General features: G+C 42.8%; 1 long non-coding RNA gene across 1 annotated transcript; it reads left to right on the forward strand.

The window, feature by feature from the left end:
- The first annotated feature begins 134,724 nt into the window (after positions 1–134,724).
- On the forward strand, positions 134,725–237,492 carry LOC130302807 (uncharacterized). The gene is made up of 4 exons (XR_008852960.1): positions 134,725–134,847; positions 135,247–135,396; positions 136,473–136,657; positions 237,389–237,492. It is a non-coding gene; the product is annotated as an uncharacterized LOC130302807 (long non-coding RNA).
- Positions 237,493–243,793: the final 6,301 nt, after the last annotated feature.

Below are 243,793 nucleotides of genomic sequence, written 5' to 3' on the forward strand. Positions count from 1 at the left end.
TTCTTACCGGACTGACACAAACACAGTAGTAGTAGCGGTGGCGGGCAGCGGGCGGCGAGCGGGGGGGGAATGAAGCCATTATCGGTCCCCCAGCCTTAATTCTTGGGGGGATCCATCCCCCCCGTCCGCCCGGTTCCTAAACCCCTGGAATAATGGCACAAGAGATTAAGATGGAAGGGGGGGGGGGGGTTGATTATCCCCCTCCATCTTAATCCCCTTGTGCCATTATCCCCCCTCCATTTTAATCCCTTTGTGCTATTATTCCCCCCAATGGCACAAGGGGATTAAAATGGAGGGGGAATAATAGCACAAGGGGATTAAAATGGAGAGGGGGAGAATAGCGGCACAAAAGGGATTAAAATGGAGGGGGGATAATAGCACTAGGGGATTAAGATGGAGTGGGAATAATAGCACAAGGGGATTAAGAGGGAGGGGGGAATAATAGCACAAGGGGATTAAAGGGGTTCTCCACCATAAAGTGATTTTAGTATGTACCTGGCAGACAGTAATGGACATGCTTAGGAAGGATCTGCACTTGTCTTAGGGCTAAATGGCTATGTTGTGAGATTACCATAACTCTGTGGCTAGTTGTTTGTGAGCTAGTATTTCCTGTTTGACGTTTCTTTTTTGACTACAAATCCCACAATTCCATCTTCCTCCCTCCCACACATCAGCCACCCCACCCATTGAAACATAAATGAGCTGCATCCATTCAAATCAGTGTGGTTTTCAAGCAGGGTGCCTACAGCTGTTGCAGATTGATCTCTCTCCCACTAAGCGATCCCTCCACCCATTGAAGCAGACAGGCTTCCTGTCATCAGCTGACTAGTGAGTCAGGTCTCAGCCGCATTGCAAGATGGGAAAAATCTGAGATCACAGTCATTTTGTATGCTGTTATAAATATTGGAGTGAAAATCACAGAAGAATTGTGAGAAAACCATCACACACAGGTACAGACACTATATTATGAACTACACTAACTTTACAGCCCCTGCAGCATAGTCAAATAAAAAGAAAATCCTGGAATACCCCTTTAAGAGGAAGGGGGGGTAATAGCACAAGGGGATTGAGATGGGGGGGGATGCACTAGTATAAAGGTAAGAACAAGCCTTTTGTCTGTGGGTACCCCTCGCACGCAAGTTCCACGCAAGGGTGTTCCCGCAGACATACATTCAGCCTTTGGGGGTACAGTCGCCAAAAAGGTTGAGAACCACTGGTCTAAGCCATCAGCAAAGGTTGTCCGCTGCAATATACAGCTGGCATCCGCCTACAATAGCTGTAATTGGAGATAATTCTGCTCTTGGTCACTTAACCCTTTAGAGGCCGTGGTCAAAAGCAAGTGCAACATCTAGGTGGTTAGGCACATAAGGGGAGATTTATCAAAACCTGTGCAAAGGAAAAGTTGTCCAGTTGCCCATAGCAACCAATCTGCTCGCTTCTTTCATTTTTAACAAGGCCTCTGCAAAATGAAAGAAGGGATCTGATTGGTTGCTATGGGCAACTGGGCAACTTTTCCTTTGTACAGGTTTTGATAAATCTCCCCCATAGATCAGACCCATATCCTGTATATTTTGGTGTATTTTCCAGTGAATCAGGTTTGAATTTGCAAAATAATCAGTTCAAGTATTAACGGAAGTGTAAAACGGCGATGGCACCACAACTGCAAACTTCTTCAATGACGGACACTTTTTGATCTTTCATTAGAAGATATTTTATTAGTAACTCTTCCTGCAGGATATAAATATATATATACATATATATATATATATATATATATATATATAGATAGATAGATAGATAGATAGATAGATAGATAGATAGATAGATATGTATATGTGTGTGTAGTTTATGACAGTATTGCACTTAAAAAGTATTACCGTTTTAAAATGTTTAATGAACTATTTGCAATAAAAAGAGATTTTTCTGTGATAAATAGCAGTACATGCCATCAATCCATCAATACACTTTAAAAGGCATGGTGATAAATGATTATTAACTCAGTATTATTTTACATATACTCACTAATTAAATTGATAAATGTCAGAAATCATTTGACAGGCTTATTACAAAACTACATTTTAAAAAGATGTTAAAAGTACTTTTTGATAGAGTCTGCAAAAAAATTAATGAAAAAAACAGTTTCTGAATCACTATTAAATATTATATAAAACAAAGATAAGGTGAAGCTCATAATATCTTCCAAATAACTGAGGTTGCTGCTTTAAAGGGGTACTTTTTTTCAAATCAAATGGTGCCAGAAAGTTAAACTGATTTGTAAATTGCTTTAAAAAAAAATCTTAATCCTTACAGTATTTATCAGGTGCTGTATGCTCCACAGGAAGTTAAGTTGTTCCTTTTTGTCTGACCACAGTGCTCTCTGCTGACCCCTCTGTCTATGTCAGGAATTGTCCAGAGCAGAATATGTTTGCTATGGGGATTTGCTCCTACTCTGGACAGTTCTTGACACAGACAGAGGTGTCTGCAGAGAGCACTGTGGTCAAACAGAAAAAAACAACTTAACTTCCTCTGTCGTATACAGCAGCTAATAAGTACTGGAAGGATAATGATTTTTAAGTAGGAGTAGTTTACAAATCTTTTTAACTTTCTGGAGCCAGTTGATATGAAAAAAAGTTGTTTTCCAACTGAATACCCCTTTAATTCCAATACCCAAAGAAAAAAAAAAAAAGTATGCTAGAAATTAACAAATCGCAAGTTATGTGAAAAAAATATTTTTATAAAGAAGTTTTAAATCACAATTAACACTAATAAAATTGCTAATATTTATTATTATTATTATTATTATATTTAAAGAACAAACTGCAATATAGATACAAAAAATATAGAAAATAGATAAAAATAACATATACATATCTCTTTTTACTGCTATGCTATTTTTATTTTTATCCATTTTCTACATCTATTATTATCTATATTTTATTGTATATTACTTGAATTCATCGCAAGGGCCCTGTTTTCTTTTCTTCATAAATATTTGCATTTAAATAGCAGTAAGTGTGATTAAAAAGTTATCCATCTTTTTTTTCCACATAACTTAAAGGACGGTGATTTGTTGATTTCTAGTGTACTATTAAATGTTACTCACTGCTGAACAAATAGAAATAAGTAGAGAAAAGTTTTTATATAAATATTTGAAAAGAAATCTACTAGAAATGTACTTGTGCATTTGTGCATTTTTGTAACATTTTCTTGTTAAGCTTGTTTGATGTTTTCACAACGTTCGAGCTATTGAGGGTTAATGGACCTTTGTTCCGTTGGCCAGTCAAGCTGCACCTGTGAAGCACCATATAAAAAGGTGGTTGATCTCCACCCAACTATCTGTTTGACAAAGGGTCACGTGACCCGAAACGCGTCACATCCTATCCGGAGTGCCGGTATGTGTACTATCCTGTTACCTGTGTATACCTCATGAATAAATCTGAAGACCGTGCGCTGGCTCTTGCTTTCTTTCTTCACATTTCTGAGGAGACTGCCGGGCGCAAGGAAAGGAGCAGCTGACTATCTTCTATTTTCGCTTTTGTCTTCAAGGTATTCTCCCCACCAGTCGAGCTCCCTATCCATATCATGTCTTCAGAAGAGGTCACGGAACAAGAGGCTCCAGCTCCTGTGAAATCACACTTGATGGCATTCAAGGACATTGAGGACTGTTCTGTCCGTATGAACACTGCCATAGATGTGTTCGATGCTGAAAAAGCCTCTAAGGATATTAAACTACACCTACGGATGAACACCCTGGAAAAGCTCATGGTACGTGAAACTAAATTATGGTGGGATATCACGACCTTGCAACAATATGGAGAACAACATCTTGTTCCTAGGGGTTTGCAGTTAAAAAAACTCCCTACTATAGCTCTGAGTGAGGATCTGCACCGCAAGTGGGAAGAAGTTTTAACCACTTGCTCACTACAGCTCATTGATATCCTCATTACCTCGGAGCAAGATTCCCTTGCCAAAGTCCGGAGTGACATCAAACAAATTCAAGAGGATTTAGTCCCTTTCTCTGACCTACCTGAATTAAGTGTGTTTGATCAGAAATTAAAGGATAATATAGCCAAGTTGGAAAAAGTTGTCATTGATTCTAAAAAATGGAAGTTCCAACGAGATCTTCATGACTTCCAATCCAACAAGGTTTATGCCTGGGGTTCTTGGGATAAAATTCTTCCATCCAAATCTATTTTAAAAAAACCACCCCCTCCACGGAAAACAACCAAAGGACCCAGAGTCACGTTCAGCTCTCCTGAATCGGACACATCTGATTCTTTTTCAGACACCTCGGAAATGTCGGATGCGTTTGTTGACCCTTCTACCGCACGAGATGGTGCGACTAAAAGAAAGAAGTAAAAAAAACGCGGTCGGAGGGCTGGCAGAAAACACCGGCCCAAGACGCTCCACAAGAGAATACAAGGTGAGAAACAAATAAGTGAATCTCAAGATGTGATCAATTTGTCATCATTTATTCTAAGTGAACTGCAAATTTCAGTTCTGTCCAAAGGACTGGGGTTTTCTCCATCTCACCATTTTGATGTTTTCAACACCATTCTTGATGTGAACAAATTCATAAGAACTCTAACAGTCAAAAAGTTTTTTGAAGATAATAAGGACTTGAATGATGATTTAGCTGTTCCTTTACCATCACTTGATCCTATTTCTTCTGTTGGTGTTCCTTGTACCACTTTATCCGAACAGATGTCTGTTTGTAATTTGAAAATACTTGAAAATGAATCTTCTGCAATGCAATCCATTTGTGAGTCTCAAAATTTCTTTGTTGGGAATCCCACTTTCTATCCCCTGCAGTCCAGATCTTCCCCCATGGACAGGTTCCAGGACTTGGTCATCCAGGATCTCATGTGCTTGGCACATGGCTCTGGGGACCGGGGAGCTGGCAACCTGTCCAAGGGAGAAAAAATGGCCATTTGTCAGTTACGTGACAATCGGGAACTGGTAGTTCGGTCGGCTGACAAAGGGGGTTCTGTGATATGCATGAATAGATTGCTTTATTGCCAGCTGAACCAAACCCTCTTAGATGACACCAGTACATATTGTCGTTTGAAGTCTGATCCTACAGTGATGTTCACTGAGAATCTGACTCAACTTCTAAATACAGGACTACAGATGAGGGTTATTACTCAAAAGCAATATGATTACATGCTAGTATCTAATCCTATTACCCCGATCTTCCACTCACTCCCAAAGGTTCACAAGGGCCGATTCCCGCCACCTATGAGACCCATCGTGGCGGGCATCGGCTCTTTAAATGAACACTTGTGTGAGTGGGTGGACTCTATTCTTCAGCCTTTAGTACCGTTGTGCCCTAGTTATATTAAGGACAGCCAACATTTACTATCCATTGTGGACCAAATAAAATGGAAGAAGTCCTATTCCTGGCTCACAATGGATATTGAATCTTTATATTCATCATTGCCACATGCCTTGTCAGTACAAGCTGTTTCGGATGTCATGGATCTGTTTTCCATTTACAGTTCCGAATTAAAATCTTTCACATTGGAGGCATTATATTACATCTTATCACATAATTTTTTTATGTTTGAAGACCAATTTTTCCTACAAAAAACAGGAGCTTCAATGGGGGCTAAATCTTCCCCATCTGCAGCTAATCTTTATGTTTTTTGGTGGGAACTCCAATACATTTTTTGTGAGGAAAATCCCTTTTTTTCAGACATTGTGTGGTACGGCCGCTTTGTGGATGACGTGATCATCATATGGTCGTCCACACAGGACCGTGCACACAAGTTTATTGATTATGTCAACAACAATTTTCACAACTTGTTTTTCACTTTTTCCTGGCATGAAACAAAGGTTCCGTTTTTGGATATCTTTCTTTCTGCGGAAAATAATACTGTGCATACATGCACATACAGAAAACCCAGTGCCGGCAATACTTTGCTGCGGGCAGAATCATGCCACCCTCAACATACCATAAAATCTGTTCCCGTAGGTGAATTTACTAGAGCAAAACGTAACTGTTCTTCTACCCATTCATTTAACTTGGAATCCACTTTGGTTACCTCAAGATTAAAGGATAGAGGTTATCCATGGTGGACTATAGATCGGGCTCGATCTATAGTCAGTGGTAAAGAAAGGAATTCCTTGCTGGTACCCAAAACGCAACGTGTGAATGCATCTGTTAGTGCATCCAAAGTTTGCTTTGTTACCACTAATAGCAACGAATACCATCAAATTCTAAAAATCATAAAAAAATATCTTCCCATTTTAGACCAGGATCCAACTTTAGCTAAAATTCTTAAAAACGGATGCAATTTTTCTTCTAGGAAAGCACCCACACTGGGTGGCATGCTATCTCCTAGCATGTTACCCAGTGTGCGTCCACAAGCCGATAATTGGCTCAAAGTAAAGGGTTTTTTTCCTTGTGGCAACTCAAGATGTGTTGTTTGCAGATATGCCGAAAAGTGTAAATTCACACCTGGACTTTCTGCTCAACACAGTTTGCCCATAAAATCCTTTATAAACTGCCAAACTACTTTTGTGGTATATAGGATTTGTTGCAAAATCTGCAAACTTTCCTATATAGGAAGCACCAAACGTCCGCTTAAAATCAGGATTCAGGAGCACATTAGAGGCATTTTAAATCCCCATCATGTTAATCTATCCAGTGTTTCAAAACACTTTCGTGACGAACACAACCGTGACACATCCCACTTTTTATTCCATCGTATAGAACTGGTTCATAAGCAGAAACGAGGTGGTGATTAGTGTTGAGCGGCATAGGCCATATTCGAATTCGCGAATATTCGCGAATATATGGACGAATATTCGTCATATATTCGCGAATATTCGCATATTCGTTATATCATCGTTTTATTTTCGCATATGCGAATATTCACGTATGCGAAAATTAGCATTTGTGAATATTGGCAAAAACAAAATTAGAGCATGCGAAAATTCGCATATGCGAAAATTCGCATATGCTAATTTTCGCATATGCGAATTTTCGTACGGCAGTCTCACACAGTAGTATTACAGCCTTCTTTACACCACACAAGCTGGAAGCAGAGAGGGATGATCACTGTGATGTGTACTGTGAAGAAAAAAAAAAAAAAAAAAAACCAATATTCGTAATTACGAATATATAACGCAATATTCGCGAAATTCGCGAATTTGCGAATATGCGATATTCGCGAATAATATTCGAATTGCGAATATTCGCGAGCAACACTAGTGGTGATAGGGTTAAAACCCTTCGCAACAGAGAAATCTTTTGGATATACAATTTACGCAGTTACCAACCGTATGGTCTAAATTTTAGATCTGATATTATTCTGCATTACGATTAATCCTACACCTCTTCTCTGCAATATTATACCAATTCTATATATTACCTCTAAATATGCATTATTTTATTATGTTAGCATATAGAACTTTTTGATGTAATATGCAACATAACATATTTGTACTTGTGCATTTGTGCATTTTTGTAACATTTTCTTGTTAAGCTTGTTTGATGTTTTCACAACGTTCGAGCTATTGAGGGTTAATGGACCTTTGTTCCGTTGGCCAGTCAAGCTGCACCTGTGAAACACCATATAAAAAGGTGGTTGATCTCCACCCAACTATCTGTTTGACAAAGGGTCACGTGACCCGAAACGCGTCACATCCTATCCGGAGTGCCGGTATGTGTACTATCCTGTTACCTGTGTATACCTCATGAATAAATCTGAAGACCGTGCGCTGGCTCTTGCTTTCTTTCTTCAGATAAAAATAGTATTTATTCGTAGCACATATCAACGCGTTTCCAGCCCGGAATGGGCCCTTCGTCAGGACAAGGTGCTGATACAGAGGTAGTGAAACACAGACATTAAATAGCTACTTAGCTATTTAATGTCTGTGTTTCACTATGTCTGTATCAGCACCTTGTCCTGACGAAAGACCCATTCCAGACCGGAAACGCGTTGATATGTGCTTCGAATAAACGCTATTTTTATCTATTTGGTCTACAATTGTCGGACTGACTATCTAACAGGGTCTGGCGCTTTTGAAAAGTTCCATTTCCTTCGCTTTTGCCTGCTACTCTACTACCGGACCAGAAGATTCCTGGGATCGGGGGAACCAAGCTGCAGGACCCCACTGCAATCCTACAGGGTGAGTGTTTCTAACCCGCAATACCACACCTGTGTCTGACATACTTCACCAGGGGCACTTTCGTATCTCTTTTTGTCCTTTTTTCCTTCTCCATGTTTCACAGTAGGTATGGTGTTCTTTGTATGCAACTCAGCATTCTTTCTCATCCAAATGCGACAAGTTGAGTTTTTACCAAAAAGTTCTACTTTGGTTTCATCTGACCATATGACATCCTCCCAATCCTCTTCTGAATCATCCAAATGCTCTCTAGCAAACTTCAGATGGGCCCAGACATGTACTGGCTTAAACTGGGGGACACATCTGGCACTGCATGATTTGAATCCCTGGTGGTGTAGTGTAATACTGATGGTAACCTTTGTTACTTTGGTCCCAGCTCTCTGCAGATCATTCACTAGGTCCACCCGTGTGGTTCTGGGATTTTTGCTCACCGTTCTTGGGATCATTTTGACACCACGGGGTGAGATCTTGCGTGGAGCCCATGATCGAGGGAGATTATCGGTGGTCTTGTGTGTCTTCCATTTTCTAATAATTGCTCCTACAGTTGTTTTCTTCACACCTATTGCAGATTCAGTCTTCCCAGCCTGGTGCAAGTCTACAATTTTGTTTCTGGTGTCCTTCGACAGCTCTTGTGTCTTGGCCACAGTGAAGTTTGGAGTGTGACTGTTTGAGGTTGTGGACAGGTGTATTTTATATTGATAACAAGTTCAAATAGGTGCCATTGATACAGGTAACGAGTGGAGGACAGAGGAGACTCTTAAAGAAGAAGTTACAGGTCTGTGAGAGCCAGATATCTTGTTTGTTTGTAGGTGACCATATACTTATTTTACCGAGGAATTTACCAATTAATTAATTAGAAATGCTACAATGGGATTTCCTGTATTCTTTTCTCCCATTCTGTCTCTCATAGTTGAAGTATACCTTTGATGAAAATTACAGGCCTATTTCATCTTTTAAAGCGGGAGAACTTTCATAATTGGTGGCTGACAATACTTTTTTGCCCCACTGTAAGCCACAACCCTTTTTCATTGAGATCACACCCCTTTTTTTGATAAGCTAGTGCCTTTTTTCAGACAATCTTAAAGAAAAAAAAGTACACTCCTACATATAGGGGATAGCCCGTTGGATGGATAACAAGCATGTTGGGCAAAACACCTCTACGGACAGTGGACTCGCTGATAAGATGTTATGCGGTCAGCTGCCATAGCTTCCTCCTTGGACCATATAGATCAGCTTGTTTTAGCAATGGAATAATCTGGGACTGAAATCTACATGGAGAAAATATTTTACTGGTGCTTCTCCAATTAAACGATGACTTGAAAGTACTTAGGATTTAGAAGGTGTTTTCTCTATTCCATGAAGGGCATTTCATGAAATAAAGAGAGTGCCTTCTATTTCTTAGCACTTTCATGTCATCATTAACTAGAGGAAGCATTAGTAGAATACTTTCATTTTCTCCACATTGACTTCTGTTCCAGATTACTCCCTTTTTCAGACAAGGGAAAAAAGTGTGTAAAAAGTGTCTAAAAAATTAATTAATTTGGTTAGACAATTTTTGATGTCAATAATTCAAAACTTTTAGAAAATTTGCTATTAAAAATTTGCCCCAATGTATGCAAATTCAATGCATTAAAGGGGTATTCCAGGAAAAAAAACATTTTATTATATATCAACTGGCTCCAGAAAGTTAAACAGATTTGTAAATTACTTCTATTAAAAAATCTTACTCCTTCCAATAATTATCAGTTGCTGAAGTTGAGTTGTTCTTTTCTGTCTGGCAACAGTGCTCTCTGCTGACATCTCTGCTTGTCTCGGGAACTGCACAGAGTAGAATAGGTTTGCTATGTGGATTTGCTTCTACTCTGGACAATTCCCGAGACACGTGTCATCAGAGAGCATTTAGACAGCAAAGAACAACTCATCTTCAGCAGATCATAAGTACTGAAAGAATTAATATTTTTTAATAGAAGTACTTTACAAATCTGTTTAACTCTCTGGAGCGAGTTGATATATAAAAAAAAAAGTTTTTTCCTGGATAACCTCTTTAATATTTGGTGGCTGTCACTTCTGCTCCCAACTTGCTAACTAGTCAATTGATTTTTATACTAGATGTCATCATTCTGCTGGAAATCAGAATTTCCAGATATTATGATGATAGCTGTCCATTGTTTTATGCAAATTTTGTGAGGAAATAGTTTTATTTTAGAGGGGAAAAGGTTTCTGCAGTAATATGAGGAAGTATTACTTTACCGAAAGAGTAGTGGATGCATGAAATAGCCTTCCTGCTGAAGTGGTAGCTGCAAATACAGTGAAGGAGTTTAAGCATGCATGGTGTAGGCAGAGGGCTATGCTTCATATAAGATAAGGCCAGGCACTACTATAGTATTCAGAATAGATGGGCCAAATGAGAAAAAAAATTTGATTAACTCATTAAGTATTGGCCTGGCTCATTTAGAAAGAAAATACTATTCAGCTCATTATCTTAGATTTAAACCTCTCAATGAAATCTATATTGTGTTATATATTATTACATGCCCTTTTTAAAGATTATTTTCAGTAGTATTTTACTTGCTACATCTACTTTTTCTTCCACCGCTGTGATTAATTGTGAGTCAAAAATTATTCATATGAAAAAATTGAAACAATCCACATAGAGCGGAGTAAAAAATGTTCAACTGTGACAAAGTTTAGTGAAATATGAATATACCAGGTAATATGGACTCAATGAAATTGCTTCAGAAATTAGATGGATAATATCCAAATCTAATTTTCGAAAAGAGTTCTAATTTTAGATGCCTTTTTAAGGTATTAGAGTACGAAAAATTATTATGGTATGAAGTCATGAAAGGCAGAAGAAATAACCATTTTATTGTAAAACTAGTCATTTAGGATGTAATTTTCTAAATATTTTTTGGGGGCTATTTCAATAACCTAATAATGTAGACAAAGTTATCTTATATCTCTGATACCATTAAACCCCTTTTGCTCGTGGTATTATGTTGTTGGTATCGTTTTTTTTTGTATTTGGGGTTTTTATACTTATTTTTCATGTACAATTAATGGCAGCAATATGCACAGTTTTGTGCATAGTTTTTAATGGTATTTCATTTGTATCTTTAAAGTGGTACTCCACTCCTAGAACTCTTATCCCATATTCAAAAGAGAGGGGAAAAGATGTCTGATAGCAGGTGTCCGGCTGATGGGACACCCCCTCTCCCATGTGCCCTGTGTCCCCTCCCATAGACATGAATGGAGGGGGCGTGGCATGATGTCACGACCACAGCTGCTCGAATCCAACATTCTGAACATAATATTCAGAATGCCGAGTGACTCTATCTAGATCGCGGGGGTCCCAGCGGCCAGCCCCCCACGATCAGACATCTTATCCCCTATTCTTTGGATAGGGGATAAAATGTCCAGGGGCAGAGTACAACTTTAATTTAGTTTTTTTTTCAAACATGCTGCACCCAGATTTTTTCACTCAATTGTCCCATAACATAAATATCAAAATTTCACCCAGATTTTTACTTTAACATTTTTAGCAAATTATCGAAAAAAGTTTAAAACACAGAATATTAGTTTTTTCTGCATTTGTAATATCTTTGAGGTTTGTCACAATACAGCATACTCTGTATCTGGCACATTCTTTCCTTTATGCTTCTCCATTGAATTAAAATAATAGTTTTTTTATGTCAAACTAAATAACTCTAATTCTGATAATCTTTCTGGTTACTGTAGTCCTCCCATTCCCCTTATTACCCTGGTTGCCCGTCTTTGAACCCTCTGCAGCTCCACTATATATTTCTTGTACACTGGTGCCCAGTACTGTACACAGTATTCTATGTGTGGTCTGACTAGTGATTTGTACAACGGTAGAATTATTTCCTTGTCGTAGGCATATATACCCCTATTGAAGCACCCCATAATTTTATTTGCCTTGGCAGCAGCTGCCAGACACTGGTCACTACATCTAAATTCACTATTAACTAAGACTCCCAAGTCCTTTTCCATGTCAGTGGTCATAAGTGTTCTCCCATTAAATACATAATCCCAGCCTGGATTTTTCTTCCCCATGTGCATTACCATACATTTATCAGTGTTGAACCTCATCTGCCACTTCCCAGCCCAAACCTCCATCCTATCCAAATCCATTTGTAACAGTGCACAGTCCTCTATAGTGTTGACCGCTTTACAGAGTTTAGTATCATCTGCAAAGATTGCAACTTTACTATTCAACCCCTCTACAAGGTCATTAATGAATATATTAAATAGAACAGGACCCAAGACTGACCCCTGTGGTACCCCACTAGTAACAGTCACCCAATCAGAATAAGTACAATTAATAAACACCCTTTGTTTCCTATCACTGAGCCAGTTACTTACACCCTTGAACACATTTTCCCCCAGTCCAAGCATTCTAATTTTATGCACAAACCTTTTATGTGGTAACATATCAAATGCTTTGGAAAAATCCAGATATACGACATCCAGCAATTGCCCCTGGTCCAGTCTGGAGCTCACCTCCTCATACATTTATTTTTATCAAGATACTCCAAAATAGCATCTCTTAGAAAACCCTCAAACATTTTACATACAACGAAGGTTAAACTAACAGGCCCATAATTCCCGGGGTCATCTTTTGACCCCTTTTTAAATATTGCCACTACATTTGCCATGCACCAGTCCTGGGGAACAGTCCCTGTTACTATAGAGTCCCTGAATATTAAAAATAGGGGTCTGTCTATTACATTACTTAATTCCTTTAGAACACGGGGGTGAATGCCATCTGGACCTGGTGATTTGTCTATTTTTTATTTTTTGTAGGCGGCACTGTACTTCTTCCTTGGTTAGACGGGTGACCTGTATTGGGGAGTCACTGTTAGACAGGTGACCTTTACTGCACGTCACTGATGTCCTCCTCAGGTTCCTCAACAGTGTCTGCTTCAGGAGCCTGAATGCTCCAACACCACCTTCCATGCCACTCTCCTCATCACTAATTGGATGTCTCCTCCCCTTCTTGGCTGGGCAGTAGCTGCTGACTGTCCTCTAGTAGATTGTTCTCTTCTTTGGGGAAGGGAACAGCATAGGGCAGAGGCAATGGGAGGACAGGGACTGCTCCATGGTCATGCCAACTGAGGGTTGTGTCTGATGAACCCACCGACTGTTGACTGGGGATGTCAGATGTCACTTGTGATGAAGTGGATGACCGAGTTTACCAATCGAGGATGGCAGATGGGTTGCTGGTCAATACATGACTGCTAGCTGATACCTGGAGCTCAGACCTATCACTATGACTCCTGCTGCCACTCGCCCCTAGTCGGCCACTCCTCTGTGGACGACCTGGCACTTCTCTGCCTAACATAAATAGTGTGTATATGAGGAGAGGACAATATGCTCCACTTTGCTTAAAACAGTATTTGTCTAGAACAGCAGCTGGTGTGTACTTTTAGCTGGCTTTTCACAGTAACTAGACCCTTAAGACTTTAACAGGCACAAAATGGTACACTACATATATGTACGTACGTGATATGCACTTATGAGGGGAGTGCCATACACTCCACTACGCTTAAAACAGTATTTGTCTACAACACCATTAGGTGAGCACTTTTGGCAGGCCTTTCACAGTAACTAGGCCCTTAGGACTATAACAGGAACAAAATGGTACACCACGTTGATGTACGTACGTGGTATGCACGTATGAGGTGAGTACAATATGCTCCACTACACTCATGACAGTATTTATTTACAACACCAGCAGTTGTGTACTTTTGGCTGGCCTTTCACAGTAACTAGGCCCTTAAGACTTTAACAGGAACAACATTTTACTCTTCGTAGATGTAAGTACGTGGTATGCACTTATGAGGGGAGTACAATACGCCCCACTACACTTAAAACAGTATTTTTCTATAACACCAGCAGGTGTGTACTTTTGGCTGGCCTTTCACAGTAACTAGGCCCTTAAGACTTTAACCCCTTAAGGACGCAGGGTTTTTCAGTTTTTGCACTTTCATTTTTTCCTCCTTACCTTTTAAAAATCATAACCCTTTCAATTTTCCACCTAAAAATTCATTTTATGGCTTATTTTTTGCGTCACCAATTCTACTTTGCAGGGACATTAGTCATTTTACCAAAAAATTCAAGGCGAAACGGAAATCATTGTGCGACAAAATCGAAGAAAAAATGCCATTTTGTAACTTTTGGGGGCTTCCGTTTCTACGCAGTGCATATTTTGGTAAAAATGACACCTTATCATTATTTTGTAGGTCCATATGGTTAAAAGGATACCCTACTTATATAGGTTTGATTTTGTCGTACTTCTGGAAAAAATCCTAACTACATGCAGGAAAATGTATACGTTTAAAAATGTCCTATTCTGACCCCTATAACTTTTTATTTTTCCACGTACAGGGCGGTATGTGGGCTAATTTTTTTCACCGTGATCTGAAATTTTTATCGGTACCATTTTTGTTTTGATTGGACTTTTTGATCACTTTTTATTCATTTTTTAATGGTATAAAAAGTGATCAAAATACCCTTTTTGGACTTTGGAATGATTTCACGTGTTCGCTATTGAACGTGCGGTTTAATTAACAAAATATTTTTATAGTTCGGACATTTACGCACGCGGCGATACCACATATGTTTATTTTTATTTACACTGTTTTATTTTTTTTATGGGAAAAGGGGGGTGATTTAAACTTTTATTAGGGAAGGGGTTAAATGACCTTTATTAACACTTTTTTTTATTTATTTTTTTGCAGTGTTATAGGTCCCATAGGGACCTATAACACTGCACACACTGATCTCTTACACAGATCACTGGCGTGTATTAACACGCCTGTGATCAGTGTTATCGCCGCTTGACTGCTCCTGCCTGGATCTCAGACACGGAGCAGTCATTCGTCGATCGGACACCGAGGAGGCAGGTAAGGGCCCTCCCGGTGTCCTGTAAGCTGTTCGAGATGCCGCGATTTCACTTCGGCGGTCCCGAACTGCCTGACTGAGCAGCCGGGTCACTTTCACTTTCACTTCAGACGCGGCGGTCAGCTTTGATCACCGCATCTGAAGGGTTAATACAGGGCATCACCGCGATCGGTGATGTCTTGTATTAGCCGCGGGTCCCAGGACTGACCCGATATGCCGCGGGGACACCGCGTGACCCCGCGGCATATCGCGGGAGCCGGCAGAGGATGTAAATATACGTCATTCGTCGTTAAGGGGTTAACAGGAACAAAGTCGTACACCACGTTGATGTACGCACAGGTTGCACTTAATAGAGGACAATATGCTCCTCTACACAACCTGTATTAGACACTAATAGCAGGTAAATATGGCTTTTAGTGCTCTGCTCACCCTTACTGGCTGGCTACTCTTAGCTTTCAGTTTTTGTACACACCAGTGCTGCATCACACAGTCGCTGTGTAGTACACCCAAAATTGCACTTTCTCTCTCAATCTCTCTCCTTTCTCTATCAGTGCTTTTATGCTGGATTTGGGCTTGAGGTGAATCGCTGTTGTAAAAATTATTTTCTGTACAACACACACATCTCTCTGTCCCTCTCTATCTCTCTGCAATAAAATGCTGATGTGACTGGCCGCAAGATGGCTGCTGATTATATAGGGCTGTGACATCACAGGGGTGGTTGGCTGCTGATAGGCTGCATGCTGCATATTATTCAAGGTCATCCCACCTACCCGCCTTCCCAGAGTTCCTTGCCACATGTCCTGACATGTGGAACCACCATCTTAGATGCCCATGGAGCCTGTGAAGTTTAATGAATCAATTCGTGTGATCAAATCGCAGTGATATTCGAATTCGTTGCAAAGCAAATTTTTCCTGAAATTCGTAACGAATTCGGATTTGTCATATGTTCTACTGGAACTTATGAATTAGGCTCTTTACATTCTTTGTTTTTGTAGTGGGTTTTGGGGTTGACATCTGAAGACATCCAACCCATGTATACCTTTGCCATATAGCTATGATGGATTCCATTTAGTGGCATCTGTCTGTCATATAGTACATACACTCACTGGCCACTTTATTAAGTGCAACTGTTCAATTTCTTGTTAACACAAATAGCTAATCAGCCAATCCCATGGCAGAAACTCAATACATTTTGTCATGTAGACGGGGTCATGTAGAAAGTCCACTAAAGGTCAAACCGAGCATTAGAATGGGGTAGAAAGATGATTTAGGTGGCTTTAAATGTGGCATGTTTGTTGGTACTAGTGATGAGCGGTGGGGGCCATATTTGAATTTGCAATATTTTGCGCATATATGGACAAATATTTGCCCTATGTTCGTGAAATTCGCATATTCGCTATGTTCGTTCTCTTTTTTTTTCCATGCAAAAATTCGTAATGAAATTTGCATAGTGCGCATGCGCAATTATATATTTCACCTAAAAGAAGGGAGGGATCAGTGTCCAGTCTGGAAGAGACAATATTCACATAAATATTTGCATAAAAAATATATTCCTCATTACGAATATATATATCACTATATTTTTTATATTTGCAAAATCGCGAAGTGTCAATATTCATGGTAAAAATTTGCATTTCGAATATTCGCGCTAAACACTAGTTGGTACCAGAAGGGCTAATATGATCTGCTAGAATTTTCACACACAACCCAAAAAACTAAATCAGACAATGGAAGACAGGAAGGATGTTGCCTGGTCTGATGAATCTTGATTTTAGCTGCAACATTCAGCCATTAAAGCACAATTGGGATGTGGTGGAATAGGAGACTCACATCATTAATTGATGTGATAAATCTGCAGCAGTTGCCTGATACCACCATGTCCTTATCAACCGACAATCTCTAAGGAATGTTTCCAGAAACTTGTAGACAGTATGCAATAATGAATGAAGGTAAAAGGGCGGCCAACCCTGTACTGGAAAGGTGTTCAAAAACATGTTTTATTTGACCCAGCAAATAAACAGAACCCCATCCATAATGGAGGTGTTTTTTTTTTTGCCCCCTGTCAGATTGATGCCAGTTTTGTTATAGAATCAAAAAGCCATGGTTCTTCAAAGGGTTTACGAGATTTACTACAAGGTGTGGAAGCACAGTCTCTCTGTACAGGTGCACATGCCCAGGGTATGTATACTTCCTCCCTTGTAGCAATATGTATATAACAGAAAAAGGGCACAGTACTCTAATTTAGGAAAAAAACTTAAAATTATGGGGGAAGGTATTAATGTTGTACCCCAGGACAAGCCACAATTTGCACAATGATGTTTAACTTTTTATCCTTTTTATGCCACCTAAGCCCCTTTTCTGAAGATATGTGGCCTCCTATTGCCAAACAGATTTAATGTAAAAAATCTACTCCAGTTTATGACTGATGCACAAAACTACCATGTGCTTTTTTGTTATTGTTTACTCTGTTGTCGTGGTTATTAATGATGTAATAATTGTGTGCCTATGACGTGTATAAAAAGAGCCACTATGTTTGGTTTCAATGCGCAGTTGAAAAAGGCAGTAGCCGGAACGCGTGCTGTGTTATTTGTTACATTTGCCATATGCAATAAAAGAGACAAAGAATTCATTCATCCATATCGAGTGTCGGGATTTTTTCCAATTTTCTAAACATCTACTATCCACAAGCACCGGACTTTATATTACAGTGTCGACCATCTTCTACTTGGATATGGCTGAGGCACAGACCGTGTGAGAATTGTGCCAAAACTATTCAGTGAATACTTTTGGTGCAGCTTTCACTAGTAGAGATTCACTTAAGACCAGCATGTATGGTAAGTAATAAATTCCCACATATGTTGCTATTAATCTATGTAAAAACTGACTGATGACTTTCGGAAGGTTTGCTCTGGCTGATTTGAACGATCAAGTTCAGGCTGAACCTCAACTTCATCAATAGCCCTAAAATATGTTTCTAACATTGTTTAAGAGCCCTTAAAAGACAAGTACCATGTGAAAAGACTTATCCCTTATCCGAAGGAGGGTCCCCCGCGATCTCCTGTTTAGAGCCCGGCTCTCCTAAACAGCAGCGTGTCACAACCCCTGCTTGAAGCAAGGTCCACATTTGGCTCTCCCATAGAGCTATATGTAGGGGGCGTGGCAGCCCCAGCTTCGGGCGGGGGTCGTGACACGCCTCTGTATACGAGAGCCAGGGCTCTAAACAGGAGATCGAAGGGGGGCCCCAGCACTCAGCCCCCTCAATCTAAAACTTATCTCCTATCCTTCGGATAGATTTACATGATACTTGTCCTGAGGACTTGTATAAGGCTGAGTTCACACCACATTCTAGTCATCTGGCTGCCTTAAATTTCAAAACTGGCCACTGCTGTATCCCTGCTGGACCCACGCCGCATCACATTAATTTAAATGAGCTCACCAGAGTCAGATAGTTACTCCAGTAGGCTGATTTTTGCACCATATCCGGTTTTGTTGCTTGACTGAAAACTGTGTAATGCATTATCAAATAGGTCTGGCTCCAGAAAGTGAATAAGTAATTACTTTTTACAAGACTTTAAAAATGTAACCCATTTTGGGGGATAGCAACAGGATTTTTGTCCTAGAAAGTACTCAAAAGTGAGACAAACACATTTATGTACAACAATTTGTGTACCAAAAATAAAATCTTCTGCACGTAACTTGCCATGAAACAGAAGTTACACTGACAAAACAGACATGGCATGCTCTCTGCAGTGCTGATTTAACTACATTTATTAGGGGAGATGTGTGCAAGTTGTCTTATAGTAAGATTCTCTTTATTGCCAATAGCAACCAATCAGAACTCAGCTTTCACTTGCCATAGTTCTCTGGTAAAATGAAAGCTAAGTTCTGATTGGTTTGCTATGGGCAAAAAATCTCACTAATAGACAGCTTAATAAATCCCACTCACTGGGTTTGTGTGCCTCTACTCATATTTGTGTTCACTGCTTAGTGTCCCTTACAGAGATCTTCATGTTCTACTGTAACACCTGCTATCTCTAAAATGGCTGCTGAGGCTAAGAGGATATACTTTTATAGTGGCTCTGACATTACCCACATTCTTTATTCTGATTGGCTGGGATAGCTATTTGCAAGGCATTATGGGCTAGCAAGTGGCCATGTGATTCTTCCTATTAGTCCTTTGTGCCATGTGGCCAATTCTATTTTCACAGGATTGCCCAAAACCAACCCTCTTAGTATTACATTGACAGTCATTTATTTTAATGGTTGTCCTAGCTGTAGAGGAAATGCCTTTCTGTAAGTGGTAAAAAAAAAAAAAAAAGATACTGTTTGCCAGGGTTTCAAACCTGATTGATGGATTAACTGATTGGATGGGGCTTAGCAAATGAATGCTAAGGCATTGGCTCTGTAAGGGCATATAAAAATGGCAGCTTGGCTATGTGTGACATCTTTATTGGGTCTAAGTGCATTACAATGGCCTTGCAATGGCTAGATTATACTATATTATTCCATCCATAGTGAGGGAACTCCAAAACCAGGAATCTTATTGGCACATTGTATAGAATGCTTATAGATACGGGATTGATCCATGAAATGTAAATTAAATGCTAAGTAAGTCCTTTGAATTAATTTTTTTATAACGTTTATAACCTTTCCCATACTAAGGATCTCACTGAAAATGCTAATTAATAAAAAAAAAATCCTTTACTAGCTACATATAATGGGACAATACTTGTGGTGCACAAGTAGGGTCCTAATCCTTATTTAGCAAGTAGAAGAAAGCTTTGCAATCATAGGGTTGTGATATTAGGGATTTAATTCTCGCAATCCAACAATAACAGATAATCACTAACGTTTCAAAGGGCAAAAGTCTTCTTCGGCAGTTTCAACTGGGGCCTAAAAAAGGTTAAAGCATCTCCCTTCAAAAGCGGATGATGCTGAGTCCTGTGGCATAGGTTAATTGCCATAATAATCGGGCTGTTTGGAATAAACATCCTGCCATTTATACACTCATTTCTGTAGATAGTCCTCTGTATCACAGATGAACTTTTCCCTTTTCTTTCTCTCAGACTCCTTTCGATGTCATAGTAGTTCAACGTTCACCTTTTTTTTTATATTGTCAATTTGTCTGGACTTAGACCTGCAGATAGTTGGGATTTGATGTTGGAGATCTTAGGGATCACAGATTCAATCTATATTTGAAGAAATTCCACGATCGATGTCATAATGTCAATAGAACATTTGTTTAGAATTTTTTCTAAGCGCTCACAGTACTCATTGTTATAATTGAAGTTAGTTGGACACAATCTCACTCTCAAGCCTCTGGGGATCCTTGGAATTTTCGGTTAATGTGGTGCAATGGAGCTCCAAATTAGTAAGGTGTCTGCATTCTCTCTCAGGTAAAAAATTGCCTGAGATTGTGGTGTTGGATACAATATTAGCCGTATCCTCAGCACTGTAGCAGAATTTATTGCTTGTCATTCCTCAAGAGGTGCCCGTATAGGGAAAATTTCCATTTTATGTTGCCTATTTGATATTCTCCTTGTCCCACTTTTCCTTTACCTTTACTTGTCGACGCTAGCTGAAATGCAACTTGCGTTCCACCTGGTACTCCTCCAGGCTCTCCCTCCCAGAAGTCATTGGGCTACTTCAGTCCTGGTGGTGCGCATCATGTGGTCAGCATGATGCACTTCCTGTCTTCGTTACATCTGACTGTAATTCCTTCTTTCCTCTCTTTGTTTCTTTTCTTGATTTCCACTATATATTTCTACTCTTCTATCTCCTCACCTATTCCATATCCCCTTGGTTTTTCTCCTACTCACGCCGAATGCAGGATCCACATATCAGAAGTGAGTTTCCGTCACATCCAGCCGGGACCCCTAGAAATAGATGGATGCCTCACATCTATGCTATTCCACTAGTAACTATGGTTGCACTTTCTTTATGCACCAATTCCCGGCTATGGGCCGACCTGATCACTTTAACCTCTGCAGCAATCCAGGTAAGTATGCTCTATTAGTACATTTTGCATATGTCTCTGGATTTCTTCATCCCACAGGGATAAAAGGGTACTCCGTTAAAAAAAAAAAAAAAACATTTCAAATCAACTAGTGCAGGAAAGGTAAACAGATTTGCTAATTACTTATATAAAAAAAATCTTAATCCTTCCAGTACTTATCAGCTGCTTTATGCTGCAAATAAGTTGTGAAGTCCTTTCCAGTCTGACCACAGTGCTTTCTACTGCCACCTCTGTCCATGTCAGGAATTGTCTGGAGCAGGTGAGGTTTGCTATAGGAATTTGCTTCTACTCTGGACAGTTCCTGACACAGACAGGTGTCAGCAGAGAGCACTGTGGTCAGAGAGAAAAGGATAAATCAGCTTCCTTAGGAGCATACAGCAGCTGATAAGTACTGGAAGGATTACGTTTTTTATATAGATGTAATTTACAAATCTGTTTAACTTTCTGATGTTGATATGAAAAAAATTGTTTTCCACCAGAGTACCCCTTTAACTGGTATATTTAGATCTGGCTGGATCTCCCTCGTTTATATTTCATGTATATCAGGTCAATCATTGTGTTCATGCAAATTTCAGTGATAAACATTTGGCTATACACAGTTCATCATTTTGGGACATTGCATTATCTATTTCATATACTGTACTTACCACATTCTGATACTGCCGGATGCCACTAAGAGATGTCCCTATGATATACTGTATTTATCGTCGTATAACACGCATTTTTTAGGCAAAATTTTTTAGCCTAAAGTCTATCTGCGTGTTATACGCCGATATGCCGCTGCAGTTCAATGATTTAAAGCGGGTGCTTTAAATCAATGAACTGCAGCGGCTTTTGCAGGTGCAGGGACCTGCCGGCTTCTCTGCCCCTGCCTGTCCTGGGGTCTAGAGCCCTGCTGCCGCTGCTTCTCTCCCCCTGCTATAGGCGCCGCTGCCCCTTCTCTCCCCCTGGCTATCGGTGCCGCTGCCCCATTGCCGGCACCGATAGCCAGGGGGAGAGAAGCGGCGCCGGCAATGGGGCAGCGGCGCCGATAGCCAGGGGGAGAGAAGGGGCAGCGGCACCCATTGCCGGCGCCGCTGCCACGTTGCCTCCCCCATCCCCGGTTGTATAATTACCTGTTGCCGGGGTCGGGTCCGCGCTGCTTCAGGCCTCCGGTGTGCGTCCCCTGGGGGCTTCTGCGGGGTCACAAACAGTGTATCAGGGTATGCACATGCACACACACGCACCCTCATTTTACCAAGGATATTTGGGTAAAAAACTTTTTTTTACCCAAATATCCTTGCTAAAATGAGGGTGCGTGTTATAGGCCGGTGCGTGGTATACCCCGATAAATACGGTACATAAGTGTAAATATTTTGTACAATTCTTTAGATGTGTGGTGCACAATATGTGGATATTTTCTCACAGATACTTTACATTGATTTATTTCACTCAGAAGTTTTTTCTTCTATTTGTTCAGTACATAGTATTCATTTAAATTGACTTTATATGGGATATGCTGTAATATTGTATAAAATATATGTATTTGTTTGTTCTGTTCATATCTTGATTTTTACATCTGATATCTGATCTCACAGATCTCTGAGGAAGGTCCAGGTTGGACAGAAATGTCAGTAATTATCTGTTACTGTTGGATTACAATAAAATCCCAATTATCCATACTAGCTACATGACAGCTCTACTGCATCCATAATCTTCAATCTCTAGGCTAGACAATTGTGTTTCTACCCTATTTATACATAATTTCCCTCGTAAATACATGTGTATTATTTAGTAAATTCAGTGATACCATTTGTGAAATTTATTTCAATACATATTCAATTAAAATAAATTGAATTATGTTCTATAAAGTGTAGTTACCTTCATGGAACATTTTGTACAGTCATTAATGAAATGAATCTGTGCATATCGCAATTGTGTTTTCCGGTTCGGAATAACTTTCAAAAATGAAAGGTTATGGACTTCTTTGGAGTGAATTTTTATTTACTAAAATGCATTTATTTAAGGCTTAAATTCCTTTTTATAATTGAGTTTATATTTAGTTATATTTAGTTTGGTGGCTCAGTCTCTTTCCACTACTGAGTGTTCATCTGAGCTCGATAATTATCAAAAGTGGCCTCTCACTTGTGTTGAGGCACAGAACAGAAATAGTGAGTAGCAGGGGGCCAGGCACTTTCAGAACAGCAACAGTGGGGCATCAAGGCAGGTGAATAAACTTATTTTTATTATTGTAAGCCCAGCCTGGCCACTTTTAAATATAAAAATACATGGACAACTCTTTAGCTAGTTCCTTTTTTCGATTACATGTTTTTCTAAACTGTCTTGGTCAAACAGGATTTATTTTAAATTCCGCATTTTAACTTTTAGAAGTTTTATTTTAAATTGTATTACATTTTAGAACCAATTTATAGAGTATTTTTTACAATAGTACCTATAAAAGAACAGACCCTATTTGATATGCTACAGCAAGTATTTATTACCTATGAAATCAAGAACTGTCTAGATTGAGGACAAGTCTTCCAATGTCCCATTGCTACCTTGCTGACATAGAGTTCCTTATCTGTTCACAATCAATCCAATATATGCATAGACTTTTAAATATTCTTTTTGTGCTTGCTTAACCAATAGAAATAGTTTTAGCATACTTGTGTGCTTGTGTACGCTTCCATGTGCTTGAGACAAAGTATTGATGAAAAAAGACAGTTGTATTTAAAGGTGTTATCCAGGAAAAAACTTTATTTTATATATCAACTGGCTCCAGAAAGTTAAACAGATTTGTAAATGACTTCTATAAAAAAAATCTTAATCCTTTCAGTACTTATGAGCTGCTGAAGTTGAATTGTTCTTTTCTGTCTAAGTGCTCTCTGATGACACATATTTCGGGAGCTGTCCAGAGTAGAAGCAAATTCCCATAGGAACTGCAGAGAGCAGAATAGGTTTGCTATGGGAATTTGCTTCTACTCTGGACAGCTCCCGAGACACGTGTCATCAGAGAGCACTTAGACAGAAAAGAACAACTCAACTTCAGCAGCTGATAATTATTGGAAGGAATACGATTTTATAATAGAAGTAATTTACAAATCTGTTTAACTTTCTTGAGCCAGTTGATCTAAAAAAAAAAAGTTTTTTCCTGGAATACCCCTTTAACCCCTTAAGGACCCAGCCATTTTACACCTTAGGACCCGGCCATTTTTTGCACATCTGACCACTGTCACTTTAAACATTAATAACTCTGGAATGCTTTTAGTTATCATTCTGATTCCGAGATAGTTTTTTCGTGACATATTCTACTTTAACTTAGTGGTAACATTTTTTGGTAACTTGCATCCTTTCTTGGTGAAAAATCCCAAAATTTGATGCAAAATTTGAAAATTTTGCATTTTTCTAACTTTGAAGCTCTCTGCTTGTAATGAAAATGGATATTCCAAATATTATTTTATTTTATTCACATATACAATATGTCTACTTTATGTTTGCATCATAGAAGTGACGAGTTTTTACTTTTGGAAGACACCAGAGGGCTTCAAAGTTCAGCAGCAATTTTCCAATTTTTCACAAAATTTCCAAAATCACAATTTTTCAGGGACCAGTTCAGGTTTGAAGTGGATTTGAAGGGTCTTCATCTTAGAAATACCCCACAAATGACCCCATTATAAAAACTGCACCCCCCAAAATATTCAAAATGACATTCAGACAGCATTTTAACCCTTTAGGTGTTTCACAGGAATAGCAGCAAAGTGAAGGAGAAAATTCACAATTTCCATTTTTTACACTCGCATGTTCTTGTAGACCAAATTTTTGAATTTTTACAAGGGGTAAAAGGAGAAAATGTATACTTATATTTGTAGCCCAATTTCTCTCGACTAAGCACATACCTCATATGTCTATGTAAAGTGTTCGGCGGGCGCAGTAGAGGGCTCAGAAGGGAAGGAGCGACAAGGGGATTTTGGAGCGTACATTTTTCTGAAATGGTTTTTGGGGGCATGTTGCATTTAGGAAGCCCCTATGGTGCCAGAACAGCAAAAAAAAAAACACATGGCATACCATTTTGGAAACTAGACCCCTTGAGGAACGTAACAAGGAATAAAGTGAGCCTTAATACCCCACAGGTGTTTCACGACTTTTGCATATGTAAAAAATAAAAATAAAAATTTCAAAAAAATGTGTGCTTCCCCCCAAATTTCACATTTTTGCAAGGATTAATAGCAGAAAATAGCCCCCAAAATTTGTAACCCCATCTCTTCTGAGTATGGAGGTACCCCATAAGTTGACATGAAGTGCACTATGGGCGAACTACAATGCTCAGAAGAGAAGGAGTCATATTTGGCTTTTTGAGAGCAAATTTTGCTTGTGGGCATGTCGCACTTAGGAAGCCCCTATGGTGCCAGGACAACAAAAAATACCCACATGCCATACCATTTTGGAAACTAGACCCCTTGAGGAACGTAACAAGGAATAAAGTGAGCCTTAATACCCCACAGGGGTTTCACGACTTTTGCATACGTAAAAAAAAATAAAAAATTTTCACTAAAATGTGTGTTTCCCCCCCAAATTTCACATTTTTGCAAGGGTTAATAGCAGAAAATAGCCCCCAAAATTTGTAACCCCATCTCTTCTGAGTATGGAGGTACCCCATCAGTTGACATGAAGTGCACTATGGGCGAACTACAATGCTCAGAAGAGAGGGAGTCATATTTGGCTTTTTGAGAGCAAATTTTGCTCGGGGGGCATGTCGCATTTAGGAAGCCCCTATGGTGCCAGGACAGCAAAATAACACCCACATGGCATACCATTTTGGAAACTAGAACCCTTGAGGAATGTAACAAGGGGTACAGTGAGCATTTACCCCCCACTGGTGTCTGTCAGATCTTTGGAACAGTGGGCTGTACAAAATTTTTAATTTGCGCAGCCCACTGTTCCAAAGATCTGTCAGACACCAGTGGTGTGTAAATTCTCACTGCACCCCTCATTACATTCCGTGAGGGGTGTAGTTTCCGAAATGGGGTCACATGTGTTTTTTTTTTTTTTTTTGCGTTTGTCAAAACCGCTGTAACAATCAGCCACCCCTGTGCAAATCACCTCAAATGTACATGGCGCACTCTCCCTTCTGAGCCTTGTTGTGCGCCCCCAGAGCACTTTGCGTCCACATATGGGGTATCTCCGTAGTCGGGAGAAGTTGCATTACAAATTTTGGGGGGCTTTTTTCCCTTTTACCTCTTGTCAAAATGAAAAGTATAGGACAACACCAGCATGTTAGTGTAAAAAATTTATTTTTTTACACTAACATGCTGGTGTAGACCACAATTTCACCTTTTCATAAGGGGTGAAAGGAGGAAAAGCCCCCCAAAATTTGTTAGGCAATTTCTGCCGAGTACGGCGATACCCCATATGTGGCCCTAAACTGTTGCCTTGAAATACGACAGGGCTCCAAAGTGAGAGCGCCATGCGCATTTGAGGCCTGAATTAGGGATTTGCATAGGGGTGGACATAGGGGTATTCTACGCCAGTGATTCCCAAACAGGGTGCCTCCAGCTGTTGCAAAACTCCCAGCATGCCTGGACAGTCAACGGCTGTCCGGCAATACTGGGAGTTGTTGTTTTGCAACAGCTGGAGGCTCCATTTTGAAAACAGTGGCGTACCAGACGTTTTTCATTTTTATTGGTGAGGGGAGGGGGGCTGTGTAGGGGTATGTGTATATGTACTGTTTTTTACTTTTTCTTTTATTTTGTGTTAGTGTAGTGTAGTGTTTTTAGGATACAGTCACACGGGCGGGGGGGTTACAGCAATTTTCCCGCTGCGAGTTTGAGCTGCCGCGCAAAATTAGCTGCATCGCAAACTGCCGCCTGATACTCGCTGTAAGCCCCCTGCCCATGTGAATGTACCCTGTACATTCACAAGGGGGGGACCTCCAGCTGTTGCAAAACTACAACTTCCAGCATGCACAGTCTATCAGTGCATGCTGGTAGTTATAGTTTTGCAACAGCTGGAGGCACACGGGTTGGGAAACACAGAGTTAGGAAACAGACAATGTTTCCCAACCAGTGTGCCTCCAGTTGTTGCAAAACCACAACTACCAAACATTCTCAGGCATGCTGGAAGTAGTAGTTCGGCAACATCTTTAGAGCCAGATGTTGCCGAACTACAACTCCCAGCATGCTTGGAGTTGTAGTTTGCAACATCTGGAGGACTACAGTTTGCAGACCACTAATACAGTGGTTCCCAATCTGTGCCCTTCCAGATGTTGCAAAACTACAACTCCCAGTATGCCAAAACTGTCCAGGCATGCTGGGAGTTGTAGTTCTGCAACATCTGAAGGGCCAGATGTTACAGAACTACAACTCCCAGCATGCCTGGACAGTAAGGGCATGCTGAGAATGTGTAGTTTTGCAACATCTGGAAGGACACAGTGGTCTCCAAACTGTGGACCTCCAGATGTTGCAAAACTGCAACTCCCAGCATGCCGAGGCGCCAAGGGCTGTCTGGGCATGCTGGGAGTTGTAGTTTACAGGGTCCTATTACAGCAATGCATGTTGCTTTACGGCGACGTGCATTGCTGTAAAGGGCCCGACCGCGGCTGAAGATCTACTCACCTGTCGCCGCCGCCGCCATCTTCATCGCAGGGATCCTGGTCTTCAGGGACGAGGTAAGTACCGGGGCCGGTCCCCAGCACTCCCCCGTCCCCCGCCGCGTTCTCCGGTCTTCCTCCCGTCCTCTCCGGACTTTCATGGGCCGGGCAGGACGGGAGGAAGTAACCGCCCCCCTCCTGCGATTGGTCGGTTAACTAACCAACAGATCGCAGGGAATAGGAGGAGGTGGCCGGCTTGCCACCTCTCTCCTATACTTTAGCATGGTCCTGGCTGTCTGTGACAGCCGGGATCATGCGAAATTAATGGGCGGTCGGGTCCCAGAGACCCGATCAGCCCGGTATCGCCGCAGATCGCAAGGGCGATTTCCCTTGCGATTTGCGGCGATCGCCGACATGGGGGGCATACATGGCCCCCCTCGGCGTTTGCCCTGGATCCCTGCTGAAGGATTTCAGCAGGGATCCGCTTCCGATCTCCGCCGGGTGAGCAGCGGAGACCAGGAAAAGACATGACGTATGCATACGTCATGGGTCCTTAAGACCCAGGGTGTGAAGACGTATGCATACGTCATGGGTCCTGAAGAGGTTAACTATAAACAAAACAGTATGCAACAATTGTAACCCAAAATAGTGGGAAAAAATGTACATATTTGTTTCACAAAATACTCCATAAAAAAAGTTACGACTGTTGACTGATGAAAACGATAATTATGCTGGTTCTTTACTCCTTAAAGACGTCAGGCATGAATGTTGGAGCTCAACATGCTTTATACCTTGTTGGCCACGGCTGCTATCAGCAGCCAGGACTGATAGCTAATATTGGACATCACTGATCAGGATGATGTCCAGCATGTTTCCTTAAAACGCCACAATCAAATTTGATTGTGGCATGTAAAAATAGCAAAATGTTAATGTCGGTTGCTCAGTGATGTTGATCGGGACACCTGCAGCAAAATCACAGGGTCACGATCAGCTGAGAGTATAGGCAGAGGGTCCCTACCTGTCTACACCCAGTCCAATGAACACTCCAAATGTACAATATAACCAACAAAATAAAGATAACATTTTATTTTTACTGAAAAGGGCACTGCGTAATAAGGCTGGGTTCACACTACGTTTTCCCCCATACGGGAGCGCATACGGCAGGGGGGAGCTAAAAGCTCTCGCTCCCGTATGTCACCGTATGCGCACCCGTATGTCAATCATTTCAATGAGCCGACCGGAGTGAAACGTTCGGTCCGGTCGGCTCATTTTTGCGCCGTATGCGCTTTTACAACCGGACCTAAAACTGTGGTCAACCACGGTTTTAGGTCCGGTTGTAAAAGCGCATACGGCGCAAAAATGAGCCGACCGGACCGAACGTTTCACTCCGGTCGGCTCATTGAAATGAATGACATACGGGAGCGCATACGGTGACATACGGGAGCGCAAGCTTTTAGCTCCCCCTGCCGTATGCACTCCCGTATGGGGGAAAACGTAGTGTGAACCCAGCCTAACAGATGTCCCCAAAAATGTAGTTTTTAGCTTTGCTGTAGATTTTGCTGTAAAATGAGTGATGTCATTACAAAGTAATCATAAAACAAGCCCCATTTGGGTTCATAGGTGAAGCATCAAAGGAATCATGGCTATTAGAAGGCAAAAGTTGAAAAATTGATGTATTCTTAAGGGGTTAAAGTGGTATTTCCATTTACAAACCTTGCCTCCACTCAAAGTATATGATACAAAGTATGATAAAGTAAATCCTCACTGTATAGTATATAGTATGTACCCCTACTGGCCCAAAATGTTAATAGCTGATGAGCATGCTCAGTTGTAGCACTAGGAGTTATAGAAGAGCTAACTGTTTGCCCATTAAACAACAGTAGAACTTAATGTTACAGGCTATGTAATGAGAAGGAGCACGATGAGGAGATTTATCAAAATCTGTGTTGAGGAAAAGCTGACTAGATAGCTTCTTTCATTTAAAAAAATATCTCTGAAAAATGAAAGAAGCGATCTGATTGGTTGCTGATAGGTCAACTTTTCTTTTGCACAGGTGTTGATAAATCTCCCCCATTGTCCTTATTTACATACATGTATGGAGTACATATGTAATTTTCCCCAACTTTGCTTTATAGGACAGGTATCGTCAAAGTTAACAGCGGTTATTTTGACAGGGTTTGTCCTCCAACAACCATCATCTAGCCATAGGTGATCAGTATAACATCTTGTGTCACTTCTCTAAAATGTAAGGACAACAATGTTAGCAAAATTAGTCACTCAAGCATAAAAACAATAAACAATGTAAAAACAACACACATGAACATGAGATATGTATATTTGCCACATTATTTCATATTCCTAAATTGTATTCTAAGAATTGTTTTGTAACAAAACACCTTCTAAATGAAGGATACAACAGATATTCACTGACATCCTATCAATGTATTGCTGTTTTCAAATACCAATACAGTTATGATTATTTGCTTTCATTATTAAAACTTCTGAATTATATACAAGCTGAACAAAATCTAGGAATTAAAGTACAGCACAGAAATAAAAAAAAAAAAAACAATTGACTCAACTGGATCATTTCAGGTTTTACAGTTTTATTCAGCAGACTGCAGGCAGCTGGAAAACTTCTTGGCATGTGTCATAAATTGTTTCCAGAGTTTATTACAGAGATCTAATGCACCTTTTTTTATGTTTCTTTAGGCATTTTCTGATTTTGCTTTGACTCTTATCACCTTTCCTTGGCAAGTTCAATACTTGGTTGGCAGTTCTTGGATCATAAGGGAGTTTCGCTCATATCTCTGGGCAGCACTGGTACAGAACTGTTATCAGTTTAGAGTCTCTTGGTTGTGCTTTCAGAAGTTCTGTATAACAGAACATATATTTTAGAGATCCAGAAAAGCAGAAGGAAACTTGCATTAAGGGATTCTGCTACTTCCAAATATTCAACCTATGGATTCCTGAAATAGTTGTAAGATAATGCTGTTTCAGGTTGTTTCATCAGTGCTTTATTCTATGCCGCTAAAATGTTTTCTTATTTTCTGCAAGCCACAGCTTTAAAGTTAATTCAAAATGTATCTAAATGCTGCAGTCGGAGTTATGTATGTAGGAAATACGTCCACTGAACAAACAGCAAAAGTTAATGCACAGTAAAATTCCATTAATCTAACATTCACCACAGCAGCTAGTGAAGAATTCAGCATTTTTTCTAATTAAAATGACTTTATCCAAGCAATATTTGGGATTGATAAGAACCGAATGTCTCCCATTTACCCCTCTACCAACTCTTCCCAAAATAAATTTATGAAAAACACTAATACTTCAGTGCTTGAGGACCACCGCCATCTTCCGCAGTGTTCGGGAATGGAAGTGCAGATCAGGTTACTACTAATTTTAACCACTTACAAAAAAAGTGATTTCAGAAACATCAAAGTTATAAAATATATTTACATTTTTTTTTATTGACACATACATAAAAACATACACAATATATAAAAGGATGACTCAAAAAAGATAACCACACGAAAGGAGCAGTGTTCAAATAATACTCCTAATCTACACATTGCATCATAACTTCACCAGTATATGTCACACACAAAATATATATTAAAAAGGAATGAGAATATCTACATTTAAAGGGGTACTCCAGCGCTAAGACATCTTATCCCCTATCCACGGATCTGCCCCGTGTGACGTCACATGGGGACGGAGCCGTGACATCACAATACTCCGGCCCATGATCGCCGGTCATCAGACTCGGAGCGAACATGCTCTGGGGGCTGATGGTAATGGGGTGCTGCATGAAAGATCATGGGGGTCCCCAGTGGCGGGACCCCCGTGATCAGGCATCTTATCCCCTATCCAAAGGATAGGGGAAAACATGTCTTAGTGCCAGAGTACCCTTTTAAGGATATGTTCAAGCAGTGTAAAACACATTCACATAGTTAATGTGTGCATTTTCCAAAAAATTGCCAAAAATTTGCACATAAAATCAAATACACTGACAACTTTTAAGCTGGCCTAACATGACCTAAAGCTCAATTATATATTATTTTTCTACATAAAGTACTGTATTTTAAGGTCCTCAAACTATGGGCCTTTTGAACACTAAAATCTGTACCACTAGATCCCTTATTGCAATGTGTAATTATAAAATATTAATAGTTTCATAACCATCTGCAAGGTGTTATCATCATGATAATGTGATGACCTTAATAAGGCTGATAATTCAAATGAATCCCCACCACATAAAAACCCATATAAATATAGAGGGAATATTAATGTCACAGATGACCATCAGAGGAATATTTAACCATACTATAAAACTGGGCCCTGTCTGCAGACCCTAATAAGCGTCTTGGATATTTATTCTCCAGAGGATGTTGTTCTCCTATGTCCACTGCCCACTTAATATACATGTGTGTGCAATACACTTTTACATGCCCAACTCACTAGAGTTTTGGACACTGGCATATGCGCAAGATGTGACCAGGATGTACAACTTCAAGCAATCACATGAAAGCATGCATGTTAACAGGCATGACTTATCATGAAGCTCAGACATGTGTGTATAGTCACTATGGACCCTTGCCCTAGAGCTGGCAAGGGTCCATACAGCAATCCCCTAAAGTGTGTACACTTGAAATCTAGGCTTTAATGATTATGTCCCACCGTCTATAAAAATATATTGACATTTCACTGGATAGGATTTGTTAACTCTTTTAATTTGCTAAAATGTATGTCTTTTTGCTATACTGTGTGATAGTATTCCTTTAGGACAGTTTATCTGATATTGTTGCATGGAATGCCACCTTCCCTTTTGTCGGCTTACTATACCATGATACCAATAGGCAAGTAGATAATTGTATGGTCATTAACTTATGTAACCCATTAAAAATAGTTATTAGTACATTTATATTTGTCTACTGTAAAAGGACAACATATGCATGAATATTAATGAAAAATGTGCTCAGGGCAAGAAAAGAGACTGGTGTATTATTATGTATGTATGATGTAGGTTTAAAGGAGTACTGCAGCCTAACCCACAGCAAAGGGGATAAGTGTCTGGTCGCGGGGATCTGAACGCCACCGCCGACACACATCCTCTATGTATCTCTATGGGAGAGGCGGAGATGCAGCGTTCATGCATCCCACCTTTCTTGTAGAGCTGAATGGAGGGGGCGTGTCTATCGACCTCTTAGTGAGGTTGACGACACGAGCATTAGCCACACAGAGCCACGGCAATGCCGGGTCCCCATACGGGATAGGGGATAAGTTGTCTATGGCTGCAGTACTCCTTTAAATATGTATAACACAATAAGAATTTCTTTCATATCAATAGTGATTAACCCCTTAACGACGCAGGACGTATATTTACGTCCTGCGCCGGCTCCCGCGATATGAAGCGGGATCGCGCCGCGATCCCGCATCATATCGCGTAGGTCCCGGCGCTAATCAACGGCTGGGACTCGCGGCTAATACCACACATCGCCGATCGCGGCGATGTGCGGTATTAACCCTTTAGAAGCGGCGGTCAAAGCTGACCGCCGCTTCTAAAGTGAAACTGAAAGTATCCCGGCTGCTCAGTCGGGCTGTTCGGGACCGCCGCGGTGAAATCGCGGCGTCCCGAACAGCTGATCGGACACCGGGAGGGCTCTTACCTGCCTCCTCGGTGTCTGATCGACGAATGACTGCTCCGTGCCTGAGATCCAGGCAGGAGCAGTCAAGCGCCGATAACACTGATCACAGGCGTGTTAATACACGCCAGTGATCAGCATAGGAGATCAGTGTGTGCAGTGTTATAGGTCCCTATGGGACCTATAACACTGCAAAAAAAAAAGTAAAAGAAAAGTGTTAGTAAAGGTCATTTAACCCCTTCCCTAATAAAAGTTTGAATCACCCCCCTTTTCCCATAAAAAAAATAAAACAGTGTAAAAAAAAATAAAAATAAACATATGTGGTATTGCCGCGTGCATAAATGTCCGAACTATAAAAATATGTCATTAATTAAGCCGTACGGTCAATGGCGTATGCGCAAAAAAATTCCAAAGTCCAAAAAAGCGTATTTTGGTAACTTTTTATAACATTAAAAAATGAATAAAAAGTGATCAAAAAGTCATATCAAAACAAAAATCATACCAATAAAAACTTCAGATCACGGCGCAAAAAATGAGTCCTCATACCGCCCCGTACGTGAAAAAATAAAAAAGTTATAGGGGTCAGAAGATGACATTTTTAAACGTAAAAATTTTCCTGCATGTAGTTATGATTTTTTCCAGAAGTGCGACAAAATCAAACCTATATAAGTAGGGTATCATTTTAACCGTATGGACCTACAGAATAATGATAAGGTGTAATTTTTACCGAAATATGCACTGCGTAGAGACGGAAGCGATTTTGTCGCACAATGATTTTTTTTTCCGTTTCGCCGTGCATTTTTGGGTAAAATGACTAATGTGACTGCAAAGTAGAATTGGCGACGCAAAAAAAAGCCATAATATGGATTTTTAGGTGGAAAATTGAAAGGGTTATGATTTTTAAAAGTAAGACGGAAAAAACGAAAGTGCAAAAACGGAAAAACCCTGAGTCCTTAAGGGGTTAAACTATTTCATAAACCATATAATAATAAATATCAACTCATGTAGTGAAAGTGCAACAGCATTGTGTTCTCACTGTCCAATATAGTAACTATGCAAAGTGTACTTGGAGACATTGTAGATATTGAAGTACTGTTCCTTACAATTTTGTATGTAAACTTTGTTTAATGTATCTGTCATTTAACCCCTTAACCCATTTTGGCCTTAATGACACAGACAATTTCATTTTTGCATTTTCATTTTATTCCTCCTCACCTTTCAAGAGCCATAATTTTTATATTTTTTTTGCCCTCCACAGGCCCATATGAGAGCTTGTTTTTTTCTGTGACCAATTTTACTATGGACTGACACCTTTCATATTACCATTAATTGGATGGCGCAGCCAAAAAAAAAAAAAATTCTTTGTGTGGGGAAATTGATAAGAAAGCCACAAATTTTTAACTTTTGAAGGGTTTCATTTTTAAGCTGTACACTTTGCAGTAAAAATGACACCAAAAAACAATACCCATGTTTACATGCTTTTCTATTCTATTCAGTGTGGTATGTGATTGTCTCTGATTGTCTGAGGCACACACACCTCCCTCATCTATATTTACTGCTTCTCTATCCGTGTGACCTCATCTAAGTTTTAATTTTTTTCCACTTTTGGCGGGATATCCCCTTTAATGAGAGAGAACCCTTTTTTAAATGTTTTGAGGGAAGTACATGTAAAGGGGAAAGCATTGTTTGACTTCTGGCAACTCTAAATCTAAAGAGCAATGTCACAGTTCCAACCATATCACTAAAACTTTGTAGTACAAGCCTAGATTGTCTTCTCAAAGAAGCAGCAAATTAGCTCATAAAGAATTGAAACATGCAGCATCCAACATAAGATGACACTTATTGCAACTACCAAGGCCAGCAAAGTAAAAAATTGATGATGGCCATATAACTGTTCTCATATCATACTATCCATTCCAAGAACAAACTGAACATATCAAGGTAATGATATAGAAAAGCCAACAAATCACATTAATGTTAAAAAAATAAAACAGGAAAAGGTGATAATCGACATACATTGCTATAAGACACAACAATAATCAGTTTAAAATAGAACACAGAGTATATTAATTAAGGAATGTCTTTGGTCTAATGCAGTGCATCACAAACTCTGAAGAAGACCTCACTGGGGAGGAGGCAAGTGTAGCAGAAATGATATTCTGCTGCACAGACCTTTCCCCTGTATGGTTAGACCAATCTTTCATTAGGAAAATAAAATGTATTAACTTTGTACAGGAGATGATTGGAAGATTTATAAATATAATTTTTTTATATTTACAGTATATGGATTTCAAACAATGTGTCACTCCAGCAACGCTATGTTCTGGCCGTTGAGGAAGCCCCGGTCTATATGTCACTTATGACATGATGCTTTGAACTACAATCCACTAGAACAGTGGTCTCAAACTTTGGCCCTCCAGATGTTGCAAAGCTTCAATTACCAGCATGCCCAAACAGCCGTTGGCTGTAGTTTGAGACCGCTGCACTAAAATATCTTTCAGATGCAGAAATCTATACATTAATCTATACATCTAGTGTAAGGCTTAGACTATGCCTATGACCTTTTTTTTTATCTCCCCCTACAAAAAAAAAAAAAAATGCCATGATAGTGGTGTTTATAGGCATGAATTGATTTGTGTGACGGTAGTCTTGCAATTCTTCTGTGATTTTTGTCCCAAAGTTTTTTTTTTAACAGTACAAAATTACTGTTGTCTCTGGTTTTCCCAGGTTGCATTACAGTGCGAGACATTACATTCCTACTCAGGTGATGACAGGGAGCCTGTCCTGCTTCAATTGGTGGAGGTACCCTGGTTAGAAAATACTGGTCTTTTAAAAGGAATGCATCTCATCTGTGTTTCAATTGATAGGGTGGCTGATGTGTGGGAGGGAGAAAAGTGACTTCACACTTACAGACAAGGAACTATGCGATGTGTAGTTGAAGAAGGAAACTTCAACAGGAAATACCCAGTTCACAAATAGATAGCCACAGCATTCTTGTAATCTTACAACAAAGCCATTTAGCCCCAAGACAAGCACAGATCCTTCCTGGCAGGTAAGTGCTAAAACCCCTTTATGGGGGATAACCCTTTAATATGTAGATGTTATATAGCTAAATAGTAACACCACTCACGTCCATTTGGCTAACAAGAGGAATTTGCAAGATTCTGAAAGGTAGAACTACTTACAGTGTGGAGAGTGACCTGTTAACGGCATCTGCAGCTTAGCTTCAGGGATACATTACACTCATTGACAAAAAAAAAAAAAAAATGCACCAAGAAGGATATGATATGAAATCAAACAAAACTTTATGCTTCAATGTTATGATAATGATAGTATAAGTAAGTTAATTTAATATCAGAGCAAAATAAAACATTTGTTGGAAAAAAAACTGTACAAATAATAGGAGGGCCAATTCTAGTCTGAATACAAGATGAGGTATGGTTGGGCATTAAGGTATACAGGTTTCATATGACATCCTGCAGCACATTTCCCCACAGATTGGGCTGTAGGTCCTACACAGTCATAGGTTGCTGAAGCTGGCTAACCAAAAATGCTTGATTGGTGATAAAGTTGAAGACCATGCAGGCTAAGGAGACGTTCATGGGAAATATATGTTGTGTGTGGTCATTAATCTACTAACAAATACCAGTTGGAAGCCCTGGAATGAGGGGCAACAAATGTGGCTGCAGGATTGTTAGCACATATCACTGAGCTGTTAGTGTCTCTCGTATTATTACTAGGGGTGACTGACTGTCCTATGCAATGACTCCGCAGGTCATCACACTAACAATTGGAATAGCGTGTCACTCCATAGCAACGGCAGATTTGAGGAACTCACTTCAGGGCCTCATTGCCAAAAACAAAATGGCTCCAGTCTTGAGCAGTCCACAGGACACCAAATTTCCTTCTGCTAAGGAAATGGTCAGGGCAGAAAGAGGGGTGTCCTACCTGTGTATGGATGAGGAACAAGAAAACTAAAAGAGCTTCCTCTGCTTATCTGAAGATCTAACTATCCTCTCTATTGAAACAAGAAAATGTGTAGGTACTCCGATTATGGAGAAGTAAAAATAACTTTTATTTAATAAAAAAGTTAACCAGCAGCAATGCTTCAGTCCTCCCCAGGATCTTTATCAAACTTGAGAACGGTCCTTTAGCAGACTGAAACATTGCTGTTTTTTTCATGTTTCAAAAAAAAAAAAAAAAAAGTAATTTTTTCTTCACCATAATCGGAGTTACTCAGCATTTACTTGTTTGGATCAAACCTTGTATCACTGGACCTGGTTAAGGCTGTGGGCACCCACAACTTCCAAGTTTGCTCCTTCTGTGAACCTGCTGCAGAATATGTTGTTTTTCCCCCCTCTCCTTTGGTGGTCTGTCTGAGCTATCCAGGGCCTGTTTGCTGATGGTCCCTTCCCTTACATAACAACTGCTTCCAACACCTCCTATTAGCTTGGCCAAAAAGGTTGATGGAAAACAATTTGTTGAAACAAACATTTTACTTTTCTTGGTCTAAAGATGGCCTCACTCTTAAAGTCTGTCAACTGAAAACAAATGTCTTCTAGTGTGGTAGAGGCATGTCTAGCAGTTAACAGTCTCTCATCAAGAGGCCAAAAAACATCCTCTGAGAGCCTTTTCATAGGAAGCACGTTTATACCCTGTGGCAAGACCCGTAATCTTATGACATTACATCTGTAATAATTTACATATCTAACTGAGGTCTAGCAGTATCAAACTTAGGAGATGCTTTCATGGCTTTGACCTGAGCAAGACTCGTTCTGACTGGTTAAAGTCCTCTCGTTTTCCTGGGATAGAAAGGTTGGACTAGGGACTTCACTTGCAATCATTGGCCAGGAGCATCATTCTTCAGTTTAATGTAAATGAACTAAATATTAGTTCTTCTTTTACTGTACATCAGTGTATGCATTAAAATTGGTGCAATGCATGCAAACACTCTTCAGTACCTGGATTCTGAGCCACCCGCCTACATTCTTAGGATAGCAGCTGGAATAGTTGTACTGGGACTCTTTAAAACCCCTCACCACTGGCATCAGCTCACAGGACTGTGGGACTTGCCCTTTGAAAACCGTGTGCTAATCGACACAGTGACAGTGTCGCCATATACCCAGCTGTCACTACAGTCTGTACTCTTCACTTGTCTACATTTGGGCTGCACAATACATCGCAACTGCAATCAAATCGTGATCATTGCAGATTACGATATAATGATTTTGTCCTTTGCAAAATGTTGTGATTATCTAGCTGGAAGGAGAGACAGTGGCCTGCACGCCGGAGGGAGCGGGCCACACTCCCAGGAGCCGACCATCGGGAAACACAGGAGCAGAGCCGGGCTCCGGCGGCAGCTGTATTCTATGATCCCCTATGGCGTGTCTAAAATGCCGCGGGGTCCCGATCAGCTGGCTAATTCTGGACATCACCGATCAAGGTGATGTCCAGCATTACCCTTTAGACGCCACAATCAAAGTTGATCGCAGCATCTAAAATGACAAAAACAATCTTCGGTAGCTCAGTGGAGCTGATCGGGACACATGAGGCAAAACCTGCAGGGTCCCGATCAGCTGAGAGGACAGGTGGAGGGTCCCTACCTACTTCCGTCCTGTCCAATCGAAGCTCCAATAATGCAGGCAGTCTCAGCAGCCTGTAGTAATGGAGCACCAATGCTTGGCATGCTGGGAGTTGTAGTTATGCAACAACTGGAGACATGCACAGAACATGCACACAACTCTCTAGTACTTCTCTATATGCATCCATAAGAAAGTGTAAATGTTGCTTTATCGTAATTTTACAACTTTCTTTTGTTTTCATATTTTTAAAACCTCCTGTTTATTTACAGGTGTAAGTGAAGGAAATCCCAGAATATGAATGAGGTGTCAGACTTTTTTGGCCCCTGCTGAGTGTTTAAACATATAGAATATGTATATATCCATTAACATTAGTTTAAGCTATAATGATGGGATAGGTAACATCTCATGTGAGATCATTTATTTTGCTACATATTTCTAGGGGCCTCATTCATCAAATCATGGGGGGTACTTTAAGGCATGTTGATGAGAAGAATAATGCTTTATGAACCGATAACATCCCATGTGGGAAAATATCCTGTTTTGACAAATATACTCTTTCTTTCATTGATGTTGCCTTGGAAGCTCCTATTGCTTGAACACACTGTATGACATTAATTCATCTGAACATTCCTGCCAGGGATTTTGTTTTTTAGTTGTGGAGCTGAGGCTTTTTTGCCCGTGAGATCCACTATGTTCTTTGAACCTGCTTTTACCCTGTTTGACTCTGCTTTTAGCAGTTTCTTTTCTTCCTTTTTAAATTGCTTTGACATAGTATGACATCAATTACTCTAAATACCCTCAGAGTCAGAGATCTTCTCTGTTTAGATACATAACTCATGTCTGGCAAACAGAAATAATACAGCATAATACCATGCACCCATTATACAGGAAGGCAGGCTTATAAGTAGTCCTCAAAGTGCTGTTTATCATCTCCAAAAATGCCATTCATATGAAAGAGGAGAGACAGATTAACAAAAAAAAACTATTTATACACTTAGAGTATCTTTTGAATGCTACTTTAAACCCTTAAGGACGAAACCCATTTTGACCTTAAGGACCAGGCCATCTGGCCTGTGTCACTTTATGCATTAACGGGGAACACTGGTGGAAACCAATTTTTTTCATATCAGCTGGTGCCAGAAAGTTAAACAGATTTGTAAATTGCTTCTATTAAAAATCTTAATCCTTGCAGTACTTATCAGCTGATGTATGCTCCAGAGGAAGTTGTATTTCTTCCTGGACTTCTTTTCTGTCTGACTACATTGCTTTCTTCTAACACCTCGTTCCATATCAGGAACTGTCCAGAGTACAAGCAAATCCCCATAGCAAACCTATCCTGCTCTGAACACTTCCTGATATGGACAGAGGTGTCAGCAGAGGGCACTGTGGTCAGACAGAAAATAACTTCAGAAAGAAATAACTGCAACACCCAGCATGCACAAACAGCCAGAGGGCATGCTGGGCAATGTAGTAGTGTGCCTCCAGCTGTTGCATAACCACAGCTCCCATTATGTCCTTCGGCTGTCAATGCATGCTGAGAGTTGCAGTTTTGCAACAACTGAAGATTACCTAACTCAGTGTTTCGCAACCAGTGTGCCTCCAGCTGTTGCAAACTAAAACTCCCAGCATGCACTGAAAGACCGTACATGCTGGGAGTTGTAGTTTTGCAACAGCTGTAGGCACACTGGTTGCAAAACACTGATTTAAGTAACAAACTTTGTTTTGCAACCAATGTGCCTCCAGCTGTTGCATAACTGCAAGTCCCAGCATGCACAGACAGCCAAAAGGGCACGCTTAGAGTTGTACTTTTGCAACAGTTGGAGGTTTGCCACCTCCTTGTGGGGGCCCCCATGTACTCTAAAAACACTACACTACACCTACACAAAATGAAAAGTAAAACACTACATATACATATACCCCTACACAGTTAATCCCCCCTACCCCCAAGAAAAAAAGATAAAAACATCTTGTACAGCACTGTTTTCAAAACAGAGCCTCCAGCTGTTGAAAATGAACAACTCCCAGTATTGCCGGACAGCCACTGACTTTCGAGGCATGCTGGGAGTTTTGCAACAGCTGGAGACACCCTGTTTGGAAATGCGGATGCAAATCCCAAATTCAGGCCTCAAATGCGCATGGTGCTCCCTCGCTTTGGAGCCCTGTCGTATTTCATGGTAACAGTTAAGTGCCACATATGGGATACTCCATACTCGGGAGAAATTGCGTTACAAATTTGTTGTATAATGAGCTTGGAATATGTAAGTAAATGCAGTATGTTTCATTCTATAGGCATCCTTAGACAAGAAGTGAGTCTCTTGTGTACAGATTATATCATATTTAAGCGTCTGGGCCTCCTTCCAAAATAGGACCTTTTGTGTGCGGTGTTGAGCCCATTTGTGTTAATACTAGCAATACGGATCAACATCGGACCACCCTAGCGTATGAACAAACAATAGCATGGCATATTTAAAGCAAAAAGGAGTGTGTGACTCCCAGCCAGCACACGCACTCCCGTGGTACACACGCAAAGCATGTAAATTAAAGGTATGAGCAGTGAGGGTCTGAATTAGAGACCAAAAGAACAAAACAACAAAAACAAAAGAGAAACAAAAAACATAGGAGCCAAAGGCTCAACCCAGAAGAGCTCACATAACATAGTGGGGCAAAAGTAAAATCTGTAGCTATGGGATGGGCCTACACAGCAGTCCCGAACCATAATAAAGAGTATGCTCATCATCTGACACTCAAGCTACGGAGGACTCTCTCCAAATTTTTGGTGCAGTAGTCGAAGGTGTCATTTCTGTCTTAGTCTGTGTTCACATACAGCTATTGAATTTTCTTGTGTGTGAACAGTTTTGTGTTCCCCGGTCAGGGAATAGTTAAAACCTTTGGCTTACTATCCAATAGCTCTGAGGGTGTGTCTACACAAGGTGAGCTGAGTCCAGCCTCTGTGCCGGTGATACATTTGACATTTTGACTTCCTGAGATCCTGACATGCTGCTCTGGGGCTCTTGGTGAAACACTCTTTATTTGAGCTTTTAATCTACTATCTCTGTCTTAGCATGCTCCTTGTAGGTTCTGGTTTTAGCCATGGTTTTGTGGCATGCTCTTCGTAGATTTTAAGCTGTGTTTGTATAGTTTTAGGAATTGTATATCCTTTCTGCCATGTATCAGTTCACACTGTGTTTTCTCTTGTATCCATTTTCTGTGTTTCTATAACTAGGCATCCCCGTTACCTGTCCATGGGGACTCCATTTCTACTGGAGGTTTTCTGAGGGATTGCGATTCCTGTCTTGTGTTCAGTGTGAGCAGTGTTCTATAATTATATCCTGTTGTATCCGTTTTCTGAGTTGTAACTAGGCACCCCTGTCACCTATCCATGGGGACTCCATGTCTACTGGAGGTTTTCTTAGGGATTGTGATTATTTCTGTGTAGCGATAGATCCCTGTTACCTGTCCATGGGGACATTGTGTCTACTGGAGGTTCTGGGGGATTAGGCAATATTACTGTCTCTTCCTGGAGTCTGTTTAGACTCATCTGTTTCCTTGTTTGGTGTTTTGAACTATATTTGTTTATTAGTTCATTATTCAGATATTTGAAGTTTTGTACATGCACTGATCATAGAGTTCATGATCATTTAGCCAGTGTTTTCCTCTGTGCTTTACTATTGGTCTATAGTGTCCCATGTGCTGCTCACTGATCTGTGTCCTCTGAATTTAATACTATTAAGTTCTATGATCCTGTTATGTTTCTGGCTTGTAACTGACTGTTTATTAGTATGTGTTTTTAAGGCCCCTGCCCTTTAGCCCAGGGAGGGACCAGCACCCACTTGTCGATCCTCCATTTAGGGTGGATGGGCAAGTAGGCAGGGAGAGATGTTTTAGGGTCAGTTTAGGGCTCACTGTCCCTGTCCCCTGGTCCATCCCTGACAGAAGGTTTCCCAGATTGCGGTGAAATGCCCGAGGAGGACAAAAGAGGCTAGCCTTCCTTCAGTGAATGGATGATGTGGAGATTATTATCACAGCGGACCAACAGGTGGGCCAGGAATCCACATCTGTAACTTATGGCAGCTGAACGTAAAGTCAGAGTAATAGGTTGCAGTGAGTGTCTCGCTTGCATGGTGGCGGCCGACAGGTCTTCATATACTGCCACTTTGTGGAAGGGAGCAGGCAAACCTCAGTTTTTTCTGGAACACTCCATCACACTCTCATTCACAGAGAAAAAGTACACTCTTACCAAAATGTCCTTTGGGATGGAATCATCCAAATGCTGAGGTTTGGGCATTCTGTGTGCCCGATCCACCTCTATTTCTTGTGGCGAGCAATCTGGAAGCACAGCCTTAATTAAAGATCGGACATAAGTGGGGATATCAGCTGGCATGACTGATTCCGGTACCCCCATCAATTTTAAATTGTTTTGGCGGCTCCTGTCCTCCAGGTCCGCTATTTTCTCACTAAGCATGGCCACCTCCTCCTCCAGGTTAGTATGAGTATATCAGGAGGTTGTGCGATACAGAAAACTCCTATTGACACTATAGACCAATGGTAAAGCTCAGAGGAAAACACTAGCTAAGTGATCATGCACTCTACGACCAAATATCTGAATAATGAAATAATAAACAAATATAGTTCAAAACACCAAACAAGGAAACAGATGAGTATAAACAGACTCCAGTAACAGACAGGAATATAGCATAATCCCCCAGAACCTCCAGTAGACACAATGTCCCCATGAACAGTTAACAGGGATCTATCGCTACACAGGCATAATCACAAGCCCTAAGAAAAGCTCCAGTAGACATGGGCCTGTATATGGCTGTATATACTGTATAGCCCCAAAGGGTTAACCAGCAGTGATCTGAAGTACTGGTTAACCCTTTTCTTGCTGGGATGGTGCATATCGCTCAGCTCAACCCCTCGTTAAGTGAACCAGCAATGTGTATGCAGCATACACATTGCAGGTTCACGGTATATTCTTGCTGGGCAGTAGATATACAGAATATATCTACTGCTCAGTAGGGGTGTAGCTAAAGTCTTGTGGGCCCTGGTGCATGGGGTCAACTTGGGCCCCCCCAGCATGTTCCCTCGTCCATGCTCTGCCCCCATCAGCATGCTCCCCTATCCATCCATACTGTGCCCCCCTCTCGATATGCCCCCATCTATCCATACTGTGCTCCCCCTCAGCATGCCACCCCATCCATCCATACTGTGCCCCCTCTCAGCATGTCCCCATCTATCCAGTGTCCTTCCCATTTAGCACGTCCCTATCCATACTTTGCCCTCCCCAAGCATGTCCCCATCCATCCAGTACCCGCCTCAGCATGTTCTCATTCAGTGCCCCCTTCAGCATGTCCCCTTCTATTCATTGTCCCCCTCAGCATGTCCCATCCATTCAGTGTCCCCCTAAGCATATCCCCATCCATTCAGTGTCCCCCTCAGCATGTCCCCATGTATTCAGTGTCCCCCTCAGCATATCCCCCTCCATTCAGTGTCCCCCTCAGCATGTCCCCATCCATTCAGTGTGTCCCCATCCATTCAGTGTCCCGTCAGAATGTCACCATCTATTCAGTGCCCCTCTCAGCTTGTCCCCATTCATCCAGCATCCCTCTACCTCCCATTCAGGGTCCAAATGCAGCTGGCCAGTATACACTTCAGTAGGAGGGGAAGGTCTTTCCTCTTCCTGTACAGGCTTTGTCCCTCCTCCTCTCTACTACTATAGGGTAAAGGCAGAAGGCGGGCAGTTGAATGGCCATGGGGCGAAGCCAGAGCATGGGACGGGTAAGTGTATCTTACATGCTGTCACGATTCGGCTTCCAGGTAGTGGATCCTCTGTGTCAGCGAGGGATAGGCGTGGACCGTGCTAGTGGACCGGTTCTAAGAGGCTACTGGTATTCACCAGAGCCCGCCGCAAAGCGGGATGGTCTTGCTGCGGCAGTAGCAACCAGGTCGTATCCACTAGCAACGGCTCTACCTCGCTGACTGCTGAGAAGGCGTGGGACAGAAGGACTAGGCAGAGGCAAGGTCAGACGTAGCAGAAGGTCGGGGGCAGGCGGCAAGGTTCGTAGTCAGGATGGGTAGCAGAAGTTCTGGTACACAGGCTTTGGACACACTAAACGCTTTCACTGGCACAAGGCAACAAGATCCGGCAAGGGAGTGCATGGGAGGAGGTCAGATAAAGGCAGGGAGCAGGTGGAAGCCAATTAAGCTAATTGGGCCAGGCACCAATCATTGGTGCACTGGCCCTTTAAGTCTCAGAGAGCTGGCGCGCGCGCGCCCTAGAGAGCGGAGCCGCGCGCGCCAGCACATGACAGCAGGGGACCGGGACGGGTAAGTGACCTGGGATGCGATTCGCGAGCGGGCGCGTCCCGCTGTGCGAATCGCATCCCCAACGGCCAAGACAGTGCAACGCTCCCGGTCAGCGGGACTGACCGGGGCGCTGCAGGGAGAAAGACGCCGTGAGCGCTCCGGGGAGGAGCGGGGACCCGGAGCGCTAGGCGTAACAGTACCCCCCCCCTTAGGTCTCCCCTTCTCTTTGTCCGGTAACTGCCTCCCCTGGGATGAGGACACCGGGAAAGAATGGAGGGTTTCCTCAACGGCAGGCAGTACAGCAGGAGTGGGAATGGGGAGGGAGGGCAGAGGGCGAGGCCTGGCACGGGGCAGTGTGACACCAGGACGGGGGCCATGGGGAGGCACAGAGGCTTGCCTGACGGGACTGGGAGGGGGGGAGAGGCACTTCCTGTGGCAGGCAGAGTCCCAGTTCCTGATCTCCCCGGTGGTCCAATCAATGGTGGGGGAATGAAGCCGGAGCCAAGGCAGACCGAGGAGGACCTCAGAGGTACAGTTGGGGAGAATGAAGAACTCAATCCTCTCAAGGTGGGGTCCAATAGACATGAGGAGGGGCTCTGTGCGGTAACGCACGGTGCAGTCCAATCTGGCTCCGTTGACCGCGGAAATGTAGAGCGGCTTGACGAGACGGGTCACCGGGATGCTGAATTTATTAACAAACGACTCCAAAATAAAATTTCCAGAGGCACCGGAGTCCAAGCAGGCCACGGCCGAGAGGGAGGAGTTGGCTGAAGAAGAAATCCGCACGGGTACCGTGAGACGTGGAGGAGCAGACTTGGAACCAAGAGACGCCACACCCACGTGAGCTGGGTGCGTGCGTGCGTTTCCCAGGCGTGGAGGACGGATAGGGCAATCCACCAAGAAATGCTCGGTACTGGCACAGTAAAGACAGAGATTTTCTTCCCTACGGCGATTCCTCTCTTCCTGGGTCAGGCGAGACTTATCCACTTGCATGGCCTCCTCGGCGGGAGGCCCAGGCGTAGATTGCAACGGATACTGTGGGAGAGGTGCCCAGAGATCTAAGTCTTTTTCCTGGCGGAGCTCTTGGTGTCGCTCAGAAAAACGCATGTCAATGCGGGTAGCTAGATGGATGAGTTCTTGCAGATTGGCAGGAATCTCTCGTGCGGCCAGAACATCCTTGATGCGACTGGATAGGCCTTTTTTAAAGGTCGCGCAGAGAGCCTCGTTATTCCATGATAACTCGGAGGCAAGAGTACGAAATTGGATGGCGTACTCGCCCACTGAAGAATTACCCTGGACCAGGTTCAACAGGGCAGTCTCGGCAGAAGAAGCTCGGGCTGGCTCCTCGAAGACACTCCGGAGTTCGGCGAAGAAGGCCTGGACTGTGGCTGTGGCAGGATCATTGCGGTCCCAGAGCGGTGTGGCCCAAGACAAGGCCTTTCCTGAAAGAAGGCTTACTACGAACGCCACCTTAGACCGTTCTGAAGGAAACAAGTCCGACAACATCTTCATATGCAGGGAACACTGAGACAAAAATCCACGGCAGAGTTTAGAGTCCCCATCAAATTTGTCCGGCAGGGACAAGCGGAGGTTAGGAGCGGCCACTCGCTGCGGAGGAGGTGCAGGAGCTGGCGGAGGAGATGGTTGCTGCTGTAGCAGAGGCAGAAGTTGCTGTAACATGGCGGTCAACTGCGACAGCTGCTGTCCTTGTTGGGCAATCTGCTGCGATTGCTGAGCGACCACCGTGGGAAGATCAGCGAGACTTGGCAGCGGCACCTCAGCGGGATCCATGGCCGGATCTACTGTCACGATTCGGCTTCCAGGTAGTGGATCCTCTGTGTCAGCGAGGGATAGGCGTGGACCGTGCTAGTGGACCGGTTCTAAGAGGCTACTGGTATTCACCAGAGCCCGCCGCAAAGCGGGATGGTCTTGCTGCGGCAGTAGCAACCAGGTCGTATCCACTAGCAACGGCTCTACCTCGCTGACTGCTGAGAAGGCGTGGGACAGAAGGACTAGGCAGAGGCAAGGTCAGACGTAGCAGAAGGTCGGGGGCAGGCGGCAAGGTTCGTAGTCAGGATGGGTAGCAGAAGTTCAGGTACACAGGCTTTGGACACACTAAACGCTTTCACTGGCACAAGGCAACAAGATCCGGCAAGGGAGTGCATGGGAGGAGGTCAGATAAAGGCAGGGAGCAGGTGGAAGCCAATTAAGCTAATTGGGCCAGGCACCAATCATTGGTGCACTGGCCCTTTAAGTCTCAGAGAGCTGGCGCGCGCGCGCCCTAGAGAGCGGAGCCGCGCGCGCCAGCACATGACAGCAGGGGACCGGGACGGGTAAGTGACCTGGGATGCGATTCGCGAGCGGGCGCGTCCCGCTGTGCGAATCGCATCCCCAACGGCCAAGACAGTGCAACGCTCCCGGTCAGCGGGACTGACCGGGGCGCTGCAGGGAGAAAGACGCCGTGAGCGCTCCGGGGAGGAGCGGGGACCCGGAGCGCTAGGCGTAACACATGCAAATGATGCACTGCCTGTCCCTGGAATCTGAAGCACACTCTGCCCAGTTGGAGGGGAATCCCTCACCTGGCCAGAAACTATCAGTATGGCACAGGGTTTTCTTTGCTTTTAGCTCTGGGATGTCTTGCAGAGCTGCATTGCTGGGTCTTTGGGACCAAGCGATGCAGCCAGCCTGTCAGCGTACAATGCAGTGGCAGGAGGTGCCCTGTGGGCTTAGAGGCCCAGCCGCAATTGCGACCTCTATAGCTATGCCACTGCTGCTCAGCATCAGATGTACTCCTGCCTGTACAGTTGTAGCACAGCTGAGACCTGAACTTAGCAGGGACAGTCTACAGTGCAGCACTGTGCTGCACTAGAAGCTGTATGGCTGCGGAGGGAAGTGGTGATGCTATGCATCACTACTTTCCTCCAAGGATGCTGATACTATGGCTTTTGCTTAAAATAAACAATAGTCTCAGCAAGCCGTGATTTGGCAAAACTGCCAGATCATAGCAAAACGCCAGGGTCAGGGAAAAAATGCAAAACCCCAAAATGCTAAATCTTTCTCTATGACTCCCTGCTAACATCTGGTCGCAGCATTTTTCCCACAAAAGATCGCTGATCAGATGACGAGGAGGAAGGTGAGGACCCTCCTGTCGTCCAGTAAGCTGACATTGCGATTCTGTCGCCATAGTCCCGATCAGCTCTGCTGAGCTGCTGGGATAATTTTACTTTCACTTTTGATGGCGCAGCATCTAAAGGGTTAATGCCAGGCACCGGCACGATCGGCGGTGCCTGGCATTAACCCTGGGTCCTGGCTGCTGATACCAGTCTGGACGCTTGGGGTTTGAAGCGTTCTCTGCTTGTGAGAATGCTTTAAACCCCAGTAACGAGACTCAGGACGTACAGGTACGCCCTGAGCCCTTAAGGTGTTAAGTTACCTTGGACCATATCTACATTAAGCCAGTGAAGTACATTACATGATGTGTTACCAGCACTGGCCTGGCCTGTGTCAGCTCCTCCCTTTTCCTTTGTATATACAGAACTAAAGAACCCATTCGGTAGTTCTGCCTTCTCTTGATCACCAGTGAACACCTCCCCATTATTATTATTAAGAGGTCCTACATGCTCTTTTATTGTATTTTTTGCATTTCTATATCTAAAAGTCAATATTGAAAAGCAAAGAATATCACACTACTGCCTTCCCTGAAAGGAGTAGTCTAGTGAAAAGTATCTTCAGTCCGTTGTTCCCAGGCTGCAAAAGAAAAGAACTTTAGCTCACCTTCCTCCCTGCAGTCCGGTCTTCTTCCTTCTTCTGTGTACACCGATGGTTACACTGTGGTTAGCGTATCACTGGCTGCAGCGATGTCCTGCCTCGGCTGGTGATAGGCTGAGCGCAGTGTGGCACTACAGAGGAACGAAGGAAGGTGAGTTAAAGTTTGTTTTCTTTTTTTCTGCAAACTGGGCACAACGTACTGAAGATACTTTTCACTAGACTACTCTTTCAAAGTCTTGTTTGTACAATGAGAAAAATGCTAGCCACCTACAGTAGATATATCAACTGGCATACGTCTACTAAATTGTGTGTGCAGTTTGTTTCCATTTTGGCCATTGACATGTGCTAAAGTTATCATCTAATTTTCATGTTGTCCATGCTGGATTCCTTATTTTTCTTGCTGTGCGCTTGCAGGGGATGTGGCTTGCAGATGCGCTGGTTGGTGCGCTGAATTTATCACTTATGCAAGAACTATTTTAAGAAAAACATACTCCAGTGACTGGCTGGAGTGTAAATGTGTGCCAGCTTTTTACCATTTTTCCAACTGTCCAGGGAATTCCTGTCACTTGTACAAATTTATGAAGCGATGTGCACATGTAATGAATTTTGCCCAGCAATTTGGATAGCATGCTTGCATAAATCCCCACTTAAGTATTCATTATTGCATTTTTAAATATAATTTTCACCTTTAAACATCATTGGTAAATTTATCAAAAGCACAACATTTCTATGTAGAGCAAAGCCAGCTGTACAAGTGTATTAATGCTTGATTATGACCAAAATGAAACTAGCAAAAAGTAGATGATAACTTTGGTGCATGTCATTGCACAATAGACATACACAACACATGCAATTAAGCAAACGCACACTGCGTTATAAATCTCCCCCTTTAGGTCAGCCACTTTGTTCTGTTTAATAAATCTTTAGGGTAGTCATAACTTTCTAATGTAAAATGCCAAATCCCATGCATAGACATGAGGTAAATAATAAAGGGGGAATTTATTAAGGCTTGAACGCTGGTCATCTGGCCAACAAAAGTCAATTTTTTCAGGAAACAGCAGTTTGAACAAAAAACTTCATTTTGCCTTTTTTGGGCTGTTCTTCCCACTTTTTAAAAAAGTGGAAAATCAGTGGAAGAGGACGTGGTCTTACATAGCCCAGTGGATTTTCGATAATTTACACCCTAAATTGCCATAAATGATGCCTGAAATGTATGCCAGCTCATATATTTCACTGGCATAAAACCACTGGACAATAAAAGAAGGACCAAATTTATGCTTGCACCTCTTAATGGATTTGAGATCAGAATTTTTGTCATCAAGACCAGGGTATCAAATGCAAGTCTTAAAGGAATACTGTAGTGGAATATAACTTCTAAGTCATAGATTGTGGGGGGGGGGAGTTCTGACCGCTGCCCCCCCCCCCCCAATCTCTGGAATGTCCCCACATGATGCTGTGGCTGACACGCCCCCTCCATGTATCCAATAGAGATACATGGAGGGGGCGTATCTTCCTCGGCTTCCTGCTGGGGACAGCGCCCCCGAACAGGAGATCTCTATCCCCTACTGTACTCCTTTAATAAATTCTTCTCTAAGGGTAGGGTCACACAGTGCCTCTGCAGTGAATTTGACGATGCGGATGCACTGCTGATCACAAAGCAACTGCAGTGCGAGCTCCCAGCTGCGGCCGGGTAGCTCTGTGTGTCAGCTCAAGACTGCGAGCAGGAAATTCGCTACTATGAGCGTACACACACAGAACTATAGGGAGCAGGGAACTTGCTCTGCGATCACTCTGTTACTGCCGGCAAAGTATCCACACCGTCAAATACACTGCAGATGCACTGTTTTGTAACCCTACGCTAAATGCTTAACTATTTGCAATGGAATTTCTGTATCCAGTTTTATTTTTGTTAAGGATGAACTGTGGCCAACCCCCAGGGGTGTGTATTAGGCAAACACACCCCTGAGTGTATGAAATAGACACTCCCTGACTTTATGATCCCACTCATCCCCTGATATTCACTCTATCTGTACCCAACCCACATATCTCAGGAACAAAAAGACATATCAAGAAACTGTAAAACGTTGTTTGATAAAGACACTCTCAGCATTTAGGGTAACAGGGACATCTTATGCTTTGGAGTTGGTCACAGGTCCTCTTTCAGTTCAGAAGTATGCAGTTTGGACATTCACACTTTAATTTACAAGCATATTGAAAACATCAGCCTAATGTGATAGCTGTGTTTAAAAACAATGGCATCCTGTTAGCTGAAAATATACGTCTTTAATACTTAATTACTCGAATATTGCAAAACTCCTTGAGATTTATGTTTAAATTTTCTTGTTGCATTAATTATTCATGTTTACCAACTTACATAATGATGAAAAAATAATAGGGTAAGGAATGTTTAAAAGGCAGTAAGAAGAGTCAACAGTATACACGTGTATTAGTGTTATATATAGAATTTATGCCGCACATGCTACACTGCATGGTGAAGTTTGGACAAATTTATAGGTTTATCTATGTTCACATTCTGTTTTTAGCCTCATTTTGAGTCAAAATGTTAGCTTTTTTTTAATTTCATACAGTTTTTTTTGTAGCTTGCTTGCTTTTAGCCAGCTGTTTTTTTTTTTTTTTTAGCTATTTATGGAATAAAATGAGGGTCAACACATTTTGCCTTAGAGCTTATAAAAAAATGGAATATATTGGTTTCTAAATAAGAAGATATATAATAACACTCAAATGTCATAAGATGTAGGCATTAAATAGCAAAAAGGTTTAGGTGGTGGGTCTTTAGGCTTAGATTCATGTATCTTTAGGCTTAAAGGGGTTTTCCAGCATTAGAAAAACAGAGATGATTTCTTCACATAACTGCACTTCAGGTTGTGTGTGGTATAGCAGCTCTTTTAGTGAACGGAGCCATGTAGTAATACCACACACAACCTAAGGGCAGGTGTGTTGCTGGTTTTAGACATATAAGTAGCTCTGCTTTTCTATTCCTGGATAACCCGTTTAATATCAGGTTTGGCATATAGATGAAAAGGAAATTATAGAGAACAACTGTAAAAACAACATTGTATTTTCCAAATAGAATATGTTCACACAGGGAGGCAGGGATGCTGGGTATGCCAAGTCCAACCTACATTGTGCAAAGCAAGCTATTTACATATTAGCAATAGTGGATAATACCTGATGTATCTCCAGAACAGCGGCACCAATCCGAGTAAGTGAAATATCACTTTAATCCTATTCACCTGCACTCTCTCTATAGCTCTGTGTATTGGGTTTAGTGTTGGTGAATCAGCTGTCAATTTTCCTTTAAATATGCTTGTGATTTTAATGTTGTGCAACCCTTGCCTAATAATGCACAAGCAAACAATACAATTTTAAAAAATTATGGCAAGTCACATAGTTATGTTTTACAATAATATAAAAAATACATCAAGATATTATTATAGAAACATCAAATATTTGGAAGGAAAAAAAAACATTCACATATAGAAGGCTCCGTTGCAACTTTGCACCACCAAAGCTCTGGTATTAACTGCAACACTTTTGTGCCCCAAAAAGTGGGGTTATACTTTTGATAAACTGTAGCCACACCCCCTTTTTGAAGATCAGGGTGTATGGCGCTGACAAAAGTTAAAATTATGTGTTAACTACCTAAAAATGTGGCACAAATAACCACGTTAGCCAAATTTGGCAAAGATTGTGTGGGCCGAATATCTCCCCTTTCTTTTTTTCTAATTCTTTGGTTGTAATTTCTTTTGTACATTATATTGTAAATTACAGTACATTACATTACATTTTCATCATAGGTATACCTAAACTATGAGAGACAGAATGAGAAAAAAAATCCATAAAATCACATTGTCTGATTTTTTAAGAATTTATTTGCAAATGATGGTGGGAAATAAGTATTTGGTCAATAACAAAAGTTCATCTCAATACTTTGTTATATACCCTTTGTTGGCAATGACAGAGGTCAAAGTATTGAGATTAAAGGGGTACTTTAATCCTTCCAGTACATATTAGCTGCTGAATACTACAGAGGAAATTATTTTCTTTTTGGAACACAGAGCTCTCTGCTGAATCAAAAGCACAGTGCTCTCTGCCAACATCTCTGTCCATTTTAAGAACTGTCCAGAGTGGGAGAAAATCCCCATAACAAACATATGCTGCTCAGGACAGTTCCTAAAATGGACAGAGATTTCAGCAGAGAGCACCGTGCTCGTGATGTCAGCAGAGAGCACTGTGTTCCAAAAAGAAAAGATTTTCCTCTGTAGTATTCAGCAGCTAATAAGTACTGGTAGGATTAAGATTTTTTTTAAATTGAAGTAATTTACAAATCTATTTAACTTTCTAGCACCAGTTGATTTAAAAAAAAAAAAAGTTTTCCACCGGAGTACCCCTTTAACTTTTGTTATTGACCAAATACTTATTTTCCACCATAATTAGCAAATAAATTCTTTAACCTGTTGGGGACGGAGGGCGTACAGGTATGCCCTCACATGCTAGTACTTAAGGACGGAGGGCGTACCTGTCGGCGATCGCCGCAAATCGCCGGTTCGCGATTTGTGGAGATTCCGGGCCAATCGGGTCACTGGTGACCTTATCACCTGGAAAATAAAAGTGTTCGGAGCTGTCAGAGATAACTCCGGGCGTCCTAAAGGATAGGAGTTGTAGTTTTGCAACATCTGAAGTGGCACAGTTTGGAGACCACTATACGGTGGTCTCCAAACTGTAGCCCCCCTAGATATTGCAAAACTACAATTCCCAGCATGCCCAGACAGTCAAGTTTGATGGGCGGTGTAGTTCTGCAATATCTGGCCCTTTATATGTTGCAGAACTACAACTTCCAGCATGCCTGGACAGTCTGGGCATGCTTGGAGTTTTAGTTTTGCAACATCTTGAGGGCTACAGTTTAGAGACCACTACTTAGCAAACTGTTCTTCCCCAGTTGTTGCATAACTACAACTTCTAGCATGCCTTTTGGCTGTCAGTGCATGCCGGGAGTTGTAGTTTTGCAACAGCTGTAGGCACACTGGTTGGGAAACACTGAGCTAGAGACTGTTTCCCAACTCAGTGGTTCCCCAGCAGTGTGCCTACAACTGTTGCAAAACTACAACTCCAAGAATGCGCTGATGGACTGTATATTCTGGGAGTTGTAGTTTTGCAACAGCTGGAGGCACACACGTTGGAATCACTGAGCTAGTGTCTGTTTCCTAACTCAGTGGTACCCCAGCAGTGTGCCTACAGCTGTTGCAAAACTACAACTCCCAGCATGTAAGGCCTGTCAGTGCATTCTGGGACTTGTAGTTTTGCAACAGCTGAAGGTTTGGGGCACCCCACTCCCCCCAGGTGACCACCCCTCCATGTGAATGTACAGGGTACATTCAAACGGGCGGGGGTTTACAGTGAGTTTCCTTCTCAAAGGAAACAGCTCAAACTTGTAGCGGAAAACTCACTGTGAACCCCCACCTGTGAATGTACACTAAAAACACTACACTAACACAAAATTAAAAGTAAAACACCACATACATACCCTTACACACCCCCCCCCCCCAATAAAAATATTAAAAAAAGCACTGTTTCCTAAATGAAGCCTCCAATTCTATTGTATTCTATTAGTACAAAAAAGGGTGCTCCCCGTCTTATTTCACATGTAATAGAATCACACAATGGCAGCTCAGATTTATTAACAATTGTAGGACCTGAACGTGTCTATCCTTCACCCGGTGTTAGAACGGATAATAAATTATTGATAAGAGAAGCGCATTGGATCATTAAAACTAAAGCAACTGGCCCATTGGGTCTTAATGATAAAATAGATTTGGCAGTGTGTCTTTAGAGTTCGATAATCCCTCCCTCTATGCCTCCTCTGTTGTGTATTTTTAATCACGTGATTCGAAGTGAATCACAGGTGATTGGTTGAAGGTTTGTTACACTCCTGTATAAATGTATCTGCAATCCTGTGATATGCATAGGCCAGATGAAGCTCTAACCTGTGCGAAACGGCTACCGCTGCCTGCTGTACCCCCCTCTCTATCCCTCTCCTGTTACGTCTTATGTGAGTATTAATAAATATTGAAGAAGAAGAAAATTGGTGAGTTGCCGACTTTATTTTTCTACGGAATTTGTATTTACCCCTTGTTATGTTTCTTGAGTGGTGTAGTTTCCAAAATAGTGTGCCATGTGTTTTTTTTTTTCTTTTTTACTGTTCTGGCATCATGTTGACTTCCCAAATGCGACATGCCCCCCAAAAACCATTTCAGCAAAATTCGCCAATTGTTGCTCCTTCCATTCTGAGCCCTCTAGTGCTCCCACAGAGCACTTTTGCATCCACATATGCGATATTTCCTAACTTGACAGAAAAGGTATTACAAGTTTTGGGGGGCCTTTTCTTTACCTTTTATCACTTGTAAAAATGAAAGAAATGGGTCTACAATAACATGTTAGTGTAAAAAATTGACATTTTGATTTTTTTCCTCCATTTTGCTGCTATTCCTGTGAAACATCTAAAGGGTTAACAAACTTTTGGAATGTCATTTTGAATACTTTGAGGGATGCAGGTTTCATAATGGGGTCCATTATAGGGTATTTCTAATATAAAGACCTTCAAATTCACTTCTAAACTTAACTGGTCCCTGAAAAATTCTGATTTAGAAATTTTCGTAAAAAACTTTGGAAAATTGCCGCTATACTTTGAAACCCTCTGATGTCTTCAAAAAGTAAAAACTTGTCAACTTTATGAAGCCAACATAAAGTTAAAATATTGTATATGTGAATCAATATGTATATGTCCCTTTTTCTTACAAGCAGAGTGCTTCAAAGTTAGCCTCTTCAGGACACAGGGCGTATGGATACGCCCTGCATTCCGAGTCCTTGAGGACACAGGGCGTATCCATACGACCGTGGGAAATCCGGTCCCCACCGCTAGCCGGTTGGGGACAGGAGCCGGATGCCTGCGGAAATCGTTCAGCAGGCATCGCGGCATATCGTCCAGGGGGGTCATTATGTCCCCCCATGTCGGTGATGGCCGCAGATCGCTGGACAATTCAGCCCAGCGATCTACGGCGGATTCCGGGTCAAATGGGTCTCCGGTGACCCGGAATTACAGGTAATTCCGGTGAGCCATAGCCAGTAGGGGTGAGGTGGCACTGGTGCCACCTCACGATCGCCCTGATTCATCGGCCGGTTTACCGGCCGACCAATCAGGGCCCATGCTGCGGGTGTCACTGCATAACTACAACTCCCAGCATGCCCGTTGGCTGTCAGTGACTGCTGAGAGTTGTAGTTTTGAAACAGCTGAAGGCACACTGGTTGTGAAACTCAGATTTTTTTTTTTTTTTTACCTAACTCAGTGTTTCACGACCGGTGTGCCTCCAGCTGTTGCAAACTACAACTTCCAGCATGCACCGTACATGCTGGGAGTTGTAGTTTTGGAACAGCTGGAGGCACACTGGTTGTGAAACACTGAGTTAGGTCACAACCTCAGTGATACATAACCAGTGTGCCTACAGCTGTTGCAAAACTAAAACTCTCAGCATATACAATCTGTCAGCGCATGCTGGGAGTTGTAGTTTTGCAACAGCTGGATGCCCCCCCCCCAATGTGAATGTACAGGGTACACTCACATGGGCGTAGGTTTACAGTAAGTATCCGGCTGCAAGTTTGAGCTGCGGCAAATTTTCTGCCGCAGCTCAAACTGCCAGCGAGAAACTACTGTGAACCCCTGCCCCTGTGACTGTACCCTAAAAACACTACACTACACTAACACAAAATAAAAAACACTACATATACACATGCCCCCCTCCCCTCCCCAATAAAAATGAAAAACATCTGGTACAGCACTGTTTCCAAAACGGAGCCTCCAGCTGTTGCAAAACAACTACTCCCAGTATTACCAGACAGCCACTGACTGTCCAGGCATGCTGGGAGTTTTACAACAGCTGGAGGCACCCTGTTTGGGAATCACTGGCGTAGAATACCCCTATGTCCATCCCTATGCAAGTCCCTAATTTAGGCCTCAAATGGGCATGGCGCTCTAACTTTGGAGCCCTGTCGTATTTCAAGGCAACAGTTTAGGGTCACATATGGGATATCGCCGTACTCGGGAGAAATTGTGTTACAAATTTTGGAGGCTATTTTCTGCTTTTACCCTTTTTAAAAATGTAAAATTTTGGGGAAAACAAGCATTTTAGGTAAAAAAACTTTTTTTTTTTTATATACATGTGCAAAAGTTGTGAAACACCTGTGGGGTATAAAGGTTCACTTAACCCCTTGTTATGTTCCCTGAGGGGTCTAGTTTCCAAAATGGTATGCCATGTGTTTTTTTTATTTTTTTTTGCTGTCCTTGCACCATAGGGGCTTCCTAAATGTGGCATGCCCCCAGAGCAAAATTTGCTTCCAAAAAGCCAAATGTGACTACTCCTCTTCTGAGACCTGTAGTGCGCCAGCAGAGCACTTTTCACCCCCATATGGGGTGTTTTCTGAATCGGGAGAAAGTGGGCTTCAAAGTTTGGGGGGTATTTCCTGCTATTACCCTTTTTAAAAATGTAAAATTTTTGGGAAAACAAGCATTTTAGGTAATTTTTTGCACCCTAGGGGCTTCCTAAAGGTGACATGCCCCCCAAAAACCATTTCAGAAATATGTTCTCTCCAAAATCCCCTTGTCGCTCCTTCCCTTCTGAGCCCTCTACTGTGCCCGCTGAACACTTTACACAGACATGAGGTATGTGCTTACTCAAGAGAAATTGGGCTACAAATACAAGTAAAAATTTTCTCCTTTTACCACTTGCAAAAAATCTAAAATTGGGTCTACAAGAACATGTGAGTGAAAAAAATGAAGATTTAGAATTTTCTCCTTCACTTTGCTGCTATTCCTGTGAAACACCTAAAGGGTTAAAACACTGACTGAATGTCATTTTGAATACTTTGGGGGTGTAGTTTTTATAATGGGGTCATTTATGGGATATTTCTAATATGAAGACCCTTCAAATCCACTTCAAAACTGAACTGGTCCCTGAAAGATATCGAGTTTGAAAATTTTGTGAAAAATTGGAAAATTGCTGCTGAACTTTGAAGCCCTCTGATGTCTCCCAAAAGTAAAAACTCATAATTTTTATTATGCAAACATAAAGTAGACATATTGTTTATGTGGACCAAAAAAAAAATTATTTGTAATATGCATTTTCCTTACAAGCAGAAAGCTTCAAAGTTAGAAAAATGCAACATTTTCAAATTTTTCATCACATTTTGGGATTTTTCACCAAGAAAGGATGCAAGTTACCACAAAAATGTACTACTATGTTAAAGTAGAATATGTCGCAAAAAAACTATCTCGGAATCAGAATGATAACTAAAAGCATTCCAGAGTTATTAATGTTTAAAGTGACAGTGGTCCGATGTGCAAAAAACGCTCTGGTCCTTAAGGCCAAACTGGGCTTGGTCCTTAAGGGGTTAAAAAAATGCAAAATTTTTCCTGAATTTTCGGAATCTTTCACCAAGAAATGAACGACGAAAGTATCAACGAAAATTTACCTCTAATATAAAGTAGAATATGTCATGAAAAAAGAAACTCAGGATCAAATTTATAAGTAAAAGCACCCCAGAGTTATTAATGCTTAACCCCTTAAGGACCAGGCCATTTTACACCTTAAGGACCAGAGCGATTTTGCTAATCTGACCACTGTCACTTTAAACATTAATAACTCTGGAATGCTTTTAGTTATCATTCCGATTCCGAGATAGTTTTTTCGTGACATATTCTACTTTAACTTAGTGGTAAAATTTTATGGTAACTTGCATCTTTTCTTGGTGAAAAATCCCCAAATTTGATGAAAAAAATTTGAAACTCTCTGCTTGTAAAGAAAATGGATATTCAAAATATATTTTTTTTGGGTTCACATATACAATATGTCTACTTTATGTTTGCATCATAAAATGTATGAGTTTTTACTTTTGGAAGACACCAAAGGGCTTCAAAGTTCAGCTGCAATTTAGACATTTTTCACAAAATTTTCAAACTCACTATTTTTCAGGGACCAGTTCAGTTTTGAAGTGGATTTGAAGGGTGTTCATATTAGAAATACCCCATAAAAGACCCCATTATAAAAACTACTCAAAGTATTCAAAATAACATTCAGTAAGTGTATTAACCCTTTAGGTGTTTCACAGGAATAGCAGCAAAGTGAAGCAGAAAATTCAAAATCTTCATTTTTTTACACTCGCATGTTCTTGTAGACCCAATTTTTGAATTTTTGCAAGGGGTAAAAAGGAGAAAATTTTTACTTTTATTTGAAACCCAATTTCTCTCGAGTAAGCACATACCTCATAGGTCTATGTTAATTGTTCAGCAGGCGCAGTAGAGGGCTCAGAAGGGAAGGAGCGACAAATGGTTTTTGGGGGGCATGTCACCTTTAGGAAGCCCCTATGGTGCCAGGACAGCAAAAAAAAAACACATGACATACCATTTTGGAAACTAGACCCCTCAGGGAATGTAACAAGGGGTAAAGTGAACCTTAATACCCCTTAGGTGATTCACGACTTTTGCATATGTAAAAAAAAAATATTTTTTTTTTACCTAAAATGCTTGGTTTCCCAAAAATTTAACATTTTTAAAAAGGGTAATAGCAGAAAATACCCCCCAAAATTTGAAGCTCAATTTCTCGCGATTCAGAAAACACCCCATATGGAGGTGAAAAGTGCTCTGCTGGCACACTACAGGTCTCAGAAGAGAAGGAGTCACATTTGGCTTTTTGAAAGCAAATTTTGCTCTGGGGGCATGCCGCATTTAGGAAGCCCCTATGGTGCCAGAACATAAAAAAAAAAACCACATGGCATACCATTTTGGAAACTATACCCCTCGGGGAATGTAACAAGGCGTAATGTGAACCTTAATACCCTACAGGTGTTTCACGACTTTTGCATATGTAAAAAAATTTTTTTTACCTTAAATGCTTGTTTTCCCAAAAGTTTTACATTTTTAAAAAGGGTAATAGCAGAAAATACCCCCCAAAATTTGTACCACAATTTCTCCCGAGTACGGCGATACCCCATATGTGACCCTAAACTGTTGCCTTGAAATACGACAGGGCTCCAAAGTGAGAGCGCCATGCGCATTTGAGGCCTAAATTAGGGACTTGCATAGGGGTGGACATAGGGGTATTTTACGCCAGTGATTCCCAAACAGGGTGCCTCCAGCTGTTGTAAAACTCCCAGCATGCCTAGACAGTCAGTGGCTATCTGCCAATACTGGGAGTAGTTGTTTTGCAACAGCTGGAGGCTCCGTTTTGGAAACAGTGCCGTACCAGACGTTTGTCATTTTTATTGGCGAGGGGAGGGGGGCTGTGTAGGGGTAAGTGTATATGTAGTGATTTTTACTTTTTATTTTATTGTGTGTTAGTGTAGTGTAGTGTTTTTAGGGTACAGTCGCACAGGCGGGGGTTCACAGTAGTTTTTCACTGGCAGTTTTAGCTGCGGCAGAAAATTTGCCGCAGCTCAAACTTGCAGTCGGATACTTACTGTAATCCTCTGCCCATGTGAGTGTACCCTGTACGTTCACATTGGGTGGGGGGGGGCATCCAGCTGTTGCAAAACTACAACTCCCAGCATGTACGGTCTATCAGTGCATGCTGGGAGTTGTAGTTTTGCAACCGCTGGAGGCTCCGTTTTGGAAACAGTGGCGTACCAGACGTTTTTCATTTTTATTGGGGAGGGGGGCTGTGTAGGGGTATGTGTATATGTAGTGTTTTTTTACTTTTTATTTTATTGTGTGTTAGTGTAGTGTAGTGTTTTTAGGGTACAGTCACACGGGCGGGGGTTCACAGTAGTTTGTCGCTGGCAGTTTGAGCTGCGGCAGAAAATTTGCCGCTGCTCAAACTTGCAGCCGGATACTTACTGTAATCCTCCACCCATGTGAGTGTACCCTGTACATTCACATTGGGGGGGGGGGGGGGGACATCCAGCTGTTGCAAAACTACAACTCCCAGCATGTACGGTCTATCAGTGCATAGTTGTAGTTTTGCAACAGCTGTAGGCACACTGGTTGTGAAACACCGAGTTTGGTAACAAACTCAGTGTTTTGCAACCAGTGTGCCTTCAGCTGTTGCAAAAGCTACAACCCCCAGCATGTACGGACAGTGGAAGGGCATGCTGGGTCTTGTAGTTATGCAACAGCTGGAGGCATACTACTTTGGCTGGGGATGCTGGGGATTGTAGTTATACAACAGCTGGAGACACACTGGTTTGCTACTTAACTCAATGTGCCTTCAGCGGTTGCAAAACTACAACTCTCAGCAGTCACCGACAGCCAATGGGCATTCTGGGAGTTGTAGTTATGCAACCAGCAGATACACCACTACAACTCCCAGCATGCACTTTAGCTGATTGTGCAAGCTGGGAGTTGTAGTTATACAACAGCTGAAGGTACACTTTTCCATAGAAAAAATGTGCCTCCAGCTGTTGCAAAACTACAAGTCCCAGCATGCCCATAAGGGAATGCTGGGAGTTGTGGTGGTCTGCCTCCTGCTGTTGCATAACTACAGCTCCTGGCATGCCCTTTTTGCATGCTGGGAGCTGTTGCTAAGCAACAGCAGGAGGCTGTCACTCACCTCCTACTGCTGCTCCACGCCGCGCAGGTCAGTCCCGCCGCCGCCGCTGTCGCTCCTGGGGATCGGGTCCCCAGCACCCGGGGTCTTCTTCCCGCACCCGCTCACGTCCTCCGGAAGAGGGCAGGCGCCCTAATTGGTCGGCCGGGAAACCGGCCGACGAATCAGGGCGATCGTGAGGTGGCACCAGTGCCACCTCACCCCTGCTGGCTCTGGCTGTTCGGGGCCATCTCTGACGGCCCCGATCAGCCAATAATTCCGAGTCACCGGGTCACTGGAGACCCGATTGACCTGGAATCCGTCGCAGATCGCTGGATTGAATTGTCCAGCGATCTGCGGCCATCGCCGACATGGGGAGTCATCATGACCCCCCTGGGCGATATGTCCCGATGCCTGCTGAACGATTTCAGCAGGCATCGGGCACCGACTCCGCTCCAGATGGCTGCGGGGGGCCGGTAAAACACATGACGTTCTCATACATCATGTGTCCTTAAGGACTCAGAAATGGAGACGTATGAGAACGTCATGTGTCCTTAAGGGGTTAAAGGTATTTATCGGCGTATAACACGCACTTTTTAGGCTAAAATTTTTAGCCTAAAATCTATGTGCGTGTTATTCGCCGATAAGCCGCTGCAGTTCAACAATTTAAAGCGGGTGCTTTAAATCAATGAACTGCAGCGGCTTTGCAGGTGCAGAGACAGCCAGTGCTGCCGACTCTTCTCTCCCCCTGGCTATCGGCGTCGCTTCCCGTTCTCTCCCCCTTACTATCGTGCCGGCGCCCCATTGCCGGCGCCGATAGCCAGGGGGAGAGAAGCGGCGCCAACTGCCAGGGGGAGAGAAGGGGCAGCGTCACCCATTGCCGGCGCCGCTGCCCCGTTGCCTCCCCCCATCCCCGCTTGCATAATTACCTGTTGCCGGGGTCCGGTCCGCGCTGCTTCAGGCCGGAGGCCTGCGTCCCCTGTGTCGTTGCTATGTGCTGCACGGTGCATGACATCAGTGCGCCGCGCCGTGCAGTGCATAGCAACGACGCAGGGGACGCACACCGGAGGCCTGAAGCAGCGCGGACCCGACCCTGTCAACAGGTAATTATGCAACCGGGGATGGGGGAGGCAACGGGGCAGCGGCACCAGCAATGGGTGCCGCTGCCCCTTCTCTCCCCCTGGCTGTTGGCGCCTTTGCCGGCACCGATAGTCAGGGGGAGAGAATGGGCAGCGGCGCCGATAGCCAGCGGGAGAGAAGCGGCGGCAGCAGGGCTCTAGACCCCAGGAAAGGCAGGGGGAGAGAAGCGTGCAGTGACGGCCTCTCTCCCCCTGCCATTCCTGGCGGTGTATCGGGGTATACACGGGCACACACGCACCCTCATTTTACCATGGATATTTGGGTAAAAAACTTTTTACCCAAATATCCTTGGTAAAATGAGGGTGCGTGTTATAGGCCGCTGCGTGGTATACCCCGATAAATACGGTAATAGAGGTCAGATTTGCAAAAAAAAATGCTCCGGTCCTTATGGTCATAATGGACTCTGTCCCCATCAGACAATGTTATTTTATGGATTTTTTTTTTGTCATTATGTCTCTTATAGTTGAAGTATACCTATACTGAAAATTACAGGCCTCTCTCATCTATTTAACCCCTTAAGGAGCCATTTTACACCTCAGGACCCGGCCATTTTTTGCAATTCTGACCACTGTCACTTTAAACATTAATAACTCTGGAATGCTTTTAGTTATCATTCTGATTCCGAGATTGTTTTTTCATGACATATTCTACTTTAACATAGTGGTAAAATTTTGTGGTATCTTGCATCCTTTCTTGGTGAAAAATCCCAAAATTTTATGAAAAATTTGAAAATTTTGCATTTTTCTAACTTTGAAGCTCTCTGCTTGTAAGGAAAATGGATATTCCAAATAATTTTTTTTTTATTCACATATACAATATGTCTATTTTATGTTTGCATCATAACATTTACATGTTTTTACTTTTGGAAGACACCAGAGGGCTTCAAAGTTCAGCAGCAATTTTCCAATTTTTCAAAAAATTTCCAAACTCACAATTTTTCATGGACCAGTTCAGGTTTGAAGTGGATTTGAAGGGTCTTCTTTTTAGAAATACCCCACAAATGACCCCATTATAAAAACTGCACCCCCCAAAGTATTCAAAATGACATTCAGTCCACGTTTTAACCCTTTAGGTGTTTCACAGGAATAACAGCAAAGTGAAGGAGAAAATTCACAATCTCCATTTTTTACACTCGCATGTTCTTGTAGACCCAATTTTTGAATTTTTACAAGGGAAAAAAGGAGAAAATGTATACTTATATTTGTAGCCCAATTTCTCTCGAGTAAGGACACACCTCATATGTCTATGTAAAGTGTTCGGCGGGCGCAGTAGAGGGCTCAGAAGCGAAGGAGCGACAAGGGGATTTTGGAGAGTACGTTTTTTTGAAATGGTTTTTGGGGGGCATGTTGCATTTAGGAAGCCCCTATGGTGCCAGAACAGCAAAAATCCCCCACATGGCATACCATTTTGGAAACAAGACCCCTTGAGGTACGTAACAAGGAATAAAGTGAGCCTTAATACCCCACAGGAGTTTCACGACTTTTGCATATGTAAAAAAATTAAAATAAAATTTCACTAATATGTGTGTCTCCCCCCAAATTTCACATTTTTGTAAGGGTTAATAGCAGAAAATACCCCCCAAACATTGTAACCCCATCTCTTCTGAGTATGAAGGTACCCCATAAGTTGACCTGAGGTGTACTATGGGTGAACTACAATGCTCAGAAGATAAGGAGTCATATTTGGCTTTTTGAGAGCAAATTTTGCTCGGGGGGCATGTCGCATTTAGGAAGCCCCTATGGTGCCAGGACAGCAAAAAAAAAAACACATGGCATACCATTTTGGAAACTAGACCCCTTGTGGAACGTAACAAGAAATAAAGTGAGCCTTAATACCCCACAGGGGTTTCACGACTTTTGCATACGTAAAAAAAAAAAATCACTAAAAGGTGTGTTTCCCCCCCAAATTTCACATTTTTGCAAGGGTTAATAGCAGAAAATACCCCCCAAAATTTGTAACCACATCTCTTCTGAGTATGGAGGTACCCCATAAGTTGACCTGAAGTGCACTACGGGCGAACTACAATGCTCAGAAGAGAAGGAGTCATATTTGGCATTTTGAGAGCAAATTTTGCTCGGGGGGCATGTCGCATTTAGGAAGCCCCTATGGTGCCAGAACAGCAAAAATCCCCCGCATGGCATACCATTTTGGAAACTAGGCCCCTTGAGGAACGTAAGAAGGCGTAAAGTGAGCATTTACCCCCCACTGGTGTCTGTCATATCTTTGGAACAGTGGGCTGTACAACATTTTTTATTTGCATTGCCCACTCTTCCAAAGATCTGTCAGACACGTGTGGGGTGTAAATTTTCACTGCACCCCTCATTACATTCCGTGAGGGGTGTAGTTTCCGAAATGGGGTCACATGTGGGGTTTTGTTTTTTTTGCGTTTGTCAAAACCGCTGTAACAATCAGCCACCCCTGTGCAAATCACCTCAAATGTACATGGCACACTCTCCCTTCTGGGCCTTGTTGTGCGCCCCCAGAACACTTTACGCCTACATATGGGGTATCTCCGTACTCGGGAGAAATTGCGTTACAAATTTTGGGGGGCTTTTTTCCCCTTTACCTCTTGTCAAAATGAAAAGTATAGGGCAACACCAGCATGTTAGTGTAAAAAGTTTATTTTTTTACACTAACATGCTGGTGTAGACCCCAACTTCACCTTTTCATAAGGGGTGAATGGAGAAAAAGACCCCCAAGATTTGTTAGTCAATTTCTCCCGAGTACGGCGATGCCCCATATGTGGCCCTAAACTGTTGCCTTGAAATACGACCGGGCTCCAAAGTGAGAGCGCCATGCGCATTTGAGGCCTGAATTAGGGATTTGCATAGGGGTGGACATAGGGGTATTCTACGCCAGTGATTCCCAAACAGGGTGCCTCCAGCTGTTGCAAAACTCCCAGCATGCCTGGACAGTCAACGGCTGTCCGGCAATACTGGGAGTTGTTGTCTTGCAACAGCTGGAGGCTCCATTTTGGAAAGAGTGGCGTACCAGGCGTTTTTCATTTTTATTGGGGAGGGAGGGGGGCTGTGTAGGGGTATGTGTATATGTAGTGTTTTTTATTTTTTATTTTATTTTTTGTAAGTGTAGTGTAGTGTTTTTAGGGTACTGTCACACGGGCCGGGGATTACAGCGAGTTTGAGCTGCCGCGCAAAATTTGCTGCATTGCAAACTTGCAGCCCGATACTCACTGTAAGCCCCCTGCCCATGTGAATGTACCCTGTACATTCACAGGGGGGGGGGGCCTCCAGCTGTTGAAAAACTACTACTCCCAGCATGCCTGAGAATGTTTAAGAGTTGTGGTTTTGCAACAGCTGGAGGCACACGGGTTGGGAAACACTGAGTTAGGAAACAATGTTTCCCAACCAGTGTGCCTCCAGCTGTTGCAAAACCACAACTCCCAAACATTCTCAGGCATGCTGAGAGTAGTAGTTCGGCAACATCTTTAGAGCCAGATGTTGCCGAACTACAACTCCCAGCATGCTTGGAGTTGTAGTTTTGCAACATCTGGAGGACTACAGTTTGCAGACCACTAATACAGTGGTTCCCAATGTGTGCCCTTCCAGATGTTGCAAAACTACAACTCCCAGTATGCCAAAACTGTCCAGGCATGCTGGGAGTTGTAGTTCTGCAACATCTGAAGGGCCAGATGTTACAGCACTACAACTCCCAGCATGCCTGGGCAGTAATGACATGCTGAGGATGTGTAGTTTTGCAACATCTGGAAGGGCACAGTGGTCCAAAAACTGTGGACCTCCAGATGTTGCAAAACTGCAACTCCCAGCATGCCCAGACACCAAGGGCTGTCTGGGCATGCTGGGAGTTGTAGTTTACAGGGTCCTATTACAGCAATGCATGTCGCTTTACGGCGACGTGCATTGCTGTAGAGGGCCCGACCGCGGCTGAAGATCTACTCACCTGTCGCCGCCGCCATCTTCATCGCCGGGATCCGGGTCTTCAGGGACGAGGTAAGTACCGGGGCCGGTCCCCAGCACTCCCCCGTCCCCCGCCGCGTCCTCCGGTCTTCCTCCCGTCCTCTCCGGACTTCAAGGGGCCGGGCAGGACGGGAGGAAGTAACCGCCCCCCTCCTGCGATTGGTCGGTTAACTAACCGACGGATCGCAGGGAATAGGAGGAGGTGGCAGGCTTGCCACCTCGCTCCTATTCTTTAGCATGGTCCTGGCTGTCTGTGACAGCCGGGATCATGCGAAACTACCCCGATCAGCCCGGTATCGCCGCAGATCGCAAGGGCGATTTCCCTTGCGATTTGCGGCGATCGCCGACATGGGGGCCTACATGGCCCCCCTCGACGTTTGCCCTGGATGCCTGCTGAAGGATTTCAGCAGGCATCCGGTTCCGATCTCTGCCCAGCGAGCGGCAGAGACCTGAAAACGCCAGGACGTACGGGGACGTCCTGGGTCCTTAAAGCCCAGGGTGCGGGGACGTCCCCGTACGTCCTGGGTCCTTAAGAGGTTAAGTGGGAGAACTTGCACAATTGGTGGCTGACTAAATACTTTTTTGTCCCACTGCAATTTAAAAACTTGATTTAAACAATCGGTCATTTTGCTCCTGCAGGCTCTGGCTGTTCGGGGCCGTCTCTGACGGCCCCGATCAGCCAGTAATTTCGGGTCATCGGGTCACTGGAGACCCGATTGACCCGGAATCCGCCGCAGATCGCTGGACTGAATTGTCCAGCGATCTGCGGCAATCGCCGACATGGGGGGACATAATGACCCCCCTGGGCGATATGCCAGGATGCCTGCTGAACGATTTCAGCAGGCATCCGGCCCCGGCTCCCCTCCGGCTAGCGGTGGGGGCCGGAATTGCTCAGGGCGTATCCATACGCCCTCGGTCCTTAAGGACTTGGAAACGGGGGCGTATGGATACGCCCTATGTCCTTAAGGGGTTAAGGGCCTATCCATACCACCTCGTCACTACAAATGCTCGGCATTCGCTGATGATATATTATTATACCTCTCCTCTCCTTTGTTGTCACTTCCCTCTCTGCTCTCCACTATAAAATTGTTCTCCACATTTAGCAATTGTAAGCTGAACCACTCGAAATGTGAAGCCCTGAACATTACAATCTCGCCCTCTATTTGTACCTCCTTACGTTCCTCATATTCATTCAAATGGCAGACTCACTCTCTCAAATATCTAGGGGTACAGGTGCCTTCCAACACTTACAAGTTAAACTTACTGCCTCTCTTACACTTACTAAAAGCTGATCTGGCCACGTGGGAGCGCAGAGATTTCTCGTGGTTGGGAAGAATTAGCATTCTGAAGATGAATGTGCTTCCTCGGCTTCTTTATCTTTTCTCTAGCATCCCAACGCACCTTCCACGCACCTTCTTCGGGGAACTATCTGCGCTCCTGACTGGCTTTATCTGGTCACATAAACATCCCAGATTAAACGAAGCAGACGTTAATCAGGAAAAAAATGGAAGGAGGCTTGGCTCTTCCGGATTACATGTTATATTATCTTGCGGCAGTACTGACACGGGTGATAGATTGTTGTCACTCTCACGCAAACAAGCAGTGGGTGGAACTGGAAAGCGCAACTATGGTAGGGCCTTAGGGGTGTAGTGTAGTTGGGGTGTTGCTTCGGTATATGAGGGGTTAACTTGACCCCTGTCACTCGTGACGCCAGGGTGAGGGTTAATACGCTGAGGTAAATCTTTGGCCTATCGCCACCCTACCCAGAAACGATAGGTGCGTGATTAAATGAATGAAGGTCCACAATAGAAATGAACTTGAACTTGCATAAACTTTACTGAAGTACTTGCGGTACATCCAATTAACAGCAACAGTCTTAGCAATACAGTCTCTATGTAGTACTGCAGTGATTGACAGATGCCGCGGACCATTAGCTTATCCAAAGGACTAGTAGAATTAGGATTGATGCAGAGATCCGTCCGGATTTAGGGGTTTGTTTAGGTCAGGTGATCTTGCAGACTTAACAGGGATTTGAGGTAACTCAAAGTTTTGTAAGATGGCCGTTGCCGCAAGGCTTGGGCCTAGTCACTGCTGACGACAGCTGCACAGATCCTCCTCTATCAGCAGCCCACAAGGAAAGAGAGATGCTGCTTGCTTGACAGCACAGGAACAAGAGAGCGATTAATGGCCACCGCTCCCTTATATGGGCAGGGGCAGGGGCAGGGCCGTTTTGGATTGGTCCGAGTCAGCTGTCACTCACCGTTACAATGCATGGTGGGCGATCACCTGACTTCCTCCAAAGGTCCTTGAACCATAAACCATAGAGTTTTGGAACGCATCACGTGACCCGCAGGTCCTGCGACACTACAACAAGGTAAGTACACTTTATATACATATATACACTTAGAATTTGAATAATTGTAACTATTAAAGGGGTGACTAGGGGCTAACTATAGATGAGGACCCCACCGGTACCTATGGACTCTGACTTTGGGGACCTCACCACAAGGTAACGGATGCAATCCGGCACTGGGACACCACACAACCCTAGGATGTGACCCCAAGGCGATGTTCTGGAGACCGTGCTCTGCTCCTCCTTTACAACCCAAATCGGCTTTACACCCAATCTTACTCTCAATAGTCCGAATGCGTCGTACGTATATGTCTCGTATATCACTTTTCCCACAAGATGGTCCACTAATACCTATTTTTTGATAAACCCGATTTCCCACCAGCCAAGACTCGCCAAAACTTCCTACTATACAACAGACAGACTGGCCTTCCATTCCACAAACTCCTAACAACAACGTCATTGAAACCCCTATTAGAAATTGTACCGGACGTACCAACCTCTCCCATTCTATTATTCAAATATAATCAGTTGACTCATTATTATCACGCTGCGAAAAACAAACTGAACCTACACCGCCCGATCTCTAAGTTTGAGGAACTATGTGTTCAAACTCAACTTATCCCACATGCGGTTAGTGTCCTATACGACATGTTACTGACCGTTACTACGACTCGCGTTCATATCTGGCTGGGAGAGGGAACTGGGATGGTCCCTCTCTACAGAAGAATGGCATACAGCATTCCATAATTGCCATAAATCCTCTATCTCCACAAAGGCCCATGAGATCAATTATAAGATATTATCTAGATGTTTGGATCCTGACAGACTGCGGATGGGACTGCTGTGGCCATTCAGGGACATATACCTGACAGGCCTTTCACCTAGCTATGTTGCCCTTACTTCTGCTTTTTGATATATATTTTCAGTAGCTGGTGGTAGACTGACCTGCATTTTTTGTTTGCTATATTCTCTTTCCCTAGATAAGTGCTTCATATGAACATGGCCCTATATTGAGCCTTGCACAGTGTCCCATATTGATGCTTGGATGTCCAGTCCTTCCAAAAGTTTCGCTGATCCTTACTCCCAGTGCTGCCACAAAGTGATGGCCAAAGTGATGGCCAGTGCTGCCACAATAGTGATGGCCACTGAACAGGGAGAAAAGTACCACAGGAATACCGAAGGGTAAATTCCTCATGCAGTTATGAGCCAATAATACTCCTAATAATATTAATTCCTTAAACCTAGACTGATTGGCAGACTACAGTCCTTATGTAGTTATGGGCCAATAATACCCTTCATCTGCACCTGCAAAGACCCACATAATTTGAGCCAACCCTGAGTACAACCATAAATCAGATGACACTTGGCTATATGTCATTCACTTTGTTAAACATGTTTAAAAAAAAAAAATTGTATAATAAAAACTGAGACAAGGGAACTTACTATTGGGTTCAGGTCCTACATACAACCACGCTTAGCTTAAATTCTTACCCAGCATAGAACATTTACAAATGGAATGCAAATAGTGCTCAGAGAGTGCCTAAAATATAACCTTTATTCTAACATATAAAATGTATGAACCAAAGTGCCTATGCGTCTCCAACACCATTAAAAATTGGTCAAACTACAGTCAAGTATAAATCAATCATCAGCACACAATGGGCTCTGCAGGGCCCAGCCATCCCAGTAGTGCTACACTACAAGGGTGTATAAGAAAACACTGTCAACACGTTTCTACCACTAGGTTTCAAGTGGTGTCATCAGGGAGGTATACAAATCAGTAAACCTCCCTGATGACGCCACTTGAAATCTAGTGATAGAAATGCATTAGCAGTATTTTCTTGTACACCCTTGTGGTATAGCACGACTGGCTGGGCCCTGCAGAGCCCGGTGTGTGCTGATGATTGATTGATACTAGACCGTAGTTTGACCAATTTTTATGGTGTTGGAGACACTGAAACACATTGGTTTATACTTTTTATATATTAGAATAAAAGTAATATTTTAGGCCCTCCACCAGCACTATTTGCTTTTTTCATTTGTTAATATAATAAAAACTGACCAAGACCAGTGAAAATGCTTTAATAGTAAAAAAAAAAAATATTTAATGCATTATGTTAAAGTTTATAATTGCTACTTTAAGTTGTAAGAGAAAACAGCTTTTTAAAGACTCTTGGATTCTAAAGAGCAAGAGAGCTAAGCTAATTTATGCAAACATGTACAGTGCAAATATTGTTAATGAAATTGTCATCAAAAAGTGTTAAGTAGTTTAAAAGTCATTATAAAGTAAAGGGTATATTAAAAAGTTATGTTAAGTATAAAAATCATTCATAATTGGGCTGTTCTGTAGAAGTTAAGTAGAGAGAAAATGGAGTTAAATTGTCCTTAAAATTGTGTTAAATGAACTCTGTGTTCCAAAAACAAATAAGCAAGTCTATCAACACATTATAGATGTAGATGACAAAGAATTTTGCGACAAATAATCACATGTAAATTAGCAATGGTGGGTGTGACTCCATATTGTTCCAAACATCTCTGTCATTAAACCAACTTCATCTATGAAAAGTGACAAATACTTATACAGTCATGAGGAAAAGAAAGCACACTCTTTTTTAATCCAATGGTTTTACATATCAAGACAAAATAAAGAAAAAGAAAAAATGGTCCTTAGGAGGTCTTAATATTAGTTAAACACATCCTATGGTGACCATAATGACCTTGCAGTCATTGAGTGAACAATGAACTACTGTGTATACCAAAATATTATATAATGAAATGGGATGTCATCTATCCATCAGCAAAAGCTTGGCCAAAACTGAGTCATGTAACAGGACAATTATGACGAGCACACCAGCAAATCTACAAAAGAATGGATAAGAAAGAAAAGAATCAAGGTGTTACAAGAAAAGAGTTAAGGTGTTGCAATGGCCCAGTAAAAGTTCTGACATCAATTCAATTGAAATGTGGTGGCTGGTCCTTAAAGGGGTATTTCAGAAAACTGTATTTAAAATAAACTATGGCATTGTCTCAGCAACTACCTGGATCCTTCCTCTCTCCTGAAATGACGCATCATCCTCTGCTGTATTAGCAGACCCGGCTGGATCTTATCTCTAAGCTATAGCCCCACCTTCTAAGTGATGACACCACATCTGACTAGCCCCCACAGCTGACATCACCAGCTATCTCTAAGTCATATACACACATATATATATATATATATATATATATATATATATATATATATAGTATACAAAAAAGAAGATTGTAGCAGCACACATTGGTCAAAAAATTGAGGCTCTTAGCGCACTTTTTTGATCAAAAACATGTCCCCCATCCACCAAGGGGAGGTGGCCTCATTTAGGATGGGATCCTAACACACATTCTGAGCCTAACACTCAGATACCAACTCACCTCTGCTGGGCATATAGCCTCTGACTGGGTGACATGCTGGATCCATATACAATTTAAAACACCATCTGGGAGAAAGGGGGAGGGGTGCACAGCTAAAGAGGGTGCCATTCCCCCTGTGTAGCAAATACAAGCAAAAAGAAAATTAGCTAGCACAACAACCTAATACACGGGTGCACACTGCTGTGGCAGATACAGAGTATACAAAAAAGAAGATTGCAGCAGCACACATTGGTCAAAAAATTGAGGCTCTTAGCGCACTTTTTTGATCAAAAACGTGTCCCCCATCCACCGCGGGGAGGTGGCCTCATTTAGGATGGGATCCTAACACACATTCTGAGCCTAACACTCAGATACCAACTCACCTCTGCTGGGCATATAGCCTCTGACTGGGTGACATGCTGGATCCATATACAATTTAAAACACCACCTGGGAGAAAGGGGGAGGGGTGCACAGCTAAAGAGGGTGCCATTCCCCCTGTGTAGTAAATACAAGCAAAAAGAAAATTAGCTAGCACAACAACCTAATACACGGGTGCACACTGCTGTGGCAGATACAGAGTATACAAAAAAGAAGATTGCAGCAGCACACATTGGTCAAAAAATTGGTCAAAAAAAGATATATATATATCTTTATTGGGACATTTAGTAAAGAATAAGGTATATTTTCAGCATGCTGCCTTATGCTGAAAAATACCTCAGGCAAAGGAGCAGGCAAGAAATGAATGCAGCAGGTGCTGCAGAATTATTAACTGAAGATCAATAATCTGCGGAATACTGAAATGTATGTAAATACTGCATCTTTGGGAGAAAGAAGTGGTAGGAGCACTATGGAAGGGGAACAGAGAGGGTAGGAGGGGTGTAATGAAGAGCGGAGGGAAAGCAATGCATTCTAAAAATTGTAGTGCTACATGTGGTAACACTCACTACACGTGCGCAGCTAGAATGATAGCTGCAAAACATATTTGATCCTGCCTCACCGGCTGAACATGTACAGTGTGTTACCAGTGAGGCTGTGGGTTCAATAACTCACTTTGCATGAGCCAAAATGTCATGCAACTGCCCATGTATGTGTATTAGTTGGGCTCAGGAACATATGCCAAACCCAGCCTGTCCATAGGGTGAAGGATGGCAGGGATACAATGCACAGAAGTATAGCGGCCCTAAGACACAGAGGAATCTAGGCCACACCTCTGTGGCACTTGGACAGTCACATATATTTGGGCAAAAATTAATCATTTATTTTGGGCAACAAAAACAGAATAAAAAAAAGTCTGAACATTTTGGGGAACAAAAGTTCTGCAGCCAAGAACATGAAATTTGTGTTCAAAATGCAGAAGAGTAACTCAGAGCTCTAAAGTGGCCAAATTATTCATTAGTTAGTTATGAGTTTATTGAATTTATTATTCAAGAAGTTGTCATTGTCACCACGAGCCACTTTTTAAGCTAAGCCTGTTGCCTCTAAATAATAATGAATTAGGAATATAGCTACATGACCTTGTAAATATTTTATCTAACAATTTTAATATAAATGTAGTTCTTCAATTATTGATCATTGATGAAGGATTGCTAAATCATGTGGTGTCTGACTCCTAGTGAAGAAGTTTTCAAAAAATGTTTTCATTTACTATAGCAGGGTAGAGTCGAATAATATATACACTAAATAAAATCAGATTTAGCATTTGGGATTTACCATTATGCATTAAAGTTATTATAGACAAATGAATGTCTTCATGACAAGTCATATGAATATATTATACTGTGCAGAAAGGTTCCACTCTTTTATGATATCATCTTATGGAGGTTGTACTGTGTCACTCTATATTAATTATATTTAGTAATGCATATAAAAGCTCTGCTTTCAATTACTTGTTCTAAATTCTATTTCAACACATATTTCCATAATCACATTTATCCTCAGTATTTCCAGACACCTCATAGCGTTCTCTTGTCTGGATCAGTCAATTTAGTAAAACTGACAATGTGCACAGTGATATTTAACAGTACAAATCTACACTTTTTTATTGGTTAAAATTTTTACTCCGCATACACAGCTTTTTGACTTCTGTTGGAGGTGTAATTTGAAACTCTCAATAAATTGTATGTCCGTATTTTTAGCATTAATTTACTCTCTGTAAGTCACTTATTTACATAAATGAGAAAAATATTGGGGGGATTTATCAAAACCTGTCCAGAGGAAAAGTTGCTGAGTTGCCTATAGCAACCAATCAGATTGCTTCTTACATTTTTGAAAAGGCCTCTGGAAAATGAAAGAAGTGATCTGATTGGTTGCTATGGGCAACTCAGCAACTTTTTCTCTGGACAGGTTTCGATAAATCTCCCCCATTGGGTGCACAAACAATCACTTCCCCAGAGACTTACATAGAGCACATTAATGAAAAAAATACAGATGTAAAATTTACACAATTTTACAGATTATTTTTTTCAATGAAATAAGCCTAATACATACACTGTGTGTACCTATGAGCCCTCATTCCACCCCCTTTCTATGACTCAAGGTCAGGAGCTGACCCTGCGTCATAGCCGATAGCCGTTGGGATCCGTGGCTTATACTGGACATCATCGACCCTGGTGATGCACGTTATTAACCTCTTAGACACTGTGATTGCAAAGTTGATCGTGGCATCTAAAATAAAAAAAAACAGTCCCAGCAGCTCAGCGGAGCTGATCGGGACCACTGCGGTGTCCTGATCCGCTGAGAGGACAGTGGGAGGGCCCTTACCTGCCTCCTCACCATCCATTCGTTGCTAGGATGCTCCAGGATGCCTCAGCAGCCTGGAGCAATCGGGAACCGATAACACTGTTCAATGTTATGCTATGGCATAGCATTGAACAGTGTATGCAATCCAAGGATTGCATATAATAGTGTTCTATGGACACTATAAAATGTTGTAAAAAAAAGTATGAATGGACATGAATGGAGGGGGCGTGGTGTGATGTCATGAGGGGGCGAACCCAGACACCCCACGATCCCTCTGAAGGGATAAGAGTGAGGTGGCAGGGGTGCCACTCCTCCTATCCCTGCTATTGGTCATTCAGAAGTAACAACCAATAGCAGATTGAGGGTGGGGGGTTAACATTTGGTTCCCCCGCTCTGCCCACCCACTGTAGTCTGGACAGAGTGGGAGAACTGACGGTGACCGGCACCGAAGGTCACTCACCATCTGGCAGCGGGCGACAATCGGCGGGCAGTGATGACGTGTGGCTGGCTCCCTGCTGCAGACTACGGAAGCCAGTGAGTTGCCTAGCAACATCTGGAGGGCTACAGTTTGAGACCGCTATACAGCGGTCTCTAAACTATAGTCATCCAGATGTTACAAAACTTCAACTCAGAGCATACCCAGACAGCTGTTTGGGCATGCTGGGATTTGTAGTTTTGCAACAGCTGGAGGGCTACAGTTTGGAGATCACTGTGCAGTGGTCTCTAAACTGTGGCCCTCTAGATCTTGCAAAACTACAACTCCCAGCATGCCCACAGAGCAGTTTGCTGTCTGGGCATGCTGAGATTTGTAGCTTTGCAACATCTGGAGGGCAACAGTTTGGAGATCACTATGGAGTGGTTTCTAAACCATGGCGCTCTAAATCTTGCAAAACTACAACTCCCAGCATGCACGAACAGCAAACGGCTGTCTCGCCATGCTGGGAATTGTAGTGGCGTATCTCCAGCTGTTGTGTAACTACATCTCCCAGCATGCCCTTTGGCGATCAGTACATGCTGGGACTTGTAGTTTTGCAACAGCTGAAGGCACACTGGTTGGAAAATACTGAGTTAGGTAACAGAACCTAACTGAAGGTTTTCCAACCAGTGTGCCTCCAGCTGTTGCAAAAGTACAACTCCCAGCATGCACAGTCTGCCAATGCATGCTTGGAGTTGTAGTTTTGCCACAGAAGGAGGTTTGCCACCCCCCCCCCCCCCACCACCACCACCACCATGTGAATGCACAGGGTAAATTCACACGGGCGGGTTTACAGTGAGTTTCCTGCTTCAAGTTTGAGCTGCGGCAAATTTTCCGTCACAGCTCAAACTCCTAGTGTGAAACTCACCGTAAACCCGCCCGTGTGAATTTAGCCTAAAAACCCTACTCTACACTAACACAAAATAAAGGGTAAAACACTAAATATACACCCCTTACACTGCCCCCCCCCCCCAATAAAAATGAAAAATGTATCGTAGGGCAGTGTTTCCAAAACGGAGCCTCCAGCTGTTGCAAAACAACAACTCCCAGTATTTCCGGACAGCCACTGACTGTCCAGGAAGGCTGGTAGTTTAGCAACAGCTGGAGGCAAACTGTTTGGGAATAACTGGCATAGAATACCCCCATGTCCACCCCTATGCAAACCCTAATTTGGTCCTCAAATGCGCATGGCACTAATATGGGGTATTTCTGTACTTGGGAGCAATTGCCTTACAAATTTTGAGGGGCTTTGTCTCCTTTTAACCCTAATGAAAAGGAAAAGTTGGGGTCTACACCAGTCTACACATTAGTGTAAAAAAAAAAAAAAAAAAATTACACTAACATGCTGGTGTTGCCCCATACTTTTTATTTTTACAAGAGGTAAAAGGGAAAAAAGACCCCCAAAATTTGTAATACAATGTTTCCTGAGTACAGAAATACCCCATATGTGGGTGTAAAATGCTCTGCGGGCACACAACAAGGCTCAGGAGTGAGAGCTTTAGGCAGCATATTCTATTTTTTACTCTTGTTGCCCACCTTTGAATCTATTCATTGTTACGCCGAGCGCTCCGGGTCCCTGCTCCTCCCCGGAGAGCTTGCGGCGTTCCTCTCTCTGCAGCGCCCCGGTCAGACCCGCTGACCGGGAGCGCTGCACTGACATTGCCGGCAGGGATGCGATTCGCATAGCGGGACGCGCACGCTCGCGAATCGCATCCCAAGTCACTTACCTGTCCCGGCCCCCGGCTGTCATGTCCTGGCGCGCGCGGCCCTGCTCCTTAGGGCGCGCGCGCGCCAGCTCTCTAAGATTTAAAGGGCCAGTGCACCAATGATTGGTGCCTGGCCCAATTAGCCTAATTAGCTTCCACCTGCTCCCTGGCTATAATACCTCACTTCCCCTGCACTCCCTTGCCGGATCTTGTTGCCTTATGCCAGTGAAAGCGTTTAGTGTTGTCCAAAGCCTGTGTTTCCAGATCTCCTGCTATCCATATTGACTACGAACCTTGCCGCCTGCCCCGACCTTCTGCTACGTCTGACCTTGTCTCTGCCTAGTCCTTCTGTCCCACGCCTTCTCAGCAGTCAGCGAGGTTGAGCCGTTGCCAGTGGATACGACCTGGTTGCTACCGCCGCAGCAAGACCATCCCGCTTTGCGGCGGGCTCTGGTGAATACCAGTAGCATCTTAGAACCGGTCCACCGGCACGGTCCACGCCAATCCCTCGCTGACACAGAGGATCCACAACCAGCTAGCCGAATTGTGACATTCATGCTGTACTACGTCTTTGGCCAGTAGAAATAAGTTGTTTATTATGACTAATAAAAATTAAATAACTGATATTAAAGAGTGATCTTTGGAGACAACTCAGGATTCTTCATGAGGCATCATATAACAAAGTATCTTAAGAAAAAAATTGCCATATACAACAAAATTGAAAGACATAGAAAAAAAAAACAATAACAAAAATATCTTGGAGAGTAAATACTTAATGATATAATTATTGGGTTGACATTCCATTTGCAGTGGACTAGGACTACTTGGAAATGCACTATTTCTGAGTACATTCCGCCGAATGAATGAACATGTTACTTCTTTCAATTGAGTCTGGGGTCTACGAATTCCATGATGGAACATCCATCGTGAAATTACAAACAATAGGAGGCTGCTGTACCATATTGTCCGCAGTGGAACTTCATATGTGGTATGAATGGGCCCTTATTGTCACTTATTGTTCCAGGTTTTAGTTGACTATGCTACAGGGGCTGTAAAATTATTGTAGTTAATAATATAGTGTCTGTACCTGTGTTTCATCGCAATTCTTATAGTCTCTTTTCCTCAATGTTTAATTTTAATAGCATACTAAATTTCTCTGCCCATTGAGCATCTGTGAGGACAGATATTGATGTTGGATGAGAGGGCATCAATCGAAATCCTGATTCTAGTTCATCCCAATTGACTTTAATGGGGTTAAAGTCACACCTCTGATTAGGCCAGTCCATTTCTTCCACACAAAACTCACACAACCACACCTTTATGGAACTTGCTTGTGCCCAGTCATGCAAAAAGGGCCTTCCCCATGCTGTTCCTACAATTTTAGAAGCAAACAATTGTCAAAAATGTCTTGGTATACTGCAGCATTAAAATTTCCTTTCACTGGATCTAGGGGACCTAGCCCACAGCCTTACCTCTTCACCTCTAAACTTTAAAGCTTGCACAAGGCAGTCAGACAGGTAACATCCCCCTAACATTTACCAAACCCAGACCTGTCTATCAGGCTGCCAGATAGAGAAGCATGATTCATCACGCAACAGAACATGTTTCTACTGATAAAGTAGAGTGCAGTGGTGGAATGCTTTACATGACTCCATGAGATCTAGCAAGCATCATAGCGGAATTGCCACTGATGGCCACCGGGACCCTTGGCTAATACTGGACATCACCTATCGCAATGATGCTCGGCATAAACCCCTTAGACGCCATGATCAAACTTGCTTGTGGTGTCTAAAATTTAATAAAGCTAATCCTGGCTGCTCAACGGAGCTGATCGGGGCCACCACGGTGAAACCATGTTGTCCTAATCATCTGAGAGGATGGTAGGAGGGCCCTTACCAGCCTCCTTGCCGTCCGACCAGTGCTCATCTGCTCCAGTCAGCTATGGCAGGCTGAAGCAATGGAGCTCCGATAGCACTGATCAATGCTGTGCTATTGCCATTGTTCAGTGTATGCAATTTAATAATTGCATGTAATAAATAGTCTCCTAAAATAGTGTAGAAAATGTTCAGAAATATGATTTAACCACATTCATAAACTTCCCCCCCCTTTTTTTGCACTATTGTTTAATCCCAATAGGAGACTATTACATGCAATCATTAAACTGTATATAATTTTGCTAGCTGTAAAATGGCTGCTGAAGCTAGTGGCTTCGACATCACTCTTATACTGCCTCCTGGTTGGATGGTAGAGCAGATTGAGGGGCATTATGGGATTCTCTGAGGTCAGGTGATCCTTATTTCTTTTCCTTTCTGCAATGTGGCTAATGGTATTTTAGCAGAATTTGCTGAACCGAGCCTCCCCAAGTTCGAGACTCAGCCAAACCAAAGTTTTGTAAAGTTCTGACTGAACTCAGGTTCTACAGGTTTGGTTCACCCATCTCAAGACATTAATATAGCACAAGGACATGGTAAATAGTCTGTTCTAACATTTTTAAGGTGGCACTGCGACATTCAATAAAGAGTTTACTTTAACTCTCTGCATTACACCTGAGATTTTATTTTCCTCTGTGATTACCATGGAGAAAAAAATGTCTTTTTATATTCTACACATCACCCTCTATCATTCCTTGCTTGTTTTTAACCCCTTAAGGACCAGGCCATTTTACACCTTAGGACCAGAGCGTTTTTTGCACATCTGACCACTGTCACTTTAAACATTAATAACTCTGGAATGCTTTTAGTTATCATTCTGATTCTGAGATTGTTTTTTCGTGATATATTCTACTTTAACATGGTGGTAAAATTTTGTGGTAACTTGCATCCTTTCTTGGTGAAAAATCCCAACATTTCATGAAAAATTAGAAAATTTAGCATTTTTCTAACTTTGAAGCTCTCTGCTTGTAAGGAAAATGTATATTCCAAATAAAAATGTTTTCATTCACATATACAATATGTCTACTTTATGTTTGCATCATAAAATTGATGTGTTTTTACTTTTGGAAGACACCAGAGAGCTTCAAAGTTCAGCAGCAGTTTTCCAATTTTTCACTAAATTTTCAAACTCACTATTTTTCAGGGATCAGTTCAGGTTTGAATTGGATTTGAAGGGTCTTCATATTAGAAATACCCCATAAAAGACCCCATTATAAAAACTGCACCCCCCAAAGTATTCAAAATCACATTCAGTCAGTGTTTTAACCCTTTAGGTGTTTCACAGGAATAGCAGCAAAGTGAAGGAGAAAATTCACAATCTTCATTTTTTACACTTGCATGTTCTTGTAGACCCAATTTTTGAATTTTTACAAGGGGTAAAAGGAGAAAATTTATACTTGTATTTGTAGCCCAATTTCTCTTGAGTAAGCACATATGTCTATGTAAATTGTTCGGCGGGCGCAGTAGAGGGCTCAGAAGGGAAGGAGCGACAAGGGGATTTTGGAGAGTACGTTTTTCTGAAATGGTTTTTGGGGGGCATGCAACATGGAAGCCCTTATGGTGCCAGAACAGCAAAAAAAAACACATGGCATATCATTTTGGAAACTAGACCCCTTGAGGAATGTAACAAGGAATGAAGTGAGCCTTAATACCCCACAGGGGTTTCACGACTTTTGCATATGTAAAAAACATTTTTTTTTCACTAAAATGTGTGTTTCCCCCCAAATTTCACATTTTTGCAAGGGTTAATAGCAGAAAATACCCCCCAAAATGTGTTATCCCATCTCTTCTGAGTATGGAGGTACCCCATAAGTTGACCTGAAGTGCTCTACGGGCGAGCTACAATGCTCAGAAGAGAAGGAGTCATATTTGGCTTTTTGAGAGCAAATTTTGCTCGGGGGGCATGTCGCATTTAGGAAGCCCCTATGGTGCCAGAACAGCAAAAAAAAAAACACATGGCATACCATTTTGTAAACTAGACCCCTTGAGGAACGTAACAAGGAATAAAGTGAGCCTTAATACCCCACAGGGGTTTCACGACTTTTGCATATGTAAAAAATGTTTTACTTTTTTTTTACTAAAATGTGTGTTTCCCCCCAAATTTCACATTTTTGCAAGGGTTAATAGCAGAAAATACCCCCCAAAATTTGTAACCCCATCTCTTCTGAGTATGGAGGTACCCCATAAGTTGACCTGAAGTGCACTTCGGGCGAGCTACAATGCTCAGAAGTGAAGGAGTCATATTTGACTTTTTGAGAGCAAATTTTGCTCGGGGGCATGTCGCATTTAGGAAGCCCCTATGGTGCCAGAACAGCAAACCCCCCCACATGGCATACCATTTTGGAAACTAGACCCCTTGAGGAACGTAACAAGGAATAAAGTGAGCCTTAATACCCCACAGGGGTTTCACGACTTTTGCATATGTTAAAAATGTTTTACTTTTTTTTTACTAAAATGTGTGTTTCCCCCCAAATTTCACATTTTTGCAGGGGTTAATAGCAGAAAATACCCCCCAAAATTAGTAACCCCATCTTTTCTGAGTATGGAGGTACCCCATAAATTGACCTGAAGTGCACTATGGGCGAACTACAATGCTCAGAAGAGAAGGAGTCATATTTGGCTTTTTGAGAGCAAATTTTGCTCGAGGGGCATGTTACATTTAGGAAGCCCCTATGATGCCAGGACAGAAAAAAAAAAAAAAAAACACATGGCATACTATTTCGGAAACTACATCCCTCAAGGAACATAACAAGGGGTACAGTAAGTCTTAACACCCCACAGGTGTTTGATAAATATTCATGAAGTGGGATGTGAAAATGAAAAATTTGATTTTTTTACACTAAAATGCTGGGGTTACACCAAATTTTTCATTTTCACAAGTGGTAAAAGGAGAAAATGTCACCATAAGTGGGGTTCCTCGACAAAACACTCTATTGAACAAGTAAAAATGTATTATTTTAGGTGCCCTTAAACATCACTGTCACGATTCGGCTTACAGGTAGTGGATCCTCTGTGTCAGCGAGGGATTGGCGTGGACCGTGCTGGTGGACCGGTTCTAAGAGGCTACTGGTGTTCACCAGAGCCCGCCGCAAAGCGGGATGGTCTTGCTGCGGCAGTAGCAACCAGGTTGTATCCACTAGCAACGGCTCAACCTCGCTGACTGCTGAGAAGGCGTGGGACAGAAGGACTAGGCAGAGGCAAGGTCAGACGTAGTTGAAGGTCGGGGCAGGTGGCAAGGTTCATAGTCAAGATGGATAGCAGGAGTTCAGGTAACACAGGCTTTGGACAACACTAAACGCTTTCACTGGCACAAGGCAACAAGATCCGGCAAGGGAGTGCAGGGGCAGTGAGCAGATATAGCCAGGGAGCAGGTGGAAGCCAATTAAGCTAATTGGGCCAGGCACCAATCATTGGTGCACTGGCCCTTTAAGTCTCAGAGAGCTGGCGCGCGCGTGCCCTAGAAAGCGGAGCCGCGCGCGCCAGCACATGACAGCCGGGGACCGGGACGGGTAAGTGACTTGGGATGCGATTTGCGAGGGGGCGCGTCCCGCTGTGCGAATCGCATCCCCGCCGCCAATGTCAGTGCAGCGCTCCCGGTCAGCGGGTCTGACCGGGGCGCTGCAAGGAGAGAGACGCCGTGAGCTCTCCAGGGAGGAGCAGGGACCCGGAGCGCTCGGCGTAACAATCACACATTTTTTTTCCTCTTGTATATGTTCCACTACAGTGTGATTTAGACAGGACTTTATATAAAGGCAGATTCCTTCTCCTTTCAATTAAACTTTTCTTAAACTTGTCCTTATTAACTATTCTAACCTCTTCTTCTTCAACAACTCCAGTTTTAATAATAAGTCCCAATTCTTTAGCTATCTAGGAATACTATCTGTTCCTCTATATGTGTAGCTGCTGTCCCATATTGGTGATGTCTAGTGTTGCTCGCGAATATTCGCAATTCGAATTTTATTCGCGAATATCGCATATTCGCGAATTCGCGAATATTCGCGAATATAGCGCTATATATTCGTAATGACGAATATTCGTATTTTATTTTTTATTTTTTATTTTTTTTTTTCACAGTACACATCATAGTGATCATCCCTCTCTGCTTCCAGCTTATGTGGTGTAAGAAGGCTGTAATACTACTGTGTGAGACTGGTGCGCGAATTTTCACATATGAGAAAATTTGCATATGATATTTTCGCATATGCGAATTTTAGCTCATGTTAATTTTTGTATATGCAAATTTTCGCATAAGTTAATTTTCGCACATGCGAAAATTCACATATGCGAAAATAAAACGAGAACATTACGAATATGCGAATATTCGCGAATATGACGAATATTCATCCATATATTCGCGAATATTCGCGAATTCGAATATGGCCTATGCCGCTCAACACTAGTGATGTCATCTGTTTCTCTGGCATTTTTCTAGGTAATATTTTTTCTGACATTATTAAGTTCTTTGGGGATGTAAAATAATAATAATAATAATAATAATCATAGTAATAATAAAAAGATTATTCTCCACTCTATTCTGTTTCACCTGGCCCATACTAGTCACAATTTCTTCCTGGTTTCAGAGACAAATTGTTCCAGAAAGAACAACTAAGGACAATGCGGCACAAGAACCAAGCTGAAGTGATGACAACGGGGACCAGGAATGTTGCAGCAACAGCTGAGTAGGATTTTTTTTATTACACCACCCCATTTATATATAAATATATATATATAAAGTTATCATCGGACCACCCCTTTAGTTACAGTTCCAATTGGAAAAAAATTCAGCATTTTCTTATACAAAGTGCATAGAGAAACGTTGCCATAAGGCTAAAGCAATTTTACCTATTTTCACAAGTGAGGTGTTTTATAAAGACATGGCCGCCATTGCCACTCAATCAATACTCTATCAATCAATTCTATCAATTATCAATAATCGTTCTATACTATTAGCTTTTTAGATTTCTTTTTCAATATTTGTGTTTGCAAATACTGTGTTTGCTTTACAATAGTTTTCTAGATCTAAAATGTTGGTATAATATTATGTAAGTTATTCCTTTATATATTTCCTGTGTTTTAAGGCTAAATGTCATTATACAAAAACAAAGTTATATTTATTTTTCATTTTACCATTTTCACCTACAAATTGTTGCGCTTGTGTTAGAATTCACCTCATCTGACTCTTTGAATCTCTCTACCTTTAATTTATATCACTCATAGATGTGTTATTAATAATAAAACATGCTTCATTCCTTCCTGCAATTCCCTTTAGATGATGATACTTGCTTTTAGATGTAGTTACCCAAAAAATTACCTACGAGGCTTACTCTTAATGGCATAGAGAAATAAAAATAAAGAGGAATGTCAACAAATGTTCATTGAAGTTTTGAGAGCATATGTTAAAACAATAGACTAGTGGAAACCAGCAGCATCTAAAAGCTTATGTAGCCCATTGCATTATATTTTTTCATACAGTATTAATAAACAATATTTTAAAATCGTCTTTTCAACCCTCACAATGATGTATATTTAAATCATTGGCGGGAAAATGTAAATGGAAAATTACATATATTTACATCATGAGGCATTAAAATTCTAAGCAGCGTTTGCAATCAAAAGATTGGATAGAACAGTTCCAAACAGGGACAAAAAAAAATTGTGGAATTTTTTTTTTTTAAATAATTGTGAATAAGCTCCTCCCCCAGTAAAAGTGAAAATCACTCCCCTTTTCCCATTTTTCAAATAAATTAATGTAAATAAAAATAAACATAAACATATGTGGTATTGCCGTGTAAAAAAAAATGCCCAAACTATTAAAATATGATGTTAGCTAAACCAAACGGTGAATGGCATAAATTTAAAAGGAATATCCAGAAGTTCAGATTTTTTATCACTCCAGGAAAAGTGTAATAGTTCTGGTAAAAATGATAGATCACAACACAAAACAGACTTGGTCATTAAAAGGTTAATTATAAACTGTCTCAAATGTCTCTACAATCATTTTTCTGGAGAGAGACTATAAAGGCTATAGATGCCTTTAAAAAGCATATATATTTTTTTGTATGCTACATCTTACTATATGAGCTCCATTTTCTCTGTGTTTTTCCCCTGCAGACTGCTCTATATCTGCCATACATTCACAATCTAAGCTGTTAGTAAAGGTTTGACATTGAAGGGGTACTCCGACCCTGGATATTTTAAGTTTTAGCTAAGGCATATCCTCAATACTTATTTGTGGTCTGATGCAGAGGAATTTCTGTAACTGGGGAGCAGCACCTTAAATATATTTTGCACTATCCATATTTGTGAAGTGTTGGTGTGGCATCATGGTAAATCTACTCTGATGCATCAGGCATCGGTGGGTGGAAATACTGGCTGATCCTTGCCTGACTCATATTGACAAAGGTCAGTCTCCTAACATTTTTCATGGACAGACAAGTTCTCCCTGCCACACCAAACACCTGCTTTGATGGCACACTACTGGCCAGGCAGGACAATTTTTCCAGGGAAAACTCTGCTAGTTGCGGCCACAAATCAAGTTTGGCTGCCCAGAAGTCCAGCGGATCTTCGAAGTATGTGGGTATAGTCAAGTCAAGGTATACCACCACCTGTTGGTTCAGGTCCTGTTCCAGGTCCACCTGCTGCTGATGAGTTGGTTCAGTATGCGGGTGAAGAAAGCTTCTCATCAGTGACTGTAGACTCAGGCTGCTTCTGATGGAGCTGGTAAGGCTCCTGCCCCCCAACCCCTCCCCAGCAGCCATGGCAGTGGAAGGGGAGCACAGAGGGCCCCCTGAGTCAGACCTGTGAGGGGATGGACGATGGCGCATATAGGCATCGGTCAACTGACTACGTAGGATGCCTCTGTAGTAGGTCAGTATGTCCTCCCTCTCAGTGGGTGTAAAAAAGGCCCTCATTTTGTGCCGGTAGCGAGGGTCCAATAAGGTGGAGAGCCAGAAGTAATCCCGCTGCTAAATGGTGATATTTTGTCGGTCACTACTCAAGCAAGTGAGTATGCATCGTGCCATTTGTGCAAGTAACTCAAAGAAATTCCCTGCCTCCATCTCCACTGCATACTGCCACGGTGTGTCTGGGTCCTATGTCTCGCCTTCCTCATAACCCTCTATCTCCTTTGGCTGCTCCTGCTCCTCCTAACCTGTCAGATGATTATAAAAAAAATGCCCATTTCACGAAACCTAAACTGTGCTCCACTGTCCTCCTCCTCTTCCAGTTCAGCCCCCACAGGGCTCATGTGGCCAATCTCCAGTGCCCTGACCAGCAATCGTTTCCAACACATGTTGTAGAAAATGAAGCAGTGGAATAATGTTGTTCATCCTTTAATCCAGAGAACTGACTAATAATGTGGCAATCAGGGAAAAAACAGCACTCACTCCTGGAGCCAATGTAGTCAGTGAACGCAGAACCAGACCTTGGTCAGGGGTCCATATATTCCACAGAAAAAAATCCAGATAAATCTGCAGCACACAAATCCAATAAAGTGAAAAAAGGAAAAGTTTTATTGCCTCATGTGAATGTCATACAGCGACGCTTCAACTCCAGCTTGAGAGAGGCTGGGTGAGCCAGCTGAAACGTTGCTGTATGACATTCACATGATGGAATAAAACTTTTCCTTTTTTCACTTTATTGGATTTGTGTGCTTCGGATTTATCTGACTAATAATGTGGCTTCCTCAAAGGGCCTGAGCAAACGGCAGGTGTCACCTATGAGCTGCCACTGGTTGACCTTGAAGTTACACAGGGGAGTCCCCCTATCTGCTTGGATCATCAAGAAATCTGTGATGGCTTTTCTCTGTTCATATAGTCAGTCCAACATATGTGGGTAGAAGTCAAATGTGTGGAAATGTTGCAAATCAGACTATATTAGGGGATACCGTTCTGACGCTGCAGCTCAAGGAGGGTGTGCTTTGCAGTGTACGAGTGGCTGAAGTGCATGCAAAGTTTCCTTCCCATTGTTTGGATGTCTTGCAGATTGGGGGAACACTTTAGGATCTGCTTGACAACTTGTTTGAACACATGTGCCATGCAGGGCGCATGTCTCAGACTTCCTTGTCGCAGCGCAGACAAGATGTTCTTCCCGTTGTCGGTCACCCTGGTTCCCATTTCCAGTTTTCGTGGAGTAAGTTATGATTCGATTTCTCGATGAATGACTTTTAGCAGTTCCTCCCCTGTGTGACTCTGTTCGCCAAGGCAAACCATGTGAATACCATTGTGATACCGCCGTGCCATGCACACATGGTATGCTGTAGCACTGAGACTTGTCCGTGCAGGGGAGGCTGAGGACACGGTGGAGGATGAGGAGGAGGAGTTACACACTGTCACAGGACCAATGGTCTGAGAGCAACAAGTTGCTGTTGTGGCTCTGCAGGAAGCACTTTTACATAGGGGGCTGTAAAGAACATGTAGTGTCCATGACCATAGCTACAGCTCCACATGTCGATGCTGCCGTTCACTTTGGTACACACCGACAAGCTCAAGGACTGGCCCACCTTCTCTTCCACAAAATTGTTCAGGGCTGGTACTGCCCTTTTCACAAATAAATGACGGCTTGGGACTCTCCACCTCGGCTCGGCACAAGTCATCAGTTCTCTGAAAGGTGCAGAGTCCACCACTTGAAAAGGGAGAGACTGCAGCTCCAGCAACTTGGACAGGAGTTTATTCAGCTTCTGCGCCGTTGGATGAGTGGACGCATACTGTTGTCTCTTGGACATGGCTTCGTCGATGGATTGCTGGCAGAATGACTGACTCGAAGTAGGAGGAGCAGGAGCATCTGGAGCGACAGAAGATGGGTATGACAGAGAGCTCTCTTTAGCTGAGGTGGTGGAGCCTTTGCTGGCTGAAACAGGGAACTGCATGCCAATGAGTGATGCAGCAGGCTGGACTACCGCATGGGAGCCACGGTCCTCCCAGGCTGCTTTATGGTGACACTGCATATGTTGACGCAGGGCCATGGTGCCAACATTGGGACCCTCACTGCAACAAACCCAGAAATAATGTACAAATGGAAGCACACCAAAGATAATCAATTAATGCAAAATACGACAATCTTTATTAGGAGCACATGATTAACATAGCAAAAAAACAACACAATGATAACAGACACAAAGGAAATGTATTTAAAACCACTTAAAAAGGCCCATGTCAGGCCACACCACAAAGATGAGACATGATATATGTCTCATCCGGACCAGGGCTAAAGAAATATGACTCTCCTACCACAAATAAAGTGATTACAGCACACTATGGCCCCGTCTGACCTATATCACACAAGCACACAATAAAGTGACATATGCAAAATACGCAAAATAGACCTATATACAGAGGTCACAGTGAACATCAGAGATGATATAAGGAATCTCTAGAAATGAAATGCCATGCAGTCAATATTTGTAAACAAATGAACTAGAGATGCCGGCAAAAGGATGCCTAAGTAAGGTCAGATAGGAGGCAAGGCCTGCACAAGGTGGGAGCAAATATCACCCATAAGCCCGGGTCCGAAGAACCTCCACGCGTTCCGTCACTCCTGAGGAAGTCACTCAGTGACGGAATGCGCGGAGGTTCTTCGGACCCGGGCGTATGGGTGATATTTGCTCCCACCTTGTGCAGGCCTTGCCTCCTATCTGACCTTACTTAGGCATCCTTTTGCCGGCATCTCTAGTTCATTTGTTTACAAATATTGACTGCTTGGCATTTCATTTCTAGAGATTCCTTATGTCATCTCTGATATTCACTGTGACACCTCTGTATATAGGTCTATTTTGCGTATTTTGCATATGTCACTTTATTGTGTGCTTGTGTGATATAGGTCAGACGGGGGCATAGTGTGCTGTAATCACTTTATTTGTGGTAGGAGAGTCATATTTCTTTAACCCTGGTCCGGATGAGACATATACCATGTCTCATCTTTGTGGTGTGGCCCAACATGGGCCTTTTTAAGTGGTTTTAAATACATTTCCTTTGTGTCTGTTATTATTGTGTTGTTTTTTTGCTATGTTAATCATGTGCTTCTAATAAAGATTGTCATATTTTGCATTAATTGATTATCTTTGGTGTGCTTCCATTTGTACATTATTTCTGGGTTTGTTGCAGTGTTGGTTTCATGTAACGTTCGTTAAGCACCCAGGTTCATATGTATGTTTTTAGCTGAGCCCCCCTTCCTTTCTTTCTTGAACATTGGGACCCTGGCCACACTTCACCTCCTGACCCACTGACTGTTGACTGGGGGGTGTCAGATGTAACTTGTGATGAAGGGGATGACCGAGTCAACCAATCGATGACGGCAGATGGGTTGCTGGTTGAGACATGATCGTTAGCTGATACCAGGAGCTCAGGTCTCTCACTGTGACTTCTGCTGCCTAGTCTTCTGCGACCTCTGTCTGATGAATTTAGGCCTCTGCCACTCCTCTGTGCATGTCCTAGCACTTCTCGGCCTGACATGCTTAGTGTGTATATGAGGGAAGGACAATACGCTCCACTACACTTAAAACAGTATTTGTTTAGAACACCAGCAGGTGTGTACTTTTGGCTGGCCTTTCACAGTAACTAAGCCCTTAGTACTATAACAGGAACAAAAGGGTACACCACGTAGATGTATGTACATGGTATGCACTTATGTGGGGAGTAAAATAAGCTCCACTACACTTAAAAGAGTATTTGTCTACAACAGCCGCAGTTGAGCACTTTTAGATGGCCTTTCACAGTAACTAGGCCCTTAAGACTTTAACAGGAACAAAATGGTACACTACGCAGATGTACGTACGTGGTATGCATTATGAGGGGAGTACAATATGTTCCATTACACTTAAAACAGTATTAGTCTAGAACAGCAGCAGTTGTGTACTTTTGGCTGGCCTTTCACAGTAACTAGGCCCTTAGGACTATAAAAGAATCAAAATGGCACGCCACGTAGATTTACGTACCTGGTATGCACTTATGAGGGGAGTACACTACGCTCCACTACACTTAAAACAGTGTTTGTCTACAACAAATGTGTACTTTTGGCTGGCCTTTCACAGTAACTAGGCCCTTAAGACTTTAGCAGGAACAAAATGGTACACCACCTATGTACGCACAGGTTACACTTAATATATGACAATATGCTCCGCTACGCAACCTGTACTATGCAATAATAGCAGGTGATAATGGCCTTTAGTGCTCTGCTCACCCTAACTGGCTGGCTACTATTATCTTTTCAGTTGTTGTACACATCAGTGCTGCAGCACACAGTTGCTGTGTAGTACACCCAAAATTGCACTCTCTCTCTCAATCTCTCTCCCTTCCCTATCAGTGCTTCTAGGCTGAATTTGGGCTTGAGGTGAATCACTGCTGTAAAAATGCTTTTCTGTACAACACACTGCTCTGTGTCTCTCTCTCTCTCTCTTTGTAATAGAACACTGATGTGACTAGCTAGAATATGGCTGCCGATTATATATGGCTGTGACATCACAGGGGGGGCTTGCTGTTGATAGGCTACTTGCTGCATGTAATTCAGGGTCATCCCGCCTACCCGTCTTCCTGACTTCCAAGAGTTCCTTGCCCCAAGTCCTGACATGTGGAGCCGCCATGTTAGATGCCCTGGAGCCTGGACCACACTAAGTGGAGTTTAATTAAGCAATTTGTGAGATCGAATCAAGGCCATATTCGGATTCGTCACAAAGCTAATTTTTCCTGAAATTCGTAACAAATTCGGATTTGTAAGATTCGATTTGTTCATCCCTGGTCACAATACTCCTTTCCAGCACTGAAACCTAAAGGTATGTTCACACAGTAGAATCTACTGGGAAAAATTCTGCTTGGAAATCCCATCGCATTGCTTTCAATGGGATTCTTCTTCACTGTGCACTTTGCGGAATTTCCACGGCAGAAACATCTGCTGCGGAAATTCAGTTTCTGGCCTCCACCAATTCTTTTGGCAGAATCTGCTGCTCTATAGAGCATTTCAACTTAAAATAAGAGATAAGGTAAATGTAGATGCATCATTATTATATGTATTACAGATTTATGTTATCTGAATTGCAACCTATTGTGCTGGCATGTCCTAATCGACTATGCTTTCAGACATACATGTACTGCTTATAATCCACATAAGCCACAATGTTATGTAACATTGCTTACTCATATCCTGTTATCCACCCATGCACAGCTTGTAGGCACAGATGCTTATTTTCATTATTGGAGCCAATAAATACATAAAATTGCAGGAATCATCTCTTCTATTTGACTTGTTCTTTATCGGTAATTTTTTTCCTGCTACTACTGTATCATTCTGTGTTTTTTCAGGACATTTCTGATGTTGCTCTTTGCACTTTATTATCCATATAGGTAGAACATTTTCTTACTATAGATCAGTGCTTTTCATGATTAACACGGCTTCTGATTTTTATATGAATGAAATGTTTTGTATATGAACTAGATAAAATATTTATGCTGTATGTATTTTTTATTGAATGGTTATTGCTTTATGGTTTATGCACTGTACTTGATATTACATGTTATAACTTCATAGGGAGAAGCTTTATTACTATATGCATAGAAAGAGACCTTTACTTCTTTTGATTGAATTTTTATGGTCTATACCCCCTTGTTTATATTACTTTTTATTGTTTTTAACTTACCTTTCTCTGTAAGCATATTATCATTATCACGGTACAGATTTAAGTTTCTTTTTCACATAGAGCTATTTTTTTATGTCTATTTCTTTTTTAAAGCTATACAAGTAAATTTATAAAGAGTTTAAGCATGGCTTCCATTTTTTAACATTACATCACTTGCTGAAAAAAATAGCTACATATTCAAAGGCATGCTATTGAAATTTAAATCATTATTTTCCAAAGACTTTACAAGGTTCCATGTGAACTGGCAATGAAATAAGCCTCAAATCACGTTAATAACATTGCCTTAGAATGTCACCTAGGAACGTATTCAAGAAGTTTTAAAGTAAATTTAAGATAATGTCAAAGTTGTGGCTACATGTGGTAACCCATTGCAACTAACAGCTGAAAAACACACTGCACTAGTGGATTTTGTATATTTTTAACACTAAAATAAAGGTGCATAAAGTATCCCTGTTTGTTGGCAGATAGTCATTGACTATAATCCAGTTCATTTTAGTAACTACAAGAGAGAGAGAAATAGCCTGCGATTTCCTCCTCCAAGCACAAGAAATTTTCGCTTCCAAGAAGAACTGCGCTATTACGCACATGTGGAACATGTAGAGCAAGGCTATTTAATAGACCCTGTTATTGAGATTTATCTCAAATTAAAGCCTGTCACAGAATGGATTAGATGTAGACCCTGATCCAGAATCTGCAAACATGCAGGCATTTCCACCATACATATGAAGCATTGTGCCCCTGCTTTCACATCTATTGAAGGATAATAGTAAAACATTTGGGACAATCTGTCTACAACTAGATATCACCAGCTTCCACAAATGATACATTAACGGAAATCTCAGCAGTGGTCTTTGCCATTCTAGACCAATCAATCAGTTCTAAATCCGTCCCAGGTCCTGTGCCCATTTGGTCATATACACCAGCTTTCATATAAATCCATGAAATAATGCTTTTATCTCACAAAGCACACATGGATTAAGGGGTAAAACTAGAATTAAAACTAAATTGTAATGTTGGCAGATGTGGACAACAAATGTTACGCCTACCGCTCCGGGTCCCCGCTCCTCCCCGGAGCGCGTACGGCGTCTCTCTCTCCGCAGCGCCCCGGTCGGTCCCGCTGACCGGGAGCGCTGCACTGTCATGGCCGTCGGGGATGCGATTCGCACAGCGGGACGCGCCCGCTCGCGAATCGCATCCCAGGTCACTTACCCGTTCCCGTCCCCTGCTGTCATGTGCTGGCGCGCGCGGCTCCGCTCTCTAGGGCGCGCGCGCGCCAGCTCCCTGAGACTTAAAGGGCCAGTGCACCAATGATTGGTGCCTGGTCCAATTAGCTCAATTGGCTTCCACCTGGTCCCTGACTATATCTGACCTCCTCTCATGCACTCCCTTGCCGGATCTTGTTGCCTTGTGCCAGTGAAAGCGTTTTGTGTGTCCAAAGCCTGTGTACCAGAACTTCTGCTATCCACCCTGACTACGAACCTTGCCGCCTGCCCCCGACCTTCTGCTACGTCCGACCTTGCTTCTGTCTACTCCCTTGTACCGCGCCTATCTTCAGCAGCCAGAGAGGTTGAGCCATTGCTAGTGGATACGACCTGGTCACTACCGCCGCAGCAAGACCATCCCGCTTTGCGGCGGGCTCTGGTGAAAACCAGTAGTGACTTAGAACCGGTCCACTAGCACGGTCCACGCCAATCCCTCTCTGGCACAGAGGATCCACCTCCTGCCAGCCGGCATCGTGACAACAAACTGTTAATATAATGGGCTATTTGGTGAAACCGAAACACTGCAGAGTCCAGGATGGTATGAACAGTTTTGAAATAAGGGAGAAAACCCCAATCTATCAATTAAGACAGATGAAAAAAAGACCAATAGTAACAATTGGGACAGCGTTTCTCTCAATGGCAATCCATTGAGGGGCCAGGGAACTCCTATAGACTTAAGGCAATTGGGCAAAACCAGCCACTTGATATATGTAATCCTTCCAAACCAGGAAATTCCAAATCCCAGACCAATGCTGCAAGTCCTCATGAAGAGCCAAAAAAGAGGCAGAAGATCTACTTAATACTCAAGTAGGGGAGCCTATCCACATGCCACCTTAAGTGGTGTTTAAAGGGGTTCTCCGGTGCTTAAACATCTTATCCCCTATCCAAAGGATAGGGGATAAGATGCCTGATCGCGGGAGTCCCGCCGCTGGAGACCCCCGGGATCATGCACGCTGCACCCCGTTTGTAGCTATCACACCCCCTCCCGTAAGCTTGCATTGCGGGGCACAGCGTGACGTCACACGCCGGCACAGGTGTGACGTCAAACGCCGCCCGCCCTGTAGTCGCCCGTAATCAGACCCGGAGCGAACATGCTCCGGGGACTGATTACAAACGGGGTGCCACGTGCATGATCCCGGGGGTCCCCAGCGGCGGGACTCCCGCGATCAGGCATCTTATCCCCTATCCTTTGGATAGGGGATAAGATGTTTAAGCACCGGAGAACCCCTTTAAAGAGGATCTGTGGACAACCCCCCAAAAATGGGATTTCATCATCATTAAATAGCTTAGGGTGCCTTGATCACACAACTTTTCACAGTTTCTTGATAAGTCCTTCTGTTCTCAAGATAAGATTGTTTATATTATGGATAAATTAGATTATAAGGTCAGAAAGGAAGTGACATCAACTACAAGTTCGTCCATATACAAAACCCATTTATGTCCACCAGCAGATATTCTAGATACTTTAACAAGTGTCGAATGGCAACTTAATCACATGAACTCACATGATAAATCACATATATATGTATAAATAAGTAAATATATCTATATACAGTCATGGCCGTAAATGTTGGCACCCCTGAAATTTTTCTGGAAAATGAAGTATTTCTCCCAGAAAAAGATTGTTTTGCTATACACATGTTTATTCTCTTTGTGTATTTGGAACTAAACCAAAAAAATGGGAGGAAAAAAAAACAAATTGGACATGATGTCACACCAAACTCCAAAAATTGTCTGGACAAAATTATTGGCATCCTTTCAAAATTGTGGAAAAATAAGATTGTTTCAAGCATGTGATGCTCCTTTAAACTCAACTGGGGCAAGTAACAGGTGTGGGCAATATAAAAATCATACCTGAAAGCAGATAAAAAGGAGAGAAGTCCACCTAGTCTTTGCATTGTGTGTCTGTGTGTGCCACACTAAGCATGGATAACAGAAAGAGGGGAATGGAACTGTCTGAGGACTTGAGAACCCAAATTGTGGAAACACATCAACAATCTCAAGGTTAAAAGTCCATCTCCAGAGATCTAGATTTGCCATTATCAACAGTGTACATGATTATCAAGAAGTTTGTAACCCGTGGCACTGTAGCTAATCTCCCCGAGCGTGGACAAAAGAGAAAAATTGATGAAATGTGTCAACCCAGGATAGTCCTGATGTTGGATAGCTATCCTGCAGGCTCAGGGACAGGACTGCCATCAGAAATTTCGGGGCCCCTCACACAGCTCAAGTCCCAAGTGGCCTGCCCCCAAAATTATTTATTTTCTAATTATATATTTCTAATTACATTAGATCAGAGTGTGCTGTTGTATAACACTGTGCTATTAAAGGAGTTGTCTGGTAAAAAATAACTCATGCCCTATCCAAGGATAGGGGATAAGTTATAGATCGCGGGGGGGGGGGGGGGAGTCCGAGCATTGGGCCCTCCGCTATCTCCTGTACAGGGTCCAGGCAGTCAGCTGGAAGGGGGGCATGCACGGAGCGCCAGCAGATATATGTTCCGTGTACCCCATAGAGATACATGGAGGGGGTGTGCCGGCCGCGGCTTCCTGTGGGGTACAGACATCAGCTTCCAGCAGGAGATCCCGCGGGTGGGGGGGGGGGGGAGGTGGTTCCAGCACTTGCACCCCCCCCCCTGCGATCTATAACTTATCCCCTATCCTTGAATAGGGGAAAAGTTATTTTTCACCAGACTACTCCTTTAACAGAGGGGCCTACCCCAACTATATGGAAGCAACTATTAACAGAGGGGCCTACCCAAACTATATAGGGGGCTCCATATAGTTTGGGTAGGTCCTTCTGTTAATAGTTGCCCCCATAGTTGTGGTAGACTCCTCTGTTAATAGTTGAATCTAGGTTTCTAGGTGTAGCTAGAAACCACAGGGCCCCGATGCAAAAGATTACCTCGGGGCTCCCTACCCCTCCCCCTGCCCCCCCAGGGCCATTTTTTGGGTGGGGACCGACTGCTGAGACCCCCACCGATCACCTCGGTTGAAGTGGTTCTCCAGCTATTGGAAAGCTAAAACTCCCATCATGTCTGGAGAGCCTCTGGCAATGGGAGTTGTAGTTTTGTAACAGCTGGAGAGACACAGATTGGACACAGTTTTACCCAACATCACTGCAGAACTTACAAGTGACTACGTCTCTGATGGGACAGTCAGGAGAATACATAATGATATAAGTGACCTGAGTGACGTCTTCTGACTTCAGTGATATCTTCTCTGTTATCTTTTCTTCTTCATCTGGTCCAGAGACCAGGTCTTCCTCCTGCTCCATCTTCTCTGCAGAGTCTGACATCCAGACATCGTTGGCTCCTCACTTTGTCAGCAGATCCTCATAATCTGCATCAAGACAGTAATCATTATAACCTTGCCATAAAGTGAACCCTAAATAAAATACACTGAATATAATACTACCACACATTTTACCCACTGAATATAATACTGCCACACATGTATACACATCATATATACATATACACCCCCTCTTATCCTCTGTGTCCTCATCACTCCTCATCACCCCCATAACCCCCGCTAAACCTCTCCTCATCACTACTATAACTCCCCCCCTGCACCTCTCCTCATCACTACTATAACTCCCCCTGCACCTCTCATCAGCCCCATAACCCCCCTGCACCTCCCATCACCATCATAACCCACCACACCTCTCATCACACCCATAAACCTCTGCACCTCTCATCATCCCCATAACCCCCCTGCACCTCTCATCACCCCCATAACCCCCCTGCACCTCTCATCACCCCCATAACTCCCCTGCACCTCTTATCACCCCCATAACCCCTCTGCACCTCTCATCGCCTCCCCTGCACCTCTCATAATCACCCCCATAACTCCCCCCGGCACCTCTCATCACCCCTATAACCTTCCTGCACCTCTTATCACCCCCATAAACCCCCCACACCTCTTATAACCCCTATAACCCCCTTGCACCTCTTATAACCCCTATAACCCACCCTGCACTTCTTATCCCCCCATAATCCCCCTGCACCTCTCATCATCCCTATAACACCCCTGCACCTCTCATCACCTCCATAACCCCCCTGCACCTCTCATCACCTCCATAACCCCCTGCACCTCTTATCACCTCCATAACCCCCCTGCACCTCTCATCACCCCCCTGCACCTTTTCTCATCACCCCATAACCCCCGCACCTCTTGTCACCCCCAAACCCCCCCTGTACCTCTCATCACCCCCATAACCCCTCTGCATCTTTTATTACTCCCATAAACCCCTCACACCTCTTATCACCCCCATAACTCCCCTGCACCTCTTATCACCCCCATAACTAACCCTGCACCTCTTATCACCCCCATAAACCCCCTGCACCTCTCATCACCATTGTAGTCTCCTAACCACCAAATGCACAACCCCCCCCCCTGTGCCAGTTTACCTACCCTGCCAGGGATTGGTGCAACGGCGTGAGGCTACTGCTGCTCCTGTCACTGCACAGGGCGGATGCTGAAGATCATGCGGGGACATAGGCAGGGACAGCTCAGGTGATTGCAGTAGACGTGCGTGCCTGCGCGGGGCACGTCTCTACTCCCATCAGCCCCTGGCCTTTCCAGCCCTGCTATGATTCTTAAGGGGCCCGTCCGGGAGTGGAAGAAGGCTGTAATGTGCCGAAACGCTCGTTGGGGTGACGCTGCCCCGGACCCTGCTGACTGTTTGCTGCTATTCTTATTACCGTACTGAATACCTTGACATAGGTTGGTATATACTTTGTTCAGCACTTTATGCACTGTTGCACATTGGTTTGTACTTATCCCCCCATACCTAATTGTGTGTGTGGAGGGTGGGGGGTATTATCATATCCCTATCCAGGCCATATTCAGTGCAATAGATCCATCATTAATAGTTTTTACCTTCCTTTTAAGCCTATACTTTGGTGTCCTTTTTACCATATGTCAGCAGAGGTTTCGGTGCAGTGTTCTAGTGTTCCCATGTTTTGTGATTCCTCCTTATAATCATGTTTTTATCATTTGCTGTTTAATAAAAATTATTATGATTCACCTATGAATGACTCCATTTTCAATTTTTTGGTTTCTAGTTGAGAAGGAAGGGGTGGAATGGGCTGAAGGTTCTCCCTGGGACAGCATTTTGACCATACTACTTGAGGGTGTGGTGGGTAAATGGACCAAATGCTCGGAATGTCCCAGGAAGTGGGGCAGGGTGTGGGACACGGACTGGGTAAAACGGGGAGGTGAAAGTGGACGGCCGTATGACAGGGGAGTGGAAATGGGAAGGTAACTTCCATAGGAATGAGAAGGAGAGTGGTGACGGGAACATTGGGGGGAACGGGAGCGGTGGCTGGAATAGTGGTGACGGGGAGGTTGACGGGTAGGGATAGCACTACGTGCAGGGGACAAGGAAGGAGAGTGGAGGGGGGGGTTGGGAGAGTTGGAGGGGTCGGGGAGGGGCGGGGGGTGTGAGGGGGACAGCAGAGTCTAGACAGACTGTTGAATGACACTGCTTCTTTAGGGACAAACTCTCCAGCATGAGAGCCAGGCTATGGAGATACAGTAGAGAGTCCGAAGGGGGACCAGTTGACGGCCCTGCCCCCGCCTGCCATGACCGGCAAAACTCCTCCCTTAAGGGTTCTACTCTATCATCCAATCTCATTAAGTTCTCCTTTGTGAGCTTAATGAGATCTTCTATCATCCCATGCTTTCTTCTACTGGTCCTCATCGGCCGGATCAAATCTCCAAATGATTTTTCAATCCTCTGGCGATTTGGTCTGGATGATGAGGACGCTGGTAGGGGAGAATGTTCTTGTCCCTGATCAGCAGTGTCGGGGTCTGGGACAGGGACGGTGGGGGTGGGGGAGGGTGTAGGATCCGATTCTGTTGACTGATTAGTTGGCCTCAGACTCGACTGTGTTCTGAAATATAAAAAAAAGAATTGTTAGGTTTTTTTCACTAAAAAAAGGTCTTAATATTAATAAATACAATTTGACTTACTTCCTGATTTTGTGAACCTTGTTGAGGAATCCAAGGAGTGGCTGATATATGTAGGGGGTCTTCATGTAGGCTCCCGAACCACTTGGCCTTTGTTCCTTCTCTCTTAAGTCCCGCATGTGCCGGTCCCTGATCGATGTCCAATGTTGTTTGATCTGTTTCCCTAGAAGGAAAAATAAATGTAATAACAATTAAATTCCCCCCCCCCCCCCAAAAAAAAAAAAAATCTGATTACCAATGACCCATTGATTGGCTTCTGAAAGGTCCTCCCAGGAATTACAGATTCCTCTGTATACCTCTTTCCAAAGAGCCTGGCAGTATTGGTGCTTAGCATGTTTTGGGTCAGACCAATCCCAAAGGGCAGGACGTGCCTCCACCATGGCGATGAGGAGATGATCATTAATTAACACCTCAGGCACGTCCTGCCACTCTTCAATATTCGCCCGCCCGGGCCTGGCGCCAATCTAAAATAGGAAATATTCTGTTAGTTTTGAAAACACTGGGGCATTCAATAGACTATGCAAGCAATCACATTGTCTTTAAAAAAATTAAAAATAAGAATCAAAGTCATTACTTGCTATTGACAAATGATTTTAAAAGTACACTGAAGAAATTATATTAAAGGACATCTGCAGCACTCATACATAAAAAAAAGTTTACCTCATCTGATAGCTCTTTCAAAGACCTTTCCAACGATACCTCATTTGTCAAATTTGGCCCAGCCATTCTCTTGTAATTGCCACCTGTAGCAGTAAGCAGCCATGTCATAAAGACTACGTTTCCCATGACTCCCTGCGCCAGCTTCCTGTTAGCTGCTGCTCTCTCCCCCCCAAAGAAATTATAATAAATTATAACAAAGTGATGCCCACAGCTCCTTCCCTTGTGGTTATCTCCTCCCATCCTCCCCCTCCCAGCTCATCAGCCCTCTCCACCCTCACCACATGTACTGATAGGCTGCGGCCCCTAGTGCTGGGTGGTATACCGGTATGAACCGGATACCGGTTTTCTTTTTCTCCCACGGTATGGATTTTTGCCCATACCGCTATACCGGTCGGGCCCCTCCCCCACCCTCCGGATGGTGCCCTCATTTGTCCCGGTGTGCTTCTGTGGCCCGATAGAAGCTAATACATTTACTGTGTCCCCCCACTGCGCCAGTGTCCCCGCGAGCACGATCAATCCCCACCAGTAGCGGGATCCATGTGCCCACTAGCGGTGTCACAAGAATGCCTTCTGTGAGCGTGATCGCTACCATCACCGCTAGCGGGGTCTCTGTGCCCACTAGCGGTGTCAAATGTGCCCCCCGCGAGCGCTACCATCACCAATAGCGGGGTCCCTGGGCCCACTAGCGGTGTCACAAGAATGCCTTCCGTGAGCGTGATCGCTACCATCACCACTAGCGGGGTCTCTGTGCCCACTAGCGGTGTCAAATGTGCCCCCCGCGAGCGCTACCATCACCAATAGCGGAGTCTCTTTGCCCAATAGCGGTGTCACAAGAATGCCGAGTGTGGCTCTGTTCCCCATCCCTGTCAGCTCTCAGGGTACGGGAACAGATTTAAAAGCGTTGCGCGCGGCTAACGTAGTACTGCGCAGGCGCAGCACTACGCAAATAGCGTAGGGCTAACGTAGGCAGCGCTAGGAGCCTAGCATTAGCCCTACGCTATTTGCGTAGTACTGTGCATGCGCAGTACTACATTAGCTGCGCGCAAGGCTTTTAAATCTGTTCCCGTACCCTGAGAGCTGACAGGGATGGGGAACAGAGCTGCGCTCGGCATTCTTGTTTCACCGCTAGTGGGCACAGGGACCCCGCTAGCGGTGATGTTAGCGATCGCGCTCACACTCTGCATTCTTGTGACACCACTAGTGGGCACAGGGACACCGCTAGCGGTGATGGTAGCGCTCGCACTTGCGGGAGGCATTCTTGTGACACCACTAGTGGGCACAGGGACCCTGCTAGCAGTGATGGTAGCGATCGCGCCCGCGGGAGGCATTCTTGTGACACCGCTAGTGGGCACAGGGATCCCGCTAGTGGTGATGGTAGCGCTTGCGGGGGGCACATTTGACACCGCCCAGCACTAGCGGCCCCAATCAGGGCTGAGCGCATAATAACATTATGAATGTTTATAAGATGGGAGGAGAGGGGCCGGCACGACGAGCGGCAGGGGGAGTGAAGCAATCCCCCAACGCATTATGGGCATTTGTGACGTAGCGTCGACCAAGATGGCGGCTCCATAGAGAATAATAGGTCGACGCTACGCGCGTTAGGGGACCAGGAGATGACTTCTGGTGGCGGCATAGTGGAGAAACGGGACCAACCAGGTAATGGATCCCATTTAGAAACTTATATAACTTGTGATATTATTACATTTGGGCCCTAATTTGCTAGCGCTGCAGTTGTCCTTTAAATACTCACACGACCACGTCCTCTGCCATGGACAATGAGGCCTCCTCTTTTTCGCTGATGCTCGGGACGCTATTTAAAAAAAAGTTAATATATTTAACATACGGAATACAACATTTTGAAAAAAAATGCAATATAATTATACTATACATACTGGTTCAGGCACTTTGGGAAGCCAATCCTGGGAGTCTTTGGGGGCCAACACATGCGGGACTCGAACTCTCTCCTCCTCGGATTCCTCTTCAGAATGTAGGGATGGTATATATTCTGACTAAAATGAAATCAAAATAAAAACATTATATAAAAATATACAGTATTTACCATTGTATTTTTGCAAATTTTTTTAGCATAAAGTCTATACGCCAATAAACTTTTTCTATGCCCGCCAAAGCAGCTACATTCTAATGATTTAAGGTAGCGCTTGCAATCAACTACAGCAAATTTTTGCTGGTCCAGAGACAAAATGCTGCTGCCCGCTTCTATAACCCTGCCTATCCTGGGGCCAGAGAAGACCTACGCTGCTGCCCCATTGCCTCCCCATTCCCCATTTTATAATTACCTGTTCCAGGGGTCCGCGCTGCTTCTGGCTCCGGCGGCTTACTGCATTCTTGCTGTGCCCTGTACAATGATGATTGAAATCCTCAATGCAATGTCACCGTCAGCGGCCATGCGCACAGTGAAAGCTAAGTACGCCGCCGGATGCAGAAACAGTGCGGACCTCAAGAACAGGTAAATATGGCTATGGTGGAGGCAATGGGGCAGCGACAGCAGCAATCTCTGGCCCCAGGACAGGCAGGTGGAGAGAAGCGGGCAACAGCGGTTTCTGACCACGCAAAAGCCGCTGCAGTCCATTGATTTCAATCGCCTGTTTGAAATCGTTGCTCTGCATCGTCTCATGGCCAGAAACACTATCAGAGTATACCTGCACAAAGACATACTCACCCTCATTTTACAAAGGATATCTTGTGATAAATCCTTTTTTTTTTTTTTTATTGACATTGAAAAATGAGGGTGCGTGGCGGGTGCGTGGCGGGTGCGTGGTCGGTGCGTGGTATACCATGATAAATAAGGTATTTAAATAAAATAAATTACACTGGGACTTCTGGATATGTTTGTTTTTTCGGACATAGCCTCTTCAGAGGATTCCCGTAGTCTCTTTTCAGACACATGCTTCTGCAAAAAATAAAAAATAAATGTATTTATTATTAATCAATCATTAACATTTCCATACATTCCATTCAATTTTTTTTTTTTATTCACCTTTTTTGATTTGCTTTTCTTATGTGATGATTGTGTTTTGGACACTTTGGGCCTCTGCTGAGGTGGAGGCGGCGATGGAATACTGTGTGTCTATAAAAGATTAAAAATTTTAAAAAAAGGGGTCGAAACACATTGATAAAAAGTGACAGCCCACTTAAATAATGAAAGCATAAATTGATTGTGAATATTTAAAATTACATTATTTTAGCAAAATAAATTTATAATACTCACACTGCATTATCAGAGGAAGAATCCTCGATAGGTGTTGGTGGTGTTCGGTGCTGAAAAATACAAATAAAAAAATATATATTAAATACAATTTTAGAAATATAAGCAATTAAAGAATGTCAATAGATTAAAATTATGATAACTCCCCTTTTTTGATGGTTTCTTGTTTTTGTCCATTTTTATTTTTATTTTTTTCGTTCGGGTCTATAATAAAATAAAAAGGATTATTTTAAAAAAAATATTTAAAGATACTATTCCAAAGCATTCATGCACCCATCCAAAGTAAAGTGCATGCAAAAATGCAAGCACATGGGTGAAATAAAAATATTGCACACTTGCACCACACGGTGAAAAATGATCATGCACACTTCCAAAAAAAGTTTCAGACACACTTCACGGTCCAAACTGATCATGCATATCCATATCAAAAACATTCATGCGCCCATAGAAACTTTGGGGAAAAAAAAACACAAACAGCAAAGCACATGTTAAATTAAACACAAAAAACAAAACACAAATAATTGCAGCCATCAATGTACCCACCTTATGGCTATATATATCTGCTGCGAGAGATTAATGATTGCATTGAAAATCCAAGGATTGAGCTGGATTGAGCTAGGTGGATTTGCTGCCTCCTGCCGAGTTCACAAGGAAAGAGGGGGTGGGACAGGGGGTGTGAGCACTACATCCCATGTGACTTCAGGGTCGTGAAAGCTGTACTGAGCATGCTCAGTAAAAATAACGTCCGTTATAATAACGGGCATTAACGTGTGTATTTATTAGCGTACTTTGGCCATAGACTTCAATGTTAAAAATAACGTACGTTAATTTACACGTTTCTTGTGACGTGCAAAAAATTTGTGCTTGTTACGTTATTTCTCCCGTCACAACTAACGTTAGTGATAGTATGACAAATATGTCGCACATAAGCAAAACTAAAGCAAAAAAAAAAATTACTTCAGAACTTGCTTACCAAAGTAACAATGATAAATGTCCCCCATAGTGTATATTTAATATTTACTTATTTCAAAGGTATACTGCAGCTGAATAAAAACTGTATGTTCCCTAACCATACTCTACACCCTGATGGCAGTAGTTAAAAAAGACAACGTGATGTGTGTGTCATATCTTTCACAATTCTGACTGCCATACCCAAACACCTTTTTTCACTCCTTTATTATGTGAATAAGACCTTACAGTCCACACATCTATTTAGAAGACTTGTGATATATGAAAATAATTTCTGGTTACTTGACTGTAGAGGGATGACTGCTAGCAGATTGATCCATATATATAATGACCCGCTGGGTCAGAATAATCCATCATTCCATGGAATGTACTGCTTATCTTTACTGAAGAAGTTCAATTATTCTTGTGGAAATGAAACTCTTAAAATGTTTCCTTATCACTTTTAACAGTACTTTTTATCTGTCTAAAAAAGAGGTTTCCATGCTTGTGTCAGCATGTAGCAGATTTGTAATTTAAGTCGACTCATTGGAACAAGTATTCTTATTTGCAATAATAATGAATTTATGATGAAATATCTTGGTAAGAATGAGCCTTTCATTTATTAGAGGCTTTTTTTTTTTTTTAAATGAAAGAAGCAATCTGATTGTTATGGGCAACTGGTAAACTTTTCCTCTACACAGGTTTTGATAAATCTCCCCATAGTGTTTCTATAGTAAAAAGCTATGCAGCCAGAATGCCAGGGCTTTTCAGCAGCAAATACCTGCCAAACAGAGGTCCAGTTTCTGCACCCTGCTGAGTCATTGCTCCACTCCTTCTGTCAGCACTAACTTGTTGGTGTATATAATGACAGAATTTTTACATTCTGTATTCCACCCTGACATGAATTATGACCAAAGAGATATAAGCCACCACCTGAACAACAAGGTTGATACATACCTAAGTGTGCCCTTTCTCTATCTGACATTATGAGTCCTGACCCAATGGAGTTCTGAGTGACCAGATTAGAATGCTGTCTAATGTTGTCTGCTGGCTACTACAACTCCCACCAGTCCATCATTGTCTGCTGTCCTGTCTGCTGGCTACAAGTCCCACCAGTCAACCACTGCCTGCTGTCCGCTTGGAACTATAACTACCACCAGTTCACCATTGCCTGCTGTCTACTGGCTACTACTCCTCCCACCAGTCCACCACTGCCTGCTGTTTGCTGGCTTTTCTGGCTTCTATAACTCCCACCAGTCTACCACTGCCTGCTGTCCTGTCCACTAGCTACTACAACTCCCACCAGTTTGCCACTGCCTGCTGTCCACTGGCTACTTCAACTCCGACCAGTCCAACACTGCCTGCTGTTTATTGGCTATTACAACTCCTACTAGTCCACCACTGCCTGTTTTCTGGTCTGCTGACTACTACAACTCCCATTAGTCCACCATTGATTGCTGTCCATTGGCTACTACAACTCCCACCATTTCATATCTACCTTCAATTCACTACTACATTTTCTACCAGTCAGCTACTGCCTCCTGTGTGCTGGCTATTACAACTGCCCTTAGTCCACCACTGCCTTCTGTCAACTTGCTAGTACAACTACAACCAGTCCAACCCTACCTGCTGTCTCTCAAGCTGGCTACTACACCTTCTATCAGTTCACCACAGCCTGTTGCCTACTGCCTACAAATACCACCAGTCCACCACTTGCTACTACCAGCCATACCACAATCCATGATCATCAAAAAGGGTTTATTCGTACCATTTGCACCATTATTTCAGTGTTAAAAACATACAAAATCTGCTAGCACAATGTGTTTTTAAACAAACTGTTAGTTACCATTGGTTACCGCATCTCACCATAACTTTGACATACAATCCTAGTGGTGTTATACAGGGCTTTAGAGCTTTTAGGCAGTGTTATAAAGTATTTGAATGCTTATTTTGTGCAACCCGAGCCAAACTTTTGAAAAGTACACTCAGCTCTTTGTTTCAGCACACCCTAATCTCTTTGGTGCCACATGTGGATGATGCTTTATAGCACCTAAGAAGCTATTTTACTAGTTGAGATAATTTCTGTAATATGGCTGCTGTAAGGTCCAATACATTTATATGCCAATTTAAACTTCTTGGGGGAGATTTATCAAAACCTGTCCAGAGGTAAAGTTGCTGATTTGTCCATAGCAACCAATCAGATCGCTTCTTCTTTAATTTTTGAAAAGGCTTCTGAAAAATGAAAGAAGTGATCTGATGGGCAATGCTATGGGCAACTTTTCCTCTAGACAGGTTTTGATAAATCCCCCCCCCCTTGATATCATCTTGACATGTAGCCATGTGCATGAGAAACAAATGCATTATTGATACAAACCTTAAAGGGGTACTCCGGTGGAAAACACATTTTTTTTAATCAACTGATGCCAGAAAGATGAACAGATTTGGAAATTACCTCTATTTAAAAATCGTAATCCTTCCATTACTTATCAGCTGCTGTATACTACAGAGGAAGTTCTGTACTTTTAAAATGTATTTTCTGTCTGACCACAGTGCTCTCTGATGACACCTCAACCCGGTCCTCAAGGCCCATCAACATTTAAGGGTTTTTCTGTTACTCCAGTAGAATATAACAGGGAAAAAGTTTAATCCCAGAGTGTTGGAGGGCCTTGAGGACTGGTTTGTGCCCTCTGGTGTAGAATATAGGTTGAATATATGCTCTAAATTTACATTTACACATGAGGTACACAAGTTACATGACATTAAAGGTCAAGACCAATATTTAAGCCCATGTAATGTTTGGTGTAATTTTTTAAACTGAGAATGTCTTAGATCATACTTTACATTAAGTATAATAGAAGAAATCATGTCACACATTCTATAGAAGCCATTTACAAGTTATGAGGGTAAGGCCATGTTCACATGCTGGAATTATTTAATAGTTGTAATAATATTCATTTGAATTCCGTTTTGGAAGTTTGCGCCTAAAGTGGTACCATGCTTTTCAACAGTAATTGTTTGTGTTATTTTTACTGAATTGCTCCTCAATCAAATTTTATTTCTAGAATGCACATATATATAGTGAGAAAGACATCATTTGTAGAGTTACACTTAAATGCTGTCTAAAAGGAAAAGGTTTTTTAAGTCCTTAGTAGTGCTTTAGCTTTACTATGAGAATCCCATTTATATTCCTTCTATCGGGTCCCTCGGAGACATACCTTATGAGAACTAATGGGTTTCCAAGTGCACATATAACATTTCATGAACACGATTCTCCATACCGTACTGTATATTGTGTTTCCCTACCTCTCTGTTCTTCATTCACAAGCTTTTATTTTTTTGCAGTGGTATTTTTGCCTGTCAGATAGCTCCTGCTTTACCTCAATGGACATAGTATTTCAGTCCTTAGTAAGCTGTTGAAGTATTATAAATGAAATTGCGCCGAATGCCTCTGTTGTGAGGCCTCTTGCTAAATATGGCTTAAATTGTCCCATCCTGTATGAATTACGCTTTTTTTATTGCTTGCTCAAAGGCAGATTATACAATATATATTAAATCAAACACAATAACCTGCATAGCTGTTCTTTTCTGTGAGTATTTAACTTTTGTCTTCACGCCTTGTTGCTTTACGGAATTAATAGCTCCAGCAATTTGTTTGTGACTATAATGGTAATTGTTTCTCTGCCTTGGCATAACCTGCTAACATGGAAATACATTTGTTTGGATCAGTGTGGAACTTAGATGCTCGAAGACCCTGATGCAAGTATTACCACGTGCAGAATTGTCTAACACTTTATGCGTACAACAGACACAGAAGATTTAATTCTGTAAGTACATAGAGATTAAATCTGGGTATAATCAGAAAATATGAAGCTGACCATTTTCATAAGAGGAGCTTCTTTAATAACAGAATGTGTATTTAGCTTTTGTAGTGTACTTAATCCCAAAAGCTCTAGTACAGTCCATGCTAGCATCTATAGGAGCCATACCAGCAGCCTAATATAACCTGTGATGATGTTTTACCTTGAAGTAGAAAAAGAAAAAGAGTTATTCAAAAATGTCTTAAAATGTGCATATGAGAAAGATGAAATAGTGAGGGGAAAAAAAAACTGTTTCAGAAACATTTTTGGACTAAAAGGTGCAGATTACCTGCAGATACAGGCAGCATGAGCGATAGTGATAATTTTACTTACATCCACATTTAGCAGCATAGAATTGTGGGGAAATTCTCCACCCTGTTAGGTTGGGTTCACACTACGATTTGAACTACGGTTCCCGTATACGGCTGGGACTTAATCGCGGCGCCCGCACTCAGCCGTATTCGGGAACCGTAGTTAATGTATGCCTATTAGACGACCGGAGTGAACCACAGCCTCCGGTCGGCTGCTTTTTCGGCCGTATGCGGTTTCCCGACTGCAGGCAAAAACGTGGTCGACGCCGCCGCCGAAAAAGCAGCCGACCTGGGCTGCGGTTCACTCCGCTCACTCGGCTCATAGACATACATTCACTACGGTTCCCGAATACGGCTGAGTGCGGGTGCCGTGATTAAGGCCCGCCCACCCCTCCTCCCAGCCGTATACGGGAACCGTAGTTCAAATCGTGGTGTCAACCCAGCCTTAGCCTGGTTGAAGCCTGAGCCTACACTCCCATTATATTTTTCTCTGCCCTACCAATGGTAGGCAGGTGGTGCTCTATGCTATCTAATCTTTTTTGTTTTTTAGTGCAAGCTCTCAGAACATACATTTTATTCCACTTTTAGCAAAGGTTGTGGTTCCTGGCACTATATTTCCAAATGGAATTTCAAAGCAGAATTCCACTCTGAAATTCCGGTGCAGAATCTCATTGCTGGCAATAAGGTTTCACTACACAGTGCATAATACAGAAAGTCAGAAGCATTCTGAAATTCTGCCACCAAATTAATAAGCTTGCTCATTTTTTACACGGAATCTATGGGAAAGACAAGGTCCATGCGGTCCGAGCACCGACTGCACTCTGAATCTCTGGCCAGATTTTGTCCGTCGTGTGAATCTAGCCTCAGCATGGAGGAGAAGACCCAATGCTTGATTAGTGTTCTTTTCTTTAGGACTGTATTCAGCCTCTTAGGTAATATGTATAATTTTGTGCATTTGGTTCATTCTTTGTCTTCCTACCTATGTGCCTGACTGAACTTTTTCTTCTATCCTCCTGTCCTGCTTTATATTACATTCAGCTTTGTGTTCCTGCCAGTTTCAGCACATTGTGGTCCTTCTGCTCTTCTGCAGTGCACTTCAGGCACCATGTTTATCTTTACCCACGGTTTCTCCCTTTGGGTGGGCCTCTAGACCTTTTCTACAACTCCTGTGGGTTGCATTATGCCTGTTTATTGCTATAGATTATATATATATATATATATATATATATATATATACATACATACATACACACACACATATATATGTTAGGGATGCACCGATACTTTGACAACCAAAACACATCAGCCGAAAATAGTGTTTACAGCCTTGAGCCGAAATAATAAAAAGGGTGGCTTTAGGGAGATTGGTTGGCTTAAGGAAGGAGCATGGCTTGCGATGCAGGTGTCAGGCATTTTCAACATTGCCCAACACTATGCTGGTACTCAGAGGCTCTTACATAAGCTCCCTAGGGACAGGCACCCAAGGCCACTGAGACCACCCAAACTCCTGCAGCACTTACTGCGGGTGGCTTTAGAGCTACAGGATACTTCAGTATTTTCAGGCTTGTAGTTTCGCTGAAACTGTGGTGTGAAGGCAGCCTAACTGCAACTGACAAAATTCCCTGACACAACCTATGGCTCTGCAGCTGACCCAGAACTAGTACTACATTTTTGTGTATTTATTTATTTTTTAAGTGGGTGGGTCAAGTCATTTTCAATGTAGGTTTTCAGCTGTTTAGCAGGATGCTACTAAAAAGAGACAAGTACAACATTCCTTCTCCAGTGTTAGACAATAGCTCCTGTTTAATATTCTGGAGTTTGGTGTTCAAATGATGTTTGATTTTCTAGCACGATAAGGATAGGCACAAGCCACCTTATTGATCTGTTAGAAATTCTACTAACCCTCCATTGCTAATTCCACCACCTGGCAGAGAGGTCAACTGGCTAAATACCATCTTCACGTCTCAACAACATATATTTCAACAGTCTTCAACATTCTGGCTGAGCAGAGACTTGACAATGCCAAGGAAATGGTCCCCAAAGTCCTGCCAGCAGTCGCAAGTCTTGGGGCATGCCAGAGATGCGCCTGAAGGAAACAAGGGCAAATTGCTTGTTTCTTACACAAAGAAGAACATCTCCTGATAGTGGACAGTTTATCAATCTCATGGGATTTCAGCCTGACCACAATAGCCATGTGCCTGACCACAATAGCCATGATTTAAAGGATGTTGTGAAAATACAGCAGGACTAGACACCTACAATTGCAATAACTATTGTTGGCCTTAAAGAGTTGGTACTGTCAGTTATTTACAATAAGCAAAGGTAAGTATCTGACTCTTTCCTTCAGACAGGATCTAGAGTTTCAGGACATCCATCTTGTCTCAACCTGCAGAGGCTCCGGCTAACAAGTATTTTTGAAATGGTGCTAGCCTTTACATGTCTCTGTAGACTCTCCTTCATCTACCAGCATGTTTGACTTTATTGCAGTATGATTTTGATAAGGGACTAATGGGGAGATTCATCAAGACCTGTACTGAGAAAACATTGACCAGTTGCCCATAGCAACCAATCAGATTGCTTCTTTTGTTTTTCAGAGGTCTTTTCAAAAATGAAAGAAGCCATCTGATTGGTTGCTATGGGAAACTGGTCAATTTTGCTTCAGCACAGATGTTGATAAATTTCTACTCTAAAGGTACGTGTAGCTCTAGCTGCTTCATTTGGGGTACATTACTCCTTTGAATTAATGATGAAGAGATTCATAAAGGGAGTCATAATCTATGACCCAGTGTTTTCAGTCCAATGAGTCTGGGATCACACCATTGGTGTTGACATGCCTGTGTAGTCAACCATTTGAACTCCTAGAATCATGTTTTGTGATACTATTTGCCTTCTATTGTAAAAAAAATAAATAAATAAAGAATCATATATGTGCTTTCACACCCTAAGGCTACACCCATAATTTAGGCCCAGACTACCTCTCCAATTAAACATCACCTAGTTCTTGTGTATGCCTATTTATCAGGACAATCCTTCATCGTTCATTGGAGTTGTCTGGATTTACACATATCTCTTTTTTTATATTTTTTCTAAGACATCTTTTAGTAGAAAAGAACATAATCTCCTTTCTATTGCTGGGTCCAAAAAGAGAAAGAAAGTCTCCATTATCTTTATAGCTAGGTGGATCAGTGAAACGTATGTTTACTTTGCATTTATTCAGCCTTTCCCTCAGGGTAGAAAAAATCCAAATGTAGTCACACCACCGGTAAAAAATCCATTTATTAGAAATCCATAAAAAATTCAGGAGATACAAAAAGGTGCAACCAGCATGCTGGAGGTCGAAACCTCCTCCCCTGATGCGTTTCCGCCCTACCGGGTCTTAGTCTTATGACTAAGGCCCGGTAGGGCGGAAACGCGTCAGAGGAGGAGGTTTCGACCTCCAGCATGCTGGTTGCACCTTTTTGTATCTCCTGAATTTTTAATGGATTTCTAATAAATTGATTTTTTACCAGTGCTGTGACTACATTTGGATTTTTACTATTCTGGAGGCAGTGAAGGAGGACTGATTGCACGAGCACGGAGAAGGAGAGCGCTTTCCATATTTTTGTATCTTTGTTTCCCTCAGGGTGCCATGACTATGTTTCCATGTTCATTTCCAACTCTAGGGCAGAAAGCCCAGCCCTTTCTATAGACCAGATATTTAAGGTTATCTCATGACCTTTCCTAACATCTTTATAGCCATTACTTTTAATATGATTTTTACAAGAAGTGTCCCTTGGGCGGTTGGTTAAAATTAGAGGTGAGCAAACTTTTCAAAAATTCGATTCGGCCGATTCGCCGAATTTTCCCCAAAAGTTTGTTTCGCTCCGAATTTATTCGCGGCGAATCAATGTTAAAAAAGGCTATTTCTAGCCTACATACAGCCTCTATAGGGGTATAGAACACTTTGCTGTGTCCTAAAACGCATATGGAGTGTGCTGGGGTAGTGAAATAATACTGTTATCCAGAATAGCATGCAGATTACCTGCATCGTGCTTTGAATCACTGCCGCACAGCAGCACAATGACAGAGCCTGGTGGTGGCATCAGTGTCAGGAGACCATATAGTGACTGAATGACATAGCGTGGACATGTTGGCAGCAAGAGGAGACCATTTAGTGGCTGAATGGCACAGCGTGGAGTTGGCTGATGCACTAGTACACTACACACCAGGGCTTTACAATCCCCCCCCCCAAAAAAAACCCACAATATATGAAATTTTTGGCAAAAATTTTTCATTGGTAGCACCTGCTATCCAAAAGTTAGAAATTTCCAGACCCAGGCCCCACATCTGCAGCATCAGTAACCCATATATTGCCTGTAGGACACAGACTGGAGTTGGCTGATGCACCAGTACACATCAGGGCTTCACAATCCCCCCTCCAAAATCAACACAATGAGAAATTTTTGTCAAAGATTTCTCATTGGTAGCACCCGCTATCCAAAAATTTGAAATTTCCAGAACCAGGCCCCACTCCTGTGGCATCAGTAACCCATATATTGCCTGCATGACACAGCCTGGAGTTGGTTGATGCAAGAGTACACACCAGGGCTTCACATTCCCCCCCCCCCCCCCCCAAAAAAAAACAACACAATATATGAAATTTTTGTCAAAGATTTCTCATTGGTAGCACCCGCTATCCAAAAATTTTGAAATTTCCAGAACCAGGCCCCACCCCTGCGGCATCAGTAACCCATATATTGCCTGCATGACACAGCCTGGAGTTGGCTGATGCAAGAGTACACACCAGGGCTTCACAATCCCCCCCAAAAAACCAACACAGTATATGACATTTTTGTCAAAGATTTCTCATTGGTAGCACCCGCTATCCAAAAATTTGAAATTTCAAGACCCAGGCCCCACCTCTGCGGCATCAGGAACCCATATATTGCCTGTAGGACATAGCCTGGAGTTGGCTGATGCACCAGTACACACCAGGGCTTCACAATCCCCCCTCCAAAATCAACACAATGAGAAATGTTTGTCAAAGATTTCTCATTGGTAGCACCCGCTATCCAAAAATTTTGAAATTTCCAGAACCAGGCCCCACCCCTGCGGCATCAGTAACCCATATATTGCCTGCATGACACAGCCTGGAGTTGGCTGATGCAAGAGTACACACCAGGGCTTCACAATCCCCCCCAAAAAACCAACACAGTATATGTGAAATGTTTGTCAAAGATTTCTCATTGGTAGCACCCGCTATCCAAAAATTTGAAATTTCCAGAACCAGGCCCCACCCCTGTGGCATCAGTAACCCATATATTGCCTGAAGGACACAGCCTGGAGTTGGCTGATGCACCAGTACACACGGGCTTCACAATCCCCTCCAAAAAACAACAACATTTTAGAAATGTTTTAAAGAAATACCTTTGTGTAAGAACAAGCACATATCCAACAGGTCACAAGACTCTATAATGCAGGACTGTGGACCACCCAAAGACATTCTTCTCAAAAATAATAAACCACACAATGTTTGAATTTTTTTTACAAAAACTAATTCAATATGTGTGTAAGCGCATGTGTCTCCAAAAGATCAGATCACCAAAAGACTTTTTTCGCCCAAAATGATGAAGCAGAGTTAATCCCTGTCCGTATATTTTTTTTAATTTTCATTAAAAAATCACACGCAACAAGCATTCCGTTGTGTAACGATTAGCATTCTGGAAAACTCAATTTTATTACTGATAAAATTATCAGTAAATTTGAAAAAAACACTACCCAAGAGTGTTTAATTACCCCATACATTGCACCAGGAGCAGTCAAGAGTAGGCCTCATCAGTACCCAAGAGGCTTTAATAACCCCCTACCTTTGCACGATCAATTGCGAGATCAAGCAATACCAGGTGTGTTATGCCCTCTGATTTCTGGGGCCGCAGGCGCGCTCCACTGAATGGATTAGCGTGTCTCTATCTTTCATCGACAGGTGCTGGTAACCCGCTAACTCCCGGAAAGGTAAGCTGCCGCGAAGCAGGTGGTCTCCCCCGGGCACGTTTGGCTCCAAAATTTCCACTACTGCCACACCACGCTGACTGCCAACCGTGCTACCGCCTTGCTGCCTCGTAGACAAATAGCAACTCTCTTCTCCTGATGATGATGATGATGATGAAGCCCCGGCTTCTGCACCCGGCTCCCAATTGCGATCGGCTTCATCATCATCAAAAGATGTGTGCACGTCACTGATGTACTCCTCGTGTTCCACAACAGTGTCTGCCTCAGGACCCTGAGCAATTGAAACACCGCCTCCAACGTCACTCTCCGCATCACTACTTGGCCACCTTGCGGAGCAAGTGACACATGTCTCCTCACATTCTTGGCTGCCCATTAGATGCTGACTGTACTCTATTTCATCTTCCTCGCTAAATAGTGGAGCTGAACCCAAAGCATGAGATACTTCTTTGGGAGAGGGAACAGCATAGGACAAAGGCAATGGGATTACGGGGACTGCTCCCGGGCTATGCCAACTGAGGGTTGTGTCTGAGGAACCCACCGACTCTTGACTGGGGTTGTCAGATGTCGCTTGTGATGATGGGGATGAGTGTGCAAACCAATTGACGAGGAGAGATGGGTCGACGACACGACCGCTGGGTGTTAACGGGAGCTCAGGCCTATTGCTGCGACTCCTGCTGCCACTCGCCCCAAGTCTGCTGCCAACTCTGCCTGACGTATGTAGGCCTCTGCCCCTTCTCTCTGCATGTCCTGGCACTTCCCTGTCTGACATACTTAGTGCGTTTATGAGGGTATAGAACAGCAGCAGGAGATTATTTACGGCTGTCCTTTCAAAGTATACAGGCCCTAGACAGAATAACAGTTACTAAATAGTACACTCCTTTGTTGTATGTATGCCCTTTGCAATGATGAGCGCACTGTTAAGCGTATTTATACGCAGAAAAAAACTATTTTTTTGTTGTTTACACCAGCCAGTGTATACTAATGTGTGGAATAGCACTGAATTTAGCACCGAGACAGAAATACAGGTACTAAATAGTACACTACTTGGTTGTATGTATGCCCTTTGCACTGATGAGCGCACTGTTAAGTGTATTTAAACACAGAAAAACAAATGTTTTTGTTGTATACACCAGCCAGTGTATACTAATGTGTGGAATAGCACTGAATTTAGCACCGAGACAGAAATATAGGTACTAAATAGTACACTACTTGGTTGTATGTATGCCCTTTGCAATGATGAGCGCACTGTTAAGCGTATTTGTATGTAGGAAAAACTTTTTTTTTTCTTTAATACACCGGCAGGTGTATAACGTGTGGTATAACACTTAATTTAGCACAGAGACAGAAAAAAAGGTAGTATATGGTACTCTATTTGCTTGTATTTAGGCCCTTTGCAATGATAAGGCCACTGTTAAGCGTATTTGTACTCAGGAAAAAAAAAATTTCTTTAATACACCGGCAGGTGTATAACGTGTGGTATAACACTGAATTTAGACAGAGTAACAGGTGAAAAATGGTAAAAAGGCACTAAAGTCCACACTAATATGACTTATTTCTGAACAGCAGCAGGACCCAACAGTGCAGCACCACCAAAAAAAAAAAATCCAGGGGTTAAACCCTAAATTGCACTCTGTCACACAATTCTGAGCAGCAGAAGATTTGTGGAGAAAAAAAATCTCAATAGAGCTGAAAAATGAGGAGATAAGATGCTTCAGAAAGTTCAGGCAGCTTGGAGATCTGTATGAGGCAGCTGACAGCTATCTGCCCCTCTCTGCTGCAATGCTCAATAACATGAATAGGAGGTTTAGCAATCAATGATCCTTCTCAGTGTAACAGCACAGCACTCTGCACTCCTGCCTTTCACTAATGCTGATGTGACTAGCAGTTGCAGTGTAACACTGTGGTATGAGCTATTCACACACACACAGTCCCGTCCTCTCCATCTGAGTGCATAGATGAAATGAAGAGAGGAAAGATGGCCGCCGATTATATAGGGGCTGTGACATCACAGGGGTCAGTGAACACTGATAGGCTGCATCTCACATGTGATTCAGGGTCATCCTGCCTACCTTCATTCCCGCTGCTGTTTCCCGCCCTCCCATAATCCCCTGCCCCATGTACTCACATGTGGATCTGCCATCTTAGCTCTACAATAGCCTGGAAGGCTGTAAAATGCAGTTTAATGAAGCGATTCGTGCGATAGAATCTCGGCGATATTCGTATTCATTGCGAATCGAATTTTTCATGAAATTCGTAACGAATTCGGGTTCGTCAAGTTTGATTCGCTCATCTCTAGTTAAAATCAGCAAGAAGTGTTCCTCCCTAAAGGATTCTTGCTACATCTCCACATGTTGTGCTACATTGAGTCCAATTGTCCGTTATCAATCACAAGTTATTTTAATTTTTTTTATTTTATTTAAATTATCCTTAGTAAAAGGTACGAGGGCACTGGTTACAGCGAAATCTATACAGAAATACAGAGTTCATGTAGGAAATCATGCAGTAAAGAGGTTGAAACAGGAACTCACCCCAGTCATTAAACCTTGCTACCACAGTAGAATTTTATGTTTTAAATGTAAAATAAATGCTTCAGATAGTTCTGTTTCTAGTCTGCAAAAGGTTCTGTGAGAACTGAAAGTCATAATTTCAAAGGTAAGATGATAAAACTTGTCCTGCTGTCTAGAGCTTTGACCTAGCAAGGAAAGAAATTGAGAAGCTCCCAACCAAATCAGTGAACATCTGATATGTGGATACGTTGTATTTTATCAGTGGGCACATAAATCTGACCTTTAGCCTCAGTCTACAGCACTTGTTCAATTAAATTGAAATACAGGGCTTTTTTCGTTGTTTTTTTTTTTTTTTTTACTCCATCTCCTTTTAGAAATACATCTGTGATTGTCAGTAGAACTAAAAGAGCTCACAAAAATAACAATAAATTCATTATTTCTTTGCCTTTTATATTGCTGACTGAAAACTCAATAGCCAACAAAAATGTCTTTGTTGAAATGCTGCTACAATATTTTTTACTCAATTGAACAAAGAAATATAATAGAATTGAGCATTCCAAGTGCAAGCAATAGAACGTGTAAAGGAGAATCTCGGTTAAATCTTCAGGGGAAATTGCTTAGGACTGCATATATAACTTGTAAATGGATGTTCGTGGATTTCTGAGTGTGTCCAATCTTGTTCGACGATTTTCTTCCTGAAATAAAATCGTAAATTTCAATAAATCAAACAGCAGAAATAATAGCTGAGTGAATTACAGCTGGTTGTTTAATAGAGTCCACTTTTGAATTGAATTTCTAATAATAACTTTCACAAAACAATACTGATACTTTAAAGAGTACCTGTCATCAAACCAGATTCTAAACTAACTCAGATTATATTCCCTAACTACTCCTAAAACCCCTCCTGCTTTAAAAGCTCTGTATCATACCTTTCCTCTTGCTTACATTGTGTGAGCTCCCGCCAGGAGAAAGTGGGTATTCCCCAGCAGGCGTGATGTCACTGAAGCCTGCGAGAGCTGTGCCTCGCCATGCCTCGCACACACTTCCTGTGTTTGGTCTCCTGCCAGGCCGAGAGGAGACCAAACTAACTGTTTGACTTGCAGCAGGGAACAGAACAGAGCCACCTAGTGGCCGTTTTTTCAATCACACTAAAAACATATAAAGGTTGAGAGTTTTCACAGCAAGTTAATAGCAAAGTGTCTTATAATTACATAAGGACAATATATTAAACGTTTAGTTTGTTGATAGGTACTCTTTAAGAGAAATGTACAGTGCCTCATTACTCCACACCTCATTACTAGGGCCAGAGTATCTCACTTCATATTATTGTAAAAGAAACTAAGCACACCTAATTGCAATTTAGACTTTATTTATTTAAAAGCCATCTACAGAATTCATGACATGACATTTCAGGCATCTACATAGACCTTACCAAATAACCTGTTGACATAGATCAATGTACTGTCCAGTACTTCTTAATTTGTAGCTCATGTGTTTTTTTCCTCTCACCTGCTAAGAACCATGGGGGAAATTTTTAAAACCTGTGCAAAGGTAAAGTTGACCAGTTGCCCATAGCAACCAATCAGAATGCTTCTTTCATTTTTCAGAGGCCTTTTCAAAAATGAAAGAAGCAATCTGATTGGTTGCTATGGGCAACTGGTCAACTTTCCTCTCCACAGGTTTTGATAAATCTCCCCACATGCAGGACACAACTTAAAGGGGTTCTCCGGTGCTTAAACATCTTATCCCCTATCCAAAGGATAGGGGATAAGATGCCTGATTGCGGGAGTCCCGCAGCTGGGGACGCCTGTGATCATGCACGCGGCACCCCGTTTATAATCAGTCCCCGGAGTGTGTTCGCTCCGGGTCTGATTATGGGCGACTACAGGGCGGGCGGCGTGTGACATCACGCTCCGCCACGTAATGCAAGCCTACGGAAGGGGGCGTGATAGCTATCACGCCCCCTCCCATAGGCTTGCATTGAGGGGCGGAGCGTGACGTCGCATGGGGGCGCAGACGTGACGTCACACGCCGCCCGCCCTGTATCAGGCATCTTATCCCCTATCCTTTGGATAGGTGATAAGAAGTTTAAGCACCGGAGAACCCCTTTAATTTATTGTCCATGGAGCTGCAGAATATAGCAAAGTACAGCATTTGACTATCCCAGACAGCATTCACATGATTGTGGTGTCCGAGCCTCAAAGGCTGTCCTGTGGGCTGCAGATCTCCTTGGGTATGCCTGCTGCACAGGTGGTGGCCCCACTAAGAGAGGGTATGTTATATTTGATCTGTTCAAGCACTTTATTGCATATTCATTTATGTTTCTCATATGCACTGTTTATTATGTTATTTATGTGTGTTGTACCTTTAAGAGTGTGGAGCAGTGTAAACCAGGTGAGGAAAGCTCAAGAACAAATCTCTTCTCAATTCTACCCAGCCATTCTGCAAGTGACATTTCAGAACCTAGTTTAATCTGTCACAATATACTGTCCAGGACTGTATTTTATGATTTAAAAAAAAATGAAAGCAATGTGTCTGAGGTTGAAAGTTTGGTCAAATTTGGTCAAATTTAAACGTGAAGGGGTTACTGTTGACCACGTGCAGAAGTAGGAGCTCTTGCCTCCTGAGTCCTGTTCTCTGCCCCTCCTGAATTGCACTGTGCAACACAGGAGCAATAGAAGACAGGGGCAGCAGCTCCTACTTTCAGTTTGAACAGTCCTGACTCAATCGTACGTCAAATGCTAAAAAGAGGGGGCCCGGGATTCCCCTCACACAGCTCAAGGCCTACCCCCTCCCCCCCCCCGTGGCCTGCACACAATATTATTTTATTTTCTAATTATATATTTCCAATTAGATAAGAGCAGAGTGCGGTGTTGTATAACACTGTGCTATTAAAGGTGTTTTCTGGTAAAAAATAACGTATCCCCTATCCTAGTTATAGATCGTGGGGGGTCCGAGCATTGCCCCCCCCCCGCTATCTCCTGCACAGGGTCCCAGCAGTCGGCTGGAAGGGGGGCAAGCTGTACCCTGCATGGAGCGCCGGTCGACACGCCCCTCCATGTACCCCACATAGAGATACATGGAGGGTGTGTGTCGGCCATGGCTTCTTGTGGGATACAGACGTCAACTTCCAGCAAACTGCTGGGTCCCCGTGCAGGAGATCGCGGGGGGGGGGGGGGGGTTGGGGGGCTCCCCGCACTTCCCCCCCCCTGTGATCTATAACTTATCCCCTATCCTTGAATAGGGGATAAGTTATTTTTCACCAGACTACTCCTTTAACAGAGGGGCCTACCCTGACTATATGGAAGCAACTATTAGGGGGCTCCATATAGTTTGGGAAGGCCCCTCTGTTAATAGTTGCCCCCATAGTTGTGGAAGGCCCCTCTGTTAATAGTTGCACCCATTGGTGTAGCTAGAAACCACAGACCCAGATGCATAAGATTACCTCGGGGCTCCCTACCCCTTCCCCATGCTCCCCCAGGGCTAATTTTTTGGGTGGGTGTCCGACTGCTGAGACCCCCACCAATCACTTTGGTTGAAGTGGTTCTCCAGCTGTTGGAAAGCTAAAACTATCATCATGTCTGGAGAGCCTCTGGCAATGGGAGTTGTAGTTTTGTAACAGCTGGAGAGGCATAGATTGGACACAGTTTTACCCAACATCACTGCAGAACTTACAAGTGACTACAGCTCTGATGTTACAGTCAGGAGAAAACATAATGATATCATTGACCTGAGTGATGTCTTCTGACATGAGTGATATCTTCTCTGTTATATTTTCTTCTTCATCTGGTCCAGAGACCAGGTCTTCCTCCAGCTCCATCTTCTCTGCAGAGTCTGACATCCAGACATCATTGGCTCCTCACTTTGTCAGCAGATCCTCATCCTCTGCATGAAGACAGTAATCATTATATTATAACCTTGCCAGAAAGTGTAACCTAAATAAAATACCACCCCACCCGGTACCCTAAATAAAATACTGCCCCACACTGTACCCACTGAATATAATCCTGCCACACACTGTAACCTGACTATAATGCTGTCCCACATTGTATCCACTGAATACAATCCTGCCTCACACTGTACCCTGAATATAATACTGCCACACACTGTACCCACTGAATATAATACTGCCACACACTGTACCCACTGAATATAATACTGCCACACATGTATACACATCATAACTACATATACACCCCCTCCTATCCTCTGTGTCCTCATCACTTCTCATCAAGCCCATAACCCCCCTGCACTTCTCATCACCCCATAACCCCCCTGCATCTCTCTTCATCCCCATAACCCCCTGCACCTCTCATCACCTCTATACCCCCTGCACTTCTTATCACCCCCATAACCCCCCCTGCACATCTCCTAATCACCCCTATAACCCCCCACACCTCTTGTCACCCCCCATAACCCCCATCCACCTCTCATAACCCCCCCCCCGACACCTCTCAACACCCCCCATAACCCCCCTGCACCTCGTATCACCCCCATAAACCCCCTGCATCTCTTATCACCCCCATAACCTCCCTACACCTCTTATCACCCCCATAACCCCCTGCACCTCTTATCACCCCCATAGAATCCCCCCTGCACCTCTTATCACCCCCATAACCCACCCTGCACCTCTCATCACCCCCATAACACCCCCTGCACCTCTTATCACCCCCATAACCCACCCTGCACCTCTAATCACCCCCATAACACCCCCTGCACCTCTTATCACCCCCATAACCCACCCTGCACCTCTTATCACCCCCATAACCCCCCTGCACCTCTCATCACCCCCCATCACCCCCCTGCACCTCTCATCATCCCCATAACACCCCTGCACCTCTCATCACCTCCATAACCCCCCTGGACCTCTTATCAAGTCCATAACCCCCCTGCACCTCTCATCACCCCCCTGCACCTCTCCTCATCGCCCATAACCCCCCCTCGCACCTCTTATCACCCTCGTAACCCCTCTGAACCTTTCATCACCCCCCCGGCACCTCTTATTAGCCCCATAAACCCCCCTGCACCTCTTATCACCCCCATAACCCCCTGCACCTCTTATCACCCCCATAACCCCCCTGCACCGCTTATGTCCCCCATAACCCCCCTGCACCTCTTATCACCCCCATAACCCCCTGCACCTCTTATCACCCCCATACACCCCCTCCTGTACCACTTATCACCCCCATAACACCCCTCCCCTGCACCTCTTATCAGCCATATAACCCCCCCCGCACCTCTCATCACCATTGTAATCTCCTAACCACCAAACGCCCGACCCCCCCGCACCAGTTTACCTACCCTGCCAGGGATTGGTGCAACGGCGTGAGGCTACTGCTGCTCCTATGAATGCACAGGGAGAATGCTGGAGAATGTGTGGGGACATAGGCATGGACTGGTCAGGTGATTGGAGTAGATGTGCATGCCAGCGCAGGGGCACATCTCTACTCCCATCAGCTCCTGGCCTGTCCGGCCCTGCTATGATTCTTAAGGGGCCCGCACCCTAGAAATAGGTAATTTAACAGAAATGTGTGGACCCCCCAGACTATGAGGCCTGGTCATAGTCCTGGCAGGCACCCAGCGGTCAATGAGTGACAGTCACAGTCACTCACTGACAATCCAATAAAAAAAAAGCACAAACATAAATATTAAAGGTACCATGAGGTGGGATTTTTCAAAACTTATGTAGAATAAGAGTGGTGCAGTTGTCCATAGCAACCAGATTGCATCTTTCATTTGCAAAAAGGCCCTGAAAATTAAAGAAACAATCTGATTGGTTGCAACTGCACCACACTTTCTTTACACAGGTTTTTATAGATATCCTCCTATGCCTTTCCTCCTTGTCCTAACAGCTATCTGACCGATTCACTTTAATTCAGTGAGGGAAGATGAAAGGGAGCAGAGTTAATCCTTATGGCCAGGGAGATGGGCAAAACAGCAAGCAAAAAAAAAAGGCTACAAAAGTATTTAGTAAGGTTTAAAAATGTTTAAAAAGTTACCAAGGAACTGACATTACCTTAAGATTATTTTGTTTTCAAAATTGATTGCAGTTAAACCCCTTTAAAAATAAGAAAATGCCCTGCAACAAATGCTCAGCACTCTCTCCAGGGGAGTCTGGGCTGTTATAATGAGTACATTGTATTGCCTCCTGTAGTTACTGCAAGTTAAGGAAATAAAATAAATCATCTTTAGAACCTAGCTAAGTTTTTTGGATCAATTCTAATAAATGCAATTATTTTATACAAGGCAGGTATAAATATAAAATCTACAATTGTACATTCACAAATAAGCTTTTAGCAATCAGTGCAATTCCAGTCTATTAGATTAGCAAGCATTATTGACAAGCTCTCTAAATATAATGTTTTCTGTTTATTAGAAATGAAGCTGTGTACTAAGCACATTGTGACTCACAGTAATGTAGTAAGAAAGAAAACTACTGGATCTACAGCCCTGTCAATGAAAATGTTATCATTCCTGTAAGACAACATGGACAATGCTAGCTATATTCTTAGCTAACTTGACAGTTTTTTCAATATCTTTCTCAATCTAAAGCAATATATTAATTTGCAAAAGCTAGAAAAAAATCAATAAATCAATGCTGACAGTGCCATTACTTTATTATATCTTCATATAGACATGTATTCCTCAAACCATTCTGATTAATGTTAATAATGAACTTTCCAATATTGATCCTTGTTCCTCTCAGGTCACAGCTACACCATCAAATTAGAGTATGTGACACTTTACTTTTAATAGTGTACCACGCATTATTAAATAGACAAAAAAAAAAAAATAACTCAGACCAGACCAAATCTAAGCTGGACTGTTTGCCAGCAGTACTCTAACAGGTACTTCCTACTTGTCTGACCAAACCCTACTCCTCCTTGCTATGCTTTGATGTAGAGGTAACACCTATTAGAAATCTATCAACGTAGGACATGGGGGGAGATTTATCAAAACCTGTGCAGAGGAAAAGTTGTCTAGTTGCCTATAGCAACCAATAAGATCACTTCTTTCATTTTTCACCGGCCTTCCTAAAAATGAAAGAAGCACGCTGACTTGTTGCTATGTGCAACTGAGCAAATGTTCCTTTGCACAAGTTTTGCTAAATCTCCCCCATAGTCTTTAACCCCTTAAGGACTGAGCCCTTTTTCACCTTAAGGACTCGGCCATTTTTTGCAAATCTGACCACTGTCACTTTAAACATTAATAACTCTGGAATGCTTTTAGTTATCATTCTGAGTCCGAGAATGTATTTTCGTGACATATTCTACTTTAACTTAGTAGTAAAATTTTTTGGTAACTTGCATCCTTTCTTGGTGAAAAATCCCAAAATTTGATGAAAAATTAGAAAATTTTGCATTTTTCTAACTTTGAAGCTCTCTGCTTGTAAGGAAAATGGATATTCCAAATAATTTTTTTTTATTCACATATACAATATGTCTACTTTATGTTTGCATCATAAAATTGATGAGTTTTACTTTTGGAAGACACCAGAGGGCTTCAAAGTTCCGCAGCAATTTTCTAATTTTTCACAAAATTTTGAAACTCGCTTTTTTTCAGGGACCAGTTCAGGTTTGAAGTGGATTTGAAGGGTCTTCATATTAGAAATACCCCATAAATGACCCCATTATAAAAACTGCACCCCCCAAAGTATTCAAAATGACATTCAGTAAGCGTTTTAACCCTTTAGGGGTTTCACAGGAATAGCAGCAAAGTGAAGGAGAAAATTCACAATCTTCATTTTTTACATTCGCATGTTCTTGTAGACCCAATTTTTTAATTTTTGCAAGGGGTAAAAAGGAGAAAATTTTTACTTGCATTTGAAACCCAATTTCTCTCGAGTAAGGACATACCTCATATGTCTATGTAAAGTGTTCGGCGGGCACAGTAGAGGGCTCAGAAGGGAAGGAGCGTCAAATGGTTTTTGGGGGGGGCATGTCACCTTTAGGAAGCCCCTATGGTGCCAGAACAGCAAAAAAAAACACATGGCATACCATTTTGGAAACTAGACCCCTCGGGGAATGTAACAAGGGGTAATGTGAACCTTAATACACCACAGGTGATTCACGACTTTAGCATATGTAAAAAAAAAAAAAAAAATTACCTAAAATGCTTGGTTTCCCAAAAGTTTTACATTTTTAAAAAGGGTAATAGCAAAAAATACCCCCCAAAATTTGAAGCCCAATTTCTCCCGATTCCGAAAACACCCCATATGGGGGTGAAAAGTGCTCTGCTGGCGCACTACAGGTCTCAGAAGAGAAGGAGTCACATTTGGCTTTTTGAAAGCAAATTTTGCTCTGGGGCATGCCGCATTTAGGAAGCCCCTATGGTGCCAGGACAGAAAAAAAAAAACACATGGCATACCATTTTGGAAACTAGACCCCTCGGGGAACGTAACAAGGGGTTAAGTGAACCTTAATACTCCACAGGCGTTTCACGACTATTGCATATGTAAAAAAAAAAATATTTTTTTACCTAAAATGCTTCTTTTCCCAAAAATTTTACATTTTTAAAAAGGGTAAAAGCAGAAAATACCCCCTAAAATTTGTAACACAATTTCTCCCGAGTACGGGGATACCCCATATGTGACCCTAAACTGTTGCCTTGAAATACGACAGGGCTCCAAAGTGAGAGCGCCATGCGCATTTGGGGCCTAAATTAGGGATTGCATAGGGGTGGACATAGGGGAATTCTACGCCAGTGATTCCCAAACAGGGTGCCTCCAGCTGTTGTAAAACTCCCAGCATGCCTGGACAGTCAACGGCTGTCCGACAATACTGGGAGTTGTTGTTTTGCAATAGCTGGAGGCTCCGTTTTGGAAACCGTGGCGTACCAGACGTTTTTCATTTTTATTGGGGAGGGGAGGGGGGCTGTGTAGGGGTATGTGTATATGTAGTGTTTTTTACTTTTTATTTAATTTTTTGTGGTAGTGTAGTGTTTTTAGGGTACAGTCGCACGGGCGGGGGTTCACAGTAGTTTCTCGCTGGCAGTTTGAACTGTTGCAGAAAATTTGCTGCAGCTCAAACTTGCAGCCCGATAATTACTGTAAGCCTCCGCCCATGTGAGTGTACCCTGTACATTCACATTGGGGAGGGGGACATCCAGCTGTTGCAAAACTACAACTCCCACAGACAGACAGACTGCACAAGCTGAGAGTTTTAGTTTTGCAACATCTGTAGGCACACTGGTTATGTATCACTGAGTTTGTGACCTTACTCAGTGTTTCAAAACCAGTGTGCCTCCAGCTGTTGCAAAACTACAACTCCCAGCATGTACGGTGCATGGTGTAAGGTGACTGCTGGGAGTTGTAGTTTGCAACAGCTGGAGGAACACCGGTCGTGAAACATTGAGTTAGATAAAAAAAAAAAACGGGTTTCACAACCAGTGTGCCTTCAGCTGTTGCAAAACTACAACTCACAGCAGTCACCGACAGCAAATGGGCATGCTGGGAGTTGTAGTTATGCAACCAGCAGATGCACCACTACAACTCCCAGCATGCACTTTAGCTGTTTGTGCAAGCTGGGAGTTGTAGTTATACAACAGCTGAAGGTACACTTTTCCATAGAAAAAATGTGCCTCCAGCTGTTGCAAAACCATAAGTCCCAGCATGCCCATAAGGGGATGCTGGGAGTTGTGGTGGTCTGCCTCCTGCTGTTGCATAACCAGAGCTCCCAGCATGCCCTTTTTGTATGCTGGGAGCTGTTGCTAAGCAACAGCAGGAGGCTGTAACTCACCTCCTGCTGCTGCTCCGTCGCAGGACTGTCCCTCGCCGCCGCCGTCGCTCCTGGGGCCCCGATCCCAACATGGACGCCGGGGATCGGGGTCCCCAGCACCCGGGATCGTCTTTCCGCACCCGCTCACGTCCTCTGGAAGAGGGGCGGAGCGGGAGTGACACCCGCAGCAGGCGCCCTGATTGGTCGGCCGGTAATCCGGCCGACGAATCAGGGCGATCGTGAGGTGGCACCAGTGCCACCTCACCCCTGCAGGCTCTGGCTGTTCGGGGCCGTCAGAGACGGCCCCGATTAGCCAGTAATTCCGGGTCACCGGGTCACTGGAGACCCGATTGACCCGAAATCGCCCCAGATCGCTGGACTGAATTGTCCAGCGATCTGCGGCCATCGCCGACATGGGGGGGCATAATGACCCCCCTGGGCGATATGCCGGATGCCTGCTGAATGATTTCAGCAGGCATCCGGCTCCGGTCCCCAACCGGCTAGCGGTGGGGACCGGAATTCCCACGGGCGTATGGATACGCCCTGCGTCCTTAAGGACTCGGAATGCAGGGAGTATCCATACGCCCTGCGTCCTTAAGAGGTTAAAAAAGGGAACACAACACGAAAAGTACAATCATCATAATTTTATTATATTCCACATATAAAACACATAAAAGGACACCTAGCATAGATAAAAAAATGTATATAGCATATATAAATGCTGGATGGTCTATGTAGTGTATGTGCTGTAAGTATACATGTAAACACTGTCAATAATCAATGCACAATTGTCCCAGACTTGGAAACAATAAATCCCAGCATAAGTTACTTTAAAAGTAAAATACATAACACATGAAGGTGAAACAATTATTAAGTATTCAGGACCAGTACAATCTGCAAAGTAATAGAACACAGTACAGACCATTCCACGTCACTCCTTGCACTTGGTGCTGTTAAAACTGCACTAAACTGGAAGTTAGTCTACAAAATACACTACTATAGATGGCATGCGGGAGGGAGAAGGTTGTTACTGATGCATTGGGTTTGCAAAGTCCTATGTAAGCTATAGGATATAATGTGTGTGTGTGTGCGATGGTGTGTGTGTGTGTGTGTGTATGTGGGGGGGGGGGTCACACACGGGAGACAGCACTGTGTACATAAAGTTGTAGGAACTGGCATTTACACATGAGACATCTTCCCTGGAAGGAGGTTGGCTGGCTTACCGATTGCAGGTACAAAATCTTGGCTTTCTCCCTCTCTCCTGTTTATAGCAATAGCTAAGCCAAATCCCTACTTCCTACATTCTGTCCTGGTCTCTATGTCTTAGAGATGAAAAACCCATAGCAATAGGCAGTGGATGGCGGTTTGCAGTGAAGTGAAACCTCTGGACCAAGATTTAGGCTTTTTTTCTGGGGTATGGATAATGTTTGGTAAATTAAATTATTTACAAATGTGTTATAGATCACATTATGCTATCAACTGGAGGGAAGTTGTTTGAGGCAACAGTAACCATTTACCCTGAGATTCATTTGTTTCCACTTGGTAGGATAGTATACATTTACACCTAATGGTGTGAAAAACACACCAGCATGCAAGACCCCCAAGGATTAAGACTGGGGATGAGCAAATCGAATCTGCCTAATCCGAATCTTCATTAAACTCCATTTAATGCGGTTCAGGCCCCAGGGCATCTAAAATGGCGGATCCACATGTGAGGACATGTGGCAAGGAATCCTGGGAAGGCAGGAACAAGGGTCAGTGGGATGACCCTGAATCACATGCAGCATGCAGCCTATAAGCAGCCAGCCACCCCTGTGATGTCACAGCCCTATATAGTCAGCAACCACCTTGCGGCCAGTCACTTCAGACTTTTATTGCAGAGAGAGAAGGAGAAACAGCAGTGTGTGTTGCACAGAAAAGCATTTTTACAGCAGCGATTTACCTCCCAGTCACATCAGTGTTCTATTGCAGAGAGAGGGACCGAGAGCAATATGTGTTGCACAGAAAAGCATTTTTACAGCAGCGCTTCAGCTCCCAGTCACATCAGCGTTCTATTGGAGAGAGGGACAGAGAGCAGTGTGCTGCACAGAAAAGCTTTTTTTTTACAGCAGCAATTCACCTCAAGCCCAAATCCAGCCTAGAAGCACTGATAGGAAAGGGAGTGAGATTGAGAGAGAAAGTGCAATTTTGGGTGTAAAAGCATATTGTCCTCTATTAAGTGTAACCTGTGCGTACATCTAAGTGGTGTACCAATTTGTTCCTGTTAAAGTCTTAAGGGCCTGGATACTATGAAAGGCCAGGCAAAGGCAGACGCCTGCTGGTGTTGTAGACAAATACTGTTTTAAGCATACTGGCGCGCATTGTCCTCCCCTCATAAGTGCATACCACATACGTACATCTAAGTGGTGTACTATTTTGTTCCTGTTAAAGTCTTAAGGGCCTAGATACTGTAAAAGGCCATCCAAAAGTACACACATGCTGGTGTAGTAGACAAATACTGTTTTAAGAGTAGTGAAGCGTATTGTACTCTCCTCATATATACGCACTGAGTATGTCAGGCAGAGAAGTGCTAAGACATGCACAGAGGAGTGGCAGAGGCCTAAATTCATCAGGCAGAGGTTGCAGCAGACTAGGGGTGAGTGGCAGAAGGAGTTGCAGTGAGAGGCCTGATCTCAGATTATCAGCTAGCAGTCATGTCTCGACCAGCAACCCATCTGCCATCATTGATTGATTAACAAGGTCATCCACTTCATCACAAGTGACATCTGACACCCCCAGTCAACAATTGGTTCCTCAGGCACAACTATCAGTTGGCATGCCCAGGAGCAGTCCCTGTACTCTCATTGCCTCTGTCCTATTCTGTTTCCTCCCCCACAGAAGTATCTGTATGTTCAACTCTACTATTTACTGAGAACAATCTACTAGAGGACAGTCAGCAGCTACTGCCCAGCCAAGAAGTGGAGGAGACACCCGCCGCTTACTCCGCTAGTCAGGCAAGTAGTGATGAGGAGAGTGGCATGGGAGATGGTGTTGCAAATGTTCAGGCTCCTGAAGCAGACACTGTTGAGGAACCTGAGGAGGACATCAGTGACGTGCAGACACAACTCGATGATGATGAAGCCGATCGCACTTGGGAACCGGGTGCAGAAGGGGCTTCATCATCATCAGGAGAAGAGAGTTTCAGGTTGCCCGTAAAGGCAGCAGCTGAGCCAGCAAGGTGATAGCATGGTTGGCAGTCACCATGGTGGCAGAAGAGGTAAGTCTGGAGCCAAATGTACCCGGGGTAGACCACCTGCTTTGCAGCAGTCTACCTTCCCAGGAGGTAGTCGAACAGGGGTTCCTGGAGTCGGCCACAGTAGCAATCAATCAGTGCAGACTGTTGGTGGGAAAATCAGCTATCTGCGGTGTGGCAGCTTTTCATCAAGCATCCGGAGGATGTTAACCTGGCCACATGCAAGATGTGTCAGCAGAAGGTGAGGCATGGCAAGGGTCCCAATGTTCGCACCACGGCCCTGCATCAACATATGCAGTGTTACCATAAAGCTGTCTAGGAGAACCGTGGCTCAGATGTGATGGTCCAGCCTACTGCATCACCCAGTGATGCACCGCTCCCTGTTTTAACCAGCCGAAGCTCCACCACCTCAGCCGAAGGGAGCTGTGTGTCATACTCATCTTCTGTTGCTCCAGATGCTTTCTGCTCCTCCTACTTCGAGTCAGTCATTCCGCCAGCAATCCATCAATGAAGCCATGTCCAAGAGACAACAGTGTGTGCCCACTCATCCAACAGTGCAGAAGCTGAATGCGCTCTGGTCCAAGTTGCTGGTGCTGCATTCCATCCCTTTTCAAGTGGTGGACTCTGCACCTTCAGAGAACTGATGGCTTGTTCAGAGCCAAGTTGGAGAGTCCCAAGCCGTCATTTAGTTGCGAAGAAGGCAGTACCAGCCTTGCACTAATTTGTGGAACAAAAGGTGGGCCAGTCCTTGAGCCTGTCAGCGTGTATCAAAGTGCACAGCAGCACCGACGTGTGGAGCTGTAACTACGATCAGGGACAATACATGTCCTTTACGGCCCACTGGGTGAATGTGGTTCCTGCACAGCCACAACAGCAACTTGGACAGGTCCCGCTCTCAGGCCGTTGGTTCTGTGACAGTGTGCGACTCCGCCTCCTCACACTTGGATGTGCTAAACATAGTGCCAAACAATTTTAAGGCGCTACTCCCCCAGTTACAGACATTCATCCGCATCAGACCACAAGTAAGTATTGAGGATATGCATTACATATAACTTAACTTTTACTAGTATTCTTAGGATAAAATATATGCACCCAAATTTTTTTTTAAATCAAACAAAAGGAAAGGTGTGCAAAAAAAACACCATGTGCCACCTACACCACCAAGTATTGATGTGATGAAAAGACCTCTAAAAGGTGGAATGGGACAACGTATGGTCCACTGTAACTGGTGGGGGTAAAAACTTCCCCTGTAAGGCCCACTCTTGCATTATTAATTCCCTTTTTGGCAAGTGTTACTCGCCCTAAAAAGGGCTGCCCCACACAGGAACCTCTCCCTATTTCCCCCTACAAACACTGCCATTTCCCAGGGTTTTTAGGTGGAAATAGGGAGAGGTCCCTGTGTGGGGCTGCCCTTTTTAGAGTGATTAACACTTGCCAAGAAATTAATTAACAGGGCGAGAGTAGGGCTTTACAGGGGAAGTTTTTACCTCCACCTGCTACAATGGACAATACGTTGTTCCCTTCCACCTTTTCGAGGAAAGTGTTACTTGTCTTAAAAAAGGACGGCCCCACAGAGGAACCAATCCCTATTTCCACCGAAATACCCTGGGAAATGGCAGTGTTTGTAGGTGGAAATAGGGAGAGGTTCCTGTGTGGTGCCACCCTTTTTAGGGCGAGTAACAAGAAGGGAATTAATAATGCAAGAGTAGGTCTTTTTATCACATCAATACTTGGTGGTGTAGGTGGCACATGGTGTTTTTTGCACACCTTTCCTTTTGTTTGATTTAAAAAAGAAAATGTTGGGTCCTTATATTTAATCCTAAGCATATTATAAAAAGTTACGTTTTATGTAATCCATATCCTCAATACTTACTTGTGCACACTAATACTTTTACAAAAGAGACTGTTTTCTTCTGCCTACCTGCCTCAGCTACTATTCTAAACCTGCCACCCGCCTGATGCCACACATCTGATGCCAAGTTCTCCTTTTTCCACCCACCTTCAACACCGGGTACTGGTATTGCCACCCACCACACCACTCTGTCACTGGGTCACTTTTAGGACTCCTGATGCTGCTGCTGCAACCTCCAGGCTATCTCATTCTTCCACCATATGTTCTCCTCATGCAGCGGCCACCTCCAGGCTGTGTCATTCAGCCACTATATGGTCTCCTCATGCTTCCGCCAATGCTTCCCCCACCTCCAGGCTGTGTCATTAAGCCACTATATATTCTCCTCATGCTGCCGCCACCTCTACGCTGTGTCATTCAGCCACTATATGGTCTCCTCATGCTGCTGCCACCTCCACGCTGTGTCATTCATGTACTATATGGTTTCCTTATGCTGCCGCAAACTCCAGACTGTGTCATTTAGCCACTATACTATATCAGAAAAGGGAGAAAGCTAGCAACTATACGATGCTGCACACCAATATATTTTTTAATCAGTCTCATGTGCCATACAAAAAACATCTTTATTTCAATATACAAAAAAGAAGAGAGTATGCAGACATTTAAAAACAATTAAAAACATAAATTCTGGGTGGAGGAATGTAACCCTACTACACCCACCCTGTGCTGGGTGAATGACCCACTCTTCAGGGAGAGGACAATCCTGCCGCAAAAATTGCTGAATAGAGAGTAACACCAGTTTCAAATATATAATGCAGTTTGTACAAAACGTTCACAAAGGTAATAATAACATCAAGATGAAATCAATTCCACACTATCCAAATATCAGCGTACCAACTGACATGCATCTATCCAGCTATCCTAATGGCTAGCAGGTCAAATCAAGGTAAATTCCAGTCCTAGTAATGTACATGTGACATGAGAGAAATGACCGTCTCTAGCTAGTAAAGGTGCAATGGCAGAATGCACCTTTACTAGCCAGAGACGGATAGTTGAATAGATGCATGTCAGTTGGTATGCTCATATTTGGATAGTGTGGAATTGATTTCATCTTGATGTTATTACCTTTGTGAACATTTTGTACTAACTGCATTATATATTTGAAACTGGTGTTACTCTCTATTCAGCAATGTTTGTGGCAGGATTGTCCTCTCCCTGAAGAGTGGGTCATTTACCCAGCACGGGGTGGGTGTAGTAGGGTTACATTCCTCCACCCGGAATGTTTGTTTTTTAATTGTTTTTAAATGTCTGTGTACTCTCTTTTTTTTTGTATATTAAAATAAAGATGTTTTTTGTATGGCACATGAGACTGATTAAATAATTTATTGGTGTGCAACATCGTATAGTTGCTAGCTTTCTCCTTTTTCTGATATAGTATGTATATTTCAGCAACTTGCTTGCACCCAGGGGTGTGAATTTAGGCGGTGCCCGTTCTCTCCTTTTTTTTGTGTTATTCAGCCACTATATGCTGTCGCCTACTCCACGCTGTGTTATTAAGCAACTATATGGTCTCCTCATGCTGCCGCCACCTCCACGCTGTGTCATTAAGCCACTATATGGTCTCCTGATGCTGCCTCCAACTCCAGGCTGTGTCATTCAGCCACTATATGGTCTCCACATGCTGCCGCCACATCCACTCTGTGTCATTCAGCGACTATATGGCCTCCTCATGCTGACGCCACCTCTACACTGTGTCCTTCAGCCACTATATGGTCTCCTCATACTGATGCCACCTCCAGTCTGTGTCATTGTGCCGCTCTGCGACAGTGATTCTAATAACTATGCCTCTGATATGCATGTCATACTGAATAAGAGTATTATTTCACTAACCCAGCACACACCTTATGTGTCCTACACCCCTATTGAGGCTCTCTGTAGGCCAGAAATATCCGTTTTGAATGGTGATTTGGCGCAAATAAATTTGGCCCAAAAAATTTGTTTGGAAAATTTGGCAAATCGGACGAATCTAATTTTTCAAAAATTTGATCATCTCTAATTAAGACAACTACAAAAATGCAGTAAAATATATTTTATTATATAAAACTTGCACACAAGTTACATTAATTAAAAATAGAATATTTATATAGATATGCTTAGATAATTAAAATGGAAGGGGTACTGGGGTGGAAATCCTGTATAGGTAAATGTTAAAATACAATACAAGGGACACAATCTGCTGCATTAAAAAAGTGCAAGTGCATAGAAGGTGCTATCAAGAGAACATAATCAAAGTGCAGCAAGGTGCTAAAGTGAATCACTGATAGTAAGATGCACACTTGCAATAAATGAGAACACAATTTTATAAATTGTGAAAAAAAGACAAATAAGTGAGAACGAAATATAGCAGCAGGTAATACAAATGACCATGGCCCGTATAAAGAAAACAGGACTCCCCCCAGCCCCACACCACAACTCCTAAGCGTTTCATCAGGAGCGGCTTTATCCAGGAGTGGTGTGTGCTGGAATGGCCATAATACTTGTATGGTGTGTGCCCCAATGAGAAAGCAAGAGACGCACCTGATCTGAAGTACAGTACAGGGCTGAGAACAGGACATGACATCACACGCCGGCAAATCACGTGATCACAGGGCCGTGTTAGTTATCTCGCTAGTGAGATGTCGTGGGATTTCCTTATAGTAGTCTAGTTGTATCTAGGCTGCTCATGTCTGGTCACATGATCTATATTGATAGATCTATAAACTACGTCTACAAAAAGATGGCTGGTATACATATAACTGCACATACAGCAGCTGATAAATACTGGAAGGATAAAGATTTTTAAGTAGAAGTAATTTACAAATCTGTTTAACTTTCTGGCACCAGTTGATTAAAAAAAACATTCAACTTGAGTAGCCCTCAAAAATGTGAAGCCTCTTCTAAGCAGAAATAGTTTTTATAATATCCTCAATATCCAAATGTACCAATATCCACAATTGCTTCCCCGAAAATACACCCTACTCTGAAAATAAGCCCTAGCTGGATTATCGTTGGCTGTCCGGGCATGCTGGGAGTTGTAGTTTTGCAACATCTGGAGGTCCGCAGGTTGAAGACCACTGATATAGGCAATGCCCGGGCAGCAAATATTAAAAAACAAACTTTAACTTACCTTAGTCCTCCGTTCCCCCGTTGCTAAGGAACCGGCCTCACTGTTCTCCGCTGCTCTTTCTGCTTTATGGTGCTGTGACGTCTCAGAGCCTCCAGCCTATCACCGGCCGCAGTGATGTCCCGCCTCAGCCGATGATAGGCTGAGCACATTGTCATGTAAGGAGTCGGCCGGCTTCTTACATGACAGTTGGCTCAGCCTATCATCGGCAGAGGCGGGACATCGCTGCGGCCGGTGATAGGCTGGAGGATCTGTGACGTTCCATTCCCAGGACCGCAGGGCAGGACCATGGGGGCGGTTCCTTAGCAACAGGGGAACGGAGGACGAAGGTAAGTTAAAGTTTGTTTTTTAATATTTGCAGCCCGGGCACAGGAATACTTAACTGCTCTTTTGGCGCAAAGGTATTGTCCAGTGTTTAGAAGTATAAAGGTGTGTGCTACATAAAAAACATTCAGGTGTATATGTGGGCCCTACATGCTCAAGCTACTTTTCAAGTACAGCGCAGCTGCTGATAATTATTTGGCAGGGGGGGAGAAGCTGCGCTCGCGGGTGACATATGGTACGATTAGCCCCCCCCCCCCCCCGATGTGAGCTGATAAACCGGCGGGGGGGATGTTGGGGGGCAGAGCTGCGCCCCTCACATGTAAATAAATAAGTCCTACCCTGAAAATCAGCCCTAGTGTGTTTTTGGTGACTAAAATTAATATAAAACCCGGTCTTATTTTCAGAGAAACACGGTAGTAGACAATTTCTTTGGCGAAGACGGATTGTGAATGTACAGTGAACATGACTATTGTTGGTTTCATTCCTTAACAACAGAGATAACGGTGTCTGGGAATCATTAAGTGTGGCCCACTAAACCCCATTGCTATTGACAGGTGAGTTCTCCATGCTACTAAGGCCTATTAAACATTTAATGCATATTTTGTGGATACACCATAAGTACACTTTCAAAAAAAATTATAATCATTCTAATATATTAAGATGTTGAATGTATAATCTCTCCCAGGTCTCTTTTCTTATTTTTTATTCGTCATTTTTATTATGGTAACTATATGATTTAAAGGGGTTATCCAGAAAAACTTTTTTATATATCAACTGGCTTCAGAAAGTTAAACAGATTTGAAAATTATTTCTATAAAAAAATCTTAATCCTTTCAGTACTTATGAGCTTCTGAAGTTGAGTTGATCTTTTCTGTCTAAGTGCTCTCTGATGACACCTGTCTCGGGAACTGTCCAGAGTTTAAGCAAATCCCCATATCAAACCTGTTCTGCTCTGTGCAGTTTCGGAGACAAACAGAAATGTCGGCAGAGAGCACTGTTGCCAGACAGAAATGAACAACTCAACTTCAGCAGCTGATAATTATTGGAAGGATTAAGATTTTTTTAATAGAAGTAATTTACAAATCTGTTTAACTTTCTGGTGCCAGTTTTTTTTCCCTGGAATACCCCTTTAACAATATACAGAACTTACACAATATGAATTATAAAAAACTGATATTAATCAAATTCTTGTTATTATGGGAGAATTGCTATGTTTGCCCATACATTACAATGAAGGAATTTGCTTTACAGCTAAGTATGAGAATGTAGAAGCTACACAGCTCTTCAGTCAAGTGCCAGCATTTATTTCTAGTGAACTATGGCTGCTTTTGTAACCTTTCTGTCTTCTTTCTACTTGTATCATTAGCAGTCAGCCCTACAGCATTTAATATTTATTTCTCTGGATTAAGCTTTATGACAACGGAAGGAGACATAATGTCGATGCAAGTGTATTCTCAAATGTTCACTGTTCACTGCCAGACTACATTACATCAGCCTGCATGCATGACATATAAAACATACAAAACTTATGCTTAAAAAGGCAATAAGATGTTTTTTCCCATTAATCAACAGTACAAGTGATGATAAGAAACTTTGCAACATATCTTTAGTTATATATTTTTTTTATCAGATCACTTTCTCTTTCTACATGTCTAAATTCCAGAGGATTCCTTAACTATTGTGGTGTGGACAATGTAGGTGGGCGTGACCAAGTGGAGAACCCGTGAAACGGGACCATCGTTCCACGAGCTCAACTGAGCTCCTGCTTCTTTCTCCCCGACCCGAACCCCTGTTCCTGATGTAACATGAAACCGGGTAAGTGCGACATCATTTCTTCTCCCTATAAAGACCAAGCCAATTTTGCATTAAAGGGGTAATCCGGTGGAAAAAAATTTCAAATCTACTGGTGCTGGAAAGTTAAACAGATTTGTACATTACTTCTATTTAAAAATCTTAATCCTTCTGGTACTTATTAGCTGCTGTATACCACAGAAGAAGTTGAGTTGTTCTTTTCTGTCTGACCACAGCGCTCTCTGCTGACACCTCTGTCCATGTCAGGAACTGTCCGGAGGTGGAGAGCTTTGCTATGGGGATTTGCTCCTACTCTGAACAGTTCCTGACATTGACAGAGGTGTCATCAGAGAACACCGTAGTCAGACAGAAAATAACAGCTTAACTTTCTCTGTAGTATACAGCAGCAGATAAGTACTGGAAGGATTACGTTTTTCTAATAGAAGTAATTTACAAATCAGCTTAACTTACTGGAGCCAGTTGATTTTCCACCCTTTAACCCCTTAAGGACACAGCCCATTTTCACCTCTAGGACGCAGCCCTTTTCTGCACATCTGACCACTGTCACTTTAAACATTAATAACTCTGGAATGCTTTTACTTATCAATCTGATTCCGAGATTGTTTTTTCGTGACATATTCTACTTTAACATAGTGGTAAATTTTTGTGGTAACTTGCATCCTTTCTTGGTGAAAAATCCCCAAATTTGATGAAAAAATTTAAAATTTTGCATTTTTCTAACTTTGAAGCTCTCAAGCTTGTAAGGAAAATGGATATTCCAAATATTTTTTTTTTTGGATTCACATATACAATATGTCTACTTTATATTTTCATCATAAAATTGACGTGTTTTTACTATTGGAAGACACCAGAGGGCTTCAAAGTTCAGCAGCAATTTTACAATTTTTCACAAAATTTTCAAACTCGCTATTTTTCATGGACCAGTTCAGGTTTGAAGTGGATTTGAAGGGTCTTCATATTAGAAATACCCCATAAATGACCCCATTACAAAAACTGCACCCCTCAAAGTATTCAAAATGACATTCAGTAAGTGTTTTAACCCTTTAGTTGTTTCACAGGAAAAGCAGCAAAGTGAAGGAGAAAATTCAAAATCTTCATTTTTTACACTTGCATGTTCTTGTAGACCCAATTTTTGAATTTTTACAAGCGGTGAAAGGATAAAATTTATACTTGAATTTGTAGCCCAATTTCTCTCGAGTAAGGACATACCTCATATGTCTATGTAAATTGTTCGGCAGGCGCAGTAGAGGGCTCAGAAGCGAAGGAGTGACAAGGGGATTTTTGAGAGTACGTTTTTCTGAAATGGTTTTTGGGGGGCATGTTGCATTTAGGAAGCCCCTATGGTGCCAAAACAGCAAAAAAAAAACACATGGCATACCATTTTGGAAACTAGACCCCTTGAGGAACGTAACAAGGAATTAAGTGAGCCTTAATACCCCACAGGTGTTTCATGACTTTTGCATATGTAAAAAATAAATAAAAAATTTTCACTAAAATGTGTGTTTCCCCCCAAATTTCACATTTTTGCAAGGGTTAATAGCAGAAAATACCCCCCAAAATTTGTAACCCCATCTCTTCTGAGTATGGAGGTACCCCATAAGTTGACCTGAAGTGCACTACGGGCGAACTACAATGCTCAGAAGAGAAGGAGTCATATTTGGCTTTTTGAGAGCAAATTTTGCTCGGGGGGCATGTTGCATTTAGGAAACCCCTATGGTGCCAGGACAGCAAAAAAAAAAAAAAAACACATGGCATACCATTTTGGAAACTAGACCCCTTGAGGAACGTAACAAGGGATAAAGTGAACCTTAATACCCCACAGATGTTTCCCGACTTTTGCATATGTAAAAAAAAAAAACTTTTTTTTTACCAAAAATGCTTGGTTTAGCAAAAATTTTACATTTTTAAAAAAGGTAATAGCAGAAAATACCCCCCAAAATTTGAAGCCCAATTTCTCCCGATTCAGAAAACACCCAATATGGAGATGAAAAGAGCTCTGCTGGCGCACTACAGGTCTCAGAAGAGAAGGAGTCACATTTGGCTTTTTGGAAGCAAATTTTGCTTTGGGGATTGCCGCATTTAGGAAGCCCCTATGGTGCCAGGACAGAAAAAAAAAACACATGGCATACCATTTTGGAAACTTGACCCCTTGGGGAACGTAACAAGGGGTAAAGTGAACCTTAATATCCCACAGGTGTTTCACGACTTTTGCATATGTAAAAAAATAAATATTTTTTTTACACTAAAATGCTTGTTTTCCCCCAAATTTTACATTTTTACAAGGGATAATAGCAGAAAATACCCTCCAAAATTTGTAACCCCATCTCTTCTGAGTATGGAAATACCCCATAAGTGGACGTGAAGGGCACTGGGGGCGAACTATAATGCTCAGAAGAGAAGGAGCATCATTGAGCTTTTGGAGAGAGAATTTGGCCATGTGCATTTTCAAAGCCCCCCGTGGTGCCAGAACAGTGAACCCCCCCACATGTGACCCCATTTTTAAAACTACACCCCTCACGGAAGGTAATAAGGTGTGCAGGGAGAATTTACACCCCACTGGCATTTGACGGATCTTTGGAACAGTGGGCTGTGCAAATTAAACATTTTATTTTTCATTTTCACAGACCCCTGTTTCAAAGATCTGTCAGACACCTGTGGGGTGTAAATGCTCACTGTACCCCTTATTACATTCCGTGAGGGGTGTAGTTTCCAAAATGGGGTCACATGTGGGTATTTATTGTTTTGCACTTATGTCAGAACCGCTGTAAAATCAGCCACCCCTGTGCAAATCACAAATTTAGACCTCAAATTTACATGGTGCACTCTCCCTTCTGAGCCTTGTTGTGCGTCCCCAGAACACTTTGCGCCCACATATGGGGTATCTCCGTACTCAGGAGAAATTGCTTTACAAATTTTGGAGGCTTTTTTTCTTTTACCGCTTGTGAAATTTTAAAGTATGGGGCAACACCAGCATGTTAGTGTTCAAAAATGTATTTTTTTACACTAACATGCTGGTGTAGACCCCAACTTTACCTTTTCATAAGGGGTAAAAGGAGAAAAAGCCCCCCAAAATTTGTTAGGCAATTTCTCCCGAGTACGGCGATACCCCATATGTGGCCCTAAAACTTTTGCCTTGAAATACGACAGGGCTCCAAAGTGAGAGCACCATGCGCATTTGAGGCCTAAATTAGGGATTTGCATAGGGGTGGACATAGGGGTATTCTGCACCAGTGATTCCCAAACAGGGTGCCTCCAGCTATTGCTAAACTCCCAGCATGCTTGGACAGTCAATGGCTGTCCGGAAATGCTGGGAGTTGTTTGTTTTGCAACAGCTGGAGGCTCCGTTTTGGAAACACTGCTGTAGGATACGTTTTTCATTTTTATTGGGGGGAAGGGGGGTGGTAGGGGGGGCAGTGTACGTGTGTATATGTAGTGTTTTACTCTTTATTTTATGTTAGTTTAGTGTAGTGTTTTTAGGTTACATTCACACTGACGGCGGATTACACTGAGTCTCCCGCTAGGAGTTTGAGCTGCGGCTGCAGCTCAAACTTGAAGCAGGGAACTCACTGTAATCCGCCGCCAGTGTGAATGTAACCTGTACATTCACATGGGGGGGGGGGCAAAACTACAACTCCCAGCATGCACTGACAGAACGTGCATGCTTGGAGTTGTAGTTTTGCAACAGCTGGAGGCACACTGGTTGGAAAATACTGAGTTAGGTAATAGAACCTATTACCTAACTCGGTATTTCCCAACCAGTGTGCCTCCAGCTGTTGCAGAACTACAACTCTCAGCATGCACTGATTGCCAAAGGGAATGCTGGGAGATGTAGTTATGCAACAGCTGGAGGCACGCAAGTACAACTCCCAGCATGCCGAGACAGCCATTTGCTGTTCCTGAATGCTGGGAGTTGTAGTTTTGCAAGATTTAGAGGGGTTCAGGCTGGAGATCACTGACAGTGGTCTCTAAACTGTGGCCCTCCAGATGTTGCAAAACTACAAATCTCAGCATGCCAAGACAGCAAACTGCTGTCTGGGCATGCTGGGAGTTGTAGTTTTGTAACATCTGGAGGGCTACAGTTTAGAGACCACTGTCAGTGATCTCTAGCCTGAACCCCTCTAAATCTTGCAAAACTACAACTCCCAGCATGCTAACATAGCAAACAGCTATCAAGGCATGGTGGGAGTTGTAGTTTTGCAACATCTGGAGGGCCACAGTTTAGAGACCACTCTACAAACTGTCGCACTGCAGATGTTGCTAGGCAACAGACTCCCGGACACGCGGCGCCATACTCACCTCCACCGCCACCATGATCACAGCCTCCGCCGGGTAAGTGACCGCCGCTGCCGCCGCCGCTACTACACGGTTCCCACCGCTGTGCCCGGACACCGATGGGTGGGCATAGCGGGGGGAACCAAACTTTAACCCCCCCGCCCCCAGTCTGCTATTGGTCGGTCGCTCCGCCGATCAATAGCAGGGATAGGAGGGGTGGCACCCCTGCCACCTCACTCCAATCTCTTCAAGGGGGATCAAGGGTGTCTTGGACACCCTTAATCACCCTTATTTTATCGCGGTGCCGCCGTTGATGGGCAGGGGGAGAGCGCTCCCCCTGCAAACACCATAGATGCCGTGATCAGAACTGATCACGGTATCTATGGGGTTAATGCTGCCGGGAACGGCGCGATCACAGCCCCGGCAGCTGCGGTGGGACTCCGGCTGTGATTGACAGCTGAGTCCCACCCGCGATCTCCTGCGCTGCCCGCGGCAGAGCAGGAGATCGCTTGGACGTATGCATATGTCAATTTGCACGAACGTGTAGTTCGCCTGGACGTATGCATACGTCCAATAGCGGGAAGGGGTTAAGGAACAGGCCAATTTTTTTATTTTTGCACTTTCATTTTTTCATCCTATCCTTCTAAAAATAATTACGCTTTAAGTTTTGCACCTACAGACCAATATAAGGGCTTGTTTTTTGCATCACCAATTGTACTTCAATCATCAATCATTTCATCTATGGCGAAACCAAAGAAAAAAATATTTGTGGGGTGGAATTGAATTTTTTTTTTAATTTTGTAACTTTTGGGGGTTTCATTTTCGACGCAGTGAACTTTTTCGGTAAAAATGACACCTTAACTTTATTCTGTAGGTCAATATGGTTACAGGATACTCAATGTAGGTTTTATTTTATTACTTTTAAAAAAATTATAACCATATGCACCAAATTATTTGGCTAAAAAATGTCATCTTCTGACCCCTATGACTATTTTATTTCTCCCCATACGGGGCTATTTATTGTGCCATGATCTGTAGTTTATATCGGTCCCATTTTTGTTTTGATTGGCCTTTTTGAACACTTTTTTCATAACTTTTTTATAGTATATGAAGTGACCAAAAATTAGCAATTTTGGACTTTGGTATTTTATTATGTGTACGCCATCGACAGTATGGTTTAACTAACCTTATATTTTAATAGTTTGGGCATTTATGCACACGGCAGTACCCTCATATAATTATGTATTTTTTTTTATTGCATTATTTTATTTAAACAATTGGAATCAGTGTTATAGGTGCTCTGCTGCTTTAGCCTGCCATGGCTGGTTGGGGACATTAGAGCACCAATTGGAGAGCAAGGAGGCAGGTAAGGGCCCTCCACTTTTGGACCTTCGATTATGCTGCAGATGTCCCGATCAGCTCCACAGCCCTAGCCGGCACCGTTAACTCCAGCATTTAGACACCACGATCAACTTTGATCGCGGGGTCTAAAGGTTTAATGCCTGCCATTGGCCCTTGAGCTAATGAGACCCAGCTTGTTAGCACACTTCAAACCACGGTATCAGGACCAGGGCGTACAGGCACGCCCTAGATCCTTAACCCCTTAAAGACGCAGGACGTATATTTACATCCTACGCCGGCTTCCCAGATATAACGCAAGGTCACGCGGTAACCCCGCTTCATATTGGGTTGGTCCAGGCGGCCATCAACAGCCGGGACCCGCAGCTAATACCAGACATGACCGATTGCGGTGATGCCCGGTGTTAACCCTTCAAACGCTGCGATCAAAGCTGATCACCACATCTGAAGTGAAAGTGAAACCTTCCCGGCAGCTCAGTCGGGCTCTATGGACACAAGGAGGGTCCCTACCTGTCTCCTCTGCTTCCGATCGCCGAATGACTGCTCCGTGCCTGAGATCCAGGCAGGAGCAGTCGAGCGATGACACTGATCAATGCTATGCTATGGCATAGCAATGATCAGTGTAGGAAATCAGTGTGGAGTGAAAATAAAGTGTTAATAAGTGTGATTAAACCCCTTCTCTTATAAAAGTCTGAATCACCCGCGTGTGTTAATGTTCGAACAATAAAAATATATTGTTAATTAAACTGCATGGTCAATGGTGTACACGTTAAAAAAATACCAAAGTCCAAAATAGTGTATTTTTGGTAACTGTTTATACCATAAATCTATATATATAAAACTCAACGTGTGTGTGTGTGTATGTATGTATGTGTGTATGTTCCAGCATCACGTCCAAACGGCTAAAGATATTAACATGAAACTTGGCACACATGTTACTTATATGTCAACAACAAACATAGGATAGGTGATTTAACCCTTACTCACCCCCATTTGCCCGGGGCGGGGTTTATGTTTAAAGTCCCATACAAGTCAATGGGAAATATGTTACTGCATAACTTCCAAACGGCTGGAGATATTTTGATAATACTTGGTCACATGTTACTTATATATCCACTTAAAATATAGAATAGTTAATTTAACCCTTAACTACCCCCATTTGTGAGGGTCAGGGTTTTTGTTTAAAGTCCCATGCAAATCAATGGGAAATGTATGTTCCCACATAACTTCCGTACGGCTGGAGATATTTCAATAACTGGTACACATAGGTTGGGATAGGAGGTCGGGATAGGAGGTCGGGATAGGAGGACGGGATAGGAGGACCGGGATAGAAGGAACGGGATAGGAGGACGGGATAGGAGGTCGGGATAGGAGGTCGAGATAGGAGGTCGGGATAGGAGGTCAGATAGGAGGACGGGATAGGAGGACAGGATAGCAGGTCGTGATAGGAGGTAAGGATAGGAGGTTGGGATAGGATGTCTGGATAGGAGGTCGGGATAGGAGGTCAGGATAGGAGGACGGGATAGGAGGTCGAGATATGAGGACGAGATAGGAGGACGGGATAGGAGGTCGAGATAGGAGGTCGGGATAGGAGGTCAGGATTGGAGGACGGGATAGGAGGACGGGATAGGAGGACAGGATAGGAGGTCGGGATAGGAGGACAGGATAGGAGGACGGGATAGGAGGACGGGATAGATGGACTGGATAGGAGGACGGGATAGGAGGCCGGAAAAGGAGGACAGGAAAGGAGGTCGAGATATGAGGACGAGAAAGGAGGACGGGATAGGAGGACGGGAAAAGAGGTCGAGATAGGAGGACGGGAAAGGAGGTCGAGATAGGAGGACGGTAAAGGAGGTCGAGATAGGAGGACGGCAAAGGGGAAGGGAAAGGAGGTCGAGATTTGAGGACGGGAAAGAAGGACGAGATAGGAGAATGGGATAGGAGGTCGGGATATGATGACGGGATAGGAGGTCGGGATATGACAACAATATATGAGGACGGGATATGAAGTCAAAAGCTTCCTCCTTTGTTTATTTTCCTCCCCAACAAGGATTAGGAAGGAAAAACCAGACAACGCCGGGTACTCAGCTAGTAATGAATAAAAGGCGATCAAAAAGTCCTATCAAAATAAAAATGGTACCGATAAAAACTTCAGATCAAAAAATGAGCCCTCTTACATCCCCATATGCGGAAAAATAAAAAAGTTATAGAGGGCAGAAGAGGACATTTTTAAACATATCAATTTTCCAGAAGTAAGAGAAAATCAAACCTATATAAGTAGGGTATTATTTTAATCGTATGGACCTACAGAATAAGGAGAAGGTGTCATTTTTACCAAAAAGTGCACTGTGTAGAAACAGAAGCACCCAAAATTTACAAAATTGTGTTTTCTTTTTCCAATTTTGTCGCACAATGATTTTTATTTTTTGGTTTAGCCATACATTTTTGAAAGGGTTATGATGTTTTAAAGTTAGGAAGAAAAAAAACAAAAATGCAAAAACTGAAAAACGCTGCATCCTAAAGGGGTTAAAGGATACCTCCGGGATGTAACCACTAATTCCCTATCCAAAGGATAGGAGATAAGTGTTAGATCACAGGGGGTCTGACCGCTGGGGCCCCCTGTGATCTCTTGAATGGTGCCCCAGCTCCCTGCATTGAATGAGCATTTTCGACCACCGCAGGAAGTGGCGGCTGACACGCCCCCTCCAGGCAGCTCTATGGGAGAGCCGGAGCTCTGCTTTCGGCAGTCTCTGCCTCTGCCATAGAACTGCATGGAGAGGGCGTGTTGGCCGCAGCTTCGTGCTGTGGTTGAAAATGCTCGTTCCATGCAGGGAGCCGTGGCACAGTTTGGGAGATTGCAGGGGGCCCCAGCCGTCGGACCCCACGTGATCTAACACTTATCCCCTATCCTTAGCATAGGGGATACATTTTTACATCCCGGAGTTATCCTTTTAGTACCAGGACGCAAGGGCGTTCTGTACGCCCTTCCTCCTTAAGGGGTTACTGGTCCATGAGGGGATCACTTACATCAGTTTTTTCCCAAACGCAGTCCTCAAGTACCCTAAACATGGTATGTTTTCAGAGATCTCTTCTTCCACAGGTGATTTAATTATGGTGAGTGCCTCAGCCATCATCTGAAGAAAATTCTGAAAACATGACCTGTTGAGGGTACTTGAGGTCCACATTTGGGAAATACTGCCTTACATCATTATCCAGGCCTAAGAAGTTTATATGTTTTTATAAGTCAGCCTAGCCTAGCAAACCCAGTCTCGCTCACAACTTTGGAGAAAAAGCGGCTTGCCGAACATTCAAACTTTGCCGGGCTGAGGGATGAGGAACACTTGGGGTTATGGTGCCTGAATGTATGATAGGATAAGGAAGAAACACTGAGATGACATGAGTGTAGCCCAGCATACTTTGGCTAACCTGGGGTCATGTGATATTGCTGCTAGCTGCAATTATTAATTGCATTATGTTACATACAGCTCCCAGGCCAATCAGAAGGCAGCATAGATGTGAGTTTAAGATTTTAATTCAGACATGGAAATTAGGGGGGACCCAACACACTTTTTTTTATTATAATAATAGCATGTTACTGATCATTTTCTGACACTTTGTGCCTGATGGTACTAAGCTCTTTCCAGTGCCCTCTGCTGTAGGTGGTACTAGGGTGATAATATGGTTAGGGGGTAGAATTAGGAGTTTTATAGGTTAATGGTAGTAACAATAAATTCTAAAAAAAAAAAAAAAATACATACTTATCTCTCCTCTCGAGCATCATCTCTGTTAAATGGGCAGAAGCAAAATTTGCACCTTTCTTGAAGCATGATGGGGGAGATTTATCGAAACCTGTCCAGAGGAAAAGTTGCCCAGTTGCCCATAGCAACCAATCAGATTGCTTCTTTCATTTTGCAGAGGCCTTGTTAAAAATGAAAGAAGCGATCTGATTGGTTGCTATGGGCAACTGGGCAACTTTTCCTCTGGACAGGTTTTGATAAATCTCCCCCAATGTGCCCAAATGTTCAGGTTCTGCCCTGGAAAACCCTTTGGCAGTGGGCATCAAATCAATTCTGTATACTGCAGTGGTGACTTGTTATGTAGTGAGGGCGGAGAATTTCCCAAAGTCTGAAATAATAAAATAAAAAAATGGAAAGAAAAAACAGAAAAATTGCCTGGACAACTACCTTATGCATGGGTGCACACTGATGTGGCAAATGCCTGGTATACAAAAAGAAGGTTTCAGCAGCACACTTAGCACACTTTTTCAGTGGCGGGCGCTCTACCTGGTAAATTTCACTTTCTGCATTCCAGAGAAATATGAGATTAAATTGATATTTTGCAGATTTTAACGGTGGAATCCCCTTTGAAATCAATGGTTCTTGAATTTTCTGTGAACACAGAAATTTTGCTGGAATTCAGCAATTCGGCAATTCCGTTTAGCAAGCTTTATTAACATTATAAAGGAGAACTCTGGTACTTTTAATCTTACCCCCTATCCACAGAATAGGGGATACCTTTATTTCTGGGGGGGGGAGGGGATGTTGTGGTTGGGGGCGGCCATCTAATACCCTGTAAGACAATGGGGAGATTCTTGCTTTTTTAGAGTCCTTTAAAAAAATAAAAGATGCAAAGGAGATTGGTTGCTATGTGTAACTTCTTTTTCACAAGGTTTGATAAATCTCCAATATTTCACATTTAATCTCTTTCCACAAAATTCCATCAATAAGTATTGGAACCATTACTCTTATGTAATAAATAAATACATAAATCACTTTTAGCATAAAAATAATTGGCCTTTTCTCATTCCTTTAGTTGGAATAACTTTTGCAGTAGTAAAATACCTTCATTTGCTTAAAGCAATTGACCTTAAATGTCTTAGCTTCAGCCCACTCTGGCAGGAGTTTTGGTATATGTACTATTGTAACTGTTGGAGATGACATATTAGATGTTATCATATTAATTTTAATTAACTTGTACTTAAAGGTTATATAAATCCTGACTGCACATATTCCTCCATTACTTATGCTTTGCATTTTAAAGTTAATCTGAGTATTAGTCTATTGGAAGAGACAGTTAGTTCTCCCATCATTATAATATAAAGCTCTTGTATAATTAAACCGTTAAGTCAGCGAGATTAATAACAGGATCCTCCCACAATCTTTTGCACATCCACTTTTCTTTCATCATAATCTTTGTTGTAACATTGTACACACTTCATCATCAATACGGGCCTAATAGAAGATTTGTCAATCAACCCATGAGAAATAAACACTAATGGAAAGCGATCAGTTCCTATGTGAGCTCTATGGCCAGGTTCACCCTGAGAATCTCAGTTGGCACTGGACGCACTCAGAATCTCTGGCAGGAATTTTTCCGTCTGGAGATTCCAAGTGCAGTCAGCATTAACTAATTTCATGACCGCACGGACATTTTGTCATCCCCATAGACCACAATGTCCGTGGAGTGGATTCTGCCCGAAAGTTCATTCTTTTAGTGGCAGAATTTCAGCGGCAGAAGGCCTGCTGCTGAAATTCCATAGTGTGCACTATGCAGCAGAATCCCATTTCCAGCAAAGAGATAGTGTGAACCCTGCCTAAGTGTCAGAGGCTGGGCTCACCAGAAGATCCTCTAGTACTCTAGTACTCTACCAGAATATCCTCTAGTGGTGATGTATAGAGAGGACTACTAAGCGCAGTGATATAATATGGAGGACTATTAATACTTACAGTAGAGGGAATGCATGTCAGTAAAAAGGTGAGAAATACAGACTCAGATTTAGCTGCATTTAAACTATTCATTGGTTACTGTAGTTTACTGTATAAAGGGCTTTTGGAGATGACCACAGACAATACTTTTTAAATCATTGTGCTGGGGAAGGTGAGGCCAGACATATACTATTAAAAGAATGCCCACTTATTCAATTTTCTAGCACATACAAAAAATCATTGCTTTTACCCCTTAAAGGGGTACTCCGGTGCTTAGACATCTTATCCCTTATCCAAAGGATAGGGGATAAGATGCCTGACCGTGGGAGTCCCGCCGCTGGGGACCCCCGTGATCTTGCACACGGCACCCCGTTTGTAATCAGTCCCGGGAGCGTGTTCGCTCCGGGTCTGATTACGGGCGATGACAGGGCGGCGTGTGACGTCACGCCTGCGCCTCCGTGTGACGTCACGCTCCACCCCTCAATGCAAGCTTACGGGAGGGGGCGTGATTGCATTGAGGGGCGGAGCGTGACGTCACACGGGGGCGCAGGCACGACGTCACACGTCGCCCTGTGATCACCCGTAATCAGACCCGGAGCGAACACGCCCTGGGGACTGATTACAAACGGGGTGCCGCTTGCAAGATCACGGGGGTCTCCAGCGGCGGGACTCCCGCGGTCAGGCATCTTATCCCCTATCCTTTGGATAAGGGATAAGATGTGTAAGCACCGGAGTACCCTTTTAAGAACCAGGCCAATTTTGTTTTTGCATTTTCATTTTTTCCTCCTCCCCTTCTAAAAATCATAACTCTTTTATATTTTCATCGACAGACCCATATGAGAGCTTGTTTTTTGCATCACTAATTTTACATCACTTATTTTACCATAAAATGTACGGTGCAACCCAAAAAATATGATATCTGTGGGAAAATTGAAAAGAAAACTGCAATTTAGCAAATTTTGGAAGAGTTTTGTTTTCACGCTGTACACTTTATGGTAAAAATGTTTTATTTATTCTGTGGGCCAATACAATTAAATTGATACCCATGTTATATGCTTTTCTATAATTGTACCGTTTTAATAAAGTCTCAAACTATTTTAACAAAATTAGTATGTTTGAAATTGCCCTATTTTGACCACCTATAAGTTCCTCATTTTTCTGTATACGGGGGCGGTATGAGGGCTCATTTTTTGCCCCATGATCTGTAGTTTCTATCGGTACCACTTTTGCTTAGGTTTTACTTCTTATAAAATTTTTATAATTTTTTTTTGGAATAAAATGTGACAAAAAAGCAGCAATTTTTGACTTTTTTTATTTTTTTATGTTTACGCCGTTTACCGTACAGGATAATTAACAATATATTAATAGTCTGATAGTTAAGACTCTTACGCATGCTGCAATACCAAAGTTGCGATACCAGTTTATTAATTTTTTTTACGCTTTTTGGGGGTAAAATGAGAAAAACTGAGGAATGAAATTTTTATTGGGGAGGGAAATTTTCACATTTGTAAAAAAAAATGTTAATTTTTTTTTACACTTTAATAGTCCCCATAGGAGACTATCTATAGCAATCATTTGATGGCTAATACTGCTCAGGGCTATGCATAGGGCATAGCACTGATCAGTGTTATCAGTCATCTTCTGTTCTGGTCTGCTCGATCTCAGACCAGAGCAGGAGACGCCGGAAGACAGACGGAGGCAGGTGAGGGGACCTTGGGCCGCCATGCTGGATGATCGTATCCCCACGGCTGCGCTGCGGGCGATCCGTTCAAAGCACCGCACTGCCGCAGATGCCGTGATCTGTATTGATCATGGCATCTGAGGGATTAATGGCGGACATCCGTGCGATCGTGGATGTCCACCATTACCGTCGGATCCCAAGACCTGATGGTACTCGTGGTCATGGCGGAACGTAAATGTACGTCATGGTGCGTTAAGTACCACGGCACCATGACGTACATTTACGTCAATTGTTGTTAAACGGTTAAGTTTAGTTGTCACCGTTTGAGCATACTCTTTCTGTTAGAGTATGTTCACACGGCGGAATTTCCGTGCAGAATTCCACAAAAGAAATCTGCTGTAATTTAATGCCTATTGTTTTGAATGGCAGAATTTCAGCGCCGGGCACTCTGCCAGGTAAATGTCCCTTTCTGCATTCCAAAGAAATATAAGATCAGTCTGATTTTTTGTGGATTTTCGCGGTGGAATCCCTTTGAAATCAGTGGAGCTTGAATTTTCTGAGAACACAGATATTTTGCTGGAATTCCGCAATTCGGCAATTCCGTTTAGCAAGCTTTCTTAACATTATATTATAACTCCTTAGGGACACAGGGAATTTTTGTATTTTCATTTTTTCTCTTTGCTATCTAAGAGCCATAACTTTATTATTCCACAGAGCCATAGGAGGGCCTGTTTTTTTGTGTGACCAATTGTACTTTATAATGGTATTGTATGATAAAATTTTACCATAAAATGTATGACACAACCAAAAATAATTATTTATGATGGGAAATTAAAAATGAAAACTGCAATTTTGCTACTTTTGGGGTGGGGGTATTTTGCACAGTGCACTTTTTCTCTTATTGGACTACTTTCAAAAAAAGAAAAACTTTTTTAACAAAAGAAGTATGTAAATTTGCACAATTCTGACCCCATATAACATTCTTTTTTTCTGCCTACGGGGCTGTATGAGGGCTCATTTCTTATGCCATGATCTGTAGTTTTTATCAGTACTACATCTGCGTATATGTGACTTTTTTTTTTAATCACTTTTTCTTCCTTTTTTTGTGGGAAGTCATATGACCAAAAATCTGCAGTTTTGGACTTTGGTATTTGGTATATTTTTGACAGAACAGGTGCAGCACCATACAGTAAATTGACAATGGTGAGCAATCCTATAGATGGAACAAACATTTCAGAATTCTATTGTATTATTTAAAGAAGAAAAATGAAATATATCGCTGGGTTGCCAAATATAATTCTAGTCAGTTGTCAAGAATATGTTATTCTCAATTAATATAAAGTTCTTCTATTCCTATCTATCTACAGTGCCAATTTTCTTCCATTTTCGCTGATATTCCCACTATAACCCCTTTCCATTAACTTTAATACCTTTTCCAAGTATTGCATATTCCACAGCTGTCACATTTACTTGGCACCAAACTAAACTGAGAATCCTTGAAAATAGACACAGCTAGGAGAAAAATTCAGTATCAGTCTAAAATATCATAAGAGGATTGCAAGTTATCTTTCACAGAAACACTGATAGAAAACGAAAGTCGACCTTTAACACAAAGATACAGTCTTACAGTCTATCATAAGTGTCTAAATATCAAGATAGTTCTGAGCCAGGACATTTACTTTTTTAATAATTCACATTTTGTTTTTAATAATTTCCTGTCCTATTTTTGTCAGCATCCAGTGACCCCAGTTTTTTCTTTCTGTAAATTCCTATTTTAATTGGTTTTAACCCCTAAATGACACAGCCCATTTTGATCTTGAGGACACAGGTCATTTTCATATTTTATTTTTCTTATTTTCCTCTTTATCTTCTAAGAGGGGTTAATGCAATTACAACAATATAATATACACTGCCTTAAAAAAATAAAGGGAACACTTAACCCCTTAAGGACCAGGCCATTTTACACCTTAGGACCGGAGCGTTTTTTGAACATCTGACCACTGTCACTTTAAACATTAATAACTCTGGAATGCTTTTACCTATCATTCTGATTCCGAGATTGTTTTTTCGTGACATATTCTACTTTATGTTATTGGTAAAATTTTGTCGATACTTGCATCGTTTCATAGTGAAAAATTTCAAAATTTGCTGAAAAAATTGAAAATTTTGCATTTTTCGAACTTTGAAGCTCTCTGCTTGTAAGGAAAATGGATATTCCAAATAAAAAAATTTTTTATTCACAAATACAATATGTCTACTTTATGTTTGCATCATAAAATTAATGAGTTTTTACTTTTGGAAGACATCAGAGGGCTTCAAAGTTCAGCAGCAATTTTCCAATTTTTCACAAAATTTTCAAACTCACTATTTTTCAGGGACCAGTTCAGGTTTGAAGTGGATTTGAAGGGTCTTCATATTAGAAATACCCCACAAATGACCCCATTATAAAAACTGCACCCCCCAAAGTATTCAAAATGACATTCAGACAGCATTTTAACCCTTTAGGTGTTTCACAGGAATAGCAGCAAAGTGAAGGAGAAAATTCACCATCTTCATTTTTTACACTCGCATGTTCTTGTAGACCCAATTTTTGAATTTTTACAAGGGGTAAAAAGAGAAAAGTTATACTTATATTTGTAGCCCAATTTCTCTCGAGTAAGCACATACCTCATATGTCTATGTAAAGTGTTCGGCGGGCGCAGTAGAGGGCTCAGAAGCGAAGGAGCGACAAGGGAATTTTGGAGAGTACGTTTTTCTGAAATGGTTTTTGGGGGGCATGTTGCATTTAGGAAGCCCCTATGGTACCAGAACAGCGAAAATAACCCACATGGCATACAATTTTGGAAACTAGACCCCTTGGGAAACGTAACAAGGGGTAAAGTGAACCTTAATACCGCACAGGTGTTTCACGACTTTTGCATATGTAAAAAAAAAAAAAAATTTTTTTCACTAATATGTGTGTTTCCCCCCAAATTTCACATTTTTTGCAAGGGTTAAAAGCAGAAAATACCCCCCAAAATTTGTAACCCCATCTCTTCTGAGTATGGAGGTACCCCATACGTGGACCTGAAGTGCACTACGGGCGAACTACAATGCTCACAAGAGAAGGAGTCATATTTGGCTTTTGGAGAGCAAATTTTGGTCGGGGGGCATGTCGCATTTAGGAAGCCCCTATGGTGCCACAACAGCAAAAAACCCTCACGTGGCATACCATTTTGGAAACTAGACCCCTTGAGGAACGTAACAAGGAATAAAGTGAGCCTTAATACCCCACAGGGGTTTCACGACTTTTGCATATGTAAAAAAATATTTTTTTTTTTCACTAAAATGTGTGTTTCCCCCCAAATTTCACATTTTTGCAAGGGTTAATAGCAGAAAATACCCCCCAAAATTTGTAACCCCATCTCTTCTGAGTATGAAGGTACCCCATAAGTGGACCTGAAGTGCACTACGGGCGAACTACAATGCTCAGAAGAGAAGGAGTCATATTTGGCTTTTGGAGAGCAAATTTTGCTCGGGGGGCATGTCGCATTTAGGAAGCCCCTATGGTGCCAGGACAGCAAAATAACCCCCACATGGCATACCATTTTGGAAACTAGACCCCTTGAGGAACGTAACAAGGTGTACAGTGAGCATTTACCCCCCCACTGGTGTCTGTCAGAACTTTGGAACAGTGGGCTGTACAAAATTTTTAATTTGCACAGCCCACTCTTCCAAAGATCTGTCAGACACCAGTGGGGGGTAAATTCTCACTGCACCCCTCATTATATTCCGTGAGGGGTGTAGTTTCCGAAATGGGGTCACATGTGGGGTTTTTTTTTTTTTGCGTTTGTCAAAACCGCTGTAACAATCAGCCACCCCTGTGCAAATCACCTCAAATGTACATGGTGCACTCTCCCTTCTGGGCCTTGTTGTGCGCCCCCAGAGAAGTTTGCGCCCACATATGGGGTATCTCCGTAGTCGGGAGAAATTGCATTACAAATTTTGGGGGGCGTTTTTCCCTTTTACCTCTTGTCAAAATGAAAAGTAAAGGGCAACACCAGCGTGTTAGTGTAAAAAATTTATTTTTTTACAATAACACGCTGTTGTAGACCCCAACTTCACCTTTTCATAAGGGGTTAAAGGAGAAAAATCCCCCCAAAATTTGTTAGGCAATTTCTCCCGAGTACGGCGATACCCCATATGTGACCCTAAACTGTTGCCTTGAAATACGACAGGGCTCCAAAGTGAGAGAGCGCCATGCGCATTTGAGGCCTGAATTAGGGATTGCATAGGGGTGGACATAGGGGTATTCTACGCCAGTGATTCCCAAACAGGGTGCCTCCAGCTGTTGCAAAACTCCCAGCATGCCTGGACAGTCAACGGCTGTCCAGCAATACTGGGAGTTGTTGTTTTGCAACAGCTGGAGGCTCCATTTTGGAAACAGTGGCGTACCGGACGTTTTTCATTTTTATTGGGAGGGGGGGGGCTGTGTAGGGGTATGTGTATATGTAGTGTTTTTTACTTTTATTTTATTTTGTGTTAGTGTAGTGTAGTGTTTTTAGGGTACAGTCACACGGGCGGGGGGATTACAGCGAGTTCCCGCTGCGAGTTTGAGCTGCCGCGCAAAATTAGCTGCATCGCAAACTTGCAGCCTGATACTCACTGTAAGCCCCCTGCCCATGTGAATGTACCCTGTACATTCACAAGGGGGACCTCCAGCTGTTACAAAACTACAACTCCCAGCATGCACAGTTTATCAGTGCATGCTGGTAGTTATAGTTTTGCAACAGCTAGAGGCACACGGTTGGGAAACACTGAGTTAGGAAACAGACAATGTTTCCCAACCAGTGTGCCTCCAGTTGTTGCAAAACCACAACTCCCAAACATTCTCAGGAATGCTGGGAGTAGTAGTTCGGCAACATCTTTAGAGCCAGATGTTGCCGAACTACAACTCCCAGCATGCTGGGAGTTGTAGTTTTGCAACATCTGGAGGGCTACAGTTTGCAGACCACTAATACAGTGGTTCCCAATCTGTGCCCTTCCAGATGTTGCAAAACTAGAACTCCCAGTATGCCAAAACTGTCCAGGCATGCTGGGAGTTGTAGTTCTGCAACATCTGAAGGGCCAGATGTTACAGAACTACAACTCCCAGCATGCCTGGACAGTAAGGGCATGCTGAGGATGTGTAGTTTTGCAACATCTGGAAGGGCACAGTGGTCTCCAAACTGTGGACCTCCAGATGTTGCAAAACTGCAACTCCCAGCATGCCCAGACGCCAAGGGCTGTCTGGGCATGCTGGGAGTTGTAGTATACACGGTCCCATTACAGCAATGCATGTCGCTTTACGGCGACGTGCATTGTTGTAAAGGGCCCGACCGCGGCTGAAGATCTACTCACCTGTCGCCGCCGCCGCCATCTTCCTCGCCGGGATCCGGGTCTTCAGGGACGAGGTAAGTACCGGGGCCGGTCCCCAGCACTCCCCCGTCCCCCGCCGCGTCCTCCGGTCTTCCTCCCGTCCTCTCCGGACTTCAAGGGGCCGGGCAGGACGGGAGGAAGTAACCGCCCCCCCTCCTGCGATTGGTCGGTTAACTAACCGACGGATCGCAGGGGATCGGAGGAGGTGGCAGGTTTGCCACCTCGCTCCGATACTTCAGCATGGTCCTGGCTGTCTGTGACAGCCGGGATCATGCGAAATTACCGGGTGGTCGGGTCCCAGAGACCCGATCAGCCTGGTATCGCCGCAGATCGCAAGGGCGATTTCCCTTGCGATTTGCGGCGATCGCCGACATGGGGAGCCTACATGGCCCCCCTCGGCGTTTGCCCTGGATGCCTGCTGAAGGATTTCAGCAGGCATCCAGTTCCGATCTCTGCCCGGCGCGCGGCAGAGACCGGAAATACAACAGGACGTTCTCTAACGTCCTTGGGCATTAAAGCCCAGGTAGTGGGGACGTTAGAGAACGTCCTATGTCCTTAACAGGTTAAACAACACATTGCAACTCCAAGTCAATCACACTTCTGTGAAATCACACTGTCCACTCAGGAAGCAACACTGATTGACAATCCATTTCACATGCTGTTGTGCAAATGGAACAGACAACAGGTGGAAATTATAGGCAATTAGCAAGACACCCCCAATAAAGGACTGGTTCTGCAGGTGGTGACCACAGACTACTTCTCAGTTCCGATGCTTCCTGGCTGATGTTTTAGTCACTTTTTAATGCTGGTGGTGCTTTCACTCTAGTGGTAGCATGAGACGGAGTCTACAACCAACACAAGTGGCTCAGGTAGTGCAGCTTATCCAGGATGGCCCATCAATGCGAGTTGTGGCAAGAAGGTTTTCTGTGTCTGTCAGCGTAGTGTCCAAAGCATGGAGGTTCTATCAGGAGACAGGCCAGTACATCAGGAGACGTGGAGGAGGCAGTAGGAGGGCAACAACCCAGCAGCAGGACCACTACCTCTGCCTTTGTGCAAGGAGGAGAAGGAGGAGCACTGCCAGAGCCCTGCAAAATTACCTCCAGCAGGCCACAAATGTGCATGTGTCCACTCAAACGGTCAGAAACAGACTCCGTGAGGGTGGTATGAGGGCCCGATATCCACAGGTGGGGTTGTGCTTACAGCCAAAAACCGTGCAGGACGTTTGCCATTTGTCAGAGAACACCAAGATTGGCAAATTCGCCATTGGCGCCCTGTGCTCTTCACAGATGAAAGCAGGTTCCCAGTGAGCACAAGTGATAGACGTGACAGAGTCTGGAGAAGCCATGGAGAACGTTCTGCAACATCCTCCAGCATGACCAGTTTGGCGGTGGGTCAGTTATGGTGTGGGGTGGCATTTTTTTTTTGGGGGGGGGGGCTGCACAGCCCTCCATGTGCTTGCCAGAGGTAGCCTGACTGCCATTAGATACCGAGATGAGATCCTCAAACCCCTTGTGAGACCATATGCTGGTGCGGTTGGCCCTGGGTTACTCCTAATGCAAGACAATGCTAGACCTCATGTGGCTGGAGTGTGTCAACAGTTCCTGCAAGAGGAAGGTATTGATGCTATGGACTTGCCTGCTCATACCCCAGACCTGAATCTGATTGAGCAGATCTGGGACATGATTTCTTGCTCCATCTACCAATTCCAGGATGCACCACTGACTGTCCAGGAGTTGGCGGATGCTTTAGTCCAGGTTTTGGAGGACATCCCTCAGGAAACCATCCGCCACCTCATCAGGAGCATGCCCAGGCATTGTAGGGAGGTCATATGGGCACGTGGAGGCCACACACACTACTGAGCCTCATTTTGACTTGTTTTAAGGACATTACATCAAAGTTGGATCAGCCTGTAGTGTGGCTTTTCACTTTGATTTTGAGTGTGACTCCATATCCAGACCTCCATGGGTTGATAACATTTTATTTCCATTGATAATTTTTGTGTGATTTTGTTGTCAGTACATTTAACTATGTAAAGACGAAAGTATTTCATACAAATAGTTCATTCATTCAGATCTAGGCTATATTATCTTACTGTTGCCTTTATTTTTTTGAGCAGTATAGTTACATTCCTTTCTATTATTGTAACAAACTTTTTAAACAAAATTAGTATTCCTATTAACTTTCTTATTTTTCAGTATATGGGATTGTTAAGGGATAATTTTTTGGCCAAGAGCTATCATTTTTATCAGTACCACTTTAGTGCTAATGGGCCTTTTTTTTTTTACCACTTATGATTATTATTATTATTTCTGGGATGTGATATGACCAAAAATCTGCAACTTTTTTTCCCCCACATTTACACCGTTCATCCTACGGAATAATTGACATTATGTTTTAATAGTTCAGACATTTATACACAGGATGATATCAAACATGTTTATTTATCTTTTACATATTTTGTTTGAAAAATAGGAAATGTGAGGGTGGTTTAAAACTTTATTGGGGGAGGAGCTTATTAATATTTTTAAAACATTTTCTAATTACTCATTTTAGATTTTTTCATACCCCCATAGGGGATGATTAACAGCAATTTCTCGATTGTGATTACTGTTCAGTTCTACAGTACTGCAATGGCATAGTACTGATCAGTTATATAAATGATCCACTTGTACAGGCTGCCAGATGGCAAACTAAACATATGGATCCCCAAGAAGTGGCACGGAGCAGGTGAGGAGACCTCCGGCCACCGGCTTCACTCATCAGACCCGTGCGGTATTGCTGCAGGTGGCCCGTTGACTGTCACTAAGCAAATGCTTTAGATGCTAGGGTCAGTATTAATTACAGCATTTAACATGTTAATAACGAAGGGCGTACCTGTACGTTGTGAATCCTTAAGCAGCTTTGAAGCGAGCACAGGAGCTGCAAATGCTTCAGAGCAGTGAGTGTCGGCACTCAGTAGCTTCACACTTACTGCGTCTAAAGTGAAAGTGGAAGATGTTGGCAGCTAAGGCTATATCAGTGGATTTCCGATCTTACTGTGTAATGCCATTCCATAGGCATAGCATTATACAGTAAATGCAATCTAATGATTGTATGTAAAAGTCCCCTATGGGGATTTAAAAAGTGTAAAATAAAAAATAAAAAAAGTTTCTAATAAAAAAGTTTCTAATAAAAAATCAAATTCCCCCCCTTAAATATACATATTAGGTATCGTCACATGTATAAATGTCCAAACTATTCAAATATAATGTTTATGATCCCACACGGTAAACTGCGTAAATATAAAAAAAAAATATCAAACACCAAAAATACAGATTTTTTATTATATCATGTATTGGGAAAAAAATAATTAAAAGCGATCAAAAAGTCCCATCAAAACAAAAATGGTACCAATAAAAACTATAGATCATGGCACAAAAAATACATCCATGAATATGGAAAAATAAAAAAAAGTTATAAGGGTCAGAAAATGACAATTTTATGCATAATAATTTTGTTAAAAAGTTAGCATTTCTTTGAAAAAAAAAAGTAGCAAAATTGCAGTTTTCTTATAGATTTCCGCCAGTAATTAATCATTTGTTTGGTTGCACCATACATAATATGGTTAAATGAAAGATGTCATTACAAATGACAAATGTTCGTGCAAAAAACAAGCCCTCAAATGGGTCTATAGGTGAAAAAAACTTTTTTTTTTTTAAATCAACTGGTGCCAGAAAGTTAAACAGATTTGTAAATCACTTCTATTAAAAAAAATCTTAATCCTTCCAGTACTTTTTAGGGGCTGTATACTAAAGAAATACAAAAAAGAAATGCATTTCGTGAGATGTCCTGACCACAGTGCTCTCTGTTGACCTCTGCTGTCCATTTTAGGAACTGTCCAGAGCAGCATATGTTTGCTATGGGGATTTTGTCCTGTTCTGGACAGTTCCTAAATTTCCTGTATTTCTCTTTAGTATACAGCCCCTAAAAAGTGCTGGAAGGATTAAGATTTTTAAATAGAAGTGATTTACAAATCTGTTTCACTTTCTGGCACCAGTTGATTTAAAAAAAAAAAAAAAAAAAAATGGTTCCACGGGAGTACCCCTTTAACCCCTTAAGGACCGAGCCTTTTTTCACCTTAAGGAACGGAGCGTTTTTTGCAATTCTGACCACTGTCACTTTAAACATTTATAACTCTGGAATGCTTTTAGTTATCATTCTGATTCCGAGATTGTTTTTTCGTGACATATTCTACTTTAACTTAGTGGTAAATTTTATGGTAACTTGCATCCTTTCTTGGTGAAAAATCCCCAAATTTGATGAAAAAATTGAAAATTTAGCATTTTTCTAACTTTGAAGCTCTCTGCTTGTAAGGAAAATGGATATTCAAAATATTTTTTTTTGGGTTCACATATACAATATGTCTACTTTATGTTTGCATCATAAAATTTATGAGTTTTTACTTTTGGAAGACACCAGAGGGCTTCAAAGTTCAGCAGCAATTTTGAAACTTTTCACAAAATTTTCAAACTCGCTATTTTTCATGGACCAGTTCAGGTTTGAAGTGGATTTGAAGGGTCTTCATATTAGAAATACCCTATAAAAGACCCCATTAGAAAAACTACACCCCCCAAAGTATTCAAAATGACATTCAGTAAGTGTATTAACCCTTTAGGTATTTCACAGGAATAGCAGCAAAGTGAAGGAGAAAATTCAAAATCTTCATTTTTTACACTCGCATGTTCTTGTAGACCCAATTTTTGAATTTTTGCAAGGGGTAAAAAGGAGAAAATTTTTACTTGTATTTGAAACCCAATTTCTCTCGAGTAAGCACATACCTCATATGTCTATGTTAATTGTTCAGTGGGCACAGTAGAGGGCTCAGAAGGGAAGGAGCGACAAATGGTTTTGGGGGGGCATATCACCTTTAGGAAACCCCTATGGTGCCAGGACAGCAAAAAAACACACATGGCCTACCATTTTGGAAACTAGACCCCTCACGGAACGTAACAAGGGGTAAAGTGAACCTTAATACCCCACAGGTGTTTCCCGACTTTTGCATATGTAAAAAAAATAATATTTTTTTACCTAAAATGCTTAATTTCCCAAAAATTTTAATTTTTAAAAAGTGTAATAGCAGAAAATACCCCCCAAAATTTGAAACCCAATTTCTCCCGATTCAGAAAACACCCCATATGGGGGTGAAGATTGCTCTGCTGGCGCACTACAGGTCTCAGAAGAGAAGGAGTCACATTTGGCTTTTTGAAAGCAAATTTTGCTCTGGGGGCATGCCACATTTAGGAAGCCCCTATGGTGCCAGGACAGCAAAAAAACACACATGGCATACCATTTTGGAAACTAGACCCCTCAGGGAACGTAACAAGGGGTAAAGTGAACCTTAATACCCCACAGGTGTTTCACGACTTTTGCATATGTAAAAAAAATATTTTTTTTTTACCTAAAATGCTTGGTTTCCCAAAAATTTTACATTTTTAAAAAGTGTAATAGCAGAAAATACCCCCCAAAATTTGAAACCCAATTTCTACCGATTCAGAAAACACCCCATATGGGGGTGAAAATTGCTCTGCTGGCGCACTACAGGTCTCAGAAGAGAAGGAGTCACATTTGGCTTTTTGAAAGCAAATTTTTCTCTGGGGGCATGCCGCATTTAGGAAGCCCCTATGGTGCCAGAACAGCAAAAAAAAAAACACATGGCATACCATTTTGGAAACTAGACCCCTCGGGGAACGTAACAAGGGGTAATGTGAACCTTAATACCCTACAGGTGTTTCACGACTTTTGCATATGTGACATTTTTTTTTTACCTAAAATGCTTGGTTTCCCAAAATTTTTACATTTTTAAAAAGGGTAATAGCAGAAAACACCTCCCAAAATTTGAAGCCCAATTTCTCCCGATTCAGAAAACACCCCATATGGGGGTGAAAAGTGCTCTGCTGGCGCACTACAGGTCTCAGAAGAGAAGGAGTCACATTTGGCTTTTTGAAAGCAAATTTTGCTCTGGGGGCATGCCGCATTTAGGAAGCCCCTATGGTGCCAGGACAGCAAAAAAAAAAAAAAAAAACACATGGCATACCATTTTGGAAACTAGACCCCTCGGGGAACGTAACAAGGGGTTAAGTGAACCTTTATACCCCACAGGTGTTTCATGACTTTTGTATATGTAAAAAAAAAATTTTTTTTTTACCTAAAATGCTTGTTTTCCCAAAAATTTTACATTTTTAAAAAGGGTAATAGCAGAAAATACCCCCCAAAATTTGAAGCCCAATTTCTCCTGAGTACGGCGATACCCCATATGTGACCCTAAACTGTTGCCTTGAAATACGAAAGGGCTCCAAAGTGAGAGCGCCATGCGCATTTGAGGCCTAAATTAGGGATTGCATAGGGGTGGACATAGGGGAATTCTACGCCAGTGATTCCCAAACAGGGGGCCTCCAGCTGTTGTAAAATTCCCTGCATGCCTAGACAGTCAGTGGCTATCTGGCAATACTGGGAGTAGTTGTTTTGCAACAGCTGGAGGCTCCGTTCTGGAAACAGTGGCGTACCAGACGTTTTTCATTTTTATTGGGGAGGGGAGGGGGGCTGTGTAGGGGTATGTGTATATGTAGTGTTTTTTACTTTTTATTTTATTTTGTGTTAGTGTAGTGTAGTGTTTTTAGGGTACAGTCGCACGGGCGGGGGTTCACAGTAGTTTCTCGCTGGCAGCTTGAGCTGCAGCAGAAAATTTGCCGCAGCTCAAACTTGCAGCCGGATACTTACTGTAATCCTCCGCCCATGTGAGTGTACCCTGTACGTTCACATTGGGGGGGGGGGGGACATCCAGCTGTTGCAAAACTACAACTCTCAGCATGGATGGTCTATCAGTGCATGCTTGGAGTTGTAGTTTTGCAACCGCTGGAGGCTCCGTTTTGGAAACAGTGACGTACCAGACGTGGGAGTTGTAGTTTTGCAACAGCTGGAGACACACAGGTTGTGAAACACCGAGTTTGGTAACAAACTCAGTGTTTTGCAACCAGTGTGCCTTCAGCTGTTGCAAAAGCTACAACCCCCATCATGTACGGACAGCGGAAGGGCATGCTGGGTCTTGTAGTTATGCAACAGCCGGAGGCATACTACATTGGCTGGGAATGCTGGGGATTGTAGTTATGCAACAGCTGGAGACACACTGGTTTACTACTTAACTCAGTGTGCCTTCAGCTGTTGCAAAACTACAACTCTCAGCAGTCACCGACAGCCAACGGGCATGCTGGGAGTTGTAGTTATGCAACCACCAGATGCACCACTACAACTCCCAGCATGCACTTTAGCTGATTGTGCAAGCTGGGAGTTGTAGTTACACAACAGCTGAAGGTACACTTTTCCATAGAAAGAATGTGCCTCCAGCTGTTGCAAAACTACAAGTCCCAGCATGCCCATAAGGGCATGCTGGGAGTTGTGGTGGTCTGCCTCCTGCTGTTGCATAATTACAGCTCCCAGCATGCCCTTGTTGCATGCTGGGAGCTGTTGCTAAGCAACAGCAGGAGGCTATCACTCACCTCCAACGATCCACACTGCAGGACTGTCCCTCGCCGCCGCCGTCCCTCCTGGGGCCCCGATCCCAACAGGGACGCCGGGTATCGGGGTCCCCAGCACCCGGGGTCGTCTTCCCGCACCCGCTCACATCCTCCGGAAGAGGGGCGGAGCGGGTTGCAGGAGTGACACCCGCAGCAGGCGCCCTGATTGGTCGGCCGGTAATCCGGCCGACGAATCAGGGTGATCGTGAGGTGGCACCAGTGCCACCTCACTCCTGCAGGCTCTGGCTGTTCGGGGCCGTCTCTGACGGCCCCGATCAGCCAGTAATTCCGGGTCATCGGGTCACTGGAGACCCGATTGACCCGAATCCGCCGCAGATCGCTGGACTGAATTGTCCAGCGATCTGTGGCAATCGCCGACATGGGGGGACATAATGACCCCCCTGGGCGACATGCCGGGATGCCTGCTGAACGATTTCAGCAGGCATCCGGCCCCGGCTCCCCTCCGGCTAGCGGTGGGGGCCGGAAATGCTCAGGGCGTATCCATACGCCCTCGGTCCTTAAGGACTTGGAAACGGGGGCGTATGGATACGCCCTATGTCCTTAAGGGGTTAAGGCCAAAATGGGCTTGTCCCATAAGGGGTTCAAGAGCTAATGGTGGGCCTCAATGATCGCTGATGTCCATCATTAGTAGTGAGGTCTTAATTTAGTGTAGCATCCACTGGTAGCGTAAGGCACCACATAAACTACTGTGTACCGTAAATGACCAGTGTTGTCCACATCTACATTGCATTCACATACAATACTGCTGTGCTCTATGTAAATTGTGCACAGCAGTTTATTGGAGCCAGCACTGTAGGTGTTACTCTGTTGCACCAGCACCACCTGTAAATGAATGTGTTTTATTAGCATGTAAAGATAGTCTCTGTATAGGTCAGTCTAAATCTGCTTGAGATCTAAACTAAAGTATTTTTTCATATTGTTAGGACTAGATCCAGGGATATCTGTATTGTGACATACACAAATGTGTGTGTATGTATATAAACAGGATGAGTATTTAACACAGGGAGAGTTCACCACTCCTGGTGTGACAGAACTCCAGTTACTGAATATTTAAAAGCTACTTGGGATTAATACCAAGCCAGAACTCTCTCTCCAGAAGGAAATAGCACCCATCTGCAGACAGCTGTTTCAGGGTACTTGCCCCTCATCAGTACAGAGCAGGGTAAGCTGGCTTGGCTGAGATGAGGGGCCTTAGACCAACAAAACAGGATGAGTATTTAACTCAGGGAGAGTTCACAACTCGTGGTGTGACGGTGCTTCCAAGGGCCACTAAGCACTCCGCAGGCATTCTGGGTAGGGGAATATGCAAATCAGCTCATTACATCACCTTTTCAGGCGATGTTCCCTATACATATATATATATATATATATATATATATATATATATATATATGCTGTAGATGTTGTGTATATGTTCCTCATGGAGCCATGGAATCATCCAGTGTTTATGTTGGTGGCTACATAAAGAGAAATTAAATGAAATAGCAATTTCAGCTCTGCTATATCAATGTCTTATTGACAAAATGGATAAAAGCTCGGAAACTTCTTGGAATCCTTACTTTGCCCTCAGCTAATATTGTTATAGCACCCTCTAAGCTGCAACCTGCATCTTCACATTTACTTGTATGTCTCGGTTTTCAGCTCCTTTGTTTTGGCTTTCCTTTATTTGCTTTTTCTTCAGATTTTTTCTGCTTTCTTTGGATGTAAAACTAATCTCAGTAAATCTTAGGCCCAAAGCTATTTTATTTGCATTAACTTCTCCTCAGTTAAAATTGCTGAGGCTCACTTTTAACTTGGAATAATTTACCCATGCAGGATGCATGAGGACAATCCATTTGGGCTGTTGTTCTAAGGATAAAAACTGTCGTCTTTCACATAGAAGAACAGTATTCGAAAAATATAACTGCTAACTTCAAAAAAATAGGGCTGTACCTGTACATTAATTGTAGCCGGTACTTGCAACTGTATCGCATTCACTAATATTGAATGCAGTACCACAGAGGACTGTGAACAAGAGTTATGCTTTTATTAGGAATTAAATAATTAATATTCTAAAATCCATAGATTTCTTATATTCCTATCTTTTTATAAAAATAAAAAACACAATTTAGCAACTTTTAGGGGAGGGAGGGGGTCATTTTTTGTGCCATGCAAGTTATGGTAAAACTGACATATTTTCTGCCTTTTGTGAGATAACAAAAATACCCAATTTAAACATATTTTGTTGTATTTTGCTAACTTTCAAAAATAAAACTTTTTCTTAAAAAATAAATATGCCTAAAAGTGCCGTATTCTGACCCCGTTTACCTTTTCATTTGTCCATGTATGGGGCTTTGTGAGAGTCTATTTTTGCGCGGTGATCTTTAGATTTAATTGATACAATTTCTAAGTAGATAGGACTTTTGTTCATTGTGTTTTCTGATATATGATGTGACTAGAGATGAGTGAACTTACAGTAAATTTGATTCGTCACAAACTTCTCGGCTCGGCAGTTGATGACTTATCCTGCATAAATTAGTTCAGCTTTCATGTGCTCCGGTGGGCTGGAAAAGGTGGATACATTCCTAGGAAAGAGTCTCCTTGGACTGTATCCACCTTTTCCAGCGCACCGGAGCACCTGAAAGCTGAACTAATTTATGCAGTAAAAGTCATCAACTGCCGAGCCGAGAAGTTTGTGACAAATCAAATTTACTGTAAGTTCGCTCATCTCTAGATGTGACCAGAATCATGAAATTTGGGCATTTTGTGTTTTTGTTTTCATTAAAGCCGTTCACAATGAAGGATGAAAAATTTTATATTTTTTTAGTGCAAAAAATTTCACATTCTGCAATAACAAATACGTTGGGATTTTTGTTGTTATCAATTTTTATATGGAAAATGGGGAAAATTGGTGGATTTTAATTTTTAATAGATTGGGCTTTTCAGATTTTTTAACCCCTTTCCTACCTCAACAATTTTTATTTATGGCTTAAATGCAAATTTTTTGTGGGACAAGTTGTACTTATCATCGGCACACTTTATTTTATCATATAACATATTGTGGGGCAATCATTTTTCACCATACTGTAAAACTGACATGCTAACTTTATTTTCTGGATCAGTATGATTCCAAAAATACCAAACATGGATCATTTATGTTTCATCTATATATATAAAACTCAATGGGGATATTTGTCTATTGTAGACACAGATCCCTTTACACTGCTTGTCTAGTTTACACTTTTCCTCAAGATTTACTAAAGTTGTGCACTCCTTCTCTACCTCAGAGCTGTGGCATTTTCCTGCGGTACACTGCTCACATAGCTAGAAGTGCTGGAGCAGCAGTTTGTGCCGAACAAAACTCTGCACAATAGTAAAATCATAAATCTTTATAAAGTACACAGAGGGGGAGATTCACAAAGAATTTTGCGCCGAAAAAAATAAATTTTGGCGCGAAAAGTATCAACCACATTTTCAAAGAGCTTTGTGCTGTGGTTTACACTGTTTACATCAGTCTTGTAAAAGTGGGCGTGTCCACGTATATTTTCTGCTTTACATGATATTTTCCAAAATTTCACACCAGCTTTTTGATAGTTTAGAAATCACAGAAATGGTTGTAGTTTTATTGTTCTTTTTTCTTGTTTTTTTGGGGGAAAAGGTATTATGTAAGTGTAAGTAATTATTAAAAAAAGAAATAATTATTTTTGAAAAATGTTATAAAATATATATATATATATATATATATATATATATATATATATATATATACATATACATATTTTTTTCTTGGTCACTGCACCTTCTTTCTTGGTCACATTTAAGCTCAGAAATGTTTTATTTATACAGTTATCGCTTGTCTGGGCACTAGTAACCATGGAATATTTAGTGAATTTTCTTGGATGTAAAAGTTGGTGCAAAAATCGAAAATTTTGGCACAAAAATGTCCAATTTTGGCACCAAACTCAGCAATTTTGGCGCAAAAAAACAATATGGCTGCAACAAAAAAAATTGTTGCAAAAAAAAGTGGTGCAAAAAGGAATTTTCACATATTTTCAAAGCAGCAAAAGAGACCCTTGAAAATGTGAGGAGAAAAAAATGATGTGAATAATATCACTGGAACAGAAATTACAGTAGTTTTTGAGAATCTTCCCCTGGGTTTAAAAATATGTAATTTTACTGAACAATCTGTCCCCTTACCTCTATACAAGTGTTTACCAACCAGAATGCCTCCAAGTGTTGCAAAAACTTGGCATACTGGGAGTGGCAGTTTTGCAAAAGCTGGAGGCACCCTGGTAGCAGAAATTAGTATGCGACATGGGTATGCAGCAGAGCTGAATGTGCGATTATGTGTAAGCATGACCATGCACACACACAACTCTGCTGCATACACCTGATCACACACTCAGATCTGCTACATGCACACACTCAGCTCTGCTATGTACACACACTCACACACTCAACTCTGCTACATACACACACTTACACACTCAGCTCTGCTACATACACACATACACTCAGCTCTGGTACATATACACACTCACGCACTCAGCTCTGCTACATACACACACACGCACACTCAGCTCTGCTACACACACATTCACACACTCATCTCTGCTACATACACACACACTCAGCTCTACTACATATACACACACTCAGCTCTGCTACATACACACATTCACACACTCAGCCCTGCTACATACACACATTCACACACTCAGCTCTGCTACATACACACTCAGCTCTGCTATGTACACACACTCACACACTCAATTCTGCTACATACACACACACTCAACTCTGCTACATACACACTTACACACTCAGGTCTGCTACATACACACACTCACACACTCAGCTCTACTACATATACACACACACACTCAGCTTTGCTACATATACACACACACTCAGCTCTGCTACATATACACACACTAAGCTCTGCTACATATACACACAAACTAAGCTCTGCTACATATACACACACACTCAGCTCTGCTACATACACACATTCACACACTCAGCTCTGCTACATACACACAATTACACACTCAGCTCTGCTACATACAAACACTCACACACTCAGCTCTGCTACATACACACAATCAGCTATGCTACATATACATACACTCAGTTTTGCTACATACACACATTCACACACTCAGCTCTGCTACATACACAAACTCACACACTCAACTCTGCTACATACACTCCCACACTCAGCTCTGCTACATACACACACACACACACACACTCAGCTCTGCTACATACACACATATTCAGCTCTGCTACATACACACACTCACACACTCAGCTCTGCTACATATATAAACACTCAACTCTGCTGCATACAAACACTCAGCTCTCCTACATACACACACTCACACACTCAACTCTGCTACATACACTCACACACTCAATGCTGCTACATACACTCACACACTCAGCTCTGCTACATCCACACACTCACACACTCAACTTTGCTACATATAAACACTCACACACTCAACTCTGCTACATATACACACACACTCACACACTCAACTCTGCTATATATGCACACTCACACACTCAGCTCTGCTATATATGCACACACTCAACTCTGCTACATACACAAAGTCCCACACTCAACTCTGCTACATACACACACACTCAGCTCTGCTACATACACATTGTACTCAGCTCTGCTACTCAGCTTGAACTCAGCTCTGCTACATATACACAATCACACACTCAGCTCTGCTACATACAAACACTCACACATTCAGCTCTGCTACATACACACACTCAGCTCCGCTACATATACACACACTCAGTTTTGCTACAAACACACATTCACACACTCAGCTCTGCTACATACACAAACTCACACACTCAACTCTGCTACATACACTCCCACCCTCAGCTCTGCTACATACACACACCCACACCCTCAGCTCTGCTACATACACACACACACACACACACACACTCACACACTCAGCTCTTCTACATACACACACTCACACACTCAGCTCTGCTACATATACAAACACTCAACTCTGCTGCATACAAACACTCAGCTCTGCTACATACACAAACTCACACACTCAACTCTGCTACATACACTCACACACTCAACTCTGCTACATACACTCACACACTCAGCTCTGCTACATCCACACACTCACACTCAACTTTGCTACATACACACACACTCCCACACTCAACTCTGCTATATATACACACACACTCAGCTCTGCTATATATGCACACACACTCAACTCTGCTACATACACAAACTCCCACACTCAACTCTGCTACATACACACACACTCAGCTCTGCTACATACACATTCACACACTCAACTCTACTACATACACACTCACACACTCAACTCTGCTACATACACACACATTCACACACTCAGCTTTACTACATACACACACATTCACACACTCAGCTCTACTACATACACACTTACATACTCAGCTCTTCTACATACACACTCACACATTCAACTCTACTACATACATACACACACTCACACACTTAGCTCTGCTACATACACACATAACACACTCAACTCTGCTGCATACACACTAGGCTCTGCTACATACACACACACTCAACTCTCCTGCATACACACAATCACACATGTCCATAGACCTAACAGCTGTACCTCCTTCTCCCTCCCTGCACATACAGTGGTATATTCTTAGCTGTTCGGTCACCATGGTTACACTACACAGGTGCAATCTCCTGTACTCCTCAAGAACAGAGGGGAGTTTGAATTTTACAGTTAGAAGTATGAACTGTGCCGGGAAGTATTTCAGCTGCACTATAATTATCCTGGTGTATTATCCCGGTGTATTATCCTGGTGTATTATCCCAGTGTATTATCCCGGTGTATTATCCTGGTGTATTATCCCGGTGTATTATCCCGGTGTATTATCCCTGTGTATTATCCCCGTGTATTATCCCTGTGTATCATCCCGGTGTATTATCCCGGTGTATTATCCCGGTGTATTATCCTGGTGTATTATCCCTGTGTATTATCCCCGTGTATTATCCCTATGTATTATCCCGGTGTATTATCTCGGTGTATTATCCCAGTGTATTATCCCGGTGTATGGGGTTAGAATAAGGGTGAAGAGTGATCACAAGCGTCCATAAACATTGCATTGTTTTTAAAAGGTACATGGAAAGGTTTTAAATATTCCAGAGATAATCTGACTGGTGGCAGAAGCATAGCAATCTCTTTGGAATCGATTATTTAGAGAATCTTGCTGCGTGCAGTCCAAGATGGCTTATATTTGCATTTAAAATATGGTCATTGCACAAGATTTCTGTGGGTAAATGAAATGTATGCTGTTAATAAATTAGTGGGTACTAAATATGTCACTCCAAGGTACACTGAAACCTACACCTATAGGAAATGCTCCACCAAAATGTACTCCGGCCGTCCCCCGGGGTCTTCTGCTCTGGTCTGAGATCGAGCAGACCAAAGCAGAAGATCACCGATAATACTGATCAGTGCTATGTCCTATGCATAGCACTGAACAATATTAGCAATCAAAGGATTGCTATAGATAGTCCCCTATGCGGACATAAAAAGTGTCAAATAAAAGTTAAAAAATGTAAAAATAAAAAGTAAACAAAAAGTCCCCAAAAACTGTCAGTTTTTCCCATTGTACCCCCAATAAGCGTAAACATTTTTTAATAAACATATTTGGTATCGCCACGTGCGTAAATGTCCGAACTATAAAAATATAATGTTCATGATCTCGTAAGGTGAATGGCGTAAACGTAAAAAATAAAAAAGTCCAAAAATGCTGCTTTTTTGTCACATTTTATTAAAAAAATAATAATAAAAAATGATCTAAAAGTTTTATATATGCAAATGTGGTATCGATAAAAAGTACAGATGACGGCGCAAAATATTATCCCTCATACCGCCCTATATACGGAAAAATGAAAAAGTTATAGGTGATCAAAATAGGGCGATTTTAGATCACTGATTTTGTACAAAGAGTTTTAGATTTTTTTAAGCGGTACAGAAATATAAAAGTATCTAGCCATGGGTATCATTTTAATTGTATTGACCGACAGAATAAAGAACACATATCATTGTTACCGTAAAGTGTATAGTGTGAAAACAAAACCCTCCAAATGTGCAAAATTGTGGTTTTCATTGAAATCTCCTCCCTAAAAAAAAAATTGGGGGGGGGGGGGGGGGGGGGGTTGCCATATATTTTAGGGTAAAATGAGAGGTTTCATTACAAATTACAATTGGTCATACAAAAAACAAGCCCTTATATGGCTCTGTAGATGAAAATATAAAAGAGTTATGGATTTTAGAAGGTGAGGGAAAAAAAACGAAAACACAAAAATAAAATTGGCCTGGTCCTTAAATGGGTACTCTCATAAAAAAAATAAAAATAAAATGTATTAAATAGATTATGTAAAACAATGTTTCTAATATATTTGATATAAAAAAAATCGTGTTATACGTGTTTTTTTTTTACGTTTGTAAACCTGGCCACTAAGTGTCACCCTATATGGCTCAGGATTACTTCCCCCCCCCTGACGTTCAGCACGTTCGGACCAACGCTGGCCGGGCAGGGTGGCACAGCATGGTCCGGAATACACGTTCACATGAATGAGGAGAGGGAGATGCAGGCAGGTGGGGATATTTAAATTTTGTGCACTTTGCTGTGTCTGCTCTCTTCCTGTTTCCTATGGCAGAGAGTGAGTACAGCGCTCGTGCACCTGCCTCGCGCAAAATTTCAATATCCCCGCCCCCTGCATCTCCATCTCCTCATTCATTGCAGCGCGCGAGCTGCAGGAGAGAGAGGAGACGGACGGAAGTGAGCCCTGGCCAAGCTTCAGATGACGTAGCACCTGCCGGGGCCCGCCCACTTCCTGCCCTCACCAGAGAGCTCAACTTTGAGCTCCTGAAGCAGTTAAGCATAAGGTATTTTTATGGGGATTTGTAGAAATATAGAGACAGGGATAGATGTAGTTAGTGTCGGGGACATATGGGGAGGGGGAATAAGGAAATTTAATTAAGTGATAGCTACTCTTTAAGGTTAAAATGGGCTTGGTCCATAAGGGATTAAAGTCCCATGCAAATCAATGGGAAATGTATGTTCCCACATAACTTCCGTAAGGCTGGAGATATTCCAATAATAAAAAGATATGATGGTTAAATTAACCCTTGCCTAAACCCTTACATAAAAGATGGGTTTTTGTTTCAAGTCCTATGCGAGTATTTGGGACTTCCAGTACCTTACTCCACAAGCTCCGCTCTGCATCTCCTGGTGATTGTGTCACTCCGGCTTGCAAGCATCACCCCATCTCACAAAGAGAGGAGGTCGAGATAGGAGGATGGGATGGATGGGATATGAGGTCTGGATATGAGGACGGGATAGGAGGTCGGGATATGAGGTTGGGATATGAAGACGGCATGTGAGGACGGGATATGAGGACAGGAAAGGAGGTCGAGATATGAGGTTGAGATAGGAGGTTGAGATATGAGGTTGAGATAGGAGGTTGAGATATGAGGTTGAGAAATGAGGTCGGGATATGAGGTCTGGATATGAGGATGGGATATGAGCTCAGGATATGAGGTTGAGATATGAGGACGGAATATGAGGACAGGATAGGAGGATGGGATAGGAGGTCGGGATATGAGGTTGGGATATGAGGACGGCATGTGAGAACGGGATATGAGGACAGGATAGGAGGTCAAGATATGAGGTTGAGATAGAAGGTTGAGATATGAGGTTGAGATAGGAGGTTGAGATATGAGGTTGAGAAATGAGGTCGGGATATGAGGTCTGGATATGAGGATGGGATATGAGCTCAGGATAGGAGGATGGGATAGGAGGTCGGGATATGATGACGGGATAGGAGGTCGGTATATGGGGTCAAGATATGAGGACGGGATAGGAGGTCAAGATATGAGATTGGGATATGAGGTTGAGATATGAGGACGAGATATGGGGTTGGGATATGATAACAATATATGGGGATGGCATATGAAGTAAAAAGCTTCCTCCTTTATTGATGTTCCTCCCCAACAAGGATGCTGAAGGAAAAACCGGGAAACTTGAAAGAAAAAGAAAATCTGTTTATTGCCGTGCTGACCCCCATAACTGTTTAATTTTTCGCCTATGGAGCTGTGTTAGGATTCGTTTTTGTGCCATGAACTTTATCTTTAAATGGTACAACTTTTGTGGGAGAGTTTTTTATTTATTTTTAAAAAACATTAAAAAAAATTCTAAGCCATCAGTCTGTGGCTTACATAGATCAACTAAATGCTATTGGTTCATAATAATAAATGTAATTGGCATTTTATTGCTAAAGACTGCTGAAGTACTGAGCCATGAAGGATGTCGAGGCCAAGGTAAGGCCTCCAGTAGCTACAGCAACCCATCAGCATCCCGCAATTACATGGGGGGGGGGGATGGGTGATGGGGCCACAATACAACAATGATTAGCAAAATTTAGATGGATATTTATCAAAACCTGTCCAGAGGAAAAGTTGCCCAGTTACATGTCCCTAGGACATGTAAAAAGTTACTTCATGGTACTAGAATGGACCAATAATCATTTTCATAAAACCCTGAGCTGAAACAATCTTTTTGACCACTCTGTTACCATGCTTAATGTTCACATTAACTCAAATTATAAACAGCCCATATTTCTGTAGCTGCTAATTTTGTTGTGCCATGTGCTTTTGGTTACAAAAATAGGTGTACTGAAATTAGTGACAGGAAAAAAAAATAGGTAGTAGCCCACAGAAGCCAGTTAGCTTGCTGCCTTAATTTCCCAAAGGCCATTCAAAATATTAAATATAGTTTAAATGGTTACTCATAAAGATGTGCAGACTTTTGAAAAGTTTGATGCTGGGCTTACTGAACTTTCGCGAAATGTTCAGGTCTGGTTGAACCAGCAATGAAATAAGCCCCTAAACACATTTATAACACTGCCTAAGAGCTCTAAAGCCCTGTATAACATTGCTAGGAATGTATCAAACTAGTTTTAACCCCTTAAAGGGGTACTCCGCTGCCCTTCTTCAGGAACTCCGCTCCCCAGTGTCCGGAAGTTTATTGTTCCGAACGCTGTATGTTGGCTTCCTTCTTCAGGGCCGCCCTTCATGACGTCAGCCGACTTTCGTTGAGGGGGCGCTTGTGACGTAACGAGGGGGCAGGCGTGACATCACAAGGGGAGGCCCTAAACACGGAAGCCCGCACACACAATAAACTTCCGGACGCTGGGGAGCGGAGCTCTGGAAGCAGGGCAGCGGAGTACCCCTTCAAGGTCACAGCTCATTTTGACGGAAATGGGCACTGTCAGAAACTTTTCCTAAGTTGTAAAGCATGCAAAACTAATAGGTTTTGCAATTGCTTTAATTAGAAAATGTTCTGTATTTCATACTGAAAAAGCCAGTCAAACAACTGCCCCTGCTTGGATACATACTAGTCCTGCTGTGTCCATGCGTCATCACCTATGTCATGGACACACTTCCTTGATTGACAGCTGTGAGCGCAGGGCTCACAGCTGGAAGAAAAATCCTCCCACTGTCAGCTTGTATCCTGCTACTGTCAGTGAGGACAAGCTGAGAGTTGTAGTTTTGCTAATGCTAGGGGAGATGTGGGCATGTAGCATACTGAGGGAGGGGGCGGAGACCTGCACAGTGAGGCCACTCCCCCTCTTTTAGAGGAATCCAGACTGGTGAGCTAAACAAAAAGTGTAATAAAAAAATAAGGACACAGCCATTTTTTGCAAATCTGACCACCTTCACTTTATACATTAATAACTCTGGGATGCTTTTACCTATGAATTTGATTGAAAGATCATTTTTTCGTGACATATTCTACTCTAAGATAGTTGTAAATGTTTGTCGATACTTTATTTCTTGGTGAAAAATTAGAAAATTTCATGAAAAATTTGAAAATTTAGCATTTTTCTAACTATGAAGCAACTCTGTGCTTGTAAGGAAAATAGACATGCCAAATAAGTTCTATATTGATTCACATAATCAATATGTCTACTTTATGCTTGCATCATAAAGTCGATATGTTTTTACTTTTTGAACACATTAGAGGGCTTCCAAATTTAGCATCAATTTTCCAATTTTTCGTGAAAAATTCAAAATCAGAATTTTTCAGGGGCCAGTTCAGTTTGAAATGGATTTGAGGGTCCTTTCTGTAAAAAAAATCCCCCATATTGGACCCCATTATTGAAACTGCACCCCTCAAAGTGTTCAAAATGACATTCAGAAAGTTTGTTAAACCCTTTAGATTTTTCACTGTAATAGCAGCAAAGTGGAGAAGAAAACTCAAAATCTCAATTTTTTGCAGTAACTTGTTCTTGTAGCCCCATTTTTTTACATTTTTTACAAGGGTTAAAAGAATAAAAAGACCCCAAAAATTTGTAATCCAATTTCTCTCAGGGCTCCAGAGTAAGAGAGCACCATGCGCATTTGAGGCCTAAATTAGGGATTTGCATAAGGGCGGCTGAGGCCATATTCAGAAGGTGGAATGTCCCCATGGAAAATTTCCGTGCAGACATTCCACCGACAGTGGAGCGCTGGCAGAACATACCGACGCTATGAGTGCATGAGTTAATTTCATGTCTATGCTTACTGCAGACTCCGGAATTGGGATTTCCATCACAGAAACTTCTGCCGCGGAAATTCTGGGGACAGGTTCGCTAGTATGAGGAGCCTCCACTGGCATTGCCCTGCGACGCCGCCTTCTGGGGGTTGTCTGGGCATGCTGGAAGTTGTAGTTTTCCAACATATGGATGGACACAGTTTAGAGATCACTACACGGTGGTCTCCAAACTGTGGTCCTCCAGAAAGTCTGGTCATGCTGGGAGTCGTAGTTTTGCAAATTGTAACGGGGAGAGCTCTTAGCCCCGCATTGTCGTTCCCGTCGCACTCCCGCCGCTCCCACCACACACCCAATGATACTGCCACGCACCCTCCAATCCCACCGCTCCTGCACACCCAATCGTTGATCGGGTAAATCAAACGGGGTCCCGGGGTGTCAGGTGGAAGTGATCTTCCGTCGGACACACTGGGACTTTAGCTGATTAACCCGATCAGCACCACCGGAGCGCATATTTAATTAACACTGTACATATATGGCGGAATGCACGAAGGTATCGCATCATCCACCATATATGTACAGCATTCTGCAGGGAGGGGTTAAAGTGGTTTTATGGCTCAGTTATAGCGACATGTGGTAACCCATGGTAACTAACAGCTTGTTTAATGGCTAATTTTAGGCTTATTTACACTGAAATAAAGCTGCATAAAGTATCCCTGGTTGTTGGTTAATGTTTGCCATTGTTAAAATGAATTTGGAGGTTTTAGATGATGCAGTGGCTTTTCCAAGCATTCCAAAAAATATCTCTTTTTGGAAGTAGATCGGTGATGGTGTCTCAAAATAGTGAAGAACCTGACAAAAAAATTTAAATTGTAAAATTTTTTTTTTTGGGGGGCGGGGAAATCCTAAAATTTGTCTTTTAGGGGAGTTTTTACTTGAAAATGAAGACCCTCTAGACAGTGAAGCAGTCGATTATTTTATTTTTATATGAATTCTACCTTTACGGGATTTTGTTGTATGCTTGAAAGTGAAGACACCTTAAGGGTATGTTTAGACAAGCTGTTCCACAGCGTATTTTACACAACAGATCCGCCGCTGATGGACCCTTACAAGGTGCCTTTAGACGTGCCTGCTCAGAGCGGCAATACACCGCTACAATCAGAAACACTGCACACATCGCAGTCGCTCCCCCTGCTCCCTGAGCTAGGCTGAGAGTAGCAGCCGAGAACCATTTGGCCAATCACAGCTCTCTGCAGGAAATATGAATCTGTGATGTGAAGAATTCACATCGCAGAATACAGTGCAGGGTACCAGAGACCCACTTCTACACATTATATAGGAGGATTGCAACGGGTGTCAGAAGGGACATCCGAGACAATCTGTCTATTAGTAAAGTTACTACTACTTCCATCATGAAACAGTCTGTTCCATGCTGGGAGTAGTAGTACTACCTAAAAAAAAAAAAAAGAAAAGTGAAAAAGTAAAACACACACACTTTATTAAACACATCATAAAAATACATTACTAAGAAAAAAGTTAACAAAATTAATGATAAAAAATATATTATTTTTATATTTAAATGGCCCCTTTCTACATTTTTAATGTTGACAGTTATAAATTTTTAGTTCCCTGCCCGCCCACATAAATTGATCTTTGTTTAAATATTAATAAAAATGTTGTTATAAAAAATATAAATTTCGTAAAATATAATTTTTTTCCATCTCTACTGTATCTTTTTTTTTTTTTAATGGTACCCTATGAAATTATATTTCCAAAAAAAGTCCAAAAAAAGAATAAAAACCACCTGCAAAAATGCCAACGTTAAAGGGTTTGTCCGGTGGTTCTTTTTTTATAGTTATATGGTGAAAATCATTATATTTAGCTCACCAGTTCTGTGCCTGTTTTCTTTTCCTTGTCTGGTGTTCTTTTGTAGTTATTTTAAAATCTTCCCGGAAGATACTGTTTGTTACTGGCTTACTGTGACTGGCGCTCACATTTTTCACTCAGTGTTGCCGGCCAGGTTGTGAGTGCCACGTCACTTACTCAGCTGTGACGTTTTCTGCTGAACCTCCTCCCAGCTGCTGCTCTGCCCTGCCCATCATGAATATGGTAATCACATTTACAAATTTTTTTTTCTTTACTGATTCATCGGTAGTGGCAGTCATTGGCTAATGATCAGCCAATAGCTGTTCAGAAGGGACTCTGCAGCACCTATCTTCTTACTTGTGCGCATGTCTGTTCCTTGCTGTGCAGCCTCCATAGCAACTTACTTACTTCTGAGCAGACTCCTGCAGTGCTGAGGAACTACTGCTATTCCCATCATGGAACAGGCTGGTTTCCATGATGGGAGTAATAGTTCCCTGGCTTCTGGAGTCTGCCATCGGATGGGGAGGCTACACTAGTATTTGTACTACTACCCCCATCATTGAACATGGAGTCTGTTCCATGTTGGGGTTAGTAGTACAGGGGGCTGAATGATTGATTGCACCGGGTCTCACTTCTGACACCCGATGCGATCAGCAGTTATAAAGCAGGGGAGTGAGCGGCATGCTGCGCTACTCTGCCATGTAAATACCGTTTAAACATCATTTTTAAATCCCCGCGGGGAGCCCTGAATGTCCAGCACCGAGGAGCCATACAGGGCTCCCGGCAGGGGATTTAAAAATTAAAGTTTACACAGTATATACATTGCAGAGTAGCCCAGCATGCCACTCGCTCCCCTGCTTTATAACTTCTGATCGCATCAGGTGTCAGAAGAGAGATTTGGTGCGATCAATCATTCAGCCCCTGTACTACTACCCCAACATGGAACAGACTCTGTTCCATGATGGGGGTAGTAGTAAAAACACTAATGTAGCCTCTCCAGCTGATGGCAGACTCCAGCAGTCGGGGAACTATTACTCCCATCATGGAAACCAGCCTGTTCCATGATGGGAGTAGTAGTAGTCCCTCAGCAGTGCAGGATTCTACTCAGAAGTAAGTCAGTTGCTAAGGACGCTGCACAACAATTAAGAAGATAGGTGCTACGGAGTCCATTCTGAATAGCTATTGGCTGTTCATTAGCCAATGATTGACACAACCGATGAATCAGTAAAAAAAAAAAAGTGAAAATGTGCTTACCATATTCATGAGGGGCAGGGCAGAGCGGCAGATGGGAGGAGGTGCAGCAGAAGACGTCACAGCTGAGTAAGTGACATGGCACTCACAACATGGCCAACAACACTGAGTGAAAAATGTGAGTGCCAGTCACAGGAAGCCAGTAACAAACAGTATCTTCCCGGAAGATTTTAAAATAAATACAAAAGAACACCAGACATGGAAAATAAACCAGACACAGAACTGGTGAGCTAAATATAATGATTTGCACCATATAACTATAAAAAATAACCACCGGACAAACCCTTTAAAACCTACATGGCCTTTTTCTTGGAATTTTTTTACTCCTATAGACTTCTATGGAAGGAAAATGACAAGATTTTCCCGAAAAATAATGCCAAAGTCTCAACAAGAGGTCATTTTTGAAAAACTGTCAAGGAGCCAAAAATAGTTGAAAAACGCCTAAAGGATTAAGAAAACACCAAACTGAAAAATGCCAAGTGGATATGGCATTTTGCAGTTCCTTATTGACTTGCAGCTTACATCTGGCACAGCATTTTTTCACAAAAAAAAGCCATGTGGCAGAATTGGTGTTTTTATTGGCAACCTAGGCTAGGGGAGTTTCTGCTTGATATTGAAGACACTCTGTACAGTGAAGAAGTTGTTTATTTTTTATTTAGAAAATTTTAAACAATCAAATAAAATTCCAAGCCACACTGCGAAAACATGTTTGGGGTAGGAGGTAAGAGACGTTGTTCTCTAGGGTGCATGATTTTCCACAACTCTGCTTTTTTTTCTTGTTCTTGTTCAATATAGTCAAATTTTTGGTGTGAAATGTGTAGGTTTGGTTGAAAGTAGCAGGGGTGATGTCAGACTGATGGGACTTTCAGTAGCCAGCGTTCAGCAGGGGTGGTAGTGGTACTGTCTAATTAATGGCATCTGGCAAAGGAGGTTTAAATTCTACACTGATCCATGCCTAATGAACAGTTTTCGCCAGAAAATCTTGCTCACTTATGGGGTAACAACACTGCTTGCAGCGCTGAACAATTTCTCTGATGCTTTTTCTACAGGCCAGGAGGGACTGATAAGAGTTGTAGTGCCAGTGTACAGCAGAAAATTTTAAAACTGAAGTTTTTCAAATCTTTTAAAAATGTGGTTTTTCAAATTTTAAAGGCCTGGATTTTGGTAGCAGCAGCAAGGGTGATGTCAGACTAGGGGGCTTGGTAATAGGCAGAGAACAGCAGGAGAAGGCAGACTGGTAAGAGGCGTAGTAGCAAGTATACAGCAGGAGGTCTGCATGACCTAGTAAGTAACATAAATAAGCATTATTTTTTTATGTGATATGGCAGGTACATTAAGTAGATTCCACTTAAGGATTATTCTAACAATCATATATTAAAATTTTCCTCGTTATTTGTTTATGCGCTTATGTTAAAAAAAAAAAAAAACAATGTTCATTCAATAATCATTTTTTTTATGAACACCTACAGTATGTTTTTTTTTTTTTTTTAATACTTGAACTGCCAGAAAGAATAATACATTTTCATACAGAGGAATGTGCACCTAATCTATTAACACAATTTATACTCCATCAGCAGCACTTTCAGATGAAAATACAAAAAATCTTTTAAAATAACTTTCACTCAGTGCCACATGTAATCACCATGAAAATAAACACACAAATGTTTTCTAACCTGAATGGCAAAAACAAAGGGGAATCAGCATGGCTTTAAAATAGCCTTACATTAGCAAAGATACTAAACACTGCTAAAACAACATAAAGCTTCCATATATACTTGATACACTTATGGTATCTAGAAAGCAAAAAACACAATTAATATTTACTGCATTTATTAAATAATTAATTTGCTTTGTAACTGAAATTACATAATTATAATTCTGAAAATTTTAATATGAATAAAAATCATGAAACTTTAGGGGAGGTTTTTCCTCTCCTTTATGTTGAGATCCAATAATTATTTTAATTTATTAAAGATGCTAAAGACACTTGGAAAAGGGAATTTCTTAATTGTGCTGGGCAAGTGGTCTAACTTTAGGATAGAAGAATAATATCTAAAAGGTCAAACTGCTAGATACATCAAGAGATCTATTAGAGCTCTAAAGGTGTAACGAGCTTCTGTACTTGATACAGGAGAGTGTGCATTTACAACATAGCACCAACCCTATGATAATGATTACTTTTATTAGTAGTAGCTACAGTAGTAAGGCTGGGTTCACATATATCAGTCATCCGGCAAAGTTTCCCGGAACTGATCCCATTCATTTGAATGGGACAGTTCACAATCATCCAGCGTCTCAATTTTGACGCTGGATGGTTGGACATGCCGGAGGGCACTGGACAGGGGATCGCAGCTTGCTGCGTTCCCCTGTCCGTTGACCAGAAACAATGGACGCCGCATGCCATACAACTGATGACAAGTTGTCATCAGTTGTGGTATCAGTTGCGTCGAGATTTAGGCTGAGTTCACCTATGCCGGATGCCGGACATATGTGATCCCAGCCTAATTGGTAGTTATGACTAAAAGGGAGAGGTCTTAGGCTCAGTTCCCATATATCAGGCATTTGGCCCAGTTTCCCTCCGGCGTGCACCAGAGGGAAATGGATGCTAGAACTGATCCCATTCATTTGAATGGGACAGTTCACAATCATCCAGCGTCTTTTTGACGCCAGATGGTTGGACAAGCCGGAGGGCACGGACAGGGGAACACAGCACCCGTCTGCCGTGCAGAAACGATGGACGCTGGATGCCATACAACTGATGACAACTTGTCAGTTGTGAAATCAGTTGCATTGAAATCTAGGCTGAGTTCACCTATGCCGAATGCCATATGTGAACCCAGCCTTAGAGGTCTTTCAAACACGGCATCTTCAGCCTAAACCTTGTGTGCTTATATTTGGATAATGGAAAGACAAAAAGCTTATACTGCTTGGAGGGATTGTGCCCTTTCTACTGCATAGTGAAATCAAGCAGAAAAGGCTATGTTGTCTAATAAACAGAAATTAGAGTGAAATAATATTTGAAATATTTTAAACGTATTTACAAATACAGTCTACTCCAGCCAAGTAGGATGCATCTGGCCACAGACAGTTTTATTTTCTTAAAAAGCAGAAGGCAAACTGTGCAAAAAGTGACTGTCCCTTTACTGCACATACAGTAGCTAACTTCCCAGAGATGAGCCTAATACACAGCTCCTAAACAAAACATCCATCACTTGGTTACTCACATAATGTAGCTTTTCCCAGGAGCAGCAAACCCCCAGCTTGAACACAGGTATAAGCAATACAAGTATAGTACAGAAGTGGGTATCCAAAGCAATCAAAGAGACATTCCAACACTGTAAAAAATGTACATAATACTGGAGCCATTGAAAAAAAAAACATTCTTACCTATCCCCCGTTGATACAATTGCAGCTCTGTCTTTTGCTTCTGGTCCTCCACCAGATGCAGTGGTGTCTCTTCTCCGCAAGAGACTGACTGAGCAGGCAGGCCCTGCACCAAGCGCTCGTCTTGGAAACAGGCTAAGACAAGCAGCTGGAAATCAGAAGAACAGGAGCTGGAAAAGGATCAGTGGGAAATTGGTAGAAGGTAAGTATATATTTTTTTATTTTTCCAGGGTACCAGTACTATATAATTTTTTTTTATATATTGTTCTTTTACCAGTTTATGTTCAAACGATTATGTCCTATAACAGTAAGCAAATGTCCATTTAAAAAGACAAGAGTTCAGTCCCCCATAAAATGACAATTGCAGATAGATAGACAGATAGATAGATATAGCGGGGCATTGAGTTGTTTTAGAGAGTTATTTTCTTTTTTTTGCATTTAAGTCATTATAATGGATTTCTTACACAATATACAACTATGCTGTAACGGCTGGTGATGGAGAAGTGGATCCTCTGGACCTGTGTGGAAAATGACGTGGGTCATACCACGGAGCGGAATCTAAGGTGCCGCTGGTTTTCACAAGAGCCCGCCACAAAGTAGAGGTGCACTTGCTGTGGCAGGCGGCACCCAGGTTGCTAGCCCTGATACGACTCGTCCACACAGGCTGCCGAGGTGTAGTGTGACATAGGGAGGATAAAGCAAGCTCCTAGTCAGGTCAGGGAAAAGGTTAGGGTTGGCGGCACAGGAGAGTGGTCAGGGACATAGCAAGGTAGTCAGATGCTGGCAGCACAGGAGCAAGGTCAGGAACTTAGCAGGAAGGTACGGTACACGGATAATCAGAACACACAGAAAATGCTTTCTCTAATGCTCTTGGAGACACAAAGATCTGGCAGGAGTCAAGGGGAAGTCAGTCCCCTTTATAGGGTCAGCGCCAGGCAATTACCAATTACCAGCACACTGGCCCTTTAAATCACAGAGAGCCGGCACACACGCACCAGTGCGAACGAGTGCGCGCGTGTGGGCAAATAGAATGCATAAGAGTGGGCAGAGGTAAAAAAGGGGCAGGGAACGTGGGAGTGCTCGCGATCCGTGAAGGGACCGCAGCACCAGAGGGGGGCAGAGGCAAGCACCTGCGGTCAGGACATCGGACCGCAGGAGCGCCCATTACAGCAGGGGAGCGCCTGCGGCCGGGACACTGGATCGCATGAGCGCTTGTAACACATGTCATGTTGGGGATTTCATTTCCTGTTTTATGGGTAGCTCTGAGTGGGATTGATGTCAATGTAAGTGACTTATAGTGTACAATATATAAGTCTGCATTTTGTATTGCTATTTTATGCCACAACTAAGGGTCGCTAAGACCTAAAAACGCTGATAAATGTAATTCTCTACATTAAAAATCATCTTTTTAATTAACATTTCTTCTTAGGAACCAGATGTTATTAGGAACCAGGTTATTTAGGAAACAGATGTGATTTCTTTCAAAAATAGCTCCCTGTCTGTCTCCAAGTTGGGTGTGGTTCTGCAGCTCAGTTCCATTAAAGTGAATGGAGCCAAGTATAAAATACCACAAGCAACCTGGGGACAGACGTCGAGTTGTTTATGAAAGAAATAAGCTCTGTTTTTCTATTTTGGGGAAACTCCTTTAAGGAAATAGGGGGGGGGGGATAATGAAACTTGTCATTATTTAATGTGACCAAAAAATTTAAACATCAATAAAGTATAGACTGTTACATGTATTTCATGCCATAAGATATATGGGTGTATTTTATATCATCATAATAATTTTTTGGCTGTAAATTTCAGAAAAGGTTTACTAATTACATTTTTTTGACATTTGCAAATAAAAATCCTTCACACAGTTCCATTAATTCCAAACCCTACTGGTCATTCAATTGAGACTACTCAAAGTCCTTGATACTGTCCATTTGTATAGCAGAGAGAAGCTTTTATCCTGCTACTGAAGTTTTCCCCATGGGATCCCTAACTAAATCTTTTCATGTTAATGAATCACATACTGATTCTTTCACATTCTTTCTTTAAAGAAAAAAAAAAAGAAACTTAATTATATATTTAATAATTTCATTGATGTTGACATTTACATAAAACTTTGATAAATGTCATAATTGAAAAAATTACTTAATCAAAATGGTCGACTAGGACTTTGTTAGATATCAAGAAGCCGGTAGCATTCACCATGTCTGCAATAGTAATGTGTTGTTGAACTCTACAAGTGACTTGCATTTAACAAATACGATTTGTGCCAAGGTTGATAAAAAGTCTTAATTAGCTCCTTTACAGCTTATGCTGCAAAATAGTTTTATTGATACAAGCAACACATAAAATCACTACAAAATATCTAATTGCAGTGGGGAATTAGGCAGCATAATTCAATACAACTTTTTCTTAAGTTTAATTCAATGTAAGTTATTTGACTGCAGCCAAATTTAAAGTTTAAGAAAGGAAAGTTTGTTTCAGTGCAGAGAATTAGTGAGAAAATAACCTTTCCATTTCCTACACAAAGTAAATGATACTTTTCTTTTTTTCTAACGTGCACTGACTGAATATCAGATTAACAATCTCCACTGTGTATGTCAAGAGCTATTTTTAAGCTTTATTGAAGAACTAAACAAGAGGATTTCTCAACACTTATCTCAGAGCGAGTTCTAAAGAATGAGATTAATTTCCTAATCTTACATACTGCACCTATTTCTGGAATGAGACACTTACATATACGATTTCCTGTATGCAAATACTGCAAATACATTCCCAGCAAAGACAGAACTATAGACTTGTACTACCTAATTTTTTTCTGGCTTATTGGCGTAATATTACACTAGGTTTTTTAAGTTTGATTTCCTAAGTGGCATTTTAAAATTTTTATTGTATGATTATTAAATCTGAAATATTGGCAACACATTAGAAATATTGGCAATCATTAGAAATTACATAACATCTTTGCAAATGAACCAACTGGTTATATTTATTTACAATTTCAACATATAATTTTCTTTAGTATTTGTAAAAAGGTTTTAATGTACTGCATTATCAAATAAGTCAACACTCCCGTCAAAGTGTTTTGCATAACATTCTCCCATTTTATTTGTCATGTAACAGTAAGTCAGCTATGCTGTTCTGTTTACATTTATTAAAGAGAAATGGACAGCCTGTTCACCCACACTAAATCCAATATACTGGGTTATAATGTGGTTAAACAGCATAAAAAATATTGGTTACTTAGGCCCCTTTCCCACTACCATTGTCACACGGTAGTGTGATGGCCTTCGGGGCTGCCGGGGAGAATAACGGGAGAAAAAATGCTACTTGTGCTGTCTTTCTCTCCCACTACCCCTGTCAAAAAACAGCAGCGCCCGATGGACCCCATTGATTATAATGATGTTCATTGGGACCCGCTGTTGCCCATTGCGCCCCGTTAAAATAAAGGCCGTCAAACTCAAAATAAAAAAGAGAATTTGACGGCCATTCTTGACAGGGCGCAACAGCAGTGTGAAAGTAGCCTTACTTTAATCTGTGCAGTATAACCAGAGTTATGCTGTTTTATTCATCTATTTTTATTGCGCTGCTCTGTGCAGTGAAGACGGGGAGACAGCTTGCCAAGCTACCCTATCTCATCAATATTCCCCTCTCTGCCAGCCCCTCTTCATGAATATTCAAATGTCTACAGCCCTCCAGGGGTCAGTGATCTGCTCTTCCTCACTACTACAGGAAGGAAGCCACGCCTGTTGCAGAAAATCTAGCCCGACAATTTTTTTTTTATTTGGGATATATCTATATATTGAGCATTTTATGGCTTAAAATGCAGATCAAATTACATGTCACACAGCTGTATTTTGGCACACACCAGAAGACAATGTTATAGCCATATAATTAATGTGTTAGAACTAATGGTGAAAGAAATCTTCTTTGTGGGCCATTTTTGGGACATAAAACATCAGTTTTTGGGCTATTTTATAGCCTTTAAAAACAGGCCCAAGAACATAGAAGGAGATTTATCAAAACCTGTGGAGTGGCAAAGTTGACCAGTTGCCCAGAGCAACCATTCAGATTGCTTCTTTCATTTTTCACAGGCCTAGTTAAGAATGAAACAAGCAATCTGATCGGTTGCTATGGGCAACTGGTCAACTTTGCCTCTCCACAAGTTTTGATAAATCTCTCCCATAGTCTCTGTGCAGCTTTCAGCATTTCCAGGTACTTACCACCACAACCTATGCTAATCTTCCTCACCAGCTGGTCCAATCTTTCTTCTCTGGCCTCTCTCCTGCTTCTCCTTTCATGGCTGCAGCTCTTTTTGTGCCCCATAGGGCCATGCCCATAGTACATGTCTCTAATGTGTCTATACCACATACACTCTCAACTCTTTCAATGCATATTTATGTTAAACACAGGTTAAAGCAGATAAAAAGGAGAGAAGTTAACTTAGTCTTTGCACTGTGTGTGCCACACTGAGCATGGACAACAGAAAGGGGATAAGAGAACTGTCTGAGGACTTGAGAACCAAAATTGTGAAAAAATATCTGCAATCTCAAGGTTACAAGTCCATCTCCAGAGATCTAGATTTGCCTTTGTTCACAGTGTGCAACATTTTCAAGAAGTTTGCAACCCATGGCACAGAAGCTAATCTCTCTGGGCATGGATGGAAGATAAAAATTGATGAAAGGTGTCAACGCAGGATAGTCTGGATGGTGGATAAGCAGCCCCAAACAAGTTCCAAAGATATTCAAGCTGTCCTGCAGGCTCAGGGAGCATAAGTGTCAGCGCAAACTATCTGTCGACATTTAAATGAAATGACCCCCACTGCTGCTACAGAGACATAAAAAAGCAAGACTACATTTTGCCAAAAATGAACTTGAGTAAGCCAAGATCCTTTTGGGAAACATATTGTGTCGATAGTGTTGGGCGCGAATATTCACATTTCAAATTCTTATCACAAATATCGCAAATTTGTGAATATTGCGAATATATTCGCTATATATTTGAAATTGCGACTATTTGCTTTTTAACGCGCATATTCGCATATGTGAATATTCGCATGTACGCATATTCGCATATGTGAATATTTGCATGTGTGCATATTTGCATATGGGAATATTCACATATTCCTTCTTTTCACTTGTGGGCCAATTAGAATGATGCAAATAGTAAAGTTGCCCACCCCCTCACTGTTTTCTTCCTCGAAAATTAGAATATGCGAATATTCACATATGTGAATATTTGCATATGCGAATATAACGAATATGCGAAGTTCGCGAATATAGGATGAATTTTTGTCTATATATTCGCAAAATATCGCGAATTCGAATATGGGCAATGCCGCTCATCACTACTTGTGGACAGATGAGACCAAGATAGAGCTTTTTGGTAAAGCACATCATTCTACTGTTTACCGAAAACGGATTGAGGCCTACAAAGAAAAGAACACAGTACCTACAGTGAAATATGGTGGAGGTTCAATGATGTTTTGGGGTTGTTCTGCTGCCTCTGGCACTGGGTGCCTTGAATGTGCGCAAAGCATCATGAAACCTGAGGATTACCAACGGATTTTGGGTTGCACTTTACACCCCAGTGTCAGAAAGCTGGGTTGGCATCCGAGATCTTGGGTCTTCCAGCAGGACAATGACCCCAAACATACGTCAAAAAGCACCAAGAAATGGATGGCAACAAAGCGTTGGAGAGTTCTGAAGTGGCCAGGAATGAGTTCAGATCTAAATCCCATTGAATACCTGTGGAGAGATCATAAAATTGCTGTTGGGAAAAGGTGCCCTTCCAATAAGAGTGTGCAACCAATTATTAAGTTAAGGGTGCCAATGGTGTGACATTATGTCCAATTTGATTTTTATCCTCCCTTTTTTGGTTTAGTTCCAATACACACAAAACGAATAAACATTTGTATAGCAAAACATGTGTTACTGCAATGCTTTTCTGTGAGAAATACTTAATTTTCATGAAAAATTTCAGGGGTGCCAACATTTTCGGCCATGACTCTATGTCTGTTTAAACTCAGAAAATATACGTAACTTAGCCTAAAATGTATATTCCACATTTACTATGAACACTTTTAATGCATATTTATGTTAAACTTAGGGAGAAACACTATGGAGGAAATTTCTCAAAACCTATGCAGAGAAATTGCCCAGTTGCCCATAGCAACCAATCAGATTGCTTTTTTTTATTTTTCAAAGGCCTATGGGCAACATACTTTTGGACAACTTTTCTTCTACATAGGTTTGGATAAATCTCCTACAGAAAATACAGGCAACTTGGTCTATAATGCATATTCCACATTTACTATGAATGCTTTTAATGTGTATTTATGGAAAATCCAGGTAGAAATGCCATATATTTAATTTAGTCTATAAAATTATATAACTTGACCTAAAATGTATATTCTAACTTTACTATAAATATTTTTACTGTATTTTTACGTTATACACAATGGCCCTCATTTACTGAGAAAAACAATGGCCCTCATTTACTGAGAGTGTAGGGTTGTATTTGTTGTAGATTTAATAATCCTTTTTTTTACTATTCTTTGTGTGATTTTTTTTTGGTACAATTTTGGCGCACATGATTTTTTGACACACAGGAAAAATCATAATTCTAAATTGCATTCCAAATGAATAATTGTACACACATTTTACCCAGGAAACATTTTACCAAGCAAAAACACAAACAAACATCCCAAGTGTTAGAAGTGAAGGGATTGGGTAATGCGCTGTTGTAGTTTTATTTTTAAATAATCTATTTTGTGGTCAAAAATACTCCCCACAGAATTTGCCTTTTTTTTATAGGAAACCTTAATAAATATGTAGGCCTTTGCACGCTGACACAGCCCTAGATCAGAGATGTTGAAAACAGTGTGCGCCAAAAAAAAGAGAACTTGTTGGAAAGAGCTTAGTAAATGAGGGCCCATAGGTCTGATTAAATGTAGAAAATACAAGCAATTTAAATGCCTAAAATGCATATTGCATGTTCATTATAAACAATGTTATTGTGTATTTATATTAAACCCAGGTAAAATACTATGGGGGAGATTTATCAAAACCTGTCTAGTGGTAAAGTTGCTGAATTGCCCATAGCAACTAATCTGATTGCTTCTGTCATTTTTCAGACGCCTTTTCAAAAATTAAAGAAGCAATCTGATTGGTTACTAATGGCAACTTTTCCTCTGGACTGTCAGGGACCGACTGGGGGGGACAGGGAGAGTGAGCCCTAAACTGACCCTAAAACATCTCTCTCTGTCCACTATCCCATCCATCCTAAATGATGGATTGACAACTGGGCGCCGTTCCCTTTCTGTGCTAAAGTGCATTGGCAAAAAAACACATAATATGCATAAACGGTCACAGGCCAGAAATGGAAAACTACCAGACAACCAGATATACCAAACAGGATATAAATACTAACAGGGCAGAATATAAACTCACAAACAGTGCAGAATACAGTGAACTAATAAACTTGATATCAGATAAATGGCAGACATGATAAAATGAACAAGACTAAGCATAATAAGGGTATACAGCAGAATCCAGGAGATTAAGGGGATAAACAGAAGAACTGAGAGCCAAAACACTAAACTGAACAGGTAAGGTGGACAAAATGCTGACCCAGTAGGAAACGAAAATATAATACACTAGCTTTTTCCCGCTGCTTCACTTGGGGTAACATAGATGTACTTTTTACGATCCTATAGTAATGAGGCCGCTCTGGGCAAAGTCTACGGGCAACCAAACAACCTGAATTCTTTCAACTTTGATCGTCACATCTAAAGAGTTAATGCCGGACATCTGCCGGAACTGTGATGTCCAGCATTAGCCACGGGTACTGTGTGGGTATGATGCGAGCTCAGCTCCTGAGCTTGCTTCATAACCCTCCCGTGCCGCAGTGCCGGGTATACCTGGCGTTCTGCGGCAAGGGGTTAATTCATACAAACTTTTAACCCCCATTTCCCCCCTTCTGGGGTGGAATTAAAAAAAAAGTTTAAACACTTGTTTCTTTATCTCTAATTGTTAGCCTAAAAACAAAGTTTCACGCTTCTACCTTATAAAATGATGGACTTACATACACATTTTCAATCCCTTTTTCACCCCCTTAAGGGTGGAATTTCGAAAAATCTGTTCTTATTCCTCGTCTACGTCTTAAAAACAATACCTGTGAAAAAATCAGCTTTCTAGGTTCAAGGGTTTAGGTTGAGCATTTATGAATCAGTGAGTCAGGCCTTCTCTTTTTATATATATATATATATATATATATATATTTATATATATATATATATATATATATAGATGAAACATTAGACTAGAACCGGATGAGTCTGAATAGACTCCAGAATACCAAACAGCAATATAACATACAGTGCACAGGGGGTACAAGAAAGACTCAGACAGTGTGAACACAGACAGAGTAGAACGAACAAACATAATCCTAAAATAGACTAATGGAACACAGACTAAAATACAAGGAGCCAGCTATATAACCATGGCTAAAAACCTAGATAAAATGACAAGATATATACAAGGTAAATGCTCAAACAGACATATTCAGAATATAGCACAAACAGACATAGTAGTATTGCACTCAATAACCATCACCAGAATGCAGGAGAACTCTGGCTAAATAACTCCACCTGAGTTCTCAATCGCTCAGAACATATAGTATTCCCTATCCAGGTGAAATAGCAAACTGCTCTGAACAAACTAGTGTGTGAATACACACCTAAGCAGAAAAATACAAAAACAAATAAACGGACATTACATGGACAGGCTTTGATAAATCTCCCCCAATATGTTAGATTTTACACATTCCTTGGTCTAAAATGCATATTCAACATTCAAAATAAACGTTTTAAATTCATATTTATGTTAAGCCCAGGGAGAAACACTATACATGTCTAATTAAACCTAGAAAATACAGGTAACTTGGCCTAAAATGCTTATTCCACATTCACTATAAATGCTATTTGCAAGAAGCCCTTTGCAAGAAAAAGCACTGAACTGAAATTGCTGCATTTTGCCTGGGAATAAGCCTGCTTTAACCCATTAAAGACGGAAGGCGTATGGTTCCCCCATGCGTCCCGTCACTTAAGGATGGAAGGCGTACCTGTATGCCCTCCGCATTTCCGATCACTGCCACTCGCTGGGCGGTGATCGGACCGGGATGACTGCCGAAATCATTCAGCAGGCATCCGGTGCCAATGCCCAGGGGGGTCCTGAGACCCCTCCATGTCGGCCGCAAATCGCAAGTGAATTCACAACGGAGATTTGCGGCTATTCCGGGTCATACGGGTCTACAGTGACCAGGTGACCCGGAAAATAAGGGGGAATCGGGGTTGTCCAAGACACCCACGATCTCCCTGAAGGGATAGGAGTGAGGTGGCAGGGGTCCACCCCTCCTATCCCTGCTATTGGTCGTCTAGAAGCGACGACAAATAGCAGACCGGGGGCGGGGGATTAACTTTTGGTTTCCCTGTTCTGTCTACCCACAATAGGCGGAGCAGAACGGGGAAACCGAAGGGGACCGCCGCCAAAGATCTACGATTGGCGGTGGGGATCGGCAGAAGAAGAGGACGGCGATGCGGCTCCCTGGATCCTACGGAAGCCAGTGAATTGTCTAGCAACATCTGGTGGGCTACAGTTTGAGACCACTATATAGTGGTCTCTAAACTGTAGCCCTCCAGATGTTGCAAAACTACAACTCCCAGCATGCCCAGACAGCTGTTTGCTATATGGGCATGCTGGGATTTGTAGTTTTGCCACAGCTGGAGGGCTACAGTTTGGAGATCACTGTGCAGTGGTCTCTAAACTGTGGTCCTCTAGATCTTGCAAAACTACAACTCCCAGCATGCCCACACAGCAGTTTACTGTCTGGGCATGCTGGAATTTGTAGTTTTGCAACATCTGGAGGGCCACAGTTTGGAGATCACTGTGCAGTGGTCTCTAAATTCTAGCCCCCCAGATGTTGCAAAACTGCAAATCCCAGCATTTCCAAACAACAAACAGAGCTGTCTCAACATGCTGGGAGTTGTAGTTGCATACCTCCAGCTGTTGCATAACTACATCTCCCCTTCGTCGATCAGTACATGCTGGGAGTTGTAGTTTTGCAACAGCTGGAGACATACTGGTTGGAAAATACTGAGTTAGGTAACAGAACCTAACTGAAGGTTTTCCAACCAGTGTGCCTCCAGCTGTTGCAAAAGTACAACTCCCAGCAAGCACGGTCTGTCAGTGCATGCTGGGAGATGTAGTTTTGAAACAGCTGAAGGTTTGCCTCCCCATGTGAATGTACAGGGTACATTCACACGGGCGGGTTTACAGAGGGTTTCCTGCTTCAAGTTTGAGCTGCGGCAAATTTGCGAATGTACCCTAAAAACACTACACTACACTAATGTGGTAGCCCTGGGGGTGTAGGGTAGTTGGGATGTTGTAGTAAGTAAGGGGTTAATGGTAACCCTATAGTTCGTGATGCCAGGCTAAGGGCTAGTATGCTGAGGTAATTCTCTGGCCTATCGCCGCCCTTCCCAGTAACGATAGGTGCATGAAATGACTGAAGGTCCACAAGGAAGTTAAACTTGAACTTGAATAACTTTACTTAAGTGCTTGTGGTAAATCCAATGCACAGTGACAGTCTTATATAAACAGTCTCTATATTGCTTAGTGACTGACAGTTGTTGCGGACCTTGAGTAATATTACAAGTCTCTGAATTTAGGGTAATTATTGCAGATCCGTCCGGATTTAGATAGATAAGGTCCGGTGATCTTGCAGAGTGCTTGGGATTTAAACACTCACGATTCTGCATAGATTCAGCCGTTGCCGCAAGGCTCAGGCCTAACTCACTGTGATAATAGCTGCGCAGATCCTTATCGTTTGCCAGCCCAGGAACAAGAGAGAAAACAATGGCCGCCGCTCCCTTATATGGGCAGGGGGCGGGGTTAATCTGATTGGTCCGAATACCTGTCATTCACTGTTACACAGTATGTTGTGTAAGGATTCCTCCTTGGGGATTAGCTCTGGGATCGTCCTGGTTCTTGCCATGGGACACGTTCCTCACAATAACACCACAGACCACAGTTCCGCATACAAGTCTGGCTCCTCGACAGCTTTATTTCCACAGGTTGCAGGTAAAACAAAACATAAACAGGAACAAAATAAAGTCCTAGACCGTCTGGTCACTGACTACACATATCAGCATGCCCTGACAACGAACTGGTGAGCTACCCTCAGCCAGTTAAACATGTGTCTCCTGCAACCTGTTATTCACTGTTCACACCACTTCTTGGACCTCTCACAGTGCCTTCTGCGTGTTACCTAAACAGGGCCCGTGTGTCTCCCCCTCTAACAGCCAGCATACTGTTTCCCAGGGAGAGCACACATTAGCACACATCACTGAGTCTCCATCTCATATACACCTCCCTTCCCTGCTGCATCATTACTTAAGAAGCAGGGGAGAGCTTCTGCAGGGTGAGCCAAGGAAATACAGCCTTTCCTTGCCACCTTGTCACATATCCCCCCCTTTGCTCAGACCACTGGGAAGGAGCACATATGTTTGAAAGGCAGAAACCATCTGCCTTTCCTTTCTCTTGTACAACTTTTGTCCCACAGTCTCTGAAGTCCTTGACTTTTTTCTTCCGGACTTTTACCAGCCACCAATTGCAAGTCTCTCGGTCACACCTCTCCAGTACCAGGTTATTCACCCTGGTGTGGGCAGGGTTATTGAAATTAAGGACCGAGAGGACCGATGCTTCTAACCTTTGACTTCTTCTGGCTTGTTGGACCTCTCCTTCAGGGAATCTTTCGGCCTCGGTGGCTTCAACAACCACTGTCTTGTTCTCTGTAGCTTCAGAGGACCTCCGACACGGGTCCATCTCAGTTTCAACTTTAGAGGATTTCCCACTTGGTTTCACCACAGTCTTGACTTCAGTGGATTTCTCACACGGTTTCACCTCATCCCTTCCAGCTTTCTCTTCAGGGGCACCAGCTTCCTCAGGTTTGGCTTCAGAGTCTTTGGCTCCTTCAGATTCTTGTGTAGAATCAGCTTCTACTACTGTTTGGCTCTTCTCTGCAGCTTTTTCAGGCTTACTCTTCTCTTCACCTGTAGCTTCAGTTGTCAGCCATTTTCTTTACTCACAGCTTTTGAGGTTGACTCTGGTTTAGCTTCTGCTTCAGAGGATTTCTCTGCCTCAGCATTACCTTCAGAATTTTTGGTCTGCTCAGGTTCAGAGGATTTCCCGCCTGACTTCTCCTTAGTCTCCACTTCAGAGGATTTCCCACCAGGTTTCAGCTCAGTCCTACCTTCAGGGGACTTCTTACAGGGCTTCACCTCAATCTTAGCTTTAGAGGACTTTTTGGCATTCAGAGAAAGCATCCCTGTATCTTCGGCCCCAGAAGCATTTCTTGAGCCAATTCCACCATATCTTGGTCTCTGCTCTCTTTTAGGACTTCCTGGTCCTCTTTCTTTTTTTCATATTTCCGCTGCTTACACTGGAGCTTAGCGGACTTCATCCTCTCACTGTCAAGTAACTCTGTCAAGTCCCTGACAGTATCTTCTGAAGACAGCAATTGTTTGCTCAATTGTTCATTGTCCGCTAGCACAGCCACCTGCTCGTAGAGTTGTGCTGCCAGCAAAACCAAGGCAGCTACGTGGGACCTTCTGCGCGTTTCATTCTGCGCTTCCAGGCTCTCTTTTAAGATCTTCATGTCATCTTCCAGCTTTATATATTTCAGCTGCTCACTCTTGAGCTTTGCGGATATAATCTTCTCACTGTCCAGCAACTGTTTCTTGGTCTTCTCTAACTCATTGATAGATTTTCCACTCTCACCAATCTGTTCAGATTGATCTGAGATCTCCTGTTGCAAATTCTTGTTTTCATGTTGCAGAGTCTCAACTTGTTCCAGGGCCTCCTCATACTGCTCACGGAGCAAGTCCTTGTCATGACGAGCAGATTGAAGAGCATGTGCAAGGGGATTCTTTGCCTTGACTTCTCCTCAAGTTGTCTCTTAGCTTTAGAGACACTCTCCAGATTGCTGGCAAGATCATCAACTTCCATCTTCATTTCATTCTTCTCTTTTTCAATTTTTTCCATGGCTACCAGCCTAGCCGTGTGATCACTCCGCAGAGCCTGATATGCACCATGTAGAAGACTCACTTCTTCTTCCTGGAATGACATCCGCTTGGCAAGACTCTCCACTTCACTCTTCTTGCTGGTCACAAGACCCAGGGAGCGGGACAGTTCATCCTGCAGAGCCACCAACTCACTTCTGTGGTGCTCCTTGACTTTTTCCAGCTGAAGCCTCGCTTCTTGCTCTTTCTTAAAGTCAGCAAGCGATTTGTCCCTCTCCTCTGTCATGCGATGTACCTCTTTTTCTTTCTCCATCAACTTCACAGAAACCAACTGCAGGGTTTCTTCCAGATTCTGGATCTGCTCCAGTTTTTTCCCAAGGCCAGCTCGTCTTTTCTGAGACCTTTTACTGACAGTGGTCTCCTCACTCTCGCTGTTAGACCTTGAGACATTCTCTGGTCCTCTGTCAGACACTCACCCAGCTCTTCATCTCTAGATTAAGTCTCCCCCTTTTCCGGGGTTGTGGCCACTTGTGCCTTGTTATTATCATCAACAACAACAGGTGCCACCGACACCTGGCTTTCTTCGTCTCCCACCATGTTGGCAACTCTGGAGACTCTTGCTAAACACTGCCGTCGGACCGGCAATGCCTTGGCGGTAAGTTTGTTGCCCCTAGCAACAACTTCAATGGCTCTTGGCACCAGCAAGTCAGGGTTATTCCCGAACAGTTCCTCTGAACTGTCTCTCGGCTCCTTGGCAAACTTTTCTTTTGTCTTGTCACAGTCTCTCCAAGGCCTGGCAAAAACGACTAGGGCTCCTGGGTCTGTAACAATATCTGGTCCAGTGGTTCGACCTTCCTGGTTACAACCCCTCTCTGGTCCAGACGCCACATCTCCTTCACTTAGGACTCTGTCTGTGACCGTAAGCACAGACCCCAGCTCCACTGGTACTCTTTTCCGGAGTTTTGGTTTTTCCACAGCCATCTCTGTAGCTTCTTTTCCAGTCACCTCTTTAACTTGAATCGCGGACTGCGCTTCAGCTCCCCTAGTGGTCTGGCACACTCCCACCTGAGATATACCTAGGGTCTGCTGACACTCCCCGTTCTCATCCTCTGCTAAGTTACTGTCCCCTGCTATATGGTGTAAATCAAGTGTTGTGAGCCTATCAGGTGTTCCTGCTCTAGTCACCTGACTATCTTCCCACAACTGTTGAAAAAAACAGAGAATCCTTCCCCAGCACTACTTCATACTCTAAGGTAGGCTCTATTACAACCTTGTGACTTATGGTACCACAGGGAGTAGAAATACACACATTAACTGTTTTATAACCCCAAATACCGGCTTGTATAGACATTACAGCAGGGTCTGACTTTCTGCAGCTGGTCTTTACCAGACTTATTACACATTTTGGATCTAACAAAACCATCATCTTTTTACCTTTTATTTCCAGCTCACACAGGTTTTCTTTTGTCCTGCAAGAGGTGACAACAGAACTCTTTAAATCAGAACACATTAACATAAGTGTTTCAAGAAAAACATTATCAGCCTGCATGGGTTCACAATATACAGCACCATTCACACAGTCCAGTAGAGACCCCCAAGTCCTCACTCCTTCCGGAACCTTTGTGTGCGGATTCTCTGGCTCACTCTCCTCATCCCACAACTGCCAGAAATATGGAAAGTCTCTACCCAGAATAATTTCCACTGTAAGCTCGGCACATACCTCCATTATATGGCTTACTGTCCCAAAACATGTTTCAAAGTCAATTGGAATAGTCTTACCAAACTCTGGTCGGGACTTCACGAATGGAATAACGTCTGGCATAATTCTGCAAACAGTCTGGCAGCAATCAAGTTCCACAAGTAAAAGGTTTCCACCCATCAGTAACTCACGGGTCCTCTTTTCGGTCTTGGCGACCACAGCTTGTGGCCCATGTTGGTTGCTACCAGCAACGGCCTTTCGAGGTTGTCCCTTTTTCTTGAAAAAAAATAATAATTTCGATCCATTGCCCCTAGCAACGCTCCTCCACAGACACCAAACTGTGCTTGAACTCCTCTGCTGGGCTCCTCCGACTTGGAATCTTGCAGGGGGTTGCTCCTAGCAACGGCTCCTCTCCAACTCGCCCGTTGATTGCCCTTGGCAACAGGTTGCCCTTAGCAACAGTGTGCCCGCATCCTCCACCAAAATGTAAGGATTCCTCCTTGGGGATTAGCTCTGGGATCGTCCTGGTCACTTGCCACGGGACACGTTCCTCACAATAACACCACAGACCACAGTTCCGCATACAAGTCTGGCTCCTCGCCAGCTTTATTTCCACAGGTTGCAGGTAAAACAAAACATAAACAGGAACAAAATAAAGTCCTAGACCGTCTGGTCACTGACTACACATATCAGCATGCCCTGACTACGAACTGGGGAGCTACCCTCAGCCAGTTAAACATGTGTCTCCTGCAACCTGTTAATCACAGTTCACACCACTTCTTGGACCACTCGCAGCGCCTTCTGCGTGTTACCTAAACAGGGCCCGTGTGTCTCCCCCTCTAACAGCCAGCATACTGTTTCCCAGGGAGAGCACACATTAGACTGAGTCCCATCTCATATACACCTCCCTTCCCTGCTGCCTCATTACTTAAGAAGCAGGTGAGAGCTTCTGCAGGGTGAGCCAAGGAAATACACCCTTTCCTTGCCACTTGTCACAGATGGGATTGCATACGTCATAAGGACCTCCAAAGGTCCCAAAGCATAAATACCATAGAGTCCACCTAGTCACGTGACCCGCAGGTCCTGGTACGCTACGCGCAGGTAATTAACCATTTATTTACATGTATATCACTATATTTACAGAGTAAACTACTGATTTAATATATGGAATAGAGGTGACCAGGGCAGACTATATAACGTGGACCCCTAAGTCTTAGGGACTCTGGCTATGGGGACCCACAGACACATAGGAACCATATAGGATGCGGTACCGGGACACCACAAACCCCCTTACTTAAGATAAGTCGACCTCGACGTCTGTCCCCTAAGACGGAGGGACTAGGACTAGAACAGGATGCTATAGAACAGAATGCTCTACACATTTGCTGTACATCCTAAGTAAACACTGAACACATTTACATTCTCTGATACTCTTGCTAGTGTCTGGACTAGACAATAAAAATCTATCTAGAAATTAGTGCTATATAGACATAAATGCTATCTAGACATTCACAAAGCTATCTATCCTTTAGTTTCTAGCTTCTAATGCATTTTATTAAACCTATTATACACTTTAAAGCCTACTAGACAATTAGGTAGCCATCTGGCATATAGTTTCTAGCTCCTAAGACATTTTTATTAGCTCTCTACACATTCTTGGAGGCTAAACTGAACATTAATATAACTCTCTATACATGAGACTATCTATAAATTAGTTCTGCTCTATATACTTTTAGCGTCAAGCTGACTAGACAATTTTATTACTATCTCACATATTTTATTTATTTGCCAACAATAAGTTACCTGTAAGTACACATAAGGTTATACTGGCTAGCCGGAAGCTAGGTCACAGTAAGGGTGGCTGCTAGGGTGTAACAGCTACATGCTACTTATCCCTAGAGCACTTTCAAAAACAACCTGACTAGGTTATTCTTAGAATTACGTGTTTAATTCTGTATTAGCAAGATCACCTACTGGCCAGGCAGAGCATCTCACACACGCAATGAAAGAGAAAAAGAAGTGTACCTAACAGTGGCAGGAATTGTGTATCAATATGCTACAATTCCTAAGTGTTTTCTTAAGTGAGATATTTATTTTGATGTATGTACTAGAAAAACTTGAAGTAGTACATCTAAGTGAGTAATCTAGAGTAGTATGTGTACAAGTACCATTTTAAGGAGAATCCTCCCTACTATTTTTGGTGAGACAGGTGCTAGCGATGGGCGACAGCAATAATACTACCCTCGGAGGAGCCGAGGTTTCCCCTATTGAGTTCCCTACTAAACACCTTTAGCATTTTATACATTTATATGTAAAATAATTAGTTATGTTTTTAGTGTTGAGTGTACACGTGCAGTACGTCGATATTTTCTGTTTACAGCTCTAACTTACTTTTTATGTACATAGACATGAGGATACCTTCCTGTGAACAGAACCATATGCACATTTACTATACATTTATCAACACTCCAACATGTTTCAGGTGCTTTCACCCGATAAGTGCAACATTTAGCATAAGAGTTCTTATGAAGCTGCTGGTATATACATAAAGCAGATGTGTGAGGATCAGCAGTCCACCTACACTAAGAGCCCAAAATAAATATACAAATTGGCGTGTAAGGATCAGCAGTCCACCTACACTAGGAGTTCATAGGAAGGGAAAGGTAAACACGGCCTTACCACAAATCAGCCGGGTACAGTCCTTAATGAATCTCCTACAGGCTAGGAGTCTCTTGACTTAATAGTCAGACACAAGCTTAGAGGTAACGTTGCTGAACTTTGAACTGAAACGAAACTTAGCATAGTCCTGCTAGGCACAATTCTTGAACTTGGTTGCTGTAAGACAAAATGGTTAGACAGAAAAACAATAGGGCTTGAGTACCATCTCCAAACTAGGATGGACCCATGACTCTTTCGTTGGTACCCTGGAAACAGGCAAACTCTCCATGTCAGAAGAGGGCCTTGGTACATACGTTGGTACCTGTGCAGGAGGCAAACTCTCATTGCTCCGAGAGGGCCTAGGTACGGTCTTTGGTGCTTGCTTTCTTGAACTTGAGCAGGACTTGACTCTCGACGATCTGTAGAAAATGAAGAACTTGGCTCTTTGCTGTACATAGAGGATGATGAGCTTGACTCTTTGCCGTACATAGAAGGTGATGAACTTGACTCTTTGCTGTACATAGAAGATGATGAACTTGACTCTTGAAGCTCCTCCTCCATGGGTGCGCTGGTGGAGGCTTTAGGAGCAGACCATGTCGGCCTCAAGTTGAAGGGATCAGACTCCCAATCCGTTGACGGGAAATATTTGAAGGGAAGCTGTATTGGGGCTGTTGGTCTGGTGACCGCTGCAGCCCATTCTCCACAAAGGCTCTGGACGGGGGTTTACTCCACAATTTCACCCAACTCCAAGGTGTAGAATTTCTTATGGAGATATGGCCTTTGCACTGCTCGCCAGTTTACGAGGATGGTCTGCCCAGTGTGGCAGTCAAGGAGTGTCCCATAACCTCTGACCTTGTCGAACTTGGCCACAGTCGCTCTTCTTCTTTCTAATGGCTCCTCCCCTTCTCGGGAGTGATCCCATTTACGGATGTACAATGCCTCCATTTCTTTGGTATTTTCTTGGTACCGCACTCTTTCTTCATAAGGCAAATGTACTTGCTTGGGAGCATAGAGTTCTTTGTATCAGGCCTTTAGCTTTTCCATCAATTCGGCCAGCTCGGCTTCTTGATGGGCCCTTTCCCTTTTTGCAGTTGGGATTGGTGGGAGTGGCTTCCCAGGTAAAGGTTGAAATACTCTGTGCATGTACTCAATCAGCTCCGGCTCATCTCCGAACACCCATTGCAGCAGCTTTGGTGAGCACGGTCGTGCACTTGGCAAGATTGATCGAGGAATGACCTCAGGGCTGGAGGAGGAAGAATAGGCCACCTCTGGCGGGGTACTCACAGCAGACTCCTCCGATGGGATCTCGGCCCACGAGCCCCAGATTCTGTGGTGAGGGGACAATCTTACCGGTGATGCACCTCCAGGTGTCCCTGCGCTTTCCGCTGGAGGTATTTCTGGCCAATCATCATCATCATCAGACAGTGGGGGAAGATTGCAGCCCCCCTCTTCGTCTAATGACAACCGCTGCACGGTCAGCAAGCTCTTGAAAAAGTTGGGCTGCGACTGTCACAACTTTCCGTGTTTCCGGCGCCATTTTGCCAATTTCACCACGTGGAACGCTGCTCTCCGCCTGTGCCGACCGGACCAATGGATCGCAGCATAAACTCATTGCACAGTTTACACATCTTAGTTGTAACAGAATTTTCACCTCCCCCCTTACTTTTCTCTTGGGCCCTTGTATGGTGCACCACAAGCACCGTTCCTGTACACAGGAACACGGTTTACAACACCTGAATAAAGTTCTTTTTCTGGGGGGGAGTACACTTTCACTAATGACGACTGTAGTAGGCACACACTCGTATCCTGTTCGTGCAACGCCAAAAAGGCTTTGTAGTAGCCCTGGGGGATGTAGGGTAGTTGGGATGTTGTAGTAGGTAAGGGGTTAATGTTAACCCTATAGTTCGTGACGCCAGGCTGAGGACTAGTATGCTGAGTTAATTCTTCGGCCTATCGCCGCCCTTCCCAGTAACGATAGGTGCATGAAATGACTGAAGGTCCACAAGGAAGTTAAACTTGAACTTGAATAACTTTACTTAAGTGCTTGCAGTAAATCCATTGCACAGTGACAGTCTTATATAAACAGTCTCTTTATTGCTCAGTGACTGACAGTTGTTGCGGACCTTGAGTAATATTACAAGTCTCTGAATTTAGGGTAATTATTGCAGATCCGTCCGGATTTAGGGGATAGATAAGGTCCGGTGATCTTGTAGAGTGCTTGGGATTGAAACACTCACGATTCTGAATAGATTCAGCCGTTGCCGCAAGGCTCAGGCCTAACTCACTGCAATAATAGCTGCACAGATCATTCTCGTTTGCCAGCCCAAGAACAAGAGAGAAAACAATGGCCGCCACTCCCTTATATGGGCAGGGGGCGGGGTTAACCTGATTGGTCCAAATACCTGTCATTCACTGTTACACAGTATGATGGGATTGCATACGTCATAAGGACCTCCAAAGGTCCCAAAGCAAAAATACCATAGAGTTCACCTAGTCACATGACCCGCAGGTCCTGGTACGCTACACGCAGGTAATTAACCATCTATTTACATGTATATCACTATATTTACATAAACCTTGAGTAAACTACTGATTTACTATATGGAATAGAGGTGACAAGGGCAGACTATATAACGTGGACCACTACGTCCTTGAGACTCTGGCTATGGGGACCCACAGACACATAGGTACCGTATAGGATGCGGTACCGGGACACCACACTAACACATAATAAAGGCTAAAACACTAAATATACACCCCCTTACACTGTCCCCCCCAATAAAAATGAAAACGTATCGTATGGCAGTGTTTCCAAAATGGAGCCTCTGGCTGTTTCATATGAACAACTCCTAGCATTTCCGGACAGCCACTGACTGTCAAGGCATGCTGGCAGTTTAGCAACAGCTGGAGGCACCCTGTTTGGGAATCACTGGCGTAGAATAGCCCTAAGTCCACCCCTATGCAATCCCTAATTTAGTCCTCAAATACGCATGGTGCTCTCTCACTTCGGAGCCCTGTCGTATTTCAAGGAAACAGTTTAGGGCCACATATGGGGTAGTTCCATATTCTGGAGAAATTGCACTACAAATTTGGGGGGCCTTTTCTCCTTTTACCCCGTACGAAAAGGAAAAGTTGGGGTCTACACCAGCCTGTTAGTGTAAAAAAAATTAATTAGTGTAAAAATTACATTAACATGCTGGTGTATCACCATACTTTTTATTTTCACAAGAGGTAAAATGAAAAAAAGACCCCCAAAATTTGTAATTCAATTTCTCCTGAGTACAGAAATACCCCATATGTGGGCGTAAAATCCTCTACGGGCGCAGAACAAGGCTCAGGAGTGAGAGCGCACTATGTTCAGTTGAGGCCTAAATTGGTGATTTGAACAGGGGTGGCTGATTTTACAGCGGTTCTGACATAAACGCAAACAAATAAATACCCACATGTGACCCCATTTAGGAAAATATACCCCTCACGGAATGTAACAAGGGGTATAGTGTGCCTTAACACCCCACAGGTGTTTGACGAATTTTCGTTAAAGTTGGATGGGAAAATGAATAAAACATTTTAATAATAAAAATAGGAAAAAAGCCCCCAAAATTTGTAACCCTATGTAAGAACATAGCCCATATGTGGATGTAAAGTGCTCTGCACTACAATGCTCAGAAGAGAAGTAGCGCCATTGGGATTTTGGAGAGAAAATCTGTCCGGAATTGAAGGCCATTTGTGTTTACAAAGCCCCCATAGAACCAGAACAATGGCCCCCCCCCCCACATGTGACCCCATTTTGGAGACTAAACCCCTCACAGAATGTCATAAGGGGTGCAGTGAGCATTTACGCCCCACAGGTGTCTGACAGATTTTTGGAACACTCAAATCACTGGGCCCAGATGCCATCCATCCCAGGGTTTTACAGGTATTAACCCCTTAGGGGCCCAGACCATTTTCACCTTAACCCCTTAAGGACCCGGGGTTTTTCCGTTTTTGCATTTTCGTTTCCCCCCCCCCCCCTTACCTTTAAAAAATCATAACTATTTCCATTTTGCACTTAATAATCCATATGATGGCTTATTTTTTGGGCCACCAATTCTACTTTGTAATGACGTCAGTCATTTTACCCAAAAATCTATGACGAAACTGAAAAAAAAATATCACTGTGAGACAAAATAAAAAAAACTTTTGGGGGCATCTGTTTCTACACAGTACATTTTTCAGTAAAAATGACACCTTATCTTTATTCTGTAGGTCCATACAATTAAAATGATACCCTACTTATATAGGTTTGATTTTGTTGTACTTCTGGAAAAAACTACATGCAGGAAAATGTATACGTTTAAAATTGTCATCTTCTGACCCATGTAACTTTTTTATTTTTACGTGTATGTGGCAGTATGAGGGCTCATTTTTTGCGCCGTGATCCGAAGTTTTTGTGGTATTGATAGAACTTATTGATCACTTTTTATTCATTTTTTCATGATATAAAAAGTGACCAAAAATACATTAGTTTGGACTTTGGAATTTTTTTGCGCATACGTCATTGATTGTGATTTAATTAACAATGTATTTTTATAATTCGGACATTTTCGTACGCGGAAATACCACATATGTTTATTTTTATTCACACTGTTTTTTTTAAATGGGAAAAGGGTGATTCAAACTTTTATTAGGGAAGGGGTTAAATGATCTTTATTCACTTTTTATGTCACTTTTTTTTTTTTTTTTTGCAATGTTAGAACTCCCATAGGGGGCTTTAACACTGCACACACATAGGAAACCATTGATCAATGATTCTGCCGCTTGACTGCTCATGCCTGTATCAGGCATTGAGCAGTCATTCGGAGATCGGACAACAGGTGGCAAGGTAAGCTGTTCGGGATGCCGCGATTTTGCTGCAGACATCCCGAACAGCCCCCTGAGCTAACCGGCAATGATTTACTTCCACTTTAGACACGGCAATCAACTTTAAACACCGCGTCTAAAGGGTTAATAGCACGCGGCACCACGATCAGTGCTGCGTGCTATTAGCCACGGGTCCCGGCCAGGCCTGACCCGCTATGAACGCTTATAGAACGGGAGCGGACTCATGACGTATCGGTATGTCATGGGTCCTGAAAGGGTTAAGTAAATCTATTTTGAATAAAAAATCTAAAAATTTCATTTTTATGGTAAGGTTCAGCAGAATGATTACCTCACTCATTAGGAGTAGATAATATTATAACTTCCTAATAAATACTGAAAAATAAAAGTGTCATATAAAGCAATTTGATTATTGAATCCTTCAATATGTACTGTGCCTTGTAATTAGTATGGCAGCATGAGATCCATTCCTATAATGTCAACAACATGGGAATGGATCTTCATTGTGGCTGTATACAGTAGAATGGGCCTTTGTTCTATGATTGATTGATTATAATTTGACTGTAATAACCTGAGATTTAACTGGTATTGTCCTAGCAAGGGAAAGGCTGAAACACCATACAGTATAATAACAATGGTACGAATTGTCAAATTTCTTTACAGGTTTTGACCTAAAACTACATCAGATTTTCACACAAGTCCTAAAAGTAGATAAATAGAATCAAGTTAAACAAATAAGTAAAAAATGCTAGACTTTTTTATTTATTTAAAGGGGAAAAAGATCCGGTATCACACTTCTGTAAATGGAAAAAAAAAGTCTTCTGTATCGGTATATGACACCCCCCCCCCCCCCACACACACACACACACACACACAAACAAACACACCTTCTTTTAGTGCAATATAACTACATCTAAACATAGTAATTATTGATTGGTCCTTGAGGAATTTTAGCAAAACAGCTGTACTTCTGTTATGAGGCTTTATTAAACTTTATGAGCTTAGATTTATCAATCTGATTAATCAAAACTGTCTGATTAAAAAAAATCACTGTATGGGATGTCAGAGCAGCACTTTATTTTTTATTTTAATGTTTACAAAAAATTATATACATATACTGTATGTTACAGTATGACAAACCTTAACTTACAATGTCTATAGGCAAGCATTCTGGAAGTCGGGGTATACATAAAACATACGGTCTTGAGCTGGAGTAGCTGCTGTAGGCGTCTACAGGCTTCTCATCCTCGTATATATCATGCGGCTCTGGCATTTAGGTAAGGTCTCGTGCTGGGTTGTTAGCAGATTATGGTCGGACAGTATTAATATATATTTCTCTATAGATGAGTGTCCAGAAGGCCTGTATATACCTAGGAGATTTCTTATTGAGCTAGGATTAGCTGTTACAAGTGGCTACAGGTTTCATCTTCGCATATCACAGCGGCTCTGTTGTTTAGGTAAGGTTTCTTGCAGGGTTGTTAGTCATATTATGACATGACATTATTGACGTATAGTTTCTGTAGGTGAGTCTTCTGGACAGCGATAGATACATAGGAGATACGGTCTTGTTCAAGGATTAGCTGGTTCTGGTGCCTACAGGTAAGGTAGATTCGGTTAAGCTTATGTTGGTAACTGAGTGGAAGGGATATCATATAATTATATTCTTTATTCCAGGTATTTTTCGCTTCACGACTAAGTGGACTCGTCAATATGCTCTCTGTTGCCTCAATAAGGTTTGTGTTAGGTTTAGTAGGTATTTCCTGTCAGTTGGGGTTTGTATATGGTCAGTATGAGGTATTCAGTTTATTTGTTGTTTAGGTCCTGACGTGAGCAAGCAGTCTCCTTACATTTGGGTTCACCTCACGAACCCATCACGCCATTGGGTTGCGACTCTGTTCTAGTCACTCGGTCAATCCCAGGTTTTGTCACGTACCTGGTAAGAGTTGCTCAGGTCTTTCTGGTGCGGGTCTATCTTTTTGCACTTTTGTCACGGCTTCAGGTTCATTCACTCTGCTTCAGACTGACACGTCCTCGGTCTGATGTATTCACTGTTTCATTTTAGGTGGATAGGCAAGGGTATAAGGTGAGTCTAGCTTGGTGTAATTTAGCTTGTTATCTGGCTTGCTGATAGTTTCAGTCAGACAACCTAGGTCTGTGTCGTTTAGGATATTTTTTGGAATAATGTCTCACGGTTCCGACATTGAAGACTCGGCCTCAGTCCTGGAGGAAACCACCGGGACATCGGATCATGCCAGTATTCCATCCCTGAGAAACTGGACAATACCCAAGCTGTCTGCAGAATTGGTTAGGAGAGGAATCCCTTTCCCTGCTACTGCTAGGAAAGCGGAGATATATTGGCTGTTAACATCAGATACTGCCGGCCCCAGTAACAATGAGGTGTCAAATCATACCTTGCACACTTCTCTTACAAAACTACACGCTCTAGTTATCTCTCGGATATGCAATCTAGAGTTGAGGCCATAGAAAACAGGGACACAGTTTCGCCCCCACACCTCTGATACCAGTTCAGCCTCCGGCTTACGCCTCCATGTCAGGTACCCATCCAGCAGTTCCTACTATAGCACCAGCCCATTTTATACCAGCCCACATTAAAAAATACATTATCGATGGGAAAGACATCAACCTAGCTTCTCTCCTGATAGCCACCCATGATTTGATGGAAAATAAAACCATCCCTTGTGGGGACGCCTCTGTGGTTTTGAAATCAAAAGATGTTCGCCTTAGCAGAAAGTTGTCTTTGTCAGAATTCATAATGGCATTTAGCATATACTGTGATATCATTTGCACTACAATGGGGGTAGCACATTTTACGACTATAACCAGTCTTTGTCGGCCAAAGCAGCTGCAGCGTTATGCCAGTTTGGGTATTCTGTTAGTTGGGCAGCTATTGACACTGAGATTTTTCGTGCTCACCTTGCTGGGTTGAAGACACCAGTATGTGCCAAATACCAGTCTAGCAGTCATACTGCTGAATGGTGCAGCTCCACGAACACCGACATCAGCAGTGGTCTGCCAAGCACATCAACTTCAATGCAGCCTAGAGTTCAGAAAACCTGTGGCTTAGTGGACAAATTAGGAAGACCCATTAAGTATTTAGGAAAGTCACAAATATGTATCAACTTTAATTACACGGCTTGTAATTATAATCAGTGCAGGCTGTTGCGTATCTGTGCCATTTGCTTCAGGGCCCATCCTAAAGTGGCTTGTACACAAAAAAGCAAGAAATCATGACTAACCATCATAGATGTGGCTTCCTTAGAATAATTTTTGGCTGATCACCCTGATCCAGGCTTCGCCCAATTTCTCCTTTCCGGGTTTACATAACCATACCCGACGCCACATACGAGTGCAATAATCTCCTGTCAGCCAAAACTGACCCTCAGGCATTGATATTCTCATCAAAACAGAGGTCGAGAAGGGTTTTGTGGTAGGCCCTTTTAGGGAGTCACCTTACAATACATGGAGAATCAGTCCTATTGGTTTAGCTATTGGGAAGTTTAACAATAAAAAAAGATTGGTGTGTGATTTGTCTGCTACCCATTCTTCCTCTGTGCCCAGCTCAAACGCGCTAATTCCGGCAAACGAGTTTGGCTTAAAATACTCATCCATTGATGAGGCAATTGCTATAATTTTGAGCATGGGTCGGGGAGCCTGGCTATCTAAAGCTGACATAACAGATGCCTTCAAATTGCTCCCGATCATGCCTCAATTGTGGAGATGGCACGGCATCAAATGGAGGGATAGTTACTATTTTGCCACTGAATTGACATTTGGAGAAAGAAGTAGACCCTGGTTATTCAATAAATTAGTTTCTGCCCTTCATTGGATGTTAGAAAACACGTTGTTACGCCGAGCGCTCCGGGTCCCTGATCCTCCCCGGAGCGCTCGCGGCATTCTCCTCTCTGCAGCGCCCCGGTCAGACCCGCTGACCGGGAGCGCTGCACTGACATTCGCGATGGGGATGCGATTCGCATAGCGGGACGCGCCCGCTGGCGAATCGCATCCCAAGCCACTTACCCGTCCCGCTGCCCGGCTGTCATGTTCTGGCGCGCGCGGCTCCGCTCTCTGGGGCGCGCGCACGCCAGCTCTCTAAGATTTAAAGGGCCAGTGCACCAGTGATTGGTGCCTGGCCCAATGAGTCTAATTAGCTTCCACCTGCTCCCTGTGTATATTACCTCACTTCCCCTGCACTTCCTTGCTGGATCTTGTTGCCTTGTGCCAGAGAAAGCGTTTAGTGTTGTCCAAAGCCTGTGTTCCAGATCTCCTGCTATCCTCATTGACTACGAACCTTGCCGCCTGCCCCGACCTTCTGTTATGTCTGACCTTGCCTCTGCCTAGTCCTTCTGTCCCACGCCTTCTCAGCAGTCAGCGAGGTTGAGCCGTTGCCGGTGGATACAACCTGGTTGCTACCACCGCAGCAAGACCATCCCGCTTTGCGGCGGGCTCTGGTGAAAACCAGTAGTAACCCTAGAACCGGTCCACCGACACGGTCCACGCCAATCCCTCGCTGACACAGAGGATCCACATCCAGCTAGCCGAATCCTAACACACGTCCTCTTGCTCTCACGTCATCCACTATCTAGATGACTTCCTGTGAATGGAACCTGCCACTGCAGTTCCCAGAGACCTTGATGTATTACTCACTGTTTTTTCTCAGGTAGCTGTTCCCATTTCCTCAAAAAAGGTTGAGGGACCGGCCAAACAACTCACATTTCTGGGTATTATTCTGGACACTGAGGAAATGGAGGCTAGACTTCCTGACGAAAAACTTGTAAAAATTAGGACTGTCATTCTTAGACTGATTAATGTCCCTCATGTCACCAAGGTAGAGTCACAGTCTGTACTCGGGATGATCAATTTTGCAATGCAAATTATTGCCTAGGGCAGGTCATTTATATCCCGTTTGTTAGAACTCCTATCTGCTGCGCCGGCCCAGAACAGCATCATACAGTTAGGCCAGTCAACAATGGCAGACCTGCTGATGTGGGATAACTTTCTGAGCTCATGGAATAGGATTTTGTTCTTTTTTCCCAAAGTCAGTAAGCAGTCACCTCGTATTTTTTCAGATGCCTCCTCCATATCTGGGTTTGCGGCTATCTGGGACAATCATTGGTTGGCAGCTTCATGACCCCCCGAGATTCACTGCCTGCCAGGTTTTACCCAGAATTCAGCACTTTTTGAACTTTATCCTATCATAGCCAAGGCCCAGGTATGGGGAGAATCTTGGCACAAGTCCACAGTGTTGTTCGTCTCGGATAATGCTGTTACTCTTGAAATCTTGTTAAAAGGCATATCTAGGAGTCCTCAGATTGTGTCTCTGGCTAGAAAGTTAGTCTGGCTGTCCTTACATCATGGGTTTAATTTCACTTGTGCTCATATTAGTGGAATTCAAAATGTAGCTGCAGATGCTCTCTCCAGACAGAAATTCTCTCTTTTCTTCCAGGTCATACCAGAAGCCAACGTGACAGTCACTCGGGTACCACAATTTCAGTCCCTGATTGTGGATTGAGAAAGCATCTCTTTGTGGCCAAATCTTTAATTGATACATTTTGACAGCCAATACTCAAATAAATTTACACTACTCCATGGAAAACGTTTCAGCAGTTTCAGGTCAGATACCCGCAGAGTGACCCACATTCAGTATCCTTTATTCTTGCATTCATAGGGTTTTGCCATTCCACCTTACACCTAGCCAATAATACGGTTAAAATATACTTGGCAGGTATTCAATACCACTTATCATTAGACATTTCTGACAGGCTTTCTATTTTTACCTCCCATATGATAAAATCTGCCCTCAAATGTATGCATAAAGGGGAACTGGTCAAACCCCCCTCAAGATTACCAATTTCAGGAGAGATGTTTAGGCGTTTGTCTGATACACTAGATAAACACCCATTTGGTCGTCTTAACAGCATTTCCCTAAAAGCTGCCATGTACTTAGGTTTCTACGGATTGTTAAGGCCAGGGGAATTTACTTGTAAGTCTGTTAATGATAATTATGTACGGGTTGGGCAGTTAAGACAGATGTCAGATCACTTTGTTTTGACTCTAATGTCCACAAAAACATCATTTCCAGGCCAAGTGACAAATGTTTGCTATTAACCTACCATGCATAAGTGGTGTCCTGTCTATGTTTTCTCAGAATTGTATGCGTGTAGTCCAAATCGCCCTCATACTGACCCATTACTTGTGTTTTGATGGCTCGCCCTTAACCACTTTGCTTCTTATCAAATATCTACGTGTTCTGATGAAGTCTCTTGGTGGTGACCCTGCGGTACTGTCCGGTCCTTCATTCAGAATGCGTGCAGCATCTTCGGCCTCCAGACACGGAGTCACAGCGCATATTATTATAAGCATGGGGCATTGGAAGTCAGCCTGCTTCATGCGTTACATTTTTTGTAGCCAGCCAAGAGTCTTTCAATTCTTGTTTGAGGTATCTTTGCCCATTCTTCCTTACAAAAGTCTTCCAGTCCATTGAGATTTCTAGGTTGTCTGTCACGCACTGCTCTTTTAAGGTCTATTCATAGATTTTCAATTATGTTGAGGTCAGGAGATTGTGAAGGCCATGGCAAAACCTTCAGTTTACGCCTCTTAATGTAATCCCCCGTGGATTTCAAGGTGTGTTTAGGATCATTATCTATTTGTAGAAGCCATCCTCTCTTTATCTTCAGCTTTTTCACAGATGGCATCAAGTTAGCATCCAAAATTTGCTGAAATTTTATTGAATCCATTTTTTCTTCTATTCGTGAGATGTTCCCTGTGCTACTGGCTGCAATACAACCCCAAAGCATGATTGATCCACCCCCATACTTAACAGTTGGATAGAGGTTCTTTCCATTAAATTCTGTTCCCCTTCTTCTCCAAACGTACCTTTGCTCATTCCGGCCAAAAAGTTCAATTTTAACTTCATCGGTCAACAGAACTTTTTTCCAAAATGCATCAGGCTTGTCTATATGTTCATTTGCAAAGTTCAAACGCTGATTTTTGTGGTGAGGACGTAGAAGAGGTTTTCTTCTGATGACTCTTCCATGAAGACCATATTTGTACAAGTATCTCTTTATAGTGGAATAGTGTACCACAACTCCAGTGTCTGACAGATCTTTCTGGAGGGATTGTGCAGTCAAACGTGGGTTTTGAATTGTTTTTCTCACAATCCTGCAAGCTGTTCTGTCTAATATTTTTCTTGGTCTTCTAGATCTTGCTTTAACTTCCACTGTTCCTGATGACTGCCATTTCTTAATTACATTCCGAACAGAGGATATTGACATCTGAAAACATTTTGCTATCTTCTTATAGCCTTCTCCAGCTTTGTGAGCATGAACTATTCTCAGTTTCAGATTTCTAGACAACAGCTTAGAAGAACCCATGGTGCTGACTCTTGGGGAAAGGTCAGATGAGTCTGGGCATTTAAAACCTTTGAGATTGACATCACCTGGTCTTCCCAGATGATGATTGAGAACAATCCATGACACTGGCAGGTCTCAGCTTTGCAAAGGGGGCAGTGCATGCTATAAATTCTGCAGGGTGCCCAAACTTTTGCAGATGCCATATTTTTGTTTTCTGTTATTTTGAAAGTGTAAATGATGGAAATAAAATCTAACTTTTGTTGACATATTATAAGAATGTCTAATCTGTAATATGATGCATTTTGGAGATTTTTCCATCTTTCCTTGGCTTCTTTATGCACATTAATAATTTTTTTTTACCTGGGGTGCCCAAACTTTTGATCCCCACTCTATATATCTCACTTTTCTTCTTACCTGCACTGTGACCCCCAGAATCACAGAACTTCAGTTCTGTAATGCATCACTTTCAGGTTTATAGATGTCACACAGGCCTGCTCTGCCAATCAGTGCTGAGGTTGGACATCACTGTGGTCACTAATTGGCTGACCGGAGCCTGTAACATCATGTCTCCAAACCAGGAAGTGCTAGAGAGATCACAGCTCAATTTCGTGGGTGGTTGGAGGTGAGCGAAAGCTAAGGGTTTTTATTTTTTTATTGTTTTTAATCCACACTTCCCTGAATATATTTATTAGAAAATATGTGCTGCCGTGATAACCCCTTTAAATTGTTTAATTTAAACATCTTTACTTATTAGAAGAGTCCATTAACTATAATCTGATCAAAGCATTCCCCTTCTGATCTTTAAGAAAAATAATAGTCATTGTCCAATTTTTCTGCTGCACCATCATAGGGGAAATAAAGCCCTACATCATCTCCATTCAAATCAATAGGAGGTTTGTGTAATGCAGGATCTTCAGAGCAAAAGTTACTGGCCCAGTTTTACTATTTGTGCCAACAAAAAAACTTACATGACTTTTTCTAAATGTGTTATGAGTTTTAGATACTTTTTAGCTGGATACAGCAAAGAGAGTGTGATCTAGGTAAAAGGGGCTATGGCTTTGGTAAATGGACGTGATCTTGATATGTTAAAAATACACAGGAAGTAAAAGTTTATCTAAATTTAGACTAGACAGTCTTTAGATATTCCATATTTATCAGTCATATTAACACACGAAAGATACATTTAAGGGATTCAAGAAATTTAAACTTTATTGATACAATGAATACAATTATTTAAAATGCATATAAGCATGTACCCTGAGAAGCCAGAGACATGGAGAGATAGCCAGTATGACACTGGAACAAGAGTAAGGGCTCACATAAGGGCTTACATAGTATTTTGGTCAGTATTTGCTCCTCATTTTGATCAGTATTTTTATCCTAAACCAGAAGAAAACCCAACATGGAGGAAAAACTATAATGGAAAAATGTGCACCATTCTCTGGGTTTTGGTTAAAAACACTGGCCAAAATGAAGTAAAAATACTGACCAAAATACTGTGTGAGTCCAGCCTAAGCCTGAATTCTGTAGTAGAGTATATGAATATGTGAATGTGATAAAATGTGTCTTATACATAATAGACACACAAGTTTTTTTTTTTTTTTTATTGTAACACTGTAACAAGGAATATGAAGTTGAAATTACCAGCAGTACAAAAGAAAAACAATCAAAAACAACTACAGAATTCAAAGAATCAAAAATTCTGTAATATAGTATAGATACATGCAGCAAAAATATTATCAGCAGACAAAGGTATATAAGAGAGAACTTTTCTTTAGCTCTACGGGATACGGGTATACTGCACAGATGACAGCAAGGCGTCCCTTAGTGCGTTTTTATTCATGAAGACTGCTTTGTATGTGACAGTGACTTGACGGGGGAGGTAAATGGGAATAAAGAGAAAACCTGCAGACCAATATATAGTGAAAGTAGCAGGATCCCCAAAGTTTCAGAGTTACACAATGTCAGCTTTTTGTAATGCTGATGCAGGAAGATTGAAGTGTCAGGATCACCTTTCTTTGAAGCAAAGTTCATACATCCAACTTGTGTTAGAAGAATTTCAGTCACACATGGCTGGATTTTAATTTTATGCTCTTCTGTAGACTTGGTTTTCTCAAGAGTCTTGATAATAACCTATTTCATATTTTCATTAGGAATTAAAATTTATATATAATCAGCTTATTTGCTAGTGCTGAATACTGATGGTTGAGAGGTTATGTTACACAAGAGAGCTCTGTAGTGCTTTTGTTCAGTGGAGAATTGATAAAGGTTTTATTGAGCAGGTTAATGTGTTTCTGGAAGCAGCGATTATTTTCAAGAAAGGTTTACTGTTTGGAGACTTTTAAAGAAAGGTAAAAGTTTTTGTCTTTAATGGGTGATGTTTAGAATAAAGTAAAATCCCTGTAGTTTGTTTAATGTACTGCGACCTAAATTGACTTTATAAGGTATTTTTAATGAATCTATAAAACCAGGAAAATGTATATCCTCCCCATACAGTATTAGCATGAGCAGAATCCACATCCATATTTGGCTAGATCATATCCAGCTAGAGTAAATCATTTACTTTTGAATTCCCAGATTAAGGAGGAGCATTAATTTGAAGCGTTTTTTTTTTGTTTTTGTTTTTTTGTTTTTGTTTTTTTAAAGCAGAGTCATAGGTAGGGTATTGCTGCCCTAACATGTGTCTTTCTTTATAGTTCACAATTACTGTCAGCATGAGTTTTAATAAATGTGAATAAGCCCCTACCCCCCCCCCCCCAATAAAAAAATACCCACTTTTCCCATTTTACAAATAAAAAAAAAAGTAAAACAATTAAGTGAATAAATATATTTGGTATTGCTGCATGCATACATTTCCAGACTATTGAACTAAAAGGTAAATTAGGAAAGTCATATGGGGTCAGCGGAGGTCAATTTCAAACATACTTTTTAACTAAATAAGTTGACTTTTTTAACCACTTAAAGGGGTACTCCAGTGGAAAACCATTTTTTTTTAAATCAACTTGTGCCAGAAAGTTAAACAGATTTGTAAATTACTTCTATAAAAAAAATCTTAATCCTTCCAGTTCTTATTAGCTGCTGAATACTACAGAGGAAATTCTTTTCTTTTTGGAACACAGAGCTCTCTGCTGACATCATAAGCACAGTGCTCTCTGCTGACATCTCTGTCCATTTTAAGAACTGTCCAGAGTAGGAGAAAATACCCATGGCAAACATATGCTGCTCTGGACATTTCCTAAAATGGACAGAGATGTCAGCAGAGAGCACTGTGCTCGTGATGTCAGCAGAGAGCACTGTGTTCCAAAAAGAAAATAATTTCCTCGTACAACCCTGTATACTTCTTTTGCTAAAAAAGGTTGAGTTTTTTTTTAAGGCGTACAATTAGGGATGAGCAAATTGAATCTGACAAATCCGAATCCCTTACGAATTTCATGAAATTTTGATTTGTAATGAATCCGAAGATCGTCGGGATTCGATGAAATGAATTGCTTCATTAAACTCCATTTACTGCGGTCCAGGCTCCAGAGCATCTAAAATGATGGCTCCACATGTGAGGACATGGGGCAAGAAACTCTGGGAAGGCCGGATCACCCTGAATCACATGCAGCCTATCAGCAACCAGCCAGCCCTGTTATGTCACAGCCCTATATAATCAGCAGCCATTGCTGCAGCCAGCCATTTCAGCATTTTATTGCAGATATAGCATTTTTTATTTCAGAGAGAGAGAGCAGTGAGTGTGTTGCACAGAAAAACAGCTTTGCAGCACCGATTCACCACAAGCCCAAATCACTGCAGAAAAGCACTGACAGGGAAGGGAGAGAGGTAGAGAGAGAGAGAGAAAAGTACACTTTTGGGTCTACTACACAGCGACTCTGTACTGCTGCAGTGGGGTGTACAACAACTCTAAAGCTAATAGGGGCCAGTTAGGGCGAGCACTAAAAGCCATAGCCACCTGCTATTAGGGCATAACACTGTACTGGGCTGTACTACACAGCGACTCTAAGCTGCAGCACTAGTGTGTACTACAACTCTAAAGCTAATGGGGGCCAGTTAGGGCACTGAGCACTAAAAGCCATAGTCACCTGATTTAGTGCCTAATACAGGTTGCGTAGCGAGTGTATTGTCCTCTCATAAGTGTAACCTGTAAGTACATAGGTGGTGGAAATTTTTTTTCCTGTCAAACTAATTTGGGCCTAGTTACTGTGAAAGGCCAGCCAAAGCTACACACTGGTTTTGTAGCTTAATGCAGTTTGTAGTGGAGCGTATTGCCCTCCTCTCATAAGTGTAAACTGTACGTACACCTAAGTGGTGTCCTTTATATTTGTCCTGTTAAACTAATTTGGGTCTAGTTACTGTGAAAGGCCAGTCAGAACTACACACTTGTTTTTGTAGCCTAATAAAGTTTGTAGCGGAGCGTATCGTCCTCATCTCATAAGTGTAAACTGTACATACACCTACGTGGTGTATGATTTTGTTCCTGTTAAACTAATTTGGGCCTAGTTACTGTGAAAGGCCAGCCAAAGCTACACACTTGTTTTTGTAGCCTAATACAGTTTGTAGCGGAGCATATTGTCCTCCTCTCATAAGTGTAAAAGTGTACGTACACCTAAGTGGTGTCCTTTATATTTTTCCTGTTAAACTAATTTGGGTCTAGTTACTGTGAAAGGCCAGTCAGAACTACACACTTGTTTTTGTAGCCTAATAAAGTTTGTAGCGGAGCGTATCGTCCTCATCTCATAAGTGTAAACTGTACATACACCTACGTGGTGTACGATTTTGTTCCTGTTAAAGTCATAAGGGCCTAGTTACTCTGAAAGGCCATCCAAATTGACACACCTGCTTTTGTAGCCAAATACAGTTTTAAGCGTAGTGAAGCGTACTGTCCTCCTCTCATAAGTGTAAGCTGTACATACACCTACGTGGTGTATGATTTTGTTCCTGTTAAAGTCATAAGGGCCTCATTGCTGTGAAAGGCCAGCAAAAGCTACACACTTGTTTCTGTAGAGTAATACAGTTTTTAGCGTAGTGGAGCATATTGTCCTCCTTTCATAAGTGTATACTGTACGTACACCTCAGCGGTGTACAATTTTGTTCCAGTTAAAGTCATAAGGGCCTAGTAACTCTGAAAGGCCAGCCAAAACTACACACCTACTTTTGTAGCCAAATACAGTTTTAAGAGTAGTAGAGCGTATTGTCTTCCTCTCATAAGTGTAACATATACGCACTCAGCTGGTGTATAAGTATGTCAGGCAGCAAAGTGCTGAGGCCTAAATTCATCAGGCGTAGGAAGAGGTCACAACAAACTATGGCTGAGTGGCAGCAGGAGTCGCAGCTAGAGGCCTGAACTCCCGGTAACAGCTAGCGGTCGTGTCTTGACCAGCAACCAATCTGCTATCATTGATTGGTTAACTCGGTCATCCACTTCATCACAAGTGACATCTGACACCCCCAGTCAACAGTCAGTGGGATCCTCAGACAAAAGCCTCAGTTGGCATGGCCCGGGAGCAGTCCCTGTCCTTCAATTGCCTCTGTCCTATGCTGTTCCCTCCCCCCACATAATTATCGTATGCTGTGGGTTCAGCTCCACAATGTAGTGAGGATGATCTACTAGAGGACAGTCAGCAGCTACCGCCCAGCCAAGAAGTGAAGGAGACATCCGCCGATTCCTCCGCTAGGCGAGCAAGTGGTGATAAGGAGAGTGGCGTGGGAGGTGGTGTTGTGAGCGTTCAGGGTCCTGAATCAGACATTGAGTAACCTGAGAAGGACATCAGTGACGTGCAGACACAGCTCGATGATAATGAAGCCGATTGCACTTGGAATCCAGGTGCAGAAAGGGTTTCATCATCATCAGGAGAAGAGGGTTGCAGGTTGCCCAAGAGGCAGCAGCTGAACCATCAAGGTGGTAGCATGGTTGGGAGTCAGCATTGTGGCAGAAGTGGTAAGTTTGCAGCCCAACATGCCTGGGGTAGACCACCTGCTTCACAGCAGCCTACCTTCCTGGGAAGTAGTGGAACAGGGGTTCCTGGAGTTAGCAGCAGTAGAAGTCAGTCAGTGCGGACTGTTGAGGGAAAAATCGGCTACTCGGCGGTGTGGCAGTTTTTCATCAAGCATCCGGAAGATTTTTTTACCTGACCACACACAAGATGTGTCAGCAGAAGGTGAAATATGGCCAGGGTCCCAATGTTGGCACCACGGCCCTGCATCAACATTTGCAGCGTCACCATAAAGCGGCCTGGGAGAACCGTGGCTCCGATGTGGTGGTCCAGCCTGCTGCATCACCCAATGGCCTGCCACTCCCTATTTCAGCCAGCCAAGGCTCCACCATCTCAGCTCCTGTCCAAAGAACAGAGAGAGATCAGGTAAGGCACAGTGAAGGACTTGTAGTCCTAAGTGGGTGCACAGGCTCCAAGGGTCCGACTCAAGATCCCATAAGACTGAAGAGAATACAAGGAAGAAGCGGCACTCCAGGGATTACAATCATTATTTCTTTGGATTGTAATCCCTGGAGTGCCGCTTCTTCCTTGTATTCTTTTCAGCGCCTGTCCAAGTTGCTGATGCTGCAGTCCCTCCCTTTTCAAGTGGTGAAATCTGCACCTTTCAGAGAACTGATGGCTTGTGCCAACCCAAGGTGGAGAGTCCCAAGCCATAATTTCTTTGCGAAAAAGGCTGTACCAGCCCTGCACAATTATGTGGAACAGAAGGTGGGCAGTCCTTGAGCCTTTCAGTGTGTACCAGAGTGCACGGTAGTGCCAACGTGTGGAGTCGTAACTACGGTCAGGGACAATACATGTTCTTTACGGCCCACTGGGTGAATGTGGTTCCTGCACAGCCACAACAGAAATTTGCAAGCCAATATACTTGTTTATTCACAAGGAAACAGGACGTGTTTCGGCAAAGCCTTCCTCTGCTGTTACAGCAGAGGAAGGCTTTGCCGAAACGCTTCCTGTTTCCGTGTGAATAAACAAGTATATTGGCTTGCAACCTGGTGAGTGCTGGGACTACTTGTTCTACATACCTTCATTTCTTCCACGTGCACCACCACTAACAGAAGTGCCGACTTCTTCTCCTAAACAACAGCAATTTGGACAGGTCACGCCGCTTCCGCCTCTACACTCTCAGTCCAATGGTCCTGTGTCAGTGTGCGACTCCGCCTCCTCATCCTCCACTGTGTCCTCAGCCTTTACTGCATGGACAAGTCTTAGTGCCCCTCCAGCATACCATGTGTGCAGGGCATGGCGGTGTCACGCTGTTCTTCACATGGTTTGCCTTGGCAAACTGAGTCACACAGGGGAGGAACTGCTAAAAGTGATTCATCAAGAAATCGAATCATGGCTTACTCCACGAAAACTTGAAATGGGAACCATGGTGACCGACAATGGGAAGAACATCTTGTCTGCACTGCCTCAAGGAAGCCTGAGCCATGCGCCCTGCATGGCACATGTGTTCAATCTGGTTGTCAAGCGGTTCCTGAAGTGTTCCCCCCATCTGCAAGACATCCTAACAATGGAGAGTAAACTTTGCATGCACTTCAGCCACTAGTACACCGTAGAGATGAGCGAATCGCTTCATTATACTCCATTTACTGCAGTCCAGGCTCCAGTGAATCTAAAATAGTGGATCCACAAGTCAGCACATGGGGCAAGGAATGCTGGGAAGGCGGGAAGGCAAGACGGGAAGGGAAGTAGGTGGGATGACCCTGAATCACATGCAGGATGCAGCCTATCAGCAGCCAGTCACCCCTGTGATGTCACAGCCCTATATATTCGGAAGCCATTTTGCTTGTCATATAATTCATTACACTGCATAGAGATAGGACAGACATCGCTGTGTGTGTTACACAGAAAGCTTGTTGCAGCAGCGTTTCACCTCTTAGTCACCTCAGTCTTCTGTGAGCAGAGCGTTTTTGCACAGAAATAAATTCTTACTGCAGCGATTAACCCCTCAGTCACTGTGAACAGCATTGTATTACAGAGAGGGGCAGAGAGCTGTGTGTTGCCTCAGCTGCAGAAATGTTTTCACAGGAGGGATAAATCATTTTTTAGGGCAAATCTGTGTCTTTGTTCAACAAAACGTGGTCTGCTGGTTATACTAGTCTGTAGACGATATAAGCCATACCCAGCAGTCCATTCCTAATAGTATTTGAGAGAGAGTCTTTTTGCAAATTTGGGTTTAATACACTGTGACTGTGTGCTCCAGCATTGTTGGGTACTGCTGGTGCTGTGGGCAATTTTTTTTTCTTTTTAGCATACTGTAGCGCATTTTTCTGCCCTCATACGTGCACACCACATACCTACATCTAAGTAGTATACTATTTGGTACCTGTTAATCTGTCAAGGGCCTAGATACTGTGTAAGTCAAGGCAAAAGTACTCACCGGCTGGTGTTGTACTCAGATACTTTTTGAAGTGTACTGTAGCGCATTTTTCTTCCCTCATGAGTGCATACTACATACCTACATCTAAGTAGTGTACTATTTTGTACCTGTTAATCTGTCAAGGGTCTCTATACTGTGAAAGTCCAGGCAAAAGTAATCACCGGCTGCTGTTTAACTAAAATAAGTTTTTTTTAAGCGTACTGTACCGCATTTTTTTGCCCTCATAAATGCATACCACATGCGTACATCTAAGTAGTGTACTATTTTGTACCTGTTAATCTGTCAAGGGCCTCGATACTGTGAAGTCCAGGCAAAAGTAATCACCCGCTGCTGTTTAACTAAAATATGTTTTTTGAAGTGTACTATACCGCATTTTTCTGCCCTCATAAGGGCATACCACATAGAAACATCTAAGTAGTGTACTATTTTGTACATGTTAATCTGTCAAGGGCTTTGATACTTTGAAAGTCAAGGCAAAAGTACTCACCAGATGGTGTTTTACTCAGATACTTTTTTAAGTGTACTGCAGCACATTTTTCTGCCCTCATAAGTGCATACTACACACCTACATCTAAGTAACATACTATTTTGTACCTGTTAATCTGTCAAGGGCCAAGATACTGGGAAACGACTGTGTCAAAAGTACACACCTGCTGCTGTTCTAGACAAATAGTGTTTTAAGCATAATGAAGCATATTGTACACCCCTCATATATGCACTAAGTATGTCAGGCAGAGAAGTGCCAGTACAATCACAGGGGAATGGCAGAGGCCTAAACTCATCAGGCAGAGGTCGCAGCAGACTAGGGGCGAGTGGTAGCAGGTGTCGCAGCAAGAGGCCTGAGCTTCCTATATCAGCTAGCGGTCTTGTCTCCACCAGAAACTCATCTGACATCATCGATTGGTTAACACGGTTATCCAATGCATCATAAGTGACATCTGATACCCCCAATCAACAGTCAGTGGGTTCCTCAGACACAACCCTCAGTTGGCATGGCCCGGGAGCAGTCCCTGTCCTCCCATTGCCACTGTCCTAAGCTGTTTCTTCCCCTAAAGAAGTATCTTATGCTGAGGGTTCACCTCCACTATTCAGTGAGGATGATCTAATAGAGGACAGTCAGCAGCTACTGCCCAGCCAAGAAGTGGAGAAGACATCTGTCGCTTCCCCCGCTAGGCGGGCACGTAGTGATGAGGAGAGTGACGTGGGAGGTGGTGTTGCCAGGGTTCAGGATCCTGCAGCAGACACTGTTGAGGAACCTGAGGAGGACATCAGTGATGTGCAGACACATGTTGATGATGAGGAAGCCGATCGCAATTGGGAGCCGGGTGCAAAAGGGGCTTCATCATCATCAGGAGAAGAGAGTCGCAGGTTTCCCGAGAGGCAGCAGCTGAGCCAGCAAGGTGGTAGCATGGTCAGCAGTCAGCATGGTGGCAAAAGTAAAAATTCCAGAGCCAAACGTGCACGGGGGAGACCCCCTGCTTCACAGCCTACCTTCCAGGTGGAACAGGGGTTCCTGGAGACGGAAGCAGTAGCAGTCAATTAGTGCGGACTGTTGGTGGGAAAATCAGCTCCTCTGCATTGTGGCAGTTTTTCATCAAGCATCCGGAGGAGCCTCAAATAGCCACATGCAAGATATGTTGGCAGAAGGTAAAGCGTGGCCAAGGTCCCAATGTTGGCACCACGGTCCTGCGTCAACATATGCTTTGCCACCATAAAGCGTCCTTGGAGAACCGTGGCTCTAATATAGTGGTCCAGCCTGCTGCATCACCCAGTGGCACGCCGCTCCATTTTCAGCCAGCCAGCCACCCTCCTTCTGTTACTCCAGATGCTTCTGCTCCTCCAACTTTTAGTCAGCCATTCCGCCAACAATGCGCCCACTCATCCAATGGTGCAGAAGCTGAATGTGCTCCTGTCCAAGTTGCTGGTGCTGCAGTCCCTCCATTTTCAAGTGGTGGACTCTGCACCTTTCAGAGGTGGAGAGTGCTAAGCCGTCATTTATTGCGAAGAAGGCAGTACCAGCCCTGCACAATTTTGTGGAACAGAAGGTTGGCCAGTCCTTGAGCCAGGCCCGTGTGTACCAAAGTGCACGGCAGCGCCGAGGTCTAGAGCTGTAAGTATGGTCAGAGACAATACATGTCCTTTTATGGCTCACTGGGTGAATGTGGTTACTGCACAGCCACAACATCAACTTGGACAGGTAATGCTGCTTCCTCCTTCACACTTTCAGGCCATTGGTCCTGTGACAGTGTGCGACTCCGTCTCCTCATCCTCCATTGTGTCCTCAGCCTCCACTGCCCAGACAAGTCTCAGTAGCTCTTCAGCATACCATGAGTGCAGGGCACGGCGGTGTTATGCTGCTCTTCACATGGTTTGCCTTGGCGAAAAGAGTCACACAGGGGAGGAACTGCTAAAAGTCATTCGTAAAGAAATCGGAGCATGGCTTACTCTATGAAGACTGGAAATGGGAACCATGGTGACTGAAAACAGGAAGAACATCTTGCATGCGCTTCGACTGGGAAGGTTGAGCATTGCGCCCTGCATGGCACACGTGAAGGAAACTTTGCATGCACTTCAGCTGCTCATACACCGCAAAGCACACCCTTCTTGAGCTTCAGCTTCAGAACGGTATTTCCCAACATAGTCTGATTTGTGACGTTGCCACACTTTGAAATTCCACCCTCCATATGTTGGACCGACTGTACGAACAGAGGAAATCCATCACCAATTTCTTGATTATCCAAGCGGATAGGGTACTCCCTGTGTAACTTCAATGTGAACCAGTGTCAGCTCATATGTGACACCTGCTGTTTGCTCAGGCCACATGAGCCCTGTGGGAGCTGAACTGGAGGAGGGGCACAGTGAAGCACAGTTTAGGTTTTGCCAAATTGGCGGTTTTTCTAGTAATCTGACAGGAGAGGAGGAGCAGGAGCAGCCAGAGAAGCTAGAGGGTTATGAGGAAGGCGACAAATCGTGGTAGTATGCAGTGTAGATGGAGGCTGGGAGTCCCTCCGTGTCACTTGCACAAATGGAACGATGCATTCTCACTTGCTTGCGTAGTGACAGCCAAATTGTCACCATTCGGCAGTTGGATGACTTCTGGATCTCCACCTTATTGGACCATCGCTACCGCCACAAAATAGGGGCCTTTTTTACACCCACTGAGAGGGAGGACAAAGTGACCTACTACAGAGGCATTGTTAAAGCGTGCGCTCTGGTCCCCGTCCCCGGACCGGAGCGTCCACCCCCTCAGCCTTCTGCCCCGACTGACTGGGAGCCCGGGTTCCCTTGTGTCGGGGACGCGGCTGCCGTGACGGCTGGCCCCCGTTCACGCGCCGCGTCCTAGCTCCACTCACCTGCCTCCCCGCTCCTTTCGCCGTCCTTCTCTACCTCCTGGCATGCGTGGCCCAGCTCTCTAGGGCGCACTCGCGCCGCTTTCAGTAAATTTAAAGGGCCAGCGCACCGGTAATTGGTGCGCTGGTTCCTCACTTGCCCTGCCTTCCCTATAAAAGGCACCTGCCCCTTCCTGCTCTTGCCGGATCTTTGTGCCCTAGTGCCTCTGAGAAAGTGTTCCTATTGTGTGTATTGCCTTGCCTGTTGCCGAACCCGTTGCTACCGCCTACTCGCCTGTGAACACTTGCCGCCTGCCCTGACCTCTGCTACATCAGACTATGCTCCTGCCTGCTCCCTGTGTACCACGCCATATCAGCTGCCTGAGAGGTTGAGTTGCTACTGGAGGATACGACCTGGTAGTTACCGCCGCAGCAAGACCATCCCGCCTTGTGGCGGGCTCTGGTGAAAACCTGTAACCACTTAGAACCGGTCCTCTGGTACAATCCGCGCCATCGCCTCTCTGGTCCAGAGGATCCACTACCAGTCCTGCTGGTACGTGACAGTAAGATCCGGCCATGGATCCCGGTGATGTTCCTTTGCCAAGCCTAGCGGACCTCACCTCCATTGTGGCCCAACAAGGTCAGCAGCTGGCCCAGCTAACCGCCATGATGCAGCAGCTCCTGCCGTCTCAGCAACAGCCAGCTCCTCCTCCTGCATCTGCTGTATCTCCACCGCCTGCAGTTGCCACCGGTTCCCGAGTCCGTTTATCCCTGCCGGACAAGTATGACAGAGATCCTAAGCAGTGCCTAGGGTTTCTCTCACAGTGCTCTCTCTACCTCGAGCTGCTGTCTAACCAGTTTCCTTCTAAGCGAGCCAAGGTAGCCTTTATCCTCAGTCTGCTCTCCGGGAAGGCCCTGGCCTGGGCTACACAGCTGTGGGACCGCGCTGATCCAGCCACCTCCTGTCCAGAGCTTCTGCCAAGAGTTCCGGAATGTTTTCGAAGAACCATCCCGGGTTACCTCTGCAGAGACTGCCTTACTAAACTTGTCCCAGGGAAACTCTACCATGGGCGACTACGCCATTCAGTTTCGCACCCTAGCCTCAGAACTGAACTGGAACAATGATGCCCTTTGTGCCACGTTCAAGAAGGGACTTAATAGTGAAGTAAAGGACGTTCTGGCTGCACGTGAACTACCTTCCACCCTTAGAGACCTCATCTTGCTGGCCACTAGAATCGACAAGCGTTTCGCCGAGAGACGGGAGGAACTTCTTCTAGAAAAAGGAAAAGCTCAACCTAGACGCTACCCTCGTCTGGCTCCCGTTTTCCAGCGTCCACCTCAACCTCTTTCCGGGCCTCCCGCTGTGGAAGCCATGCAGGTGGATCGGTCACGCCTGACTCCGCAAGAACGAAGCCGTCACAAAGATGAGAACCTATGTCTGTACTGTGCCAGTACTGGGCACTTCCTACCAGACTGTCCTCTCCGTCCACCGCGTTCGGGAAACGCTCGCACCTAGTAAACGTGGGATAGGCGTTGCTAGGTGTGGATTCCTCCTCTCTATGACTCATCATACCCGTGCAGTTGTTCATCTCTTCCAAGTCCTCTTTCTCCGCTTCCGCCTTCTTGGATTCCGGTTCAGCTGGCAACTTCATTCATGCTTCCTTGGTTGACAAGTACCATATTCCAGTAACCCGTCTTCCTAAGCCGTTCCTCATTTCTACAGTTAACGGTGAGAGGCTCTCTACCACGGTGTAGTTCCGTACCCAGCCTCTGCAGATGGACATTGGAATATTCCATACCGAAACATTAAAGTTCTTTGTCCTCCCTTTCTGCTCCTCCGAACTCCTCCTGGGTCTGCCGTGGCTACAACAACATTGTCCCGTCCTGAATTGGACCTCCGATGAAATCCTTCGTTGGGGCTCCTCTTGTTCTGGCCGTTGTCTTAAGCCTCCTCCTGTCAAACAGGTCTCGCAAGTCGCACCGCCTCCTGGTCTGCCCAAGCCGTACCATTCTTTTGCGGATGTCTTTTGCAAGAAGCAAACTGAGGTCCTTCCTCCTCACAGACCTTATGACTGTCCTATTGACCTGGTGCCCGGTTCGACCCCACCACGGGTTAGGATCTATCCTCTCTCACCTCCTGAGACTTGCCATGTCTGACTATATTCGTGAGAAAATAGAGAGAGGATTTATTAGAAAGTCTTCCTCCCCTGCTGGAGCTGGGTTTTTCTTTGTGACTAAGAAGGACAGTTCTCTCCGTCCCTGCATTGAATACAGAGGACTTAATAAGATCCCCCTTAAGAACCGTTATCCTCTGCCCCTGATCTCGGAACTGTTTGATCGTCTCCGAGTGGCAAAGATCTTCACCAAATTGGACCTACGGGGGGCCTATAATTTGATCCGCATCCGAGAGGGGGACGAGTGGAAGACCTACGAGGGGCCTATAATTTGATCCGCATCCGAGAGGGGGACGAGTGGAAGACCGCCTTCAACATAAGGGACGGGCACTTTGAGTATCTGGTGATGCCCTTCGGCCTTTGTAATGCACCTGCCATCTTCCAGGAATTTGTCAACTACATCTTCAGAGACCTACTCTATACCTGCGTAATCGAATACTTGGATGACATCCTAATCTTCTCCTCCAATTTGATTCAACATCGGGTCCATGTGCGTCAAGTTCTCACCCACCTTAGGAGCAATCGCCTATACGCCAAATTTGAGAAATGCCTTTTTGAACGGTCCTCCCTACCTTTCCTGGGATACATTATCTCAGCCCAAGGACTTCAAATGGATCCAGACAAGCTCTCTGCGGTACTGGATTTGCCACGCCCCTCAGGACTCCGATCCATACAAAGATTTCTGGGCTTTGCTAATTACTACAGACAGTTTATTCCGCAGTATTCCACTCTCGTGGCTCCTATCGTGGCTTTAACAAAAAAAGGAGCCAACCCCAAATCTTGGCCTTCTCAAGCCGAAGAAGCCTTCCAGTCATTGAAAGCTGCCTTTGCCTCTGCATCGGTTCTCTCTAGGCCAGATTCCACCAAGCCCTTTTCTCTCGAAGTGGATGCCTCCTCGGTGGGCGCTGGAGCTGTCCTTACCCAAAAGTCTCCCGGGGGCAAAACAGTAACTTGTGGCTTCTTTTCTAAAACATTCTCCCCCGCAGAGAGAAACTATTCGATTGGAGACAGAGAACTGCTGGCCATTAAATTGGCACTGGAGGAATGGAGGCATTTACTCGAGGGCGCCTCACACCCTGTGAACATCTTCAATGATCACAAGAACTTGGCTTATCTCCAGTCCGCCCAGCGACTTAATCCCCGCCAAGCTCGATGGTCCTTGTTCTTCGCCCGCTTTAATTTTGAAATCCATTTCCGTCCTGCATGCAAGAACATTAGAGCAGATGCTCTGTCTCGCTCTTCTGATGTAGTGGGTGATGAACTAACACCTCAACATATTATCCCACCTGAACGGCTGATTGCCGTAGCTCCCGTGGACCTGAGTCTTCTTCCTCCCGGCAAATCTTATGTACCTCCACGTCAGCGGTTGCAGGTACTCAAGTGGGGCCACTCTTCTCTTTTTGCCGGGCATCCAGGGATACAAAAATCCCTTCAGCTGATCTCCCAAAGATACTGGTGGCCATCTTTGGAGAAGGATGTCTCGGACTTTGTCCACGCCTGTGTGATTTGCGCCCGGGATAAATCACCCCGTCAGAAACCAGCGGGTCTTCTCTTGCCTCTGCCTGTTCCTGCAAGGCCCTGGTCTCACATTGCCATGGACTTTGTTACAGACCTTCCCTCCTCCCATGGCATGGCTGTTATCTGGGTTGTGGTAGATCGCTTCTTCAAAATGACTCACTTTGTACCTCTCTCCAGTCTACCTTCTGCACCCATGTGAGCCAAACTATTCTTCCAACACATCTTTCGTCTCGGATCGTGGGGTACAATTTGTCTCCAAGTTCTGGAGGGCCCTTTGTGGGCAATTTGGGATCAAATTGGACTTCTCTTCTTCCTACCACCCTCAGTCCAACGGCCAAGTAGAACGGGTGAATCAAATTTTGGGTGACTATCTGCGCCACTTTGTATCCTCACACCATGACAATTGGGTGGATCTCCTTCCCTGGGCGGAATTTTCTTACAATTACAAATAATCCTCTGCTACTAACAAATCTCCTTTTTTTGTAGTTTTTGGCCAACATCCTCTTCCACCTCTGCCGCAGTCTTCCACCCCTTCTTCTGTACCTGCTGTTGACAATCTAGTACTGGACTTTTCCACCATCTGGCATGATACTCAAACGGCTCTCCTCAAGGCATCTGCTCATATGAAGGTTCAAGCCAACAAGAGACGCAGAGCTCCTCCGGAATTCCGCCCAGGTGACAAGGTTTTGCTCTACTCGAAATACATCCGATTCAAGGTTCCAAGCTACAAGTTGGGTCCTCGCTACTTGGGACCCTACAAAATCAAGAGTCGGATTAATCAGGTCTCCTACCAGCTCCATCTTCCTCCCTCCCTCCGAATCCATAACTCTTTCCATGTCTCCCTTCTTAAACCTGCTGTCTTCAACAGTTTCTCTCCCAAGCCTTTTTCTCCCACCCCTGTTGCCGGTACCTCCGATATTTTTTCTGTTAAGGAGATCTTGGCGACCAAGATCTCTCGGGGGAAAATATTTTTTCTGGTGGATTGGGAGGGTTGCAGTCCTGAGGAGAGGTCTTGGGAGCCTGATGAGAAAATCTTGGACCGCAGTCTCATTCTCTCTTTTCTTGGCACCGAGAAGAGGGGGAGACCTAAGGGGGGGGGGGTACTGTTAAAGCGTGCGCTCCGGTGGGGTGGCAGGAGCAGTACCAGCTCCATCAGAAGCAGCCTTAGTCTACAGTCACTGATGACTAGCTTTCTTCACCCGCATAGTAAAGCAACTCATCAGCAGCAGGTAGACCTGGAGCAGGACCAGTAGGTGGTGGCATACCTTCACATGAACCTGCCAAAACACTTTGAAGATTCGCTGGACTTCTGAGCGTCCAAACGTGATTTGAGGCCGCAGCTAGCAAAGTTTGCCCTGGAAAAGCTGTCCTGTCCGGCCAGTAGTGTGCCATCAGAGCGGGTGTTTAGTGCGGGGATGAGCCATATTAAACCCAAGGAGAACTTGTCTGTCCACCAAAAATGTGGAGAGACTGACCTTTGTCAAGATGAATCAGGCATGGATCAGCCAGGATTTCCACCCACCAATGCCTGATGCATCAGAGTAGATTGACCATGGTGCGACAGCAACACTTCACAAATATGAATAGTGCAAAACATATTTAAGGTGCTGCTCTCCAGTTACAGAAATTCCTCTGCATCAGATGGACCCAAACTTTTTTTTAAATCTAACAACAGGAAACGTGTGCAAAAAACACCATGTGCCACCTACACCACCAAGTTTTAATATGATGCAAAGACCTCTAAAGGGTGGAAGGGAACAATGTATGGTCCATTGTAACAGGTGGGGGAACTTCCCCTGTAAGGCCCTACTCTCGCACTATTAATTCCCTTCCTGGCAAGTGTTACTCGCATTAAAAAGGGTGTCCTACACGGAAACCTGTCCCTATTTCCCCCTAGGTGGAAATAGTGAGGTGTTCCTGTGTGGGGCCGCCCTTTTTAGGGTGGGTAACACTTGTCAAGAGGGGAATTAATAGTGCGAGAATAGGGCCTTACAGGGTAAGTTTTAACCCCCACCTGTTACAATGGACCATACGTTGTTCACTTCCACCTTTTAGAGGTCTATGCATCACATCAGTACTTGGTGGTGTATGTGGCACATGGTGTTGTTTGCACACTTTTCTTTTGTTAGATTTAAAAAAAAATGTGGTCAATATATTTTGTCCTAAGAATAATATTAAAAGTTATGTTTTGCGTAATGCATATCCTCAATACTTACTTGTACACACCCACACTTTGACAAAAATTACCGTTTTGGTCTGCCTACCTGCCTCAGCTACTAGTCTGATCCTGCAACCCGCCTGTTGCCACACATCTGATGCCAAGTTTTCCTTCTTTCACCCACCTTTATCACCGGGTACTGGTATTGCCACCCACTGCCCCACTCAGTCACTGGGTCACTTTCAGGACTCCTGATGCTGCTGATGCCACCTTCATGCTGTGTCCTTCTGCCATCATATGTTCTCCTCATGCTGATGCCACCTCCAGGCTGTGTCATTCTGCCACCATATGTTCTCCTCATGCTGATGCGCCTCCATGCTGTGTCATTCTGCCACCATATGTTCTCCTCATGCTGATGCCACCTCCATGCTTTGTCATTCTGCCACCATATGCTCTCCTCATGCTGATGCCACCTAAAGGCTGTGTCATTCAGCCACTATATGGTCTCCTCATGCTTCCCCCACCTCCACGCTGTGTCATTCAGGCACTTTATGGTCTTCTCATGCTTCCACCATCTCCAAGCTGTGTCATTCAGCCACTATTTGGTCTCCTCATACTTCCGCCGCCTCCTCTCTGTGTCATTCAGCCACTATATGGTCTCCTCATGCTGCCGCCACTTCCACGCTGTCATTCGACCACTATATGGTCTCCTCATGCTTTTGCCACCTCTAGGCTGTGTCATTGAGCCACTATATCGTCTCTTCATGCTTCCGCCACCTCTAGGCTGTGTCATTGGCCACTATATGGTCTCTTCATGCTGCCACCAGCTCCATGCTGTGTCATTCAGACACTATATGGTCTGCTAATGCTTCTGCCACCTCCAAGCTGTGTCAATCAGCCACTATTTGGTCTGCTCGTGCTGCCGCCGCCTCCTCGTTATATCATTATATCAAAATTTGCAAAATTGCGGTTTTCTTTTCAATTTCCGCACACAAATAGTATTTTTTTGGTTGCGCAATAAATTTTATGGTGAAATGAAAGATGTCATTACAAAGGGAAACTGGTCGCACAAAAAACAAGCCCTCATGCTAGTCTGTGGATGAAAATATAAAAGAGTTATGATTTTTAGAAGGCTAGGAGGAAAAAAGGAAAACATTAAAATAAAATTTGCTGAGTCCTTAAGGCCAAAATGGGCTGAGTCCTTAAGTGGTTACAGTTGTTTTATAATTGATGAAAAGTGACTTGTAAATTTTTAAATAAAATGTTTTATAATTTAAATAAATAGTTTCTATACATAAAAGCCAGATAAGAAGTATATCCTGTCACTACATTCTCATGGCATGAAGAACATTTCCAAAAGAATATGCATGTCATACTGAATAACAGTAATATTTCACTAACACAGCACGCTCCCTATGCATGTTACAGCAAGGCAAAGTGTTCTACATGCCTATTGAGGCTCTCTGTAGCCCCGAAATAGCCATTTTTAATACCAATTCGCCGCAAATAAATTCAGATCAAACCAAATTTTTTTTTGAAAATTCGGTTAATCGGCCGAATCGAATTTTTCAAAAAATCCGCTCATCTCTAAGTACAATAATCGAAAAGCATGTTAAGATGAGTATAATTTTAATCATATTGACCCACAGAATAACATAATACAGAATATAGATTTAATGTAAAATGTACTACGCAAAAGCAAAATTGTGGTCTTCTTTATTTCCCACCATAAATAATTTTTTTTGGTTTTAAGGTACATTTCATGGTAAAATAAAAGGTGTCATTAGTTTTTGAGCCAAAGCCAGAGGCTTATTCAAAAGGAATGGGAAATATAAAGGGAGGGCTTCTATTTCTCCTCCCTTATAGATCCACTTTTGACATTCGCTCAAAAACTATAGTGGCAGTTTTCCAAAAACAAAGCCAGAAAAAAACCTGTGTGGAAACCTAGCCTAAGGCTAGGTTTTCACAAGTTTTTATTTTTTATTTTGTTTATATTTGGTTTTGGTGAAAAAATGCAGCGGGCACATATTAGAACCAAGTCAACAGGGATTTATAAAATGCTAAACCCACTTAGCATTTTTGTCATTGGTGTTTGTTTTTTTTACTCCTTTTTTGGCATTTTTCAGCATTTTTGGATTTCGTTGCAGTTTTTCAAAATCACAGCATGTTGAGACTTTGGCATTTTTTTCACTGAAATCTTGGCCTTTCTCTCCCAATTAAGCCTATAGGAGAGATGAGTGCATTGTCATGCATGAAGATGATTTTATTAGGGAAAGCACAGATTTTCCTTCTGTACCAGGGAAGAAAGTGGTCAGTCAGAAACTCCACATACTTTGCAGAGGTCATCTTCACACCTTTGGGTTCGGCCCAAAACATGACTCCACCACTGCCTTGCTGACATTGCAGCCTTGTTGGAACAGGGTGGCCGTCCACCAACCATCCACTACTCCATCCACCAGGACCATCCAGGTTTGCACGGCACTCATCAGTGACATCGACTGTTTGAAAATTAGTCTTCATGTATTTTTCTGCCCAATGCAGCCATTTCTGCTTGTGAGCACTGGTTAGTGGTGGCCAAATAGAAGTTTATTCACAGTTGCAAGACTCTGGAGGACTCTGCATCTTGATGTCCATGGGACTCCAGAAGCAAAAGCAGTTTGCTGTTATGTAATTGTATTATAGCAGCTGCTCTCTTTATCCGATGCATGGATCTGGCAGAAATTTCCTCAATATGCCTTTATCTGCACGAACCTGTCTGTGCTCTAAATCAGCCACAAATCTCTTAATAGTGCGATGATCACGCTTAAGTTTTCGTGAAATATCTAATGTTTTCATACCTCGTCCAAGGCTTTGAACTATTTCACTCTTTTCAGCAGCAAGATCCTTGTTGTTCCCCATATTGCACCACTGAAAAAAAAGAAATCACTGCATAAAAGTGCACACCCACTAAGAAGGTATTACTAGTATAATAGTGCAGGACAGGACAGCCAGGACCCTGGTCCTGGCTGTCCTGTCCTGCACTATTATACTACTGTTCCTTCGTCTGTGGTTTGCCACTTATTTTATTTACCTTGTTTACCTTGTCTATTTCCCTTAGAATTTTGGGTATTTGCATTCTGTTAGGATTCTTTAGATTTCTTTCAGTGTGCATTCTTATAGGAGTAGCTATGACTTTTGAGATCCTGCAGGACAGGTTGGGTTAGGGGGTTCATGGCCCCTCCCCAAGTTGTGGTTTGCTCACTACGAACCTTGCCGCCTGCCCCGACCTTCTGCTACGTCTGACCTTGCCTCTGCCTAGTCCTTCTGTCCCACGCCTTCTCAGCAGTCAGCGAGGTTGAGCCGTTGCCGGTGGATACGACCTGGTTGCTACCGCCGCAGCAAGACCATCCCGCTTTGCGGCGGGCTCTGGTGAAAACCAGTAGCATCCTTAGAACCGGTCCACCGACTTGGTCCACGCCAATCCCTCGCTGACACAGAGGATCCACATCCAGCTAGCCGAATCCTAACAAGAATTATGCCGAGCCAAATTGGAACTAAGGAGCAGATTGACTGAATCTCAGTTTAACACCTTCATTGCTGGCCTGGAAACTAAGTCAAACTTTCTACAGAATACTATCAAAAATACAAAAAGAGATGGGTTTATTAGAGATAAACAAGATTTTGAGTCGCAGCAGATATTTTCGTGGAACAAGCCCACAAAAAGAAATAAACATTTTGGGAGGAAGACACCTCAAAGACAAATGAAAAGAACAAGCTCTGACTTTATGACCACTGAGTCAGAGAGCAGTCTATCAAATGATTCTGAGGGTGAAATGTCCGGCACGAAGAAACCTACACCAGGAGTCCCTTTAGGAAACGTGTCAGGAGGGGCAGAGAGAGATCCAGAAAGCGTAAGAAGACGCCAGCCAAGGAAAAAGACTGTCACTTGGAGGAATTAGTCGTTGAAAGTCCAATCCCGGAAAATTTTGTCATCAACCTTACCGAAATTGAATTGGACGATGCTACTCTGTCTGTTCTTAATAAGGGACTCAATTTTGGTTTAAATGAAAAATTTAATTTCGGACGTTTTCAAAAATGTATTTGAAAAAATATTTTCCCCACCATAATTCAACTAATAAAAATGTGCCTGATATAAAAGAAGGGGAAGTAGTGTGCAATATTGGCCCTTTAGGTTTCATTGTACCCTCTGAGTTTTGTGACAGTGAGATTCAAGGGCTATTTGATTTATGTAATTTAGCAGATATTGAGATTCCTAATCCTTCTTATGTTTCTCTTAATGCAGATACTTTTATTGGAGGTAACCCTTCTACATTTTGTCCCCCCCCCCCCCTTACCCCAGGTGGAGTGATAGATTTATTTCAGCAAGCGGTTCTTCAAGAAGTGAAAGCTCTTATATACCCTGAACCCATCCCGAATATCTCAGTAAGAGAGAAGATGTGATAATCACAAAGGCAAATAAGGGGGGGGGGGGGGCTGTGGTATTATGGGATAAAAAAGATCGTGATTTAGAAGCCAAGAGCCACCTTAGTAACACAGATACATACGAGAAGCTCGCTAAAGATCCACTCCCCTCTATCATGACAAAGTTTAGAACCCTTCTTTGTACATATGTAGAGAAAGGTATCCTCAATATAAAAACTGCTGAGCGTTTATTACCAAAAATCCCAACGTACCGAAATGGTACATATTGCCGAAGATACATAAGACCTTAATTCAGCCCCCAGGTAGACCAATCCTAGCAGGGATTGGGTCTCCAACAGAACATATCTCCAGTTACATTGATTGGCTTTTATCCCCATTGCTACAAAATTTCCCTTCTTATGTCGGAGATACAGGTGAACTAGTGACTATTCTTAACCAATATGAGTGGCAACCTGGGTACCAACTTGCCTTGATTGACGTTGAGAGCCTGCATACTTGAATTCCTAATGACTGTTGCAAAAAACAGGTAAATCAGAGACTTTCATTGATTTTGTGACTGATTCCCTCCTCCTAATTTTGGAGAATAGTGTCTTCCAGCATGGCGGGGATTGGCATCGCCAAAAATTTGGTACGGCGATGGGGTCTCCTGCCTCATGCGTTTATGCAAATATATTCCTCGCCATGCTGGAAGACACCTTAATTTTCTCCTCCCTGAACCCCTATATTAAGTACATCAAGTTGTATCTACATTATGTAGATGATATTCTTGTAGTATGGGACGGTCCCCAGCAAGATTTTGATAACTTCATCATATACATGAACGAGAAAAATAATAGTAATATGTTCTTTACTAGTATGTTTGGAGGAGAGCATCTAGAATTTTTAGATGTAAAAATCGATATTACAGATGGTAATATTATTACCTCTGGATATAGAAAACCGATATCTAGGAATGCTCTCCTCCATTATAAATCTTCGCATCCGCAAAACACAAAAAATAGCATCCCAGTCAAAGTATGAGATTAAAAAGAATAAAAAGTGACCCCCTCAGGTTTGAAGAACAGACAATAATGAAAAACTGGTATATTCTTGCTGAAGATGATGATCTCAAAGAATATACCAATAATAAACCTTTGATTACTCATAAAAGAAATATTACTATTAAGGGGTTTATTGACAAGCAACGAAGAAAAAAGAAAAAAAAGCAACAAATCTAGCTGGTTGACAGAGTTCAGACTAGAAGGTAATTACGCTTGCGGCTCCTGTTCTTTCTGTACTCTTAATTCCAAGCATAAAGAGATCACATTAGCAGGACAAACAATTAAAATAAACCAATTTATAACTTGTCGTACCGCTTATACTGTATATGCTCTTACATGTAGATGCAATCGTTTCTACATAGTTAAAACTATTAGACCCTTGTTTCACCGTATTCTTGAGTATGTTCGCTCCTTGAGGTCGGGAATGGGGTCTAAGCGTTTTATTCAGCATATGGCCAAAGTACATAATAGTGACCCGGCTTGCTTCCAATTTACCGCATTAGAAAAGGTGGAGTGTATTCACACTGGAAGAGATCGCAACGCGATACTCCTCAAAAAGGAAGCAAGATGGATATCAAGACTAGAGACCAGGGGGCCTGCTGGTCCTAATGACCGGACGGAACTGAGTGCACTATTATAAGTTTGTTGTATATTATCCTTTTGTATTGAATGTTTGTTTTTAAATGTTTTTATTCACTATCTATGCACTAATTAAATGTTTACTGTTGCCATAGAGACATCTTACCTGGCGCTATATACGTGCCATCTGATGTCATGATGCTAGGCCCGTTGAAGCGCTCTGGCGTGAAATGGTACTATTGCCTGTCTGAGTTCACCTGTTAAACCCATCCGTCCTGTCTTTGTTTCTGCACATTTTTGCTATGAATAAATCTATGTGATTCATCAGACCTTGGGTGCGTGCCCTCTACTTTCTCATATCATCTATGAAGTGTAATAGAAAAGTATGTTATCATGGGTATCATTTTAATTGTATTGACCCAAAGAATAAAGAACACATGTCCTTTTTACCATAAATTGCATGGTGTGGAAATGAAACCTTCCAAAATGAGCGGTTTTCTTTTTAATTTCACCACACAAATAGTATTTTTTTGGTTGCGCCATACATTTTATGGTAAAATGAGTGATGGCATTACAACAGACAACTGGCCGCGCAAACAACAAGCCCTCATACTAGTCTGTACATGAAAATATAAAAGAGTTATGATTTTTTGAAGGCGAGCAGGAAAAAACGAAAACGTAAAAATAAAATTGTCTGCGTCCTTAAGGCCCAAATGGGCTTTGTCCTTAAAGGGGTAAAGGAGTTATGTCTATTAGAAGGCAAGGAAGAAAAAACAAAACGTAAAAAAAAAATTAATAATAATAATAATTATAATAATAATAATGGCCCAGTTATGAAAGGGTTAAAGGGGTACTCTTTTTTTTTTGTTTTGTTTTTTTAATCAACTGGTGCCAGAAAGTTAAACAGATTTGTAAATTACTTATTTTTAAAAATCTTAACTCTTCCAGTACTTTTCAGCTGCTGTATGCTCCACAGGAAGTTCTATCTGAAAACAGTGCTCTCTGCTGACACCTGTCAGGAACTGTCCAGAGCAGGATAGGTTTGCTTTGGGGATTTGCTACTGCTCCACCAGAGTGACCCGTTAATGTTTGTATATGTTAACATATTAAATGTTAAAGGGGTTATCCACCATAAGGTGATTTTAGTACATACCTGGCAGACAGTAATGGACATGCTTAGGAAGGATCTGCGCTTGTCTTGGGGCTAAATGGCTATGTTGTGAGATTACCATAACACTGTGGCTAGACTTTTGTGAAATTGTATTTCCTGTTTGACCTTTCTTTTTTTTTTTACTACAAATCCCACAATTCCATCTTCCTCCCTCCCACACATCTGCCATGCCACCCATTGAAACATAAATGAGCTGCATCCATTCAAATCATTGTGGTATTCAATCAGGGTGCCTTCAGCTGTTGCATATTGATCTCTCTCCCACCAAGCGATCGCTCCACCCATTGAAGCAGACAGGCTCCCTGTCATCAGCTGACTAGTGAGTCAGGTCTCAACCGCATTGCAAGTTGGAAAAATCTGAGACAACAGTCATTTTGTATACTGGTAAAAATAAATATTGGAGTGAAAATCACAGAAGAATTGCAAGAAAACGGTAACACACAGGTACAGACACTATATTAGGAACTACACTAACTTTACAGCCCCTGTATCATAGTCGAATAAAAAAAAAAATCCTAGAATACCTCTTTAACTGTTCCAAATCCCTTAAAGTGAACTTGTCAGCTGTACTGACACGTCTATTTTAGTAAATACAATACATGTACAATACTTCTTTGGCTGAATGTAAGACAACTTGAGTTAAAGTAGAATTGGTTCTAAGAATGTTTGAATTGTACTACATTTATGCCAAATGCTTGGCAGAAACACCACACAGTTTCAGTGAAATGGGTGGTGGACTGTGCTGATATGTACACATGTTCATTGTGAGGTAGAATCTGATATAAAACAGTTGTCTTAATGATAATTTACCAGCATGAAAGAACTTTTTAGAACTCAGGAGATGACTCATAGTTACTCAGAAATAAATACTGTTCAGATCTTATTGTCATGATTATTCTATTTACTTTCTCCAACATCTGCTTACCCTACAGCTGAGAAGGTCTTATGGGGAACATTCTGCTGTTTGGCCTTCTCTGTGTATTGACCTTAATTTAGTGTTATCTTATGATTGGTTATCTTATTACATCTAAAAGGAATTTTTACCTCTAGTATGATCGTTTTTGCCTTCCTCTGGATCAACTCAGTAGGGACTCATTAGAGTTATAGGTTCAACTTGATCGACTCTGCTCTTTTTTCAATCTTATGAACTATGTTACTATTCACCGGGCAGTAAAACTGCTTATTTTTATTTTGCAATCAGTATGATCACAACAATGCCCAATTTACATTATTTTTGTTATAGGGCGCACAAAACAACTTGTCCCGGCAACCCCTCCTCCACCCCGCTCCCCTGCCTGTCACCCGTCCGATGTCACCGATGTGTGAATAAAGAAGTTTCCTGCATGGTGAGTGTCGCCTTTCTTTCTTCACCTTGCTGTTGAAATTATGTTCAGAATGCTGGGTTCGGGATGCCGTGGTTGTGATGTCACGCCATGCCCCCTCCATTTATGTCTATGGAAGGGGGCATGACAGCTACACAGATTATATGTAATAGTGCCCTATGGGGACTAACTTATATTGAAAATATATTTTTTTTAATGTAATGTAATGTTAATAACCCCCCCCCCATAAAAGTTTAAATCACTTTCCCCATTTTACAAACAAAAGAGTGTAAATAAAGATAAACATATTTTGTATCACTGCATGCAGAAGTGTCTGAACTATTAAAATGTAATGTTAGTGAAACCACACAGTGAATGGCATTAACGTACAAAGATGCCAAAGTCCAGAATCGCCATTGTTGGTTGCTTCCTGCAAGAGAAATAAAAAATGAATAAAATTCAATCAAAAAGTCCCATCAAAACAAAAACAAAAAAAATAGTCCCCATATACAGAAAAAATAAAATAGTTATAGAGGTCAGCAGTCTACAATTTTAAGCATAGTCATTTTCTTACAAAAAGTCACAATTTTGGGTATTGTAATCCTATTTCCTACAAAAATGATAACGTCATTTTAACCGTAAAGTGCACTGCGCATAAATGACCCCCTCCCCCCACAAAAAAAAAAATCAAAACTGCTTTTCTATTTACATTTTGTGCAACAAATAATTGTTTGTGATGTCATTACAAAGTACAATTGTTTGTGCATAAAACAAGCTCTCCTTTGGCCCTGTAGGTGAAAAGTTTAGGTTATGAGTTATAAAATGAGAGAAAACAAAATGCAAAAATAAACATTGGCTGTGTCCTCAAGGCCAAAACAAGTCATTAAAGGGTTAAGGCAACCAATTAAAACATGAATTTAAAAACCGTTGACATAAGTCTTTTTTGTTGCCATCTCGATTAAAGGGTCACTCTATGATGTTCTGATGCTTTAATATTAGACTTTTCATTAAAAACAGGTCACCAATTATACATATTATATCATCAAAAGGATGTTTTTCACATTTAATAAATGTGGCTGTAAGAATGAAAGGGGTCAGGACATGACCTGAAAGCGATAAAAGAGCAGTAAAATTAAGCTGGCATGCCACCACTTTCAAAGCAAGTGAAAGGAAGATGAAATTGTCACTGATAACAAACTAGGAAACCCAGCAGGAACAGGTTAACAGGTTGTAAAAAAATCTCATACTTCCAGAGAAGAGATAATAACTGCAGCACTCCAGTATGGTGAAGAAAGATGAGTAGCTTTATTTCAGCTAAAGTCTACAGAGGTTCAACGTTTTAGTTGCTGTGCAGTCTTTTTAAAGGGGAACTCTGGTGGAAATTTTTTTTTCAAATCGACTGGCTCCAGAAAGTTAAACAGATTTGTAAATTACTTTTATTTAAAAATCTTAACCCTTCCAGTACTTATCAGCTGCTGTATACTACAGATATACTACAGAGAAATTTGTGAAGTTCTTTCCAGTCTGACAAAAGTGCTTTCTGCTGACACCTCTGTCCATGTCAGGAACTGTCCAGAGCAGGAGAGGTTTTCTATGGGGAATTGCTTCTAAGCTGGACAGTTCCTGACACGGACAGAGATGTCAGCAGAGAGCACTGTTGTCAGACTGGAAAGAACTGCACAATTTTCTCTGTAGTATACAGCAGCTGATAAGTACTGCAAGGGTTAAGATTTTTGAAATAGAAGTCATTTCACAAATCTGTTTAACTTTCTGGCACCAGTTGATTTTGTTTTCCACTTGTTTCCACTGGAGTTCCCCTTTAAGTATTTATATCACACTTGTTAAAGCTGTATGCACCTATTTTTAGTTTCATTCTTAGGGCCGGTTCACACTTATGGCCGGTTTTTGCTCCCCCTCAACTGGATCCGGCACCCGTAACTGCAGCCATGACCTGCATCTTGTCAAGTAAAGTACCAGTAAAGGCAGAGGAGATAGGAGTCACCAACACACAGCAGAATACGCTGCCCCAGCTGCATGAATCTCCCTGCTAGAAGCCTAGGGGGTGGCACACACAGCATGCACAATTCAACCATTGCATACACTATATACACACTGCATACACTATATACATACTGCATACATTATGTACACAGCATGCACATTACAAACACTATCTATACTCAGTATACACATTGCAAACACTATATACAGAGCATGCACACTGCAAATACTATATACATACTGAAACAAAAATAGAGAAACAGAAACAGAGCTGAACATCCACCATTGTATTTTGATCTACTTGCTTCTCATCATAATTTCAAAAACTAACAGATTGTTAGTATACATTTTGATCAAAATGTACAAGCCCACTCACCACGTCAAGGCCACCTAGTCAGAGTGGGTTCCTAACCCAACACTGGCATAGTGCCGGACGGCGACCACTGCCTCCGTGACACCAAGCCCACAGGGAGAATGACCCAGTGGCTAGGCAGCCCCACTGCTGCCCAACCAAGCCCCTGGCTCCGGGCCACACCACCCCACAGACAAAGCACCACAGAAACAATGGCCGCCACAGGGCAACACACCAGTGTGATCACTAGTGTTGAGCGGCATAGGCCATATTCAAATTCGCAATATTTTGTGAATATATGGACGAATATTTGTCACATATTCGCTAAATTCGCATATTCGTAATATTCGCGTTTTTTTCACATATGCGAAAAAATTTGCATATTTGAAAATTTATGAACTTTACAGCAAGTATACCAGTGTAACTTGATAGAAGCAGCAGAAGGGAGGGATCAATACTCGCGAATATTCGCATATGCAAATATTCGCCCGGCGGTCTCACACAGTAGTATTAGAGCCTTCTTTAGACCACACAAGCTGGAAGCAGAGAGGAATGATCACTGTGATGTGTACTGTGGGGAAAAAAAGTGAATATTTGTAATTTCAAATATATATGCGATATTTGCGAATAAAGTTTGAATTGCGAATATTCGCGAGCAACACTAGTGATCACCTACCATGTGCTACTTTCCAGAGGGTTGGGAGAATGCTAGGAGGAAACCCATACCCAGCACTCCACTCCACCCATTTGGCCCAGGCATTTTAAATTAGCAGGAGACTGCATATGGGTTTTCTCCTAGCATTCAATCATACCCAGTTGGTAGGTCGAAACGCGTCACCATTGTCTACTATGTCATTGTACTAAGGTTATATTTTGCAATAAATTGCTCTGTCTTGCCTTTGCGCTGGACATCCTGTTCTCTTTTGTCTACTAGCACTAAGTGCAGCCCACGCCAGTCTGGGCACTCTGGACTTTGAGGGAGAGAGCTGAGAATTTGTGTTTGCTTACTACATATGTGGAAATAGGCTTAGTATTGAAGTGGATATATCCTTTCAACCAAAATTCTTTGAACTGAATGTATAGCGCTTGGCCAAGCAAATGTAGAGCAAGTAGTAATGCATTCTGTATGTTCACCGATTAGTGGCACAGAACTCTGATAACATAGTGCGCTTCGAGAAAAGAGTAGCATGCCACCAATGATGCTAGTGGCTATATCTGTATATCCTGAGGCTTTGATGTCTTCTTTGATCTACCTGTATGTTTTCAATTCATACCCTTCCCTCCAAACTGCTACACATATTGGTTGGATTGGTTGCAGAGTCCCCAGCCCAGAGAATGTACAGAAGTGGGTGAGCAGCGATGCACACAATACTGTGTGCATCACCACTTACTGTACGTTTAGCAGGCCTGATGTACACTACATTGTTTCTCACATACAACTTTCTGAGTGAGTACAAGAGTTACGGCACACTGAAACACTGCTGTACTGCAACGTCACTATCATTACATAGTTACATATTTTCAATGTTGCACAGTTAACACAGTTGAAAAATGACCCATGTTCAACAAGTTCCACCAAGAAGGTGATGGGAAGTCGAATGAGTGCATTAAAGGGAGGGGAAGGGAGAGTCTGAAAGTCTTGAACTGACATGTGGGGGTTTCTTGAACCCTCACCAATCAAAATATTTGGCTTGCTATTGTAAAATACATTTCTTTAACCCCTTAAGGACTCACGGTGTACCTGTACCTGGTCACATTTAGCAGGTTTAAACCCTTCTCACCAGCAGTGAACTGGTTAAACCTGGTGGGTCCCAATTGCTATGGGCAGCCAGGACCCATGTCTAATGCCGGGCACAGCCGATCGGGCCAATGTCTGTCATTGACTCTTTAGACGCTGCGATCAAAGTTGTCCCAATCAGCTTACCGGACGATGGGAGGGTCCAACCTGTCTCTCCGTTGTCCGACGAACGAGCTACTGCTCCATGCCTGCTCAGCAGGCTAGAGCAGCAGAGCGCCGGTAACACTGATCAATGCCATGCTATGGCATAGCAGTGATCAGTGTATGCAATCAGAAGATTACATGGTATAGCCCCCTGTACATATAAAAGTTAATAAAAGTTCATTAACTCCTTCCCTATAAAAAGTTTAAATCACCCCCTCCCGTTTTTTAAATAAAATAATAAAAAATAAAAAATAATCATATGTGGTATCACCACGTGCATAAATGTCTGAACTATTTAAATATAAGGTTAACTAAACCGCACGGTCGATTGCTTACAATGTAAAAAAAAAAAAAAAAAAAAAACTAAGTCCAAAATTGTGCATTTTTGGTCTCTTTACATACCATAAAAATATTAATAAAAAGCAATCAAAAAGTCCCATAAAAAAAATGGTACCGATAAAAACTACAGACCACTGTGAAAAAAATGAGCCCTCATACAGCCCTGTAAGTGGAAAAATAAAAAAGTTATAGGGGTCAGAAGATCATTTTAAACAGACTATTTTTGGTGCATGTAGTTCTAATTTTTTTTAAAGTAGTAAATTAAATAAAACCTACATAAATTGGATATCCTTGTAACCATATGGACCTACAGAATAAAGATAAGGTGTCATTTTTACTGAAAAGTGCACTGCATAGAAAGGGAAGCCCTAAAAAGTTGCAAAGTTGCATTTTTTTCCCATTTCACCCCACAAATATTTTTTTTTGTTGCCGCAGATTATGCTATAAAATAAGTGATGTCATTACAAAGTACAATAGGTGACGCAAAAAACAAGCCCTTATATGCGTCTGCAGATGCAAAAACGTAAATTGTCCTTAAGTCCTTAAGATGAAAATGGGCTGAGTCCTTAAGGGGTTAAACAGCACAAGGCTGCCATGAGAGAATGATAAAGGCAGATTTATACAGCTGATATCAAACTTCATAAGGATATATTTTTCTTCCATTTGAGTTAGGTTCACGCGAACATCTGGAGCTCCATTTGGGGCCTCCAACACTAACTTTGTTTAAATAACTTGACAAAAAAAGTTGCAAGCTGTATTTTTTGTCAAGTTCTCCTTAACCCCTTAACTAAGCATGACGTAAATGTACGGACGTCCTGGTGCGATGGTACTTAATGCACCAGGACATACATTTACGTCTGGTACATGACCGCGAGCATCAATCTGATGCTCCGATCATGTGCGGCAGATCCCGGCTGCTATTAGCTGGTAATGGCGCACATCTGCGATCACGCTGACGTGTGCCTTTAACCTCTCAGATGCTATGATCAATGCAGATCACGGCATCTGCAGCAGTGCGGTCACTAAAATGGATAATCAGATCGCTCGCAGTGCTGCCGCAGGGATCCAATCATCCAGCATGGCAGCCGGAGGTCCCCTCACCTGCCTCAGGCCATCTCCTGGGGTCTTCTGCTCTCATCTGAGATCGAGCAGACCAGAGCAGAAGATCACCGATAACACTGATCAGTGCTATGCCCTATGCATAGCACTAAAAAGTATTAGCAATCAAGTAATTGCCATAGATGGTCCCCTCTGGGGACTATTAAACTGTAAAAATAAAAGCAAGAAAAAGTATTAAAAAAGTTAAAAATTAGAAAAATCCCCTCCCCCAATAAAAATGTAATTTGTCTTCTTTTCCCATTTTTGCCGCGTGCGTAAATATCTGAGCTATTAAAATATAATGTTAATGATCCCATACGATAAACGGCGTGAACGTAAAAAAAAGTCAAAAAATGTCAGCTTTTTTGCAACATTTTATTAACATTTCTTTTTATAAAAAATGTATTTCAAGTTTTATATATGCAAATGTGGTATAAATAAAAAGTACAGATCACAGCGCAAAAAATGAGCACTCATACTTCCGCTCATACGGAAAAATGAAAGGTTATAGTTCAGCAAAATTAAGGGATTTTAAACCTACTAATTTGGTTAAAAAGTTTGCGATTCTTTTTAAAATGGTACAATAATAGAAAA

This window comes from Hyla sarda, chromosome 1, assembly GCF_029499605.1.
Source record: "Hyla sarda isolate aHylSar1 chromosome 1, aHylSar1.hap1, whole genome shotgun sequence".
NCBI classification, from domain to species: Eukaryota; Metazoa; Chordata; class Amphibia; order Anura; family Hylidae; genus Hyla; species Hyla sarda.